Here is a 274065-nt window from a genome sequence, read left to right as displayed (position 1 = left end):
GCGTGATCCTGGAGTCCGGGGATAGAGTCCCACATTGGGCTCCCTGCATGGAGCCTGCTTCTGCCTCTGCCTGTGTCTCTGCTTCTCTCTCTCTCTCTCTGTCTCTCATGAATAAATAAAATCTTTTCTAAAAAAAGAAAAATATATCAATTTTTATTTCTTTATCAATTAAAAAAAGAAAAAAATAGGGGTACTTGGGTGGCTCAGTCAGTTAGGCATCCGCCTTCAGCTCTGGTCATGATTCCTGTGGGGTCCTGGGATCCAGGCTGGAACAGGGCTCCCTGCTTAGGGGGGAGCCTGCTTCTCCCTCTCCTTCTCCCTCTCCCCCTTCCTCCTGCCCTCTCTCTGTCTCTCTCAAATAAATAAATAAAATCTTTTAGGAAAAAATAAGGGACAGCAGCTCAGGAAAAAAAAAAAAGGAAGACATCTTTATGTCATTATCTTGAATAAACATTAAAAAACAGAACATTTAGGGGCACCTGGGTGGCTCAGTGGTTGAGCATCTGCCTTTAGCTCAGATTGTGATCCCAGGGTCCTGGGATGGAGTCCCAGTGGGGAGCCTGCTTCTGCCTCAGCCTCTGCCTATGTCTCTGGCTCTCTCTCTGTCTCTCATGAATAAATAAATAAAGTCTTTAAAAACTAATAAAATAAAAAATAAAAATAAAAAGCAGAACATTTCCAATACACATTAAAGGACACATGTTTGAAAATAATGTTCATCTGTATACCACGAAATAAATTAAATAAATAAATAAATAAAATTACTTCACGTACACAAGGAATTCAAACACTACACTTTGGTTAACGCATTCCAGGCACACTAGGGGTTTGATGTGAGCTCCTGCTGGGATACTGGCAACCCAGAGAAGTGCTGGGGCCAAGTGGAGAGTGTGTAGCTAGGATTATGCCTTGTCACCAGCCTGGCTGGAGGTATGGAAGGCTAAGGCTTTGTGTCAAGGTACAGGGTGGAAAACTGGAAGGGAGGGAAGGTAAATTAGGAGAGGGGGCAAAGAAGAAGGACCAAGGGCAGATTCCCTCAGAGTCTGGCCCATGTCCCAAGTCCTAGACTCTTGACCTCACCAGAGAGACACAATAGATGTAAAACAAGGCAGTTGGTTTCCAAGTGAGAAGAGTGCCAGATGGGTTTTTTTTTTTTTTTTTTTTTTGCTGCCCAAGGAATGAAAAATCAATAATAATCATTTTTATGATTCATGTTCATCCTGTTTTATTCCAGAGCACTTTACCGAAAGGCCCCTTGGCCCAGCCAAGAAGCTCAGGGCCAGGAGCCAGGACACCTGGATTCTAGATCTGTGTGTAAAAGACTTGGGCCTTTCTTGGGATCCAAGTTTCTCAGTTGTGGCAAGTGACATTGTGGAGCATTCCACCTACAGTTTATATACATCATCTCGGGTGACTCTCCAACCCCTGGGGAAGAAAGCAGAGAAAGCAGGTTTGCTATTCTCATTTTATAGACAAGGAAACAGTATCAGCAGATGAGGTTAAGAGATGTGATCAAACACACACTGCTTAAGAGGGTGGGGAAGCTGAGAAGCTGGGAGCTGTGACTTCTGACTCTAAACCCTTTGCTCTTTCCCAGACAAAACAAGAAAGTCAGGAGGCACCTGGGTGGCTCAGTGGTTGAGCCTTTGGCGCATGTCCTGATCTTGGGGGTCTTGGGATCCAGTCCTGCATGGGGCTCCCCACAGGGAGCCTGCTTCTCCCTCTGCCTATGTCTCTGCCTCTCTCTGTGTCTCTCATGAATAAATAAAATCTTAAAACACACATACGAAAGTCAGTCCGTTTTCTAAGTACAGTGTGAGGTGGTTTGATCCTACACAAAATGCTCTGAGTAGGCTCCAAGGGCAGAGCTGGATTTGTGCAGACTTGAGCTGTACAATGTGTGTATGTGTGGGTCTTTAACAAAAATAATACCCAACAATGAAATAAAATTAAGAACAGGGCACGACAAGGCCCCGCAAATGAGGGGCCATGAGCTGAAGCTTCATTAGCAACAAGGTCAACCGGCCTCTCCTACGTGCCCTGCCCACTCAAAAATCCGGTCACACCAGATCTTGACAAGGTTTTCCTCCCTGTTTGTAAGACGTGGCAGATGTGGGCTGTGGAAGTCCTGGGAAAGGAATCTCATTTCTCCCAGGAGACAAGAGGAATTACAGCGGCAGGGAGGCCGCTGAGTGAGGATGGAGAAGGCTGTGTGCCAGCGGAGAGTCCGGAGGGGCCGGCGCCCCGGCTGGCCGCGGTGCGGGCAGTCCGCAGAGTCGGTGCGGGAGGCGGGCAGCCCGGGAGCCCCGGAGCCCGGCGCGATGGCGCTGCGCGGGCAGCGGCGGCCCAGACCGCAGGCTCGCCTGTGGGAAGCGGGCGCTCTTCGTCTTCGGGCTCCCTGCGTCCTGACAACCCTGCTGCCTCGGAAGAGGGGAGGCAGAGACCGACGACCGCAGCCGGCAGCCCCGGGAGGGCGGATGGCGGTCCCCGCCCCGGCCTCTCGCCCCCGGAGCCGCAGGACGGCGGAGTGCCGCAGGCCCGGGCGAAGGCTGCCCCGCGGCGGCTCGGGCGGCGGGGCCCGGGTGCCAGGCTCCCCTCGCGGCTCCCCGCCGCCGCTGGGGGAAGGAGGGGGCACAGCGCCCGCGGCCTGCTTTCCCAGGGCTGGCCGAGCCTTTTTGACAAGCTGATTGCATGGCGGGGATTGGCTGGTCCGGGCGTGACGCCGGTAACAACAAAGGTGGAGTTGGAAGAAATTAGATTAAAGGAGAGGAAAAAAAAAAAAAAATTAAAGGGGGAGCTGGCAGGGGACTGGAGGCAGAGACCGAGGGGGAGATGCGCGAAGCGCGGTCTCCTGGCTCCCGCTTCGCCCCGGAAGCCCCTGGCGCAGACCCACCGGGATCACGCTCTCCGCCCCAACCCCGGCCCAACTACCGAAACCGGGGTGGGGGGTGGGGGGAGGCTGCTGCTTCTTGAGAAATCCCCCTAATTCCCACCCTGACACCCCTTGCTACGGCCCAAGGGGAGAACTTTTTGATCGGACACCTCGGATCCTAAACCCGGAGGAGGTGAGGGGCGTTGAGAACAACGAGAGGCTCGCTCTAAAACCCGGAAGGCCCTCGCGGGGAGCCGAGATCCGGCGAGGCGGGGTGCTCCCCCGGTTTTTCAATGTGTTGCAAATCTAAGAGCTTCTTACTTTTTTTTTTTTGTAACCCCCCCCCTCCTTTATCCCCCACCCCCTCGCTTTGGCTTCAGGGTTGCAAAAGCAAAGAGCAATAAAAAAAAAAAAAAAAAAAAAAAAGGCCGCGCACACACTCAGACACACACCAGTGGCGACAGGGGAGAGTTGGAAAGACGCAGGAGAGAAGCAGGAGGCAGGAGGCAGCGGGGAGGGAGCAATGGGAGCGGGAAGCAGGCAGGTTCCCTCGCAAATCCCCCTCCGGCCCTACGTCGCTTCGCCGGCCCCGGCAGGGGAGCCAGGAACCGGGCTAGCAGATGGAGGAGTGGAGCTCGCTCTAGGCAGCGGGCTTGGCCGGAGAATGGAGGAGCCGCCAAGCGACCGGCTGATTGGAAGAGAAACGCAGAGCGATGGAGGCGGGGGTAGGAGGACGATTTCTCTGCGGGGACTGGCGGCGGCGTATACGCCCGGGTCGGGCGCTGCAGAGCTTGGCTAGCTTTCAACCCGCGCTCGCCGGCTCCAGCCCCGCGCGCCCCCACCCCCAGCCCTCCCGGCGGCTCCGCAGGTGAGTGCGAGCTGGGGGCAAAAAAAAACCCCAAAAGTCTCAACACGCCCGCCCTGCCCCCCCACCAAAAAAAAGAAAGAAAAGCATTTTTTTCTTTTTCTTTTTTTATTTTCGTGCAGCCCCCATCGCGGTGGGAGGGAAGGGGGTGAGGCTGAGTGGCCCGGAGGAGGCGGAGGGGCCAGGCGAGGCCGGGGTGGCCCGGGAGGCGGCGGCGCCGAGGCGGCTCTGACGGGCGAGCGCTCGGAGCGGCGCTGCGCTGCGCCGAGGCGGGCGGGCGGGCGGGCGGAGCGGGGCGGGCGGAGCGCGGCGCGTGGGGCTCGCCATTAGCCGTCGCTCCGCTTCGCCATCTCGGGCTTTGTCTGGCGACTCGCTGCCCCGGCGTCGGCTGCGGCGGAGCTGCGGCTCCGCTCTTCGGCCCGCCGCACCCCTAGGCGCCCCTGGCCCGCGCTCCCATTCACACGCTCGGTAAGTGAGCCCGGGCTCCGCGGATTTCGGGGGAGAGGGGTTGCTGCGAGTGGCGGCGGCGCCGATCTCCATGCGCCCGGGCAGGCCTGGGGAGCCATGCCGGGCTGGATTGAACCGGCTCCCAGAGCAGCTCCTCCGCCGGACCCCATCGCCCCCTCGCCGTTTCCGGGGTGTAAAGGAGCAAAGGGGACTTCTTTTTTTTTTTTTTTTAATTTGCAGGCAGGGCATTTTGTACGGGTTTTTTTTTTTTTTTTTTTTTTTTTAAGTTTCGTGTGTGTGCTGTTCGGAAGCAAGGGGACCGCGAGGTAGGCGCCGAAGCCTGGCGCCGGGATGGGCGTGCGTGCGCCCCAAGCCGGTGGCCACGCTCCGGGGATGAGGGTGGGCGCGGAGCGCCCGCTCCAGGAGGCGGGAGAAGGGAGCGGGTGAGGACTGCCGTGGAAACCCGAATCTTAGCTGGGAGGACTTGGGGGAGAGCTCCGAAGCAGGGCTGCGGGCACCCCCTCAGCCTCCCCGGCCGCCGGGGGGCCCTCCGGGCACCGTCTCTGGCGGCCGCGCCTCGCGCCCTCCCTCCCGCGCCGGCCGAGCCTGCTAGTTCCCCCGCGGGTCTGGCGAGGTCGCTCTCGGCGCCCGCCCGCCCGCCTCGGCTCCGAGCCCCGCCGCCATCCGGGCGGCTGCGTGTCTCCCTGCCCCGGCCCCCCCTCCCCGGCAGCAGCAGCAGCCGCCGCCGCCGCCGCCGCCGCCGCCACCGCCGCCACCACCACCACCACCACCACTACCACCACCCCCCTCCCCTCCTTCCTTCCCTCCGCCTCGGCCGCCCGGGTCCCCCCAGCTCCCGCCCCTCCTCCCAGCTGCCCCCCGCGGAGCCCGCCCGGGCAGGCTGTGGGAGGGAGCGGAGCCGGCGAGGCGGGCGGGCTGGCGCTCGCTCCCCGGGGGTCGGTGTGCGCTCTACGGGGAAGGACGCGCTCGCTGCCCCGCTTCTCCCGCCCCCCCTCCCGCTCCTCCTCCTCCCTTCTCCCTCCTCCTCCCCGCTCCGGCGGCGGAGGCTGCGGCGGCGGCGGGGGGTGTGCGAGCTGAGGCCGGGGCCGGCGGGCGGGCGGCGGGCGGGCTGCCTGCAGGCGGAGGGCGCTGTGCTTTGTGCTTTTCGCCGCGAGGAGCAGCAGGCAGCAGCAGCCACAGCCGCCGCCGCCGCCACAGCAGCAGCCGCCGCCCCAGCGCCGCCGCCGCCGCGCCCGGAGGAGGAGCCGCTGCCGCCGCGGGAGGGAGCTGCGGCTGTGCCCGGCCGAGCGGGGGAGGGCGCCGCCGCTCAGAGCCGGGGAGGGAGCCGCCGGAGCGGGAAGCCCGGAGGCCGCGCTGCGCCGGGTAACCGAGGCGGCTGAGGACGCGCGCCGGGGTCGGGGCCGGGCGGCGGGGAGCGAACCGCGGGTGCCGTAGACGCCGGGGGAGACCCGGGCCGCCCTCCAGGCAGGGGACTGGACGAAAGAGGATCAGGGTATTGGAGAGGACGCCGAGAGCCGGGGGAGGGGAGGGCAGGAAGCGAGGCCCGAGCCGAGCCCCGGCCGCGGGCACAGGAGCCCGCGCTTCTCCGAGCCGGCAGGCGCAGTTCTCGCCGGCCGCCGGAGGGGGCGGCGGGGCCGGTGAGCGCTGCGCCCCCGCCTCCCGGCCGCCGTCCTCCCGCCCTCTCCTTGGCTCAGCTCCCCGGAGGCCGGGGCGGGGGCGCCGGCGGGGCTGGGCCGCAAGCTCGGGGGAGGAGGCGGCGGTTCCCGCCGTGGTCGCGCCTCTGCGGCGGGCTCCTCCGTGCGCGTCGGGGTGGCTGGGCGGTGGCGGCGCCTCCGGCCCGGGTGGGTGGCTCGGGGGCGGGGGGCAGGCTAGGCCGCTTCTCTCCGGCTGCTCACCCGCCCAGGCGGGCGGGGACGGCGTCGGGAGCCCGAGAGGGGGGGCGGCGGGAATCCGGATCCGGTCCCCGGGGGCGGTGCGGCCGCTACGCTCCGGGGCCGGTGGCGGCTGCGCTGCGTCCGGGTCCCCGCCGGGTTGCGGAGGCGGGGGGAACCGGCCGGGGGGAGGCGGGAGGAGGAGACTGCGGCGCGCGCCCGCTTCCGCGGCCGCGCGCGCCCTTTACCCGCCCTTCCTCCTCCCCCGCCCTCCAGCCTGGGGCCTCCCCGGGGCGGGCGCACAGAGGAGGAGGAGATTTTTTTTTTTTTTTTTTTTTGGCCCGGGTGGGGGAAGGAGGGCGGAGGGCGGGCGCTCGCTGCACGCGGGAGCTGGGAGCAGTCTCTCGCGTGGGCAGGGGAGGGCGCACGCGGTGGAGCCGGGCTGCAGGGGCGCGGGGGGGCGCACTCCCACACCCACAGACCCTTTAGGTCTACTAGGGTCTTGGCAGGGTCTCCGTTAAAGTGCGGACTTGTGCCCCCCTCCCCCTTGGGGGAGGGAGGAATAGAAAGTCCCTCACCTCGCATCCCGCCTGAGTGGGGACTGGTGTCTCTTCTAAAGGGTGAGGTGGTTTTGACCGCGGGTTGCCCGGCCAGCACGACCCAAGGAGGAGGCTGGACGGCTAAAGAATGAACGGAGAAGCTGACTGCCCCACAGACCTGGAAATGGCCGCCCCCAAAGGCCAAGGTAGGAGCACTTTAACTTACGTCCTCTTTTCCCACATGGTTGTTTGCGGGACCCCCTCTCCTTCGAAAGGGGTTAGACAGTCCCTGTTCTCTGAATCGAGGTGAGGGGGGTATCTTCAGTTTTATGAGTCAAGTTTGGCTAAACCCAAGTTATTTGGCCTTGAGGCTATAAACTATATTTTCCACACTTCATTCTCCCACTTAGAGAGAGAGTCTTATGGGAGCCTTCATTCTGGGATTCCCATCTGGCCAGAGTTTGTCCTTTCCTCACCCAGAGTCCTGGAATGGGAGGAAGGATGAGCAATGGGGGGGAGGGGGAGAAGGGAGGGATTGGCAAGGCTTTTCAGGTGTTTTATTGTTATTCAGAGGACAAGGTTTTGGGTGAGGCAGGTGGAGACAGGATATTTTGGTGGTTTGAGGCTCCAAGCCATAGGAGGTCCATAACTAGATCCTACCCCATCCAGGAGAGATCCTGTGCCGATGGGGGCAGGGGGTTGGATGAAGCTGAGCATCTGGCCCTGACTGGGACGCTGAGAGGACTGAGGATTATTGGTCCATGTGACCCACCCTGTGGCAACCTTGACCCTGGTTACCAGATGCAAATGCAAATGAAGAGCCCTTTTGACTCCTAGTCCTGGTTGTTCTCCTAACTTACCTTCCAGGGTAGCCACCCTCCAGAGAGGCCTGCTGAGGCTAGTTCAGTGGCTGGAAATAGCTGGTTCAGACCCCCCCTCCCCCTTTTTTTTGCCTCCATGGGGAGTTGGACCCAGAAGACAACTCAGAATTCTGGGGGTTCTCCCTGGAGCCAGGGCCCTGAGAACCTTTGCTCGTCTGCTTGTCTTGCCTCTCAGCTGCCCTGTATGGTTCTTCCATTTCCATTCCATTTTTCTTACTTGCCCAAAATTGCCCATGTCTCCAGTGTTAGTTTCCAGCTGTGCCAGAGAGAAATGTCTGCATGGGTTCTCCTTACTGCCCACACTCCATCCTCAGCCCTTGCACATCCATGGTATCCACCTAGAACTTAAACTTGGCAACACATTTCAACTTGGTCTGCCTCCCTGCTTCCCTCCCCTCTCCTAGTAAGTTAGCTGTTTTCCCACCAGGTCCCAAATCACTGTAGCTTCATTTCTTTCTCTTCCCTGCAATAAATAGTAGTCTGTGGCAACCTGGCATGTTAGAAATGACCATAGTTTTGAAGTAAACCAGACTTGATTTCAAGTCTGGCTTTCTAGGTATGATGCTCTCTGGTCTGGAATACCCGCTCCAATCCACATGGTCACAGTTTTCTCTTGTGACTAGGTCATGTCTTGTCTTTGCCTTCACATCAGAGATCCCCAGGGATTTGGGATGCCCAGGGAAAGAAGGATTGAGCACTTAAGGACTGGGGAACAGATGGGGGGGAAGCATGAGCTGGGCATGATGTGCCTTTCTTGCCCCTCCCCAGACCGCTGGTCCCAGGAAGACATGCTGACTTTGCTGGAATGCATGAAGAACAACCTTCCATCCAATGACAGCTCCAAGTTCAAAACAACCGAGTCACATATGGATTGGGAAAAAGTAGCATTTAAAGACTTTTCTGGAGACATGTGCAAGCTCAAATGGGTGGAGATTTCTAATGAGGTAACTGATCCCCTCCCCCTTCTGCTGCCCCCTTCCTGACGCGTCTACGTGAACCCCTGCCTCAACCTTCCTGGTGGGGGAGAGGAAACAGAAGTCAATAAACAGGAAGGAAAGAGACCAGGCGAGGTGCTTATGTGGTCGCCCTTGTGCATTGGGGAGGTGGCACGGTTGATAGCACTGGCCTAGAGCTCTCAGTTCTGCCGCTTCCTAGCTGTGTGGCCTTGAATACTTACATCTGGGATCTTCTCTCGCCTGAGCTGTTCTGGGGATTGAATGAGGTGCTGGCATGGACAACACATCGAGGTCAGGTGGTCACCTTGTTGTCGTCCTTTGGTGTGTACGGACTGTCTGGTCCTGTGCCATAGGAGTGGGCCAGTGCCCAGGTGTTGTCTGGGTGTCAGGGGCTGAGTTGTGGCTGTTGGCTCCTGCCCCTCCTTGTCTGATAAATTCAGTGTAGTGGAAAGTAGAGGAGACCTGTTGGGAAAGGGGGTAGGCTCTAGGGTGGTGTTTTCCTCTCCTGAACTTCCTCTTGCACTCACCTCCTTTCTTCTCCAGGTGAGGAAGTTCCGAACATTGACAGAATTGATCCTTGATGCTCAGGAACATGTTAAAAATCCTTACAAAGGCAAAAAACTCAAGGTGAGTTTCCAGGAGGAGGAGTATGATGTGTAAGAGAGGAATGGTCCAAAGAACAGATACTGTCTGACCTTCACCGTGTCCTTGACCCTCCTTCCAGAAACACCCGGACTTCCCAAAGAAGCCCCTGACCCCTTATTTCCGCTTCTTCATGGAGAAGCGAGCCAAGTATGCGAAACTCCACCCTGAGATGAGCAACCTGGACCTGACCAAGATTCTGTCCAAGAAATACAAGGAGCTGCCGGAGAAGAAGAAGGTGGGGGGAGGGGGGCAAAGTAGGGAGGACGGGAAGGGCAGGGAGCAGCTGGTGCAGTGTAGGTCAGCTCAGGCATAGAGGGACATCAGGGATGGGGTTGGGTAAGCAGAGCAGAGTGCAGGGTCCTGGGCAGCCACACTCGGTCCCCTCCTCCCACTCCCATACACTATCAAGTGCAGGCATGGTCGAAGGTGTGACCCGGACTGAAGCAGATGCTCGGACCAGCCCTTTCCCCCCACAGACAGTCCAGTGTTGCCTCATCCAGCTTTACCTCTATGGTCGCATTCTCACTGTTAGGCTGGCACAGCAGCTCATCCTTGGACAGTTTTCACTGTGGTCTCACTTGGTGCGTGCAGTATCCTCATAAAGGGAACCCCCAGAGAAGGGGTTATTCCGGTTGTGTGGGCAAGGAACTGGGGCCCAGGAGGGACTCGCGTCCTGGGTCACACAACTAGCAACAGCAGAACAGCACTTGGGTGCTCTTCTCACCGCCATGTCCACACATATTAAGTGGGCTTCCTTCCTCCACGTTCAGCCAAGGATTTGTACCTTGTCCCTTGTGGCCTCGTGCTGTCAAGTGGACCCTCACAGAGGGCAGCAAAGCAGTGGAGGAGCCTGCAGCAGGGCCCCAAGTGAGATGGGGAGAGGAGAGAGATGGACAGCCAGGGTGCTGGACTGTGAGGTGGAGCCAGGGAGAGATGTCGGTGAGGGGCAGTGGGAGAGACAAGAACGCACATTTACTGGAAGAAGAGACAAAGCCTTATGTGGCCAGGTCTCAGGACGTGGCACCGGCTGCCACACCATACATAGCCCTCTGTCTTCCTGGTTTGTGCACTCTGGCTGCAGACTCCCGTGCCCTTGGTTCTGTATCCAAAAAGAAGCCAGCTTGGCTGGGTGAAACCAGCTGTCTACACTTGCTGTCCAGGCCAAGCAGGAGTAGGAATTAAGAGTTTTCTTTGGCCCCTCTGATGGGGATGTTGCAGAGCTGACTGTACACACAACACCCAGACTCTCATGGAGAGGGAGGGAGAGGCAGAGGGTCTGAGGACCTGGGAGAGTTAAGAAACTATGTGGTAGAGTGGACAGAGTGCTGGCCTGGGGGACACGAGACTTGGGGTTCTGCTCCTGACTACCACTGAATTGTTCTGTGTGTGACCTTTGGTAAGTTACCTCATTTCTCTGGACATGGTCTTTATCTGAGGTGCAGAGGATAAGCCCAGTCTGCTTGTGCCTTATTCTGAAAGCCGCTGTTCTGTGTGAGGAGGGCTGAGATTAGGGCAGAGTAGGCTGGGCTCTGCTCCCCATTTTCTACAAGAACCACAGGGGAAGGTGAAGCTGGTTCCTCCTGTGCCTGGTGCCTCTTGTGAAAGGCAGGGGTTGGACTCAGTTGCCATGAGCCTCTGGATGCTTCCACAGCTGACTCTTGTGAACCGGGGGAAAAAGGGAGAAAGGAGAGCTGGACGTTGAGCAGTAGTGAGGACAGGAGGTAGATGAAGGAAGGAAGAAAAGAAGAGAGGAATGGAGAGGCAGGAACAAAATGGAAGTAGGCGGGTGATGGCGGGAAGGGAGGCCAGCCCTATAGAAAGAGGTGGAGGAGAAGGAAGAGAAGCCAAGGCAGAGGAGAACCAGTCGGGTGGGGGAAGGGGAGCTCGAGGAGCCTGCCAGCCAGGAGCTTGGAGAAGGGATCAGAGGCAGGGAAGAAGGTGATGGGAAGGGGTTTGGGATGGGGAGGGCATATGAAGGATAGTCAGGGTTCCAGGGGGACCACTCAGCAGATCGGGAAGAAAATTCAAGTTGAGAGATCTATGAGAATGTCATTCACGTTGCAAGAATTCACTCTGGGTGCCTTCAACACAGTCTACCCTTGGGCCTTACTTGAAAGCAAGACTCAGCCTGCCCCCGGCCCTGTGAACCATCTTTGAGGCAACAGACCAACAGTAGCTGCCACAGACCTGAGAGGAGGGAATAATAGGGGCAAGGCCTACACCTCCTCCTAATGCATTGAGGAGAGTTTTGCGGTGTTGGGGAAAGGTGGGGAGGTAAGGTCAGGGGGAGTCCCAGCTGTGTCACTACTCACTGTGACTGGGTAATGCTGGGTCCCACTCCTGGGACTCTCCCTCTCTTGACAGGAGGGAATAGGACATAGGATGTATTCTGGGAGGCCCCTGTAGCTCCCACTGTGTGGCTCTAAGCTAGCAGTTGGGGCTACGGTTGAGCGCCCCCCCCCCCCCCACAGCCCACTGGAAGGCAGGCCACCATCTCCTGCCAGCTCACGCCACCTTCTATCCACATCACCACTGGGAGGCAAAATAGCTAGCAAGGAGGACTCAGTGGCTTTTGTAGCTCAGGCTTTGGGTCGTGGATGACCCCATCCCCTCCTCCCCCAGATGAAATATATTCAGGACTTCCAGAGAGAGAAACAGGAGTTCGAGCGAAACCTGGCCCGGTTCAGGTAAGGCAGTGGAGCCCAGAGGAGGGCCACAGGGCACTGGGTGTGGCAGGTTAGGGTGATACCAACCAGAGCCTCGAGCTTGCCATCTGTGAGGCATGGAAGATGGATGGGTCATGTGTAGACCCTAGTGGGTCACACTCAAGGGCAGGGACAGGCAGGTAGCCACTGTCCCACTAGGCCCCAGTTGATAGGCCTAGGAGCCTTGGTGGGTGGGGCAGCTAGCTGGGGGTCTCCCTGGCAGGATCCCCCTGTACCCGCTGACTGTTGCTCCCCATGCCCTGGCTAGGGAGGATCACCCTGACCTAATCCAGAATGCCAAGAAGTCGGACATCCCTGAGAAGCCCAAAACCCCCCAGCAGCTGTGGTACACCCACGAGAAGAAGGTGTATCTCAAAGTGCGGCCAGATGTGAGTGTCCGGCCAGGGGGTAGGGATGGAGGGCGCACGGTGGTGGCAAGGGGGGAGCCGCGCCAGGTCGGCCGGGCACGGTGCAGGGGAGCAGGAGAGGAGGCCCCTCCCCAGGGGTGGGCTGCATGGACAGGGCCTGGGCCAGCTGGCGTGCGAGTGTGTGCGTGCGTGCGTGTGTGAGCCTGTCCCCTTGCACCTAGGCGGGATTCCCGCCTCTCTACTTTCCCCTCCTGGCCTGTGGGGGACACTCCTGTGACCTCCTGTGGCCTGAGGGGGTGGGGGCCTCTGTGCCCCCTTCCCCCTTCTCCCCTCCCCCTGCCCCTGGCTGCCTGTGTGTGTCTGACGGCTTTTGGTTTGCAGGCCACTACGAAGGAGGTGAAGGACTCCCTGGGGAAGCAGTGGTCTCAGCTCTCGGACAAAAAGAGGCTGAAATGGATTCATAAGGCCCTGGAGCAGCGGAAGGAGTACGAGGTTAGGCTTCCGCTGCGCTCCTCCCCATCCGGCTCTTCAAGAGCCTCTGCCCTCTGACTCTGTGGCCTCCGCACTCTGCGGGAGGCAGTCATTCCCTGTCCCTTCATTGAGGGAGGGGCCTTCTGGGCCCCTCACCTCTGCCCCTACCTTCCCCACCCACCCCCCCAAGAGATCTCAGGCTAGGGCAGGGCAGGGCACCACGTCTCGTGTGACATAGCAGACACACGGCCACCCCCCAGCTTTGCTCCCTGCCTCCCCTCCCCAGCGGCTCTCCCCCCTCCCCAGCCCCCGCTAACCCCACACCCCGTTGCCCTCCATCCCCCCACCTCACTCTGCAGGAGATTATGCGTGACTATATCCAGAAGCACCCCGAGCTGAACATCAGTGAGGAGGGCATCACCAAGTCCACCCTCACCAAGGCCGAACGCCAGCTCAAGGACAAGTTTGATGGGCGACCCACCAAGCCACCTCCGTGAGCACTGCCCTGGGGTGGGTGGGTGAGTGGGCACGAGGGCTTCTAGGGAGCTGGGCCATCCAAGGATCTCGGCCAGGTTCTGAAGTTGAAGCCAGGTGCCCTGGACTGCCCTGGTCACTCAAGGGGGTTGCTCTTCCTTTCCTGCTGTTTCTGATAGGAACAGCTACTCGCTGTACTGCGCAGAGCTGATGGCCAACATGAAGGACGTGCCCAGCACTGAGCGCATGGTGCTATGCAGCCAGCAGTGGAAACTGCTCTCCCAGAAGGAGAAGGATGCCTACCACAAGAAGTGTGACCAGGTAGGTTGTGCTAAAGAGGACGTCTGGAGACCCTTGGGGCCTTGGGAGTATCTGACCCCAACTAGGGGTCAGTCAGTGGTCAAACGTGTCTCAAACACCTGCTACAAACTTCGTCTAGTCTGCTAGGTTTAGCATCTGGGCTGATCAAGCCAGATGGCCCCCAGGCTGCCTGTCTAGTGTCTATAGAAGGAGATTAGGCCCTGTCCAGGCTCCGAACATTTTGTAGAAGGCTCTTGTCCCTTGGGAACGAGCAGGTATGTGCCCACACTGACCCGGACTCCCCTTCTTTCCTAGAAAAAGAAAGATTATGAGGTGGAGCTTCTCCGTTTCCTAGAGGTGAGTGTTCTCGTAGGTGGGGCATTGGGCAGAGGCCCTGGGATTAAGCAGGGCCCTCTGGACTACCTGGGAGGAGCTGGCTCCCAGGTGCGCAGCCCCATGCCACGTCTTGTCTCTGGACCAGAGCTTGCCAGAGGAGGAACAGCAGCGGGTCCTGGGGGAGGAGAAGATGTTAAGCATCAACAAGAAGCAAGCCACCAGCCCCGCCTCCAAGAAGCCCTCGCAGGAAGGGGGCAAGGTGGGCAGGGGGCACAACGGGCGGTGGTGGGGGAACATGGGGCTCCCTGTCCACACCCCCACGGACCCGACCTCTGTCCACCGACAGGGCGGTTCAGAGAAGCCCAAGCGGCCGGTGTCGGCCATGTTCATCTTCTCTGAAGAGAAGCGGCGGCAGCTGCAGGAGGAGCGGCCCGAGCTCTCGGAGAGCGAGCTGACCCGTCTTCTGGCCCGCATGTGGAACGACTTGTCCGAAAAGAAGAAGGTCAGGCTTCGGGGGCTTCTCCCCCAGGGGCGGGCCACACTTCCTCAGCCACGGCCTGCGCTTTAGCCCTCCCTTAGCCCTCCCTGTGCCTGGGCTCAGGTGCCGAGGGGGCCCGCAGCTCCGCAGCATCCCGGGGAGCAGAGCCGGTTGGCGGGCTGAGCCCCAGGCCGAGCCCCAGGGGGGGACATCTGCGCCGGCCCAAGCCTCTGCCGGCCCCGCCCTGCCGGGAGAGGGGGGGGTGCCTCCACTGTGGACGGGGGACGCGCGCCCCCTGGGGGCGGCCGGAAGGATGACGCCCTGCCGGCCCTCCGCAGGCCAAGTACAAGGCCCGGGAGGCGGCGCTGAAGGCCCAGTCGGAGAGGAAGCCAGGCGGGGACCGCGAGGACCGGGGCAAGCTGCCCGAGTCACCCAAGAGAGCCGAGGAGATCTGGCAGCAGAGCGTCATCGGGGACTACCTGGCCCGCTTCAAGGTGGCAGGGAGCCCGAAAGGGGTTGTTCAGTGGCCTGCCCTCGCGGGCCGGTTCCAGCCCCAGGTGACCCCTCCCATAGCTGATGCCTCTGTTTCTCTCCAGAATGACCGGGTGAAGGCCTTGAAAGCCATGGAGATGACCTGGAACAACATGGAGAAGAAAGAGAAACTCATGTGGATTAAGAAGGCAGCCGAAGACCAAAAGCGATACGAGGTGGGAAGAAGGGCTCTGCTGGTCAGCATGGTGGCCCCTAGGGAGCTGGGGGTCAGAGCACCCTTTTGGGCTGGCAGCTGTCCTCAGTGGGTGGGCTGTGGAGCTGGGAGTCCCAGCCTTGGTTGTGTGACCCTGAGCAAATCTGCCAGCTTCCTTCTCTGAGCCTCAGTCACACATCAATCAGTACATGGGGGCTGTGAGACCAGTCATGTGAGTGTAGTTGTGACAGCACTTCCAAGCAGGGGCGCCTGGCCCAGGTGTGACCTGTTAGGACGTAGCTCCTCCGCTCGGCCTCAGTTTCTTTTTTTTTTTTTTTTTTTTTTTTTTAAATTTTTTTTTTAACTTTTTTTATTTATGATAGTCACAGAGAGAGAGAGAGAGAGAGGCAGAGACACAGGCAGAGGGAGAAGCAGGCTCCATGCACTGGGAGCCTGATGTGGGATTCGATCCCGGGTCTCCAGGATCACGCCCTGGGCCAAAGGCAGGCGCCAAACCGCTGCGCCACCCAGGAATCCCTCGGCCTCAGTTTCTAAGGCAACTGATGGCGTGGGGCAGATGGTAGAAATAATTTTGGGTGAGGGGTGGAGTGAGCGTGACTCCTTTGAGTGTCCCCACAGAGAGAGCTGAGTGAGATGCGGGCACCCCCAACTGCTGCAAACTCATCCAAGAAGATGAAGTTTCAAGGAGAACCCAAGAAGCCTCCCATGTGAGTCTAAGGGGGCTAGAACCCACCTTGGCCGCAGGAAGGGTCATGGCTGGATGGCTGTAGGGTAGGCGTCCTAACCCTCCCTGTGCCACTCTACCACCTAGGAACGGTTACCAGAAGTTCTCCCAGGAGCTGCTGTCCAATGGGGAGCTGAACCACCTGCCGCTGAAAGAGCGCATGGTGGAGATTGGCAGCCGCTGGCAGCGCATCTCCCAGAGCCAGAAAGAGCACTACAAAAAATTGGCAGAGGAGCAGCAGAAGCAGTACAAAGTACATCTGGACCTCTGGGTCAAGGTGAGAGGGCTGGGGTGGGGGTACCTGGGTGGCTCAGTGGTTGGGCATCTGCCTTTGGCTCCGGGTGTGATCCTGGGGTCCTGGGATCAAGTCCTGCATTGGGCTCCCCTCAGGGAGTCTGCTTCTCCCTCTGCCTAGGTCTCTGCCTCTTTCAGTCTCTCATGAATAAACAAATAAAATCTTAAGAAAAAAAAGGTGAGAGGGCTGGGGACCCTTGGAAGGAGGAGGCAGCATCTGGCTGGCCTGCCTCCACGATTCCATTCATTGTCCTAGCAGTCCTATGATCAATATCAAAGAAAAGAAACTAAGGTTCAGAGAGATTAAGTAATTTACCCAAGGTTACACAGCTAGTAAATAGAGTAATCCAAGCCAGATTGCCTTGTCCTACCTCCAGCTGGGACCAGAGGGCGTCTCCCAGACTCTGGTTTGGCCTCAAGCCTCCGAGCTCTTCTTGGGCGCCTTGGTTGAGCAGTCAGGTTTATAACGTGGGGAGAGCCACCTCTTTCGCCCCCAGCTATCCAGGCAAGTTAGCCAGGGACCCTGGGAGATAGCAGGGTTTAAGTGTCTAGAGGTTTTGGGGAGCCACAGACTCCTTTATCAGTGGCTCTAGGCTTGTTGGGTGGGAGTGATGATACCAAGCTATGATAGTCATTGTAGGGGGCTTCTCTGCTGAGGAAGGCCCTAACTCTGGAGCCTCCCCTTGACTGTAGAACAGTAGGAGGGACATGAAAACCACAGTCCTAATACAGGGTAGCTTAGAAAAGAATTCAGGGCTTCTTAGGCATTAGTCCTGGACTGTCTTCGCAGATCCTGGGGGGCACTCTGCAGAGACCCAAGGTATGGGGAGAGTGGCAGGAGTAGAATGGGGTAATGGTATGTAAATGCTTAACCCACTGCCTGGCTTTTGGTCAACACACTCCCATCAGCAGTAGTTTGGGTGGCGTTCCAACCTTTACCTCCTTCTCTGTCTCCCAGAGTTTGTCTCCTCAGGACCGTGCAGCGTATAAAGAGTACATCTCCAATGTGAGTGTGGGAGCAGGGTGGTGCTGGGGAAAGGGGGGGTTTGGGGGTCCACTGTCTGGAACTCCTGGCTTCTCCCTTCGTCTGTGTTCCCCTTCCCTGCAGAAACGTAAGAGCATGACCAAGCTTCGAGGCCCAAACCCCAAATCCAGCAGGACTGCCTTGCAGTCCAAGTCGGTAAGGAGCTCCTCCAAGATGGAGGGGGGGGTCCTCGGTGCCTGGAGGAGTGTGGCACAGACCACTGACATGCCTCTGCCCCTCCCAGGAGTCTGAGGAGGATGATGAAGAGGATGAGGAGGATGAGGATGAGGACGAAGAGGAGGAGGATGATGAGAACGGGGATTCCTCTGAGGATGGTGGGGACTCCTCCGAGTCCAGCAGCGAGGACGAGAGTGAGGACGGAGATGAGGTCAGGCAGCAGGGCGTGGTGGGAGGGCAGGGTGGCCCTTACCAGGACTGCCACCTGGTGACCGCATTCCTTGCCCCCCCCAGAACGAGGAGGATGATGAGGATGAGGACGATGATGAGGACGACGATGAGGATGAGGACAATGAGTCTGAGGGCAGCAGCTCTAGCTCCTCCTCCTCGGGGGACTCCTCGGACTCTGACTCCAACTGAGACTCATCCCACCCAGGGCTCCCCTCCCCAACTGACCACCTTTGTTTCTCCCCCATGTTCTGTCCCCTGCCCCTGGCCTCCCCCACTTTCTTTCTTTTTCTTTTTCTTTTTTTTTTTAATTCGGTGGGGGAGGGGCTGGAGGAGCCCAGGCCAGGACTCTGCAGCCTCAGAGACATCAGCCCTGGGGGGCCCTCCAGGGAGTGCAACCATCAGACTGAGCCACCACTGGACCGGCCCGGCCCACCCCTCTTCTGCACTTGGGGTTCCGTCATGGACAATGGACCTGGGAGTGGGGTGGGGGGTCCCAAAGAGTTCAGTGAGGCCCTCCACACCTGCAGCCCGACCCATGGGAGGGTGGAAGCTTGGGGAAGACCCTTCCTGTCCTGGAGGGGCTTGCCGACTGGACCCCTGCATTGGAACTGGAGGCAGGGAACACGTGGGGGGAGAGGAGGGCAGGAGCCTCAGAGAGAACAGGCGCCGCCCCATAGCCCTCTCCCCTGCCCTCTGCAGGAAGGAGCTGCCTGGACCCACTCATGGGGGGGAGGGGGCAGAAGTGTTTTTTATATATGTGTATATATTTTTTTTTTTAAGCTCTGAGCTGTCAACGAGACGTTTCCTACCGATCTCGGCTGCCGTCTCTGTTGTCATTTCTGGGAGAGGGAGGGTTTAGGGGGTAGGTTTGGGACTTTTTAAAAACGGTCTTGATGTGAATGGAAAAGTGCGTGCGCGGGAGCGTGTGTCGCCTGTACATAGCATGGGTGCACCTGTGGATGTGTGCAAAGGCGTGTGTGCATGTGTGTGTGCGCGCGCGTGTGTAAGAGAAGGGGGAGCCCACCTCAGTCTGAATCTGGTGAATGGGTTGCTAAGGGCCAGGGAGATGTTGATCCTGGTGGGAACAGGCTGGGGCAGCCCCTTTCTCCACATTCTCTGCTTTGCCTAATCTCTGATTCAATTGTGGGGGGGGGGGGGGGCGGTGTACTGACCACTCTAATGCTTCCTGTATATCTGCTTCTCTCTGCCAGGGCTACATGACTCTGAGCCACCGCTGGTCTCCAGTGGGGCATTGGGAGGGGGACAGACTGGGTGCACCTAAAAGAGCTTTTATTTAGTGGGAAGGGCCTTCCCAGTTCATCTGGGAGGTTGCCTGGCCACCTTAGGCTCAGAAACTGGGCTTGGGGAGATAGATGGGAAGCTCTTAACACACACCCCTCCTGCCTTTCCCTGTATCCTTCAGCTCCCCCACACCCCCACCCCATTCCCTTTGATTTCTCAGGTCTGCTCCCTTCCCCGCCCCTCCAAACCCCCAGGTGGGGAAGGGGTCTGCAAAGGCTGCTTTTGCAGCTGTCCTAACCCTTCCTGGCCATCTCCAAATGTCTGGTAACCTAATCCCTAGACCCTTAATAAGCCAAGCCACCTTATCTCTGTGGATTGAAATTTTTTATTTTTTATTAAATTTTGGCTTTTTTTTCTTACAATCATGTTAATGACCTATTTAGTGGGGGCTTTGTGCTTTTCCGCCTTCCCCCTCTGAATGAAAGCCAAGGGATGGGGGAAGAATGGGAATTCCACCCAGGAGGTGGGATGGGAAAGGTAGGTCCCACCCCCAAAGGAAAGCAAACAATCTGCTTTGCCTCGGAAGTGGTGCTGGGGGTGGGGAACCTGGGGGGACACTCCCCTCTCCCACTCCCCTTCCTTTGTCCTGACCCTGACACAGGGGTTCATAGGTTCTATTTCTTCCCCAAGAGCCTCTGCAAAGAACCCCATTTTCCTGTCTGAATGCCCCTACACTGTTGTGTTTTAGTGGAATGTGTTTTCATTTAAAGACAACTTTGAATGGGGCACTTCTTTTTTTCGTGTTTTAAAAATCAAAAATTCTTACAGTACGAACAGGGCTGTGGGGATGGGGGTGTTGGTGCTGTAAGAGGTCACTCTGAGTGCATTTTGGCACTGGGATGGGATGGTTGGAGTGGGAGGACCCTCCCCACTCTCTCCCCTTTTTTTCTAATATTTAAGGAGTGTTTTTGTAGGTTTCAACAACAACCACAACTTGAATTTGTATCATGGGAGGTGGGAGGGAGTGTCTTAGAGGTGTCTGCCTAAGCTTAAGGCCAACTGTAGAAGTTTTGTTTTCCCTCTTTTTGTACAATAAAGTGAAAAACAAAGGTTTGACTGCTGTCTGGTCACTGGACTCAATGAAGGGTGGGGTGCAGGGGTTACCCAACAGGTTCAATAGGGAAAGACTTGAAGCTAGCTTGTTTGCCCCTTCTCTAGAACCATCTTTATTTTCGTGAGGATTCCATAGGCAACCTACTTTCATACTGTTTTGTGCTATTGCACTTCCATTTCAGTTTATTCACCTTGGGTTGTCAAACCACTAAGGACTCTCAGAATTTGGGGAACAGATATGTTATTTTCTCCCAGAGTGTATTGCCCTGGGAAACTGACGGCAATGGACTCTTAGGGTCAGGGGTTCACCCTGGTCGTGTACGGACTTATCATTGGGAGTTGGGGTGACCCTCCCACCTTGAGCTCTCCGCCTCACCCAAGGTTAGAAATGACTTCCCCTAGCTCCACCCAGGGCTCTTAGGGGAAACGGGCTGGGCTGAGATGACTCGCCCTCTGGGGTTAAGGAAGATAGCCTTCCCTGCACAGGCCTTGGCCAGGTTCCTGGAACTGCCAAGGGCTGGAGACCTAGGCCCCATACCCTTGTGTTCTTGTCCAAACTGCTGGAAATCTTACTACTCTTCGTGGTCTCCCAATTCGTCACATCCCACTTAACCACTTCCCTAGGGTGACTCTAAATTCACCAGCACGTTCATCATTCCATCCAGTGGACAGTTGTCCATCTCTTGACTTCTTGGTCTATTCTGCTGGCATTGACTCCTCATTCTATCCTAGGCATTTAGGTCATCTTATGAACCTCCAATTATCACCTATAGGTAACCAATCCAAAAGGTGGTATCTACAGAGACCACTCTTCCAAACTGCAAACCTGTGTAGGTTTCTGTGTATTGTCTGAGGTCTCTTGCAGGCAGCTCAAGGCCCAAAACGTCACCCTCTAGTTATTCAAATTAGAAACTAGGATACCAGCTTTCACTTCTCTCCCTCTTAGACCTTCATATTTATTTGCTCACCTGGACCTGTCCATTCTACTTCCTGTATCTCTCCCAAATCTGTCTACCCTTCTCCAATGCTGTCAACCCCATCCGAATCAAGGCCACTACAACTTTTTTGCAAAGACTTACTAAAACTGACCTTCCTGCTTGCCCTCTTGCCCCTTACAGTCCATTCTGCACACAGCAACCAAAGTCATGTTTTAAAATGAACTCTGGGGGCTCCTGGTGAGCTCAGTTGAAAAGTGTATGACTCTGGATCTTGGGGTCATGAATTTGAGCCCCACATTGGGTGTAGAGCTTACTTAAATAAACAAAACAAAAAAAAACTTAAAAAGATAAGAAATCTTATCGCTTCTGTACAACTTACATGACTCTAAAAGGTCTGGCCCCTGCTTCCCATTTCGTACCTTCTCTCACCCTGCTCTTCCTAATCACCCACAATGATCCAACCAAGTGATCTCTTTTGTTCTTCAAACATGCCTACCACAGGGCCTTTGTACTTGTTCTTTCTGCCCTGAATGCTAATCTCTCAATTCTACCCACAGCTGGTTTTCTCATGCTTCAGGCTTCAGCTCAAATGGCACCTCATACACAGGCCTTCCTAATAATCCCTTCCTAGTGAGGCCTCCTCCTCCTCCATCTTGTTTTTTTTTTTTTTTTTTTTTAAGATTTTATTTATTAATTAATTTGTTCATGAGAGATACACAAAGAGAGAGGCAGAGACACAGGCAGAGGGAGAAGCAGGCTGCCTGTGGGGAGCCTGATGCAGGACTCGATCCCAGGACCCCAGGATCATGCCCTGAGCCAAAGGCAGACTCTCAACTACTGGGCCACCCAGGCATCCCCTACATCTTGTTTCTGTATTTGTTTACTTGTTTATTGTCTATGTCCTCAAGTAGAAGACACCTTATCTGCTTGTCTACAGTAATCCCAGCACCTAAAATGGCCTGGTATACATTTGACACTCAAGAAACATTTGTTGAATGAGTTACTAAGTACAGCTGACAAGGCCCTGGGGAACCTGTTGCCCCTGCTGGTCTCTGCACCAATTCCAGCTATACTAGCCATCCATGTCTCAAAACATACCACACTCTCTCTCAGGGTCAGTACACATTCTGCCTATACAAACAACCATTCTCTCTGCCTCTAATGTTCCTCTTCACCTCACTGTCTAGTTAATTCAGGGCCCTCCTTAAAAGATCACTCCTTCGGGACGCCTGGATGGCTCAGCGGTTGAGCATCTGCCATCAGCTCCAGGTCCTGATCCCGGGATCCGGGATGGAGTTCCACATTGGGATCCTTGTGGGGAACCTGCTTCTTCCTCTCCCTGTGTCTCTGCCTCTCTCTCTGTCATGAATAAATAAAATCTTAAAAAAAAAAATCATTTCTTCAGTGGTGGTTGGAGGTCTTCTCTGACCCCTTGATTAAAAGATATCCATGTCATTTGTTTCTTCAGCAGCCCGGATACCTTCACACTCATCAGACTTTGCTGGGGTATAAACTCCACTAGGACAAAGTCTGTGTGTCTCTCTGGCTCGCTGCTGTAACCCCAGGGCCTCACCCAGTGCCCAGACCAGCGCAGTCCTTAGTGTTTATTGACTGACTGATGCTAACTGTGGAGACCGGGCACGTTCCCAAAGAGGTCACCGCCACACAGCAGCCCAGGCCAAGGGCCGGATGAATAGAACAATCCACTTGTAAAGGAGTTTGGTGTGAGGATGGCCATGGGTGGGAAAGTGAGGAAGAATTTAGGTAAACAGGGAGGAGACAGGAAGGCTTCCTGGGCATGTGTAAATTCCTCAGCGCAGATATACTGGGCATATTCAGAGTCTAAAAAACAGATCAGAATCACTGGAACTGAGAATTCCTGATTCACATTTTGGAGGTTCCTGAAGGCCAAGTTCAATGATCTTCGGAGAGTCTCCACCAGCTGGTCCCACAGTACCTACAACATATACCAAACAGAACTTGTCATTCTCTTTATATTCTCACATCTCTTCCTCAGAGTTCCCCATCTTGGTTAAAGGTGTTTTCAGAGATTCTTTGTCTTTTACCCCATACACCTCAATCAGTAACAAAAATCTACCAACTCAGCATGCCAGAGTAATCTATAAAATCCAAGTCTGATCAAACGGTTCACCTTGGGGACTCCTCATGGTCTATAGGGTTAAAGCCCATATTACTCAGCACACCTTTAGTCCTGTATGGTCTGACCCGCTAACCTCCTGCTGTTTATCCATCCATTCCCATGTTCCAGCCAATTCCCCAAACTGAGCCATACTCCTGAAGCTTGCTGTTTGGGATGTCTAGTGCCTTCCCAGTCTGCCTTGTCCTAGTTCATGTCCCACTATAAGGCTTTACTGACCAACTCTCTTACATCATTTCATCTGTCCTTCTGGGCACCCCATCCTGTGTTCTCTTTCTCTTTTTAAAAATATTTTATATGAGAGAGAGAGCACACAAACAGGAGCCGGGGTGAGGGGTGGGGGGTGGCAGAAGGAAAGGGAGCAGCAGACTCCCCACTGAACAGGGATCCTCTATCCCAGAACCTTGGGATCATGACCTGAGCAGAAGTCAGACCCTTAAATGACTGAGCCACCCAGGCGCCCTCTTGTTTTTTATCAGTGTTTGGCAATTATTTTCTTACACTTCTGTCTATCCTACAAATTATGAACTTCTTGAGAAAGCACAACTGTCTTATTTCATCTTTGCATCCCAGCACAGGACACTGTAAGAATTCTTACAGCATGTAATAATAACAGCTACAATTTATAAAGCACTTACGCGGAGCTAAGAGCTTCACATGCACTGACCTGTCAGTCCTCACAACAACCTAACGAGATAGGTACTATCATTATACCCGGTGACAACAGAGGAAACTGAGGCAACAGGAGTTCATTTGCTCGAGTTCATTTGCCAAGTCCACAGATTTAAATTCAAATCTGACTCCTGTTTTTAACCACTTAGGACTATCGCCTCAATGTTTGCTGAAGACCAAACAGTCAACAACAGTCCCCAAGTGTATGATTGAGGACTTTCCTCGTTTAATCCTATCTTCTAGGGGGAGGGGGCTGTCAGACCCCCGTTCCAACACTGCAGACCCAGAGAATAACCGAGATGGAAGCGCCAGTTTGGGCACTGGTCGCGGCTAGGAAAGGCCTTTTCCTCCAGAAGGCAAAGGGGAACTCGGAGGGCGCGCGACCACGGGGAAGTACTACCCCGGGGAGTAGCGCGGGGTCGGAGGGTCTGGCCGGGGCCAGGCAGGCTGTCCGAGAGGTGGGGGGTCCAGCGTGGGTTCCGGAAGCAGGAAAGCCGAGCAGGTGTGGGATCTAAATTAGGCTGAGGGCGGGGAGGGCGCTCGGCTCAGAAGGACAGAGCTCGGCCTCCGCCCTCAGCGGAGGACCCTCATCTCGGGCGTTCGTTGGCTCGCAGGCCTGCAGTGGGCTGAGACCCGCCCAGAAACAGGGGATCGGAGGCTGGGACGAGCCCCTCTGGCTCCATAGATTTTCTGCCTTGAGGTGCTAACAGAGCCCCACTTCAACTCCGGCCTCTTCCGAGAAGTGGCTGCACGCTACGGGGTAAATGCCGGCGTTGGGGCGCCGGGGGGCGGGAGGAGGTGTGTGTGTGGGGGAAGAGCCGGGAGCCCCGAGGGAAGGGCGGGGGATCCTGGGCCGGAAGGCGTCCCAGGCTCGGCTGGAGCCGGCGCTCTCTTTCGACGCCACCCGCTGCCCCCGCCCCGGAGCCGGCCGGGACGGCACAACGTCTCCGCCCCCAGCGCACCGCGCACCTCACCTTGAACGGCGCTCCACCCACCACCATCCTATTGGGCCGGCCGGACCGAGGCGAGACGGCGATTGGCCGAGGTGCCCGCCGAAGGCCCCGCCCATCTCCCCGCCCCCGTCCCCGTCCGCCGGTACTTTGGACGGCGGCGTGGCGCCCCTCCTCCCCGCCCGGTCCCCGCCCCCTGGAGCAAATGCTGCCGAGCTGCGGCCGCGGGGCAGATGCACGCGCTCGGGCCCTTCTAGCAGGCGCGAGCAGTCGCTGGGCGCGCGAAAGCGAAAGAAGGAAGAGGAAGGGAGGGCGGGGGCGGGGTGTTGAAGAGGGGCGGGAGGAGGAAGAGGAGGAGGTTGGAGCGCGCTCGCGCTTGGCCTCGCGCCCGCGCGGAGGGAGGGGGAGAGGGGCGCGCGCGCGCACGCTCGCGTTCTCGCTCGCTCCATCCATCCATCCTCCGGTCGCGGCACGCGCGCGCGCTCCGGGCTCGCGCCGCACCCCCCGCCCGGGAGAGGCGGGCTGGAGTGGGGGGCGGGGGGAGGGGCGCGCGGACGGCGCGCGGACTGCGCGCGGGCGGGGTGAGGTGAGGAGGAGGAGGCGGCGACGGGACGAGAAGGGAGGGGAAGGGGCCATGGCCGCCCGGTGAGGCGGCGAGGCGGGGGGGCGGCCCGACCCCCCGGCCCCGGGCCCTGGGCCCCGGGGAGAGGCGAGGACGGACCGACGGACATGGGGCTCCGGAGCAGCCGCCGCCGCCGCCGCCGCCGGAGGACGCGGCCCTGAGAGGCCGCCGGGCCCCGGCGCGGCCCCCCGGGCGGGGTGAGTACGGGACGGAGACGGGGACGGGGGAGGGGCCTGCGGGGGGCGGGGGGCGGGGCCCGAGGCGGGGCTTGGGCCCCCTCCCCCCAGGTCTGGGTCAGCGCCCCTTCCCCTCCCCCCGGGCCGACGCGGAAACGCCCGGCTTCCCCCGGCTTCCCGGCCCGGCCGGGGCCCCCAGCTCTCCCCCTGTCTGGGTCCCCCCTGGGCGGGGCAGGGCCGGCCGGGGAGGGGGCGCGGGGCCTTTGTTAGGGAGCCAGGCCCCAGCCCCCGGGACAATAGAGACACCCTCCCGGACTCCTCTCCCCGGCCGGCTGGGGCTGTCGGCGGGGGGGAAGGAGAGGGGCCGGGACGCGTCCCACTCTGCCCACTCTCTAGGGGTCGGTCTGTCCCGGACCGGCGCCGGCCTCGGGCGGCTCGGCTCTCCTCCCCCCAGTCGGTATGATGCAGCAGCAGTGCCGCAGGGACGGGGGAAGAGCCGAGGCCCGGCCTCCTACCCTCCCCGGTGCCCCTGGCTCATTTGTCAGTCCCCACCCCACTCTAGGCCGGCAGCTCCTTAAACTCGTACCCACCGTTAAGAGGGGCCCCGGACTGTGGGCGCTGTTTCAGAATCCTTTGGTGGGGATTCCTGGACTTTGGGGCTCTTGGAGAGACTTCCGGGCTGGTCCTGAGGGAGGGAGGGTGGTTATCTAAAAAGAAGAACAGGTAAGGGGAGTGCCCACTCCCGGCATGCCATCCCCACCGGGCTCTACCCCTCCTTCCTGCTCATGATGGCTAGAAATGCTCCTTCAGCTCTAGGCTTCTGTGGGCTCTGTGCCCCTTCTGTAGTCACAGGCTTATTTCAAGGGAAGACACAGTGGGGTGAAGGTTGTAGGGCTCTAGGGCTGTTCCTACTTCTGGTAGCAGTACCCCCCCAAGTGGACATCCTGGCTGAAAGCAGAGGTGACTCTGAGGAGAGCCTAGGGAAGGGGGGGGGGTATTTAGGAGTCTGTGCAGTTCTTTGCCACACCCTGTGGGTTTGCTTTGAGGCCTTAGAGTTCCTTCTCCTCCCCCTGCTGCATTGCACCATGGGTATGGAAGAGGGGTTTGAGTTTGGGGGACCTGGGGTGAGCTGCTGCCTCCTATGGACTCAGACTTGGACTGGTAGCAGAGTCCAGGGCCTGAGTTCAGTCCTGGGAAGGACTAGGCCGCCTTTGGGTTTCAGGCCCTGAAGGACCATCCAGACTTAGTGAGCCTAGGCCTTGGGGAAGGGTAGATCCTGATGCCAGCATTAAGCTCTGGGCAGTGGGGTGCAGAGGGGAGGTGGCAGTCTCCAGAGGTGTCTTGGACTCACACCAACATCCCCCCACCCCCATGTGTGCAGCCGTGTTGCCGCCCGCTGTGCTATGAGCAGTCAGAGCGCCGTCTCCACAAGAGTTTACAAATGAAAATGGAGGAAATGTCTTTGTCTGGCCTGGATAACAGCAAACTAGAGGTGAGGGCTCCCCCACGTGTGCCTCTAGTTCTTTCTCTTGATGTCTCTACGTCGCTATATCTGGCGTTCACACCAAAGAGGAATTTGGGTAGTCAGCCTGGTTCCTTAAAGGGAATAGCCAGCTGAAAAGGCCCAAGGCTCCGGAAGAAGAAAGGATGCGAAGTCAAGATGGGGAAAATGGCAAAGAAAGCATTATTTTTGGCCAGGGCGAGTTGGCAGATTTGGTTGGTGAGAGTTGCTCTCAGTCCAGGGGGCCAAGACTCCTGACCGTGGATGTTCTCCCCTGGGCCCAGGCCATCGCTCAGGAGATATACGCGGACCTGGTCGAGGATTCTTGTTTGGGATTCTGCTTTGAGGTACACCGGGCTGTCAAGTGTGGCTACTTCTTCCTGGACGACACGGACCCTGATAGCATGAAGGATTTTGGTGAGCTTCAGGGTTGAAGGAGAGCCATCCGGCCCCTGTCCCGGGGATACTTGCAAGTTCCTCCTCTGGAAACTGCACCAGACGTAGTACCTGGGGCTCCTGTGAGCCCAGGCAGGGGGTTTCAAGAGGCCATGGGGCCATGGGCGGGAGACAAGAGGTGAGGGTCCCCTGCCCGCCCTGATCGCCACGCCTCTCCTGTCCCCAGAGATCGTGGACCAGCCGGGGTTGGACATCTTTGGACAGGTTTTCAACCAGTGGAAGAGCAAGGAGTGTGTCTGCCCCAATTGCAGCCGTAGTATTGCTGCCTCTCGCTTCGCTCCCCATCTGGAGAAGTGCCTGGGAATGGGCCGGAACAGCAGCCGCATCGCCAACCGCCGGTGAGGGCGTCTCTCTCCGCTAGAACCAGAGATGCTGGTCCCACCTCTTGTAACTTGTGGCATGGTGTAGTCCCCCAGGGGCATTGGTGGGGCACAGAGGGTGGCTCGTGCTTGGCCTCTGTGGTTGGGGGCAGAGAGAGGTGGCTGTCTTGACCCTTTCTCTTCCCTTCCGTTGGTAGGATTGCCAATAGCAACAATATGAACAAGTCAGAGAGTGACCAAGAGGATAATGATGACATCAATGACAACGACTGGTCCTATGGCTCAGAGAAGAAAGGTGTTTGGGGATTTGGGGAAACTGGCTGGGGGGACGGGGGGATGCAGCCCATCAGGGTGAGGCAGACAAGCAAGAATTGGGTATGTAAGGGTCACAGGTCGTTATGTTGAATGAGAAGGGGAGAATGTAGCTTTGTGCTTTTCTGTAGGGGTCCTTAGATTGAAGGCTTAAGATGATCCTCTCCTTTCTTTTTTGTCCTACACAGCCAAGAAGAGAAAATCGGACAAGGTGAGAGCCGGGCGAGCATGAGGGCAATTGGGGCAAAGGACGGATACCCTCCCTTATGGGCAGGGAGTCCTCGGGTATCTTGACTCAAGTCTGAGGTCATCGGGTGCCTCTCTGGGTTTCGGGATGAGGGTGTCTGTGGTGGGCAGGAGGGCCACGGAGGCCTTGGTGGGAGTAGGGGAGGAGGAAATACGGGTAGGTGGGCCTCTTACTGGGGAGCAAGAGTAGGAATTTGAGGATGTTTCTTTGTCAAATCTTTTTTCCTTCCCTGGGTTCTCGGCTCCCCCTTATCGTTACCCTTTCCCCAAAGCTGTGGTATCTCCCATTCCAGAACCCCAATTCCCCTCGAAGATCCAAGTCTTTAAAACACAAAAATGGTGAGTGGGGCTTAAACAATGGGGATGATCTTAGCTGTGTCTTTAGGGACTCATTGTTGGAGGGTGGAGGTGGGGGGCTTAGGGGACAGGGGGATGATCGAGGGAGGGCCTGTGATCCTTCTGTCACCCCCACTTCCTCTCTGGTTATTTTCAGGGTTCTCTGTCTGTACCTCTGCATCAAACACCCTTCCCCTTCTTTTTTCTTCTTCAGGGGAACTTAGCAATTCGGATCCTTTTAAGGTGAGTAGGTACTGCCCCTCTCAGGTTCTCTCTTGTTTTCTTTGTTGTGAGTTGAGCGGGATTTGGACAGGTGGGGGGATCAGAATCCTGATGGCCTGAAGCACTAGATGGGATATTGAGATCTTGCATATTCTTGTGATTGCTGGGTCTCAGCCCCTCCCTGATGCACAGGTGGGATGGGAAGAATCACTAGCAAACTGCTGGGTATTCCCAGGGCCCTCCCATGTAGAGAAGGGTGAGAGGGACTGGTTCCCCACCCCCGTTGGGCCCTTCCCCCTCCCTCTTGGGCTGACCTGTACCTTTGTTTTTCCCCAGTATAACAACTCAACTGGGATCAGCTACGAGACCCTGGGGCCGGACGAGCTGCGTAACCTGCTCACCACGGTGAGAGACCAGGGAAGGGGAAGCCCTTGGGAGTGGGCTGGAGTCGCAGGCAGTGGTCATGTCTCTGGAGGAGGCTGGTGACAGCAGTCAGGGCCACATAGCTCCCTCTCTCTGGAATTAGGTTTTCTGGCCAGCGGTGGTCTGGGACAGGCTGTTCTGGACACCTTGGGGCCGTTGCTGCTCCTGCGATGTAGCATTTGTACAGAAGAGAATGTCTAGGGTCTAGAGTAGGCTCCCCTCCATCCCTCCTTTCAGCTTATATTCCTCTTCCAGCAATGTGGGGTGATTTCTGAACACACCAAGAAGATGTGCACAAGGTGAGCTCAGAACCTAGAAAGGGGGCCAGGGGGCCCTCCTGCACACTCACCCTGGGCTTGGGTCGGGAGTACCCTTGGACTTGAGCAATGGGGCTCCCACCCTTCCCCTCCCTCCTCTGATGGTCAGGCCTTAGGCCACAATCTGGGGGCACTCTGTTTATCCCTTCCCCGTCTGTCTATTCCTCCCACCTCTGCTGAGGGAAGGGGTCTCACCTGAGTTCCTCAGACCCTTCTTGCTTTGTTAGAGTCTTAAGTGGTTGTCTTCCCACTAGGTCCCTGCGCTGCCCCCAGCACACAGATGAGCAGCGGCGAGCCGTGCGGATTTATTTCCTTGGACCCTCAGCGTAAGGGACCCTCCTGGCAGGGTGGTAGGCCAGGGAAAAGTAGGATGATGATGGGTAGCCCTGAACCCCTTCTGTGCTCCCTCTTTTCTTCCAGCGTCCTCCCAGAGGTCGAGAGTTCCCTGGATAATGACAGCTTTGACATGACTGACAGCCAGGCCCTGATCAGCCGGCTTCAGTGGGACGGCTCCTCTGACCTTTCACCCTCTGATTCAGGCTCCTCCAAGACGAGTGAGAATCAGGGATGGGGTCTAGGTAGGTGATACATGCGGGCCCCATAGGCTGTCTGCTCAAAGCTGGGGTTGTGGGGACACCTGTGTTACCTCACACAGCCCAGCCCTCATCCCTGGTGCCTCTTTCTCTTTAGGTACCAACAGCTCCGAGTCACGGAAAACTAAGAAAAAGAAATCCCATCTGAGCCTGGTAGGGACTGCCTCCAGCCTAGGCTCCAACAAGAAGAAGAAGCCAAAGCCACCGGCACCCCCAACGCCCAGCATCTACGATGACATCAACTGACTTGGGTGCAAGGGATAGCCATTGGCTGAGCAGAGCCCTCTCTCCCAACCCCCACCCAGGTGGCAAAGCCTGGCAAATGGACGGCTGCTGGGGGTTTGGGCTTGGGAAGCTTGGTGGGCCAGGCAGGCAGAGGATCCAAATATGCGCCCCTGGGGGGTGTCAGGGTCCTCTGCGATGGAGCATGACCCCTTGGCATGCAGGACTCAGACCTGGACATATTATGCCTTGGACATAAGTTTGGTGGGAGGCAGTTTTCCTATTTATTCTGTGAGTTACTGGATGTCCAGCTAGGCCAGGGGCCTGACCTGGGCACTGTGCCAGGGCACTGCCTGCCCCCCACCCCAGGAACTGGACTAAGCCCTGCCGAGGAGCATTGTGGCTACCCGGGAGGCTGTGGGTTGGCAGCTGAGCCTGGAGGGGGCCTCCCCCAGCTGCCCTCAGCAATGTGAATGGGTCCGGTGCTTGGAGCTGAGGGGCAGGGCTGGGCGTGTCCTGTCTGTGTGCAGAATCCTATCCAACGCCCCCAATCCCAGGGGTAGGCAGGCACAGCAAGCTGTCTGCTGAGGTGGGCGTCCAGAACTGCCACCGCCTTCCCTGCCCCGCACAGGGGCAGCCCTTTCCCCTCAGTCCCCAGGGGCCTCCTTGGCAGCAGGAGCTGTCCTTTTGTTGTTGGGTGCCAGGAAAGGGCCTCCAGCCTCTACAGCTTCAAGGAATGGGCAAGGGGAGGGTAGGAAGAGGGAGCTGTGTATCAAAATGACTCCCCCCCCCCCAACCCTACCTTTCCTCCCTGACCCAGGGCTGGTGAGGAGTGGGGCCCCAAGGTGAGAGGGAACGGTGCTGCTTTATTTGAAATGTTTTCTTACCTCATTCCCTGCCCCAGGAAGGGGCCCAGCCTCACCCTCCTGGGGTGGCCCCATGTTCCTCCCGCCTACCCTGCCCCACTGCCCTAGCAGGGCAGTCCAAGTTCCCAACTGCTGCTTGCTACCCCCCTCCTTCACCTTGCCCAGCTTCAGTTCCTCTCTCGATGCTCCTGCCTCCAACGCCTGCCCTGTTTCCCCTTCCTTAGCCGCTTTTAAGTTATTTATTCTGTACTTGTGGTTTGGGGCTCTGAGGAAAATCCTAATCTTTTCCCTCTCCCCCTTTGCTAGGAGTTGGGGTGGGAAGAGGCTAGTCTCTGTGCTCTGGGTTGTCAGTGGAGGGGGAAGGGGCATCATGCCTAGGCATCACCCCTCTGTGGGACTACCATGCCAGTGTGCCCACCTGCCTGGTCTACATCCCGAAGAGATGTACTGTTCCACCTCCACATGGGCACAATCACTCCCAAGAGCCAAGCTGGAGGACTACAGTCTGGGCTGGGAGCAGAGCTGACTGACACAGGGATGGAGTTGACCCTGAGCCATGTTCTCTGGCATTTGCTGGATGTGAACCCTGCCCTCTTCCCAGGAGGAGCCATCCCACATTTGGGTAGCTAGTACCCAGGACTGGTCGGACTGATTTGGGTTAGGGACCCTAGAGGGTTAAGGGAACAACAAGAGATAGGGCTGCAGTACCGTCTGGAACCCCAATCACCCCACCCCACCCCCCACCAGGGGGGTTCCAATTGTGGCTGATGCCTGGTTACAAATTGGTTTTTAACCCAAGAATTGTGATTATTTTTTAAAAAGCCAAACAAATTTTGGCAGGAGTTAGAATAAATCCTGGGGCCTGGGCTCCTCTGTTCTTGACCCTCCATAGTCTTCTCCCTCTAAGGGGAAGCCAGAGGGAAAGGAGGATTTCAGCCAGCCTCCAGCCTGCTTCCAAATGAAGTCTTGGGAGTGGCTGAAGGTGAAGGGGGGAAGGTCAAGGGCCATTCTCCCTTCTGAGAGGCAGCTGCAGCTCAGGCCCTACCATACCCTTTCCCCTCTGGCCTCTCCCTTTCCCCCCCCTCTGCTTGGAGGAGGGAGAAGTGGGAAGTAGTTTGGGAACTGGTTTGTCCACATCCACTTCCCCATTGTTCCTTAGCCCACCCTCAGGGCAGAGCCCCCTGCCCAAGCTGGGTAAGTGATGGGCTTGGTCCAGCAGGGACCCTGAGGGAGCAAACCCCTTTCCTTCTGGGGAGAGTGTGCCCCCCTACCATGTAGTTGAACAGGGGCTAGGAGCTCTCCACTCCCCTCTAACAGCAGGCTGTGTGGGTTTCAATTCCCATCCTTCCCACCCCGGCTAGGTGTCGTCCACCCTGTATCCTATCATGTGTCTGAGTGTGTGTGGGGGGGTTCTGTACTAATTTCCATGGCCGGTGGCTTTTCCTTCCATGCATCACTCCCCCCCGCATGCCCAGGGGCCACCCGCCTGGCATTACCGCATGCTGGGGTCATTGGGGGAGGGGGGTGGGGCTCACGCTGTCCTGTGGTCTTGAGATTTTTATTTTTGCATATGTAATCCATCCTGTACAGGTAGCTAACTTTGTAAACGCTGTGTATTTCCCCTGCCCCCATGGCTGCTGGTGTAAATAAACTGCATCTCCCATTGGTAGCCCGGCCTACCCACCCTCATTACCATGTTGATGGGGGCAGAGCAAAGCCATTCTCTTAACATCACAGAAAAGAGGCTTTACAGCCACAAAATGGAACTTTATTTAGTCACAAACACTGACCCTCCATCCAAGAACCCCAGAGGCAAGGGCCTGGGGCCCAGGGCTCCATACCCAGAGCTCGTCCTTGGAGTTGGGCAGGGTAGGACACTGGCTGAGGGCCAGAGCTGTCTCTTGCTTACAGCCTTAGGCCTAGGGTAGCAGCAGCTGTGGCTTGGCCTCTCCCAATGCTGGGGGCTTGGCTTTGTGCCCCAATCCCCTTCCTGACTGAGCTCTATAAAGGACTATTTAAAAAAAAAAAAAATACAAGCAAAGTGCTTTGAAAAAAGGGGAGAACACTGGAAACTATCCAGAACACAGAGAACACCCTATTCCTGCTACGGGGTGGAGGGAGAAGGTAGAGGCGGCTAGGTGCCTACACAGAAAGCTGACACAACCTTCATTCCTGCTGTGTGACTTTAGTCTCAAAAGATGGATATTCCCTTAAGAAACAGAAAACTACTCCAGGCTCCCTACAGAAGTATGCTGGGGCCATGCTGAGCTGCCCTGGCAGGCAGCCCTGGGTACTGAGGAGCAGACATGCAGGACAATGAAAAGAGCTAGGGCCACAGCTGGGAGGGAATCCTTGGAGCCCTGGCTCCCCGCTGAGCTGGGCCACCAGCTCAGCTCTGAACTTTAGGACCCTAAAAAGTGAAAGATGATGACATCCTTGTTTCTACCTGAGTTGTGCTTGCACAGAGGTGGGATGTCTGTACCCTCGTAGACGTGGAGGGGAGGCCCTGTACCTGCTTCCTATGTCCTAGGGAGGAGGACCCACCACATCCTTTCCACCCTTCCCCTCCCAAGCCCTTGGGCCCAGCTCTGGCCAGGAAAGGGGGAGGCCATTAAGGAGGAAGACCATGCCTTTCATTTCCCCCTATGTCCTTATCGTCCATACATCCCAAATACTAGGAAACTAAAGAAGACCGTGACCCCCACCAGGGAGACAGTGGCAGGTGCTGTGAAGAACTGGCGGTAATTGATACGGAAGTACCAGACCACGCCCAACAGCACCACGAACACAGGCACCATGAGGCTGCCCACACTGACGCCAAGGCTGGGGGGTTCGGTGGCTGAGGAGGGGGCCAAGGAGGCTGAAGGGCCTGGAACAGCTGACCCTGGGGGTGAGCGGTGGCAGTGAATCACACAGTTGTCGGTAATGTTCAGGGAACGCAGTGTGCGGGCTGGGTCCTGCAGCAGACGGCCCTGGTAGATCAGTTTCATCTGGCTCTCTTGTCCAGGGAAGTATTTACTGGAAGGATGAGGGAGAGAGAGAAGGAAAGACAAGGCGAGGAATGAGAAGGCAAGCAGGCCGGGACCAACAAAACAGGACAATGAGGGAAGAACTGAAGGGTGAGTTTCTGAGAAGGATCCCATCCACCCCTAGTGGGGGCTGGACCTGATAGATCCCTGCCACTCCCAGGTGGGTACCAGCCTCCTCTTGGGTGACCAAGGGCTGAGGGCATAGGGTATGAGCAGCCTCCCACTCTCCAGTCCACTCACCTCTTCAGGGCACCCACAGTATCCTCCGGCCTGGCCACGGCCAGCTCCTCGGTGTCATTGAGGAATTTGAGCCGCACACTGATGAGGCCAGGGCTGGGAGGGAGGCAGCTGCTATCCTCAGATCTCAGGGGGGCCTCTGGACTGCTGCTTTCTGGGCCCGCTTGTCTTTTGGGCAGGCCTTGGATGTCAAGCAGATGCTCAAGGCTCGGCTCAATACCACCCCCAGCTCCAGGCTCCCCTGTGGAGTCTCCCCCACCTTCGCCAGCCTCTTCAGCCTTCTCATCATTACTCTCTGATGGATGGGGGAGTTCAGCTGGCTCTGGGGTGACTTGGCCTGCTACTAGATGGTCCACATGCCCCAGGTGGAGGACGGATGAGTCTCCAGCTGACACAATGGTGCCCAGGAGCTGGTTGCTACCGCTGTCTGCTACGTAGGTAGAAAGCCAAGCTAGGACCAAGGCTAGAATCAGCACCACCACACCTGCCACCACAGTCACCTCATTACCCACACCCTCAATGAGGGTGACATCAGAGAGCTCCATGGCCTGGCTGCTGACTGGGTCGACACTGCAGGAACAAAGGGGGGCATAACATCAGCAGGGTATATAGGGTTGCAACCAGGTTCCTAGTTTGTTTAGGTCCTAACTGACCCAGTGCTGAAAGAAAATAGAATTCGGTGTCCTGTAGAAGGGAGAACAAACCGTCCTACCTCTGGACCTCCAACCTAAAGCTAAGGACTTAACCCTTTGCCTCTATTGTGAGACACTAGCTTTCAGGTTCCACATCTTCCCCCTCTCACATTTCAAGCTCCCAGTGAGCACGGATCACCAGGAAAACCTCGTGGCTTTGTTTGGTGACTGCTGCTGCAACTGGCTGTTGTTTTTTTGTAGGTGGGGGAAAATTTTTTTGCTTTTTTGCGCCCTCAGTTCCTCTGGGATTTCTTTTTTCTTTTTTCTTTTAATTTTATGATAGTCACAGAGAGAGAGAGAGAGAGAGAGAGAGGCAGAGACACAGGCAGAGGGAGAAGCAGGCTCCATGCACCGGGAGCCCGACGTGGGATTCGATCCCGGGTCTCCAGGATCACGCCCTGGGCCAAAGGCAGCCGCCAAAACGCTGCGCCACCCAGGGATCCCTCCTCTGGGATTTCTATCACTTGGTCTAGCAATGATGCCCCCCTGAGAAGCCTCCAAGGTGGCTTCAGAAAGACCAAAAACTATGAAATGTTTTATTTTAGGGTCTTCTGGAGGCATAGTGCAGCCACTCTTGCCAGAATGTCTCATTTGAACCCTACCTCATTCACGGTCACGTATTCAGGTTCTGATGTCAAGAACCAAAAATTTAATTTTCCGTCAGAAGCATAGACCATCCCAAAAGGACACATCTGTAGGGGCCAGCAGCAGACATTATGCAGCAGGCACTGTTGTCTGCCCACCTCTGAAACTCTTCTGAAAGTCCTAGGGAGCAAAGGAGGACAGGCACGAGAAACACTACCCTCCTGGGTCACCACAGGTTCACAACGGCAAAACCACCACCTAAGTGGAAAGGATCTGGAAAAGATTCCAAAACAGCTCTCACAAACCATATCCCTCTCTCTCCTCATGTACTGTATAGGTTTCCCTTGGCAATTTCTTAGAAAGGCAAGAAGGACCTGGGCTTGCTCCTTAGAGTACCTTCTCTTTCCCTTGGAGAATGTGCGGCTTTCACAGCTGTCCCCAGGCAAATCCAATCCAATGATTATCATTAATAGACTATCCTCACAATACCTATAAAAACCTCATTATACTTATCTACCTGTCCATCTCTCCCTACTAGGCTTCTGGAAGACAAGGATCACCATGTATTTTTTTATGTACCCTAGTGCTCAGTATAATGCTATAGTAGCTGCTAAAAGAATACTTGTGGGACATATCAACATCTCAATAGCTTCCACATCCTTATTTAGAACATGGGCCCTGGAGTAAAAACAAAAAACAAAAAACAAAAAACAAAACCACCAAAAAACAAAAAGCCTAATTATAATCCCAGCCTTGCCTCTTACTAGCTCTGTAACCTCGGACAACTTTCTCAGGGCCTCAGCTTTTTCATCAGTAAAATGGGGTTAAAAATAGTACCTACCTCATAAGGTTGTTTTGACGGTGACGGGAAATCATCGAAGCAAAATACTTAGCACAGTGTCTGGCACATTGCAGTGATTCAATAAATAAATGGTAGCAATTACTTATCGCTTCCACAACTAGCCCCTAATGGTAAGAAGGTTAATGTCACCGACCCTGATTTACAGAAAAGGAAATTGCAGCGAATAGAAGCGAAAACGACTGGCACAGACACACGGCACTTTCGTGGGCAGGGGCCAGGCAGGACCCCAGGTCTCCTGCCTCAGAGGCCTTTGCTGTCTTCTCAGTCTGTGGGCGACCCGGACCGCGCGGTGAGGAGGGGTCCCGACCCTGCCTTTTCTGAGGCGAAGGCTCCGCGTGGGGCGGCCCTATTCCCGCGGGGCTGGAGAGGAGTCCGTGGACCCACCCGAGAGAAAGGCTGCCTGGTCCCTGGCCGCCAAGCTCAATTCTCCCGGCCCGTAAGGGGTAGAGACCCGTGAGGGGGCCACAAACCATCCACACCCCTCAAACTTCGGGGCGGGGCTGGGGGCCTGGGGGCGGGGCTTGAGGGCGCGGGGAGTCATGGGAAATTAAAGGAGGACTGAACCGGTACTGTGCTTGGATAGGGAAGGCGTTCCTCACCTGAAACGGCCAGACTAAGTGTTTTGACTTCGCTAGGACGGCCCATGGACTCACCTTTCCGTAGGGGCCGGGGGAGGGGCTGGTATCCCCGATTCTGTCCAGGGTCCCGTCTCTTCCGGCTTCTCCCGGAAGCTGTTTTAATCAGAGACAGGAAGTCCCGCCTCCGCGCTGTGCACTGATGGCGTAAGTCTACGTAAGGCGGGCTGACGTAAGCGTATTCTTCAATAGGGACAGGTTTCTCAGCGGAAGGAGGGGCGGGGTTATTGTTGGCGGAATCAGCGCCCTTCTGGGGCGGGGCCACGCTCAGTGGGCGGGGCCTAAAGAGCCCCTGAGTGAGGGGCGGGGCCACATGGAGTTGGGGAGGTGCTTGGGAGAAGGCGTGGCTTCGCGTCTGGAAGACCCGCGTGCTGGCAGAGCCTGGCAGAACGTGAGCGGCGCTTGCCTCGTCCCGGCGTGTTCTTCCGGCCTTTCTCCCAGCCTCCCGGGCTGGTTGGGTTTATTATCGCTCTGTAACGCGCCTTGAGCTCCTGGTTAGCGAGATCAGTAGGGACTGGGCTCTCTGACCTCCAAAAGTTCAACTCAGGGCTAGTAAGAAGACGGGGCCATTTAGTCACCATTCGGGTGGTCCAAGATTGCGGCCCCAGGTAGTGTGAGACCTTGGTAAATAAGGCGAGAAAGCATTTCAAAGAAGGCACAGATTCAGCGCAGACTTAAGGCCCAAGAAAAGAAGCCCAGAAAGAAAAAAAAAAGGCTCAGCTCCAAAAACGTAGCCGGATATTGCAATTAAAATTCTTTCGAGGTGGGGATCCCTGGATGGCTCAGCGGTTTAGCACCTGCCTTCGGCCCATGGCGTGATCCTGGAGTCCTGGGATCGAGTCCCGCATCGGGGCTCCCTGCATGGAGCCTGCTTACTCCCTCTGCTTCTCTCTGCCTCTCTCTCTTTCTGTGTCTCTCATGAATAAATAAGGTTTCAGCTCAGGTTATGATCTCAGGGTCATGAGATTGAGTCCCCCCAAGGGGCTTCCAGATTTAGCGGGGAGTCGGCTTGGAACTCTTCCTCTCCCTTTGCCCCTCCCCCTTGCTCTTTCTCTCTCTCCAAAATAAATAAGTCTTAAAAAATTTTTTTCTTCAAAAGACATGTTAGGATTTTGTTGTTTTCTGACGAACTATTTATTGATTGAAGTATAAAAAAGGCAGACGAGGCAAATTCATAAGAGTTCAGTGGTTTTCACCAACACACCAATAGAGCCAGCACTCAGATAAAGAAATAGAAAATGATCCCAAAGCCACCCCCCCCTCATGTTCTCTTCCAGGCACTAATTTACAAAGCATAGACACTATTATGACTTCTGTTACCATAGATGAGTTTTGTTTTTGCACGTTGTATGAATGGAATCAAGCCATCTGACTTATTCTTCTTTCCAAGTCTTATTGTGAAATACACATAAATTTACCACTTTAACCATTTCTAGATGGTTTTTAAAAAAACTTTGAGAGACAGCAAGGGCGTGAAAGAGAGAGCACAAGCACTGGGGAGGGGTAGAGGGAGAAGCAGACTCCCCAGTGAGCAGGGAGCCCAATGTGGGACTTGATCCTAGGACCCTAAGATCATGACCTGAATTGAAGGCAAACGCTCAACCAACTGAGCCCTTTAGGTGTGCTCCGTCCTGCTGTTTTAACCATTTTAAGCGACTAATTCAGTGGCATTAAGTACATTCATAATGTACACCCATCATGGTTATCCATTTGCAATACCCATGCCTCCTTCCCACCTCCAATCTACTTTCTATGAATTTTCCTATTCCAGGTATCCCATATAAGTGGAATCATAAAATATTTGTCCTTTTTCCCAATTTGTATTGTATGATTGGCTTATTTCACTTAACGATGTTTTCAGGGATCATCCATCAAAATGATGGATTTGTATACCCTATCAAAATTTCATTCCTTTTATAGGCTGAATAATATTCCATTGTATGTATATAGTACACTTTCTTCATCCATCTATTAATGGACATTTGTGTTGTTTCCACCTTGCAGCTATTATGCATAGTACTGCTATGAACATTGATGCGCAAGTATCTGTTTGAGTCCTTGCTTTCAACTCTTTTGTCTGGTTTCTTTTGATCAACTGTATGTTTGTAAAATGAAAGGTATTTTTAAATTTCTGCATACATGTATTTTGGGGGCTTAAAATTTAGTGTTTTTTTTTTTTAAAGATTTTATTTTTTTTTATAATAGTCACAGAGAGAGAGAGAAAGAGAGAGGCAGAGACACAGGCAGAGGGAGAAGCAGGCTCCATGCACCGGGATCCCGATGTGGGATTCGATCCTGGGTCTCCAGGATCGCGCCCTGGGCCAAAGGCAGGCGCCAAACCACTGCGCCACCCAGGGATCCCAAAATTTAGTGTTTTTATTTTGAAGAATGCAGGAGGGGTAGAGTACCATAGTACAGTTAAACAGAATTTTGAACAGTAAATAGAGGTTTACCAAGCAAAGTTCCAGAGAGAGTAGCAAGTTCAAGGGCTTTCAATACATGCTTGATGGAATGAATAAACCAAGGAGCCGAACCACTGTTAATGCTTCTGAGAGTTGGGCAGCCCTGGTGGCTCAGTGGTTTAGCACCGCCTTCAGCCCAGGGCCTGATCCTAGAGACCCAGGATCGAGTCCCACATCGGGCTCCCTGCATGGAGCCTGCTTCTCCCTCTGCCTGTTTCTCTGCCTCTCTCTCTCTCTATGTCTATCATGAATAAATAAAATCTTTAAAAAAAATGCTTCTGAGAGTTTATTATGTGCCAGGTACTGTGGTAAGTACTTCACATACATTATCTTATGGAGCCCTATCAAATAGCTCTTATTATACCCATTTTATAGGCTTGAAAACTGAGGCTCATAAAGAATAAATAGTTGTCCAAACTATGCCACTAGTGCTTTAGCTAAAGTTGTCTAGTGCTTGTGCTCGAGCTCATTCTCACACTCTCTTGCTCTTGCTCTCTCTGTATATATATATATTCTTATTCTCAATATTTGGTCCCCTCCTTTTTTTATTCAACTATATGCCATGAAGCTTTTCCTATGTAACTGAATGTTTTTATAGCATCATAGCATAGCTTTAAGGTGCTCAGCAGTATCATCTTCCGTGTTACATCATAATTTTTAAGCTATTATCTCATTTGGATGGACATTTAGATTGTTTTCAGTACTTTGTTTTCAAAGTATTTTCATAGACATCTTTGTGTGTCTTTGATGACAGATTTTTGTACACACTCATGATGTTTTCCCTAGGATAAATTCCTGAAAATGGGATTGCTGGATCAAAGGGTGTTCACATTGTTCAGGTTTTTGATCCATGTCCTCCAGAAGCGTGTACCTACTTCCATTCCCACGGCAGTGTGAGTGGCACCAACTACTGTTTCCCTTCCCAAAAAAACAGGGTGAAAGTGAGAGAAAACAGGGAATAAATGAGGGAGGTTCTGAGAGACGTGACAATCCTTGAAGATGTTATAAGGGGGAAGGAGCAGAGGGAAAGGGGGGAAGTGAAATCTAAGAAGGAAATAAATGACTGAGCAATGACTTCTGAAGCCCAGCAGGGTAGAGCTGATGGCCATGGCTGCCCTGCTGAGGAGCCTACAAATCTGGCTTTTTCACTGCCCCAGGTACTGATCAATCTGTTTGGGATTAGGTACATACACTGTGTTTCCCAAACTGCATGGACTGACTTCTGCCAGAACACTTACCAAACTGCATTGCGGTTTTTGTTTTTAAGATTTACTTATTTATTTGGGGAAGACAGAGGGAGAGGGAGAGAGAATCCTAAGCACACTCCCTGCTGAGCGTGGAGCCTGACATGGGGCTCTGTCTCAGGACCAGAGATCATCACCTGAGCCAAAATTGGGAGGCTTGCCGCACTGTCCCACCCAGGTGCCCCTGCATTGTTGTTTTTAATTTTTTTTTGTGTTACCAAATTTCTTAAAGGCAGGTGCTATGTTTGTTTTTATTCCACTAGCCCCCAAATCAATTCCAGTGCCTGCCTACAGCAGTTACTTGGTAAAGATTTTTTTAATGGATGATGGATGTATTCAGAGAAGTTGAAGGGAAGACATGGGGAATTTGAGAGAGTTCTTCTGTCTGCTGGCCAAATGCGAAGTCTTCGTTTTTTTAAGATTTACTTATTTATTTATTTGACAGAGAGAGAGCGAGAGAGGGAGCAAGCTCACAAGCAGGGGGAGTAGCAGAGGCAGAAGGAGAAGCAGGCTCTTCACTGATCAGGGAGTCCGATGTGAGTCTCGATCCCAGAATCCACAGGCGCCCCCAAAGGTGAGGTCTTAAGATAGCCATGGCCATGAGGAAAATGAATGGAACAGAAAAGGAAGGACTGGCTAGGGATAAGCTGCTGGGATGAAGGGCTGAAAAAATGGAGTTGGTGTAACGTATGGAATTACTATGTTGTACACCTGAAACTAATCACTGTATGTCAATCATACTTCAATAATACAATTTTTTAAAAAAAAGGAAAAAGAGGGGTGCCTCGGTGGCTTGATTGGTTGAGCATCTGCCTTTGGCTCCGGTCATGATCTCCGGGTCCTGGGATGGAGCCCCTCATCAGGCTCTCTGCTCAGCAGGGAGCCTGTTTCTCCCTCTCCCTCTGCCTGCTGCTCCCCCTGCTTCTGCAAGCTCTCTCTCTATCAAATAAATAAATGGAGTCCTTAAAAAAATGAAAAAGAAGGGAGGTTGAGTCTGGCAAAGAATGCATCTTATGAATGTGTACAGCAAAGGACAAGATGTAGTTAAAAGTGTTCTGAAAGAGGGATCACTGGGTGGCACAGCGGTTTGGCGCCTGCCTTTGGCCCAGGGCATGATCCTGGAGACCTGGGATCGAATCCCACGTCGGGCTCCCAGTGCATGGAGCCTGCTTCTCTCTCTGCCTCTCTCTCTCTCTGTGACGATCATAAATAATAAATAAAAATTTATTTTAAAAAAAAGTGTTTTGAAAGAGAGGCTCTCAGGGTTGGGTATTTGAGGGTGGAGGAATTATGGGAGGAAAACAAGGAAAGAAGCCTGCAGTTGGGACTCTTATCACCACCCAAAGCTGGCCTCTTTTGAAAATAATAGTGATAATAAAAAAATTAACAGTATTTTTAATTAATTAATTGAGAGAGAGTGCACATGCACACAAGTGGGGGGCGGGCAGAGGGAAAGTGAGAGAGGGAATCTTAGGTAGATTCTACAGTCAACACAGAGCCCACCTGGGGGCTCTATCTCACGACCCTGAGTTCATGACAGAGAAATCAAGAGTCAGACGCTTAACTGACTGAGCCATCCAGGTGCCCCATAACAGAGTATTTTAATGGATCTGACCTCTTTGGACATTTTTAATGATATAGTTCATGAAATGTTTGCTTTTCTTAACCCTGGAACTTAGGTGTGTTTTTTTTTTAACTTAGGCGTTTTTATAACTTTATGTGCAATTGTTTTTTTATTTATTTTTTATTTTTTTTAAGATTTTATTTATTTATTCATAGAGACACACACACAGAGAGAGAGAGGCAGAGACACAGGCAGAGGGAGAAGCAGGCTCCATGCAGCGAGCCGGATGTGGGACTCGATCCCGGGTCTCCAGGATCACACCCCGGGCTGCAGGCGGCGCTAAACCGCTGCGCCACCGGGGCTGCCCTGCAATTGTTTTTTTAAATTTTTTTCTTTATGTGCAATTAAGATGGATATAGAATGGTGAATTATCTGTGATCTGAGAATGCTGCCTTAACCCAATGTGTAGATAGTAAATCTGTTTGACTAAAACTGCTCCTTCCCTAACCACTTCATGTCATTCATTCCATGTTTGCCAATCAGATAGACAAAAGTGTGTCTGTTCCTTTGATTTCATTCATTGGATCACTAGTGAGGTTTCCAGTTTTTCATGTTTCATCAATCACTTTGTAAACTAATTGTTGGGCCTTTTGTGTTTTCTTCCCTTAAAAAATTTTTACCCAGGCTACTCTTAAGGGTGGCCCCACACTTAGACACTCCTGCTGCCCCTGTCTAAGGGTCATGATTAAAGTTACTTCTCATCCTGGGGCCTCTGGGTGGCTCAATCAGTTAAGCATCTGCCTTTGGCTCAGGTCATGATCTCAGGGTCTTGGGAGTGAGCCCTGCCTCGGGCTTCCCACTCAGCAGGGAATCTGCTTCTTCTTCTTTTTTTTTGTTGTTGTTGTTGTTTTTGTTTTTTTTTGTTTTTGTTTTTTGTATCTCTCCCCACTGCTCGTGCTGTCTCTATCTCTCAAATAAAATCTTAAAAAAAAATTACTTCACATCATCAAAAAAATTAATTTCACTAGAATCCATAGGTGTCTCTTTGTAAAAAAATTTCAAATATGAGAAAAAAAACTTAAAAAAAATATAGTGGGGGATGCCTGGGTGGCTCAGTGGTTGAGCATCTGCCTTTGGCTTAGGGTGTGATCCAGGATTCCCAGGATCAACTCCCACATCAGGCTTCTTGCATGGAGCCTGCTTCTCCTCCCTCTGCCTGTGTCTCTGCCTCTTTTTCTATGTCTCTTGTGAATAAATAAAATATTTTAAAAAAAAAACATAGTGGAATTGAAAGTTTTAAAAAATTTAAAATACGGACCATAAAATGCCCCATTGGCACAGGCCTTCTTCCCTCCCTAGAGGAGAATTCTTGGGCACCTGTCTCTGGGCCTTTTTCTCTTATCTACAATCATGAGGTTTGGCTTTATTGGCTGTACATACTGTATTCCAACCTGTTTCTTTCTCCTTAACAACAGTTTTGGCAATCTTTCCAAGGCCATGTCTGTGATGATCACTTGGCATCCCTCCCCAGCTCCTTCCTGTTGTGGGGACTACCCTTTGTAAGGGCTGCATTGTATTCTAGAATTTGGATTTGTCCACTACCTCCCACTTGTTGTGCTGTTGCAGGCGATGGTGGAGTGAATGTCCCCATGTGTACCAAACTTTTATGTAACCGGGGCGGGGGCAGGGCAGTGTTTAAAGGGTGCTGCTAAATTGCCTACCAAAAAAGCAATTTCCTTTCCCACCAATAGGATGAGCAAGAATTTACATCTTCAGATCTTCATGGGCACTGCCTGTTATCAATCTTTACAACTTCCCTCTATCTACTAGGGAAACTACCTTATTATTTTTTTTAATATTTATTTATCCATGAGAGACACACACAGAGAGAGGCAGAGACATAAACAGAGGGAGAAGCAGGCCCCATGCAAGGAGCCCAATGTGGGACTTGATCCCAGGACCCCAGGATCACGCCCTGAGCCAAAGGCAGATGGTCAACCGCTGAGTCACCCAGGTGTCCCCCTTATTATTGTTTTAATTTGTATTTCTCTGAGTGCTGGTGAGGTTGATTCATTGATTCAGCAAATGTTTGAGTGTCCACTCTCTGCAAAGCCCTGTACAGGCACCAAGTCACCAGTGGCAAATAAAACAGATGCCATTCTGGGGCACCTGGTTGGCTCAGTGGTTGAGCATCTGTCTGCTTTTGGTTCAGGTCGTGATCCCGGGGTCCTTGGATTAAGTCCCACATCAGGCTCCCTGCAGGGAGCCTGCCTGTGTCTCTCATGAATAAATAAATAAAATCTTAAAAAAAAAGATGCCATTCTTGTCCTCACAGATGAAGGAAATTAAATCTTTTAGTTGAGGATTTTCTTTCCCCAGTATTTTATCTTTCACTTGTCTTTACAACTTGGTACTTTTATAACCAAATTTATTTTTTTTTCTGTATCCAGATCAATTCATCTTTTCTGTTATGCTTTCATCATGGAATATCTCCTACCCCAAAATAAATACAGATAATCTCATGTATCTTTTGTTTTTTTTTTTTTTAAAGTGGTATGTTGTCATAGTTGTAAATACAACAGAAAAGGTTGAGCTCACTGGAGTCTGCATCCTCCCCCAAGGGAGAGGCACCCAGCTTGGGCCAGGACTAGAGAGGATTTCCCTCTCTTCCTCCCTGCCTTTTGGCTCTGCAAAATTAAAGCAAACATTTCTTCCAGAAAGGAGAGGTTGCTGTTCTGCATAACAAGGAACATTTTCGTGTTGGTGAAATGGAATCTCCGTGGATGCAACCCTCCACAAAGAGAGTAGACTAGCCCAGCTGCAGGAGGCCGACCCTAGGACCCTTTCGCCCGTCTCTACCATGTGACTCCAAATGGTAATGGGGAGTGGACAGCCTATGGTCCCTCAGCTAAAAGACCCTTCTGAGGTGGTTACTGCAGGCTTGGGGTCTGGCAAGGGCCTTCTGCTGTTCTTATACCCTTTTTTCCTATCACAAGAGTAACAGGTGCTCCATGCAGAAAACTTGAGAACCACAAAACAGTACAAAGGTTGGCGATAAACCTGGAGTGAAGGCTATCTCAGCCACATGTCAACCTAACACATCCACACTTTGGTTAGTGCACAAATCGTTTATTTTCATTCACAAAAACTGGCTTGAAGATGAACGATGGTACTTTTGCCTCTGGGACCAGAGGAGGAAGTGAGAGGGAGGAGGGACAGCTACTGGCTTGTCCTCCTGTCACGGGCCCTTAGAGACCACAGTGTAGTGACTATTGTTGCATCACTGGTGGGGGAGGGGTTGGGAGCGGGGAAGACATGACCATAAATGGGTCCCAAGCATCATGCATTTATTCCTTCCTCAACAACCAGTCTCAGCCACTCTGAGGCAGACACAAACTCTTAACTTAAGTAAATGCAATCCAAGGAAGGCTCTGAGGAGATGGTGCTATTGGGCTGAGTCTGAAGGATCAAATCAGCTTCAAGCAGGACAAAAAAAAAATGTGGGAAGGGTATACCAGGCAGAGGGAACAGCACATGCAGAATGCCTAGAAGCAAAGCAGAGTAGGTCATATCCAGCAACGAGCAAGGCTGGAAAATTTGATGAAGCTAGATTCCAGGAATCTCAGAGGGAGAAGGCGGATCAGAGGGGGATCAGAAGACCAGAGAGCAAAAAAAAAAAAAAAAAAGAAGACCAGAGAGCTTGGCAGAGGCAGGGGGAGAAGATCTGTCTTACTGAATTTAGATTTTAGCCTGAAGATGGTGAGGAGCCTGGGATGCCTGGGTGGCTCAGCGGTTGAGCATCTGCCTTCGGCCCAGGGCGTGATCCTGGAGACCCAGGATCAAGTCCCACATCAGGCTCCCTGCATGGAGCCTGCTTCTCCCTCTGCCTATGTCTCTGCCTGCCTCTTTCTGTGTCTCTCATAAATAAATAAATAAAATCTTTAAAAAAAAAAAGATGGTGAGGAGCCACTGAAGGGCATGAACAGAGTTGAGATTCCCAAAGGGAGTTCTAGCATTCTTGCAGGACATGGGCTTCAAGACCAATCAGTGAGGTCTTCCCTTCAAGCGACAAAGGCAGTTTGGCCAGAGCCAGTGCAACTAGAGACAGAATCTATCACTCTTTAGAAGGCCAAACAGGCACATAGGTGGCAGGTGAGGGGGGGCAACAAGGATCACTCCCACCTTGCTTGGATAGTGGAGCCATCACTTAAGCAGAGGAGATGGACATGGGTGAAGGTGGAGTCTGCACACCTTCCCATTGGACAGCTGAAGCTCAGGTTGGGCTGGAGGTCAGCAAGTAACTCAAGAAGCCAATGGAGGGATTAGCTGGCCGGGGAGGGCATGCTGAGTGGGGAACAAGAGAGCCAGGGATTGGTCCTCCAGGGTTGTAGGGAGGTGACAGAGGGGGCAGAGCCAGCTCCAGGAGCACCCTGGCATGGAGCTCACTGGATCCGCCCCTCAACACGCAGCAGCAGGTAGTCCCTAAGGACCGGGGGCAGTGGGAGGCGGGCAGTGGCCTGTCGGCAGTGGCTACCCAACTGAGCACGCACAGCCAGCCGGGCCAGGTGCTGCAGCCTCCTCGGCTGGTTCACCATGCTCAGAGCCGAGACGTAGAAGGCTTCATGCTCCTAAGCCAAGAGTGGAACAGGATCAGATACCCAACACTTGACTCTGCCCTTCCATTTGGGACCACCTAGCACTGGGGGCCCCAGGAATTTACAACATGCACCCACCAGGGGGTTTGATGCAATTTGACTCAGATTCAGGGCCCAGAAGCCCTGCAGGGGTCATGGGGGATGGGACCACATTGTAGGGCAGGGTCTTGGCCATGTCTCCACCCACCACTCCAAAGAAGCCGGCACAGTGCCCGCTGTGTCAGAGATACCTGATAAATGTCCACGCTGGTTACAAGTGAGAGAGGCTGGTGGGGTGTGTGAGATTAGAAGTTGTTCTGAGCTGCTAGGGGGCAAGAGACTCCAGGAAGCCCATCCTGGAGGGAATAAGGCCTGGGGCTCATCCTTCCTCTGCATCTCTCCCAGAGCCCAGGAAAGAGCTGCGGCCGAGGTGGACATACCTGCCACAGCTCTGGGAGTACTGCCTCCACCCAAGTATCACAGGTCGGGACGCAAGGGTAGGCATTTAGCAGGACTTCCAGGGCCCGGGGAAAGTTGGCACAGTGTTTCAGCATCTAGGAATCAAAAGACAGTCTTAGGGTCACCATGGCTCTCCCAACCAAGGGCAGAACCAAGTTCAGTCTAAGTCAAAGGTCCACTCACACTCAAATTTGGGAGGCTAAAGGTCTGAGTCTCTCCTCATTCTTTCCCATTCCTCAGTTTGCCGCACCATCTGTGGGTTGCAACCTCTTGGTCCTGGCCAGTTGCCCTGGGAGCCCTTTCCTCCTTAGATATGCTCCCCTATAGCCTTCTGTGGTCCTTCCCAAGATGCGGACAGACCTGTGGCTACAGGACCAGGCTCTCAGTCTCTTCCCCACCCCCACCCCCGCCGGCTTTTCTGGCGGCAGGGCAGTTGCAGCCACAGGCTCCCCGCCCACCGGGGCCTCTGTGCACGGGCCTCCCTGCGCACCTCAGGGCGCACCGGCTGGGCCCCGTAGTCCAGCAGCGCAGCAAAGAGGACCTCGGGCTCCCAGTTGGGGGCGTCCTGGACCGCCTGCAGCGCGCAGTCCATGGGCGTGTGGCCCGCCGCGTTGGGCACCCCCGCGCAGGCCCCGTGGCGCAGCAGCAGCTCGGCCAGGGCCCCGCAGCCGTTGGCACAGGCGTTGTGCAGCGGCGTGTGGCGCTTGCGCCCAGCAGCGCGGGCATCGGCCCCCGCCTCGAGGAGCCTGCGCGCGGCCGCCTGGTGCTGCCGGCCGCCGCCCGGGCCCTCGGCCCCCGCGCACGCCGCGTTCAGCGCCGTCTCGCCCTGGCTGGTGCGCAGGTGCACGTCGGCTCCGCGCTCCAGGTAGAGGGCCACGTGCTCGTCCAGGCCGCGAGCGGCCGCCACGTGCAGGGGTGTCACCTCGCTGTCCTGTGCCGCCACGTTCACGGTCGCTCCGGCCTCCAGCAGCAGCTTGGCACACCTGCGGGCGAGGCGCCAGGCCCGGAGAGACGAATCCTGAGGGCCCGGGCCCAGCCCGCTGTCCTCCCCTTCCCCCTGTCCCCTCACCCCGCTCGCCACCACCCGGGGAGCCTGGCTCCCACGTTAGACTCACAGCAGCCCGCGACAGCAGGGCTGCGAGGCCCGTGATGCCACCAGGAGCGTCCTCAGTTCCCAGATGAAAAACTCAGCCGAGGAAGGTCGCATCCAGCCAAGGACGCACAGCAAGTTAGAGGCTGCTACAGAATTAGTACTCGTTGTCTCCGAAGCTCCCTCCCAGAATGTTTATTTCCTTGGTAAGTTATTTTTTTTTAAGATTTTTAATTTATTTATTCATGAGAGACACAGAGACAGAGAGAGGCAGAGACATAGGCAGAGGGAGAAGCAGGCTCCATGCAGGGAGCCCGATGCAGGACTCCAGGATCACGCCTTGAAGTCTGACTGAACCACTGAGCCACCCAGGTGTCCCTGACCCTCCTCTGATAGTTCTAATCACTGGCTAATTTTTGTTTCCAAAACCTGACTCTCCAAGCGGATTGGGACCCCAAGGCCCGGTTCTGAATCACTTGCCAGTGGTCTCCTGATGTTTTGATAGCACAAAAACTTTTGAAAAACCCACTACTATGTCCACTATGAATGTTACACCTAGAAAATTGAAGAGTATGAGCTGTAAAGAAAAACAGACGAAGTCCTGATATTTTCTTCCTGCCTCCAAACTTGAAGTCCACCCTTCCAGACCAGTGACACCCACTCAAGCAAAGGAAGGCACTTGGGGATCAGCCTACTCCATTTTCCCCTAGAGAAAACAAACGGAACCAAAGAACAAAAACAAGACTTTAGGGAGCTGGTGTTTCACTTGTCTCCCAGTTCCTAAGAAACTATAAGCCAGGGATCCCCGGGTGGCGCAGCGGTTTAGCGCCTGCCTTTGGCCCAGGGCGCGATCCTGGAGACCCGGGATCGAATCCCAAGTCGGGCTCCCGGTGCATGGAGCCTGCTTCTCCCTCTGCCTGTGTCTCTGCCTCTCTCTCTCTCTCTCTGTGTGACTATCATAAATAATAAATAAAAATTAAAAAAAAAAAAGAAACTATAAGCCAGAGCATGGGGCGCCTGGATAGCTCAGTGAGTTAAACATCAGATTCTTGATTTCGGCTCAGGTCATGATCTAAGGGTTGTGAGATTGAGCCCTGTGTTGGGCTCTGTGCTGGGTGTGGAGCCTGCTTAAGATTCTCTCCCTCAGACAGCCCCAGTGGCACAGGGGTTTAGTGCTGCTTGCAGCCGGGAGTGTGATCCTGGAGACTGGGGATCGAGTCCCATGTCGGGCTCCCTGCATGGAGCCTGCTTCTCCCTCTGCCTGTGTTTCTGCCTCTCTCTCTCTTTGAATAAATAAATAAAATAATCTTAAAAAAAAAAAAAAAGATTCTCTCCCTCTCCCCCTCCCCGTTTTCCCCCCTTATCTCACGTGCACACATGCTATCTCTCTAAAAAACAAAACCAAAAACTATAGGCCAAAACACTGTTGAGATAAATATGCACATTAACCACTAGGGGTAAACCAAACTTGAAACAAACTTGATTAATGATGCAATTAAACTAACAATAATTTATCATTAAAAAGCCAGAATGGCAGCCACGGGAAGTCCAGAAGCAGATCCAGCAATCCCAACAAAACCTTGATGACCCCGTGTCCCTCCCCAAAATGGCTAGAATTCCTGCTCCCTTCTGGGCATAAGGTCTAGTTGGTGCTTGGCTCCAGTAGGAATTGAGTAGCAGCTAGCCGTCTATAAACTACTGAATTTATATCCTGAGTCAATTCTAATCATGGGCTGATTTTTGTTTCTAAATAACGCTGAAAAACTCACTCAGTGGAGTTTCAGTAAGTTTCTCTTAAAAAGAGAAAGTCTGGGGATGCCTGGGTGGCTCAGCCCTTGACTGTCTGCCTTTGACTCAGGGTGTGATCCCAGAGTCCCAGGATCGAGTTCCGCACTGGGCTTCCTGCATGGAGCCTGCTTCTCCCTCTGCCTGTGTCTGCCTCTCTTTTTCTGTGTCTCTCATGAATAAATAAATAAAATCTTTATTGAAAAAAAAAGGAGGAAAAGTCTGTTGGAAAGTGTACTATGTGCTCCTAAGAATTCAAGAAAGGGCTGGAAAATCAAAATCCCTTTTGTGTCCATCACTGATCTAGATCCAGCTAGGGAGAAGTCCCCAGCATGTGGGCCATGGAGTGTTTTCCACCACTGCCAGCCCCGGCTGTGAACCTGATTTGTGAAAGTATGAAAACCATCGTGTAGGGGGTTCAAAAATCTGTTGATTTTTTTTTTCCTATAGTTGACACACAATGTTACATTAGTTTCAAGTGCAAGACTTTAGTGACTTGACAAGTTTATACATTATGCTGCGTTCCCAAGTGTAACTACCATCTGTCCTGTTAGAGCGCTATTACAATATCATTGACTATATTCATTTTTTTAAAAAGATTTTATCTATTTATTCATGAGAGACACAGAGAGAGGCAGAGACACAGGCAGAGGGAGGAGAAGCAGGCTCCATGTAGGAGCCCAATGCAGGACCCGATCCTGGAACTCTAGGATCATGACTCAAGCCAAAGGCAGACACCCAACTGCTTGAGCCACCCAGGTGTCCCTCATTGACTATATTCCTTATGCTGAGCCTTTTTTTCCCCCATGCCTTACCTGTTCCATAATTGGAAACCTGTATCTCCCACTCCCCTCCACCCCCCCAAAAAACCTGTTGATCTTAAAAATGTGGGAGGAGGGGCTGTGGGGGTAGGGTTTGTTGGGGGAACACTGGGCTACTGTCTTTCTTGATGCCTACGTCAAAACAGGAATTTGGCTACAGAGGAGTCACAGGGGATAGGGGACTGTAGTTGGAACAGGTTTTCCAAAAAGACAACAAGGCTTCTGCCTCCTGGGCTTAGCCTATGTGACCTTGGGCAAGTGCCTAAACCTTTCTGAGCCTGATTTCTCACCAGTAGAATGAGACCTGTCTCCTAGATTGTCATGAGGACATGTGGACGTGAGGTGCTTCTCCCTTTCTCCTGGCTGAGTTAGCTGCACACACACACACACACACACACACACACCTCTCCCCTGGGTACCTACTGCAAGGACTCGGGGACAGTGCAGAGGTGCAAGGGAGTTGTGCCCTCCTCGGACAACACGTTGGCTTTGGCACCAAAGGTCAGCAGCAGCCTCACACAGTCAGACTGGGCCCGGGCGCAGGCCTCATGCAAGGCTGCCCGGCCTCCAACTCGGGCGTCCAGCTCAGCTCCCTGCCGGATCAGGTGGCGGGCACAGTCAGTGTAGCCTCGGGCCGCAGCAATGGTGAGGGGTGCTGTCTGCTTCGTCTTGGGGGTCAATACCCAGAACCCTGGGGAAAGCGAGCAGTGTTGGGGAGTGGTATGTGAGACTCACAGGGCAGACTGTGGTGTACGACTGTGACTGGCCCCGACCATCCCTTAGCACCCCTGGCAAATGATGTGCCAGGCTACCTATGGAGAGGGACTCATGCAAGCCCGAACTGGGAGTGTGAATTGGAACAGCCTTTTATTTATTTTTTTTTCAATTTTTTTTTTATTTATTTATGATAGTCACAGAGAGAGAGAGAGAGAGAGAGGCAGAGACACAGGCCGAGGGAGAAGCAAGCTCCATGCACCGGGAGCCCGATGTGGGATTCGATCCCGGGTCTCCAGGATCACGCCCTGGGCCAAAGGCAGGCGCCAAACCGCTGCGCCACCCAGGGATCCCTGGAACAGCCTTTTAGAAGGGTTGTCAATCTGTAACAAAATGTGGCATGTGTCTTATAGAAAAAAAAAGTAATTGCTCTTGAAAACCACGAGGGCAACTAAAGAGAGTTAATCCTGTTAAATAAACCTCTGGGTCTTGGAGCCCCTTGGTTCTTGCTGTTCAGGAGAGTGTTCTGGTATTGGGGGTGGGTTTGAATTATGCGTATGAGGGCCTGGAGCTGAGCTTGGGAGTGACCTAAGAGCAGAGCTGAAAGAGCCTGGTTTGGAGTTCTAGGATATTCCTGGGGCAGAGGGGGAGAGTAGGGTGGGAGGGAAGGGTGGAAGGGGAGAATAAGAGGTGGGGGTGGGGAAAGGAAGAGTGGGGTCAGGGGCTGAGATGTTGGATTTAGTATTGGATCTGAATTGTAGAAAAGGACATAGATGTCTAATATCCAACTCTAAGTTGTTTGCATTATGGTGAAGTAAATTCCTGGGTTTGCCAAATTTTGGGTAAATCATGTTTTGTTTTGTTTTGTTTTTATTAGGATTGAAATTAAGGCCAAGTTCCATTCAGGGGATGATAGGCATGCTGCAGGATGAGAGCATGTTACCCTGGGTAAGGTCACACCTCTAACAGTTAAAGCCAAGCAGGAATCTGGAGTTTGCAGTGACTGTGAGAACATAAGCTTTATGAGGATTGGAATCCCCAGATCCACGGGTGAGGTTTGAGGCAGTCTCTGTCAGTCTTAAAAGTGGGGTGATCTTGGTGGAGGTATTTGGTTTACATGGACAAACCCACTGGTCAAAACAGAACCTAAGGAAATTATCTGGAAGTACACAAAAGATGTTTATCATATTGCTGTTTAAAATAATTTTACTAAATAAATAAATAAATAAATAAATAAATAAATAAATAAATAAAATAATTTTACAAAGAAGGAACCCAATCCACCCAATCTACTTGGGCACTAGTTCTATAAATCATGGCACACTCATACAATATAATTTATGCACCTATTTAAAATATTATGTGGGGACAGGGTGCCTTGGTGGCTCCATCAGGTGTCCCACTCCTGATTTTGGCTCAGGTCATGATCTTGGGGTCCTGAGATCAAGCCCCACATTGGGATCTGCACTCAGTGGGGAGTCTGCTAGAGATTCTCTCCTTCTTCCTCTGCCCCTCCCTACTGCGCATGCACACACTCTCTCTCAAATTAAAAAAATATATATATTATGTGAGGACACCTAGCTGGCTTGGTTGGTAGAGCTTGCAACTCTTGATTCCCGATTTGTGAGTTCAAGTCCTAGGTTGGGTATAGAGATTACTTAAAAGTAAAATCTTGGGCAGCCCAGTTGGCTCAGCGGTTTAGCGCTGCCTTCAATCCAGGGCCTGATCCTGGGGACCCGGGATCGAGTCCCATGTCAGGCTCCCTGCATGGAGCCTGCTTCTCCCTCTGCCTCTCTCTCTCTCTCTCTCATGAATAAATAAATAAAATCTTTTTTAAAAAGTAATATCTTATTTTATTTTTGATTTTTAAATTTAAAAAAATTTTATTTTAAGTAGGCTTCATTCACATGGGGTGGAGCTTGAACTCACAACCCTGAGATCAAGAGTTACATGCTTTATCGACTGAACCAGCCAGGTGCCACTCAAAAAATCTTAATATATATAAGATTGCATTAGAATAAACTGTGTTCCTATGTTATTGATATGTTAATATAACTTTCATTCTGAAAAGACATACAAACCACTAACTATGCCTCATGTCTTCTTAGGAGGGAACTAGAATAGGCTGTGGAAAGCAGCGGTCTAGGCTGTGTTCTAGAGGGAGAGGATGGGACCAAGACGCTCCCCCTGTCCTGACCCCTACCCTCCCCCTCTGCCCCACTGGGTGCTCCCTACCCTGTTCAGCTGACCAGGCCAGCTGGTTGCTCACAGTCTCCACAATCATGTTGGCAGCATCTTCATCTTGGAACAGGGCTTGGACCTGTTGCAGGTCACCAGAGAACAGAGCATTGTGCACGGCTGGGTCTCGGCAGCAGCGGCGTGGCCTGGCGAGCCGGGCCCGGGCACTGGGGGGGCACCTTTGGCTTCGGCACTGCTGGGCCGCCGCCCGCCTCCGGTCCTCCCACTCCAGCCACTCCCGCTGCAGGCGGAGAGCGCGCAGTGTGGAGGAGGTGAAGGGGAAGGTCTCCTCTGCCATGGGGAGGGGCACCGGGGGTCTGGGCAGTGGCAGCTGGGCAGAGGGTGCCCTCAGCCCGACTACCACCCTTGCTCTGAGGAGGCACCCTGCAACCTCACTCGTGACCCGGCAAGAAGAGCAGCTGAGGCTATAAATAGGTCCTTCGCTGGTCTGGTAAACAGGGTTGGCCTGGAGTCATGATCCTGGTGCAGAGAAGGTGTTGGGCCAACCCCCAGCCCGGGGCCGAGGCCAAGCCCTGCCCCTGCCGATACCCTCCCGATGGGACAGCAGAGCCCCAGGGTCAGCATCCTCCCCTTCTCTGGAGTGAGCATCTTGGGTTGGCAAGGTCCGAGGTGAGTGAAGCAGTCAATCTAGGAGATGGACAGGACAGGGAGGAAGTGCCCTGGGGCCACTGGCCTCTCAGATGGCTGGAGGGCAGACCCCCCGCCCAGGAAGTAAGGGCAGGTGGAGACAATCCCAGCAGCTCTTCCAGCGTCTGCAGTCATCACCGTAACTCTGCACATATACACATAGAGCTCTATGATAATGACATTACTTTAACATCCATCTTCACTCTGAGGGCCATACTTCCTGGCTCATTGAGGTCAATAGCTTGGTTTTGACAATAAATCAGTCAGGCTAATGATCACAGTTGAATCACCTCTGAAATAGGTGGTTTTATGTCAGTTTTACTAAAGAGGAACATAAGGCTAAACCTGGTAAAAAAAATCTCACCCGAGGTCATGGCTTGTGAGTGAGCAGAGGAGCCAGGATTCAGACCCCAGCTGGCCAGACGGCATAGATGAGGCACACTGGCTCTTGTTGCTGTGGCCACAGGAGGGCGGACAGGGGGGGAGAGCCTCTCCCTACTCCTTAGTAGGACAGCGTGATCTCTAGAAGCTGACCACGACGAATTTTGCGTCCCCTCACCCTCCAGCTCCTAACGGGGCTCGCCGGCCTGCCTAAGGAAGGCCAAGGGGCTGACCTGGCAACTCTGGAGACTATGACCAAAGAAACCTTCAAGCCACAAACCCATTCACCCTCAGGAGAAAGCAGCTCTGCTTCCAGGAGCCTCTAGGGGGAGGAATGAGGCCATGAAATAGCATTGGCTGTGGCTCTGCTGAGTCCGGGAAGGGGAGGGCGGAGGGTGGAAGGGATACTAGCCCCTGCCTTGGGAGCTCTCCTAGCCGCCCTACCTCACCCAGTGTGTTGGTGGGAGGCCCCTCAGCCCCTGGGGGCCAGCCTAGGCCAGGGTGCCCTGGTCTCTCCACCCCCTGCCCCAGCTACGGGCTCTCCTAGCTCCTCTGGCCTCGCTTCCTCTCCTCCCTGGCTCTGCAGCCACCCCTGCTAGTAACCTCTAACTTCCTCTCCCTGGTCCCTTTACACAAACAAGGTCCAGCCAGACTCCTGGCGTTCCTTTCTCTGCCACAGTCTCTCTGCTCTGCTGCCCAAGTGGAAGGATCTGTCTAAATCGGTTCATTTCCTAGCTTGAAAACTCCGGCTGACTTCCAACATCAGCCCTCTCCAGGGAGGCCCGATCCCTAAGTTCGGCCTCGTGTCACGTGACATCCTCATCCCAACTCCTCAGCCTTCCCTGCCATCCCCTGATCCGTACTCCAGGAGGACCGCATATGTTCTTTGTAAAGGACCTATCCTGTTGTACCGTGGACGCGTCTGCGACACTGGATGTGGGCTCCAGAGCAGGACCTGAATTTATTCAGCTGGGTCTCTGCAGCCCAGCAGGGCCTGGCACACAATAGGTCTTGATGTGGTGTTTAGGAGCGCCTGGCTCGTAGCAGGCTGGCCCCTTATGTGTAGGGCATTGACTGAGGGCCTTGTTCTCTGCCAGAGCAAACACTCATCTGCCTGCCCAAGTGGGTGGCAGCAGCCTGGGCTGCTTCCGGCACTGTCCTTACTCTGCTGCTCACCCACTCTGGCCCCCGCTTCTTGGTGGTATTCCAGGGTGGGGGATCCCAGAGGGAGGAATGAGATCATGCACAGCAAGGTCCTAGAGAGCCTCAGAGAAAGGCACCTCTATAAATGCAGCTGTGATTAACCTGGTTGGAACCCACTTGGTGTTTTAATTGCCCCGCCAACGGCCTGGCTGAGCACCCACAGCTGGGTTCCCAGGGTTGGGAGCTGACAAGGCCGGGTGGGGCCAAGAGGGGCCAACGTGGGGTGGGTGTCCCTTCCCTTTGAGGCACACAGTCGTCATGTGTAGGGTGCAAGGCTGGGTTGACCTCCTCAGCCTGTCTGCAGGCTCCTTGTCTGTCATACAGGCCTGGAGGTACTCTGACTACAACCCAGTCCCCAAAGATATCATGTGTTCTGTCTCCTGTCCTTAGCTTCCTGAGGGCAGAAAAAGGAGGCTTTTACTCCAACCCACACATGAACCCACAGGGAACCTGGTTCTGGTGGTAGGAACAGGGCTAGGTTATTGGATACCACCCCACGTTCTGAGAGCTGAGTCTGTAGGGTGACAAAGCACATAAGAAACCAGGACGCTGGTCAGGACTGTGAGTAGTAGAGACTAGGGCTGAAGGCAGTTGAGTTGGGAATGGTAGTGCAGGCCAGGGGTGTGGGGTGGCTCAGGTGCAGGAAGACCATATAGTGTAGGCACTTTCTGGCTCAGGTCTGAGCTGCATGGGCAGAGTTGGGGAATTAGGAGTGAGTAGGAAAAAAGTACACAATCCGTTCAGGTAGGAAGGTTGCTAGTGAATTAGCCCCTTCTTGCTCCTGGGCTTGGAACACAAAAGCCTTCTAGAACAGGGTCCCACTGCAACCAACATCTAGTTCTTACAGTGTTTGCTCATTTCAGCTTTGAGACTGGGATCCAGGGGATCAGCTTCTCTTTGGGAAGAAAGAGATTAGCGCCTTCCCCAAGAGCAGTACCACCTTAGGGAAGGCTGGGCCTGAGGCGGGGAGACTGGTGGTCAGACTAGGGTCTTTGACCTACACCCCCTCAACCATAAGTTGGGGGATGATTCTTTTCTTCCCTTTATTCCAGAGAAGAAAACAAGGTTGGCAACTTGGTATAATTACACCCCACACATGCCCCTTGTCCAACTCTGGTCTGAAAGGTGGCACAGCAAAGCTATAATGACAAGGAGTTGCTTGGCAACACAGTAAAGTAGTACTGGATTATAACCCAACGCATAAAACCAATACCCATGAGTCCACACTCATATAAATATAGGCCTGAATAAGAAACGAGGAGGAAGGGACACCTGGGTGGCTCAGTGGTTGGGCACCTGCCTTTGACTCAGGGCATGATCCTGGAGTCCCGGGATCAAGTCCCACATCGGGCTCCCTACATGGAGCCTGCTTCTCCCTCTGTCTATATCTCTGCCTCTTTCTCTCTCTGTGTGTCTCTCATGAATAAATAGGTAAAATCTTAAAAAAAAAGGGGGGGATGGAATTCCAAATAATCTATATAGATACTCTGCTGTCAGAATATAATGGGACACAGGACATAACCTCTTGTTCCTTAAGTGTGAGCTGCGCCTAGTGAGACTTCCTTCCAAAGAGGACAGTATGAAAAGGGAGAAGAAAATTTACAGTGGAGAAACCTGACAAATGCTACTTCAGCCAGGTCGTCAAGGTCAACATCAACCATTGATGTGTGATGAGCATATGCCTTCCTCTGTAAAACATATAACCTGCTCTCATCTTTCTTTAATGAGACAAGTTCCAATGGAGGACGTCCTATAATATGTCTGACCCATATTCAAAACTGTCAGTCCTAAAACACAAGGAAAGCCTGAGGAACTGCCAGAGCCAAGAGGAGCCTAAGGAGGCATGACACCTAAATGGAACATGGGATCCTGGAACAGGAGAAGGATGACAGGAGAAAAGGTGTACATTCGAATAAAACACAAAATTCTGTAAATGATACGCTGGCTGATGAGTTGTAAGAAGTGTGCATACTAGTGAAAACTGGGTGTGGGGGGGTATATAGAGAAACTCCCTGTATTATCTTTGCAATAATCTTGTAAACCTAAAACTATCTAAAAGTTTATGACCAGAGAGAGAGGAAAATGAGCAGCTTGGCTCTGCCCTGGCCAAAGCACCATGGGCAGGATAGACAGGACAAGGAGCAGTGAGGGTGGAATGTAGAGGGGGAGGCAAGTGAAGCAGGCAGCAGCTTTATTTCAGAACAAGACTCCCCAGCCTGCCCCCCACCTCCTGCCCCCAGGAGCCTGGCACACAGGTGAGCTGGGCAGCTGTAGGCCTCGAGAACCAAAGCAGAGGGAAGTCTGAGTGTGTTCCTCCCCTGACCAGAGGGACAGGTCACCACTGATGTGGTGGGACTCCTCAGCTGTCCAGGGAATAGGGAGTGAAGGGATCAGGGTGCTCTAATGTCCAGGTGAGGCAGGAGAGGGGCGCATCTTCCTGGTTGGCAAGGGGAGAAGCAACAGTTGCATTTCTTCTGTAGGAAGGACTTGGAGGACAGTAGAGCAGAGAAATGCAGAAGGGCCATCCCAGGACTGAGTTCTAGAATGCCAAAGGAAGATCCAGAGTGACAGTAGTGCAAAATCCGAGAGACGAGGGCATTCCTAGGGAAAGCATCCAGGGTGGGGGCAACCATAAAAGTCCTCTGCTTTGTTTATTCTCCCATCATGCTGGGCTTCCTCTCTCCCTTGGACCTGATCAGACACAGCCAGAGCCTTGCCTGGGTGCTGAGAGGCTGACTGCTTAGGGTAAGTGCCCTGCCTTGGGGCAGTCCCAACTGCTGGTCCCACAGAAGAAGTCTTCAGGGAGCTCACTCAGGAGCCCATCCAGGTCATCTGCAGGGGGAGATGGAGAGGGTAGGTAGACTTAGGGATGTTAGAGTCTCCACATGAGAGACTCCCCTTTCAGGGGAGCCTGGACCCAGCCACACTCCCCCTGGGGGGCAGTGGTGACTGTGCTAACGGGCCTGAGGCTGGCCTGACTCCCATCTTTCCTCGGCGCCCCCCCAGGCAGGGACAAAATCCTGGGCCTTTCTGTCAAGAAAGACACTCCCCCTCGGCCTTGGTGATGCCTCTCTTCCTATCCAGAGGCATAGTGCTAGAGCAGATAGGCTTCAGAGGTCCTCTAGTGCAGCCCTCTCATTGGACAGAGGAAGACAAAAGGCTGGGAAAAGCTATTAGATGCATTCAGAATCACTCATTCATTAATCTGGTTTCTCACCAGAATAGTGCGAGACATCAGCCCCTTCCCTGATGGGCTTTCCTGGGCATTTGGAAGGAAGTAACTGTCCCTGACGGTAGTTCTCAGCTGGGTGCTTATGTCTGAGAACTCGGAAATAGAGCTGACCTCAGTAATCCCTGCTGGTACTATTACTGTTAACAATAGTGGCTAACACTCACTGAGCGCATGCTCTGTGCCGGGCACAGGGCCACACCTGCTGTACTCATCTCTTTCAGTCCTCACAATATTCTTTGCAGAGCATGGCTCTTCCTGTTACAATCCCCACTTTATCTGAGAGAACGGAGTTTAAAGAGGTCAAACAAACTGCCCCTGGTGAGCAGACTCCAGCTCCATCTGATGCCAGAGTCACAGCTTCCAGCTAGAAAACTCCTGTGTGATGGATGGACTCAGGCAGCCCACAGAGCCAGTCAGACTAGAAACTACACCTGCAGAGGCTGGCTTCTGTCTGGCAGAGAGCACTCGATTTATGTTGCTGCTGGAAGAAGTCTGTTTGGTGGCATTCAAAATTTAATTAAAGGGACACCTAGATGGCTCAGTGGTTGAGCGTCTGCCTTTGGCCCAGAGCGTGATCCCTGGATCCAGGATCGAGTCCCACATCAGGCTCCTTGCAGGGAGCCTGCTTCTCCCTCAGCCTATGTCTCTGCCTCTCTCTTTGTGTCTTTCATAAATAAATTAAAAAATCATAATAAATTTAAAAATGGGCTGGTCTAATGTGAATTTGGTTAATGTGACACACTCATAATCCCATGAACTTTGGGGCCAGACAAGATTGAATTTATGGAATCAAAAGGTAATCAGACTTGGGCTATGCTAGCTTCACTTGGGTGATGCTGCCTCCTGAGGAACCAGCTAGCCATACCCTAACATGTCTGTATTTGGGCTTCTCAGGTCTGTATCCTAATCCCACCCTAACTACATGGATGTTCGACTCCTTAGCACTGCCTGGAGGGTCTCTGAGCTTAGTCAGGATGGGGAAATCCTCTGCCTCTGTGGTCTGGCCATCAGTCCTCAGAAGACTCAAGGTTGTGGTACAAGGATGGCATCAGTCCATCTTCTCCTTGTGATTAACAGCACGTGGCCTAGAAATGGGGGGAGCCCTGTGGGTCACACTGTATTGGCTTTATGTGGCCCCTATCATACTGTTAATTGGTTCATGGCCCACAGCCCTGCCAAAAAAGACACCACATCTGATTTAAGATTCTGTAAGACCGGGCAGCCCAGGTGGCTCAGCGGTTTACCACCGCCTTCAGCCCAGGGCGAGATCCTGGAGACCCGGGATCGAGTCCCACATCAGGCTCCCTGCATGGAGCCTGCTTCTCCCTCTGCCTGTGTCTCTGCCTCTCTCTCTCTCTCTGTCTCTCATGAATAAATAAATAAAATCTTAAAAAAAAAAAAGATTCTGTAAGACCTAAAGATTCACAGAAGGAGGGAGCAGATGCAGCCACATTCCCTTGGCTGCACTGTCCAAAAGGAAATGGAAGGAGAACCTCCTCTGCTCCTGGGTGGGCTGACTGTCTTACCCGCTTCTGGGAATTCTTCCTCAGGGGATGCCCCTGCCTCTGTGTTCTGTGCTGTTCTGAAGCCTTTTCCAGACTTTGCAGTCTCATGATGGAGGTTGCCAGAGATGCTTCCTGGGTCCTGGGAACAGAGAGCCTGGTTACTAATGCCTGTGGCCCCGGACATCCCTCTGGATAGTTCCATGTCCACCCAGACAACCTCAAAGGAATAGGTGGGTGTTCAGGAAAGACACAGCAGAGGAGTGTGGCAGAGGTCAGTCACCGAGAGGAAGGAGCTGAAATACCAAACATCTAAAATAGCAGATAATTTGGGGCGATTTTCTTTCCTAATTCTGTTGGTATCTGGTGTTTTAGTAAATCTATATATCAGCTGGAGCAGAGAATGAAAGACACCACTCAGAAATATGTCGAAGACTTAGCCTAGGATTAAAAGTGAGCTTTTAGGGGCACCCGGGTAGCTCAGTTGGTCTAGTGTCCAACTCTTGATTTCGGCTCAGGTCATGATCTCAGGGGTTGTGAGATCAAGCCCTGTGCTGGGCTCATGCACTGGGTATGGAGCCTGCTTAAGATTTTCTCTCTCCCTCTGTCCTTCCCCACCCCACCCTTAAAAAAAGAGAGAGAGAAAGAGCGAGAGAGAGAGCATGCTTTTAACAGTCCCCACACTTGCTAACATACAGAAAGGTAATGGAAATTAAACTGTTAACCATGGTTAGCCCTAGGGGATGGGAATGGAGAAGAGTGAGTTTCATGTTTTGCTTTATTCCATACCATTTTGATTTTTGTCAATGAGTATGGATATCTTGAAATTTAAAAGAGAAAGATGATTTTTTGGAAGTGGGTGATTTTGAGAAAATGTGGAAGGTTAAGGGAAAGGTGAGGGAAACGAAAGTAGCATGTCACACCTAAAGGTGTAACTTGAGTAGAAGTCATCAAGTCTAACCCATTCGCTTTATAGATGAAGCAACAGTGGGGGTGGGGACAGGACTTGCCCAAGGTCACGTTACAAATTACCAGCAGAGCAGGGACATGACCCAGGTCTCCTGACCCCCAGGCCAGGCCATGACAACAACTCAGGATCCCAGGAAGGGTAGAGGTGGCCACAGTGGGTGGGGCTGGGGGAGGAGAGACACTGTGTGCCAAGTTAAAGCCTGGCTCTGCCCTCTTTACCCTGGAACCTGGAGTGGAGCTGCCTGGAACCTGTCTCCCTGAGTTCCCAAAGGGGAGTGTCCCCACTTGAGTTCTGCGTGGGTGCCCCCTCACTTAGGGGAGGTGGAGGCCAGGAGGGAAGACACAGAGCAGGGGCTGGCTCACATGACAAGCCATATGCACTGCCACCTGTAGTGGATCTGACCCTTAGTCACCTGCTGAGGGCCACACCGCCTGGGGCACCCACAACTTGGTTAGTTCTCAAGTGACTCCTATCCTCTCCGATGCTTAAGCCTGCCATCAGATCACCAAGAAGCCAGATGCTCTAGGTCCTATTACTGTACCGTCTGGCAGGCGGCTGGACCAGGAACAGGAGGAGATGGCCCTGTCCCCAAAGGCATCTCTTCAACTCAGGGCCACTGCCCCCTTCACACCTCTGCTCCCCAGGGTATAGGAGGAGAAGATACCAGAAGATCCATCCTATCAGCCAGCCCCCACTCCAACCCGCTCCTCTTACCTCGGGGAAGGGCTGCAATGGCTTGAGAAAGTTCCCATCCCCAGAATCTGGGCTGTAAACATGGGCTAGGTTGTTGGGCGTCACATTGAGGTAGTGATTTCGGAGCGAAGGAGAAAACACTCCCACCTGGAGTGGAGGAAGGGGAAGGTGAGTGCCTTCACAGAGCACTAGAAGCTGTCTGATGCTGCCTGGTTCCTGTTGGCCTCTCCCCTGCTGGCCTCTGCACCAGGGTCACACAAACCACTTCTGCCCAGCCCTGGTGCCACAGTAGCCCCGCCTACCACACCATCTTCCCCTCATCCCCATCTACCTTGAAGAATAGGAGCCAGACAGACAACTAGGGGGGCCCTCTCCAGGGCGGGCAGGCCAGAGAGAAGCTCCCCATACCTGCTTTAGCAGAAGCACCGAACCAGGCTTCAGCTCACTCTGACGTGTCTCGAGCAGCAACCTGTGCACCGTGCCCTGCATCTCTCCTGCAAATACCACATGGCCCGTCAGTCTGGGGCAAGGGCAGCAAAGTGGTTTGGGCCCTGACTGGGAAGTGGGCTGCTCACTGCCTCAATTTTCCCATCTCTGGATGGAGAGGATGACTCCTCCTCATCTCAACTCAATGAAGGCCACTCATCAAATGCTCCCAGGGGTCCTTGAACTCCTCACCTGTGGGGTCCTTGAACACCACACTGGCATCCACTGTACTCCGACTCAGGGACTTGATCATCACTGCCATGCTGGGGACCTTGTTCCTGGGAAGCTGCTTCAGGGCTGCCTGGTGACAAGAAAAGGCATCTGATGAACAAGCCACATCCCACCTGTGAGATTCCCAAGTGTGTTGGGACAACCCAAGGGCTGGGGGGAAGGCAGGATGCAGATGTGGTGATGATCTTCCTTTTGTGGAGGGCAAAAAGGCAGTAAAAAGGACTCATTCTGTCTCTCTCTAGTGGACTCCAGGTTGGCAGGTCCCATTTATCCCCCTTGCTTCCTTTCTCCAGCATATGTGTATTTTTTTTAATTAAAGATTTTATTTATTTATTCATGAGAGACACAGAGAGAGGCAGAGACACAGGCAGAGGGAGAAGCAGGCTCCACAGAGTCAGCCCGATGTGGAACTCGATCCTGGAACTCTAGGATTACGCCCTGAGCCAAAGACAGACGCTCAACTGCTGGGCTACCCAGGCATCCCCAGCATATATGTATTTATACAGAGCTCCATCACTGCAGGCCATGGGCATGTGTCCGCACATGACTCTTGACCTCTAGGAAGCTCGTAGGGTAACTGTGGGTATCACACCTCATCTGGGGCCTGGATATCCAGAGACATACCCATAACCCACTTCTTCCAACTGTACCCAACACTGTGGATAGTAGTGAAATGCTAGGTGAGTGGTGGATACAACCAAAAGGACTCCATGCTGCTGCTCAGAGTTAGGCCTGGGGTAAGAGGGAGCAAACGGATAACCCCTTCCCTAAGGTGGAGTAGGATAGCAGCTTGATAAGAGGGATAAAAACAGTCTTTCTTCCGCATCTGAGCACCCAGGATCCTTACCTTCCTCAACACCATGACGATGCTATAGGCACAGAGGAAGCAGGTAGGGTCTCTCTCATCCAAGCCCAGAGCAGATTTCATGGCCAGCCAGGGCCCTCGCCCAAAATCCTCCTCCACTGATGGCTGGGAAGTAGTAACAATCTGGCACCACAGAGCAGATGGGGAGCCTGCATTAATGGATCCACTCTGCTACAGACCTTGACTGAGACAGGATGGAGGGCTGGCAGGGGAGAGCAAATTCCCCGTAGCATGGTGGCCACAGTCCCTCCTCTCCTACATCACAAAATGGTATGAGATCTTGTTGCATAGCCCATCTTTCACTTAGCAGCAATAGCAAAGGTGTATTTTATTTATTTTATTGTTTTATTTTATTTTATTTTATTTTATTTTATTTTATTTTATTTTATTTTATTTTTTATTTTAGTTGCGTTGAAGAAAAGGCTATCCATGCTGGTCTCTTTATGTAATAGACTCAAGAAGTCTTAGGGCCAGAGAGCCCCCACATACAATGACAAGCTTTCGGAGTGCCTTAGCCATTCTGAGACCAGTCATATTTTATTTGGGATGCCTCTGGCTTAACTATTAACCTTTCTTTTTTTTTTTTAAGATTTAATTTATTTATTCATGAGAGACACAGAGAGAGAGCAGCAGAGACGTAGGCAGAAGAAGCAGGCTCCATGCAGGGAACCCGATGTGGGACTTGATCCTGGGACTACAGGATCACGCCCTGAGCCAAAGGAAGACACTCAACCGCTGAGCCACCCAGGCATCCCAACTATTAACCTTTTTATATTAAAAAATGCTTTGGGGCACCTTGGTGACTCAGTTGGTTAAGCGTCTGCCTTTGGCACAGGTCATGATCTCAGGGTCCTGGGATCAAGCCCATCCATATTGGGCATTCTGCTCAGTGGGGAGTCTGCTTCTACCCCTCCCTCTCCACCGTGCTCATGCTATCTGAAAGAAATAAATTTTTTAAAAAATATTTTATTTATTTGAGAGAGTGGGAGTGAGAGAGTGGCAGAGGGACAGGGAGAGGGAGAAGAAGGCTCCCCACTGAGCAGGGAGCCTGATGTAGGACTGGATCCCAGAACCCTGAGATCACGACCTGAGCTGAAGGCAGATGCTTAACCAATGAGCCACCCATGTGCTCCAATAAATAAAATCTTAAAAAAAAAAAAATGCTTTGGGGCACCTGGGTGGCTTAGTTGGTTGAACATTAGACTCTTGGTTTCAGCTCAGGTCATGATCTCAGGGTCCTGAGATCGAGCCTATGTCAGGCTTCCCACTGAGTACAGTCTACTTGTCTTTCTCCCTCTGCTCCTTCCCCTGCTCATGCTCTCTCTCTCTCTCTTTCTCTCATAACTAAATAAATAATCTTTAAAAAAATGCTTTGTGTCCAAATGAGTATTTGTTGGTTTGGATCTGAAGCAGATTGGTGGGTCTGTAGAACTGTAGTCAAGAGTTTAAAAACTGCTAGAGAGAATTAAAAGCAAAAGTGGGTCTGAGGGCAGAGCAGGTCAACGAGAATCCCAGTGAGTAGGGAAGATGGGTCTCACCCACCAAAAAGGCCTCCCACTGGAGGCCAGGTGAAGGCAGATCCTTCCCAGCTCAATTTCCAGAAACCCAAGAGGAGGGATTCCCGAGATACAATTTCCGAATACTTATTACACTCCCCTCTCCTGAAGGAAGATGGGAGTTAGCTGGGCCTTTCTTAGATGAGAACGAAGACTGGAAACATGGCATGGATCTACATCAGGACAGGCTTCACCTTATGCCAGTAAAATTGCCACCTCCCCAAACTGCCTTCCCCACATGCCTTTGATGCATGACCTTGGTAACAGGCCCAGCAGCACAGTCTGCTTCTCAACTCCTCAACATGCAGGGAATGTCCCTCACTCTTAAATGATGCCCAGGAAGTCAGCATTTGCATAGAAATGGTTACCTCTGTCCGGAATTTAGCCAGAGCACCGTGAGTTGGAGTCTGGGGTGTAGAAACCATGATCTCCTCCAGATTCTTCCCACTGTGCTACAAGGGGAGAGAGAAGAGGGGAGGGCAGGAGCAAGCACAGCAGCTGTTACTTACAAGTACAGCTTCTTGTTTGGGTTACATAATGAGTTCAGGAAACTATCGGGGACAATTAACACATATCACATCTCTCCTAACGAAGTCTCAGGAGCCTTGTTGGCAGCTCAAAAAAGATGCTTTGGGGATTGTTTTGGGAATGTGAGGAAGCTGAAGCTGGCCCAGGAGCAAAACACAGGGCTTCCTGAAGGAGGCAATGACCCGGATAGAGAGGCCGGGCACAGGCACGGGTCAGCTTTCCCCAGGTCCCTTCTCAGGGACCTAGCCCTTCCCTACAGAGACCCAGCCCAGGAGGAATGCAGACGGCGTCGCTGGATTTCCTGGGAAGTGCTAGCAAAGAGCAAGTAACAGGCAGAAATTTTATCTGAACCACCCCTAGAATGCGAGAAAAGGGGTGCACCAATCACAAGGAGACCAGACCCTCGGGGTCCTGCTATCTGTGATCTGATCCGAGACAGTTTCATGGATACTGTCCCTCTACCATTGCTGAAATCTGAACCGTCAATGCAGCACAGCTTCTGCACACTCACCCCACACGCTGGCCACAGCGAACTATTCCATATACCTCGGACAGCATCCTGCCCTTGCACCTCTGCCTTCGCATGTGCTCTTTCCTGTCTTCCCACTGCTGAAAGGTCTCCCTGAGCACAGCCTTCCCATACACACCTGTTAACCTCCTGCCTGTACCTTCAAAGCTTACAGAGCAAGCCCAAGGAACCCAGTGTCTCCGCAGCATCCAGGGACACTCTGCATTTTACGTATAATCGTTCCTTTGCATCTATTTCCACTGTGCTGTGGACAGCTTGGGACAGGAGCTATTTCTATTTTAACCTCTGCATTCTGGGTTCCAAGCAAATTGCCCAACGCATACAAGCCCTTACCAAACCTTATGTGAGTGAATCTTCCTGTCCCAGGGCTAGCAAAACAGTAGGTGCTCAACAAAAGGAAGTCATGAAGTTCTTAAGAGCTTGAAGCGCCCCTCTCACCTGTGGTGTTTCAAGCATTCAGTTCTTCCCACTTCTTTTGACTTCTTCCGTAGCTTTGAAAACCCTCTCTGCACTTCCTTCCCTCCCACCCCCTAGGAGTGAAGATATTCTGGGACTGGATGGCACTGGAACTTTGCTTCTCCCCCTTGCCCCCCACCCCTAATGTCCTGGACAGCTATGGCTTCTGCTGAAGAGATTCTGCCCCTCACCTGGTGAGGCAGGATACCTGCCGGGCCGGGGAAGCGGCGTGTTTTGGTGTGGGCAGGTGGCTGGAGTGTCCGGTTGGCGGCAGTGACCAGCTGCACCAGGTGGTTGGTGACTATGGGAGACTGCAGGACTGCCTGGGGAGGCAGGGAGGAATGGGGGCTCCGTGGGGTGCTGACAGGACACCTGACAGAAGATGCTGGAGCTCGGGGTTGTAAGGTGCTCTGAGGAAATGATCTAGAGATAGTCCTTGAGGGAATAGAACAGATGGAGTTGGGAGTCCGTGGTCCGGGAAAATGAGATTTGCCACATAAGTGGGCATTTGGAGCCTGGAATGAGTGACCAGGGAAATGGTTTTGAAGGCTGCTCTGAATAGGCCCGCTAGCAGATTGGGGAGGCTGTGGTGCTTGAAGAGGGAGGTCCTTCTGACAGGCTTCCCACGGGGGCTGCTGAGCAGGATCTCCTGGGGCCTTTGGGGCGGGAAGGTTGCTTGTGGCACCAGATCTCAAGTGGAGCTGTGGAGTCCTACAGTGAACAACAGTTTCTGGAAGCTCATTGTGGGCTGACATGACACCAGTCATGTGGGTGGCAGGCATGGGCTTCTTTGGGCAAGACCTGCTTGGATCAGCTACCCGGGCCTTTTTAGCCACTGCTGAGTCCTCCTGGCACCAAGTGGGCAAGATTCCTGTGGGCTCACTGTGGACTCCAAGCTCCAGGTCCATGCTTGCCAGGACCTCATCAAAGTCATCTTGTTCAGGCCCCTCAAAGCCACCAGTCACCTGCTGTTGACTCTCAAATGTGAGCAGGGGGTGAGAGGCTGAGGTCTGGGGTCTGGTTGGCTCTTTGAGCCCTTCTGTCAGGGTCACTCGTCTCTGATGGCTAGAAGTCAAGACAGGTCTTAGGGGGGTTGTTCCTATGGAAGGTGGACTCCGGATGGCCCTGGGCACGCTGGAGGTAGGAAGATGGAGTCCCAGGGCTGACAGACCTAAAGCCTCTGAAGGAGCAGTGGGGCATGATGGCAACTGCCCAGAAGACTGTGCCTGTGCAGTGTCCTGTAGCCTGGAAGAGACAGGTCTCAGGCACCCAGCATTCATAGGCCGTGAGCCAGCAAATTGGTTCTCTGCATCCTCCACGGCAGACAAGAAGTCCTACAAAGAAGCAGAGGTGGTGAGTCTTGGCATCTGGAAATCAAGAAATACTCTGCTTTTACAGTTTTAGGCAGGTGTACACGTAAGCGTAGTATGTGTAAGCAAGAAACCAAGGAGTGGAAGGCAATGGTGGAGTCTCTCATCACCTTTGAACTTGTCCATGCATCCGCTTCCAGAATTTTTTTTTTTTTTGTAGATTGTATTGATTTTTTTAAGATTTTGTTTTGTTTTGTTTTGTTTAAAGTAATCTCTAGGGCAGCCCTGGTGGCTCAGCCAATTAGTGCTGCCTTTGGCCCAGGGTGTGGTCCTGGGGACCCAGGATCGAGTCCCACATTGGGCTCCCTGCATGGAGATTGCTTATCCCTCTGCCTATGTCTGTGCCTCTCTGTGTGTGTGTGTCTCTCATGAATAAATAAATAAAATCTTTAAAAAATAATAATAATAAAGTAATCTCTACATGCAACATGGGACTTGAACTCACGACCTCAGGATTAGGAGGCACATGCTCCACCACTGAGCCAGCCAGGTGCCCCAGAATATTTCTGGTAGAAGTCTGAGGGTGGTGGGCATCTGGCTGGCTCAGTCAGTGGAGCACACAACTCTTGATCTTGGGGTCGTGAGTTCAAGTCCCATATTGTGTGGAGAGATTACTTAAAATCTTTAGCACTGTATGTAACTAACTGGGCGCCTGGGTGGCTCAGTGGCATCTGACTCTTAATTTAGGCTCAGGTCATGGTCTCAGATTTAAGATCAAGCCCCACGACACGCTCTGTAATTAGAGGGGAGTCTGCTTGAGATTCTTTCTCCTTTTCTCTCAGCCCCTCCCCCTCCTAAAAAATAAACCAATTAGGGACAGCTGGATGGCTCAGCGGTTGGGCGTCAGTCTTTGGCTCAGGGTGTGATCCTGGGATTCCGAGATCAAGTCCCACATCAGGCTCTCTGCATGGAGCCTGCTTCTCCCTCGGCCTGTGTCTCTGCCTCTCTCTGTGTGTCTCTCATAAATGAATAAATAAATTCTTTAAAAAAAATAAACAAATTAATTACTTGAAAAAAAAGTCTTAAAAAAAAAGAAACATTTCAAAGGCTAAGTCTTTAGGTAGATTCTCTCAGGGGGTGAAGGAGCAGTGGGTCAGGGGAGTGGCAGAAGCAAACATACCAGGGCACTAAGGAATCAAAACACCCAAGGTCACACACCCATCTCAAGGAAATAAGTTTTTTGGTGTCCAGCCTGTGCAATAGGAGTCTATCCAGATGGTCATGTTGCCCGTCCTCAACCCCTTCCTCCCCCTTCCAACACACACACACACACACACACACACACACAGAGCCTTCAGTAAGCCAGAGAGGCCTTAGATCCAGCAAAATAGGCAGAAGTTAAATATAGCTTTTCAGGTAAGTTAAATTAAGTATGGATTCCAGTTGGGAAACAAGGTGAGATTGACACCTCCAAGAGCAACAGACCTGTTCTGAGGGTGTTTTTGAGTCAGAACTGCTGATTTAACTGACAGGAAGGTCCCCTCCACCCCCATCCCCTGCTGCTGCATTGGATTCTCTGGGCCAGAGAAAGATTTTTTTCCTGCTTTATGTATAATCAAGAGAGTAGCACACTTCAGCAGGACTACCATGGAGTTTAGCCATAATAACAATATCAGAATTACAGCAGTAATAAAATCCTGACGATCCTGGAGGCTGATGGATCCCTTTTCTCCGAAAGAGCTCACTCTTAGACATGACGTCACCTGCCTTGGGAAGGGGGAAAGGGACTGAACAGAAACCTGAGGTGTCAGAGTCCTTCACTCTTTTTTTTTTTTTTTTTTTTTTTAAGTAATCTCTATGCTTAACATAGGGCTCAAACTCAAGACCCCAAGATCAAGAATCACAAGCTCCACTGACTGAGCCAGCCAGGTGCCCCAGGAACCTTTATTCTTAATCCCATTGCGGGCCCAGGAGTTCTCCCATCACTTGGTAAGACCCAAGTGGGGGCACTTAGCAGTCACTTTTTCAGCCTGTAATCACACATCTCCAAAGCTGAAAGACAAAGACAAGGACACATCTTCTCAACAAAGCTGGCAATTTTAAATTTTTTGTAGAAACAAAATTCAAGTCCCCAAGTGATAATAAAAACTAACAATTTGAAATTGCCTTGGGTGCCAGGGACTTTGTAAACATTTTACTATAATTCTCTCAATGAATTTTCATGGTGGCCCTAAAACGTATTATTATTCCTTTTATTATTCCTTTTTACAGATGTAGAAATGGAGATTCCGAAGTTAAGTAACTTCACAGAACCAGGACTAGAACCCATATGTGCCCTTGTCACTATGTCTTAGGGCCTCAATGAATGAGACAACCCATAGACCAGTTTTTAAGAGGTCTGAGGAAGGTCTGTTTTCCCTTTCAAATCTTAGGTACCAAATGCCTCAAAGGAAGGGAACGTGGGGCTTGGGCTGCCAGAAGGGTCCCTGGTGCATCACTATACTAGGTACAAATTGGGCATCTCGATAAATTCTTTTTTTTTTTTTTTAAGGATTTTTATTTATTTATTCATGAGAGACACAGAGAGAGGCAGAGACACAGGCAGAGGGAGAAGCAGGCTTCCTGCCAGGACCCCAATGTGAGACTTGATTCCGGGACTCCAGGATCACAGGAGTCCCCATCTCGACAAATTCTAAACATGATTTTTAAAGCACAACACTGGGAGACAAAAAGTAAGTTGGAACGGCTTGTCATTGATAAAATAAAGCAATTCTATTCTATAAATGTAGTTTATTGTGTATGTATGCTAGATGAATAAGGAGGCCAAGACCTCACCCTGGTTGTTGGTGCTATACTCTTCAGCACGTTAATTTACCTTTTTTGGGTTTTACTCACTTAAATCCTACCTATTTCTTTTCTTTCTTTTTTTTTTTTATGATAGTCACAGAGAGAGAGAGAGAGAGAGGCAGAGACACAGGCAGAGGGAGAAGCAGGCTCCATGCACCGGGAGCCCGACGTGGGATTCGATCCTGGGTCTCCAGGATCGTGCCCTGGGCCAAAGGCAGGCGCTAAACCACTGCACCACCCAGGGATCCCAAATCATACCTATTTCTGAAACGGATTCCAGGTAGCAATTTGGGGCCTCCAGATGAAACTACATCCATTGGATTTGAGCGGGTAGAGAGCTGTGGGGATTGCCAGCTAGTTTAGTGATCCCTGACTATACCCCAAGATTAGAAATAGCCCTCCTGGGCGCATCCCCAGAAATTCCGATTTAATTGGTGTGGGGGAGGGCCTCAGCAGGGGTGATTTTAATATGCCAGCTTCCAATCTGGTCTAATCCCTCATCTTCTGAGAGGGAAGGGAAGAGCATTTGAGGCAAAAGAACATCCTTTCTATTATAGAAGAGAAAACAGAAGGCCAGAGAATGAAGTAATTTGCCCTGGCTCACATAGCCACTTGGTGACCCCAGGCCTCCTGTCATCCACTAACCGTGTTGTCTGGCTCTCCATAAACTTTCTTCCCACCTCAAGTATGCCATCATAAAGGTGAACTGAATCATCCACATGACACAGCTTCCAGGCAAGGGCCCTTGTAATTTAAAGGTATGCCAATTAGGCAGCTCACATCTCTGTTTCTTTTTCTGTCTCTAAAACAGTTAAGAAGGTTGTTTACATGTCTCATTTTCTCTCAGCTCCTCACAGACAAAAAAGCTATACATGTCAAGTAAAAGGAGGCTGGGGCACATTGCTTCAAAATGTTCTGGGTCTGGGTGTTTTCCACTCAAGATCTCCTCTGCTATCTCTGATCACCAACACTTCCTTACCTCATCTTCAAACTCCTCTTCCACAGTAAACAGCTTCTGCAAACTGCATGCCTGAAAGGAAAACAAAGCAATTGAGGCTGGATGAGAAATACTGTTTGCAAGTACATTCTGTCCTCACTCTGCTTCTTTCCAATTCTAACAAGACCATCAGGTGTACTGTTGTTTTTTGGGAGTGCTGAGGGAAGAATAAGGGATGAGGAGGGAAGAGATGGGATTTACTTAATGATTTAGGTGATTTAGAATCCTTTCTAGTAAAAATAATCCACTCAGGTTCATCTGTATTGGCCTTGGAAGAGGGAGGAGGAGGCAAGGGGAAGACTCCCAAAAGGAGCATGGGTCATTCTTTAGACCCAGCCCCATGCACAGGGGCCTAAGGATTCTGCAACATCCCAAAGATTTGGCTTGGAGAACCCATGTCAACCATAAGACAGACTACTATAAATCGAAGCATGCCTAGTACAGTGGCCTCGTTTCTGAGAAAAGTGGTTTCCTTCTAGCGAATCCAATGTGCCAAAGCCAGCGTCCCAAGAGGGTAGGATCCCCCAGGCCACAGGTCCTTCTTGCTGGGGCCAGCTCTTAGACCTGTGTCACGCCCAGAGCAGCAGGCCGTGCCTAACCCTAGAAGCCGGGACAGCAAGAGCTACCGTCTGACAAACCCATCCCCGGTGTCCAAAGGTCAGAGGGTACGGGCCAGGCGGAGGGGGTGGAGCTCCGGAGGCGCGACGTTTGAGCCACCGGGAGGGATGACCAGCTCTCCAAGAACAGACGGAAGGCAGCACGAGGGAAACAGGCCCCGAGGGAGGTGTGTGGGGCGGACCCTCCCAAGCCCTGACTAGAGTCCAGGTGTCCCGAAGCCACCAAACTAGGATCCGAACCCTAACCCGGGCACGCAGCTCGCACGAGTGAGGGGGGGCTGCAAGCTGGAAGGCAGTTCCGCTGCCCCGGGGCGCGGCATTACCATGGCGACGGCGGACGGGCTCCGGCCCGTGCGGGGCGGAAGGGGGGACGCCGGGGCCTCGGCTTGTCCCAGGCGGGAGAGTCGGACTCCGGGCTGCGGGGTGTCTTGGTGCGACGCAGGCGGGGGAAGAGAGAGGGTCGCCGGGAAGCCGGGGGCCGGGGCCCGAGGCCGCTTTCGAAGTGGCCGCCACTCCAGCGTCTCCGCCCTCTTAAAGGGGCGGGCCTATTTCTATCCCGCCGACCCAAAGGCCCTTCCTCCGTCGGTCTTCCGCCTCGGCCTTAAAGGGAAACGAGTGGGCTCTCGGGCGCCCCCCAGCGGCTCCTCGGGCCCGGTCGGCTGGTTCAACAGGAGTTCTGGGAGAGCCGATTGGAAATCTTGGGTCCCCAGGCCCGCCCACCCTCCTCTCTTGAGCTAAGCACGCTAGGGACTGGGTCCTAGAGCAGAACTCTCATTCACACTACAACCCGCCCCAACCATCCATCTATCCATATTTGCAAGATATATATTAAGCAACGGTGTTCTAGGTCTTGCTCCTTTTATCCTTCATATTTAAACTTAGATCCCAGATCTTCCTTCTCACCAATCTCTCAAGTAACATCCTTTCCCCATCCAACACTCTATTTCCTTCTCAGCATTTTCCATGATTTATAATTATCGTGGTTTACATCTTTATTTTGTGTCTTCCTCCCTAAAATATGAGCTCCCAGGTTTCAGTACCAAAAAACAAGCAACACAGACAAGCAAACAAAAATGAGCTCCATGAGGGCAGGCACTTTGTCTGGCTTGTTCAACATTTTTGTCCCCAGCACTTAGCACAATGCTCCATAGAATTATTGAATGAATGACACAATGACTGCCCTGTATCTGGCACAGTACTTAACAGTGAGGATAGGGAAATTAAGAAGACTCCTTGTGTCCTCAAATTCACGAGTCAGGGAGACACAGGTCAAAAGATATTTCAGGATAGTTGTGCAGAGAAATGGGCAGGGGCGTCCATCCCTGAGCCAGCCCTCAGTCCTCACTCTGTTTTTCTTCTTGCTTGTCATTATAGGGCTAGTTGGAGTGACACTAGGGCTGCATAGTTTTAAGGACCCAAAAGGCGGGAGAAAGGTAGCTGATTCAAGTTCTTAATGATGTGATCTGAACCAGCCTTGGATCTTCCCCAGGGGCTGGCCTGGCCTCACCTCTGGGTAGCCATCATAGTTTTCTATGGACCAGTTTACCTGTCTGTCCTATGTCAGAATGGAAGCCAGAATGTCAGTGGGAGGGCAGCCCGGGGGGCTCAGTGGTTTAGTGCTGCCTTCAGCCCGGGGTGTGATCCTGGAGACCCTGGATCAAGTCCCATGTTGGGCTCCCTGCATGGAGCCTGCTTCTCCCTCTGCCTGTGTCTCTGCCTCTCTGTCTGTCTGTCTCATGAATAAATAAATAAAATCTTAAAAAAAAAAAAAAAGAAAGAATGTCAGTGGGAGATGGAAGCTGGAGTCCTAACTCTCATCCCCTCACACCCTCTGTGCTTCTTCCAAGCTGGGGTACAAAACCCCAACACTCCCACTTGCAGGCCTTCTCTTCTCAGTGAAATCCCAAGTGCCTCCTTCATCACTTTTTTTCTAAGTTAAATGAATTTGGCAACTACTGCCCCCACCTCCTGTTAGGACCTGGATGGGGGTGGGGGCAGGTGGTTGGAGCAAATGGAAAATGTGGACCTGGGACATTTAATTTTTTTTAAAGATTTTATTTATTTATTCACAAGAGACAAACAGGCAGAGAGAGAATGGCAGAGACACAGGCAGAGGGAGAAGCAGGCTCCATGCAGGATGCCTGACGTGGGATTTGATCTCGGGTCTCCAGGATCAGGCCCTGGGCTGAAGGCGGTGCTAAACTGCTGAGCCACCCGGGCTGCCCGACCTGGGACATTTTACAGAGGAGCTGGCAGGACACAGTGAGGAGGTGATCTGTGATTTTAGAGTTGGGAAGGACTCCCATGCTGAAGGGTCCCCCTTCTCCCAAATCAAATGTCTTCTTCTTCCCAGTGCTGTCATCTGTGGGAAAGACAAGGGCTAAGTCTCCATGGTGATGGGGCCTATGTCCTCTTCTCCCTCCTCTTATTTTTTTTTAAGATTTTATTTATTTATTTGAGAGAGAGAGAGAGAGAGAGCTCACAAGTGCACACACATGAGTGGGGGGAGGGGCAAAGGGAGAGGGAGAAGCAGACTCCCTGTTGAGCAGGAAGCCTGCCAAGGAGCTTGATCAGAGGACCCTGAGATCATGACCTGAGCCTGAGATTATGAGCTGAGCCAAAGGCAGACACTTAACTAACTGAACCACCCAGGTGCCCTTCCCTCCTTTTAGAAGAGAAGTTAGCGTGAACTCTCAGAACCAGGCTTGCCCAGGCTGAAAGATTCAGGCAGAAAAGAAAGGGATGAATTCTGGGAAAGCGCAAAGTGGGTGCTAGGACTTAGGCTATGGAGGGCCACGGCAGAAGACATCAGATCCCCAGCTATGAAGTGGGGTACAAAGGGGAATGAGTGTAGCGAGGGGGTCATTTAAAAAATATATATTTTATTTATTTGAGGCAGAGAGAGTGTGTACACACAAGGGGTGGTGCAGGGCAGAGGGAGAGGGAGAAGCAGTCTCCCTGCTGAGCAGGGAGCCCAACACAGGTCTCAATCCCAGGACCCCAAGATCATGATCTTAGCCAAAGTCAGATGCTTAACAGACTGAGGCACCCAGGCTCTCCATGAAGCGGGGAGGGTCTTAATAACACTCTGATTTAACCCATAATAATAGCTGCCAGAACTTCCTGAGTACTTTCTGTGTTCCAGGCAAGGTTCTGGAACTTTCCATGTAGTGGCTCACTTGATCATTGTAATAAACCTCGATATAGGTGCTAGGATCACTTCTGCTTTACAGAAGAGGAGAGAGTCAATGTTTTGCCCAAGCTCATATAAGTAATAGGTGGTAGAGCTGAGATGAGGAAGCAGGTTGTCTGATTCCAGCCTCCACAGATTTAACCACCATGTTGTTTTGCCTGTTAGAATTCCAAAACACTGGGTTCCTAACCTGGGGCATCAGGGAATATAAGTCCCCTATAAGAGAGACCTGGGTGGCTCAGCGGTTGAGTTGAGCATCTGCCTTTGGCTCAGGGCGTGATCCTGGAGTCCCACATAGGACTCCCTGTATGGAGCCTACTTCTCCCTCTGCCTGTGTCTCTGCCTCTCTGTGTGTGTGTCTCTCATGAATAAATAAATAAAGTCTTTTGAAAAAAAGTCCCCTATAATTAAGTGCCAAAGATAGTGTGCATATGCATATATGCCTTGTTCTGAGAGAGAATCCATGTGTTTTATCACATTTTCATGGGTCAGTAATCTGTTGCCTTGATCTTTCTCAGCAACAGGATATACCCCAACTCCCCCATCCCTGTCTATCCCTCACCTTGCCCAGATGCCTTCCACTGTGCATCAGGCCTTACCAACTCCTGCCTGGGCTATGGTGGTAGCTTCCTGCATGATCTCTCTAGTCTAAGATCTCCTCCCTTCTGTCCATTCTTTCTAACATGCAAATGGGATACTATTTCCCACCAAAGAAAATGTTCAATTCCCCCAGTTGCTGGGGGATGACATATAAAATCCCCAGGGCCTGCAGTGTCTGACATTTGCCTCCCTGCCCTAGCTCATCTCTCAACCACTCTCCCAATCAATGCCAATCCCTCTCCCTCCCACTCCTCTTTCATGCCCCAGCTCACAGGCTGCCTTCTCTAAGAAGCCTTCCTTACTGCTCCAGGAGACCCAGCTTAGCTTCTCTTGGTTCTCTGCATTTTTGGACTACTTCCATTATACCTTATGTCTCTTGTGCATCCTATATTATCTTTAGGTTTTCCTCACACCTCCCTCCTGGACATAGAACTCCTTCAGGGCAACAACTGTGGCATTTCCTTTGTGAACCAGCATTGGCACAGGGCTTGACACATGGAAGACACTCAGCAAGTGTTTGTTGAATGACTTAATGCCATTTCTCAGGAAGGAATGTAAATTAATTTGGGCAACTCCATGCTTACTTCCAAAAATCCCTGCAGTTGCTGGATGAGAAGATTTACTGTCTTAGGTACAAAGGAGGGTACACATTGAGTATCTGTGTGTGTGTGTGCGTATATGCACATGCATGCCTGTGCATGTATGTTTGGAGACAGCATGCTGTATTGGCTATGAAGTTAGACAAATCTTGGTTTATATTTGATCCTGTTGCTAACTGGCTGCATGACCTTGAATAATTTACTTTACCTCTCTGAAACTTAACTGTCTCATCCATTGAATGGAATAATACATCTTCCTTGCAAGGTTGCTGTGAGATTAAATGAATCAATGCATTGAAATGGCTAACTCCATGCCTGGGATGTTGGCCGGGGCTCAGCAATGTGGGTTCCCTTCCCCCCTACTTGAGTTTGGGAACATGTGCTGAGATTTGTTATGAGAACCACATGGTTTGAGTTTGTATCTATTTCAGCATATTTGCAAATGCATTTTGCCCTAATTTGTATTTTTATTGTATGAGCCGTTGCATGTGATTCAGTGTGATGATGTGTGTTTATGTGTTTATATTTACATTTGCCTTGGTATGGACAGTGGCATACACTGCAAATGTGTAGACACACTGAGAGTCTTGCACGGCCTTGTTATTGGGTGGGTGTTGTGTGACTGAGTGTGTGGAATTAAATGTCTGTTGTGAGCTGCATAGAGGGTAGTGCTGAGTGTCTGGGGGAAGGCTGATCTATTTGTGCAGCTTTGTGTGTGAAGGTTCTGTAGACCAGCGCTACTGATAGACCATTCTGTGTTGATGGAAGTATTTTCTATCTGCTCTGTCCAACAGAGTAGCCACTAGTCACACATGGCTACTGATCACTTGCAAAGTAGCTAGTCAGACTGAGGAACTGAAGTTTTAATTGTATTTAATTTTAATTAATTTAAATGTAAATACCCACGGGTAAACAAGACCGAAACTCAGGCTTGTTCTCCACAGACTAAGCGTCTGCGTCTCCCCCTTCCCACCCCCGAAACCCGTTTATGGGGTCCTGACCCCAGCAGGTAAGTGGACACTTGGAGCCTCGCCCGCGCGCGTGTGTGCGCGTGTGCGCGCGTGTGTGCGACAGTATGAGTCGTTCAGAGGGGGCTGCTGCAGCCTCCCCCCGCCCTCCAAGTCCCCAGGAGAGCAGTGAATCAGCCTGACAATGAGGTGAGTCATTCATGAACTGCTCGGCCGACCCAGCAGGCGGGAAGCAAACGTCAGCCAGCCTCCCAGCCCTACCCCCTACAACCCCCCAGTGGGATCGCTAAACCCCACGCACTGCAGATGTTGAAGAAACTGACGCGGCGAATCAAGGCACCAAAGCTCATCGCCGCAGCCCCTCCTTCTGGTTTGCAATCCATTCATCCCCCCAGCCCCTTTCTCCCCTCGGGCTGCATGAGTCATCTCAAGATCTACGCCCCCAATCCAACACCCACCTGCTCTAGCCTCTCTCCTAGTTGGTCTTCCTCCAGGGCTGGGAAAGTGGGGGGGCACGGGGCAGACTGGGCAGAGAGGCTGGACCCCTGGTGAGGTGCCAGGGTCTGCCTTTGGAAGCCAGGCTGACCCACTCAAGGCTGTGGGGTTGGCTAGGGCTCAGGGCAGGCTGCAGCTGGCTGGATCTTGGGGAGCTGTCATCCAGCTTGTTTGGAGGAGCATCAAGAGGAGCAGTGGGTGGCAGGGAAAGAGGTCCTGAAGCGTGCTGCCTAGAGCACCTGTGGCTGGTGGTCAGGAGGGGACCAGGAGGGGACAAGAGTATTCCTCTGATTTCCAGGGAAGTCCCAGATAATGTCTCCCCAGAACCAGGCAATCTTCGAAGCCTAGTGGCTTCTCTCCTTGGCACTCACCCCACCTGTTCCCCTCCACCACCTATACACCATGCCTCCCATCAGTCAGCATTCTTTTCTTGGACTGAGCCTTACCTGAGGCTTCTGACTTGGACAACTGGTCCCATGGTTGTGTCCCTTACTGGGCCAGAAAATATTATTGAAAGCTTTACAAACATATAGACCCTTGACAAAACAATTCCACTTCTAAGAATTTATCTTAAGAAAAATAATTGATGTGTACAAAGATACAGCTATAAGAACATGCATCACAGCATTATTTAAAATGATGAAAAGGGGCACCTACCTGGGTGGCTCAGTCCATTAAGCGTCTGCCTTCGGCTGATGTTGTGATCCCAGGGTCCTGGGATTGAGCCCCAAGCCAGGCGCTCTGTTCTGAGGGGAGCCTGCTTCTCCCTCTGCTGCTCCCCCTGCTTGTGTTCTCTCTTTCTGTCAAATAAATAAATAAATAAATAAATAAATAAATAAATAAATAATCTTTAAAAAATGGTGAAAAATTGGACACAACTTAAATGTCCATCAAAAGGGGATTGAATAAAGAAAGTGGTAAAACAACAACAGAATATTATGTAACCACTGAAAATTATGTGGAAGAAGATTTGATGGCATGGGAACAATTTCATGATGTATTACAGAAAAAATTAGATTGTAAGATATTGTGTACAGTGTGATACCACTTTTCTTGAAAAAATATGAGCATGGAGAGATTAGAAAAGTATCCAATTATAACAATATTCTCCATGAGACTGTGGACTTAGGAGTAATTTTATTTTCTTCTTTGTCTTTCCCCCCAGAATTTCTTCATTAAGAGTGTATGACTTTTTACAGCAGAAGAAACAATTATTTATTAAATATTTAAAAAAGCAATTTGTGGGGGCAGTAATGGGAATTAACTATAAGTGGGCATTTAGGGATCCCTGGGTGGCGCAGCAGTTTGGCGCCTGCCTTTGGCCCAGGGCATGATCCTGGAGACCCGGGATCGAATCCCACGTCGGGCTCCCGGTGCATGGAGCCTGCTTCTCCCTCTGCCTGTGTCTCTGCCTCTCTCTCTCTCTCTCTCTCTGTGACTATCATAAATAAATAAAAATTAAAAAAAAATTTATAAGTGGGCATTTATTGGGGTGATGAAAATATTTGAAAACTGGATTTTTTAAAAAGATTTTATTTATTTATTATTTATTTATTTATTAAAAGACAGAGACATAGACAGAGGGAGAGGCAGGTTTCCTGCAGGGACCCTGATGTGGGACTCAATCCCAGGACCCCGGATCACAACCTGAGCCAAAGGCAGATGCTCAACCAGTGAGCCACCCAGGTGCTCCTGAAGACGGGATTTTGTGATGGTTGTACAACTTGGTAAATTCACTAAAAAACATTGACTTGTACACTTAAAACGGGCAAATTTTATGTTACGTACATTATACTTAAAATTGTTTAAAAGCTCTTAATAAAAGCCATTTGCCAGGCTGTCTACCATTAAGGCCAGTCTTCCAAGGAGGGGTCTGGGGTATGGATGCCAGATAAAATACAGGACACCCACTTAAATTTGAATTTCAGATAAGGAATAATCTTTTAATATAAGTATAAAAATAAATAAATTTTTTAAAGTCATGAACTCTTAATATAAGTATATAAAAGTATTCCTTGCTTATCTGAAATTCAGATTTCACTGGGCATACTTTTTATATGCTAAATCTGGCTACCCCAGCCTGGAGTCCCTGGTCCTGCAGGATTCTTGGAGTAGAGAAAGGGGAGGGGGCGTTGGACATCTGGGCTTGCATCTCCACCCATCCCCAGGGCAATTGTACAAAGCCTGAGAGAGTAGGATGGGGAACTCAAAGAGCTGGAAAGAGCAAGGTGAGAGCAGGTGGGGACAGGAGTCATTTCAGGTGTGGAAGGTGAGTACCTTGCTCTAGGAGTGGGAGTGGCCAGTAGCACCTCAACCACCCCAGAACTCTGGAGTGGTAATACAGAAGCTGGAGGGGAGGGATTTACCCTCTGCTGACCCCCAAGCTAGCGTTTCACACAAGTGCCCATGTCATGCCCCAGCTATTCAGTGAGGAGGATGTTGTCCATTTTTAGGGATAAGAAAATTGATTTGAAGAGTTTAAGTAAATATTTAAGTTCAAGGCTAGTAAATGGCAGAGCTTCGGTCCTGATTGGGTCTTTACCCTTTCATTGACAGTAGAATCCAGTGGTTAAACCAAGCAGGCTCTGAGCCCTGCTCACCTGGGCTATGCTGCACCTAGAATAATCTTTGTTTTTTTTTTTTTTAATTTTTATTTATTTATGATAGTCACAGAGAGAGAGAGGCAGAGACACAGGCAGAGGGAGAAGCAGGCTCCATGCACCAGGAGCCCGATGTGGGATTCGATCCCGGGTCTCCAGGATCGCGCCCTGAGCCAAAGGCAGGCGCCAAACCGCTGCGCCACCCAGGGATCCCCTAATCTTTGTTTTTAAACAAATTCATAGCTTGTCATAGGAGCCCTGATGCTGACTCTCCCCAGGTGCTGATGTTGCTAAATATAGTGATGGGGCCTGCTCCTGATGTCTGGGCCAGGAAGGTATCTTAATTACTGGGTTTGTGGGTTTTGGCAGGTTTAAGTCACTCGAATCTCATCTTAAAAGTGAGATAATAGTAATAATGCCCATCTCGTGGGCTAAAGGATGAAATGAAATGGTACTGGTGAAGTCTGTTGTCTGCTGCTGTCTACTGACCAGGACTGATGTGCCAAAGACCCTGCTGCTTAAAAGTGTTGGAAAATGCCTTCTAGACACATGAATCAAGGACTTCCTCTGGAGGTCCTGGTCCTCAAGGAGTTCCCTGGAGAAAGAGGACATAGCTGTCTCTGCCTATTTGTTGAAGACTCCCACAAAGCTGGGGAGACCTCACCTGTGTTATATCCAGAGAGCCTGGATTGTGCCCTGGCCCTGCCACTTACTGATTACTTAATGTCCCAGGGCTTCTCCTTACATAGAAGATGAAGTGCATAATATCTACCTTGAAGAGTTATTTTAGAGTTGTATTCGAGAACGATGATATACAAGACAAGGCTTTTCAAAAGGACATTGCTCCATAAATGTACAAAGAAAGGGGGGCAAAATGTATGTCACCTGAAGAACTACTTGCTGGAGAGAGGGCAATTAGGCCAGTTTTTGAGTGGCTACAGTCCATGTCCTTCCATGTTGCAGGTAAGTCCACTATGTCTTGTTCTCTATTGTTTCATGACTTCAGGGCCAAGAGGGCCTTCCTGAATTAGAGGATTCAATCCTTTAATCACAGAGGGGAAACTGAAGCTCAGAAAGGGCAAATGATTTGCCTGAGCTTCTATAGGCCCAGGCTCCCTCCTTCTCCACTGCCCCATCTTGCTTTGGGGGGGCTCTGTTTTTTTCCAAAGGATCATAAATTCTTTTTTTTTTTTTTTTAAGATTTTATTTATTTATTCACGAGAGACACAGAGAGAGAGAGGCAGAGACATAGGCAGAAGGAGGAGCAGGCTCCATGCAGGGAGCCTGATGTGGGCCTCAATCCCAGGACTCCAGGATCATGCCCTGAGCCGAAGGCAGTTGCTCAACCACTGAGCCACCCAGGCATCCCCAAAGGATCATAAATTCTGAGTGGGCAGGCACACTTAGATCTTGCATCCTCTGTTCCCTCCCCGCAGGCATGCTCTGCCCAGAGAAGACACTGTGGAGGAACCTGCAGACATGTGGGACGTGACCAGCCACAGCTGTCACTTGTGCTCTTGTGTTCATGTGGCCTTGACTCTTGAGCAGGCAGGGAGGAACCCTGTACAGTCCAGGAAATCCTGGGCCTCACTTCCAGGTCCTAGCAGGGATGCGGGGGAGAGGATAAGCTTCCTTTTCAGTCATCCCCCTAGACCTCCTGCTCTTCTTGCTGCTAGCGCAGTAAGAAGGTTCTATATGAAACACTCCAGGCTCCTGGGGGAGATTTAGGCTAAGAAGCATTGTCCTCTGTCCTAGGCCTTCTGGTCACCTGCTGCTCTTTAGCAGGTACTTGCTGCTATGAGACGCTCTTGGTGGTTGTGGGACCTGGGACCTACAGATCAGAAAACTGGCAGCTTTTCTCTGCGCTTTCTCTGTAAATATGTATTAGTGTGTATGTGCGTATGTATCTTTTTAAATGAGCTATGACAAATGATGGTAGCTGTACCTAGAACAGTCTGTTTTTAAATTAATTCATAGCTTATTCTATGAGCCATGATTCTGGTTTTCCCAAGGATTGGTCATTGCTGAGTGTAGAGACAGGGATGTGTTCCCAATCTCTGATCCTGGAAGGCAGGAACTGGGAAGCCTAGGAAGGGACAGAGGTGTTGGAGGGCAGGTAACACTCAAGTGGATGACTGAGACCCTTGCCTCCAGCCAGGCCTTCTTGGTTTGGGTTTTGGTTTTTTGAGCTACAACTCTAGAATTGTTGGCTTGCAGAGCTAGAAAAAAACCTCAGAAGTTATCCATCCAGGGGTGCCTGGGTAGCACAGTTGGTTGGGTGTCTGATTCTTGGTTTCGGCTTAGGTCATGATCTCGGGGTCATGGGATTGAGCCCTGTGTCGGGCTCTGCAAAGAGTCTGCTTGGGATTCCCTCGCTCCCTCTCCTTCTGCACCTTCTACTCAAGCTCTCTCTCTTTAATAAAATCAATAAATCTAAAAAAAAAAAAAAAAGTTATCCATCCAAACATACCATTTTACAGATGAGGAAACCAGTAGAAGAATGGTAGCTTGCTAGATACCTGTCTGTCACTCTTCCCCCAAACATCTCAGTCAAGATGATTCTTGTTGGATGCTGACCTGAGACCAGCTCCCTTTAGCCCTAAGCCCAAAGAGGACTCTAGAAAGAAGGGAGGAAGGGAAGCAAGGAGGAACCCCTTTTCCACCCTTCCTTCACAACTTTACCTTGTTGGACCACCCAGAAATGTCTCTAGCTAGAAGGAAGAAAATCCAGTCCAACCTTCTCATCCTACAGGTAAAGAAACAGAGGCCCAGAGAGAGGAAAGGACTTATTCAGGGTCACACAGGGCGACCTGAGCCTAACTCAGGCATCCTGGGGGCAGTTTTCATTATACTCTGAGTATCTCAGCCCTCAGTGATGGCCTTCGCTTTGTGCCTCTGGGCATATGAATTGTTTGCCCTGAAATAAACCCTCTTCTGGCTCTTGGAACATATTGTAAACAGCCCAGGGGCAGGACTGGACCTTAAAGCATCTCAAGGAATGAAGGTCCAGCCCAAACTTTGAAGTCCAGCACTATGCTGGATGTGGTCACATCTGCCATCACATCTAATTTGGAATTCACAGAATGTCAGAACTGAAAGAGACCTCAGAGAACAGAAGTCCAAGCCTTGTTTCTCAGATAAGGACACCAAGGTCCAGAGGGAAAATGACTCAATGACTCATCCAACAACATAGCAGGATAAAGCTGATCCTAGAACCCAGGTTGTCCCACTTCCTATCCTGTTTATTTTTGTTTCTTCTTCTTCTTCTTCTTCTTCTTCTTCTTCTTCTTCTTCTTCTTCTTCTTCTTCTTCTTCTTCTTCTTCTTCTCTTTTATTTGCAGTCTCCACAGTACCTTGTGTTGTGTTGACCTCCTAACATTTCAACATGCTCAGTAAGTTCTTGCTGGATAGAACAGAAACAAGATACCATGTGTACAAATCACCCTTGGTAATTGATAAAAGACTTAAAGAATGCATATTTCCTTTGATAAATATGTAGTAAATGCTTATTGCTTGGGCTTATCAGCTCAGTTTTTCTTCTTCCATAGTCTTTTCTGCCTGAGGCTATATTTAGGCATAACTGGACTATTTTCACCCCCAGGTACTCTTTGGAGGCCAGCAGGACCATGTAAGTGTTGCTCCACCAGAGGTTGGAACTATAGGCTCCACCACTCTGGCCAGAGCCTCTGGAATCCTGTCCATGGATCTGAGGATTTCTGCTGTTTAAGAAATTCTGGGTCAGAGTGTGTAAGAGAGGGCACATTTGAACTGGGTGCGTTGTCTGTTCGGCAGGCAGTGCTAATTTTATTTTTTTAATTTTTAATTTTTTAAAAGGCTTTATTTTTAAGCAATCCCTACACCCAGGGTGGGGCTTGAACTCACAACCCCGAGATCACAAGTCACATGCTTTACCCACTGAGCCAGCCAGACATCCCTAGGCAATACTAACTTTAGCGGGCCTAGGCCTGAGTGAGCTAGAGGGAGTGTGGCAGCGACAGGTGCCATCAGTTCAGCAGTGTCCACTGAGCACAGAGGAAGCTCCTTCTCTCTTTTGTGCCAGGTACTGGCCATATAGCAGTTGCAACTCCCAGAGCCCCTAGCAATGTTGCTCAGCGTCCTTAGTCTTCTCCCCTGATGCATTCTTCTTAAAGTCCAGTAGTGCTGACAACTTATCAAGCTGTTCAATGCCAGCTCTCCTCCAAAATTAGAGGCCAAATTCACTATTGGATCTTGGGGCAGAAGTTACCTAATCAGCTACTAGGTTCTATCTGCAGGTTTACTCTACATTGGGAAACTGAGGCAGTGTTTAACAAGACAGCCCCATGATCCTTGTTTCCATGGTGAATGGTCCTAGCAAGGGCCTATAACTCAAAACAAAAGACAATTTTACTCTGTGAGGAACTCTAAGTTCCTTAAAGGCAATTCATTTCTGTATCCCCAATACCTACCACAGGTACTTGAAAACATATGTAGAGGGAGTGAATGATTGTTTAACCCCCACTTACCTGAGAAAGGGAAATCTGAAGGCTCATCAGGCCCCATATGGTGAATTCTTTTTTTTTTTAAGATTTTATTTATTTATTCATGAGAGACACAGGAGGAGAGGCAGAGACACAGGCAGAGGGGGAAGAAGCAGGCTCCATGCAAGAAGCTCGATGTGGGACTCGATCCCCGGAATCCAGGATCACACCCTGAGCCAAAGGCAGATGCCCAACCACTGAACTACCCAAGTGTCCCCCCACATGGTGAATTCTTATAACTTCTGGGGCATTTGGCCCCTGGGGGACTGAGGTAATAATCTCAGGGACCTCTGGAGGACAGGGCTAGAGGACTGGGAGCCCAGCCCCTTCAGGCCCTGTCCCTTGTGTTTGGGAGACAGACCTGAGTTTGAATCCCAGTGAGTTTGGGCAAGTTATTTAGCTTCTCTGAGCCTCAGTCTCCTCATCTGTGGAATGGGAAGTGCCTAGCCAAGGTTCTCCATGACAGTGATTGGCATCTATCATCCCATTGTGGGGGATTCTTTCCCCAGTTTCTGAGATCTTGAGAGAAGAAATTCCAGAGTCTGTAGGATCTTGTCTGAGTACCTGCTACGTGCAAGGTGATGTGCAAGGTGATGTGCTAGGTGCTGGAAAGGCAAAAGGAAATGTGATCTTATCTCTTTTCTCAAGTGGCTCATATGCTGTTTGGGGAGGCAAAACAAGCACCGAGAAAGCAAAATCCCAACCCAACCGCCCTAGGTACAACATAAAGTTGACCAAGAGTAAAAGCAAATGGGTGGTGCCATCATTATGGGGTGAAGGCAAGAGGATCTCTGTTTTAAAGTGACTTGGGATGACTCTGTGGGGGTGGTCTTTCTGCTTAGAGTCCATTGTTTAGTCAGAAAGTACTCACTTTGAGTTAATCTTTAAAAAAACAAAAGGATTTTTATTTTTTTATTTGAGAGAGAGACCGAGACAGAGAATGAGCAGGGGGGAGGAGGAAGAGGGAGAAGCAGGCTCCTTGTGGAGCAGGAAGCCCAATGCAGGGCTCCTTCCCAGGACCCTGGGATCACAACAGGAGCCAAAGGGAGACACCCAACCCACTGAGCCAGCCAGGCACCCCGACTTAATCTTTTTTTTTTTTTTTTTCCCGACTTAATCTTTTAATACTCATTCATTTCACTCAACAAATAGTCATGAAGTCTTTCTGCTATTGTTCCAGGCACTGTGCTGGGAGGAGATGTGTGGTTTCTGCACTCAAGAAGTTCGCAGTTCAGAGGAATACACAGACACTGAACCTATAATGCCACAAATAGGTGCATATTTATAAGTTATTATCAGGGTCAGTTAAAATATATATAACAAGGGGAATTAATTTAGCTAAAGAACCAAGGAAGGCCACTTTCAGGAAGTGATATTTAATTGAGTTCTATGGATGAGTAAGAGTTAGCCAGGTAAAGGGAAGAAGGGGAGGGGAGCATTCTAGAATAACAACAACAACAACAACAACAACAAAACCAGCCCGTGCAAAGGCCCTTAGGAGCAAGGGACACACAGTTCCAGGACAAAAGAGAAAGCCAGCTAAAGGAAGAGAGGTGAGGTGGGCAGGGACCAGATCACACAGAAGCTTCTACATTTTTTGTTTGCTTTTTTCCAAGTATGAAGGAAGGATTGGCTGCAGCAAAATTCCCTGGGGTACTTATTAAAAATGAATATTTGTGGGCCCCATCTCTGCTGAAAAAGGTAATTTGTGAGTACCCTAAAGTTGGGAAACCACTTTTCTGGTCCAGATACAGATCTCGGTGACAAAATTGGAAAGGCTTTAAGCCCTCCGCCTATTAGATTTGTGTTCCAAAAGGGTCACTCTGGCTTTGGAAGGATGTTGGGATGGAGGCAGGAGTGGACCTGTCACCAAGGCAGCTAGTATCTCAGGCAAGGGATGATTTGGTTTAGACCATGTGGTGGGGATAGGGATTGGCCAGAGTGGACTGATTCATGAGATACTTTGTAAAAAGGACCTTTATCATTCATTACGGAAACATTTATTTATGTCATTTACTTTTTCTGATTAAGTAATACATGATTGTTGCAAAATTTCAGATATGCAGAAAAAGATGAAGAAAGCAAAAGGTAAATATTTTGGTGTACATCTTTTTAGGCTTTTTAATATACATATGCATTCAGACACATGGATCTAGTTTGTAGTTGTTTATAATAATGGAACAATTCTGTAATACCTGATTCTCGATTGTCAAGAAAACGAACCATGAGCATCTTTCAGGTCAAAATAGTCATACATAATTTTTAATGTCTGGATGGTATTCTGCTAAGTGAATGTACACTCGTTTATTTGCCAGTTCCCTACTGATGACTATTTAGTTTGCTTCCAACTTTTCACATCAATATAAACAATCTCTTTCCGTCTACACTTATTTTTGAACACAATGCTTATTTCCTTAGAATAAATTTTTGTTAGTGAAACGACTGGGTCTTTGACAAACTGTCTAGGTTCAATCACATAGCTTCATACTGGGTCCTAAGGGGAGTTGTAGAGGAGGATGGCATCAAAGTCAGGAACCGGAAGTCTTCCTTTGGAAGGCCTTGAACTGTTACAGCCATGCTCTCTGGCCTATCCCAGTCCTTTCTTTCCCTGGCAAGGATGCAACGTGTGCGGTCGCTTCTGGTGGGTTCGGGACCTCGTCCCAGTCATCCGCCCCCAGCCTAGCCCCCTAGATGGGGCCTCCGCGGCCCTCCCAGGCCCTAGGAGTCCATCCCCAGTTGCCCTCCCCCACCGCAGGAGGACGTGTTAGGGAGAAGCTTAAGCAGGCAACGATTGCACCATCCACGGTTTGAATAGGAAGTCGAGGAAGCGCAGGGAGGAAAGTGGAGCGTCCCAAAGGCCGGGGCGCAGCAGCCAGACCGGGTCCCCCGGGACGCTCCTTCCACCGCCACTGGCCGGGCCCTGATCCCTCGCCTGCCACCCCCTCCCCGGCCCAACCCTTTGCTGGGTGCCGGCCCTTTAAGAAGCTGTCACGGTGGCGCCGCTGGCCCCGCCCGGCGGGGAGGGCCGAGAGGGAGGGGAGGAGTTGGTGGTGGCTGAAGCTGGAGGGGAGGGGGGGTCTGGGTCTATTTTTAGCTCTGGGTCGGGTCACGTGACGGGAGTGACGTCTCCGAATGTTGTTGTTGGTGGCGGCGGCGAGCGGAGCCGGAGGAGCCGCCGCAAAGATGGAGGAGCCGTCGAGGAGGCGCTGCCGCTGCTGCCGCCGCCGCTGCTGCCGCCGCCGCCCGCGAAGCCGGAGCTCGAGCCGCAGGGGGTGAGCGCGCCGCACCACCCCAGACCCCCTCTCCCCCGGGGCCCCGCGACGCCAGGCGGCGCCCCCCTCCTCCTGCCGTCGCTGCCCGCGGGCTCCCCGCGCGCGCCGCGCTCCGCGCCCCCCTTCCTTCCTCCCGGCGCCCGGTGCCCGCCGGCGCCCCCCGGGAGCCGCGCCAGCCGGGGAGCCGGGCCTCGGGGTGATGGCGCACGCCCCTCCCGTGCAGGGGCGCGTTCCCTGCAGGTGAGGGAGGGGCCCGCCTGCCCGCGACCCGCACCCGCAAACGGCCCGGGGACCGGCGGAGGCTGCCCGCTGTGTCCCTTCCCTGGCGGCGCTTGTTGCGTTGCAGAGCGATTCGAGCCCTGCACCCGGATTCTATGCAGACCCCTCTTCGCTGGACAACTCCTTTCTTGGTCCTCTGAGGTGAGGGGCGCTGCCCACCCCACAGCGCTTCCACCCAAACCTAGGAACGCATCCTCGATTTTGTGTCCTTGACTTACGTGCGTGAGGAGGGGGCCTCCGGGCCCACCTTACTTCTCTCCCCCATTTATTCTCACCCCCTCGCCGGTGAGGCGTTACTGCGTTCCCACCCTCTTCTCTGTCTGACACCCTGGAGCCAAGGAGAGATGAAGGCTCCCCTCCTTCCTGTCTGGGGTGGATGCCCCCCATTTTTAATCCTGGGTCTGTATCTCATAAAGGCAGGGACACTGCTTGTGCCTTTTAACTTGAGGGAGGCTGCTTCCCTACCCCACCCTCCTCTGGGGCCCCGGGGGGTGGGGGAGGAGATGAGGAGCTGTCTGAGTGATAAGTAATTAATTGGGGAGGCTGGTTGTTGGGGAGGGGGGAGAAGAGAGGAAAGTGGGGGTGCCCCATTCGGGGGAAGAGGTGACCACCTGATCCCCCCACTGTTGGCCTTCTGAAACTAGGTGTGTCCCCAGAGAGGAAGGGTAGCAGCTGCAGTTACTTTTGAGGGGGTGCTCAAGAGACCCACCACTCTGATGGTGACCACTGTGCTTCTGGGACCTGGGATTAGTTTTGGTGATTGGGGGTGATGATGGCGATGCTTGGGTTTACCTGGGAGGGGAGGATGGTGCCAGGTCGGAGGAACAAAAGGAGACAGAGGTTGGGAGATCCAGGGGTCTTGGCCAGAGGGGCTCCTGACCCAGACTGCTCTGCAGGACCGGTGCCGGGGACTGGGTCTCGCCCTGGGCCCCTTCAGGTTCAGAGGACGAAGGCAGAGAGGGTCCTCAGTCTGAGTTCCAGGCACCAGGGTCCCTGAGATGAAGGGGGATAAGTTGAGCTGCTGCGCTGGGCTGGGCTGGGCTGTGGATGGTGGGTGAGCCATGTTGGGGGCCGCCTGCTTCTTCATTCCAGTCTCCTTCCCTCTCCCTCCTAAACACAAAGCTTGGGAGATCTTAGTTTGCCCCCTGCCTCTTTTGAATCCTCTCTTTGCTCTGTCTCCTCTTGCTGTTAAATCTGGTAGGGGTCTTTCCGAGTTAGAGGGGTGGGCCCCCAGTATCCCCACTCTGTCCTGTCTGGAGACCAGGGGCCTGAGATACAGACACGGGGTGCAAGTTACTTGAGGGCAAGGATGGAGGCCATGTTAGCTGCGTGCCAGCCTTCCCTTCCTCCCCTGTCTAGCCTCCTGGTCTAGCCTCCCCAAGTAGCCAGAGTAGCCCGACTGAGTAATGGGGGTGCGGGGCAGCAGTATCACATGCCCCACCCACTTCAAGTAGCTGGAGAGACAAAGGTTTGCTTTCCCTTCCCTAGGGGTGGCATCCTAGCTGTGTGTTTAGAAATGGGGCCTGGGGATGGGGGGGGGGTGTAGTTTGTGTTTCTGCATAAAGGGGGAGGGGGATCGGCTCTCGGAGCGGGGGGAGTGTGCAGTCGGTGCCGAAGTACCAGCTGCTCTTTAATAATGAATTCTTCCTACTCACATCCCTTTGAGGAGGGATGTCTGGAACACAGCATCGGGCTCAGCCAGCCTGCTAGAGGACGCGCTCCTGTTGGGGGGGGTGGGGGAGAGACTGCTGGGGGGGGCGGTTCTTGGCATTTTTGGAGCACTGTCGCTTGCTCATGAATGAAAACCTGATGCGGCCCATGAGGGGGCCTATTGTAGTCGACTTGGGCTAATTAAACTTTCTCTGCCTTTCTTCTCCCCTACCCCACCTCACCCCAGGCACCCCCCCCCCCCAGTCCTTTTTTGAATGGGGACCCTGTCTGGTAGTGCTGGAGAGGGGGTATGGGTCTGCCTGAGGTTTTAGGGCAGACAGACCCTGGTCTTCTGCCCTCTGCCTCCACCTCCTCCCTCCCTCCCCTCTCATCCCCCCCCCCTTTTTTTTTCTAGAAATAGCAGCCTCCTCCATCTGGCTTGTGCAGATGCCTGGAGCTGCGTCTGAGCAGACAAACAGAAATGGGCCGATTGCAAAAATGAATTTGTCAGCCTGGTGCCTTTTTTCCTTTCCTGTTCTCTCCCCCTCCCCTTAGTTTGGGGCCTGGACATCCCAAGTCGGCTACCCTTCCTGGCTCTGGTAACCCCAGGCTTCTGGCGCCCCAGCCTGGGGGAGGCACAAGGTGGTAAAAGCTCTTGGGCGTCGGGGAACTGTGATCTGCCATGGTCACCGTCGGGAGGGGGCAAGATGAGAAGTCTTTTGAGCCTTGGGACGGGACGCATGGGTTTGCAGCTTTCTGATGAGATCTTTGCAACAGATCTCAGATTCCAGGCAATGTCAGGTTCACAGGGTTTGGTTCAGACCTCTTGCCTGACCATCTGGGACCTGGGGAGGGTACCCCAGACCACAGTGCTCAGGACTGGGGAGAAGGCTACCTGGTGGTACTGGAGTCCAGGTTCCTGAGAGGCCCTCAAAGGGACACCTGACTCCCCAGGAATTCCAAGGGAGTTTTTTGAGGGACAGATAAGCTGCAGGGTAGTACTGTGAACTTGTGGCTTTGGGGGCATCACGTTGCTCCATGTCTCCCTCCTTGTCGGCCTTTCTCCCACTCTATGCCAGAGTTTTATTTCTCATGAATGGGCAGGGTGGGAGTTGCCTTATCTCCCCTGGTCTGGCCATGAGCTTGGGGGGAGAGGGACACCTGGTCTCCCTCATTCCGTGCCCTGCCATCCTGGAGATTTGACACTGCTCTTGGCCCCTGACTGCCCACTGAGACCCTCCTATCGCTATAGGCAACGGTGGAATTTTTGCAACAGAGGATGGACCAAATAACCAGCTTTTAACCATCCCCCTGTCCTTTTTCCCCTTGACACCTCACCCCAGAAAATAATCCATGTCAGTCCTGATCAGGCAATGAACTCTGCTTTGTTTCCCAGGGAGGCCCCTGTTCACTCAGGAGGCTTGATAGAGGTGTTGGCAGACACCCTCTGCAGGTGGACAGGGGCCCCTGGGGTCTTGGTGCACCCGGCAAGCTGGGGAGGAGTGTGGCCTAATTGAGTCCTGAGCCAAATGGAGTTCTAGGGGCCCCTCCCTTCCTCTTCTCTCCAGTGAGTGAAGATGATGGGGGCTCCAAGTTGATTTTAATGTTTTTTGTACCACTGAAGCTCTGCCCCTTCTGAGTGCCCTGCTGTGGAGCCACCTTTCACTAAGGAGATGGGCTGGGCCACTCTGGCTGCTGGGAATCGTGGGAATTTCTGAACCTGTGTTCCCCAGCCCACGGGAAAGGGTGTGAGCAGGACTGGGCGCCAGCCCTGGGGTGGGCACGGGCTGAGCTGCCTGCCCACGCGGGCCCTGCCAGGGCACCAGCTGCCCCACCTGCCACATTCCTGAGCTTGGCCTGAGCTCTGCGTAGCTTCTTTTGTCCTTGCCCCACACCTGTGCCTGCCAGGAGCAGTTCAGCCCCTTGACTCTGCCTCCTTCTAACTCCCCATCTGAGTACACCTTCCTCCAGCTACAGAGTCCAGACCTGTGGGTGAAAGCAGGGGGCAGCAGGCCTAGGAAGACTCGGGGTCTTGTGTGTGTGTGTGTGTGTGTGTGTATGTGTATGTATATGTGTGTTTGTGTATTCGTGTTCCTGTGTCCCTGCTATGCCTGAATCCCTGGCTACTGGTTCCAAATGGACAACACTCCTGGGAATCCTTGATGAGAATGCAAGGCTTACTGAGAATTAATCCTGCCAGGAGGTGGGGCTGTCCATGGGGTAGAGCTGACTGCCCTTTCCTGGCTGAGGGAGCAGGGTTAGGGCTTACACATCTAGCTTCTTTCAGCCTCCTGGCTCACTCCTGCTCCCTTGCTTTCACTGGGTATTGGAGGGCCTGCCTTCATTTGAAAGAGAATGAATGAGGTCATGTCTGGGGTAGATCATGGGCCGTGTAGGGATGGGCCCAGGTGGGTGCCTGCGTAGTGTCTGAGGCTTGAAGACTAACCATGGGGCTGGAGGGAGGCAAGGCGCTGAAGGGGTGGGGACAGGTTGGCAAACTTACAGTCCTGGAATACTGGGATGTCCTCCATTATTGTGTTGGTCTGGGCAAACCTACTGTTGGAGTCTTTGGGGCCTTTGTACAAACCGGGAAAAGGTGTCCTTTTATTCTGGGTGGTCTCAGCCTGGATGACCAGCGGCTTGGCAGGCAGAGCACAGGCTGGTTTTCAGACCTCCTTACGTAGGGCACAACTTGTACAACACACATAAAGCCCTGGACTTGGGCCCTGAACCCTCGTCTGGGGAGTGCTAGATGGGGGGGGGGTGTGTGTGTGCATGTCACTGCCTTTCCAAATTCCTGGAAAACAGCATGGGTTATCAGTAGAAGAGAGGCTCTTATCGTCTTTCCTGGACCTACTGTTGAACAGGGGATACTAAGATAGAAGTATGTCACAATTCCAGGGTTGGGTGGCACAGGGCTTAGGGAGTATGAAGAAAGTAACATGGTGCAGAAGAGTCCCGGCTCAGCCAGCTGGGGCTGGGATACTAGTTTCTCCCTTAACTTTTGCCACGGACTCCAGCCCTGCATCTCCCCACTACCACAGACAGAGTTCAAATCTCCTGTGCTTTTCTCCTTTCATGTACACCCAGTCCCACATCAGGCACCCAAGCGAGTCTGTAAGGTCTCCCCCCACCTGGCAGTGGACACTGTCACCTGTAAAGGGAGTTTGGGTGTGGCTAGTGTAGCCATTTCCCTTTCCTTGAGTGCTGGCAGCCTCACCCGTTAGAGAAGCAGCCAGGGTCTGGCCAGCGCTGCTGTTTTCCTCTGTGGCCTCCCCACCCCCCCACAGACAAGTGTCCTCCTCTTCCCCAGGTGTCAACTGACCAGCCCTGAGGTCTCCTTCAACTCTCCGGGTTCCTGAGCTGGGGGCCTCTAACCCTGCTCCATCTCTCCCTAGGGATGCCGTTCTGAGTGCCTGACTGCCTCGCCCCGAAGGATGGCCTCTGATGGGCATTAGAGGCACAGCAGCCCCGGGCTCCTGTCCCGTCCGTCTGTCTGTTATCGTCTGTCCCTCTTGACATCACCGCAGCTCCACCCCCTCCCATCCCAGCCCCCAACGCCAGCTTCCTGTGGGCCCAGAGCCGGCATGAACTCTCCCACCGAGTCGGGTAAGAGCTGGGAGGCCAGAGAAAGGGCACCCTGGGGTGGTTTTGGCTAGAGTGGGCTGTATGAGTTTCTAGCCCAGGCCAGCTGACCTTTGGGGGGTCTGAGCCATAAGGGAACAAGGGGTCAGGAACAGAGAAGCATCGAGAAAAGGACCAAGGCAAACCTGAAGTTACCGACTATGGGGCAGAACTGGAGATTGATGTGCTGCCAGGCCAGCCTGGGCCTGGGAGGACATGGGTCCAACTCTGTCCGCACGCTGGCCCTCTCAACTCGGAGGGCCTGCAGTTCCAGTTCTGCCCAGCCCCATTTGCCAAGACAGCCAGGCCTGAGAGGGAATATGTGTCCCCGAATGTCTCTGGGCCGGCTGGGGATGATGTTGGAAGGTTTCCTGCAATAGCTGAATGCAGCTTCCTTTTTGTGGTGGTTGCTTCTCTTCCTGGTGGAGAGTTTCTCTGCCTTCCATGCTCTTTTCGTAGGGGAGGTTTGCAGGGCCTTTAGCCTCAGGCTTTGTTGGGAACATGTGGTAGTGGGATGGGTGCGGTGACATGTTGGTAGAGGAGTCTTGGCTCTCTTCTTTGAGCCTGGGTAGACTCCCCCTTCTCTTTTTGGGCCCTGGATGTGGTGGATTCCTAATTTGGGGTCTTTGACTCTGCGATGTCCTATTCCCCTCTGCTCCTAGGAGGCTGCCTAGTGCTGCCAGAAATAGTCTCTGGGTGGGACTCCAGGCAGCTTTATGTATGGGTGGGTCTGGGTGGATGCCCGTGAGGATGTGTCCCAGTGGCCGGAGCCAGACCCTCAGGAGTTTCCCAGGAGGGTCATGGGTCAGTGTGGTCAGAGTAATAACTGCCTTCTGTCCCTGGCTGTCTTCTTCTGTACAGTCTTAGAGGGTCAGAGTCTATCTTGTTTGGCTTTAACCCCCACAGCCCAGCCTAACCCCCACATATTTTTCTGTAGGAGTAGAGGGATATTTTCCTTTCTTTTAGGGTTAGGGGAATTAGGAACTAGAGATGAAAACCCATTTACTGGATGGAATGCAGCATCTTTGGGATGGGAGGGATCCTGGCCACCTCCCATCTTGTTGCTTATTATCAGTTTGGTGGACCTGATGGTTTCTCTTGAGGACCCAATGCTAGTGCTCTATGGCAAAGGTCCTGACTCAGGTCCTGGGGCTTCTAGTAGACCCAGGGGAGCTGGAAGCTGGTGGGATTATTCGTCTTTGCTCCATTTGATTTGGTCAACATTGTGCTTGCCCCTCTTTCTCTTTCCGGCACGATAGACTCAGGTCACGGGCTGCAAGCAGAGTAGAGTGCCAGTTGGTGAGGGCCGGACTCTTGAGGCTCACCAGGTCAGCTTTGCCTGGTGAGTCCCCTCCTGCAGGGTTTGTACTTCCCCTTCAGAGCCTCCTCCCTCTGTCCCTGCCTTCATTCAACCTGTAGGGGCTGTGGCAGGAGTGAGGCATGGAGAGAGGTCAATGGGACTCTGGTGCTGGGGTGGGGGGTGACTGTCAAGCTCCAACTTCCTGCTTCCTCCTCTGAGGCTAGGCTGGCCAAGGGAAGGGAGAGAACCACCTGAGGGGGCTTCTCCCCAGTCCCTGGCCACCTCAGCTGGACCCTCCTGCAGCAGGGTCATGTGCCAACCTCTCCTTTCTTCTGAGCTACTATGCTGACTTATCTAGGGGCCATATACGGTCACACCGAGCCTAGGTTGTCAAACTGTTGGCCAAGGGAACAGAAACTGCCCAGAGGCATCTGATGATGGCTTGGGAAGGACATTTCCCAGCTTTGGGCTTTTATTCCCTTACAGTGAAAGGCTCAAATGATCAACGTTGGCTGGAGGAGGTCACGAAGTTGCCTTTCCAGATGCCAGTGGTCCAAGTTTGTCTTGTAGCCACTTCAGCCAGGGCTGGAAGGAGTGTGGTGGTAGATGGAGGTGTCCCCCAGCGCAGGAGGCTGGCAGTCTGGGAAGGGCTATGGAGCCAGGGAGCCAGGAGCCAGGCCCGGAGGGGCCCGTGGGAGTGGGGCTTAGAGGGCTGTCTCACTTCCTGGCTGGCTTTCCAGCTCCCCCCAGCAGGGGGAGATGCTGTCTTCTCACGTTTGGAGAGGAGGGAGAGGAGGAGGGGGCCAAATACTGGGAACTGCATTTTAGGACCATGGAGAAGCCTCAGAGTTGCTATCATTTCTCGAGGGCACCCCCGGGAGACTCTTCCCATCTAGTTTTCCTGGGGCTCCGGGGCAGCCTCTTCTTGTGGAGAAAGAGCTGCTCTGGGCCAAGGAGATGGGTAGCTTCCGCACAGCTCTCCTTTTTTGAGGGGCCCAGCACCTGCTATTCCCAGAGCTGAGAGTAGCATCTGGGCTGGGGCTGCTGGTGCTTGGAGTCTGGCACAAGCCCAGGGACCATGTGCCTTTGGACTCCATAGGAGTAAAATGAAACTGTAGCTGGGCAAGTGGGTGTTCACTTTGCTGTGGATACTCTGAAGGGAGCCCCAGGAAGAGCGTGCAGCCCTGGAACTGGGGAGAGGAGTGAGAGTGATGAGGAGTAGTCCCCAGCACCTGGGTGCCCTGGCCCCTGAGTACCTCTCACCTTCTCTTGAGTCCCCAAGACTCATTCCTCTTTCCTCAGGGCACAGAACAGTGCTGTCTCCTCGCCCCCTCAATTTCTCCCGGGGTGGGAGCTTTTCCTATCTGGCAAGTCCTTAAGTATCCCCAACACGCCCAACCCTGAGCTCAGCCTGCAGGAAAACAGAAGAAAAATAGAACATGGTCCAGCCCTCCCCTCCTAGCAAATGAGTTAGGAAGAGAGAATGTCTCGGGTGAGGGGCAGCAGGCAGGGCAAACAGTTTACTTCTGGGGCTCACTCCTCCCCAGGGAGTGGGGGCTGATTGACTTGGTCTGGGCTGGGCTGAACGCCAGCATTTGACCTGATTTGCCTCTTTTGCCACCTTGAGAGTACAGGCAGAGGCCACTGATGGGGCTGCCTGCTTCCCTGAGGATACCACTCTTTGGTATCTGGCTTCTCTTTAGGCCAAAGAGGGCTCAAGGAGTGAGGCTTTCTTTATTTTTCTGGGGCTGATCATTTCTGCTCCCCTCAGTGGGGTTGAAGGACTCACAGAACTTGCCCCCTGTCTGGGCTCGGCCTGGCCAGGCTGGAGGAGCTGGCCTGGGACCCAGGACCTAGGCCTGCTCTGATCTCTGCCCTGTCCTCTGTGCTGCTGCCCAGAAGGGAGGGCAAAAGTGAGGCCTGTTGTGGGAGCCAGTATGGATGGCGACAGGAGGCGGCAGCCAGGTTCCTTATCCCCAGCGTGGGAGGGGAGACAAGCTTCATGACAACACCTGCCTGCCCAGCACCTCCCAGCACACTCCACACTTTCTCTATTTCTCTTTCCCAGGAAGGAGGGAGGAAAGCAGCTGCCCCCTCTGGGTGACCAGAGAAACTGGGGCATGGGTGTGGGGTGGAGCCAGGAACCTCGGCGTCCTGCCTCCCAGCCTCGGGCTCATGCTCTGCCTCTGAGCCCCCGGGGAAGGCAGGCAGCCAGCCCGGAGGAGGAGAAAGTGGGTCAGTGTGGGCGTGGGGCGAGGGTCTGGGAAGTGGACTCCTGGTGTCCGTTCTACACTTAGATGCCCCCAGTGCACCTGTGCTCTCTGTAGACTGGGATCTGCTCCGCCCTCCTCTTCCCTACTTCATCAGTCAAAAGGGATTGAAGGCTCAGATGGGGCAGTCAGAGGCAGGGTCAACCCTGAGGGGATGTGAAAGATGCCAAAGTAGGTGTTCACGTTTTTCTGGGACTTTGGATTCAAACGAGAGGGTTCAGCCAGCACCTAGCATGGAACCTGGCACATGGCAGCTTCCAGGCAGTGCTGATAGACTCCATCATGATGGGCCTCTGAGGGCAGGAGAAAACTGGAGGGCAGGCAGGCCTGATATTTCTGGGGCCCTGGGGCAGCTGGCACCACCACCCCCCCCCCCCCCCCCATCCGAGGTGCTCCTGAGGCAGCCCTTGGATTTTTTTCCCTGTGCACTGAGAGGACTTGCTTTCTTCTGTTAGGTCAGGGCCTAATCCCAAACTTTTGTGCCCTGGAAATGGGAGCCTGGAAGAGCCCAAGGAGCCAGCTTTGGGCTCTTTTCCTCCTCCAGACCTTGAAGGTTCAGGGGCCGGAGGCCAGCCTCTGAGGAAGGGAACAAGGTCGTTCCGGTTGTGACCCAGAGAAGATGGTGCTGGCTCCCAGTGGAGTTCATGCGCCCTATACTTGGTGGGTGCTCTGGAAGGTTTGTGGGACAACTCATGGGAGAGCTGGATAGGTTGGGATAGAGAAGAGAAATGAACCATGAGTAGAGGGGCCAGAAAGCATGAAGGATTGAGGTTAGACATGAGGAAGACCTTGTTGTATCACTTGAGTCTCAGAGGAAAAGAAGACACTGGTCCCCACCCCAGGCCTTGTCTCTAATTCCCCTAGGGGACTCTGGGAAGTGCATTGAGGATTGTCCGGCTGTCTGACAGTTTGGTTCCCACTTCATGCTGTTATGGGAAGTTCTAACCTCTGGGTGCCCAGTCTGCTGAGTGCTCCTGTCTTCCCTTAGTAAGTTCTCTTTCTTTTGGTTTCTGGCTGCTCCAGGTTCTGGGGGCCCTACTTTTGAGTCATTGCTACTGCTGACTTCCTCTCCTCCAGAACAGGGCTCCCCTACCTTACTCTCCTGTGCCTGAGGCAGGCAGAGAGAGCCAGGACAGGGCTAGCCAGCCCTTCTGGTTGCTCCCAGCGTGGGTGGGTGGAGTCCTGAGTTGGGAGGGGCTGCTGCCCCCGGCTTTTTGGTTTTTGGGCTGCCTTGAGTTTACTGTCCATCACCCGCTTGTGGCTGGGGGACCTTGGTCTTTTCTTCCCTTCCTCTTTAGGAAGAGTCTGGTTGGCCAGGATGAGGTTGGAGCAGGAGGTGGTGAATGAGTTTCCCAGGCCCACACTGAGGTGTCTCCCAATTCCAAACCCCTGTGGGGAGCACTGCTCCATCACCATTTTTCTAGAGTCTGCCCTGAGAGAGAAGCTGAAGCTCCAGATCTTTGTTCGGGTCCTTTTCCCATCCCACACCCCAATGTACATCTTATTGTATAAGATCAACTAGTCCAGGGCCTTGGAAAAACCTCTTCTACCACCAACCCTGTGTGTGCCCCCCCCCCCCCCTCAGGACAGGAGGCCCCTTTGCTATCCTCCCTGCCTGGTGGAAGCTGGCTGAGAAGATGGGCCGCAGGAGCCATGGCTACTGTGTCCTTGATTGGCCAGGTCCTCCAGGGCTCCTGACGGGAGGGTGAGGTCATCCAGTCCAGGGAGAGGACAGGTGTCCCTGGCTCCATGCCTGGAGTTGGGGGCAAGGAGGGGGCAGGAGGGGGGCTCCAAAATAGCAACTGTGACATCAGGAAGGGGGAGGGGGGACCCAGACCCAGGAATAACCAGGCTATTAAAAGGCTCCAGTGAGGTCAGGGGGCCAAGTGGAATCTCAGTACCATTGGGAGGCACAACCTGAGAAGGGACGAGCCAGCAGTGGGCAGGGGGGCAGACGTCACCAGTCCTCGTGGTGCACTAGCCCCAGGTCCCATCAGGGCCCCAGGAGCATGGGCGGCTGTGCCAAGCCTTGTGCTGGTAGAGAAGGGCTGCAGCCTGACAGCTGCTTGAGTCTTCCTAGAGGGGCTCCAGCCTCATGGTTGTTTCTCTCAGGGTCCTGGGGGTCATCTTACCTATCAATGGGAACCCTATGACAGCTTCATGTGTTCCTTTGTGTAGGAGGCAGTGGGCTGTGGTGGTTAGCACTCAGACTAGAGCCTCAGACATCCCGGCCTTACCGTTTAAGCAACTGTATGATGTAGAGTGACTGCATCTTGCTGCCTCAGTTTCCCCACCTGCACCTATCTCCTGAGGTCATCGTGCAGAGTAAATGAGGTGATGTATGTGCTGTTGCCAGCGTTGCACCTGGTACATTGCCAGGGAGGAGCTGCATGTGCTCCTAGAGTGGGCAGATGCTCGCTGGTCCCCTTCATGGTTAGGGGCAAGGCCTATCCAGGAAGATTCTTTCCCTGCTCCCTGGAAGGAAGCTGAGCAGCCCCTGGAGGCAACACCGCTAATGGGTAGGAGGGAGGTGCCATTTCGCTGCTGCTCAGGGGTCTCCCTTCTGGTTGAGGGGGTGGGGAGGCACCTTCCAGCTCTGAGGGAGGGCGGAAGTTAAATAAACTCCCATCTGGCTGTTAGGAGGACTCCAGGGAAGATGTGAGGTTAGGCCAGGTGGCCCTGTCTGCCACCCTCTCCAGACCCTTCTGGTTTCTTTACCTGCTCCGATGGCGAGGGGGAACATAGAGATGGAATCTGGCTTTTGGGTCTCTGGCCCCTTGCCTGCCAAGAATAGCACCAGAGCTGCTCCCAGACACATGGGTCCTCTGGCCTGTGCCCTTCCCCAGCCCAGACTCTGGCCACCCGGCTCTGTGGCCTTGGCCCTGAGTTCGGGCCCTCCCCTCTCCCCATCCCCCTGCCTGGCGCTTCCTCCTGGGGTGGAACGCGCCTCCCCCCCCATGGGGCCTCCGCCAGGCCCGGGCTCCTGGCAGCCGGCCGGCGGCTCCCTGAGCATGCTCCACCTATTTATAGACAGGGCCCTCCCCCAACTGCTATTTCAGTCTCCTGCCAGCTGCCGGCGGCTCATTCGGGAAGGAGGAGCAGGGAGCCAGGCCCAGAGCTGTCACCCAGGGCTGGGAGGGAACACAGAGAGCCCGCCTGCCTGCTGAGCTCCCCTTCCTGTCCCCTGAGTGCTCAGCCATACCCCAGCTCCTGGGAGCTGGGGAAAGGCCAGGGGTCCGATGCCCCTCTAGAGGAGAGTTGGGCCTGTAGCTCCGGGGCCTCCTGGCTCCTCCTGCTGCCAGGAGTGCCCAGGCCGGATGAGGCACCTCCCTATAGCACGGGTCCCAGCGGCAGTGGCCTCAGGGAGCCCCTGAGCAGTGAGGGCCCCGCCCGACCACCTTTCCTTTGGCCGACTTACGCCTCCGGCGGCCCCCTCCCTGGCATGCTGCTGGTGCCCAAGGCTCAGGGGCTCGTGGAGATGCTGCAGACCATCTATGAGACAGAATCCTGTTTCTCAGCAGATGGGATGTCAGGCCGGGAACCATCCTTGGAAATCCTGCCTCGGACCCCTCTACACGGCATCCCTGTGGCAGGTAAGTGCCTCGGTGTCCCCGCCTGCCCTCTGCCATTGAGCATCCTTGTCCCTGGGGCTGAGTATCTGGCTCCAGGAATCGCCCAGGTGGGATCCTGCCTAGATCTTTTTGGAGGGTTTTGTTGAGATCTGGGTGGTCAGGGGAGCCATGCTCACTGAGGTGGGCTTCCCTGCTCTCTGTGGCCCAAGCCTCCTGCTATGCCCTCCAGCTGCACTCTGCTGCATTCTTGAGTCTCTTTGGCCTCCGGCAGGGTCTGCGTAAGCTGCTGGGGGCTGTGGATTACTAGAGGATCCTGGCCTAGTTGGCACTGTGGTGGGAGGGGAGGAAGTGGGTCAGTGACCTGCCTTCCAGTGGCCTGCTCCCCAGGTCTGGGCAGGGGAATAAGCCATAGCCAAGTGTCTACAAGAATAAAGGCTACCCCAGCTCCTCTGGCCAGGTTCTTGGAAATAACAGCTTTTGTAAGTCCCCAGTCAGGAGTTCCCGGAGAGTCAGATGTGATGCAGTTGTGGTAGGGTCAGGTGGAGGCTGGCAGCTGGGATGTCAGGGGTCCCGACTCCTTTAGCTCCCCCATCTGTCTTCTCCTTCCCTCAGGCCTTGGTTTCATCCCATCTCGTGATGGTGAAGGAGTGTTACTCTGCTTCTTTTGGGCTTGAGGACCCCCAGTCCTGCCACCTTAGCAGGGACTTTTTTGGCTCTTGGCTGGGGGTGGGGTCCCCCAGAGCTGGGCCACTCCCTCTCTTCCTCTCTCCCAGGAACCTGTTGGCAGCATCAGGCCTTTCTGGCACAGCCTTCCCACCAGGCCGGCACCACAAGATGCTTCTTCTAGGGAGGGGCCCGCTGGACCCATGCCGGCTTGGCCCCTCCTGGCAGTGGCTTTGCACTTGGGTGTGGGCATCCGTGTGCATATGTATCGGGAGTCTTTCCCTCTGGATACGTGGGTGTGGGTCCCAGGCTTTGAACTGTAAGGTGGGAGCTGTTTGCTTATACAAGTACCTGTGATTTGGCTCTAGAAGCCTTCCAGAGCTAAGGTTGCAGCTGGACCAAGATGTATCAGAGGATGAATGTTTGGGGAAGTTTTGGAAGATCCTTAAAATAAGGCCTGCCTTCTGCCTGGACAGTGATGCCCACATAGTCTCCTAGGGTCAGGGCATACCCCTAGGGGCTAGCCCTGCAGGATGCTCACACAGGTCCCTGGGATGCCAGCTGTGCAGAGGACCTATGCAGTATCCCCGGGAGGGAGTATAAACACAGGGGGCTGCTCTGGCCCTGGTCTGGTAGAGCCAGAAGCTCTAACTGAAGACCCTGCTCAATGACTCTGCCCTGAATCCTCTGAGTCAAGCCCATCTCTTGGAGAGCAAAGGACTGACTGCAGAGCATTTCTTGCAGGCAGCTCAACCCTATCAGGCAGATGCCATACCGATCCACCCGTCCTGCCCCCCTCCTCGCCCCCCCTCTGTCCCTAGCCTCTCGGCAGCAGTTGGCAATTGGCCTAAAGTTTTCTCCTCAGCATGGTCTCTTACCTTCTTTCAAGTTAGACCCTAGAATCCTTGCAGGATGGAATCCTGCTACTCCCATACCTTCCCTAAGGCTGCCTGTCTGCATAGACCTCCCCACTCCCAGCCCCTCTCTCCAGATCCCTCTGCCCCCACCTGCCACACACACACTGCCTAGCCTTCTGATCGGTGGTGTGGTCCATGCTGGCAGGAGGGAGGCGTGAGTCACCTCAGCGGCTCGGGGAGAGGGCTAAGAATGTTCCCCCTGCGCAGCTCTGATGCTGTGTCTGTGACGCGGCTAGGGACAGATATAGGCCTGGAGCTCGGATGCCTTGTTTTTTTTTTTTTTTTTTTTTTTTTGGACTCTGGAATGTAAATAGATGTTTCAAATAGAAACGCTTTAACCTTTGGGTTAAAAAAAATCCACCCCGGATAAACACGGCCATGAGGGCTCAGGCAGCCTGGTGTTCCCCCCCACCCCCGCCTGCCTCCTCTCCCCATCTCTTGATCAGTCTCCAGACAGGATGCAAAAGCCTATGGCTAAAAAAGCAGGTGTCCAAGGACGCTTCTTGGGCAGTATGTGTCGCCAGTCCTCCCCAGCCCAAGAGGTTGGGGAACAGGGCTTGCCAGGATGGCTGTCTAACCTGGACTTTACTTACTCCAGCAGCAAGTCTTTGGAACCCTCTTTTAGGGCCATCCTTTGCTCTCTGGGTGTCTCGTTCACAGCCATTCTGTAGCACAGTGCCTGGCGCATGGATGAATGAATGTTGCTTGGAGGGGCTGGTGTCCAGGGCTGATGTCAGGATTCCTGGGTTCTATTCTGGGGCTTGGCCTGTGGGTGAATAGACAGATATGGTGAGTTGTCCCAGTGGGTGAGCCAGAGCCTTGGCTGGGGGAGCCCACAGGGGATGCAGGGCACTCTGCTGTTCCTGCTTGATGAGGGGAACCAGCCATAGTTTCTGATAGTGCCATCAGAGGTCTTCCTCGATGGACGGGGTCTCTGCCTGGCTTCTGCACAACAGCCTGGCACACAGTGGCCACCCCGAGCATTCAGGCATCGTTGCAGCTTGGGGAGCCTCAGAGCTCCAACTCGTGTGTGGGATTCCCAAGGACACAGTGCTGGGGGATCCCGTTTCCTTTCTGTGGGCCCTGGATTCCCCTGTGGCCCGGACTGGGCAGACCTGATGCTTAGGCATTGTGTAGGATTTTATGAGCAGGCATGGAGGAGGAGTCTCCTTTCCCCAGTGAAGGAGGGTGTGAATCCTGCTTGTGCCAGGAAGGATGCTGCGTATGCTGGGAAGTGCCATGGGGTTTGGGTTTGGTATCGGGATTTCCCCTGGATATTCTTATTCGTGTTCTTCACACCATTCTAAGCTTGGCTGGGTGTGTGGGTGTGTAGGTGTAGGGGTGTGGGGAAGGTAGAAAGGGCGAGGCTCAGGTGGGACAGGAACTAATAATGTCCTAAGTGACAAAAGTATCCGATGCTTTCCTTACCTTGTCTCTTTTAGTAAGGTATTATTAGGCATGTTGTATAATTGAGAAGGATCAGAGAGGTAAAGGAACTTGCCCAAGGTCACAGGGTAAGTGACAGCTGGGATTTGGATTCAGGTCTCTTTGTAGGGCTACTGCCAACCCATACAAACGTTCCTTTGTATACATTTTTGAGAGGTGGCCCTTCTTCCGGGTGGATACATCTACATGCCAGAGCACGTGGCTTAGCAATTGGAACGTGGGCTAGATTTCAGCCCCAACTTGCCCCTGTGGTTGGGTGCTCTTATGTAGTATACAATTTGCACAACTTGTCTTTGTGTCTCCTGTTTGTGCTTCTAGAGAATAGAGACCAGTCTGGCTTTGGGGGGAAGAGGGGGCTCCTGAGGTTTCCAAGAGATTTTGTTTTCTGTGAATAGTGGGTCAGCTTTCTCCCTCCCTGCAGGGAATTCAGGGGAGCAGGGCACTCAGGAACAAAGTTGAACACTCTATCCCATTCAGACAGCCTCCCTACCCCCATCCCCTCCTCCTTCATCCCCTCCTCTTGTTTTTGAGACCCTCAGCTGTCCCTTCCCTGCTACACAGCTGCCAGACAGGAAATCAGATTAACTGTGTCCACACACACAGCTGTAACAGCTGTCAGGTTGGCAGCAGAAATGAGTGTAGCCAGACCATGAGAAAGTAGTTCTCAAACTTTCAGTTGTATCAGAAGTACTAAGGGAATATATTAACTTGCAGAGCTCCAAGCCTTAGCCCCCTGAAGGGTTCGGATTCTGTAGGGCATTTTTGACGCATCTCTGGTGATTTTGATGTGAGTAGACTTAGGCTCTGCGGACAGAAGTTGTGTGGACGGGATCATGGGGCCTCTCAGTCTGCAGTGGATGTCACCAGCAACTCTGGAGGGCCTCAGCAGGCTCTGGACTCCTTGCAGCAGGGGGGAAGGCTGTCGCCCCAGTCAGAGGCAAACCCAGCCCATGGCAGCCTGGCAGTCTACAGAGGGAGGATGCCTTGAGACACTGGTCAGCAGGTGTCTAAACCCCGGCTGGGGTGGGGGATTATGGCAAGTGGCCAGGTGGGCAGGTGGGCAGTGCGCCCTGCTGGATGCTATGCTCAGGGCTGGGTTGCACTTCGGGAGTGGAAGCAGAGCCCCCCCCCCCCCCCCCCCCCGAGCCCCTGCTGTCCACCCCAGGTGTGGAGTGAACAGGCCCAGCAACAGCTGCAGGCTTTGAATGATTAGTGTGACTTTGAGCTGCCTATAGCTTGGTGCCCCAGTGTTTCCTGGAAATGGGCTGTGAGAAGTGAGTCTGTTTCTCCTCCAGATAGCAACTGAGAGATCAATGAGTAGCTCTCCCTTCACCAGCGAGACACTGTGCCTTCCACCGGGCCTCTGCACCTGCTAGTCTTAAGGTCCTTCAGAGGCACAGTCGGCCTCAAGGTTTCTGGGGACTCTAACCACTGAACCCTTCTCGCCTGTGCTCCTGGGCTCTGGTGTGCCGGACGGCCAACTGGATGCCCTGTCTAGATCCTTGCATCCTTCTCTCATTAAGTGCAGGAGTGGGCCTCATAGTTTCTCCTGGTGGTGGTGGTTATTGTTGGTTTGTGTTTTTGTTCTATTTTGTTTTTAGTGGGAGGCAGAGAGTCAGAAGACCCTGAGTAAGCCCTAGCTCCTCTGCCTCCTTTCCAGATGACACTGGGCAAGTCTCTTTCAGCTGTGGTCTCACGTCCTCTCTCAGTTTGGGAAGCTGAGTTGCTGATTTGCAGGTCCTTCCTGCACTAACGTTCTAAAAGCCCCTGAAGTCAGTTGCACGTTGCTTCTGCCTTTCAAGAAGAGGGGCTCAGAAATGTGGATAGATCATGTGGGATAGTACTGGGGAGAGAGCTGTCACTTCGAGGTTGGATACCAGGGGAGACTTTCCAACCACTTGGAGTTGGGGCCCTGAGAACATGGAGCAAAACTTGGGCTCGTCTGTGCTAAGTAATGCTTCTGAGGGACCGGAGGGATGCCACAGCCGTGGACTGAACCACAGAGGACAGAGCAGCCCTTCTTGGAGGCAGCGAGGTGGGAGAGACAGCCTGGATGTGCTGTGGTTGGGAGGAGGCTGTTCCCAGCGATTCCTTCTCGAGTGCTGGGATCTAGCTGCTGGCAACTCCTGTTTGTGTTGTGTGGGGCCCATGGCAGGGCTTTGATGGGGACAGGACCACAGAGCAACCTTGAAGCAAACTGAAACGAGAGAGCTAAGGCCTCCCTCTCGTAGTGGTCTGAGCTTGGCACAGTTCTAAGTTTTTTTATTTGTTTGTTTGTTTAATATTTATTTAAGAAAGAGAGAACATGAGAGCATACAAGTGGGCTAAGGGGAGAGGGAGGGGGTCAAGCAGACTCCCGACTGAGTGGAGAACCTGATGTGGGCTGGATCCCAGAAACTGGAGATCATGGCCCAAGCCGAAGGCAGATGCCCACTGACTGAGCCACCCAGACACCCTGGGTTCTAAGTATTTTATTTCACACACTTTAGAAGCATTCTGAGAAGTGGTCTAAAGTCTTAGCTAGACTGACAGAGGAGTCCAGGACACACACAGCACACAGATATATCAGGAGCCATTAGTACCAGTCCTCACTAGCAGCCCCTGAGATCTTCCTGGGCCCAGTGCCAAGCTCATCTGTGAGTCCTCTCCAGAGCCTGAGAGCTCTGGGAAGAAGGTACTTACTCCATTTCACAGAGACCTGCATGGAGCACAGATAGGTACTGAGCACCTTGCGCTAGGAAGTAGCACAGCCTGACTTGAACCCTGGCATTCTCTTACCCCAGAGCCAAGGCTCTTAACCATTACGTGATGTGTGTTCGCTTGCGTTACATGAGGAGCTGTGAAAATTGCTAGGTGAGAGTCCTCCCCAGCTTGCACATGTGGAAATACTGTCTGAATTGTGGTAGAACCTGTTGAGCCTAAATTGGCCTCACTAGTCACGTAAGAGCACAGAAATAGATCATGGGAACCCGTCCCTGGTGGGGAGGGGTCATCGGCGTCATGGGGAGGAGTGCGAAATGCTACTGCCTGCCTCCTTCCTGAATCCCTCAAGGCCGAGGAAGGGACAAGCTCCTTTTCCCATTCTCTAGAGGGACAGAACGGGGTCGTTAGACATCGCAGGAAGCTGCTGACTGCCCAGCCTGGGGAGGGAGCTCCTCAGGGCACGGGTTCTGGTGGAAGGTGCTGCCCTCTCCGATGGGCTGCCAGCACATTACTCTCCAGAGGGGCCAGTTACCGAGGCTGGCTGGAGTGGAGGGCCTGGGATGCCCTACAGTGGAACCAGGGTACTCAGGTTAGTGTTCAGAGGGTGTGAGTCCCTGCTAGTTAGCTTGTGGGATCTTTTGCACAGCAGCCTAAGAGGTGTGATTTCCTCATCGGTGCAAAGAGTCGGCCTAGTCGGGTGATCTCAAAGGCCCTCTTCACCCTCTCCCCTCTTTTTCGTAAGGTAGTTCCTTTGATCTAGGACTTAGCTGCAGAGGCCTCATTTTTTATCTTGCATAGATGTTCCAGACAGCACAGTGTACCCCTGTCTCATACTCTGCGTACCCTGGGTCTCTTACTTCTCCCCTAGCCTTCGGTGGCTGGTGGCTCCTGGGAGCAGGATCTTTTTTTTCTTTTTTAAGATTTTATTTATTTATTTATGAGAGAGAGAGAGAGCAGCAGACACATAGGCAGAGAGAGAAGCAGGCTCTCTATAGGAGCCTGATGTGGGATTCGATTCCGGACTCCAGGATCATGCCCTGAGTCAAAGGCAGACGTTCAACTGCTGAGCCACGCAGGTGTCCCTAGCAGGGTCTTTTAAGAGCCAGGTGTTAAGCTTTCTAGGTCTGTTGGGCAGGTCCACATGCTGTGTCGACCCCCTCCATCTAGGGCTTCTGGGAGGTGTGTGGGGGGGACTAAAAGTACTATTTTCCTGCTGCCAGGGTTTGGGGCACAGGGATTCTGGAACTGGTGATTTCTTCACTTGAGGGTACGGTGCTGGGGCATGGCTTGCAGGATGTTCCAAGCAGGGGGAGGGCCTGGCCTTACCCTTGGGCAACCAGATTTGTTTTTTTATTTTAATTTTTTAAAAGATTTCTTATTTATTCATTCATGGGAGACACACAGAGAGAGGAGGCAGAGACACAGGCAGAGGGAGAAGCAGGCTCCATGGAGGGAGCTGATGTGGGACTCGATCCCCAGACTCTGGGATCACACCCTGAGCCACTCTGGTGTCCCATGTTTTTTTTATTTTGAACTCTTCTTCCTAAACATGCTGCTAAAACCTGCTCCTCATTCCCTCTCTAGGAGATTACTGTGTTGGCTGCCTAGCTTCCTCTCTATTCTCTCTAGCTGTCTGTCAGAAGGAGGCATGGGGGCTGAGGGTGGGACCCAGGGCCTTGCCCTCCTACCTGACCTCTCTCCTGGCCTTTTTGGGGACTCTTTGCTAGCTAGAGTTCCCAGCCTTTCCTCCTAGGGAGCAGTGTCAGCTTACTCGCTTCCTTTTTTCAGAGGTCCTCCCCCTTTCTTGGTCCACCAGGAGGCGGTCGAGAGCCTCCTCTAATCTTCACACACCCATTTCTCCTTCCAGGTATTTGATTCTAATGGTGGCTACTGCCACCTGCTCTGTTCATGCCAGGCTGGCAGAGGGCACAGATCCTTTAGGGGGTACAGGGCCAGCCAGGCTTTGGGTTTTGTGCCCAGAAAACTTCATTCAGGAGACTCTGTGCTTCCCCTCACCCTTTCCCTGACTCCAGCTGCTCAGCTGTCACCCCTTCCATCTTAGAGCCAGGTTATGACCTGGCAGGCCTCTGGGGTGCTGCATGCTGTCCAGGCCCCCACAGAGCCTGCAGACTAATATTCTCTAGTTAGCTGTGCTTCCTGCTTGCATGGGAACAAGGCTATGTGGCGGAGTCCTGCCACCTGCGTACCAGTGGGGCTGGGGCTCCTACTGTGGCCGGGGCCTAGCCTCTCTGCCACGGTGGTGGCTGTGTGGGAGCCCCGGTGGGAGATTCCCATCGCCCGAGCCCGTGCCCTCTCTGCAGGGCTCCTGCAAGGGAAGCCAGCACTGCTGGCGGCAGGGTTATCTGCTGGGAGCCAGGAGCGCTTGGACCCCTGCCCTTCCCTGGGAGGGCAGGCTGGCAGTCATCCGGTTCCTGCAGCCCCAGCACTGCCGGGAGCAGCAGGTTGAAGCCTGTCCTTCTCTTGGCTGAACGGTCAGAGTGCCACAGGCCAAGCCATCCTTGCCGAGGAATAGATAACTCTCCAGCCAGCCCGGTGCTTTGCTGAGCATCTCCAGGGCTGGGGAGACTGGGGGCTGACTGCTCCCTCCTTGCTGTCACCCTGCTTTGCACCCTGGACGAGGTCGGCCACCTCCAGAGGAGCCCTTTGCAGGGCCTTTCCAAAGGCCCTTCCTCCTGATGCCGGGGGAGGACACGGGCTGGGAGGGAAAGTGAGTGAGTGTACTTGTGTCTGTGTATGAAACCCCACCCTCCTGGCCACATCTGGCCACTCCTGCAGATGTGGCTCTGGCCTCATGGCCACAGAGTCGTCAGTGTGGCTGGCGGGCAAACCACAGAGGAATGTGCCTAGCAGTGCTGGGTGGAGAAGGGGCTGGTGGGGACTGAGCTGTTCTGCTCAGCCTTTACCTGCCCCCCCCCATCTCTGGCGGGTCCCAGGGGCCGTGTTTGGGCACAAGGGTAGTAGCAGGGCCTTCACCTTCAGCAGGCCCAGCCCCTGCCTAGGTGACACTCATTCAACATGGGTTCCTGGGAGAGATTCAGGCCCATTGACTGCACAGGGTATGGGAGCCTCCCAGTTCAGCCCTTAGTCCCCTCCCAACTCCCTGTCCACTCCCAGGGTGGGTTGATGGTGGGGGCCTGGGCAGAGAGAGGCTCTGCTCACGAGGGCAGGAGACACTGGTAGCCACCAGGATGTTGGGGTCCTTCCTTCTCCAGGCCCAGGCTGGAGTGGGCTGCCTTGCCACAGGAAGGTCTTCCCAGCTCCCTGTGGCCTCCCTGGGCTGGAGTGAGAAAAGTGAGGGCTTTCTTTGGAGAAAGAAATGGAAAAGAAACAAGGTGGGTTGGCCCTGCCTCTCTCACTTCCTCCTTCCCAGGCGGTGGGTAGCCTGCCTTCCCCTTCCTGCTAGAGTTGGGCGGCTCTGTGGAGTGTGGGCTGGGCTTGGGGCTCCCTGCTGGTGTGGTGTATGCCCAGTTGCCCTGGCAACCCCAGGGCAGTGGTGGGGAGTGACACTCAGGGACCAGAGGACAGCGTACAGGGATCAAGAGGTTAAGACCCGGAGCTTTGCGTGAGCCCATTGGAACATGTGCCTCTCCCTAGGACCCCTGAGCCCATGGTCCCCACCAGGCCCCTCCCCCCATTCTCTTCCTTGCCAGTTCTCCCAGAGGCTGGAGACCAGAGTTGAGGAGATCTCTGCCTGAGCTCATGCCTCTGCGCCCCGCCCTCCCATGCATTACCCTTCTTCCTGTCTGATTCCCTTTCCTTTCCTGTCTCCTCCTCCCACCTCCTCCCTGTGCCGCCCGCCCATTCTCTCGTTCCCCCTCCCCCCAGGCACAGCTGCTGTTTGGCTCACTCTATATATAGCGGCATTTTCAGGGTAATTACAATAAAACTGTTGAAAGGAGATAATCCAGCAAAGGAAGCAGAGTCTGACTCCCAGCCCCCTCCTGTCCCTGGTTTGGTGCAGCCCTGCACCCCCTTTCCTTGGGGCCTCCTGCCCCTCCCCCCACTCCCTCCCTTTTATCACAGCCTCTCCCTTGGGTCCTGTCTGCCCCAGCTGGGCATGGGGCAGAGAAAAGGGGAGAGGGTAGGGGGAAGGGCCCCACGGGTCTCTCCTGGGTTTACTAAGGGCCCTGGCTGTCAGGCCCCTCAGTTCTAGAACCAACATCTGCTTCAGTTTCTCTTGTAGTATAGGCTTCTCGTCATGTTGAGTGGTGGGGAGGAGGCAAGGAAAGGGCAGTGGTTTAAGTAGCATAGGGTTTGGATTCACATTGGGTTCATTGATCACCTGACCAGATGTCTTTGGTCATGTACTTAAACCTTTCTAAAGCTCAGTGTCCTCATCAGTAAAACACCTAGTGGTGTTAATGATCAATGACAATATAGTCATGTGTCGAGCACTCACAATCTTCCAGAGAGTGTGCTTCATGCTCATGCATATTTTTTATTCCTTTGTTTTTGTTTCAAAGGTTTATTTATTTATTTTAGAGAGAAAGAGCTTGAAGTAGGGGAGGTGGAGAGGGAGAGAGGGACAAGCAGACTCCCCGCCGAGTGTGGAGCCCAATGTGAGGCTCTATCTCAGGACCCTGAGATCATGACTTGAGCCAAAACGAAGAGTCAGATGCAGAGTCGGATGCTTAACCGACTGAGCCACCCAGGCACCCCAGCTTATGCATATTTTCTTATTGAAGTTCACGGCTTTGACTTCACATGATTAAGATAGAACCCAGTTCTGTGGAGCAGAGGGATTTGCCTACCCTTCTCCCTCCTGATTTATTCTTTTGGGTCTGGCGGTCCTGCCTGGTAGCCTTCTGGGCCCCCGGCATGGCTGCCAGGGCATGGTGGCGTTGGCACTAGGCTCTCTGACGCCTGTCTCTTGTCCCCGCAGTGGAGGTGAAGCCGGTGCTGCCTGGAGCCATGCCCAGCTCCATAGGGGGTGGGGGAGGAGGCAGCCCCAGCCCCGCGGAGCTACGGGGGGCTCTGGCAGGCCCTGTGGACCCCGCACTGAGGGAGCAGCAGCTGCAGCAGGAGCTCCTGGCGCTCAAGCAGCAGCAGCAGCTGCAGAAGCAGCTCCTGTTCGCCGAGTTCCAGAAACAGCATGACCACCTGACCCGGCAGCACGAGGTCCAGCTGCAGAAGCACCTCAAGGTGCGCAAGGAGGGTGCGGGGTGGGGGGGGGGGCGCCCAGACCTCTGCCCCCCGCCTGGAGCTGGCTCACTCTGCCTCCCCCTATGCCCCTGCAGCAGCAGCAGGAGATGCTGGCGGCCAAAAGGCAGCAGGAGCTGGAGCAGCAGCGGCAGCAGGAGCAGCGGCGGCAGGAGGAGCTGGAGAAGCAGCGGCTGGAGCAGCAGCTGATCAGCCTGCGGAACAAGGAGAAGAGCAAAGAGAGTAAGGCCCGCCTCACGCCTCACGCCTCCCGCCTCCTGCCCCTCTGCCCCTGGCCGCGGGCTCCTGCCCCAAGCACCCTCGGGCCCCGAGCACCAGGTCAGCTGCACCCTGTCCCGCAGGTGCCATCGCCAGCACCGAGGTGAAGCTGAGGCTCCAGGAATTCCTTCTGTCGAAGTCAAAGGAGCCCACGCCCGGCGGCCTCAACCATTCCCTCCCACAGCACCCCAAATGCTGGTAATGGCTCTTGGCAGGCACGGGTCATAGAGGCGCCCTGCTCCAGCTGCGTGGCTGCCAGGACAGCAGGGGGCTCCTGGCCGGAGCCAGAGACAGGCCCCCACAGTCTCTCTGAGGATGTAGAACTCCTCCCCTACCCCCACCCCCCACCCTGGCTTCTCTCTTTGCTTCCTGCCCCAGGACCCGTCTCCTGTCCCTTGATGTAGTGGGCAGCTCCTCAATGGGATTGCTTGGAGGCAGGTGCAGTTGGCTGGGTGATAACCTTGGTCTGTCTCTGTCCCCACTCCACACCCTCCAGGGGAGCCCACCATGCTTCTTTGGACCAGAGTTCCCCTCCCCAGAGTGGCCCCCCTGGGACGCCTCCTTCCTACAAACTGCCTTTGCTTGGGCCCTACGACAGCCGCGATGACTTCCCCCTCCGCAAAACAGGTGTGTAGTGCCTGACCTGGCTTTCCAGAATATGGCTCCCTAGGGGTAGGGGTTGGAATTCAGAGGGCCAGGCTACGGGTGTGTGCCTTGTTCCTGTGGCTGTATCTGAGCCCTGGTTCCCTTTGCCCCAGCCTCTGAACCCAACTTGAAAGTACGTTCGAGGCTAAAGCAGAAGGTGGCTGAGCGGAGAAGTAGTCCCCTTTTGCGCCGCAAAGATGGGACAGTCATTAGCACCTTTAAGAAGAGAGCTGTTGAGATCACCGGTGCTGGGCCTGGGGGTAAGGGCTCCTATCTTGTTCCTGTTTGGAAGTCCTGGGAGTGGGTGGGTGGCTCTGAGCATGCCCAGGTGACAGCCCATTCTCCCATAGTGTCCTCCGTGTGTAACAGTGCACCAGGCTCCGGCCCCAGCTCTCCCAACAGCTCCCACAGCACCATTGCTGAGAATGGCTTTACTGGCTCAGTCCCCAACATCCCCACCGAGGTACAGGCCTGCAGAGGGCTGGGTGGGTGGGCCAAAACTGCTCCGTTTCCCTTGGAAGACGGAAGGCAGCTCCTTCCTGTATGTGTGTCTTGCTGAGAGTATTCAGCAGACTCTCTGCCCATGTAGACAGGCCACAGGGACCTGTTGCCTTTAAGTGGGCTTTGTCCTGCGGGCCTCTGAAGGACTGTGAGCTCTCAGTATCCCCCAGGTGGGGCTTGGTGTGGGGAGCGGGGAGCGAGGCACGAGGCACCATTCAGAGCCCTTTGCCCCAGGTGCCCCCCCTTTGCTTGCTCTCATGCCTGTGTCTCCCAACTGCTCCCTAGATGCTCCCCCAGCACCGGGCCCTCCCTCTGGACAGCTCCCCCAACCAGTTCAGCCTCTACACGTCTCCCTCTCTGCCCAACATCTCCCTAGGGCTGCAGGCCACAGTCACTGTCACCAACTCACACCTCACCGTAAGTCTGGGCACGGGCCCCATCCTCTCTCTGGTGTTGAGGTCTGTGGTTCTGGATGCCTCCAGCTGGGGCTCTTGTTCTCACCAGACCCTGATGGAGATCACATGGCCTTCCTCAGAGCTGGGGGGTGGGCAGAGGGTAGGTGAGGGATGCTGACCATGGGACAGCAGTGGCAGGACTGGGGCCAGCATCCCCTCCCTCATCTCCATCTCCCTTCCCCACTGCCAGGCCTCCCCGAAGCTGTCCACGCAGCAGGAGGCCGAGAGGCAGGCCCTCCAGTCCCTGCGGCAGGGCGGCGCACTGACGGGCAAGTTCATGAGCACATCCTCCATCCCCGGCTGTCTACTGGGCGTGGCACTGGAGGGCGACACTAGCCCCCATGGGCACGCCTCCCTGCTGCAGCATGTGTTGCTGCTGGAGCAGGCTCGGCAGCAGAGCACCCTCATTGCTGGTGAGCTGGCGGGCAGTGGTGCAAGGGAGTGGGTATCAGGCCCCTCTTCAGAGGGTGTAGGCCAGCCATCAGGGAATAGGTAGGGACACTCCAGCTCTGTCACAGCTCTCCTCCATGGCATCATTGATATCTTGTGTGTTCTACAGACATGATAGAGCACCTACAGCCTACCAGACGCTGTCCTCGACATTGTCTGCTGCTGTGATGTGCTCATGTTCCAGAGCCATGCTGTCCAGTGGACAGACAACACAACACAGGCCGCATATGTAACTTAAAAGTTTTCTAGAGCCACATTAAAAAATGTAAAAGGAAGGGCAGGCCACCTGGCTGGTTCAGTTGGTAGAGCATATGACTCTCGATCTTGGTTCAGGGTTGTGAGTTTGAGCCCCAGGTTAGGTGCAGAGATTACATAAAGATGCAATGCTTAAAAAGAATGTGAAAATAAACTGATGAAATTAGCTTTAATAAGGTATACTTGGGACGCCTGGGTGGCTCAGCACTTGAGCGTCTGCCTTTGTCCTAGGGCGTGATCCTGGAGTCCCGGGATTGGGCTCCCTGCATGGAGCCTGCTTCTCTCTCTGCTTGTGTCTCTGCCCCTCTCTCTCTGTGTCTCTCACGAATAAATAAAATCTTAAAAAGAAAAAGAGGTATACTTAGATTTGCCGTATTGTCATTTCAACATACAATTGATAGAGTTATCATTGAGACATTTTACTTTGTGTCTCATACTGTCTTTGAAATCCAATGTATGTTTCACACTTAGAGTAGTTTTCAATTTATTTTTTTATTTTTTTAAGGTTTTGGAATTGTATTTATTGAGAGAGGCAGGGAGTGCACTTGAGTAGGGAAGGGGGCAGAGGGAGAAGCAGACTTCCCATTGAGCAGGGAGCCTGATATGGGGCTCAATATCAGGACTTTTCTTTTTCTTTTTTTTAAAGATTTTATTAAACATATTTAATATTCAGAGAGAGAGAGAGAGGCAGAGACATAGGCAGAGGGAGAAGCAGACTCCATGCAGGGAGCCCAACGTGGGACTCGATCCCGAGACTCCAGGGCCACACCCTGGGCTAAAGACAGGCACCAAACCGCTGAGCCACTCAGGGATCCCCTGGGGCTCGATATCAAGAACCAGGGGTAATGACCTAAGCTGAAGGCAGATGCTTAGTGACTGAGCCACCCAGGCACCCCTTATTTATTTATTTGAGAGGGAGAGAGAGAATGTGAGTGGGGGAGGGAGAAGGACAGGCAGACTCAGTGCTGAGTGTGGAGCCTAATATGGGGCTTTACCTCATGACCCCAAGATCCTGACCTGAGTTGAGATCAAGAGTCAGGCACCCACCTGACTGAGCCACTTAGGCACCCCCATCTCAATTGAGCCAGGCTGCATTTCTTTTTATTATTATTATTATTATTTTTAAAGATTTTACTTATCTATTCATGAGAGACAGAGAGAGAGGCAGAGACAGAGGCAGAGGGAGAAGCAGGCTCCATGCAAGGAGCCTGATGTGGGACTAGATCCCAGGACCCTGGGATCATGCCCTGAGCCGAAGGTAGATGCTCAACTGCTGAGCCACCCACGCGTCCCTAGCCAGGCCGCACTTCAAGCACTCAGTGGTTACATGTGGCTGGCATCTATGGAGTTGGACAGCATAGCTTTGGAGAGTCAGACCTTAAGCAGCTGGTGGCATCAGAAGAGGTTTGGCTTCAAAGACACGTGACCGTGGGCCCCAGGCTTCCCCACCTGCTGGCATCCATGTCCATGATCAGGGAGATCCTGTTGCAGTTGGAGAAAACTAGGTCTTGTTCAGCTACCCTGAAGGCCTATGACTGTATGTGCAATAGTAAGGGAATCAAAGGAAGAGAGTGGTGAATCCAGGAAGGCTTGCTGATGGCAGTGGCTCTAAGCTGCAGAACTGTTCTGTTGTGAGGAAGAGGAAGAATGGGGCTCAGGTTTGGGGGCAGGGTGCCCCAGGCTTCTCCTGGGTTTTTCCTGATTATGTAGGTTGTGGTGTTCTAGGAGGGGGAGATCTTGGGGTGGGATGGGGGTACCCGGTGCCCTGTCAGTGATGGTGACTCCCTCCTCCCACCACGCAGTGCCACTCCATGGGCAGTCCCCGCTGGTGACAGGTGAACGTGTGGCCACCAGCATGCGGACAGTGGGCAAGCTCCCACGGCACCGGCCCTTGAGTCGTACTCAGTCCTCCCCGCTGCCCCAGAGCCCCCAGGCCCTGCAGCAGCTTGTGATGCAGCAGCAGCACCAGCAGTTCCTGGAGAAACAGAAGCAACAGCAGCTGCAGCTGGGCAAGGTGAGCCAGGAGCAGCCCAGGGCCAGGGTGGTGCTAGGTGCCAGGTACAACAGGGCACTGGCTAGGCTGACAGACAAGGGGATGGGGGCTAATGCCCTAGGCCACCCCCCAAGCCGCTTCTGCTCCAGCCTGCCTCCTGGAGAAGCTCTATACAGGCAGGGCGGGCCAGAGAGAGAGGCCAGGGAAGGACAGACCCTTTGGGGCCACAGGCTGCATGGCTGTGCCCCTCCCCACCAGCCTGTGTGCCCCCTTGTTCTGCTCCCAGATCCTCACCAAGACTGGGGAGCTGCCACGGCAGCCCACCACCCACCCTGAGGAGACAGAGGAGGAGCTGACTGAGCAGCAGGAGGCCTTGCTTGGGGAGGGAGCCCTGACCATCCCCCGAGAAGGCTCCACGGAGAGTGAGAGCACGCAGGAAGACCTGGAGGAAGAGGAGGAGGAAGAAGAGGAGGAGGAGGAAGAGGAGGAGGAGGAGTGCATCCAGGTCAAGGATGAGGAGGGCGAGAGTGGCGCTGAGGAGGGGCCTGACTTGGATGAGTCCAGTGCTGGTTACAAAAAGGTGCCCCCTCCACCCCAGCCCTTGATTCCTGCACCCCTTTCCACACTTGCCTTTCCCTCTCCCCATTCTGGCTGCACAGGGGCAGGTTCTGGAGAGAGCCAAAGCAGAGTAGGAAGGAGACGCTGGCTGTGGAAGGGGGCTCTGTGTGTGCTTGCATTGGCCTCAGAGCTGGCCACAGCCTGCCTGCTTCTCTCTGTGGCTGTGGCTCTGACGCAGCCGCCCACCCCTCCAGACTACTGTGTGTGTGTGTGTGTGTGTGCGTGCGCACGCGTGCGCATGCATGTGCTTGTGCACTCGCGGATGCACACCTGTGCATGCACATGGCCTGGGTATCTGCGTTTCTGCCTGGATAGGGCCGGTTGTGCGTTGGTCTGTGCGTGCATGTGCGCATGTGTACACACACGCCCCCACTGTTACTACAGTCTGCCCTGCACCTAGCTGTGCTCCATTCATTGCGGACACTACTGAGCCCTCCCGGCCTGACTCATCCTGCCCCCTCCCACGCCCCCATCCCTCCCAGCCTCTTACCTCAGTGCTACTCTGGCGTGACTCATCACATCCCTTGGCCCCCCACCCCCATCTCCTGGGAGGTGGAGATGGCGAAGGCTGGAGTGCCTCCTGTTCCTGGTAGAAGGATATGGGGAAAGAGGAGGTTTGGAAGAGAAAGACTGGAATATGGGCCCCCTTGGAGGCCCTAGGACACTCGTCCTCACTTTGATCTCATGCCCGCTCCCACCCACTCTCCTCCTACCCAGGTGTTCTCCGATGCCCAGCAGCTGCAGCCACTTCAGGTGTACCAGGCCCCCCTCAGCCTGGCCACTGTGCCCCACCAGGCCCTGGGCCGCACCCAGTCCTCACCTGCTGCCCCTGGGGGCATGAAAAGCCCCCCAGACCAGCCCGCCAAGCACCTCTTCACCACAGGTGAGCCCCCCCCCCACCAGCTGTCCTTCTACCATGTGCCAGGTGCCTATGCATGGTATCTAGCCTTGTGCAACCTGTTGAGGGACCGCATAAACCTGGGGCCCTGGGTGAAGAGAACTCACTATCTCAGTTGGGCCCTACCCTTCTAGCTTCCTGTTCTCTTCTCTTTGAGCTCAAAAGTGAGACCTCAGCCCATTCCAGAAAGCTTTTCCTCATGAAGCTGCCCTTGCTGTGCTCTCAGGGGGCATAGATGCCTGGGAATGGTCCTGCCTCACCCATGGAGTGTAGGGGTTCAGGGGATCAGTACACAGGGGCTGTGACAGAGTAGGGGGAAGGACGATGTGCCCTGAAGGGGGGTACCATGTTGAGAGCATGGTGGGCAGAAATGAAAACCAGTGGGGGTCTCAGGGGCAGCCTAGTTGAGGCTTTTGACCAGCAGGAACGGAAGAAGGGAACCACAGGAGAAGAGGGGTAGGTGCGTGGGAAGGCGGTTAGGCTGGCCATAGGTCCTTGGGCCAGGAGTGGCTAGGGAGAGCTCAGTGAGCTCTGCTGAGGATGGCGGCGGCTGGCCAGGCTGCTGTGGCCCAGAGTGGTGCTGGCTGACAGGTGTGTCTCTGGTCCAGGTGTGGTCTACGACACGTTCATGCTGAAGCACCAGTGCATGTGTGGAAACACACACGTGCACCCTGAACATGCTGGCCGGATCCAGAGCATCTGGTCCCGGCTGCAGGAGACAGGCCTGCTTAGCAAGTGTGAGGTAAGGGAGCCCCTCCTTCTTCCAGCCCCCAACTCACACCCAGCGAAAGCTTTTGTATATCCCCGTGCATGAAGCCTCTCTGTTTTCTTCATCCTTCTTTCAACCCCTGACCTCAGGGGCAGTCCCTTAGCCACCTCTCTGTTCCATCCCTTGCAGCCCGTTTAACTGTATAGGAGTGGTCCTGGACTGGGGTGCCTTGGGGCTGGGGCATACTTTTTACAAAAACCTTTGGATTCTTCTAAGGCCAGAAAGTGACTTCATGTGTCCCAGGCTGTGGGGCAGAGAGGGCCTGGGCATCAGGGAGAGCTAGGCCTTCGGTGCATCCCCTCACTGGCCTCTCCTCCTGCTCTCCTCACACAGCGGATCCGGGGTCGCAAAGCCACGCTGGATGAGATCCAGACCGTGCACTCCGAATACCACACCCTGCTCTATGGGACCAGCCCCCTCAACCGACAGAAGCTGGACAGCAAGAAGCTGCTCGGTGAGCTGGCAGGCGTGGGCCAGGCCACGTCCACTGCCCTGGTGGGATAGGAAACTGTCAGGGTAGGCAAGTGGGTCCCAGTAGGCACAGGTCATCCCCTGGGCAGAGGTGGTACAGTGCCACATTGCACACCTCCAGGCGCGCCATGCACATAGAGTACCACACGGGTGGGGGGCATTGCAGGAGAGTAAGAGGTGGCAGGTCAGGCTTAGAGATGGGGGAGTGTGCTTTGCTCTCTCCCTAACACATTGTGCCCCTTTCTTCCTGCCATCTGCCGCAGAAGTAAGGTGTTGCTGCCCCAGAATAGGGGACAGACCTCTTCCAACTGGAGAGGAGTAGGCTGTAAAGTTCTCTATTATGCTTGGGCCTGGCCTCCTTTTTCTGTGATGGGGCTCGCCACCCTCCACAGGACCTAACCTGTAGTCTTGGCAGTTGAGGCAACTTCCAGAGTAGCTTTGTCTCTCTTCCTTGCAGGCCCCATCAGCCAGAAGATGTATGCCATGCTGCCTTGTGGGGGCATTGGGGTGAGTAGGGCACCTGCCAGTAGGGATGGGCGGTTGGCTCTCCCAGCTATTGCCCCTCCTTTCCTGCCCAGCATGGCTGCTGGTCCACTGTCTAGGTGCCCACCCCCATTCTTGCCCTCCCCCTGCAGGGGGCACGCTGAAGCCTGCTCTCCTGCCCCCGCAGGTGGACAGTGACACCGTGTGGAATGAGATGCACTCCTCCAGTGCCGTGCGCATGGCAGTGGGCTGCCTGGTAGAGCTTGCTTTCAAGGTGGCCGCAGGAGAGCTCAAGGTGAGCTTGTGCCCTAGGCCTCGGCACCACGAGGCTTGGCCCTGCATCCTCAGGGGTGGAGGATGGGTGCTGCCTTGCCTTCCCCTTGAGCAAGGCACTGTCCCTTGCAAGCCTCACTCTCAGGTGCAGAGTGGGGAGGAGGTGATAGCTCCTGGGCCAGGTTGGGAGCAAGGGGTAAAGAGGGACTGGTGAAGAGGCACTACTGTGTGATGCTCGTGGGAATGGTGAGGTCAGAGGTGGTGCCTGCCTGCCCACATGGCCTGCAGCTGTGTTCCTAGGGTGTGAAAGACATGTTTCTGATCTGTGTTCTCTTCCCTGCCTTGTTTGTGTTCCTCTTCTTTTGTGTCCACCCCCTTTGTGGCCACCTTGCCTGCCTGTCGGTCTGTCATCTCTGCCCCTATGTCTGCCCTTCTTCAGAATGGATTTGCCATCATCCGGCCCCCGGGACACCATGCAGAGGAATCCACAGCCATGTGAGTGCCACCTCAGCCCTGCAGTAGACCCACTGCCCTCCTCCCTTCCCTTCTCCCTCTCAGCCGAGTTGCTATGTATCTTTTGCTCATGGAGCAAACATCTGTTGAAGCTGACCTCCCCAACCCTTTGCTCTCCCCACCCACCAGGGGATTTTGCTTCTTCAACTCTGTAGCCATCACAACCAAACTCCTGCAGCAGAAACTGAATGTGGGCAAGGTTCTCATCGTGGACTGGGTAAGCAGTGGGCTAGTGAGGTCAGGGTCGGCCTTCGGGAAGGCTCCACCCCAACATTGCCCCCTCTTCCTCAGCTGCCTGCACCACTGCTGGGCCTGGTGGCTTCCCAGATATCTTCCTGCTGGAGCATTAGCTCAGCCCTCCTATTCCCACGGGGCTCCCTCCTCACTAAGACTCGAAAGTGGTTTTAGCCCTGGTCCCTCTTGGCCCCCACCTTGTAGCCTCAAGCAACCGAGATTTTCTACCTTGAACAGTAGAGACCATTACCGCCGTTGCTAAAGCCACTCTTTTTTTTTTTTTTTAAAGATTGATTGATTTTACAGCATGCATGTGCATGCATATACGCACATGGGGGTTAGGCAGAGGGAGAGAAACCCAAGCAGACTGTGCTAAGCACAGAGCTCGATGTGGGGCTCAGTCTCACAACCCCAAGATCATGACCTGAGCCAAAACCAAGAGTTGGTTGCTTAACCAACTGCACCACCCAGGTGCCCCTAGAGCCACTCTTGACTGGGGGTTCACTCTGTGCCGGGACACACGGTACTGCTCATGGCCACCTCGAGTAGTACAAGTCAGGATGTGCATTTCTAGAAATGGAGACACTAAGCTGTCGGGTGATGTAGCCAACCAAAGTCACATAGTTTGGGATATTGGCACTGGGCTTCAGATCAGGTCTCTGGCCCCTAACACTTCTGGTCTTGCTGCTGGGCACTGCTTCTCAAACCCTGCCTCTTGTGGCAGAGGGAAAAGGAAGTACCCAGGAGCAGTCCTCAGCAAAGATGAAGTCTCTTTGAAGTCCAACTTTAGTTTAAAAATTCATGGAATATTTGGGTTCTTCAGAATGTATGTTTTCAGTTTCTTACTAGCTTTAATGTTCTCTCCACACTGTTGAGTAGAATGGGTTCTGCAGGTAGATCCCCCATATTTATCCCATGGCTTTGCATCTCCTCTGCACAGTGCCATATCCTGACCCATAGACCCTGGGTAGGAAAGTGGGGGCGATACTGTTGTGAATGGAGCATGATGCCCTGTAGCTTGTGGTGGACTGCATGCCCAGAGTTCACCATAGGGTGGAGGTGGGGGTGAGTGGAATTTTGACCTTTGGGCCAGAGCCAGAGCTTTTTTTCTAATGCTTCCACCCCTCCGCACTAGGACATTCACCATGGCAATGGCACCCAGCAAGCATTTTACAATGACCCGTCTGTGCTCTACATCTCCCTGCACCGCTATGACAATGGGAACTTCTTTCCAGGCTCTGGGGCTCCTGAAGAGGTATAGTTCCTGGGCTCAAATATGGGGCCCCGTGGGGAGGTGGCAGAAGGGGACCTAGCAGGGAGCCACGGATGCCTGTGGTAGTGCTGGTTCCCTGGGGAATCTGGGCTCCTAGTGGGAGGACCATGCAGGCCAACTGCCCTTCCGTGCAGAGCAGTAGTGAGTGGGAGTAAGGGTTGGAATCAGGGCTGAGGGCAGGGGCAGTGTCTGGGGTCCCTAGGCAGTGAGAATAACCCCTCCCCCACCACGCTGCTAGGTTGGCGGAGGGCCGGGCATTGGGTACAATGTGAACGTGGCATGGACGGGAGGTGTGGACCCCCCCATCGGAGACGTGGAGTACCTAACGGCCTTCAGGTGGGGACTGAGAAGGGCCGAGGGAGGGGTGGGAGACCCTGGGCCCTGCCATGGGAGGGGCAGAAAACACTCAATTTGGTGTGGGTGGAGGGGCTTGTCTCTGGGGGGAACACAGAGTGAGGTGAGGCCTGGCCTAGCCACCTGCCCGGGTTAGCTTGGGCCCTCCCTTTGCAGGACAGTGGTGATGCCCATTGCCCACGAGTTCTCACCTGACGTGGTCCTGGTTTCTGCCGGGTTTGATGCTGTTGAGGGACACCTGTCTCCACTGGGTGGCTACTCTGTCACCGCCAGATGTGAGCTGCTGGGGGATTGAGGGAGGCTGTGGAGCAGTGAGGATGGGGTTAAGTGGGGGCACGGGGCAGGAATAGACTGGTATTGCATAGATTGGGAGGAGGGAAGTGGGGGCTGGTGGGGGGCAGGTCCAGAACCTGGAATCATCTTGGCAGGAGCCTCCCCCTCTCCTTCTGCTGACCTTGGCCTTGGGGGGGTGGGGAGCAGGTGGCTGTGGGGTAGCAGAGGGTATATCTCCTTCCAGAGTCCTAGAGATGGAGTTTGTAGATCCCTCGTTTCAGTGGTGCTCCTTATGACATGTAATTGGAATGTATTTAGCCCATCTATTCTAATGGAGCGTTTAGCCTGTTGATACTGAATTTCATTAAGGATATATATTTGGGTTTAAATTCACCATTTTATTTTGTGCTATTTGTTACGCCTCTTGTTTTTGTTTTTGTTTTTTTTAATTCTTCCTCCCTTCACTCATCCTCCTAAAGGCTTTGGCCACTTGACCAGGCAGCTGATGACGCTGGCAGGGGGCCGGGTGGTGCTGGCCCTGGAGGGAGGCCACGACTTGACCGCCATCTGTGATGCCTCTGAGGCCTGTGTCTCAGCTCTGCTCAGCGTGGAGGTAAGGGATGCAAGGAGGCACTAGGGGTGAAGGGCCCCTTTCTTGATCAAGTGGCACTGACCAAGAAGGTGGGAAGGTCTTCCTGAGTCCTAAAGACAGCTGGTGGCCAGGGAGGGTTTTCTGACCCAGAGTTCCTCCAGAAAGCTAGGTTTGCCCCTGTCATGGAAGATGTCTGAGGCTCAATGAGGTGGTTAGAGGGCCAGGCACCACCAGCCATTCCCTACCATAAGCCTTCTCTTCTTTCCCCTACCAGCTGCAGCCCTTGGACGAGGCAGTCTTGCAACAAAAGCCTAACATCAATGCAGTGGCCACACTAGAGAAAGTCATCGAGATCCAGAGTGCGTGGGGACAGGCAGAGAGGCTCAGCCCTCAGCTTGCCAAGGGGGCAGAAGCCTATGGGTCTGCCAGGGTTGGGGACGTAGCATTGGGCTTTCTGTCCTCCCTGACACCTGCCTACTCCTCGTCCTCAGGCAAGCACTGGAGCTGCGTCCAGAGGTTCGCTGCTGGTCTAGGCCGTTCCCTGCGGGAGGCCCAGGCAGGTGAGACGGAGGAGGCAGAGACTGTGAGCGCCATGGCCTTGCTGTCGGTGGGGGCGGAGCAGGCCCAGGCTGCTGCTGCCCGGGAGCATAGCCCCAGGTAAGCCGCCTTCCTGACCTCTGCCTATGCTCAAGTGAGTGCCCCCACCTCAACAATCCCCCGTCTGTGTGCTTGTTCCCACAGGCCAGCAGAGGAGCCCATGGAACAGGAGCCTGCCCTGTGACGCCCTGGCCCCCATCCCTCTGGGCTTCATCATTGTGATTTTGTTTATTTTTTCTATTAAAAACAAAAAGTCACACATTCAACAACGTGTGCTGTGTGGGTCTCTCAGCCTTGCCTCCCTGCTCCTCAAAGCTGTCTCAGGCCTCCCCCTTGGCTTCTCTCAGTGTGGCCCAGGTCTCCACTCTAGAAGTTTGCTCCCCTGGAAGGTTGGGGGGGGACTTTCCAGCCACCCTCCATGTTGTGTCCCATGCCCACTTTCCTGCATCCTGTCCTTTTCCCCCTTGGAGCCTGGGCCAGCTTAGGGTGGCATGGGGGTCCAGGCAGTATTGTCTGGTTTTGGGGTCTCCCTGAGAGAGGAGGGAGCAGTAAGTTTGGTGCCTTGGCTTCAGCTGACTTGGGGGGAAATGCCTTAATTTCAGCCTCCTCCCCTCTCCAACCTCAGGGGAAGATCCAGAAGGTTGCTCTACAGTCTTAAGATACAGAATGGAGGGGAGGGGGGCTCCCACCCTGTGATACTTTACCTTTTTCCCTCTTCATTGTCCTCATCCTTTCTGCACAGAACCCTTCTCCTTTCTCTGGGCCTCAGTAGTGAGGGGAAAGCTAGTGCCCCAGAATGTGGGCCTATGTTCTGTAGGCAGGGCTGTGTTGCCTCACACTCCTCTGGGCCTATTTCCCCTTCCTAGGGGCTGGAGAGGGTCACAGTTGTGGGGAGTGGTGGGGCTGCACTCCTGGGTTCTGAGGGACCAGGAGGAGCTGTAGAAGCAGGCCTGCTCTCTGCCTTACTCTGTTGGCTTCCCTGTCCCTCTGCTGGTACGGCCTGGGGAGGGGGAGGTGGTCCCTGCAGGGGGACTCCAGGCTGGTGAGAGCCCCCCTGCTGTTCAGGACCACATTTCCCTAGCCATCCAGCATGCCATGAGAAGGGTCAGTGGCCCACCTCCCTCCTGGGGCCTTTTACTGTAAAGCCTGGGGATGGTGAGAATAGGGATTCTAGAAGGGGCAGGGCCAGAACCCAGGAACCCAGGAGTCTGCCTTTAGCTGTAGGTTCCCTTCATCCTGTGCTTCCTTTGCTGGCCACTGGCCCAAGGGAGCGAAGACCAGGAGGGGCTGGGCACCACTCTTTCTCTTTCCTAGGAGCCCAGCCCAGCCGTTTCTGGGGCTGGGGGCCCACAAGGCTTCTAGGGAATGCTGTCTAGCCTGTAGGAAACCAAAGATGGGAAGTGACTCCTAGGGGGCTGAGTCTGCCTCCCTCCTCCTCCCGATACCACATATACTTTCTTTCCACTCTGTCCTGCGGGCCTCACCAATCTGTTTACATATTTATTTCCCTAATGGGGGCCTGAGTAGGGTTGAGGGAGCCAGGGGAGGGGCAGGAGTCTCACCACCATTGGTTCATCATGTGCTTGTGTCTTGTGTGTTGTTAGTGTGTTCTAGATCCTCCTGCGGGATGCAGATGGGGCCAGGCCCAGTGTACCAAGCCTCCCCGTGCTGAGCCCCAGCTCCGGGTCCTTAACCCTCCCTCTCCCCATGGCCAGTCTGGTTCTCATGTAAACCCACTCCTTGCTTTGTCTCCCTGGATATGGATTTCAGTTAAGGATTTTGTAATCTGTTACACTGTGTGTCCTTATGTAAATAAACTTGTTTCTGGCAGTGCCTTCTGGGGCTGATGTCTCTTCTCTGGGCTTCCAAATGGAGTAGAGGTTCTCATTCCCCATCCTGGCGAAGAAAAAACTGCTCTTCTTTTCTTCAGCCACTGAACTAGCCAATTTAGGAAACAAGGCTGGGGTGGGAGGGAGTGAGTCTCTGTCCTTGTAGGTTAAAGACAAGATTTCACTGAATGTAGCCATAGCATCTCATAGGACCTCTCTTGTGGCCTAGGTGGTGATGCTGGGGAGAGGGCCCAGGCTGAAGGTCTCCATGGAAACTGTGGTGGTGGTGGGGGACAGTGCAGAACAGGTGGCCTGGCAAGGGTCTCACTTGCACACACACAGGCAAGTTCAGTGGAAATGTGTGCACAGGCAAGAAAGAAATCCAGAACTATTCAAGAATTTTATTGGGGCTGCTCTGAGCCCCTCACAGTGTTACAGGAGCCCATAGGTCTTGATGTTGCCTTAGCTCCCTGGGGATTCAGGGGGGAGAAGGCAGGAGGACCAGCATTTCTGGGAGAGAGAAGGCCCTTTTTGGGGGCTAAGACCAGATGGTGGAGCAGTGGGAGACTGAGGATGAACAGGGCCTGCTGGGAGCTGGAAGGGGATGAGGCCCACTTTCTGGAGTGTGGAGGTCATGGACTGTTGGCTTTGTCATGGGCAAGTGGCAACGGGAGGCACTTGAAGTCAGGAAGAGCGGATGGGTGGTGTCTCCTGGGCACTGAACATGTGCACCACCCAGGGCACAAGGGCCAGGACAAGGCATGGCCAGAGGGTGAACTTGAGGAAATTGAAGATATAGAAAAGGCTGATCTGAGGAGGATGGCCCAGCCAGTCCAGGGGGCCCAGAAGCCCCATGGCCAGCACAAGGCAGGCTATCTTCTGGCCGTGTCCCAGCTGTGCCCGCCGTACCTGGGTGTAGCAGGGAGAGTGCAGGGCGATGCCCAGACCCAGGGCAGCCCCTGAATCGCGGCTCAGGGAAGCAAAGGGCCGGCTATCCACATGCACCCACTCGGGCCGCTCACACCACTTGGAGGCCAGGCGGATGGACCTGTGGGGAGGAGAGGGCTTTGCCAGGAGACACATTCCCTTGGAAACAAGAGGACCAATGGCTCTTAGCTTCTTTGGGGTCTACCCCCACGTTCTGCTGTGACACCAGGAGAGTCTGTGTGAACAGGTGTCCCCTTTTAGCTATAGCCAACCAGGGACCCATTAGGCTAGGTACGGGCAAAGCAGAAGAGGCCCCAGCGTGCTGAAGCTTCAAAGCAGGACTTACCAAGAAAGATCCAAGCCCAGTGTAACGAGGATCCAATAGATGAGGCTGGCACCCAGTAACAGGGCCAGTGAGGTCAATCCGTAGAAGCTTAGCTCCCGCTCCATGGGCACCCGGGGGGCCATCAGCCAGCCCAGGACAGCACCTAGTGAAGTGGGGTGACAGCAGCTTCAAGGAGTTTGGGGATATGAGCCCCGCTGAGCTGTAGGGCAGTTTGGCAGAATAGACTGAGGTATAAGGGGGCCTTGGGCCTGCTGTACGATGGAAAGAACCTACACTGGTCCTCCCACTGCCAGTGGCAACCCCTAGGCCCACTCTGTTGCCCCAGTTGCTCACCGGTTATCAGGCCAGCCAACACCTGGTGAGGGAAATGGGCTAATAGGAAGATCCGAGACAGGCCGACCGCCAGGAGGAAGGTGCAGTAAGCCAGGCTAGGTATCACCCTCACCCAGCGGCTACAAAGAAAAGCAAATGGTTCAGGAGGTGTCCATACACAGCATGGCTTCTCTCAGCATCCAAGTATTTCATGGTTGGACCAAATGCCCCAGGGTCCCCAGAACTCCAGTTCCCAGGCTGCCCTCCTGCTGCGTCTTTTGAATCCAGCGTACCATCCCCCTGCCCCCATTGGTAGGCAATGCCAAGGTATACCTGTGGGCCCGACTGGCCACCTGGGAAGAGATGGCTGTCATAATGGGCCAGAGGGCTGCTCCTGTGATCATGCAGTGTCCAGAAGGGCTGCCTGCCGGGGAATCCAGAAGCTTGAGGTGAGAGGATGAGAGTGGAACTCAGGAGCCTCCAGTGATGGCTGGACACAGCTGCCATCACTGCACCCCTTCATCCCCTCCATCATTGGTCCATGGCTCTCTCCACCCTACAGCCTTCTTCACTTCTGCCTGAGGCCACTGCTCTCAGGCTTCTGCTTTGCCCAGTATCTCTTGGATCTACTCTAAACAAGGTGGGCAACTGGCACTCTGGTATGGGTGCTTCCCTCCCAGAATTCAACTCAGTCTTCTTGGGGTTTCTTTGTTCTCTGGGTTAGTAACTGAGAGGCTGGGCCTCCGGTTAGACCACCCTAGCTAAAAAGTACTCTGAAACACTCACCAAACCCCAACCACACGGGGACAGGGAGGTTTGGGGCTTCCCACCTGGACCAGTTTCACAAGAAGAGGGGAACTGGTGAACCTGGGCTGGGGCATGGCTGTAGTACCCAGACTCATGGACCCACCAATAGGGCCTGTCTCCAAACAGAAACCTAGGAGAGAACAGATGCAAGATGACATTACACGCACATACAGCCAAGGAAACAGGTGGGGAACAGAAGGATGCCTTGGAGTACACTGGAGGGCCTGCAGGTTAGAAAGAGATTAGAAAGAGGTTAGAAAGAGATTCCAATTCTGTGCATTACCTTGAAAGGACTTTTTTTTTTTTTTTTTTTTTGCCTTGGAACAGGAGAACACGCGCTATTTTTTAAGTGATAAAGAGACAAGAGATTGTGTGTGTGCACTTACACGCTCTTAAATGTTCTTTGGTCCTGCTCTTATCCATCCTACTACAGGGCTGGCCCTGCTCTTCTCATTCCTAGAGAGCCCAGGCTTTGCCTCTTTCTTTTGCTTCCAGACCTCCACTGACCCTCCTGCTTCTCCCTCTCTCCCCATTTCCTAAACTCCAGCCGGAATTATCTACAGGTGAACTCCTTAGGCCAGTCTCTTGTGTTTGAAATCAGGAGTGGGAAATGGACAGAGGGTGAGAAAGGACAAGGAGGACCAAAAGTTCAAAGTCCCCTGGCCCAGCAGGTGTTTTGCTGGACCCTGAAGAGGCTAGGCTACTGCTGCCAGAATGAGAATAGGTGAGAGCAGAAAAGCTGCTGCGGGGGAGGGACACAAAAGGGAACCGCCTCCCCTCATCACCAGGTTCACACACTGCGTGTTCAAAACACACTTAGGAAATGAATAGGGGCTTTGCTTTGTTACTTGGGAGGGGGCATTGAGAGTGTCTAGTCAAGGCGGCGGTGGTGGTGGTCTTGTAGGGACCAGCAGAGAGGGAGGCTCACACAGACTCTGAGCGGGGAGACAGCACAAAGTAAAGGGCAATTAGGCAAGAAGGAAATGATGAGACTGCTGCTTTTCCGTTTTCAGGAGGGATGAAGCCCTTGCAGAAAAGAGTGGGGGGGAAGGTAATTCCTATTTTGTCTTTCAGCAAGTCATTTCAGCCCATTCGAGTGTCTCCTCTGAACTCCCTTCCCTCGTCCAGGCAGGGTTCAGGCAGGGAACGGAGGCTGAGGTGAGGGGAGGAGCAGCTCACGCCCAGCAGGAGGCAGAACTCCTCTCTTCACCCAAGAGAGAACAGGTGGCACAAAGAGATAACCCCTAAGGGCCCCACTCCCTTGCCTGGCTTCTAAGTCTGTGTGAAGAGCCCACTAGTGAATGGAGGAGAAAAGGAAGAAGAGTTTCCTGGAAAGCAGTGCTTTTCAAGCCTTACTCCAAACACCTGAGGTCCTCGTTAAAATGCAAATTCTGACTCAGGAGCTCTGGTCTGGGCCCTGAGATGGCGCATTTCTAGCAAGTTTTCAAGTGCTTCCTATTCTGCTGGTCATGGTCGGAAAACGCACCTTAATTTTCCAGCCTTCTCTGTCCTTAGCAACTAGTGTGAAGCCTTGCACAAAGCACGCTTCTTAACAACTTAATGTCAAATAAATGAATGACTAGATGAATGAAAGAATGACTTGAGAAGCAGGACCTTTTGCTACCTAAGCTGCCATAGATGCTCCTTAAAATAGAGTTTTCCCAACCCCTCCCCTGAAATTTCTAAGTCAACACGTCTGAGGTGGGATGAAGTACTTGCATTTTTTAAACACACCTCTTAGGTGATTTCTCTGATCAGGCCCGTTTGAGAAACACTGGTCTAATGAAGTAAGATGGGTCTGAGGTCTGAGACCAAGATGCACAATGATGCTCAAAGGAAAAACGTCAGGGGCCACGGGGTAGGGATGAGGAGGTCTTAAGGCCATGGGGTTCATTGGGGCGGGGCGGGGGGGCGAGCCTTTGAGGCACCTGCTGAGAGAGCTCAGGGCTTGCCCAGGACTCAGGGCCCATGGGGGTGGGGGACCAGGATGCCGAGGGCTTCGCTGTCTCACCACTTGAAGACGAGGTTGAGCCACTCGGTGATGAGGCTGATCCACAGCACTGCGATGCCCACGCGGCGGGAGGTGTAGTAGGCCGCGGGGAAGTAGAAAAGAAAGAGGCTCTTGGGATCGCCCAGAAAGGTGACCCAGAGCCACACATTCTCCAACCAAGGCAGTTGGTTCTGCAGCGCCTCGGCCATCGCGATGCCCGCGCCCAGATGGGACTCCATGGCGACCCAGGGGCCGGCCGGGCGGGGGTTTGCTGTAAGGCGGAAGCCGGGGAGTCTCGGAAGCCAGGAAGCGGCTCCCCACGGCGGTCCAAAGCCCACCTTTCTGAGCCCCAGGCTCCGCCTCCAGCCAGCGGCCAGCAAGGCCCCGCCCCCTGCCCCGCCCCTCGGCAGTCCCAGACTCGCGGGAGTCCGGCCTCTCGCCGGTACGCTTCCTCTTGTGCTCTTCCCGGGCCTTCCTTTCTACTGGGCAGCGCAGGGGACAAACCTTTGCGAGGGCGTTTCCGCAGAGCCCCACGTGGCCGCTGTTGCCGGCACGTGGGCATTGGGCGCAGAGGCGGCTCTCGCTGCTGTTCCGGGTCAAGGGAAGGACTAAGCCTAGGGGTCGGCGACGCGCCCGGGCTTCTTGCTGTGCTGCTGCGAAGATGGATGTGTAATCATCAGTGTCAGGATTCCTTCCAGACCAGACCTCTTTTCTCCCGTACCGCTACCCTCCAAAGATATCCCGAGATTTCTTGGAGAGAGGGCTACGGACACTCCCTCGTCGGCATCTCCGGTGGCGCTGAAGCGGGACCCTAGATTTGCGTACACCGCTAATCAATCCGTGCCTTTCGCCCCCAGCCCCAGCATCTCCGGCCCGAATCCATCGGTTATTGATTCGGATGCTGACAGATAAGCCTCTTCATCTTGAGGAGTCCTCCCTAAACACTTGAGAATTCTTACACGTAGCAGTCTAAGTCACACTTCCTCTCAATTTTAGGCTTGCTTTTCTCCCTCTTTCCATTTTCTTGCCTCCCAAAACCCCGTTGGTCAGGTAAACTATGGGGTAGCAGCTGGGTTGGAATGGGAAGAGGAGGGGCACACATCCACGACAAAATTTGGAAATATCTTCTCGAGGAACACACACACAAAATAGAAACCTCAGCTATTCTGGGCGAGATCCTGCCTGGAGGCAGAGTTGGGGTGGGAGGAGACTGTTGAGTGGCTCCCCGGTTTCTTCCTACCTCCAGCAACTTTGTTCTTGGAGAGTTTTCTGATGGGTGGATGAAAAGGAGAATGTAAATATGGTTCTTGGAAAGAGATTAATTTCACTAATTAAAAAGGTGTGGGGAACGGAAGCTGGATATGTTATTGTACTACCTTGCTAAATGTTTTTCAATTGCCCCAAGGAGAAAGCCTACATTTTCTAGGTCTTTCAAAGTTTGTTCAGGCTCCGGTGAGACAACCCTTACCAGCCTACCCCCACAACTCCATTTCATAATATTTCTGAATTGCTTTATGTTCCTTGAAATCACCAAGCTCTTTCTCCTTATAGAGATCTTGCTTGTCTTTCAGGTCTCAGATTTTTTTCACTTCCTCCGGGAAGCTTTTCCTAACAGTACCGGCAGTCATATATATGAAAAACTGTAATCACAATGCCATGTAGAAAGTGGAGCGGGAGTTACATGTGACTTGTGGGGGTCAGACTTGAAAGTTCCCTGGAAAAACACAACTAAGAGGGAGCAAGCAGTACTTTTATTCCTACTACAATGATTGTACTAATAAACACCCAACATTAGGAAGTTGATGTTTCTTGCAGGGTAAGGAAACGCTTTTGAACTGTGTTCAGGTTAGGTAGTGCCAAGGCTGGCCCTTTGCCTCCCTCTGGATTAGAGAAAGATCAACCTGTTGTTACTCATAAATGAGGCTCCAGAATTTCTATGGGGGATGAGAGCAGGTGGATTTCGTATATCAGATGGACACTAATGGGGGAGGGCCAAAACTGCCCCAAGGCCACCTTTGTCACTACCACTGCTCCACATTCCTGCCCTTTGCCTGGCTTTCTAGAGAGGACAAGATGGGAGGAGATGTGGAAGCATCTTGAGTTCCAAGGGTGATGAGCGATCATGGAGGAACTGCATTCATTTGTACACATTATCTCACTTAACCTCCTAATACTCTAGGAGGTATTATTTAATGCAGTAAATTGCACCGTCTTTGGAAACAGGTAGACCGAATTCTTTCCGGTTGTGCGACCTCAGCCAAGTTTAGTCTAAGACTTTTGTTTCTTCATCTGTAAACTGAAGATGTTGATTCTCACCTCAATAGATTGTTGGATGCTCAGTAAGTAATAATATAGAAAAAGTAATGATACAGGGTCAGGGTTAGTAATTTGCTCAAGGTTATAGAACTTAGTTAAGTGGCAGACCTGGGACTCCGATCCTAGTTTAGCTAATCCTATAGGCCATGTTCTTCCCACTAGTACTTTGTAACTGGGTATAATCGTTTTGGGCAAGTTTCCTTAAGACCTCTGGGCCTCAGATTACTCTATGTAAAATAGAGTTCATTCATTAAAGTCTTGTGTCAAGGTGTGCACATAATAGAGATTGCAGCTCCCTTCTCCTTCCTCTTTTCATGCCACGTAGGTCATTTATCTTTAACTTCTAAAATGGACTCTGCAAGCACTTTATAAGCGGGCGCAGTTGCACAAACACTTATTCAGATCCCCTTTATTTCCTCTTTTTTCCCTTTCCACCTAGGCTCCCGCCCCACCCAGAGCCAGGCCACGCCCTGGCGTGTGACGTCAGCACGCCTCGTGCGTCGCGTCGCGGCGCTCACTGGGGGCCCGGCTTTCGCCCGCTGCTGCCGCCGCCGCCGCCGGCCGCGGCTGCTCTCCCAAGATGGCGGCTCCTCCGGGCGAGTACTTCAGCGTTGGGAGCCAGGTGTCGTGCCGGACGTGCCAGGAGCAGCGGCTGCAGGGCGAGGTGGTAGCCTTCGACTACCAGTCCAAAATGCTGGCTTTAAGTATCCTTCGCTGCGCGGAGCCCGAGCCCGGGCCGGCGTGTATGTGTGGTGGTGGGGGGGTGGGGGACGACGGCGGCGGCTGGGGCCCTCTCCGGGCCTAGGGGCGACCGGCTACCGCGGCGCCCGGAGCGCATGCGCACGGCCCTGAGCTCCCCTCCCCCTCTTCGCGTGTCCCTCGGTCCGCTTTGGGGACCCTGTCTCCCATCCCTTGTGGGAGCTGGGCCCCGAGCGAGGGTCAGTGGGTGGAGGGGGGCTTGACACGCGGATGCCTTTTCGGGGGAAACGCTGTGAGAGGCGATACAGTGCTCCAGAGAGAGAGAGGGTGGTCGTGGGAGGGGGCTGGTGGATTGGAGCCCGGATGGAAGGGGGGCGGGTAGAATCATGTGGGGAGGGGGTGTGTAGAGTAAAGAGCTGCTAGTAGGGCTGGGGTATGGAGTTTAGGAGGGGGTGTCTGCTGGGAGGATTTGGTTCAAGGAACGGCGGTGGGGTGGTGACCAAATGGGCCTCGCCTGCTTTGGGGGGAGAGTAACTGCAGGACAGTTTGTATCTGAAATGGGGATAGGGGCTTATTTTGCTGGTGTGTGTGTGTGCGTGGTGCTGTTGGGGGCGGGGAGTACTGAATGAGGTTTCTCAGTCATTTGAAAATTGCTGTTTTGAGAATGTTTCCATTGGAAACCTGGTCCCAGAGAGAAGGCCACGGTTTTTAGGGGCTCGTGTAGGGTTGTGTGGGTTACAGGTGAAAGAGTAAGTTACGTTCCCTTGCTCAGCCCAGCACATGGAGTCCTGACTTTTCCATAGTAGTTGCCTCCCCTTTTGGAAGTGGTGGTGATTAACAGAATGGAAAAGAAGGCCTGCTTCTTTGGGGTGGAAATGATTTCTGAATTACTCCAGGAAACTCAGTCTTGGAAACAAAATAGTTCCTGGTTGTAATAAATGTACCACCCCTTCCCCTCTTTTTGAGCCACAGGTGGGTTTATTTTTTTGAGGAGTAATCCTTTATGGCATCTTTCAAAAGGAAGTTTTCTACTGAATGCTGCATTTGAGTGGCAAGTATTTTAATTTATTTAACCACTAGTTGTAGATATTTTTAGCTTAGGAAGATGTCCTCTACAGCAAGAACTGTTGCTTTTTTTGGGTAAAATGTAAAAACTCAGACCTGGACCAAATAAGACCTTTTACATTAGTGGGTTAGTTGGAAGGATTTTGGAATGAGGAATTACTTTATTTTTAATTGGCATATAATATACTCTTGATAAATAGTTGGAGGAGGGGTGAGTGAATGAATGAATGAATAAATACATATATAGATAAATGGGTTAAGTAGCTGGGTTCACCTTGAGTGAGCCTCCTTTCCAGTCCTATAGTTTTCTCCTCTGCGGAATGGGAAATCTGAAATCGAAAAAAGTGAAAAGAGCAGTATATAGATGAAAGTATTATACCAAGAACAGAGAGTAATGCCTCTTCTGTGTGGTTCCTTAGGTCCAAGACAAACTCTATATATGGCATTAACACTGCATTATGCTTCCATACAACCAGTAGAGAGGTGACGGAAACCCTTTCTGAGGCTTCCAATTTTGGATGGTATTTGGCTTTGAAAAGCTTGAGATCTTTTGGTTCTGGGGTTTTGAGCGGGTGGAAGGTGACAGGCAGAGATTTCCTGAGGAGAGCTAGGATTCTTGTAATGCTCCCCCTTCTTGCTCGTGGCACACCTGTTACACCAGCCTCATTTCAGTTGTTTTCCATGCCCCTTTTGGGATGCGTCAGTGCTGTTTGCCTCTATTTTCCTTAACTTTATTTTTTTCACCAGAATGTCCCTCTTCCAGTGGAAAGCCCAACCATGCAGATATCTTGCTCATAAACTTACAGTATGTTTCAGAAGTGGAAATAATTAATGACCGAACAGAAACCCCTCCTCCCCTAGCTTCACTCAATGTTAGTAAGGTAAGGACTTGCGGGCAGTTCTGGCTCCAAAATGGGAAACATTGAGACTCCTTGGCTCTTGGTGATACATACATTGTCTGTTGTTTTTCATTTTTTCCATTAACATAAAATTGTTTGTTCTGATACCTTTTTGAAAAACATACCGGTTTAGGTTTCTCCTTATTTCTGCGTACCTTCAGACTTAAGAAACCTTCTAATGCCCAAATAGAGAAATAAAATTGCAAACTTACTTTTGTCCTTAGTGAAAGAGGGCTGTTTTTTTTTGTTTTGTTTTCTAAAAACCTGGAGTCCGTGCGTGAACTTCTGGTATTAGTGGGGTTGGGTAGGGGTGATGTCTGTGAACCTCCTGAAATTGTGTGTATGTGTGCACACATGAATATATATGGTTTTGGTGAACATATGGAGTATTTTGCAGATCTGTGATTCATGACCTACAAAAATTTGAAAACTACTGCCTTAAAGCTTCATTTTTGTCTTTATGTTTGAATTTTGAGGTCTGACAGAATTAGATGTTTAGAGTAATCTTACATGTTGATATCTTACATGTTGGTATCTTACATGTTAATCTTACACCCCCAAATCACTTTGGCTCATGAGTTCTATCAGGCAAAATTTCATGTATTATAAAAATAATACTACTCCATGTCCTGTCGTCTTTGCTGTCCTGTACTTTGAACACTCTTATTTCCAGAATGTATGGAGCCTCATCTTTCAGGACTTTGTTAATGGCACCTCTTCCAGGAAGTCTTCTCTGATCATCCAAGTAAAGTAATTTGCCCCCATTATTCTCTCATAGTACCTTATCCTTTAGAGCTAAGATGACATAGTGTTTATAGTACAACTTGGGACATTGTTGAGAATAAAGCAGAGTGCTTTTGTTTTACACTGAACAAGTGTAGATCAGTGTGTCCTGGGCATATTGGAACTTAAGGTTGCCCTATTCATAGCCTTTTTGTAATTATAATTGTGTATCATTTGTTTGCTTTTCTGTCTCACCAAACTTTGTTCTGTGAGGATGGGAACCATACCTGTTTTGTTCATGGCTGAATATACAGAGCCTTGTGCAGAGTAAGTGCTTAATATTCTTTGAATATAATATTAAACCTTCGATTTTAGTAGCAGGTGCCTTTCCTTAAGTTTCTTGAATTAGTGTGGTGGAAGTTTCTCCTTCTGGGGGAGTCTTGTAATAACATATTTTTTTGCCTCTCTGGAATATGGTATGTTGGCTACAATTCAGCAAAGCAAGGAAACACAGGCAGCTGAAACAATAGAGGGCAACTGAGGCTGGTGGAATATAGTTACCTCTGATCTGGAGCTCCCTTCTTGTCAGATTCCAGGGAAATGCCACTTGTGTTTTAGTGATGTCTGAGGACAGATTCGGAATGGTCTTGAGTTTCATATTAAAGGCTGTTGAATATAGAATGTCCCATTCTTAGAAACTTATAGATTTTTGAAACTCTGGCTTACGTACCTTCTTTTTTTGTTAGAGTGTAGGAGCCCTTTGAGTGGTTGTCTTTTTTTTTTTTTTTTTCCACCTTCAAGAGATTTTTAAAAGATTCAAGTGAAATAGTTTATTCTTACTAGTATGTCAAAGAGGAAATAGGCTTTAAGTTATCCTTTAGTGTTTATAGGGTATGAGAAGTTTGTTACTAAACAACTGGGTCTTTAGTGAGTAGCAGAGGAAAGATTATCTGAAAGAGGGATGATTTTCACAAACATAAAAAACTAAGTTTCTGTTCTTGTGACCAATACATGCCATCATTTATTTGAGAGGGCTTGGAATATTCTGAGTGGAACTGTTAAGTAGGTGCTGTTAAGAGGTAATTCTCTTATGTTTGACCTCAAATATAAATAGTTCTTGGCTATTGAGTTTGCAGATTATCTTTGCTGTTAGGGTTTTGCTTTCTGCTGATCAGTTTTAATTTATTAGCATTGTTGTAAATTAGTTGTTTACCCACTCTTTCTTTCTTTTTTTTTTTTTTTAAAGATTTTATTTATTTATTCATGATAGTCACACAGAGAGAGATAGAGAGCCAGAGACACAGGCAGAGGGAGGAGCAGGCTCCATGCAGGGAGCCTGACGTGGGATTCCATCTCGGGTCTCCAGGATCGCGCCGGGCCAAAGGCAGGCGCCAAACCGCTGCGCCACCCAAGGATCTCTACCCACTCTTTCAAGAAAGCAGCAGGAATCAATAGGTTAGGGAAGACCAAATTTTTACTTTTTTTACTTTGTGGCCTGCTTGCCAAGTCTTGAAAAAGGTTTGCTGGGTAGAAGAGTCAGAAACTAAAAACCAAAATTAGGTTGGAGGGCTGCTATCTTTGGACTTCATTTACCCACCGTTTCATTTGCAGAGATGTTTAGGAGTAAGCTATATTGGCCTTGCCTTGAAGCCATTGTTTGAGGATGCTTTGAGAGTCCTCTCTGAATTTGGTTAGACTTAGAGAGCCTGTTGCACTGTTACTGAAAATTTCATCTGGGCAACTATTTACATATTGCTTGAATGAACTGAAAAGTTCATTCCACTGAAGAGCATGGACTTGGGTTTTTTTTTTTTTTTTTTTTTTTTTTAAGATGGGGGATTGGGGCAGCCCTGGTGGCGCAGCGGTTTAGTGCTGCCTGCAGCCCAGGATGTGATCCTGGAGACTCAGGATCGAGTCCCATGTCAGGCTCCCTGCATGGAGCCTGCTTCTCCCTCTGCCTGTGTCTCTGCGCACCCCCCCCCCACCCCCCCCCCCGTGTGTCTCTCATGAATACATAAATAAAATCTAAAAAAAAAAAAAAAAAAAACATTAAAAAAAATAAGGTGGAGGATTGTTTAAGCATGTTAGAAGGGAACTAAAGTGCTCAGAGATCCCTGGAATAAAACTGTTGCTGCTCACAGTCTGGGGGAGCACCACCTGTGTGCTCTACTTCCAGTGGAAGATACCATCACATGTTGGCTCATGTTGCTGATATAGTGAGTGCTCAGTTTAATTAATCCTGTTGATATAAATTGGATATTTGTTTACTCTGACCCAGCAGGAAATGGAAGAAAAAGACTTTTAAAGAAAATGCTTAATTCCAGCCCAACTAGAGAAGGTATGAACTAGCAGTTCTTAGAGATGAGTGTGTTGTGCTTTCTGTTGACAGTTCACTGCAGGCTAGGGAGTCCTGTGTCTACAGCTGTGGGATGCGAGAGGCAGCTTGGAAGAGGACAGTGGGTTTGCTGAAGGTGGAAGTATAAGTATCATTTGATCTTCTCCACAGTACCATTGTATCCTGTTTAAGTGTTCTGATTTTCTGACTCCTAAGACAGAAGCATTTCGATAAAACTACAAAAGCACATCAAAACCAGTCATAAGCGAGGTTCAGGTTACTCACCCTGTGGCTTATTAGTTTATTCCGCCATGAGAAAGGCTTAAATGTTGCTTTAGGCTGAGAAGAACCCTAGGGCCCACGAGGCAGAATGAAATGTGTTTCTTAACAGGTTCCTTTGAATTGGCTCTGCATCTGGTTCTCTGGGGATAAAGACTACCTGTGGGTTACTAGTGCTCTCAGGAGATGATTTGGGACATGTCAACATTAGCAAGGTTCTCTCTTGTGTAGCATTATAAAACATTTCCTGAAAATCTGTTTTGTGCAATGTGTTGTGGAAGCTCTGCTGGGGACCACATTTTACATTTTTCATGTGCTTTACAATTTACAAAGAGCTTTGACACCTCTCATTCCATTCTCACAACCACACCATGTGATCTTTAGAGTGTATTATTTTCCTTTTCATTTAATGGGTGAGAAGACAAGCTTATTAGTTTAAGTGACTTGTTCTAGGTTATATGGCTGGTAGTGTGGGAACTAATGCTTTCATTTTTTTTTTTTTTTGAACTAATGCTTTCATGAGCCACTCTCTGAACTAGAAATTGGTAGACATTTAATTCTAACAACAGTTTTTATGGTGTGGGTACCATCAACATCTCATAGAATAAACTGAGGCCCAGAGACAATGAGTTAGTATTTCAAGGTCATGCAACTAAGTCATAGAGCTGGGATTTGAACTCAGGTCTGATATTTTGACTGCCAAAGTCTTGTGTAAAATAATGTTTCTACATAGAAATCTCTGTACTGTGTGGTCAGGAGCATTGTGGTCTAGTAGAAAAAGCAGAAACCAAGAAGGTGAGTTTTTAAAGTCACTTTTCTGCCTATTAATGTTACTAAGCAACAATTTCCTCACTGTAAAAATGGGATGATGTTAGTACTTATCTCATAGAGTTTGTTGTGGGGATTAGGTCAATTGACTAGAATTGGCAGATATTCTCTATTTCTGTATTAGCTATGTGTGGCTAACTGATGTTCCTTGAATAGACATAGGGGTAAGATGAGGGGAAAGGGGCATAATGACTGAGGGAAGGCAGCCAAGAACATGAATGCTATTACTATGTCAGTGCCTCCTGGCTTTGGATCTGACATTCATTCCAGATATCCAAATTTGCCAACCCAAGATTGGGGGAAATCAAAATTGTATTGAATACTGTTAATATGTAGTGTAGTTAAATGTATTAAGGAGATCTCTTCTTGGTGACCAGAATTAACTTGAACTTCCAGAGCAATGTTATCAGGTGGTGTAGTTAAGTGAACACTTGGCTGAGTACTGGGGTTTAGAGTGAGCAGTCACAGAACCCAGGAGGCTGTGCTTTCAACCTCTGAGACTCTTAGGAAAGAACTCATGGACACAGCCAAGGCAAATGTTTGTATTTGTTTAGATAAATGCATTTCATGCATTGAATGAAATGCATTTAAGTTGTCTTCTCTCTTTGTTGAGTTGGAGAAGACTTTCTTGAGATATTTGTGTATTGTAGGGAAGGCAGGAAAAGTGACAAAGCATAGAAAATTGAAATCCACAGATAAGGTGTCCACCTCCCTTACCAAACCACTGACTAGTTTGTCAGCCTCTTGTATTTATTTATTACCCATGTATATCTTAGTAACAAGCCGTGAGTTATCACCTGCAATGAGGAAGAAGAGATTCAAAAGGCTTATCGTTAGCCCCTGGTAATGAAGAAAGAGTTGGCTGCCTTTGGATAAAAGGAGTATTTGGAGATCGGTTGGGGCAGGGGGTGGTTCTGGTAAGGCTGAGAAAATGGAAGAGTCAGACTTCACTTTTTAAAAAAACTAACTTCAATTGCTCACCTTTAGGTATGATGTCACATTGAGGGAAGAGCTGACTTTTTTGTGTGTGTTGAGGTCTCCCAATTTCAAAGTTAAGATTTACCATAACTGTAGACTTTCCAGTGATTTGAAGGTTAATTTAATTTTTTTTGAAGGTTAATTTTAAAGTATGAGTAAACTCCTGGGGTAGTTAATAGCTGCTGCATTGTGGCCTTTGTTCATGGATTTATCTTGTTAGCTGGCCCTTGACCATATTGTGACCCTAATGTGTTGAGGTATGGTGTTATCACCAAATAGAATCAGATGGCCTGACCACACTATGCTTAGGTTGTGTGTATATTGGTAGGAGTTAATAATACGTGTAAATGTGGGAAGGGAAATAACTCCTTTTCCAAAGAAAGCAAAGCTTTTTTGGGACGCCTGGGTGGCTCAGCGGTTGGGCATTTGCCTTCGGCTCAGGGCATGATCCTGGTGTCCTGGGATCGGGTCCTGCGTTGGGCTCCCTGTATGGAGCCTGCCTCTGCCTCTGCCTCTCTCTCTGTCTCTTTCATGAATAAATAAATAAAATCTTTAAAAAGAAAAAAAAAAGGTTTTCTTGTCAGGTAAAATTTTTCTAGCTTCTAGAAGCTGTATATAACCTATTGGCTCACTTGATTTGAGTATATTGTCAGGGTCCCAATACCAGTTTAGAGATCAGTGTTTTGTACCTGGATGTGAGCAGACGCTCGTTCCTTTTTTTTTTTTTTTTTTAAGATTTTATTTATTCATGAGAGGCACAGAGAGAGAGAGGTGGGAGACACAGGCATAGGGAGAAGCAGGCTCCCCTTAGGGAGCCCGATGTGGGACCCGATCCCTGAACTTCAGGATCACACTCCGAGCCGAAAGCAGAGCCCAACTGCTGAGCCATCCAGGCGTCCCGACACAGCTGTTTCCTCATGAAGATACAGGTTGGGGGTGATGATGATGAGCCCATTACTGTCAACTGATGGGATGTGTTAAGTAGCAAGTAGTATCAGATAAAAATTAGGTAGAATGATTGCTGTTTTTTTTTTTTTTTTTTTTAAAGATTTATTTAAAGATTTTATTTATTTGACAGAGAAAACAGCAGGGGGAGCAGCAGGCAGAGGGAGAAGGAGAAGCAGGCTCCCTGCTTGGTGGGCTCCATCCCAGGGTCCCTGGATTATGACCTGAGTTGAAGGCTGATGCTTAACTGATTGAGCCACCCATATGCCCCTGTTTATTTACTTTGGTGGGGGAGGCAGAGCAAGAGGGAGAGAGAATCTCAAGCAGACTCCCTGCTGAATAGGGAGTCTGAGAAAGGGCTGGATCCCAGGACCCTGAGATTATGACTTGAGCTAAAATCAAGGGTTGGTCATTTAACCGACTGAGCCATTCAGGCTCCCTGACTGACTGCCATTTTAAAAATCACTAGCCTTCTGGGGGTGCCTGGGTGGCTCAGTCGGTTAAGCGCTTGACTCTTGATCTCAGGTCTTGATCTCAGGTTTGTGAATTAAAGCCTCACATTAGGCTCCATGCTCAGCAGGAAGCCTACTTAAAAAAATCACTAGCCTAAAAAAAAAAAAAAAATCCACTAGCCTTTTGAAGGATGTCACATTCAGTGGCATTGAAACTGACAGCCATAGTGGGGGATGCAGTGCTTCAGGCTAGGGCTCATGACTCAGTTCAAGCCATAATGCATGGCAGCCAGCTGACCCTGTGAACCTTCATTAGGTTAAGGGTTTGGTTCCAAAGGGGGCTTTCTTAACATCATGGGGTGTGGAGGCAGTTCCCGTCCACCTGAAAAGACAAATTGCTGTGCCTGAGTGACTGGCAGAGGTGTGCATCAGTGTGTTATTGAAGCTACCTCTGCACTCTGACATGGAGTCGATTCAAAATGAGGACTTCACTGGTGAGTCAATGGTGGTATTACTTCTTCTGTTAAGGGGCGTTCTGTTTAGCCTTTCCACTACTGAACAGACTTGGAGGGAAAAGGGTGATGCAGTCAAGTTCTAGCATTGGAATTTTGAGACTAGCTTAGGTAAATACCAGAAACTACCCTGGAGAGACAAGCAAATCGTACCTGAAGTGGAAAATGAAAGGATCTGCCAAAAGCTAACAGTGTCTGCGGTAGATTGTGGGGAGTTTGAAGAACTAGGTTTTTTTTTTTTTTTTTTTTTTTTTAACAGCTGGGCTGTTAATGAATTGTGTGACCGTATGTTAGTCATTTAACTGGAACTGGGAACTGTTCTGTGAAACTAATAGTTGAGGTTTCTTTTCCTCTTATCCTCCTCTTCTCACTCCCCCTCCTTTCCAGGTGCTGGGAATGTTAGGATGATGAAGACGCCTTTGCCCACAAGAATCTTGTGTTTGTTGGTAGTGAAAGGGGAGAGCATTGTTTAACCAGTGCTGACCGTATGGCAGGATTAGTGTTAGTGGAGGTATGAGCAAGATGCTATGAGCACAGAGCAGGGGCCAGCAAACTTTCTCTGTGAAGGGCCACATAGTAAATATTTTAGGTTTGTGGCCTGTCCATTCTCTGTCACAACTACTCAACTTTGCCTTTGTAGCAAGAGCAGCCATAGATGATATATAAACAAGTGGGCATGGTTTTTCTAATAAAGCGTAACTAAGACAGGTGGTTGGCCAAATTTGGCCCACAGGCTGTAGTTTGCCAACCCTTGGCATAGAGTAGTTAAACATTTTAGGGAAGGCTTTCCTGATGTAATAGTGGAGTAGGGTCTTGAAGAATAAGTAATTAGATAAAAGGAAGCTAAATGGAATCAAGCTAATTTTAATTTGGAAGGTGCTCCATTTGCCCATCTCTGCAATTTAGAAACTTTTGCTGTTCTGTCAGTAAGCTAACCTGGAGGTTATTAGTTCTCAGAGGGAGGGAAGGGACTTGTTATGTGCTGATAATGGTGTTAGGTGTTACATGCTTACTGAACTTCCAACAATAACCCTTCAGGATGGGCCCCAGATGAATGAATTGAGGCTCTGGAGAGGTTATGCATCATGTTCAGGTTCATGCAGCTAGTGTGTGGTAGGCAGGGGTTTGGGCCAGAATTACTTTTTGAGGGAGTAAGGGGTGTGTGTGGCTCTTCTGTTTTATTTTCTCTCTTCAGAGCCCAGGAAACAGGGCATGGCTCTTTGACTATCACTGAATAAAATCAACTTTTTTTTTTTTTTTTTTTAAAGAGCGAGCAGTGCATGTGCTCCCTATCCCTAGCAGGGGAGGGAAGGTGAGAGTGGGGAGGAGAGGTGGGGGAAGGGCAGAGGGAGGGAGAGAGAATATTAAGGCTCCACACTCAGTGTGGTTTCTTAGCAGGCTCTGTCTCTGGACCCTAAGATCCTAACCTGAGCCTAAATCAAGAATTGGACTCTTAACCAACTGAACCACCCAGGTGCCCCCAAGTCAACTCTTTATTCCTTAAGTAGTCCCCCCGTTTTGGCACATAAAGGCATTTCCAACTTACTATTCCATTTATGTTTTGGAAGATGTTCTGTTTGGGACTTCTAGCCTCTCTAGCAGCTCATATAGAAACCAGAAAGGAGAGGGCACTGAGCCATTGGCTAAAGGAAGGTTGGATTGTATGGATTTTTCTGAAATGACCCACAAGCCACCTTCTTTGTGCTAATAATAAGGATGTTATAATAATAGTGTTGACAGCTAATACTTGTACAGTGTTTTACAGCTCACCTAGTGTTTTCATTTGGGGTATCTCTCCTAATCCTCGCAGCTACATGTGAGCTAATTTGAGTGGACACTCTCAGAGATAGGTTGTTGAGGTCAGATTTCAGCTTGTATCTCAGCAATTTCTCTTTCTGACAGGGCTGTGTAGAGGTTCCACAGCAGTACTAGTTTCAGGGTCTTAGGAGTAGGGAATTAGTTAGTGTCCTGGAAGTTTAGTTTTCTCTTGTAGTTATGAATTGTGTTTAGTGATATAATTACAAATAGCTAACAAACTACTGACTTAATGACAAGTAGTTTTTATTTTAAAATAGGTGAGAGAAAAACCTTTGCCTTGGCCTGGACTGGCTGTGACTTGAGGCTGGTCTATATTATGTAGTAGCAACATGATGATTTAAGTATCATGTCACCATGGCCCCTGGATTTGCAGGGTGTTTTTCATCATAGCTCAAAGCACTTAATGTATCTTTTTTTTTTTTTTTTTTTTTAAGATTTATTTATTTATTTTGGAGATGGAGCATGAGCCAGGGGAGGGGCAGAAGGAGAGAATCCTCAAGCAGACTCCCCTCTAAGTGCAGAGCCCTACACACAGGGCTCTGTCCCACAACTCATGAGATCACAGCTGGAGCTGAAACCAAGAGTCGGAGGCTCAACCAATTTAGCCACCCAAGGCTCCCCTGCACTCAACATATCTTAACATTCAAGTGCAGGAAACTTGCTTGACTTAGCTTCCCTAGTCTTGGACCAATCAGAAAATGACGGGTCCACGGGGCGTCTGACTGGCTCAGTTGGTAGAGCATACAACTCTTGATTTTGGGGTTGTGAGTTTGAGCCCCACATTGGGTGTAGAGATTACTTAAATAGGTAAATATTAACAAAAAAAAATTGATAGGTCCAGGGGGTACCTGTCATTATTGGACTGAAATGCTTTCTCCACACAAGATCTGTTTTCTGAAAAGCATTCCCGTGATTTACTTTTAACAAAAGAAATGTCCTTGAGGTTCAGGGGGAGACTGGGGCCCTTTTCAGAAAAGAGCGGTCCTTCACTAGAATGCAGACAGCTGCGTTCTGCACTGGGGGCATTGGTGGGAATGCCAGAATGAACTGACAAAAAGAGGAGATGGCAGCTGAGTTTTTCATTTTTGGAAAAAAAAATTTTTCCTTTCTGAAAATATTTTCTTTTGCATTCAAATTTTATATTTTCACCAGTAATTTAGACTGACTTCTCTTAGGTGGAACTGTTTGTAGTACAGGGTTAAGAATGCAAGCTTCTGGAGTCAGACTAGGTTGAAATCCAGAGTTTCCCCCACTTGTGGCTTGGTAAACTTGGGCAAGTTTCTTAACAACTGTAACTTAGTTTCTCCATCTATTAAGTAGGAGGGATTTTAGTCCCCATTCCATAGGCTTGTTGTATGGATTTTTTTTATTAAGTTTTTATTTATTTATTTGACAGAGCATGTGCATAAGCAGAGGAAGTGGCAGGCAGAGGGAGAGGGACAAAGCAGACTCTCTGCTGAGCAGGGAATCTGATGTGGGGCTTGATCCCAGGATCCTGGGATCATGACCTGAGCTGAAGGCAGACACCTAACTGAATGAGCCACCTAGGCACCCCTCGATTTTTTTTTTTTTTTTTTTAAGATTTTATTTATTAGCACAAGTTAGAGGAAGGGGCCGAGAAAGAAGTAGAAGCAGACAGGGACCCTGACATGGGGCTTAACCCCAGGATCCCAAGATCATGACCTGAGCTGAAGGTAGATGCTTAAACCAGCCGAGCCACCCAGGTGCCCTGTTGTATGGATTAAATATTTTGATACATGTAAAGTATGTAGCTTGGTGCCTAGGATGGAGTAAGCTCTCGCTTAACAAATTGGGTCTTAGAATTTTATTTTATATTTATTTATTATTTTTTAAAAAGATTTTGTTTATTCATGAGAGACACAGAGAGAAACAGAGAGGCAGAGACACTGGCAGAGGGAGAGGCAGGCTCCATGCAGGGAGCCCAATGTGGTACTCGATCCCAGGACTGCAGGATCACACCCTGGGCTGAAGGCGGCGCTAAACCGCTGAGCCACCCAGGCTGCCCAAAATTTTAATATTCACTACCAGGCCTCTTAGGCTCTACAGTTCCTGTTTGATTCAATGTTTTGATTCATTATTATGTATTCTAAGACACAACGACAAGTGGGGTACTCTATTTTTGGAGTTCCCAACTATCTGGAGTTGGAAAGAACAGTATTTTAGTGAAACTGTCAGACAGGAGCTTTCAGCTAGGGAACAGGAAGACTTGGGGATACTGATTTGATAGCTGGAAGAAATATTTTCAGAGCTTGCTTGTTGCTAGCTAGGAAGGAGGGCTTTCCAAGAGCACACCCTGCAATTGAAACATCAGAAACAAGCACTGGTGGGCAGCCCTGGTGGCTCAGTGGTTTAGTGCTGCCTTCAGCCCAGGGTGTGATCCTGGAGACCCAGGATCAAGTCCCAGGTCAGGCTCCTGCATGGAGCCTGCTTCTCCCTCTGCTTGTGTCTCTGTCTCTCTCTGTGTGTCTCTCATGAATAAATAAATTTTAAAAAATATATTAAAAAAAAAAAAAAAAAGAAGCACTGGCCCTCAGTATGCCAATGGTTCTTGGCTGCCCTGGTCTGTCACCACTCCGCCTCTACCAGGCCTTGCGGGCAGTGCCGGCAGTTCCTGGGCAGCAGCTGCAGTGCTTCCTAACCTCTCTATGAGGGCAGCTGGTTGGACAGCCTGCATACACAGAGAAGACAAACTCAGAGTGGCTCATTGGAGTCAGTAGGTCACATCCAGCATGTTCCTCTTTGGACTCTGCTTCCCTTGTTGTATCAGCTGTCACAGCCTGTTAAATACTTGAAGTAGGAATCCCTCTGGATTCCCCACAGCACCTGTGCCTTCCTGGTCTGGGTGTGTGGGACTAAGATGGCCCAGCTGGTGACTGAATAACAAGATGAAGTGCATATTGCTTGGATTTTGTTGTTGTGGCTGCTCCCTTTTCTCCATGTCACTGAGCACAGGAGGAGATGAGTATGTTTGTTAATTGACTCTCTCAAGGGTTACCCAACAGCAGGCATGACTAGATGCCTTTTAATATTGATGTGCTTTGGTATCAAGTTTGTGTACTTTTCTTCAGTGCCCACTCAAGTTGCTATATGTAAAATGGCCATGGGAGGAAGCACTGGTTAGTAGACAGGGAATAGCTATTTTCACTGAGTTTCGAGAAAGGGCAGGTAAGTACAGGTTGGCTTGTGCACTCATTTCATTTAAGCCACATACACATTAGTAACAAATATTTGTAGGTTTGTGTTTCTCACTTTGCCTGAACCCCATGTGTTTGTAAAGTGGTGCCTTTATACTCTTTGAGATTCTAACCAGTTAGTGTTTCAGGTTTGATTGGAAGCGAGGCTAGCAGCTAGCATGTTTACATTGAAAATGGTTGCAGTACGGTTGTAGTCACTGAATTTAAAAAATTGTAATCGTGGTAACCCTCCCAAGCTTGAAAGGCACACCCCTACACCTCCACTGAGGGCAGCTTTTATTGGTTCCCTCTAGTGGTTTGACAATAACTAAACTTGTCTTGGAATAACTGGACCATTTATACATATGTATGAGTTTACAAAAATATGTGGGAGAATTTAAATCTGTGTAACTGCTAACTTGAGGGTAGAATGGTAGTTATTGGGTTTATAAAAGGTGATTATCTACATTTTTCATGAGTTTTCAGGGACATTCCTAAAAAGAGCAAGGTGATCTCACTCCTAATTTTGAGAGAAGACTGCTAGATTCCTTTTGTGAGGGTAACCTTCCTTGTGCCTTATTGATAGGTTCTTCTGTGGGAGAAATTTACCCTTTTTGTACAAGTTCCTGGTGAAAGCAGATCTATGTAGCTGGATATCAGATTTAAACATTTTTCAGATGCCATGAAAATGCAATTCATAAACTGACAGCTGGAGGTATCAAGGTTTGCAGTGTGTCCAGATCCCCCAAAGCAAAATTGCAGGTACAGGTAGAGTAATTGAGGATATTGGGGCAAATTAAAATACAGTCAGTTTACTCTGATTTTTGTTGACTTTTCTAAGAACCTCTCCTTTTGGAGGGGGGTAAAGATTTAATTTATTTATTTATGGGCGGGGGCAGGGTGCAGGGAGAGGGACAGACTCCACACTCCGTGTGGAGCCTGACACAGAGCCTGATCTCACAACCCGAGCTGAAACCAAAAGTTGGATGCTTAACCAACTGAGCTTACCCAGACTCCCCCTTATCTAAGGCTCTTCTTTATCATTTAGCATTTGGGATCTGTTTGCACTATGAGTTCACATGGAGAATCATCTAGTCTATTCTCCTTTGCTTTCAGGATAGTCTTTGGAGGAGATTGTACAATTCGTATTTTAGGGGGCTAGAAATGTACTTTGAAATTCTTGTTCTTTAACTGTTGTGCTGCTGTTACTCAGGCTATCCAAACAAATCCCTTCTGGCTGAGATTTATATGCATATTATTCTACCTCTGGCAAAAATTCAAAAGTGACTCCTCTCTCAGCCTTTTTCCCTCTTCTTCTAGCTTAAATTTGTCAGTTCTGTTCTTAAATATTCTGCATAGGTGCCTGGTTTCCCTGAGCCATTTCTTCTCTTATTGAATGGGTGATGTTCTGTTTTTAATCTCTGTAGGTGACAAGGATGTTTTGCTGTGGGTATCCTGTATTATTTAGTCAACACAAGCTTTATAGAAGCAGTTTGGTCTGACCCAATACTGGGAGATGTTTTTGGTTTTCAGGGATAAACATTTTTAAAAAAGACCTCTGGGGCAGCCTGGGTGGCTCAGCGGTTTGGCGCGCTGCCTCTCAGCCCAGGACGTGATCCTGGGATCGAGTCCTGTGTCGGGCTCCTTGCATGGAGCCTGCCTTTCCCTCTGCCTCTCTCTCTCTCTCTCTCTCTCTCTCTCTCTCTCTCTATGTCTCTCGTGATTAAATAAATAAAATCTTAAAAAATAAAAAAATAAAAAGACCTCCAAATGAGACCTTCGAACCTGTTCATGGGGTAAGGTAAACATCTACCTGGTCACTTGCTCTCTGTAGGAACCCTGCAAGAGCATGATTAATCCAGGGGAGCTCTGTTGTCCCCTAGTTTTTCCTTCTTTCCTTGGAGACTTCAGATTTTTTACAGGGTTGTTTGGAACAGTGAGACTCAAGGAAACTCCTTGTTATCAGGGTTTTTTTGGTGACTAAGTTTTGCTTTTTGCTGCTTAAAATACACCACCAGTGGTTCTCTTTCCATAGAAACTGAATGCTTTCTTACTGCAGTTGGGATTGCCAAGGCTCATGGGAATACTGTCAGCCCTATGCATGTATTTCTCTGTGGAGTTCCAGCCTGATGGGGCCAGCATAGCGGGACCAGGCTTGAAAGATTATTTATTTTAGTGCTGCTGTAGTTATCTCTTCATGTCCTGGGGACCATGTGAAAAATGAGCTCTGGCTTCAAATCACTGCAGTTTTGGTGTTTCTTTCCTCTTGCCCCTAGGGACACTGAAATGACAGTGTGCATGACCTCTCTCTTCTGTGTTCACACCCCTCACCCCTCAGATGATCTTTGAAACTCAGAGGTAGGGCTCCCCATATCCCAGTTGAAGGTCTCCTTTTCTCTTCTTCATAGTCAAACCCACACTTTAATAGAGTGCTTCATTTTGCTAACAATTAGAACTTTGCCTCTAGAACTGTACTTGATCTCTGGTTTGAAGGGTCACTGTTACAGTGGAATATAAATGTTTAAGAGTTCCAAATATTGGGGCACCTGGGCAGCTCAGTCTGTTAAGCATCTGCTTTTGGCTCAGGTCACAGATCCTGGGATCAGGTCCTTGGTCAGTCTCCCTGTTCAGCAGGGAGTTGGATTCTCCCTCTGCCTCTCCCCCCGCTCATACTCCAGCATGTGCGCGCTCTCTCTCAAAGAAATAAAAAAAATTTTTTTAAAGATTTTATTTATTTATTATGAGAGAGACAGAGAGAAGGCAGAGACACAGGCAGAGGGAGAAGCAGGCTTCTCGCAGGGAGCCCGATGTGGGACTCAATCCTGGAACTCCGGAATCACGACCTGAGCTGAAAGCAGAGACGCTCAACCGCTGAGCCACCCAGGCGTCCCAATAAAATAAAATCTAAAAAAAAAAAAAAAAAAAAAAAAGAATTCCTAATAGCTAGGTACTTTGGGGATGTGTGTGAGGTATGATCTCCCTATTTTAAGGAACTGGTATTTGGGGACAAATTATGTGTTCTCACGTGTGTGTCTGTATATGTCTTTAGTATACTAGCTGCAGCATCATTATACTAGGCTGTTCATGATTGTGGGCCTGAAAAATCTCCCAAATCATTTGTTTGACTTTCAGATGCATTATCGACTTTTCATTTTGGCCGTCTAATCCAGCATATTTGTTTTGTCTTACCCTTAAGTTTGTATTCCTGGAGTCTCTAGCACCAAATACTGTAGGGTGGGGACTAGAAGTATATTAGAGGGTCAGTAGAGGTTGATACGGCAACACACCCCTATTGGGAGGGACTTAACTAGATTTTAGTAGACTACAGTAGTCCCCCTCTTTATCTGCAGGGTGTACATTCCAAGACCGTGGAGGGTGCTTGAAACCATGAATAGTACCGAGCCTTGTATATACTAATTTTTCTCCTGTAGATCAATAACTGTGATAAAGTTTAATTTATAGTTAGGCACAGTAAAGATTAACAACAACGATAATAGAAAAATTACAACAATATGCTGTAATAATAGTTATGTGAACACCGTCTCTGTCTCAAAATATCTCATTGTATTGTTTTTACTCACCCTTCTTGTACTGATGTGAAGTGATAAGATGCCTACGTGATGAGATGAAATGAGGTGAATGATGTAGGCACTGTGATGTAGCAGTAGGTTTCTGTTAACCTGACCTGATGATATGTCAGGAGGAGGATCATCTGCTTTCAGACTGAGGTCGACCCTGGATAAGGGGGGGGGGGGGGAACTACTATACTATAGATTTTATTAGAATTTCTTTTGATCAGTTTATGAGTGTTCCACTAGAGGGCAGATAAGGAACAGATGTAAGGTAGAAGGCAGACCATTCCATTTTCTAAAGAGCAGGATAGTAGTAGCTCACATTGAAGGTGGGCAGTATCCATGGGTTAGGTTTACTTGAGTCTTGGCTCCCCATGTGAGTACAGATAGTGGTATCAGGAAGGTAGTCTTTAGAACCTCAAATTCTGGTCTTTGAAAGTGTTGTAGATATTAATTTCTAAACTCTAGCAATGGCTGATAAAAATTCTTAATTTTTTCCTTTCATAGAAATGTGTGTGTTATCTTTTATCTGATCATCACTTCCCAGTCCCGCTGTGTAACATTGCCCTGCATTGTTTTCTTCCTAGCTCCTTAGTACTGTCTGAAGTTACTTTGTGTTTTTATTTGTAGTCTGTGTCCAGTCCTTGCTTCAGTGCTGTTATCTCAAGTCTAGCACAGTGTATGTCTGGTACCTGGTGGGCACTCAGTAAGTACTGGTGGAAGGAATGTTTGCCACTGTAGCAGTAACTTCTCAGGTATATCATGTATGTGTTCCATAAACTCTGAAAAAAACGGAATCTACCAAACCAGTCTTTTCCAGCCTCCTTTCCTAAACAGGTCCTGACTGTTGGGAAGAATGAAGGTGAATGCTTTTCTGAGTCTCTTTCCTCTCCCCTACCCTAGCTTGCCAGCAAAGCACGGACAGAGAAGGAGGAGAAGCTGAGCCAGGCCTATGCAATCAGCGCTGGTGTTTCCCTAGAGGGCCAGCAGCTCTTCCAGACCATACACAAGACGTGAGTTGGGGGAGCATAGGGGTCCCTTGTCCTGGGGGTGATGCTGCCTGGCTGTGCTGTGTGGTAGCCAGCTGTTGGGTAGTTGTGTTCCTGAAAGTCAGTAGAGATGCTGGTTAGTGTGTCCGCAGCACCTCTGTGTCCAGGGATGCGGGTGTCTATTACCTTTCTGTACAGGAAAATGGTGTAATTGTGGACAAGTTGTCTTCTCTTACCTTCACTTTCTTCATATGTAAAATTTGGTTTGGGATTAGATTATCCTAAAGATCCCTTTTAGAGCTGGTGTTCAATAATTTAGAGCTTGTGGCTTCTTTCTCTTTCATTATTTTGATCTTCTTGTACCTTTCTCCAGAAGCTGATGCAGTTTTATTAAAGGAAAGTTACATGTCTCTGTCTCTCTCCAATTGTACATTGGGGTGTATATACGGAGTCAGGGAGAGCAGAAGGCCACCTTATTACCACCTCCTAAAAGACATTTTGTCACAGCAGAAGTCATTTGACTCTCCACTAGCTTCCCTAGCTGCTGAAAAACTGAAACATTTGACACTCCCCCTCCCCCCTGCTGCCTTCTGTTACCCTATTTAACCACCTGGGTCTGGTGCACAGATGGCAGCTGGCATCAGAGCTGTTTGAGGCCGTGGAATGAGTATCTGAACATTTACAGGTATGTGAAGGAACTCTGAAGAATATCAGCTGCCCTGCGTTTCCCCAAGTGTGAACTGGAATGGGTTTTCCCAGTCTGGCAAGTGCCCAGCTGTCTGAAAATTGAGAAGGGCCAGTTTGAGGAGCAGTTTCCATTTTAGGAGGTGGGAGGCAGAGTATAGATCACAGTAAGATGGGGAATTTCTTTTTCCTGTCTTTCTAAAGGTGCTATTTCCCTCTAGGTCAGAGGTTGGCAAACTCTAGCCAAATCTGCTAGTTTGTTTATTTATTTATTTATTTATTTATTTTTTAAACATTTATTTTTTTATTTATTTATGATAGTCACAGAGAGAGAGAGAGAGAGAGAGAGGCAGAGACATAGGCAGAGGGAGAAGCAGGCTCCATGCACCGAGAGCCCGATGTGGGATTCGATCCCGGGTCTCCAGGATCGCGCCCTGGGCCAAAGGCAGGCGCTAAACCGCTGCGCCATCCAGGGATCCCTGCTAGTTTGTTTATATGTCATCTGTGACTGTTTTTGTAGTTTGGTACAGCAGCAGAGTTCAGTAGTTGTGACAGAAATTGTATGGCCCTTACAGCCTAAAATACTTGCTGTCTGACTCTGTATAGAAAAAGTTTGCCAACCCCTACCCTAGGCTGCTACTTAAATTGAATCTAGTGGCCTGTTCCTAGCTGTTCATTTGAATTCAATTTGGATTAGACTTCTGAGGCTGCCACCAATATAGGCTGTCCCTAATGCTTCAGAGTAACTCTTCTGGGCTCTCCTCGGAATGGAATATGCGTCATGTCATTGCTTTTCCTAGCCAGTGGTGCCCAGGAAGTATTTCTTGGCTACTACACCCAATGGGCTGCTGGCATCTGGTTATTGCCTGAGCTGTGAGCTGAGAAGTGGGGGGTCAATTTTCTGGAGTATTTATTCATCAGGCAGGAGGTTTGGGATGCCTGCAAGAGGCAACTTTCACCTGCTCTCTTCTCCTTCCAGCATTAAAGACTGTAAATGGCAAGAAAAAAACATCGTAGTCATGGAAGAAGTTGTTATTACACCCCCATATCAAGTGGAAAACTGTAAAGGCAAAGAGGGGAGTGCACTGAGCCATGTACGCAAAATAGTAAGTAAAGGAGCTGTGAACCTTTAGAGAAAGGATGATTCCTTGGCCTTTACCCCTACAGCATCAGGGCAGGACCTTGTACTTTAATCCCTGCCTGGTGCGACCTACCAACTTGAGGGTAGCTCTGCCTAGCCCCCTGCCCCCTGCGCTTCAGTGCTCTGCAACTGTGGCTTGGCCATGCCTGTGGGGATGGAACCCACTGGGCAGCGTGCAATAAAGTGAGTGGTTGGCCCCATGTCCTCAGCACTGTGGCTTTTTGGAATTAACCAGACCATTCCATGGTATTGAGCCTGAACAGTTCCTCTCATCCCAGGCTGGGTTCTTCTCAGAAAGGGCTGGTTGGTATAAATCAGTTGATGTTGGCATTTCTGACCTTGCATATATCATGTGACTGTCTAGATTGAGTGGCAGCATTTGTGAGAACACTCTAAGCATTGAGAGACCATCATTGTGGATGTAAACATTCTAATACTGTTAATACCTTGTCAGCTTTTTATTCTGCACTTAGGTGAAGAGGGGGGAGGGAGTTTGGGCATAATAATCTCCTTTCATGCTGTGTTTTAGTTTATAGGTTCACCTTCTTTTAGAGAGTCTTAGCTGAACCTGTAGCATATGTGGTTGAAACAAGAGGCCCCTGCCTACGTTTGTCTGGGAAGGCCCGCAGACACCAAGGGGAGAGGTGCCTGAATGGTCCATGAGATGGACAGCCAGGATGGGCTGTGGATGCCCAGAGTGAACTGTTTGGGAGGCCTTGGTGCCCATCTCCTGTTCTGACCTAGGCTGAACTGGTCTCTTTCAGGTTGAAAAACATTTTAGAGACGTGGAAAGCCAAAAGATACTGCAGCGTTCACAAGCCCAGCAACCACAGAAGGAGGCTGCCCTGTCATCCTGAGTCCACACACATGGAGGACTCTTCCAGCATCCAGCCAACGAGGCGATGGTGGTGGCTTCGGCGGAGGCAGGCCGGGGGAGGGAAGGGATCCTATATTTCCTGTTGGCTCTTGTTAACAGAGTCAGCATTTCCAAATCTTAGACTTGAACAAACAAAACACCCAACAAAAAAGAACAAGAGAATAATTTAAAAGTTGAATCATTACTTGACTAACAGACTTCGGTCCACCATGTCCTTTTCACAGCCCCTTCTGGAACAGTCACCTTGTTAATTTTATTTTTGAAAATTCCTTTCCTGCTCTGCCCTTTCACCTCTCACTTTCCTAGTCTGTCCCTGCCATTCTGTTTTTATAAGTGGCTACACTTGCCTTCTGAGTGATCGAAAGAAACTTTTACATCTTCTCTTCCAAAATAAAAGTAACAAGCTGACTGTGATACTTAAGTTGAGACTAGAGCAGCAGACAGAGGTCTCACTTTAAATTTGTCTTTTTTTTTCTTTTTTTTTTTTCTTTTTTTGCACAGGGCATGGCTTGAATTAGTTTTATTTTTCTTAACTTTAAATATATATATGAAAATATATATTAAAATGTTCTCTAAATATTTTCTGCTTCTTGCAGGTCTCTTTTTACTAGATCATGGCCGCTCTTCCCACCTCATCCCTTCGAAAATAAAAACGTATTACCCTCCCCACCACCTATAGCCAGGCAACTAACTTGACTTGGTTCACAGCAAGAATCTTCTGCAGCACTTTCTAGAGCCAGTGTTTGCAGGTGGGATTCGGCTGTGAGGGTTCCTGATGGCTTTTTAGTCTGTGTGTGTGTACCAGTCTCAGATTTGGCCAGAACCTCAGGATTCTCCCTCTGCCTTTTGTCTTACTTCATGGTACTAGAAGAACTTCTCACCACTCTCCCGTCTCCTAGATGGGAGAGTCAGCTGCCCTGTCTCCCGTGCCCTCTGCAGGAAGAACTATTTTGCATGGCACGTCTCAGCTCCTCCTCGAAGGATGATTTTCTTCCATAAGAAACCTGGAGCCCACCTCTCCCAGTCTCTCGAAGTCTGTATCCAGAGCCACTAGCCCAGGAGAAAGCTTGGGTGACCTGTAGTTTCTCTTCTCCCACCAACCTCCTGCTTTTATGCCCTTCCCCACCCCACTTAAATTTTACAAGCTAACGATAGTTTGTATATGCTCAGCCGATGGGCAGAAAACCTGGAGAGAACTTCTGGACTTTAGCCCACCAGTTTGTCTGGTTTGACTAACCTGCTGAGCACGAAAACTGGCACCCGTTGTCCCTGTGTCTTCAGGGCAGTCCAGTGGGGCAGAGTGTGCCACCAGCTGAATATCAGGCACCTAGTGGGAAGTGGGTGATGCTCATGTGACTGGCTGGAGCTTTGGGGGTGGGGTGGGGGTTAACTACTATCTTTTTGGCCATGATCTCTTTCCCCTTCCTTTTTTTTTTTAATTAAATAAATGGATCAAAATTAAATAATTCAAGCCCTGCCTTCAAAATGAATTTTTTTTTTAGTATTGTTTAGCAAAAACAATAAAACCCAAATTTTTTTAACCATCACTCATGTGTCAGGTTTGTACATGCTCTAGAGACCCCAGAGGGAGGGGATGTAAGGGGAAGTGTGTTTGGTAATTTTTCCCTTTAGATTCTCTGCTTCCTACTCTTTACCCTTCCTCCTCCTACCCCTGGAGCTCACCCAGGGATATAGCGCAAAGTGTATAATTTCAAGAAAGGGATTCAGGGTTGGGAGGTATGTGTGAGTGGGGTAGGGGCGCAGAGGGATGGACACACACATGAGGCCGTTTGTTATGGGCTGTTTGGAAGAAAAAAAAACAAGAGAAGACTTTTATATCCACCTGCTATTGGCCAGAGCTAGATTTAAAATACCAGGCCTTCAATTTAGTTTGCACAGAAGTGTAAGCTGCTGAAGAAGATAAAAAAGGGAGAAAGAAGAGAGACCTTGTAAGCTCTGATAGGAGTACTTTTGACTCTAGTTTTCGTTTATAAAATGTTGTGGGGGAACTTTAAGCACTTCAAGAGGTGGAGTTACGACCGTGTGAAAGGCCGGTGAAGAAGAAAGAACCAGGGCTTTGGAGGCATAAATAGTTGGGCTCACATCCCCACACCTCCCATTCCTCACTTTGAGACTGTGGGTAAGTCATTTCACCAGCGTGAGCCTTCGCTTCCCACTGTCAACATGGAGTCCATACCCATCTCCTAAAGTTGGTGTAGAAGGCTAAATATCTTTAGAATGCTTGATACCTAGAAGGTGCTCTGTCAGTGTTAGCTTGGTCCTGGGGTGGTTGACTCTGGGGATGAGATTGGATTAGATGGTCAGCAGAAACTCTGGCTTTGTTTCAGAAGTCTTCTCTAGATTGTGTTTTAAGTGAGGCCGATAACATAAAACGGGCAAGGATGGGGATGTCTCAAGAGTCCTGCCTTCTGTCTCTGATCTCACCTCTACCTCTGCCATGGAGTCCTGGGAAATTCCTTTGATTATAATATGGAAACCACTCCTTTCACAGAAGGAGAGTGGATTCCACAGGGCTAAGTGACTTGTCCTGAGAACCCCTGCTACCCATGGTGGCAGAGCTGGAATGGAACCCCAGCCTTTTATCCTCCCATAGGCTCCTAATTCTGCTCTGTGACTTTCTAAACTAATGGCATGTGCATTGCTCACTTGTTTGCCAGGTGTGGAGTGCAACATAGATGGGTGAGAGGCGCAGGAATTTCCTGCTAGATTGGAAGAGCACTGAGGTGCTGAAGAGTGTGGTTCGGAGGGCTTGCATCTCTGATGACACGCGCAGGTAGTTCTATAGTGTCTCCTTGGTCTTGCAGCCTTCTCTTCCCCAGTATACGTAAACCTCCACCCTGGCACCCAATGACCTCCCTCCCCACTGCCACATGCTTTTGGGTGTACTGCTGGGTAGAATGTGGAGTCAGGGTATAAGGAGCATTCCCACAGTGAGTTGATACTAAATAGTGCTGTTCAGAGTCTGAGCAGCTTCTTGCTTTGAAAATTACTCAGGCCCTTCAGGGTTAGGTCAGGGGCTTCAGCCGGGATCCAGTGATTTAGGGTAAAGGTTCCTTGACATTTTTGAAGTCAAAAATGTGTGTGTTGCAATCTGTTCTTCCACAAGGCATACTAGTTAGTAAAGGAAAATGTAGAGAGCTTTCAGTCCTATATGGGGATAGAGTCTACTATCCTGTTGACCCATGGTGAGAACATACAAGACGAGGACCTGTAATGTGCGGGGTGAGTAGTGGTGGGGAGAGAGGCAGGGGTAGGTTTGGGAACTAGGCTTGGTCATCTGGGTTGGATGATGGTCATTGTTCACATGGTGGGTTTGCCTTTTCATCACCGTTGGAGGCTGCTCATGCCAGAGAATTCCCCTTTGAGAAACGAAACCACCAGTGTGTACTGCCCAAGCTTAAGAGATTCGACATAGTAGTACCAGGTACCTTACAAGTGACAAAAGGATGCTGTTAGGCTGCCATCCACTGGTCGTAGACTTCTGTTGGGTAATAAAGTTTCACAACGAGTTTGTTCTGTTTTATTATAAAAGCCTTACAGGGCTCATTATAGGAAAGCTAGAAAATAAGGCAAACGTTTCCCCCCCCTCCCACCCTCTGGGGCTAACAGTTTTCATACCCTCTAGATTCTAAAGCACTTCTTCCCACTCCTTGTACTTCTGACAACGCAGTGTATTTCAATGCAGCGTACTTCACAATATCAGAAGAAAGATACTTGCCAACTGGTTGCCTCACCCCCAGCTGACGAAGTGCACTCTAATCTTAGCATCTTGGAATTGTTATAATAGAAGAGGTATGGGGCTAGGTGATCTCAGATCACTCCCAGCCTATCTTGTTTTATCTCGTCTGTCTGATCCTCCAGTGCCTTGCTTCAAAGCCACCTGCGAAGCCATCCTCGTCAAAGTGGAAGGCAATTCCTAGAATTGTTTTGGATCCCTCATATCACGTGGTGTGTATGACTTGCATTATAGTTCTTTGTGTAGGTTTCCCTGGAGCAGTCTGATGGGGAGGGCAAGGATAATGACCGACTCATTTTTGTATTATTCCCTAGCAACCCAGTGGTTAAACACGACTGAATGCAGACATTTGAAAGTTACCAGTGTAATAACTAGATGAGTTTCCAGAGTCCAGATGAAAAGCGACCCAGGACTTGAGTGGGATTTGAGGACAACTTGAAATCAAGCTTAGAAAGAGGACAAGGGATTGGTAGAGGACATGGGAGATGAGCAAGTGGGGAGCAATGGGGCTCTCAGTTTTCTTGAGAGCAAACTTTTGACAGCAGGGACCAACCCTGGTCAGGTTGTGGCCTCCCTGTCCCATTTTCTTGTCATTTTCAATTTTGTCGAAAAGGCTAAAGGAGAACTAAGTATCTTCCTGAACAGGCAAAGTAAGGTGAGGGTGAGGCCTACTTCTAACCTTTCCTTCCTTTCTGCTAACCCTTCTGATGCTGACTCCAGCAGTTAGTTTTAGTGGAGGGGGTAATGGCTTTTCTCATCTGGCACCCCTTTATTCTTGTCTCTGCCCTAGTTTCAAGTAGCTGTTCATGCTTAACTATGGGGAGGTACATGTACTGCTCTGAAGATAATATTTTGGGATGGTCTCTTGAGATGTCATTTAAGCTGAAATCTGAACAAGGGGCTAGCCAAGAGTGCTTGGATAGAGGGAACAGGAAGTGCTAAGTTGAGGTGCTAAGAGCTTGGAGTGTTTAGGAAGTACTAGAAGATAGGTGGCTGAAGCCTCATGAGCAGGAGCCAGATCACGCAGGATCTTGTCAGCGCTATAGGGACTGGAATCTATTCTTGCCACAATGGGGAGCCATTTGAGGGTTGTAAGCTGGTGAGGGCTTTTAGTCTGATGTTGGGTGGCCAAGGTAGAGGCAGAAAGACCACTGCACTCAGAGGCTGTTGCGGTAATCTAGGAAGGACACGGTGGTGACAAATGACGAGGGATGGGGCTTGCTGATATGTAAGGTTTGGGGCCAAGGTGGTGAGGGGGAGAGAGGAACTGAGAGTGGCTTCTGTGTGGATGGTGAACAGTGGGAGAGGAAGAGGTTTGTGGAAAAATCGAGTCTTGTTTTGCCATGTTTGTCTTACCTGTGAAACCCTGAAGAGCAGATGGTAGCTGGGCAGCTGGATGACAAGCCTGGGATTCAGTGGGGAGGACCGGGCTGGAGCTAGATGTTTAAGAGTTTGTTACCTAATCGTGAACTCCAAGAAGATGGGAAAAGAGATCCGTGGCCACGGAGGATATTTTGGCTTCTGATAGGAGGGAGCCCTTCCAGTATAAAGAGGAAGGAAGGAGAAGGCCGTACAGTTGCTGTGAGTTCGTAGATTTGACAGGAAAGTGAGGGTGAAAAGGATACGTGTCCTGTGGTTCAGTAAACCACGGGGCAAATGCCGTGATTGCTGAGGTCCGTACTCATACATTCAGGGTGTAACCAGATGCCCATTGTGTGATTTTGTGGTAGTCCTGTCGAGTGACTGAGGTATAGATCAAGATAGCTGGGTGCAATGAAGGCTATTTATCAGGTGTGTACTATGGAGGAGAAGGGAATTTGGCTGAGGATGTCTGCGAGGGAGTGAGCCTAGTAATGGACCCTTTACCCCATACAGATGGAGGCTGTCATCAAAATACACTTTGGTTTTTGTTTTGGATTAGCCTTTCTAAAAGTGTCCTGCTGTCATCTTGATGTCCTGGCTATGGGAAGGATAAGCAGCCATGTAAAGCCAGAAGTCAGTATGTGAACAGTGTGTAAATAGAGGATGTTTCCAGTGCCAGGCATGGCCCCTGCGGTATCAGAAGCTCAGCACAGATATCCTGACTTAGAAATGCCAGGGATATTGCAGCTCATATGGAAATAGTCCAGCTTTTAAAAAAGACTTTATTTGAGAGAAAGTGAATGAGAGAGAGAGAGAGGGAGAGAGGGAATGAGCAGAGGGAGAGGGAGAAGCAGACTCCCCGCTAAACAGGGAACCTGATGATTCGGGACTCTGAACCCAGGAGGACCCTGGGATCATGACCTGAGCTAAAGGCAGACACTTAACTGAGCCACACAGGTGCCCCCATCTTTCAGTTTTTTATTTTGTGTCTTTTTAGGATTTTTATTTATTTAAGACCAAGAGAGAGTACAAGCCGGAGAGTACAAGCCGGGAGGAGGGTCGGAGGGAGAGGGAGAAGCAGACTCCTGCTGAGCAGGGAGCAAAATGCAGGGCTCAATCCCAGGACCCCGAGACCACGACCTGAGCCAAAGGCAGATGCCCAACTAACTTGAGCCACCCAGGTGCCCTGTCTTTCAGTTTATTTATTATTATTATTTTTTTTAATTCTATTTTTTAAAAGATTTTATTTATTCATTCATGAGAGAGACAGAGAGAGGCAGAGACACAGGCAGAGGGAGAAGCAGGCTCCAAGCAGGGAGCCTGACGTGGGACCCGATCCCTGGACTCTAGGATAATGCCCTGGGCCAAAGGCAGGTGTCAAACCGCTGAGCCACCCAGGGATCCCCTGTCTTTCAGTTTAAATACCCTCTATGTAGCATCCTTGACAGACTGTCTCTACTTGAACACTTTCATTGATGGGGAGCTGTTTGCTTTGAGAAACAACATGTGGTACTGTGCCCTTTTGTCCTCTAACCAGTAGCTCATTTCTAGAACTGGCTAGAGCTCAGGTCTCCAGAATGCTAGTCCTTGCTCTTCGGGATGTTTCCTTTTCCTTGCAGCCCTTCGTGAGAGGCACATAGATATGACTGGGAGCTGTCTAGTCTTCTCCAGTGAAATGGCTTTTTTCGGCCAACTGTTCTGAATTATTGAGAGCTTTGAAAAAATCTTGATACTCTAATCCAATAGTTAGCCACTCCAGTGTTGTATTATTTCCAATTTGTCTTCTGTGTTCTCATTATCTGAAGGGATGTGATGAGAGACTTTAATAAGATCCAGAGGTTGGGCAGCCTGGGTGGCTCAGCCGTTTAGCGTCGCCTTCAGCCCGGGGCGTGATCCTGGAGACCCGGGATCGAGTCCCACATCAGGCTCCCTGCATGGAGCCTGCTTCTCCTTCTACCTGTGTCTCTGCCTCTCTCTCTCTCTCTCTCTCTGTCTCTCATGAATAAATAAATATAATCTTAAAAAAATCCAGATATTTATCTATGATACTCATCTAGTAACCCTATCAAAAAAGGAATTAAAAAAAAAGGAATTAAAGTTGTTTGAGTATATTTTTTGGTCTGCTCATGTGAGCTCCTAGCGGATGCCATGTTCCAGGTAACACAACATAAGCAATGAAACTTTCTGAGTTTTGTTAACTATTGTAACACTTGTCTGACTTTTGCAAATTGGAACTTTTACTGAGCTGAAGTCTCTGGCAACCTTCAGTTTGCAATATTGTCTCAAAGATTATTATAATTTCTTAAAAAGATTTCATTTTTTTTTTAGGTAATCTCTACACCCAATGTGGGGCTTGAACTCAAAACCCCAAGATCACGAGTTGCATGCTCCAGTGACCTAGCCAGCCAGGCACCCCTCAAAGATTATTGACAGTGATTTTTCATATTTTTCACTATAATTTCCTTGAACCAGATCCCTTAAATTAATTCAAAGGGGCTCAAATCTAAAAAAAAGCTAGGTGGGAGGCTCAAGTCTGATCAATCAAAGGCTCAGATTCATATCCTAGGTTGCTGATGGCTCATCTGCTCTTCCCATTCTGGAGATAATCTGTGTTACTCACCTGTAGACCTTAACTTCTTTGAGGGGTGTTTGGCTGGCATGTGGGACAGTAGGCCCTATCTTTGGGCACTGTGGTTTAGTGGTTAGGAGCATGGCTGGATTCCAACAGGTCTAGGTTATGTCAGATTTCATCTCTGCCACTCATTAACTGGGTGACTTGGCAGCCATTGTATCCTTGCCAACCATTAGTTTCCTCTAAAATGTGTGTCTCGGTAGAGGATTAAATGAAGTCTTTAATGAGGTGCCTGGCCCTTGGTAACCATCTCTTCCATATGGCCATGATGATTCTCTTAAGAGTCTTGCTGGATGGGGCTGGGGAGCACACAGGGGAACCTAGAAAGTAACTTGTTTGGTTGGCCTCCTAGGGCAAGGTAGAAATGCTGGGTACAGAAACCCTGGCTCCAGACCCCACTGTGTCAGACAGCAATGCTGGACATTCCTCAAAGGCCAGAACAGAGTATTTTGACCTTTGGCTTAGTGAGACAAGAAAGAGCATTTCCTTCCTTTGTCTAGAGAAGACCTAAGTGAATTACAGATGATGGCAGATTTCTTAGGCAGGCAGTATAGGATGAAAGAGAAGATGCCTGGCTCCTTTTTGACTTCTGGATGTGAGGTGTGGTGACTTGAAACCTCCAAGGGGCCTAAGGCTGCCATCCTGACAAGCAATGGAACAGGGTGTGGGGCTCAAAAGAAGGCCATGGTGGGGTGAGGAGTGGTGTTCTTAGAAAGGCAGAGCAGGATTCTGCTCTGCTGGTTATAAGGCCACAAGGCCTTGGAGATGTCCTCAATCTGACCCGCCCACCCTCCCCAACCCACCCCACCCCTCTATCCCACCCTCAGTGCTGTGGCTTCTCTGAGAGCTGACCTCTTCACTGCTTGGGGCTAGGGTTCCAGCAGGCAGCCAGGAGTGCAAGTAACTAGAACTGAGATTCTTTCCACTGCCACTCCTGGGCCGGGGCTGTACTTGGCAGGTCATGCCAGGAATACAGGTGAGTGTGTTGAACTTCATGGCCTGAGGCCCTAACCTCAGTGGCCATATTAGGCCAGGATCTAGTCAAGGCTGTGTCCTCTTGCGGCACAGAGACTCTGCAAATGTTGGTTGGTTGAGTGACCCAGGGGATGTTTAGGGGGAGGAGAAGTAGAGTTGCTCCTGGGCTGTGTGGTAAATAAGTGGGGGTGGCTATGGAGTGGGAGGAAAGAAGGGGTGCCGGGGGTTAAAAAGGCCATCTTCCCCAGTGGCTTTTTATCCTGGTAGGCATAAGGGAGTGAGAGGTGGCTGGGGTAGGGGATCGGGATGCTGGGGTCTCGGGCTGCGACACTTCTTGCCAGAGCCTTGATAGCAGGCTGAATTGTGGGAATGAGGTGTCCTTAAGACCATACTGGGGGACATGGCAAATGGTGAGACCCCTGAATGGTATCTATTATTCCTCTCCCTAGCACGCCCACACTTTCCCAGAGTCCTGGGTGGAGGAGTGAGGCATGAAGGTCTGTGTATCCATGAGTGCCTGCTGCAAGCCTGATGCCACTGTCATTCCAGCCCCTTAGGGGCAAGGACAGGGCAGGTGTGACCATGGGCTTACCCAAGAATCTGGTGGCCAGCATTATGCATCTGTCCAGCCGCAGGAAGTGTGGTGGACTGTGGGGGCCTCCACCCACTCAGCCTCCCTCCCAAGCTCCCTGGCAGAGTGGCTCTTGGAGCTAAGCCACGATAATCTGAGTTGTCTGCCAGGTGGCTCCTTCTAGGGCCTGTGGGGACCATGGGTGCTGCTGCTTTCTCATGGTGTCCTGTGGGATCTGGCTGGTGGAGCCCTGGGGGGCCTGGATTTCCTGGAGTGGCTGCACCTCAGCCACAACCAACTGGCCCACCTGCCCCTGGTCTTCACCCGCACCCGGAACCTGGAGCAGCTCTACCTGAGTCCCACTAGCTGACCAAGCTGGGCACAGCCAGGCTTAGGGCCTTGTCTGTCTACGCTGCCTCTTGTGGGCTGGGAACTGCTTCATGTGGCCTGGCCACCGTGTCAGGCCTAGAGGTCCTCTGGCTGGGAGTGACATCAGTGAGCTGGAGGCTGGGGTCTTTGTGGCTTGTTGGTGCTGGACATCTTCTCTCTTGTAGACAACTGTTTGCCCTGCTTCAGTTTCAAGGTAAGGTGGACATCTGGATGGCCAGTAACCCCTGGGTGCAAGCCCTGGGCCTGTGGGGTGCTTTCCAGAAGCTTGGACCACCTGTGGCACTTGTGGGTGGCCGATGTAGGCGACCCGACTTAAATTTTGGCTCTCAGCAATTGGGGGAGGTGCTGAGCAGTACGGAGGCCCGGCTCTGCCCACCACCCCGAGGCAGCTACTGTGCCAGGTATCCTGGGCACCATGCTGGTCAGATGGCAGCCAACAAGCGCAGGTGGAACTCCAGAGGAGCTGGGCAGTGAGAGCCCTCTGGAGAGATGGGTGCTGCAGAGAGAAGTGGAGGCAGCTGGAGCAGAGAGAGCAGCTAGAGATGTAGAAGATGAAAAGGGCTGCTTTTCAGAAGTCTGTCCAGCTGGGTTGTCACCCCTGGGCAGGAGTGGGAAGAGTGGTGGTGGTGGTGGTGCTGTGGGGGACACATGGCTGTCTTCCTCTCTCAGGGCCTGTGACCCTACCCCTCACCTATTCTATGACCCAGTACAATGCTTGCATCCTTCCCAACCCAAGAAAGGGATTTGGCCCTTAGTACTTTTCCACAATCTTCTGGGGCCTAGGGCACTAGAAAGCAGAGATTGAAGACCAGAGAGAGTCAGGGTAGGGTGGGTACCAAGGAAAGTTTTGTTAATCCCAGTCTCCTGCCTCTCCCCACGCATGTCCCTGGCCTCTGCTGTTGCTAAAGTCATGAGGATGTGGTACTGCTCCTGTGGGCACAGCCTGGTCAGGCTTCTACAACTATTTTATGGACATACACTGTCCCCGTCCCGGTGACGGTGAGGGCTGTGTGTTCTTGTCACATTTGAATCAGGGATGGGTGAAGAGACTGGAAAAGTAAAACCAATTGAAAATATGATTCTGTACTATGGGCCTGTGGAAAACTTACCTCATGTGGTTGTCACTGGCGCATGGGGGGAGGTAGACAAAATGGCCTTTAATCCAAGCCCTTTCTCATTCCCTTCATCTGAAGATTGCTTTCCCCCACTCCCACCCCTACATACATGGACACAATCCCATTTCCTACATTTTGTATGGATGTATCTATGCCTCCCTCAGGTTTCTGTTATACTCAGGCTTTATCCCAGTGACTGAAAAATAAGATGTGAGAGGTGTTTTGTTTAGCTTTTACTAGCTGAGTGGGAATTTTTAAGTGGGGATGCTCCTTTCCCCACCCCAGGGAACTGGAAACAAACTGACCTGAATTAAATAGCCTAGTGGGAGTGCCTGTAGAGTCTTTTTTTTTTTATTTAAGATCTTATTTATTTATTGACACAGAGAGAGAGGCAGAGACACAGGCAGAGGGAGAGGGAGAAGCGGGCTCCATGCAGGGAGCCCGATATGGGACCCATCCCAGGTCTCCAGGATCACACCCCAGGCTGCAGGTGGCGCCAAACCGCTGCACCACCAGGGCTGCCCGTGCCTGTAGAGTCTTAACTTCAGTATTGGAAGATGAGTTTGTGTGTTGCAAGGAGTGGGGGGTGGTGCAGGAAGATAGGTGGAGATGGCTTTGTGGTGGCAATCCTGGAGTGCCCAGAACTTTTGCCCACTTATTTAACAAATAATCACTGAGTACCTACTATGAACAAGACCTAGTGACAACATCTTTTGTTCATTTATCTACTTAGCATGTATTTCCTGAATGCATCCTGTACACTAGGCTGCAAGGATATAACAGTAAACAGAAAGCAAACACCATCCTTGCCCTCACCTAGCTCACAATCTAGGGTTAATCTGGTCATTAAGAAAGAATCCAAAATACATAATTGCCATTGTGCTGAGGGATTAAAATGAAGGGTACCTGATGTCATGAAAACATAAACCAGGGGAGCTAAGAATAAACAAGGAGGACAAAGGAGAAGGTGGGGACCCGGTTGGAAGCCTGATGTGGTTAAACCATCAGAAGATGGTAGTTCAGGCTAGAGCGGGAGCATTGGAGCTGGAAAGGATAGACTCATTTGAGATGTCCTGTGTGCCCAGGTCTAATCTTGCTCTTCTCTCAGGGGACGAAGGAGACCAAACTTCTCTACAAGTGACTTAGCCAAGAGAACGCCTTACTCTGAAAACAAACAGACGCAGAGGGGTTGTGTGTCTGTGTACACCATTAATCTACCCCCTATTATGAGCTGGTACCAACACAGCCACATTTAAATCTCATAACAACACTGTGAGGTAAATGTCCTCTTCGTTTTACAGATGGGTTTTGGAAAGTGTAGTGACATGCCCAAAGAACCTTAGGGTTGGATTGAAGCCTGGAGCCCAGGTCTAGCAGCATGCAAAGACTAGTAAGCTTCATTGCATCAGGTTATTGCCCATGGTTCTGGTAAGCTGAACCCACTGTTCCTTCCTCTAGTCTAGTTTTCAATTTTGCAGCCAAGAGGAAGGATCCTTAAGCTGCCATGAGCAGAGGGAAAGGTCGAAATCCGCAGAGGGAACACCTGCTCCGGTCCGGAACTAGAGAGCGAGAGCATGGTTTCCCGTCGGGAGGGAAAGATACTGCTCCCAACCCCCACCCCCGCCGCTCCGCGAGAGCCGGAAGTTGCGTGTCGCCTCCCCGCGCCGGTCTCCCCGTCGGGGGTGACGCCGCAGCGGACTGCCCTTCCCCAAGATGGCGTCGAAGATGGGTTCTCGACGGTGGATGCTGCAGCTGATCATGCAGCTGGGTTCGGTGTTGCTCACACGCTGCCCCTTCTGGGGCTGCTTCAGCCAGCTCATGCTGTACGCTGAGAGGGCCGAAGCGCGCCGGTGAGCGGGCCCACGCGGCCGCCGAGTACGGTGGGGGGCGGTACGGCCCGTCCCAAGAACGGGGTGCGGTGAGGTGGGGAAGAAGTTGGGGCCCTTGGGCTGGGGAAGAGTTGGGACCTCGGGCTTTTTAGGGGCTCTGGTCTGGGGCAAGGTGGGCATCGAGCGTAGTGCAGGGATCCTGGCCGTGGAAGGGCGTCCGGTTCGGGGGAGCAGTGGAGCTTGTGGGAACTCAAGGGGTCGTCGCAAGGCTCTCCTCCCGCTTCACTCTGTCCTCGTTGCTTCTTCCCCTCTCCGGCTCGCAGGAAGCCCGACATCCCAGTACCCTACTTGTACTTCGACTTGGGGGCGGCCGTGCTGTGCGCCAGCTTCATGTCCTTTGGGGTGAAGCGGCGCTGGTTCGCACTGGGGGCCGCACTCCAGCTGGCCATTAGCACCTACGCCGCCTACATCGGGGGCTACGTTCACTACGGGGACTGGCTGAAGGTGAGCACCTCGGCCCGAGGCGGGACTTTGCTAAGGGGAGGAGGAGCCCCAGGCCAGTGCCCCGGGCCCCGGGCAGTTGGGTAATGCATGGTGCTAGCCACGTGCATAGTGTGAAGCCTGGGAATGCAGAACCCCCAGGCTTGTGGAGATTATTCCAGACTGCAAGAATGAAAGGACCTTAGAGACCACACAAGACTGCCTTTCAGAGTGGGAAAACTGAGGTCTGAAGATGAGAAACAGACTTTCTCAAAGTCACACCACAGTCAGCCTTGCAGGTGAGACTAGTACCTGGGTCACTAGTTCCCAGAACCCTTTAAACCATTAGTTTAGTAATGTCAGATTATAGGGCAAAAGGGACCTTGGAGAGTACCGGTTTCAACCATCCAATTTTACGAAATTTAATTTAGTGGAGCATATTATTATTATTATTATTATTATTATTATTATTATTATTATTTAAAGATTTTATTTATTTATTCATGATAGTCACACAGAGAGAGACAGAGAGGCAGAGACACAGGCAGAGGGAGAAGCAGGCTCCACGCAGGGAGCCCGACGCGGGACTCGATCCCGGGTCTCCAGGACCGCACCCCGGGCCAAAGGCAGGTGCCAAACTGCTGCGCCACCCAGGGATCCCTAGTGGAGCATTTAAACCTGAAAGTGCCAGAACTTATGGCAGGCACTGCAAGCTTGTAGATAATCCTCAACAAAGGCACTGACCTCAAGGAATGGACTGTCAGTCCAGTAGGGGAGGCAGATGAGTGAACAGCTACAGGACAATGAGATTAATGGTTTTTTTTGTTTGTTTGTTTGTTTGTTTTGTTTGTTTTTTATGGGACAGACTCTGTCTTATATAGCAGAAAGAACATTGGGATTTGAGTCTGTACACCTGGGGTACAGAGGGGGCAACTCTTGGTATCTGGGTTCTGCCACTTTCTGTAGGACCTGGGACAATTTTATTAATCCCTCTGGGCCTCAGTTTCCACTTCTGATAAAAATTATCTATCTCTGCTGTACCTGTCTACCACACTTGGAAATGGTAAGAGGGTTCATCAGGTGGAATGGGATGTGTAGAGATGGGCCGTTCTTTGCTCTGGACAGCCAGGAGAAATGTGGCTGCAGTTCCTGACTGGGGTCCCCTTACCTCGGTCCAGGTCCGTATGTACTCGCGCACAGTTGCTATCATCGGCGGCTTTCTTGTGCTGGCCAGCGGCGCTGGGGAGCTGTACCGCCGGAAACCCCGCAGCCGCTCCCTCCAGTCCACCGGCCAGGTGTTCCTGGGCATCTACCTCATCTGCGTGGTAGGTTGGGGGGCCGTTGGCTGGAAGTGCTTGCTTGGGAATGAGGTTTGAGCCCATGCTTGGCAGCACCCAGGGAGGTGGGCAGAATAAGGCCTTCCATGTGCTTCCTGATGGTCTACCTCCTGGGGTTTCCTCAGCCAGTTTTGGGGCCTCAAGGGCCCTTCAGTCTCCTGAGACCTGCTTGAGAGTTCCTTCTCCCAACATTATTGCCACCAGGGAGAAAAGAGGTTGGATTGACCATTCAGTCCCAAGCCTGAGAGAAGAACAGAGTGGACTGGTCATCTCATGGCTCTAGCCCCCAGAGGAATGGGAGAGGGGACAAAGGAGAGGTTTGGTGGGGTTCAGACCCCAGATGGGGATCTACCACTTAGAGTTGTGGGGGTTGTCTAGGGTAGCCAGTTATGGTACTCCCTCGTGGAGGACCTAGAGGGAGCCAGTGTGGATGGGGACCTGGACAGGCTCCAGGTCACTTGGCTTCATCTTCGTTATTGGGCATCGTATCCCATGTGCAGTTCTGTATTCAGAGGTGAGAGCCCTAGTCTGGCTGTGGAGACACACTTCCTTCTGAGCCTAGAAGGGGAGGAAAGACAGGCCTTAGCCTCATGAGCTCCTTAGTCTGTGGGAGAGATGCAGGGCCTATTTTCAGAGAGCCCCCAAGTCTGAGATGGGAGTCAGAAGCCCACCTTGCAGAGGCTGACTTGCAGGTGCCATCTCCAGGGCAGCCATCCCCAGACCGGCTCCTCTCAGCCTGCTGGAGAGACTTAGAGGATGGTGTGTCTCTAGGCCTACTCACTGCAGCACAGCAAGGAGGACCGGCTGGCATATCTGAACCATCTCCCAGGAGGGGAGCTGATGATCCAGCTGTTCTTCGTTCTGTATGGCGTCCTGGCCCTGGCCTTCCTGTCAGGCTACTACGTGACCCTGGCTGCCCAGATCCTGGCTGTACTGCTGCCCCCGGTCATGCTGCTCATTGATGGCAATGTCGCCTACTGGCACAACACACGGCGCGTTGAGTTCTGGAACCAGATGAAGCTCCTTGGAGAGAGCGTGGGCATCTTCGGGGCTGCTGTCATCCTGGCCACTGATGGCTGAGTGGCATGGCGAGGACTGAGATGGGTGCAGGGGGTCACCCAGGGCCACCCTGCCTTCCTCCTCGCTGGCCCAGTTGTTTCTTTATGCTTTCTGCTCTGTTGGTTTGGTTTTCTGCTGTGTGTATGTGTTGGTAGGAGGCAGGTCTCTTCCCCGGGTCTGGGCTCAGCCCTTGGGGGTGGTGGGAGGCCTCATGAAGATGCCTTCCAGGGTTTTTTCCCATTTGTTATTAGGGACCCAAGGCCAGCTGCTTCCTGGGTCTCCTGTTTCAGAGAAGGGAGTAAGACAGGGCTTGGGTGGGGGTACAGAGGAAGGAAGACCATGAACCAGAAGTGAGCAAATGTGAAAAGTTCCTTTTTGAGCCTGACGAGTCAGCTAGGCTCTGCAGTGCTTTCTGGAGACTGGGAGTGAGTATGTGTGTTGACATGTGGATTGGGCCAAAAGAAGCTGAGGGGCCAGGCACTACAGAAGTCACGAGTTCTCAGGGCATGCTGGGGGCCGAAACAGCTCTAGCCTGTTGCCCCAGCTTGAGAGCTGAGCAGGCCCCAGTCTGGGGTGTGCAGGGGTCTGGCAGGCAGCGGCTAACTCCCCGCCTCTTGCATTCTGTTTCTAGCACTATGGTTGGCCTGGTTGGGGTGAGTGCCCTCCCAAACACCAGACCACACAGTCCTCCAAAAATAAACATTTTATATAGACATTTGGCTTTGCTTCTCTGTTCTCCCCACAAGGCACGTTGCCATTGGCTGGGATTGATCTTGGGTTCTTGAAAGACCACATCTGGTTAAGGCCTACTTCAGTCCTCCCGTGACCTCTGCCCTGTTCTGGGAGTTCCCACAGGCCTTTGGCTCTCTAGTGAGGATCCTCCCTATAGTCTGCTTTTGATCTGTCCCCAGTTCCTGTGTCTTAGCCTTTTTCTCCCCTTTTCTTCTGGTTTTTTGGAAGAAACCTTTGGTGAGGGCAGCTAGTGGGGAGAACTAATGTTAAGTGTTCAATGTGAGGGTTTTACATCTTACAGATGAGGAAATGGAAGCTCAGAGAAGGCGAGCAGCTTACTTCAAGCCACATAGCAAATACAGCCACAGCCACAGCTGGATTCCAGGTCAGACCTGTCTAATGCCCACGCACAGCTGTGTCACCCCTCTCCTGAGGAAGTCAGAGGCTGCTCATGGGTCGGTTCTGTTGTGGCTCTGCTGTGCCATGGTGGTCCTCTCCCTACTTGTCCATGCACCTCCTGATTGAAAATAGCCCAGTGGCCAGTATGGGCCTGGCACATGGTGGGAGTCAAAAATGCGACACGAAACCTCTGGCTTTGGACTCCCACCGGCTGAGATATTCTGTTCCCGCAGATGGTGACAGCTTCCAGTGGGGCCTAGGGGGAAACATCCAAGTCTGGGTCTGGGTTGGAAAGAGCTGGAATTGCTATTGGTCTGACTGGGGGATGGAGGGGAGCCCCTCCCGGGGCTGCTGACACCCAGGTGAGGGAGACGGTGACAACATACATCTTTGGGGCACTCCCATCTCTTAGCTCTTCTCTTCCCTCTAGGAGTCCCCTGGTTCTCCAGCCCTTAAGATCTTGCTCCCAGAAGGGCACTGCTCATTTCCTCTTAAGTGTGAGCTGACTCTCAGACAAGTATTTGTGTTTTAATCAAGGCCTCCTGAAAAGTTGTAAGACCCGAAGGAATTAAAATACATGGTGGAATATCAAGCAAATGGGGGGTGGTCTTTTTGGGCAAGGGAGCCTCGAAACAGCACAGAGACCACAGAAACTGGCCCACCTTTAAGGTTAGCCCTGAGTAGAGCCCTAGAAGGCCAGCCCCCCACCCTCACCTCCCAAATCCCTAGACTGAAAATTGAAGGCCATCTGGTTATAGCTTTGGAGCCAGTGATGGGTGTGTGTGTGTGTGTGTGTGTGTGTGTGTGTGTGTCTTGGCACACCCTTCTTCCTGTGCTTGTGCCCATTTGGGCATCCCCCTCTGGACAGAGTAGAGTAGGGGTTGCTTCCTCCTCTGCAGATCACTTAGCCATCAAGCCTGGTCCAGCCTGTGGCTGCCTGGGAGCTCCTCCAGCAGGCATGGCTTTTGGTTCACCCTGGTTGTCCCAGGGCCTGCAGGCTGGTGGTGAGGGTCAGCTGCCTGGGTCAGAAGCTGGCTTGCAGAAGGAGTCCGGCAGTCCCTTGGCGTGGTTGACCAGCTCGTAAGAGTCCCGGATATCGGCCAGACCAAACCAGAAGAAGATCCACTGCTTGTTGGAGAAGCTGCCATCACTGTGTTTGAAGTACCTGGTGGGGAAAGGGGGGTGCCTTTAGGGCAAGGCCAGTGCTCATTATTCACTGGTTATTTTGAGGACCTCCTACATGCGAGGCACCCTGCTATTATCTGGTTTCATCCGTACAGCAGCAGCCAAGAGCCTGGTAGTATTAATGCTCTTTTCACAGAGAAGCAGCTAAAGCTCAGAGAAGTTAGTTGACTTGCCAGAGTCCCAAAGCTAGGAAGGTTAGACTGAGGACGTCCTTTGCTCTCTCCAGTCTTGTCTGTGCATTCAGGGGAGGGGTTCTTGTTGGTCCCCACAGACCTGGGTGAGGGGATAGTTGCAGAGGGAAACTAGACATGCAGTGGGCTGGGGGCCAGAGCTCAGCAACTCTGGAGGGTGGAATAGAGCCTGGAAGGTCAGGATTTCTCAGGACTCTGGGAGAGTTGGGGAGTGTCTTCAAGGAATCCACCGCTGTGGGGCCCAGTGCTTTTAAGTGTGCTCTGCTTCTGGGGAAATCTCAGGCTCCCTGTGTGGTCTGCTCCCTGAGGCGTGGCTGTGAAGGGCAGGCGGGGGTGGGGGGGGTGGGGGGGGTGGGGGGGGTGGTCGGCAGCCCAGAGCCCCGAGGGGCGGGACCTACCAGGGATTGATGGGGTTAGTGACCCGGGAGCGCCAGAAAAGCGTCTGCAGGTCCCGCCGCAGGCACTCCCACAGCATCTGGCCAGAGCCTTGGCCCTGGCGGCTGGAGCTCACCACAAATTTGTCTAGATACGGGGTGCCCCCCAGGACGGGCTCTGTGGTCAGAATGGCGGCCGCGTTGTACCTGGCGCAGCAGGGGAGAGGCAGGCTGGGACCTCTCCTTGGCCCCCAGCTGCCCAGCTCTGCCCCTCGGTCCCTGCCTGGGGCCCGCAGGCTCACCCCTCAGAGACGTAGACTGAGTGCAGCCGGGGGCGCAGCGAAGCCAAGTAGTCATCCCGGAGCTTCTTGCCGAAGCTGGCGTTGACCAGGCTCACTAGGCGGCCCTGGTCCAGGCTGTCTAGGCTTCGCACCCGCAGCATCCGCTCGGCGTTCTTGAACAGGGTCCCGGACCCTGGGGGTGGGGTGGAGGATGGAGGAGGAAGGGACGGAGAGCCAGGTCCCGTCCGCTCCTGCCTTTGCCCTGCCTGGTGGGGGCGGGGGAGTGTCCAGATGGAACAGGGGCCGGTGGGACAGTGACCCTCTTTGGAAGACCTACACAATGAAGTGATTTTTGTGGTCTGCATAGATATGTACATGATTTTCACACAGTGAGATGCTTTCCGCTGGCTGCTGGCTGTTGTCCCTCAACTTCGGTCCATCGCCTGTAGTCCCACCTACTTCCCCTAGACCCACCTACCTCCCCGAGCCGGATCTCCACCCCCCCCACCCCGCCCCCAGGCGCGGCCCTCACCCTTGTTGCTGAAGAGCTCGGTGAGCAGCGTGCTGGCGGAGGTGATGACGGCCGAGGAGTGGTGGGGCAGGCGGCTGAGCACATCCACAATGAGCCGCATCTGCTGCCGTTCCTTGGTGCTCACCCACTCGGCGTTGGTCACCAGGTCCAGATCAGCGGGCAGGTTCACATTACTCAGGACCTATGTCCAGGGCCAGGGGGTGAGCCTCTGGCCTGCAGCTGGCTACGGACTCTGCCCCTGCCCTCCCCGACCCTTCCTTTCCGACCCTCTACCCGCACTTCCTCCCGGAGTCCTCGGCCAGGGAGGGTTCCAATTTTAGTATATGTGCTGCCGAAGCGAGCACCCAGGGAGGGTTCCGATCCGGCACCACGCCATTCCCGGCCCACCCGGCTGGAGAATGACTGAAGCCCTCTGGAAGGTGAGCAGGGGGCATGAGAGGGGCTTAGCCAGGCACAGAGTCACAGGAGTGGGACCCAGAAGGAGGGGACACACCTTTTGAGTGCCATCGTGCAGGCCTCCGGTGGTATTGAGGAAGATGATTTTGGTAGGCTGCAGCGCCTTGGCTAGAGCCGCGGTCACCTCCAGCGAGTCGAGGAGCACCGAACGGCGTGCGGTCGTCTCCCCGATGGGGCACAAGATGGGAATGCTGCCCGACTCCAGGCACCACTGTAGCAGGTCGGTCTCCACTGAGACGATGCCACCATAGCTGTGGGCCAGACGTGATGCTCAAGAGGGCCCCCTCCAGGCCTGCCCGGCTGGGGCAGGGCGGGTGGCTTAGTGAGGTCTAAGGACCGGGGCCAGGGCGGGCGGCACTAACCTGGCATGAGGGGCTGGCTCAGCAGCTCCCAGCACCGACCCACCACCAAAAAAAGGCACGGCAGTGGCAGCGTTGTGCCGCAGCTCATCCACCAGCACCTTGCAGTGCTGGGCAAGTTGTGCCTTGGCCTCCCAGAAGGAAAGGCAGCCGGAGGGCGCTGTGGGAGCCGGCAGCCCGAGGACTACTAGTGGCTTCATGTCCATGCGCTGCAGGAATGCCAGGGCGAAGGCCAGGCTGGATACGGCCCGACTGCACTTGAGTACCTCCTCGTCCACCTGCGCGGGAGTGAGCGTTCAGAAGGGGGCCTCAGTGGCCCTGACTCCTGCCACAACCGCTTGCTCCTGCAGCCTGGCCCGCAGGGCCCTGTCGCTGCACCTCCCCTCCCCAGGAACAGTCAGGCTCCATTTCTGGCTACCGGCGCCCACCTGCTCCGCCCTTTGCCCCATTGGGTCTTGCCATCCCCTTATCTCACACTGGTGTTCCTCCCTCTGTGCCTCCCTGCGACCTTGGACTCTAGGACTCCTTGGGGGGAGGGGCGAGCCAGGCGGCTCCTGTCTAGGTTCCCCACTTGCCATCGGAACTCCTAACTGCGGCGGCGGTGGTGGTGGTGGGCGGGGGGGATTTCTCCAGCGCATCACACTTGGCGGATCAGGGCCCCCAGTCTCCTCACCTGGGCTGGTTGGGAGACTACTGGAGCAGCGCGCAGCCTCACCCGGTCCCGGCACTCGTCCGGGCACCATCTCACCTTTTCCCGCTTCCGCTGCGCAGAGTCCGCAGCCGGTCCTCCCATGCCTGGCGACACGTCGCCGTACAACCGTACAGCCCCCGTCCATCCCCTCGCCGTGACACGGCCGGCGCCCGGCTGCGCTCACCTCGATGACGGCGAAGGGCTTGTCCGCGGAGTGGTAGCAGGTCTGGAACTGCGTGAGCCAGTGGCGCGCCTCCCCGGGGCTGGCTCCGCACTGGTTCAGAAAGGCCTGGATGTCCCGCTGCACCAGCGAGCGGCCTGCCGGGGGCCCGGGGGGCTCGAGGGGCTCGGGGGGGACCGGGGGCGCGGGGGGCGGCGTCCACTCCGGCTCCTCCGCGGCAGGCGCGTGGGTGTCGTCCTCGGCGCCCTCGGTCCCTTCTCGTACCGGCTGGGCGGGCGCCCAGGCGGTGCTGAGCCGGCGCCCCGGGCTGGCGCCCCTGGCCGCCCGCCGTCGTGCGCTGCCGCTCAGTCTCCGGGCGTCCCCGGTGCTTCGGGGACCGCGCAGCCTTCCTCCCGCAGAGGTGGCCCGCAGGGCCCAGGCCAACCGCGCCGTCGCCATGACAACCAGACGGGCTGGCCCCCCCTCGAGTGCGCTTCAGTCCCGAGCTCCGGGTCCTGGGGGGGCTCTTAACCTGCTGCAAGGCGGGGCCGGACCAGCCGGGGCGGGCCGCGAACTGGGGGCCCTGAGTGCCTCCGGGTGCATTTGAAGAGGGTCAGGCCTTGGGTCAGGGGGCGGGGTCAACAGTATCCCCGCCCCTGGGGAAGGGGGATGGAACCCACTAGCGCGCGCGGGTCACGAGGCAGAGATAAGGGGTGCGGGGCGTCTTTAATCTGTTGCCAAGGCCGGTTCCAGGAAGGGCCCAGGGGACCCAGGGTGGCTTTGAGGGTCTCTTAGGTTCTGGATGATTAAAGGGGAGTTTGAGGAGGTCAAGAGGGGAGAGCAAGTGACGGTTAAGGTTATCGGGATTGAGGGAGGAGACTGGAAGGAGAGGTGGGGAAAAGTGGAAGGAGGGTGGAGGCGGGCCAACTCTACTGGAGGGCGGGGATGCCTCCCTCCTATCATCTGAACGCAAAGATTGGAATCATGAGGTTACCAGGGTTTGCCAAGCTCCAGACACTGGGTACCACTTTGAAGAATTTTGTCATATTCACAAATCACCCCTTATTTTATTTTATTTTACCTTATTTGAAACTAGGCCATAAGCTATATATCAGACTATAAAGTGCTGTGAGGACAGCTTCAGTGTCCCTTTTCCTTCTTTTCCCAAAATGTATGCTCCTTTCTACCAAGACCAGTGTTTAGATCCATCCAATGGGAAGGGAACCAGAGGGTAAATCCCCGTTATTAGTATTAAAGTTTTCAAATTTAAAGTTTATCCCTATCAAGATTATAACTAGAAGACCAATATCACTTGCTATAAACAGAAGAAAGCCTTAAGAATAAATCCAGAACAAACTGTTATTAAATTCCAGTTAGGTAGTGTTGCCTGGTCTCTTGGTAACACATAAGGCCAGTAAGGGCCCAATGTCAGCTACTCTAGCACCCTGGGAGGCTTTCTCTTGATACATGGAGAATGCCAGGCACTGTGCAGAGCCCTTCACATATAGTAACTCATTTAATCCTCACGATGAGGCCAGGATGAGTATTATTATTATGCCCATTTTTTAAAAAAGATTTTATTTATTTATTCATGAGAGACAGAGACAGAGGCAGAGACATAGGCAGAGGGAGAAGCAGGCTCCCTCCAGGGAGCCTGATATGAAACTTGATCCCAGGACCCCAGGATCATGACCTGAGCTGAAGACAGACTCAACTACTGAGCCTCCCAGGTGCCCCCAAATGTATGTTCTTAAACACAATTTGAAAAGCACCTGGGTGGCTCAGTGGTTGAGCGTCTGCCTTTGGCTCAGGCTGTGATCCCAGGGTCATGGGATCGAGTCTCACATCAGGCTCCCTGCAGGGAATCTGCTTCTCCTTCTGCCTATCTCTGTGTCTCTCATTAATAAATAAATTATCTTTAAAAAAATGAAAAGGACATGAAAACTTTCACTGGATGTGATTCATTGTTATTTGGTACTGTATCTGCTCACTGCCTAAAAGCACCCTGTATGCTATCACTTGTACACATCCTGCGCTTGGGTACACTGTGCTGGAGTCCCAACTTGTGTCGCTGTAGAGGAGAAGCAGTGATTCAGCCAAGGTCACATAGCTGTTAGTGTTATGGCCAGATGCTAGGTATCTTGAGTTCTCACCACTGCTCTTTTCTTCTTTCTGTAAAGTTCTATGCTCCCTGTGCGGGGAGTCAGGACCCTGAGGACTCTGCCTAAATGGCAAGTGGTGGCCTGAGCTGCTTCTCTCCTGAGTATCCCAGAGGATGCTGGGTGAGGATTGCAACCCCTTCTGGGGATCCCCTGCAAGAACCACAGCACATGCACGCATGCACCCTCCCAGGCAGAAGACTCCTGGCAGAGGGGGTGGGGGGAGCTGACCTCTGTGACCTCCGCCACTGACTTTTCCATTTTCCTTTTTAGAAATCCTGGGTTCCATTAGAGAGTAAAGCAGGAAGTGTACCCCCTACTCTGCGGGGTCACCTCTAGGGCCTTCTTTTTCCAGGATAGGGCTGCCCACGCCCTTCTTGCCTGCACTTCCCGGAATCTACCAGAGGAGGGGGTCCCAGCCCCTCATCCGAGCTCCCACCTTCCCTGGCCCCTCTGAGCTCAGGGGTTCCTCCCTCTCCGTCTATCCGCCCCAGCCCTGGCCTCTCTTCACTCCTCTCCCAAATGCAGGCCCCTTCCAGGCCCTCTCCCCACAGCTGTGGCTAAGTCCTGCCTCCTGCCAACTGGGGGCCTGTGTGAGGGCAGGGCTGACTTCTCCTTCCACAGACCAAGGCCCCACCCTTTTCAGAAGCCAACAGCATCAGCCCCATTTCCCCTGGGCTGGTGACACCAGCTGGGGAGCTGCTTCCCACTGCTTTGGGCTTTAGCCCAGGGGGCCGTGTCCCCACGCAGCCAATGGGCCCAGGAATACCCTGAGTAAATGATTAACTCCAGACCCAGTGACCCCAGGGCCACTGTGTCCCCACTGCCTCTCCTGGGGGGAAAGGCCAGCCTCTGGTTGGAGAGCTGGCAGTGCTTCACAGAGGAGATGAGTGTGGGTGTGAGGTCAGCACCCCCACCTGACCCCATATCTCTGAATTGAGGGGCTATAATATTGTTGTCAGTCTGTGGTTCTAGCTTGAATTTTCTTTGTTCCCCTCTGAAGCAAGCCGTTATTTTGTTTTTCAGAGCAAAGCTTGTTGTCAGTTTGCCCAGAATCGGGCTCCTGTCTTTTCACCAGGCCCTGGGTCATGGAGATGCTGAGAACAGACATAACCTTCCAACCCCTCCAGATATTTCCGCTTAGCATGGGCTTCAGCCTTGAGCACAGGAGCTGGTTTGAAGGGCCAAGGCTTTCCCTCCTACTAGAGCCCTCCTTGGCTGCCACTCAGGACAGGTGGGCATGGAGGTGATGGTCCAGGGATGACAGCTGACAGTTCCAGTCACAGCACCTAAGCAAAGAGATACACACACACACACACACACACACACACAGAGTACACAAATGTAGCAACCCACACCATCCATGAAGATGCATGCAGAAACACAGATGTGTAGACGCACGGGTGTACAGAGATACACAGAATACATGGATTCCCACACCATCCAAAGTCACACAGATGTACACATGGAGAGATACACATGTATAGACACAACACGTCTGCAGAGAGACACAGGTCCACTCAGACACACATTGGCATGCAGAATTGTGCACGTTTACATGCGCAGTGACTCAGCATATACATGAACAGGTACTGAGAACACACAAATACACACCCAGCTGTTGTCAGTGATGACAACGGGGGCACTCAGATCTGGAGACATGAATATGCACAGACTTCTGTGTGCACATGCCCACACATGCACACACACACAACATACAGAATTATTATTATTATTTTTAAATATTTTATTTATTTATTCATGATAGACAGAGAGAGAGAGAGAGGCAGAGACACAGGCAGAGGGAGAAGCAGGCTATGCCGGGAGCCCGACGTGGGACTCGATCCTGGGAACCCAGGATCGCGCCCTGGGCCAAAGGCAGGCGCTAAACTGCTGAGCCACCCAGGGATCCCCAACATACAGAATTAGAAGCAGACATACATCCTAAGATCATACCCATCTACCCATGTACAGAGGCCCAGAGCCACACTCATTCACATGCCATAATGGTGTCTGGCATGGGAGAAGTGGCCAGTAAACATTTACTGAATGAATGAATGAATGAATGAATGAATGAAGAGAAAACAGCAAGAAAGAGGTAGGGCCCTATGGAAAGGGAAGACTGGCTCTGTAGACCCTGTCGTGGGATTGGTCCTACGACTACTCAGACAGCCCCAAGGTGGCCCTCCTCATCTGTGAGGAGGAAGAGCCCAGTGGGAGATTATAAAGTTTTGTGAGCACACACCATGTGCCAGGTGGTGATCAGGGTGCCCTAAGGATGTAGTCCCATTTTCCCTGGCTGGAGGTCAGGAGGCCTGGCTCTGCCACTTCCTTGACTAAAGAGGTTTGGCCAAGGTATTTAACTTCTCTGAGCTCCCATTTTCTCACCCATATAAAGGGGGAAAGAGAATAAAACTTAATCTCATTGCATCACAGTGAAGATGAAGAGCTCTCCATGGGCATGCAGTCAGCAAAACCCACACCGTGGGAAACTATAGGACAAGTAACCTGGTTTCTTCAACAAATAAATTACAAGGAAAAGAGGAGGAGAGAGAAGGGTGGAATTAGAGAAAAAGGTGTATTTTTTAAAAAAAGATTTTAAGTAATCTCTATGCAACCCTGAGATCAAGATTCACATGCTCTACTGACTGAGCCAGTGAGGTGCCCCAAAAAGATGCATGTATGTATATATGTATTTTAGAGAGGGAGAGAGGGATTGCAAGTCAGGAAAAAGGGAGAGGGAGAGAGAGGATCTCAAGCAGATTCTGTGCTTAGTACAGAGCCTCACGGGGGCGGGGGGTGGGGGGGCAATCCCCCAAACCTGAGATCATGACCTGAGCCAAAATCAAGAGTCAGTGGCTTAACTGACTGAGCCACCCAGGTGCCCCTAAAAGTATATATTCATGGAAGAAGCAAACTTGCTTTTATTAAGTGTTTGCATGTCGGACTGGTAACTGCCACCTATGGGAGTTCATTGAATTTTCTCATTTGTCCGATCATACACAGCAGTGGGTAGATAGTATAATAAATCCTCTGTACCCATTGCCTAGCCTCAAAAGTATATATGTCTTTTAGGGGTGCCTGGGTGGCTCAGTCAGTTAAGCATCTACTTTCGGCTCAGGTCATGATCTCAGGGTTCTGGGATAGGGCCCCATGCCAGGGCTCCCTGCTCAGCAGACTTTCCGCTGAGCAGGGAGCCTGCTGCTTCCTCTCCCTCTGCCCCTGCTCCTTGCTCTCTCTCTCTCTGCCAAATAAATAAATAAAATCTTTTAAAAAGTCTCTTTTAATCCTTATTTGGATTCTGAATCAAACAAACCTTAAAAAATTAGACAATTGGAAAAATTTGAGCACAAAGGATATTTGATATATTATTTTTTAGGTATGCTATGATTGTGTGTGGTGTTTTTTAAATTATTCCATGTACTCTAGGGTGCATGCTGAATATTTATAGATGAAATGATAAGATGTCTTGCATTTGCTTCAAAATAACCCTGGAGGGCAGAAAGCAGTGTGGGGAAACAGATGCAATTAGGCTCACTATGAGTCAGGAGTTGATATTTGTTGAAGCTAGGCAATGGGTACAGGGGATTTATTATACTATCTACCCACTGCTGTGTATGATCGGACAAATGAGAAAATTCAATGAACTCCCCATAGGTGGCAGTTACCAGTCTGACATGCAAACACTCAATAAAAGCGAGTTTGCTTCTTCCATGAATAGTTTTTTAAAAAAATATTTTATTTATTTATTCATGAGAGACAGAGAGAGAGAGGCAGAGACAGAGGCAGAGGGAGAAGCAGGCTCCATGCAGGGAGCCCGATGCTGGACTCGATCTTGGAACTCCAGTATCAGGCCCTGAACTGAAGGTAGACACTCAACCACTGAGTCACCCAGGCGTCCCTTCCATGAGTAGTTTTCCTGCAAGGCATGAATATGTGAAACAGTAAATACTCCACAAATATAGAATTTATAGATTTAAGAATTTCGGTATTGCCATGAGCCTCTTGTCCAGCAGGGGACTCCCTTCTCTCCGCCTCTTCCTCTGGCTGCTGCCCTGGGAGTGTTTTAAAAGAAGGGAGCTAGCAGCAGTGTGAGGGCTATGCTGCAGACCTGTTAGTGTCTGATAGAGACCTTCTCTGGGAAATGACAGAAGAAAAAAGACACATATACACAGAAGGCAGAATTTGTCCATAACCCTACAATAGGATGTCTTCCTACAGCCTACAATCTTTAGGGCCTGGGAGTCTTTAGGGGAGGCTACTGTCTTTTTTTTTTTTTTTTTTTTTAAGACTTTTACATTTATTTATTCATGAGAGACACAGAGAGAGGCAGCGACATAGGCAGAGGGAGAAGCAGGCTCCCTGCGGGGATCATCACCTGAGCTGAAAGCAAATGCTCAACCACTGAGCTACTCAGGTGTCCCAGGACAGGCTACTTACTGTCTTGAAGATAATTGATGGCAAATTCTTCCTCAGGTACTGTTCTAAGCACATGATATGTATTCACTTATTTAATTCCCGACTAACACCACGAAGTAGGTGTTACCATTATTACAAAGGATCCAAGGAGACAGATTTTAGACAAGTGGAGTTAAAGTGTTTTCAGGGTACAAGCAGAGCTTCCTAGTGGACAAGGGGAAGAGGATCCTGGAGCTCAGGAGAGAGGTCAGGGATGGAGAGGCCCTGAGTGTGGCCACGAGCTGCCAAGGAGGGGGTGGAGAGAGCAGAGAACACAATGGAGAGGTAGAAGAGGGCCCACCAGGAGTCACCCAGAATCCATAGGTGGAGATGTTTCAAGAAGAAAGGGGCAGCCCACAGCATAGATGCCTCTCAGAGCCTGAGAAAAGGCCTTTGGTTTCACATATCAGTGACTTTCCCATTTCAGTGTGGTGTGTATGTGTGTGTGGGGGGAGGGAGTAGGGTGGGAAAGTCCAGTGGCAGATGGTTGGGGAGGGGCCTGGGATGAGACCATAGGAACTTCTGGGAGAACTATGGCATTCCTTTTTTATTTTAAAGATTTTATTTATTCATTCATGACAGAGAGAGAGAGGCAGAGACACAGGCAGAGGGAGAAGCAGGCTCCATGCTGGAAGGACTACAGGATCGTGCCCTGGGCCAAAGGCAGGCGCTAAACTGCTGAGCCACCCAGGGATCCACCAGCCTCATTCTTCAAAGCATGGTTCATAGCATCACCTGGGAGCTGGTTGGAAAGGCGGAATCTGGGGCCCACTCTAGGCCTACTGAATTAGCATCTGCATTTTAATGAGCTCCCCAGGGGATTCTATGGGCATTAAAATCTGAAAAGTACTGGAGCAGGTCTGTAGGCTGGTCTCTAGAGGTCAAGAAAGGTAGGCATTCAATATGGGGATATCCCTAGTGAGTTTGAGGCCAGGGAAGATGTGGAGGGAGAGGTGAAGACCCTGGGGTGGAGCTGGACTCAGGGGTGTTGTGTTTATTGCTCCATGGAGGCTGAGTGTCGTGTGGGACTCATGGGTAAGGTGGTGTAGTGCTGGGTGGTATTTCTGGGTCAGTCCCATGGCTGAGAGCTCCTGGGGAGAGAGTCAACTGTGTGTTCCACAGAGGAAAGAGGAATGTGTAGAGGTGAGTGTGAGTGTGTGTGTGTGTGTGTGTGTGTGTGTGTGTGTGTGTGTGTGTGTTTGAGGGGTTTGGCATGTATGAAGGGTGAGGTGTGGGTCTGAGCTTATGTGTATCTTTCGTATGTTTTTGTGTTTTTGTTAAGTCAATAAATGGAAGTTTCATATGGCCTCATCCTAATATGTGCACGTCCCAAGGCGAAGCTGCTGTGGAGGCAGGGGATTGTGGAGTATCAGGGCTTAGGAAACTGTCCTAAGGTTGAACAGCCCGCCCTCTGGACTCCGGGAACTCAGGGCTCTACCGTCAGGCTCTACGGTCCTTGGCGGATAAGGACGCTGTTCCGCGGGCGGCTGCAGCTTGTAATTACACCTATATTGCCACGAGAGGGCGGTGTCGGCCCGGCGGCCCGAGGCCGGGTGCGCTCCTTGCGAAGTTACAGCTCTCGGTGCCGGGGGCGAGCGAGAACCGGACCGGGGCCGCGTGTTGCGGGGCAGGCTCTTGGTCCCTTCGTGCCCAGGCTTGCTGCCCGCCCCGGACTCTGGCTGCCCCACTCCAGCCCACGCCCTTCCAGAGCCACCCCCTCTTCGTGCGCTGCTCTCGCATCCTGACACCTCCAACCCTCCCGCGTGTAGACCAGCTCTGGGAGTGAGGGTGCAGCCAAAGGGGGAGGAGGAGGACTGGGAGGTTTTACTGGGGGGCAAAGGTGGGAGGAGGGGGTTCAGGCGTCCTGAGTCGGGACACCCGAAGGGAGCGCCCACTGTGGACCGGGCAGGGTGCTGGGCCAGTGGACCCGGGGCAGGCTCCGCCCTTGCCTTGATGTGGGGTCGGACGCCGGGGTTTCCAGTCCCAGCCTCACAGACTGGCTTCCACTCCCACTGCAGGGGTTCTTTCTCCCTTTGGTCTTGTTCGTGGGGAGAAAGCTGACTTCCCTCCCGACTTACTGATTCACTGGTGGTTGCAGGTCAGACTGAGAAACCCCAGGGAAAGTACCGATGTTCGTGAACCCGCTGGTGTGGCAGGGCAAGGGCAGGGGCGGGCAAGGGCAACGCCGTGGGTCGTGAGGCCAGTGGAGTGGGTGCAGGGTAAGGAGACCCGGGGAACCACTGCAGGACTTTGAGGAATGAGGGACCCGATCTCAACTGGGCTCCTGGAAGTTAAGGGTAGGGGTGGGTCGGATGGGTGGGCATGGGGGATCCCAGGCAGGACCAGGGGTCTGACAGTGGGAGTGAAAAGAGGAGCTGGTGGTCACATTCAGGGTATACTTAAAAAAATAACAACAACAACAACAACAAAAACCCACCCCCTTTTTTTCCCATTATAAAAATATAAAACTGGATAAATAAAACCTACCGAGCCTACTACTGGATAGCTGCTTTTGCATTTGGTCCATGTGGTTCCATGCTCTTCTTGTACATTAAACAAACAAACATTGGCTGTGTCATTGTGTACCTACAAATATTTTTCTGATTTTCACTTAAGATGTCAGGAAAGTTTTTCACATTAGATCCTATATTAGTTTCCTAGGGTCGCCCTAACAAAGTGCCACAGACTGGGTGGTTGGAAGTAGCAGAAATTTATGGCCTCACAGGTGAGGATGCTAGAAGTCCAAGATCCAGACGACTGCAGGACCACCTGAAACCTATATGGGGGAATGCTTCCTTGGCTCTTTCAACTTTTGGTATTTGCTGGCAATCCTTGGCATTCTTTGGCTTATAGATGAACCACTCATCTCTGTCTTTGGGGTTGGATGGCTACCTTCTCCCTGGGCTTGTCTCCTCTTCTTAGAAGGACAACAGACATATTGGATTAAGTGCCACCCTACTCTAGGATGACCTCATTTTAACGAATTAAGACTGCAACATCCTGTTTCCAAATAAGGTCCTATTCTGAGGTACTAGGTGTTAGGACTTCAACATATCTTTTTTTGGGGGGAGGGGTACACAATTCAACCTGTCACACTTCTCAATTGTGCCTTTTAGTGACAAAGATTTCAACAAGGGTAAAATTCCCTTGTTCATTTAATTAATTTCTGTTATTAAACATTCGATTTGCATCCAACTTATATGTGATTATAAACATAATTAGTGGGGCACCTGGGTGGCTCAGTTGGTTAAGTGTCTGTTTTCAGCTCAGGTCATGATCTTGGGGTCCTAGGGTCAAGCCCCACATCAGGCTCCCGGCTCAGAAGGATAAATACAATCTTAAAAAAAAAAACAACAACAACCCCATAATTAGCACTTCACGCATAACATTTTCCTTCAAATTGCTGAATGATTTTTTTTAAGGGTAAATATTCAGAAAAGGGACTATCTGATCAAAGTTTATGAAAGATTGTGATTACATTTTCCATTTGAGGAGAGGTATATGATGAGAAGAGATGAAGCACCCAGGTGGAAAAGAATTACCCACAGGCTCATCAGCCAGAGAAAGCTTCCACCAGTCTGCTGTATTTTTTTTTTTTAAGATTTTATTTTTAAGTGATCTCCACATCTGATGTGGACCTGAAACTCACCCTGAGATCAAGAGTGGCTCCACCACCTGCCCCAGCCAGGCGCCCCCTGCTGTATATTTTTATACACACTACCTTTATTTTTTTTTCTGGGTTGAGATCATATTGCAGGTAAAACTTTGTATTCTGCTTTCCCCACTTAAAGGTCCCAAACAGCTTCTCATCTCATAAACTTCACAATCAACTGCACAGTTGCACAGTGTTACACTGTAGGAATATTTTAAAATTTATTATTGAATATGCTGTTATTAGAGATTTATGCTACTTCCAAGTTTTCACTGTTGTAAATAAACTGTGGTACACATTTTTGCAAATATTGCTGAAATTAGTTTATTTCGGTAAGTGCCCAGAAACTGAATCCATAGTTTAAAGTGCATAAATTCCCACTGAGTCTTTGGAAATTACTTTTCAAAAGGGTTGTCCCAACACACATTCATCAGCCCTGAATGGAATGAGAATGTCTGAGAATGCCAGCACTCTCGCCAGCAGTGAGTTTTATCTCATTATTTATTTTTTTACATTTTGAAATCTTCCCAGGTAAAACACAGTATTCTATTTTGTCTTTTTTGGTGACCAGTGATGCCATCTGTTCTTATGTTACCTTTCCTCTTTCGAAGTTGTCTCTTCATGTCCACTTATCTTTTTGTATCCTAATGTTTTATGTAGAGATTTGTATATTCATTTTACATATAAAAGATATTACCATTTGTCAAGGCACCTTGGTGGCTCAGGAGCTGAGCGTCTGCCTTCGGCTCAGGGCGTAATCCTGGGGTCCTGAGATCGAGTCTTGCCTGGGGCTCCCCAGAGGAAGTCTGCTTCTCCCTCTGCCTATGTCTGTGTCTCTCATGAATAAAATAAAATATGTTTTTAAAAAAGCTATTACTCTTTGTCATATCTGTTATATGGATTTCTTTCTTTTCTTTTTAGTTTCTTGACTTATTTAAAAACTACTTATTGGGAAATGCAAATCAAAACAACGGTAAGGGGAGCCTCACTGGCTCAGTAGGTGGAGTGTGCAACTCTTGATCTCAGGGTTGTGAGTTTGAGCCCCATGTTGGGCATAGAGATTAATAAAGAGATTAACTACCCCCCAAAACCCACAACAATAAGATGCTTCCTCATATGTGTTAGCATGACTACGGTCAAAAACACGAGAAAGTAACAAGTGCTGGTGAGGATATGGAGAAATTGGCATCTCTGCACACTGTTGGTGGGAATGTAAAATGGTGTCATTGCTATGGAAACAGTATGGCATTTCCTCAAAACTTAAGATGGTAGATTTTATGTTATGTGAAATTTTTTTGGTGTCTATGTTTGTATATATATATTTTAAAGATTTTATTTATTTATTCATTAGAGACACAGAGAGAGGCAGAGACACAGGCAGAGGGAGAAGCAGGCTTTCCATGGGGAGCCTGATAATAGACTCGATCCCAGGATCCTGGGAGTTTTGGAATCGAGACCTGAGCCAAAGGCAGATCCTCAACCACTGAACCACCCAGGCGCGTCTAGGTTATGTATATTTTACTATAATTAAAAAAAACAACCCAGAGAAGGAGAAAATAGAGCAGATATCCACTAAACAACTTAATGAATTTTAGTTTGCATAAAGTATTTCTGTGTGCTGGGCGTGGAGATTATAAATATAAACAAGATGTCAAGGTGCCCATAGACCATGAGGATCAAAATTGAAACCAACATTCACAAGGCTCTGATAGAAGATGGAGCAGCAGCCGGGTGTCAGGGAGCATTCAGGGGCGACAGCCCACCCACACTCGGTAAGGTGAGGGCTGAGGGTGAGGGAGGGAAGCTTCCTCCGGGCTCCATATAGGACAGATTAGGAGCGAGCCTGGCTAAAAGAGGGTGTTCATGCGTCATTTCAGTTGCGCTTTTATGACACGCACATGCGTTTAATGCTTCTGTGGGCAAAGCTGTTGACCTTTCTCTTGTGATTTCGTCCAGTCCTCTGTAAAGACCTCTTCCCTCAAGAGTTCTGGTTGTGCTTTCTTCCTGATTTTCTGTGGCTCAATTTATTTTTTATGTGTAACTCTTTAGTCTACCTGGAAATTACTTTGGTGATGGGTGTGGAGTCTGAAGGAAGGATAAGGGACCCCAGTGGGAGGGTGGAGAAGCAGAAGGGGAATGTCGGGGGGCTGCAGAGGATACTGTCTTCATTCTGCCGCCCTCCTCCCTGACATGAAGGCTCTGGGGCTCCCACACCGGTGACCCTCTCTTAGGATACCCTAACACACATTTTCTATGTTAGATGTACTATATACTGTGTTCTCACAATAAAGTAAGTTACAGGGCAGCCCGGGTGGCTCAGCGGTTTAGTGCCGCCTTTGGCCCAGGGCGTGATCCTGGGGACCTGGGATCGATTCCCACGTTGGGCTCCCTGCATGGAGCCTGCTTCTCCCACTGCCTGTGTCTCTGCCTCTCTCTGATCTCTCATGAATAAATAAAATCTAAAAAAAAAATAATAAAGTAAGCTACAGAAAAGAATATGTTATTAAAATCATAAAGAAGAGAAAATACATTTACAGGACTGTACTGTATTTATTGAAAAAGCCGACGTATAAGTGGATCCATGTAGTTCAAACCTGTGTTGTTCCAGGGTCAAAGGTAATTGTATTTCTGTGCTTGTTCACTTGTTTTGGGCTGTATTCTTGCTGGACCATAAATCCCCAGAGGGCTCACCTCTTGTCTATCTTGCTCTTTCTTATATCCCCAGGTGCCTGGAGCAGGGACTGGTATGGAGTAGGTGCTCCCGGAATATGGGGTGAATGAATAAGAGGAAAGAACACCCTCTGTGTGCTGACCTCTGGGGGTGTGGGTACACAGGAAGCCAGGAGGAGTTGCCTTGCTGAGCCATCAGCTCCAATGTTTGCGGGCAGATTGCGGATGAGGGTTCAACGATCTAGACCCCACCCCCAAGTCTGGGGCAGACCCCTTATGGTCTAGTTTTAGGGCCTGCAATCCATGGGGGGCAGGGAGGCTGAGGGGCCAAGGGAGTCTCCCAGCCAGAGATGCCCTCTGTAGCTGAAGCTGGGGCTGGGTTGGAGATGAGGCTGAGGCTGGGCCTCTGTCTGGGTCCGAAGGGACAGGGCTGGGGGAGGCAGGGCTGAATCATGAAGGCGGCTCTTCCTGATGAAGCTTCCTGTCTCAGGGGTTCAGAGACATTCATTACAGCCAGGAGGAGAAGTAATTAAGCCAGAGAGCAGCAGGGGTGCGGGGAGAGAGGGAGGTCTGGTTTTCTCAGAGCCTCCTGGTAAAATTAATAAGGGCAGAGGAGGGGAGAGCCCTGCCCAGTCTGGAAATATTAGTAATAGAGATGTGGCTTCAGAGTCTGTGCTGACCACCAGGGGAGTGGACACTGATGCCCGAGGAGTGTGCAGCCATCGGGCTCCATGAGGGTAGCCAGAGACAGAGGAAGGAGCTCGGACCAAGGGCCAGATTGGCCTCAGCTTTTGCTGTGGTATCCACTTACCTGCTGTGGGACCTGTGGCAAGCTGCTTAACCTCCCTGAGCCTCAGTTTCTTTATCAGTAAAATGGAGCTAATAACGCAGACCTTATAGGATTGCAATGGGGCGTAAATGTAACATGCTTAGCAGTGTGCCCAGCTTGCAGCAGACACACTGAGCTGGGATTAAAAAAAAAGTGGTTTATGGCAGCTGGGCTGGAGAATCCATCCACTTATGAGCAGGTGGCAGGGTGAAGAGGCAGGAACATGCAGGCTCCCCTGATGGTGGCTTATGGTGGTTCCGAGTCCTGGGGCAGGCATTACAGCCCCAGGTATGGTTTCATAGTTTTTTCCTCCATTTTCTGTGTTCCTTCCAATGGCCTTGCAAGGATACTATTCCCATTTACATATGATGGAAACTGAGGCTCAGAAAGGTAAAATCAATGGGCTTTAAGACTGAGATTCCAGTTTAGGCTTGTCTGGGGCCACAGTCCTCAAAGGATCCTTTCCTTTATGCTGCAAGAAACTCGGTCTTGGGGTAAACCATGCGTACTAATGGGGCAGCTAGCCTCCTCCTTAGACACCCCAAATGCCTCACCTCGTGGACATATACTTGGGTGTCTTCAGGAGAAAAAGACCCAGACACTCACTTCTCTTTATGGGCCAAGGGGCCCTCCCTGTTGCCTACTCCTGGCCAATCTTGAATCTCTGCTCTTCCTAGGCACAGAGCCTGGCCTCTGCTTTTTTCCTGCTGAGACCACAGCCCTTTTGGGCTCTGGTCCTTCCTTGGACCTTGTTCCTGAATCAAGGCTGGAGGGGTTGGGGAGAGGGGGCCAGGCTTTGGCTCTGGGGCAGGGAGGTGACAGTGGAAGACATAAAGTTGTAGTCCTGGGGCCTTCTGACAAGATAGGGAGACAGGGGACAGGGAGCTGGTGGACAGGACAAATTCTCACCCTGCAGAGGCCAGGCAGGAAAGAAGGGGTGACAGCAGGTGGAGTTTGGGTGACACACTCATGCACTAGGGTAGATGTCCCTGCTGACAGGCCAGCCTAGGGCCAGCTCTCAGGAAGTCAGGGGGGATCCCACGAGGAAGAAGTGGGGTCTCCCACCCCCTGAGCAAATTTCAAAAATATCGTTCCCTAGCTGGGGCTAGAGTGCCAAGAAAATAAAGAGAACAATGTCTTATGGATTATATATTTATTTTTAATTATTTTATTTTAATTATTTCTTGTTTTTAATTTTCTCAGTTAAAACTTTTCTGATTATAAAAGCAATATCTGTTGCAAACTATAAAAATAACATAACGATATAAAGAAAAAAATCACCTGTAGTTCCATTCCAAGAGGTGACTATCCTTGACATCTTTATGTACAGAATTTCTCTGAGGGATTTCCTTTCACGTATAGACATAGACATGTATATTTGTATAGATTCAGAGCCACTCTGTATGTACTATTTTTATGTACTCAGCCTTTTTCCACCTGTAGGCATATGTCTTAATTATTTCCATGTCATTCAGTGATCTTCTAAAGTGTGATTTTTAGTGGCTCCATTAATATAGTACATCTTTCATATATACTATAATTTACCAATTGTTGGATATTTGGGGATTTTGGGTTGTTTCTCCTTTTCTGTGTATTTTGTTAAATGCTGCTTTGCTGAGTATTCTTGTACTTACTCTGGATGTATCTACTGGTTACCTTCACAGAAATGGGAACCTGGATAAAAGGTAGATGCTCATGATGCTAGAGCAGCCTTCTGAAAATTCTCCTACAGTCTCCTCTCTAGTGTTCGAGATGGGGCTGGTCATGGCCTGGGCAGCACTGGGTGTTATCGTTGAAAAACAAAATTTTTGTCCCCCAATTTTTTAATTGGAAAAAAGTACCTCTTTTAATTTGTATTTCTTTGATTAATATTGTGATAATATAAATATTTCTCACTGTTATTAGTCAATTGCATATTGTCCTTGCTCACTTTTTGAAACTGGGGTCTGGGTCATTTTCTTATTGATCTATAGGTACTCTTCACATATTACAGATTTTTTTAAAAGATTTTATTTATTTATTCATGAGAGACAGAGAGAGAGAGGCAGAGACACAGGCAGAAGGAGAAGCAGGCTCCATGCAGAGAGCCCGATGTGGGACTCCATCCTGGGTCTTCAGGTTTAGGCCCTGGACTGAAGGCGGCGCTAAACCGCTGAGCCACCAGGGCTGCCCTACAGATTTTTTTTTTTTTAAAGATTTTATTCATTTATTCATGAGAGACACAGGGAGAGAGGCTGAGAACAGGCAGAGGGAGAAGCAGGCTCCTGCAGGGAGCTCCATGTGGGACTTGATCCTGCGACCCTGGGATCATGCCCTGAGCTGAAGGCAGCCACTCAACCTCTGAGCCACCCAGGTGTCCCCACATATTCCAGATCTTAATGCTTCTTTGGTTGTATATGTTGCAATTATGTTTCTTGAGTTTGAGGCCTCTCTTTTAATTCAGTTTTTTTATTATATAGAGAAATGTTATATTTTAATGTAGTCTAACTTATACATTTTTAATGTATTCATTCCATTTATTGTCATATTATTTCTATGTATTTAGAAGGGCTTTTTCACTTTTATCGTAAAAGTCACATAACTGCTTTCCTACAAGTTTGGAGGAGAACAAAGTCATGCCCAGTACGACCGCCTCGTGCAACCAGACTGGATTTAATTAAGAGCAAAATCGAGATTTAACGATCTGGCCAGGTCCCAGTCTAGACTTTAGGCAATCAATTTCAGTGACCTCAGAGCCGACTCCGTGCCTTGACACCCAGATGCCAGCTCCTTTTGCCGCTGTGCCTCAGTGTCTTCCTCGGTAAACCGAGGAGGCTGGACCGACCCGCTGGTCTCTTGGGAGGAGGTCGGTGCAGGCTCTGGGTTCACAAGGCGCCAGATTCAAATCTGTACGCTAAGGTTTGCAACCGAAGTCAGCAGTTTCCGCCTCCGCAAAATGGGAATCGTAACAGTGCCTCCCTCGCCGAGAGGCGGAGAACTTGTTGGGAAAATGAAGTCGGGTGATTGTAATGCTTCGCAGGCAGCCCTGCGCCCCAGTTAAGCCTCGGTCAAACTAGATCCTAGTAGTACTAGTAGTAGTAGTGGTAGAGGTGGCTCCCTAGTGTCGCCGCCAGCAGGGGAAGGAGGCCGGGGCTGACAGACAGACCGACAGGCACGGGCAGCCAGGCCCGGTGGCCGAGGCCGGGCCCGGGAGGGGAGGGGCCAGGGCTGGGGGGGGAGGGGCGGGCAGCCGGCGGCGCAGGGCGCGGGGGCTCTCCGGCCTCCCCGGGGGGGGGGGGCCCTCCTCGCAGCGACCCCATCGCCTCTCCGGATCCGCGGGGCGATCGGAGGCGGGCAGGGTGCCGGGAAGTGGCGGTGTCCCCCGCTCCCTCCGGTCCTTATCAGCGCCGGCCGGATGAGCGCGGCGGGGCGAGGGGTTCCGGCGCGGCGCGCTGCTGCTGGTGCGGGAGATAATGTGTTTGCGGGAGATAAGCGCGGCGCGGCCGCTCGCCGCCTCTGTACACAGACGCCACTTAGCTGTGCAAACACCTGCCGCTCGCCTCGCGCCGCCGCGGGCGCAGGACCCCGGGAGGGGCCGCCCGGGTGTGGGGGCAGGGCTGGGAAAGGGCGCGGAGTGGGCGGACCTGCCCGCCGGGTCCGCCTGCGGCCTCCAGGGCCCAGCGGGTGAGAGCTGGGTGCGCGCCGTGCGGGAGGGTGGGCGGTGGGTGCAGGTGGGCATCGGAAGGAGTCTTCCTGTGATGAGAGCCCCTGGGGCAACAGCCCTCCCAGCCAGCGGCGTCGCCTCCAGCCAGGCCCCAGGGACCTATCCCCTACTCCCTACCAGCTCTCACCCTCCTTCCCTTGGGGACAGGCTCCCTGACTCCTAGGGTCCCAGAAGCAGGGGGTGGGGGCTTAGGCCATCTGAGTCCCGGTGGGGCTGGGGGCTGTGGGACACCGAGCAGGCTCCAGAGCTGGGGACTGAGTTAGAGAGGGGCCTCACTGGGAGAGCCCTTGGGATGTGACCACAACCTCTCACGGCCTCCTTCATCCCAAGGCAGTCAGCTCTGCCCCCCAAACTCTCCTCAGATCCCTGCTTTCCCCTCCCAGCTGCTTTCAGGATCTCAACATACTGCAGGAGGCCACAGACTTGGAGCCACCACCATCCTTTTCCTTCGTAGGATAGCCCATGCCAAGGTTTTCTGAAGGACAAACCATCTTCTCTAAGACAAAATGAACAGCTGCCCCCAGAGCAGGGAAGAGCCCAGGCTCCCAGTGGAGCCCAGAATCCAGCTTGGCCCAGCTTCAAACCTAAGCCTTACTGACATCTCATTAGCTTGAATGACTGTCTAGTTCTGTCCAGTCATGCCTGTTTCTGCCACATGCCCAAATCTGCTTTATTTCTTAGTACTCCTGCTTTTGCCAGAACCTTGGCTAAACCTTTTTTTTTTTTGCCTGACTCCTGCCTGGGAGCAAGGCCGCCAAGTACTAGCATATAGGTAATAGGAGGACTTCTGGGAGACTGGCAATGTGTTCCATCTCTTACACTGGATGCTGGTTACACTGGTGTGTTTAGTCAGTGGAAACCCATTGAACTGAGCAGTTGCAGTTTGTTCACAGCAATGTATAGTTTCTCCAATAAAAAAAGTTGAAAAAAATTTAAAAGATTTATAGAGGGGCACAGTTGGTTAAGCGTCTGACTCTTGGTTTCAGCTCAGGTCATGATCTCAAGGTCATGAGATCAAGCCCTGCATCAGGCTCTGTGTTAGGCTCCACACTGGACATGGAGCCTGCTTAAGATTCTCTTTCTGCCTCCCCCACTTTCCTCCCACTGCTCATGCACACACTCTCTCTCTCAAATAAATAAATCTTAAAAAAACACATTTATAGAACTACCATTTGGATGAATTTAAGCTCTCTGTCACAGACTAAACTCTCTCTGCCCTGTTTTTTTCCTCTTCTCCTCTTCCCTCGCTCCCATCCCTAGGCCTCATCTGGATGCCAACGTCCTCATTTCCCCTTTGGCCTACTTCTAGTTGCTCAAGTCATGGGATTATAGTCAACTACATTTATAATTTTTCTTGTTATTAGAGAAGGGAGTACTTAAAAATTTTTTTTTCCACAAAGATGCTGTATAGGCAGATGCCATCCTTGCCCAGGAGTCTTGTTTCCCCTTGGATGTTTTATCACTGGGGATTAGGTCCAGCTGAAAATAAAGAAAAACTGAAATTTATAATGCCTCAACCTGGTGGTTCTCAAACTTGAGTGTGCTTCAGAATCAAGCAGAGGCCTTGTTAAAACCCAGTCCTTACCCCCAGATTCTGATTCAGTAGTTCAGGATGGGGCTTGAGAATGTATCTTTCTAACAAGTTGTGAGGTGAGAATGATTGCTGTAAACATACAAGGTTTTATTGTCTTATATATAAAGCCCAGAAGTTGGCATCCAGGGTAGGTGTGGTAGTGAATTGTCAGGTATCCAGGGCCTGTCAGGATTTCCACTCTGGCTAAGATGTGTCCTTTGCCTTATGGTCCAAAATGGCTGCTTGAGCTCCAACCATTTGGTCTTTCTCCAGCAAACAGAAAGGAGGATGAAGCAGAAAAAAACCCAAAAAACATACCACATACTATTATGGTGTCTTAAAATGCCTTTAATGACACTTCCTGGAAATTATAAATATTACTTTCATTTGCAATTCATTGGCCAGAACTTAGTCCCATCTACATAACTAATTGCAAGAGAGATTGGGACTGTTTTTTTTTTTTTTTTTTTTTTAATTCTGGATGGCTAGGTTTCAGCTAAGTCTGAGGTTATCTGACTAATGAAGAAGAGAAGAATAGATTTGGGGATAACCAGCAAGAGTTAGAGAACACATCCTAAGCCACCCCATCAGCCCAGGACCAGAGAGCCAGGCCTTTCAGAGACTCAGGCCTAGGTGACTAAGATTAGGTGACCTCATGGAAGCAAGTCACCTTACCTCTTTGTGTCTCATATCTTTGTCTGTGAAATAGAGAGTCTTTCATGTCTTTGTCCAACAAACATATTCTTCTCCAGCTTGGCACTCGACTGGGGACTCTGATGCAGAGAAGTAAGTCAAGGACACTGCATGTGAGGTGCCCACAGTGCAGCGGGCAGACGGACAAGCACCTCTGTCTTTCGGATGCAGGATGTTGAGGGCTGTGCTTTGGGGAGCCCAGCCACAGAGTGGGAATGGGGGTGACCTCTACAAGTAGCATTTCCTCCTACCTTTACTGTTGTAGGAGCAAAGAAAAATCCTGAGTGTGTGACTTACAAATAGCAAAGTATTGTAGAGACGTGTTGCATTTCTCTCTGATGGACGAACCCAAACGAAGTGTCTGGGGTGTAATTCCCAATGCTGCCAGGCCTCACCAGCAGGAGAGGGAGGTGACTGGGGGGAGAGCATGGAGGGGCTTTAAATATTCCTGGAAGCCACCGATGGGCTTCCTCAGAACGATGTCCCTTCACACAAATTTTGTCATGCAACTTCAAGGGGTTCACAGATTCCTAAAGCCCATCGCAGGACCTGCTTAAGAACTCTTTTTTAAAAAAGATTTTTTTTATTTAGGGATCCCTGGGTGGCGCAGTGGTTTAGCGCCTGCCTTTGGCCCAGGGCGCGATCCTGGAGACCCGGGATCAAATCCCACGTCAGGCTCCCAGTGCATGGAGCCTGCTTCTCCCTCTGCCTGTGTCTCTGTCTCTCTCTCTCTCTGTGACTATCATAAATAAATAAAAATTAAAAAAAAAAAAAAGCCAAAGCTTTTAAAAAAAAAAAAAAAGATTTTTTTTATTTATTCATGAGAGACAAAGAGAGAGGCAGAGACATAGGCAGAGGGAGAAGTAGGCTCCCGGGGGGGAGCCTGATATGGGACTCGATCCCAGGACTCTGGGATCACGACTGGAGCCAAAGACAGACACTCTACCGCTGAGCCACCCAGGCGTCCCAAGATCTCATTGTAGGGGCTCCTGGGTGGCTCAGTAGGTTAAGTGTCTGACTTGGTTTTGGCTCTCCTTGTGATCAGGGTCATAAGATCGAGACCCATAGCAGGCTCCCTGCTCAGTGGAAAAGCTGCTTGCATTCTCTACCCCTCCCTCTGCTCCTCTCCGCCACTCCACGTTCTCTCTTTCTCCATCTTCAATAAGTAAATAAACCAAAAAAATAAATAAATAAATAAAGAAAGAACGCTTATTGTAGAGAGAATCTCCTTCTCAGCTAGTGATGGTTTTTAAGAGCCCTGGGTCTGCGACAGCAGTTGTACGAGGTTTCCCCATTAGCCCCAGCCTGGAGCGGGGCCTGTGAGCAGAAAGACCCCTGTGGCAGCGGCAGGGGAGGGATGGCTGGGCTGTGGTTCCGGGGACCCCAGCGCTGAGCAGAGGAGAGAGGCAGGCGGAGGGAGGCGGGAGAAAGTGGCTGGAGGGGTGAAGGAGGGCGGAAGCAGGGAGGGCCACGAACTTGTCATGCTGAGGAATGGACCAGTCTGTGGCACCTGTGCCCCGTCTCAGGCCAGTGTCCTCCAGCTGGGGGCAGCACTGCCTACCCCCTCCCTGGATCCCGTGGGAGCAAGGGGATGTCAGGGAGAGGCCTCTGGAGCCCTAGTTTCAGAGCAGCCGGCCTGAGCCTTGGCCTGGGAGGCGCCAGGAGGGCGGATGGTGGGTCATGTTGTGTTTTCTCCTCTGTCTGCTGTCACCTGCCTGCTCCGGGCATGGATGACACAGACTGAGTCACAGTAATGGCTTTCCATGGAGCCTCAGAACTAATGGAGCTGCTAACAAGTGATTGAGCAAATGAGTTGACACCACTTTATCACTCCATGGGGGCCGTGGAGCAGGCCACGGGCTGCACAGGGGACATGGGGTGGAGTAGGGGTGAAGCCTGTCACCTGGGCTGGGCAGGGGAGGTAAGGGAGAGGGAGAGGGAGAAGTGAGAGGCTCTGGATGAGGGAGGAGAGGACAATGTGTGGAAAGGGAGTTAGTGAGAGATGTGGAGAGGGGTGGGGAGATGCTGGGGGTGGAGAAGTAGAGTGAGGAGTGGAAGGGATATTGGGGGCAGGGGGTGGGGTGAGGGTCCCCCTCTGTGCTGGGCACTGTGGGATGCAAAGATAAGAAGCCCAGGCCTTGGCCTCGAGGAGACCACAGTTTGGATGGGGAGGGAGACCCAGATATATCTGCTATTTTATTTATCAAGAGAAGCCTGTGACATGGGCTTTATTATTCTCTTTTTGCAGAGAAGCTCAGAAAGGTCAAGCAACTTGCCCAAAGTCACACAGCTGAGAAATGCAAGTGAGATTCAAACCCAGAACAGTCTGTCTCCAGGATCCACACCTTTTCCACCACCCTCAGTTTGCAAGTATGTGGAAAGGAAGACATGATCAGAAATCATTAAGAACGGATTACTCTGGGTTGATCTAATTTGCCTCATTAATGGAATTACTTGGTTAGAGGTGGAGGTGCCACAGGCTCCTTGTGTCTGGACTTTAGCAAGGCACTTGGCAAAATCTCACCTGACATCCTGTGGACATAAGAGTGATATATGGGCAAATAGCTCAATGGCTGGAAGAATTTGTAATTAGGTGTGGGGCTGATTCTAAAGACAGTTGATGGCAGAGCCAAGGCTATCAGTGGGAGGCAGTGACTTTGGCCCAGGGACTCCGACCTGGGTCCTGTTCTACCTCACTTTTTTTTTCTTTTCTCTTACTTGTATTCTTTTTTTTAATTAAGAAAAGTTTTTTAAAAATGTATTCATGAGAGACACACAGAGAGAGAGAGAGGCAGAGACAGTCAGAGGGAGAAGCAGGCTCCATGCAGGGAGCCCGACATGGGACTTGATCCCAGGACTCTAGGGACCACGCCCTGGACCAAAGGCAGGCGCTAAACCACTGAGCCACCCAGGTGTCCCTCCCTTCCTTGTATTTATTTTCCATTACCCAAGTAATATACGTCTATCATAGACAAATGTAAACTATGGATAAGCAAAAAAAAGAAAAGAAAAAGCATTCTGGATCTTACGAGGAACATTTGCTGAACAATCTTTTCAACTTTGATGTAACTTTGAAAATTTTCTTTTTTTTTTTGTTTTTTTTGTTTTTTTTTTTTGAAAATTTTCATAATGAAATGTTGGAGATTAAAAAAACCCTCAACAAGGGGTGCCTGGACGGCTCAGTCTGTAGAGCGTGCGACTCTTGATCTTAGGGTTGTGAGTTTGAGCCCCACGTTGTGTATAGAGTTTCTTTAAAATCTTAAAAAAAAAATCTCTCCACAAAAGGTAACCCCCTGTTCACATTCAGGGTATATCCTGCCAATGTCTTCATTACAAAGAATAACCATAAAATGTAGCATTTTATTGGGCATTTACAATGAGGTGGCAACGGTGCTGAGCATCTTACAGCACCATATCATTAAATCATCATATGCCTTTACGGGCAGTTTTATGATCTATTTTTCACAGATGACAAAGCCGAGGCTCAGAGATGAAATCACTTGACCACAGAGGCTGGGGGAGCAGATGAAACAGAATTTGGACCAGGATTTATCTGGTTCTAGAACTGAACTCTGAGCTTCTAGGAGACCTCACGCTCTCTAAATGCATCTGGACCTGCTCCCCACAGTCCTCCCCTTCCCACCTCTCCCCCTCCTGGGAGTTGTTTGTGTTGAGTGATCATGACTTTTTGTGCTATTTCCCTTCTGCTTGCACAGAACCTGGGGACACCACCTAGGGGGTGACCTCACAGAAGCACAGACCTTGGTGAAGCAGGATATTCTCCTGCTCTTTGAGCAGCCCCCCAGCGGGCAGTTCTCATATGTTCCTTATACAGGTAGGTGTCTCAGGTTCACAAAGCCAGGAATTTATTTTATTTTTAATACTTTTCGAAAGCTTACTATTTACCAGGCACTGTGTTAATAGACACAGTAGCTTTAAAGAAATGATTCTAAAAATTAACATACAGTAAAATTGACTTTTTTTTGGTTGGTTTATAGTTCTGACTTTTAACACATGCATAGATTTCTGCGGTCACTACCATGGGTCATCATATAGAATAGTTACGTCACTCTGAGGGGCTCCCCGGCACTATCCCTGTGCAGCCATTCCTCCTCCTACCCCTATCTTTGACAACTACTGATCTGTTCTTTATCAACCATGGTTTTATCTTTTTGAGCATGTCATATAAATGGAATTATACAGTATATGACCTTTTGAGATAGGCTTTGTGCACTCAGCCTAATGCCTTTGACATTAATCCAATTTATTCTGCATCTCAATGGTTCATTCCTCTTAATTGCAAAGTAGTAAATATCCCAATATACGAATGTACCATAGCTTATTCGTTTGGTCACTCACTGACAGATATTTGGATTGTTTCCAACTTGGGGCAATTATGAATAGAGCTGCTATAAACATTCATGTACAGGTTTTCATGTGGACATTGTATTCATTTCCGTAGGATTAATGCCTTGAAGAGGGGTTTCTGGGTCATACAGGGTTGAAAGGTTCTCAAGTTGAACTTCAGAAGACAATGCCAATGTCCTTAGACATTTGTCTGCCTCTTCCTTTACAATTCTTTTAGTGCAGATCTTTTGGCAGCAAATACCCTTAGTTGTTGTTGTTGTTGTTCTTCTTCTTCTTCTCCTCCTCTTCCTCCTCCTCCTCCTCCTCCTCCTCCTCCTCCTCTTCCTCCTTCTTCTTCTTCTTCTTCTTCTTCTTCTTCTTCTTCTTCTTCTTCTTCTTCTTCTTCAAGATTTTATTTATTTATTCATGAGAGACACAGAGCGAAGGCAGAGACATAGGCAGAGGGAGAAGCAGGCTCCTCGCAGGGAGCCCGATGTGGGACTCGATCATGCCCTGAGCTGAAGGCAGATGCTCAACTGCTGAGCCACCCAGGTGTCCCCACTTAGTCCTTTTTTCACTAATTTATTTTCTTTGTTTTTTTTTAAGATTTTATTTATTTATTTATTTTTTAAGATTTATTTATTTATGATAGACAGAGAGAGAGAGAGAGAGAGAGGCAGAGACACAGGAGGAGGGAGAAGCAGGCTCCATGCAGGGAGCCTGACGTGGGACTCGATCCCAGGTCTCCAGGATCGCGCCCTGGGCCAAAGGCAGGCGCTAAACCGCTGCGCCACCCAGGGATCCCCTAAGATTTTATTTTTAAGTAATCTCCATACCCAACGTGGGACTTGAACTCCTGGCCCTGAGATCAAAAGTCGCAGGTTCCACCCACTGAGCCAGCCAGGTGCCCCCTCTGTGACTTGGAGTGGATGATTTCTAGTGCTCTATCTTCACATTCACTGGTTCTTTCCTTTGTAATATCCATTCTGCTATCTGATCCCATCCAGGCAATTTTTTTTTTTTTTAGATTTTGTTTATTTATTCATGAGAGACACACAGAGAAAGAGAGAGGCAGAGACACAGGCAGAGGGAGAAGCAGGCTCCATGCAGGGAGCCTGACGTGGGACTCGATCCTGGGTCTCCAGGATCACGCCCTGGGCCGAAGGCAGGCGCTAAACCACTGAGCCACCCAGGCTGCCCCCATCCAGGCAATTTCTATTTTGGTTATTTTATTTTTTTATTTCTAAAATTTCCATTTGGTTCTTTTTTTTATATATTTAATTTAATAGCTAAGACTTTCAATATTTTCTATTCATTTAAAGAGTATTTGCCCAAAGCATTTAAAATAGCTGTTTTGAAGTCTTTGTCAGAGAAATCCAGCCTCTGTCATCTTGGCATTTGCATTTGTCTGAGTTGAAGAATCTCTTGGTTCTAGTATGCTGCATAATGCTCACTTGTATCCTGAATATTTAAAAAGATTATGTTTTGGGACGTCTGGGTGGCTCCTCGGTTGGGCCTCTGCCTTTGGCTCAGGGCATGATCCCTGCCCGGGGATTGAGTCTCGTATCAGGATCCTCGTGGGGAGCCTGCTTCTCCCTCTGCCTATGTCTCTGCCTCTCTCTGTGTGTTTTTCATGAATAAATAAATAAAATCTTTTTTTGAAAAATAAAAAGATTATGTTCTAAGAATCTGGGTAGGGGCGCCTGGGTGGCTCAATTGGTTGGGGGTCTACCTTCAGCTGGGGTCATGATCCCAGAGTCCCGGGATCGAGCCCCATGTCAGGTTTCAGGCACAGCAGGGCATCTGCTTCTCACTTCACTTGGGCTCTCTCTCTTTCTCAAATAAATAAATAAAATCTTTTAAAAAACAAAATAATTATTTAAAAAAAGAATCTGGCTATTGTTTTAGTTCTTCAGAGAATGTGGGCAATTTTGTTTTAGCTGACAACTGACCCAGGTGGCTTCAGGCTGCAAATCCTGACTAGACTTCTGTGGGTTATATAGTTCCAATGTTATTTCTTTTTTTAAAAATATTTTATTTATTCATGAGAGACACAGAGAGAGAGAGAGGCAAAGACACAAGGGGGCTCCATGCAGGGAGCCCGATATGGGACTCGATCCTGGGACTCCAGGATCACGCCCTAGGCCGAAGGCAGGCGCTAAACCGCTGAGCCACCCAGGGATCCCATTCCAGTGTTATTTCAACGTCAAAGCTTTTGCAGTGTGGCTTAGCTCTGTGGCATGTGTGTAGCATCCAGTGGCTGGTCTGGGACTTGAGCAGTGGTCTATTCTCCAGTCCAGTCTCAAAAACTTAATTTGGGACACCTGGGTGGCTCAGTGGTTGAGCATCTGCCTTTGGCTCAGGTCGTGATCCCCGGGGTCCTGGGATCGACTGCTGCACTGGGCTCTCACATGGAGCCTACTTCTCCCTCTGCGTATATCTCTACCTCTTTCTGTGTGTCTCTCACGAATAAATAAAATCTTTTAAAAACAAAACAAAACTAAACAGCCCTTAGTTTTACGGCTCAGGTTTACCAGACCCATTGGGGTAGAGCTGAGGGGTGAGCTCAGGAGTTTGTGAGCCACTGTGTGAGGTGGCTTTTCCCTGTCTGCGATTTCCTTTGTGCTTCTCATTCCCTGAGGGCTTCCCTGTTTTGTTCTGTAGTGAGAAAACTGGGGCTTGAGTTACCCTGCTCTGCTGCACACCCCACCTCTTGGAAGCACAGCTCTTTGATCAGAGGGGGACATTCTGCTCCCTGAGAGTTTGAGGTGTGTTGGAGGGCTTACTGTCACCACTGCCACTGCCTTGGAATTGTCTGGGGGCCGAGGCAGGACAAAATGCAGAAGGCAAAACCAGTGGCTGCACTACCCTCTCTGAGGTTAGACCCCCCTCTCGCATCCTCCACCCAGAACCAGAGCAGTTCTGCTGGCAACCTCTCCGCGGCAGTGCCCGTTCTGAATTCCCGGCTGTCTTGTATCCTGGCTGGGGGCCACCAGAGGAAACTGGGATGGCACCGCCAGTTCAGTGGCACTCTGAATTCTGGCTTTCTTCCTCAGTTTGTCCAGTGCTCTTTGCTTTCCTGACTACTCGGATGGCTGTCCATTCACCACCATTCAAGTTTGAAGCTGCATTTAGTGGGAGAGACAGGGTGGCCTGGGCTTACTCCATCTCACCTGGAACCTAATCGCTTTTAGAATGGTCACAGTTGGGGGCGTCTGGATGGCTCAGTCGGTTGGACTTCTGCCTTTGGCTCAGGTCATGATCTTAGGGTCCTGGGATTGAGCCTCAGTTGGGAATCCCCACTCAGTGGGGAGTCTGCTTTCCCTCTCTCTCTGCCCCCCTCCCACTACTGCTTTCTTGCTCTCTCTCTCATTTTCTAACTCAAATAAAGTCTTAAAAAATAAAAATACTATTATCTACATCTGACAGATGACAAAACTGAAGTACATGGAGGGTGAGTAATTTGGTCAAGGTCACACAGCTTGAAAGTGGCTAACCCAGTCCTCTTGGCCTGTGTTCTCAGCCCCTAGTTCTGCAGCCCCAGAGGCAGGTGCATGCTAGCTCTGTGGAGTGAGATCTGGTCCCCCTTTTGCGGTGGTCAGGGCCCTATATATCGTCCAACACCTAGCCTGCAGGGCATGCAATGGGGCAGAAATACACTTTTGTCTTTAGGAGTGTACATGTATGTGTGTATGTGTGTGTAGATTCAGGGTCTGGGGAGAACCCCTCCTTGGTTCATAAAGATTGTTCTGGCGATGTCTTCACGTGGTAGAAGGGCTGAGGGAGCTCACTGGTATTCCATGAGTCCTCATAACCTCATCACCCACCAAAGTCTCCATCTCCTAAGAGCATCACATTGGGGGTTAATATTTCAACATATGAATTTTTAAAATATTTTATTTATTCATGAGAGACACACAGAGAGAGAGGCAGAGACACAGGCAGAGGGAGGAGAAGCAGGCTCCATGCAGGAAGCCTGATGTAAGATTCGATCCCTGAACTCTATGATCACGCCCTGAGCCAAAGGCAGACGCTCAACCACTGAGCTACCCAGGCGTCCCATCAATGTATGAATTTTGAAGAGTCACAGATACTTGGTCTATTGCAAGTAGGCAGATAATAACCATAACAAATAAGTTATTGTATAGTATGAGAGAAGGTGGTAAGTACTGTGGGAAAAAAAACAGAGCAGGTAAGGAGAATCAGGAGTGCTGAGGGAGAGGGTTGGATGCATATTTATTGGCACAGAAGGAGCCCTGTGAGGTACCACTGAATGACAAATGTAAGCCAAAATGCAGTATATACAGCATATCCCACTTTATATTTATGGATAAAAATGTGTTCTCCAAGTATTAAGAAGGTGGATGCTTCCTCAACTGTGCATTTCTTATGGTTCCCTTGTATTTCAAGGGAATACACAGAATAAAGTTACACCCTTTCTGAAGAATTCCTTGAATTCCCCAATTCTGAGACCTGCCGCCCATTCTTAGATCTGCATTGCTCTTTCTTCAGACTTGCAGAGTGATTCAAGTCATTTGTGGTATGAAACCAAGATTTCCAACTCACCCACCAGAAGAAGAGGAGGTTTTGTTCATGGAACCAGAGATCCCCAGAGATGTAGGGGTTAAGTCAAGGGCCAGCTACAAATATAAGCTCTCTGTGCTTCAATTCTATCTCCTGCAAAAATGGGACTAATCATGTTTGCAGTGAAGATGAAGTTAATATGTGAAAAGACCTGGTACAATGGAAGCACTTGAGAAATGTTGATTCATTATTTTTGCTCTTTAGGTGACATTGAGTTTTAGTTAACTGGGAGACACCCAAATAGATATGTCTGGGAAAGAGGACGATATAGGTCAGGAGTTCAGTAGAGGAGCAAGTGATAGAGATTTGGGGCTTATTCACATAGGGGACTGGGGCATAAGAAGAAATACATATTTGGTCTTTGCCCCTGGTTCCTGACACAGAGCTCCTAAAGCCCTTGGCATTTCCTGGGTGACAGGAGCATCTTTTGTTTTAATGAGGTGACTCTTGGTAAGTGGGCCCCTAGATAGCTTCAGGAGGGGGACCGGAACTGATCACCAGAAAGACCAAGCCTTGATGGGAAACCTGGAACTTTCGGCCCCACCTCCATCTCCAAGGAGGGCTGTGCACCATAGTTCCACAGGACAGAAGGACTGTTTTGCACCTTGCCCTACATACCTCTTTATCTGGCTGTTCATTTGTATCCTTTAGAACACCCTTTATAATAAACCAGTAAATGTAAAGAAAGTGTATTCCTGAATTCTTTGAAATGTTCTAGCAAATTGTCAAACCTGAGGATGAGGTCGTGAGAGTCCCAGATTTCTAGCCAGTTGGTCAGAAGCACAGGAGGCCCAGGACCTTGGATGGCATCTGAAGTAGGGGGCAATTCTGTGGCACTGGGTCCAGAAGTGCTGGGTACTGTGCTAACCTTAGGTAGTTAGTGCCAGAATTGAATCCAATCGTTAGGTACCCACCTGGTGTCAGGAGAACCGGAGAATTGGTTGTTGAGGTTGGAAAACACCACAGAGTTGGCTAAAACTGTGGAGGAAGACGATATCCTCATAGTGGGGACCACATATCCTAGGCTTCTTTTCACCGAGGAATGACCATGTGACCAAGTTCTGGAAGCTGGGGCAGGAGCAGAAGTAGTGCATGCAGCTTCCCCATTAGATTGTTAAAAGGAAAATGTTCGCCCTCTACTTCCTCTTTTCTCATGCCCATGAGCCAGCATGTGGATGTGGAGTGAACATTCTTCCACCATGCACCAACTATCTCGGAGTAACAAGATAGAAGGGGCCTGGGCTCTTTGGGGGTCAGAGCCACTACCAGAGCCCCCTGCCTCTGGGCCACCTGCCCCCTCAACCCTTATATGAGTGGGAAATGAACCTCAATGGCACTGAAGCTACTGTTATTTAGTCTCTATTAAGGCAGCTGCACCAATACTTGAACCTAACATTCTCACTTGTTCACTGATTTGACAACCATATCCTTGGCGCACCACGTGAGACATCAGAGTCACAGATACAAGGACTCTAGTGGCCTGGCTTATCATTGTGTCTCCCCAGAATCATGTCACTTTCAGAATCTGAGCTTCTGTATCAGCAGCATGGGCTTTCTGTGACTGTAGGTCCCTGAAACATTCCAGACTCAGACAGGAGGTTCATCCCTACGAACATTTACATGGGGGCATGGGAGCATTTACATGGGGGGGGTGTACAAAGGTCTTCCTGGGGGGGAGGTGTGCTGGAGCCCAGGGCCCCTCACAGTTACCTGTTTCCAGAATTCACAACACACCCACATTTTCTCCCTAGTGATTTAGAAAATTCTTTATTCTCTCTATCACATCCTTCCTCCTTCCTTCCCTCTTTCTTTCTTCTTTTTTTAAAAAAGATTTTATTTATTTTTGAGACACACACACACAGAGGCAGAGACCTAGGCAGAGGGAAAAGCAGACTCCCTGTGGGGAGCCCGATGCAGGACTCGATCCCAGGACCCCGAAATCATAACCTGAGCCAGAGGCAGATGCTCAACCACTGAACCACCCATGGGCTGGCTCGCTCTTCCTTCCTTCCTTCCTTCCTTCCTTCCTTCCTTCCTTCCTTCCTTCCTTCCTTCCTTCCTTCCTTCCTTCCTTCCCTTCTTCTTCTTCTTCTTCTTCTTCTTTCTTTCTTTCTTTCTTTCTTAGCTCCATGCTGGATGTGGAACCCAGTGCAGGGCTTGAACTCATAACCCTGAGATTAAGACCTGACCTGAGATTAAGAGTCAGATGATTAGGGCAGCCCGGGTGGCTCAGCGGTTTAGCGCCTGCCTTTGGCCCAGAGCATGATCCTGGAGTCCCGGGATCGAGTCCCACATTGGGCTCCCTGCACGGAGCCTGCTTCTCCCACTGCCTATGTCTCTGCCTCTCTCTCTGTGTCTCTCATGAATAAATAGATAAAACCTTAAAAAAAAAAACTTTAAAAGAGTCAGATGATTAAACAACTGAGCCACTCAGATGCCCCAGCTTCATTAATTCTTTATTTTTTATTTAATTAAAAAAATTTTTTTAAGACAGAGGGAGCTCGAGCAGGGAGGGGAGGGGTAGAGGGAGAGGGAGAGAGTCTTAAGCAGGCTCCACGCCCAGCACCAAGCCCAGTGTGGGGCTTGACCTCACAACCCTGAGATCATCACCTGAGCTGAAATCAAGAGTCAGACTCTTAACCGAGCCACCCAGGCACCCCCTTTATTAGTTCTTTAAATTATTAAGGTGGTATATACACACTATAAAAACATTTAAATTAAAAAAAACATTCAAATTCAAACTATACAGAAAATAGGTAAAGTGATGGAGAAGCCCTTGTCTAGATATAAGCAGGACTGGGTCACTGGTCAGTCTTTACAAAAAGTTGGCTGGAGTGGACAATCATAAAAATAGAAACATATGCCTTTGTCATTTTGTTTTGACTTCAAACATATAGATACACATTTAGGTACCAGGCACTCTTTGGGCTCCTGACTTGAGTTGTCCTTATCTTCTTTGCATTAATCACTCCCACAATCCATCACCTGTTATTTCCAGTTTCATTAAATGGGGTGAGAACGTAAGGACACAAGTGAAACTATCCAGTGTAAAATCCACGTAGATTTTTAAAAGAATTTTCTCCGAATAATTTATAGTTATCCTTCACACCGAATTCAACATTTTGGCAATTCTCTGTTTAGTCTATTCAAAGCACTCAACTTAGTTTTCAAGGAAGTGACTCTATGCACTCAGATTTCATCAGTTTGTGTAATGTTTAATTGAATTACATGATAATAGGATTATAGGATTATAGGATTACAATGACAAGTATACCTGGCTGAAACAGGCGAGAGAGCCAGCTGACTCTTGGTAAACAGGCAACCCAACCCCAGGGGGAACCGAAATACCTGCTTTTTGAGACCATAGGTCAGTAAACCGTGGTTCCGCAAACCTGTTTTTGTACATCCTGGGTACAAATGGTTTTACAACAGATGGTTTTATGTTTTTTAATGGTTGGAAAAAATCAAAAGGAGAATATTTCATGACGTGAAAATTATGTGAAATTCAATCTTTAATATCTACCAATGAAGTTTATTGGGGCACAGCCACATCCATTCTTCCCCCCCCCCCATAGTTCTATGGCTGATTTTGTGCAACAGTAGCCAAGCTGAAGGGCTGAACAGAGACTAAAATATTTACTGTTTGGTCCTTTACAGAAAGCCTTTGCTGATTCCTGTTCTAAAGAGAAGCCTGAACCTTGGGAATGCACCATGCCACAGGTATCTGTTGCTGCGTTTTGCAGAAGGACCGACAGCTTTGGGTAAGGGAAGGTTTCCTAGGAGAACTCCTGCCATAAGTGAAAATCCTTTCTTTCCTGGCATTACTACCTCCCAAAGCCACCCCCTAGATATAACCAGAATCCATGGTGTGACAGTTTGAGCCATTCTCATTGACCTCCCTCATTCACCCATGGTCCCATTTGCCCTTCACAGTGCTTTGTACACAATGACAGATCACGGGAAACAGAGTGTCCCTGTCTGCTTCCTTACCATTGATCCGAGCAGATGACAAAGCTCCCTTGAATGAGGCTAATATCCCTTTGGAGGGATGACCATTTCTCAGTGGTGTCAACTGGTTACTCGCCATTCTCTGCTTCACTCCATGCAAAGAGCCACACAGTGTTTTTAGGTAACAGGACATTTATACTCATGATGAAATGAACAGGCTTGCATTTCGATAAGCACCATCACGGTAGCCAGTATTTTCTGGGCTGCGGCTAGTAATCTAGGTAGCATGGACAGTTTCACGTGGACTTAAAAAATGAGCAGCCTTAACATTCAGAGAGCAGACAAATCCACCACCTAACTACGGTGGATGTCCAGTGATTTTCCACTGTTTTCTCCAGGGGATTTTTTTTTTTTTTTTTTTTTTTAGCTGGATGAGAGGCTGTCAGTACTGTCTGGACATATGTGGAAGTTGTACTTGGGTGAAACATATGTGGGATGTCGGCACCTGTGGGGAGTGTGTGAGCGTGTGTGTCTATATGTGTGTCTGCACCACCATCATGTCTTGGCTGGATTATTGCAGTAGGTTTCTAACTGGCCTCTCTGCTTCTGACCTTGCCCCCCTTCAGTCTATTCTCAACACAGCAGCCAGGATGCTTCCTTAACAACCTAAGTCAGGGAGCACCTGGCTGGCTCAGTTGGTGGAGCATGTGACTCTTGGTCTCGGGGTTGTGGGTTTGAATCCCACATTGGGTGAGGAAATTACTTAAAAAAAAAATCTCTAAAACTAAGTGAAAAAAATAACACCTAACAATAACACCTAAGTCCTTGGACTGAAGCTCTCATGTCATTCTGAGCAAAAGCTAAAGTCCTTGTTGCAGTCTACAAGGCCCTACATGATCCAGTCCCCCGTTGCCTCCCTGGTCTCTTCTCCTACTAACTGTCCCCACTACTCACTCCACTCCAACCACACATGCCTCCTTGCCATCCTCAAACTGCCAAACACACTCTTACCTCAGGGACTTTGCACTTGCTTTTGCCCACCCCACCCCCGGAACATTCTTCCCAAGGTAGCCTCATGGTTTACCTCTTCACTTCCTTCAAATGCCATCTGATAAAATGAGGCCTTCCCTAACCACCCAACCTAAAATAAGCCCCTCACACAGTACTTTTGGTCCCCCTTACCCTGACTTTTTCCTATAGCACTTATAATCACACATGCTACATGCTTCCTTATTTATTGATTGATTTTCTATTTCTTGCCATTAGAATGTAAACTCCATGAGGGCAAGTGTTTTGCCTGTTTGTTCACGGCTCTGTCCCCTGTACTTAGCATAGCGCCTGGCAGAGTAGAGGCTTACTGAGTGCTTGCTTGTTGAGTGAGACTGAATCTCTCTTGTGGCATGGCAGCCTGCTGCCCATAGGACCTTGGGCGTGAGGCCTTGTTGGGGGTGGAAGGCAGTGGTCTAGTCCTGCCCAGTGCATGGTAGGTATATCAAAGAGAGCCTCTGTGTGGGGGGGACAGTGGGCACGTGGTGGTGGGGACAAAATACTAAGTCTCAGGGGATGCGTGGCACGGGCCATCTTATCTTGATGAGTGGGCGAGGGGGATGCTCCGCTGGGGTCCAAGTTCCTGGCCTCCCTGAGCCCTGGAGTGGCCTTGCTAAGTGTTCTGAGAATAGGGATCAAGGGAACCTCAGTGATTCTGTCCCCCCTGCCCTTTGAGGAAAAGTTGGAAGCAGGTGCTGGTCCCATCTACAATAACAATTGTTTGGAAGTTTATCCTTTGAAAATACCGGCCCCCTACCTTCTAGACCTGTCTAATGGCAACTGAGTCACAAGTCAATGAGGGGTGGTGGCTGTGTGGGTGGGTGGGGGGTAACTGAACTCATTGATCCAGGGCTGAGACATCCTCCCCACTAATGAACAAATTAATAAACTCTTCAGTGAGGAGGTGGTGATTAATGAACCAATCAGCTTGCCCTATAATTGGGAAGTGGAATCAGAGGGAGAGGTGGACTGTGGGAGGTTTGTGAGCTCTGGGAGGCTGGCTCCTGGTCCCTCTCATGGTTGCTCTAAAGGTAAATAGGGAAGTGACTTCTTTAGGGGCTGTACCCTGAATCTAGACCTTCCCCCATGCCTTCTAGCTTCTCTACTCTGGCTTCTCTGCTCCTATCTATCTTTAGACCCCCTACTCCCCAAGGCATGAGAAGGTTCCAGGGAGGCTACCAGTTCCCTTTGGGCATTTCACAATCCCTGTCATCTCTCTCTGTCTGGGATCAGTACACTAGAAACCCTCTGTCACCACCCCAGTCAGGGCTGCAGTGTCAGAAGAACAAATGGCCCCCACTCTCAGATCTCCTTGTTCCTTTTAGCCTGCAGGGTCCCTGTCTAGGCCCTGACCCCTGGGATCACAACTGCCCCAAAATGCCACCCTGGCTGTCCTCTCTATCTCGAGGGTGGGCACCTGCCTCTGTCTTTCCATGGCTTCTGGAGGAGTGTCCTATTATTTTTGCTGTCTGCTCCCCTAACTGGACCTAGGCTTGTCCCTCTGTTTTCTTCTGTATCTATGTCCTGGGAACTCTCCAGACTGGGGCTCTACTGGGATAGTGGTGTGTCTCGTCCCTTGGGTTGGGGCTCCCCAGTGATGTGGCCATGACTCTCCTCTGAGACTGGGGTTACTGGAGAACAGGGCCATGTCCTGCCCCTCAGGTGAATGATTTTTCTTCTTCCTCTGAATATAGGGTCCATGTCCCTTTTTCTGCCTCCATGCTCAGCATGCTGCTCTGGTCTTTCTTGGGATATGCAGGGCCCCTGGGGCCTGACTCGTTGATAAGGAGCCATTTCCGGAGAGTGCAGGTGATTGAACCTATAAAAAGATGATTGAGGGAGCCCTAGGTTCTCCACCTTGAGAGAGCTCTAAAAATAACACCCAGGGCCATCTGTCCTGGAGGGTGGAGGGGCTGGCCCAGAACCAAGATGGCCCCTCCTGCCCTTAAGTGCTGATGGGATGCAAGCTCTGAAGCACTGGAGGCTCTGGCCAGGCTGGGGGAAAGGGAGCTGGAAAGGGCTTTATGGGGAGACTCCCCCAACAACCCTCTTTTCCCAGTGGGGACAGGTGGGTCTGATGTGGGTCTGATGTGGCTGGCCTCTCAGAGAGGGTAGTAGGCCCCCAATTAGCCTCCGCTCCCCTACTCCCATGCCCGACTTCTGAGCCCTATGGTTATCCTGGGTAGTGAACCATTCTGCCCCTCAGTTGAGAGGGCTTCTTCCTGGGGTCTCCCCTACCCTTTCTTGTTTGAATCCTGGGTTCCCTTTTCTCTCAGACCTTCAGTTTCCTCATCTGTAAAATGGGAATAAATCTAGCCCATTGTGTTGTGATCCTGTACTGCCCAGTGCACAGTAGGTGCCTAATAAACAGAGTCCCTTCCCCTTTCTTTCAAAGGCCCTGAGTGAGGATCTTCACCCCAGAGACTGCAATGGGCTGAGGACAGTGGCACGTGCTTGGGCAGCCCTGGCATCACTTAACCCCAGAAGACACCAGTGCCCTGAGTGACACCTGGGTGGGGATGGGGTGCACTGCTTTGGAAGGGGTCTCTATGCCAGCTCTGCTTGGGCCTGGGTCTGTGTGTGTCAGGCTGGAGGCACAGGTGGCAGACTCAGCTGCTTCTGTGGCTGGGGCCTGGCCGCGGCCTCCTCTCAGCCCTCTCCCCAACTCTTTAACAGAGAAGGGCCCAGAGAGAGAGGCCTCTCCTCTAGGACATCATAAACAGCAGGTCAAGAGCCAAAGTCACAGCTTCCACCCTGCCTCGAGTAGGAAGAGCCTTTTCCCCCAGGACCTGCCACTTCTCAGCCCGTCTCCGAGGAATTGTAGAGTGAAGGCTGAAAGGGCCGCCTTTTCCATAGGACGGTCACAGGTCCCACTGGCTGCAGGTAGTGTCCCGCTGATGCCCCTCATCCCCACCCATGGGTAGGCTGGGGAAGATGGAATCTTCTCATTGGTCCTAGGGGCTGCCCCAGGAGTCTAGATACAAATGTTTCACTTCCCCAGGAGGCTACAGCTGCTCTTGGGGGGCTGTGGGGTGAAGATGGGGTCCAAGTTCTGTCCAGAGTCCGAGTCTGAGTCTGGTGGCTACCCCGTCATCTCCTGCAAGGTGGAGTGGTCACGCACTGTCTGGGTGTAAGCTCAGCGATCCGCGGGGGTGGAGGCAAGGAGGAGGACGGGCCCTCCCCACCCCCTGCAGCTCCCCCTCCCTTCCCAGGCTGAGATATAAGCCCCGCAGGGACAGCGCTGAGCAGAGGAGGCCACAGCCCGACCTGCAGCAGCCCAGCCCCTGGGACTCCACTCGCCTTCTACCTGCTCATCTCCGCTCCAGGAGCTCTCGCCGTGAGTGCCGGGGAATAGCCTGGTACCGGGGGGAGCCCTGGCGATTTTGTGGGGAAACTGAGGCTGGGATGGTGAAAGCTGGGGCTGAGCGGCCAGCATAGCCCTCTGCCTCCAGCAACGGTTCTGGGCAGTACGAGTGGGGGTTGGGGAGGCGGACAGGGCTTATGCCCTCTCTGACAGATGGGGAAACTGAGGCAGAGACGGTGCAGGGCCAGAGAACACACAGCGGGCCGCCGCTGGGCCCTGATCCGGTAGCAGCCTTGCACAGGCCTGGGAGCGTGGGCCCGAGGGCAGCCTCAGCCTCCCGCCGTCGGGGGTCGAGGCGGGGCCTGACCCACGACCCCGGCCGCCCCTCCAGATGGTGACGGTGCGCAGGCCGTGGCCCGCCGTGGCCACAGTGCTGCTGGCCCTGCTCGCCTGCCTGGGGGCGCTGGTCCACGCCTACCCCGCCAAACCCGAGGCTCCCGGCGAAGACGCCTCGCCCGAGGAGCTGAGCCGCTACTACGCGTCGCTGCGCCACTACCTCAACCTGGTCACTCGGCAGCGGTGAGCGCGTGCGCCCGCGGGCTCGGGCCCCAGGGGTCCCGGGGGTCCCGGGGCTCCCGCCCTCCGCCCCTTCTCCCGCCCCGCCCGCCCGGGGGCGTGTCCCGCCTGACCCCGCCCCCTATGGCCCCACCCCCAGGTACGGGAAACGCGACAGCCCCGAAGCGGTGCTCTCGAAACTGCTCTTCCCCGACGGCGAGGACCGCCGGGCCAAGTCATGGTAAAAGCGCCCCCCACGCCAGCACCACCGGCCACACATCCTGTCCCCTCGGGCTCTGTCCGGGATGTGACGCCCCACGGAGCCCCACCCCGGCCCCGCCACCCCAGGTCTGAGGCCGCGCTCTGAGCAGCCCTTTCCCTTCCCTCCTCCAGGCCAGGAGGCGAGTACATGTGGTGACGACCCCAAGGGCTCCTGGGAGATATGCTAACTACACCGACCTCATTTGCATGCTTGCTCCTGACCCTGGACCCTGGGTTCCTCTCCCTGCCTGCTGCGCCTGGGGTGTGGGTGCGGGATGGGGATGGGGATGGGGTCTTCATTCCACTTCTCCGTGTCCCCAGCCCCTGGGCTGGCGGGCTGTGTGTGGTCTTACCCTGGTCCCCAAATAAAGAGCAAATTTCACTGAAACGGAATGTGTGCGTGTGGATTTCCTTCTTCGTGGAGGTGGCCACCAGGGGCAAGTGGAAGGTAGAGGCAACAAACAAGACTGAGCCCCGCAGACAAAAGGCTCCCCAGGACAGGGCCGGGGCAGAGTGGGGGGGTCCCTCTGCTCCGTGCTAAGAGAAGACACTGCGGCCCAGCAGGGGGCGCTGGGCGGCGAGGCAAGGACAGGGAGGTGCGGTGGGGGGTGGCGGGGGAAGGGGTGGCTGGAGCAGAGCAAGGGACGGCTGCGGCCCTCTCCAGTCGGGTTGGAAGTGGGGCGGGATAAAACTTCTTGACAAGGGGCAGGGAGAAACGGGAAAAAGAGTTGCGAGAGGATGGGGAGGGTAGAAAGGAGCTTGCTAGGCAGCCCAGGAGAGTAGACGGGACAGAGGTGCACTACCCGCCTGCTCCCAAGGGCGCAGGTGGCTGGGGGCGTGGGCTGGGCACCAGTGCTTCATGGCAGTCCCCGAGGAGATAGATTACTAACCTCCAAGGCTGTAGTAGCTGGGGGTAGTGATGTGATCCAAGATGGGACAGTGGAGGAAGTCATTTGGGGGGTGAAGGTGGGAGTATGTGTACTGGCGGGGGGGGGGGGGGGGGGGGGCATTTCTAACGTCCCTGGGCAGGAGGTGCAATGGGAGTATGGACGCTGCCCTTTCCCTTCGCAACAGCCCTCCTCCACATTGCTGAATTCCCACTCAATGGATAGGTCCCACTCAATGGATAGGTCCCTAACTGTGCCTTCCTGGTGACAAGGCTATGGGGACACCCACTGGTGCACTGCCCCCATTCCCTTGACTAGACACTGAAGGCTGAAGGCACTGTGGATGTTTAAACTGGAGTCTGACCCAAATCCCTCACCATTTCGTCCCTATGATGGAGGAATCCCAGAGCCTGCAGGCTGATCTTCCCTGGTACCCTTCCTGCCCAGCCCCCCTCCTCCAGGAAGCCTGCCTTGATTGGCCTTGATCTGCACTCTTCCTGCCCTGTGTGGCAGCCCAGCTTTCCTGGCCACCGCTCTGTTCTGCCCGTGTTGCTGTGTCAGGTCTCCCTTCTGAGGAACCCCTAAAGGAAGGGCCTGTGTCTCCCTACTCAGACACAGCCTCCTCAGTCTGGGGACTCTCTCCTGGGCCTCTAGGTCAGCAGGACCTGGACAAGCCCAAGGCAAGGAGCTGGGAGGAGGAGAATCAGGTTGAAGCCAAAGCTTTTGGCCAAAGCCAAAGCCAAAGCCAAAGCTCCAGACCCAGACAGGGTTAGAAGATCAGGAAAGCCGGGTGTGTCACTTCAGAGGGCAGGAGTCTCGCAGGACCGTTTGCTATTATGGGGCTATGGAAAGAGAGCAGATCCTAAAGCTGGCTCTATCATAGCTGCTCCCACACAACCTGCCCTAGGGGGCCTGGGGCTCTGACTCTTCTCCTGTGCTGCCGGCCTCAAGGTCAGGCAGGAATGGGTGTAGCGGAGGCAGGTCCAGGGCCTGGTGCACATCACCAGCTACGTGGACTCTGACGCCCTAAGCCTTTGTCCAAGCCACTCCCCTGCCTGCAGAGCCCTTTCCTTCCTTTCCAGCCTGGAAAACATCTTCAGGACAATGTTCACCTCCTCCTAGAAGCCTCTCCTGATTTCTCAGGGCAGAGTTAGTTTCTCTGGTTCTCTCACTACTGTATTATTGTTATCTGAGATCCACCTCCCGTGTCATTTTCCCCCTTATCTTCTCTCCTCCAATCCACTCTCTCTGCTCCAGGAGGGGAGGGGTGGGAACACACAGTGGCTGCCATGAGCTTTGGTGCAATTTGTGGTCAGAGGAGTGGGATGGTGTGTGCCTGTGTTGGTGTCCATGGTCCCCTGTCTGGCGGTCTGCCTGGGAGGGCAGTGGTCAGCCTGAGGCTGATGGAAGAGACCCCTGGTGTGAATTATGCATGACCACGGACAATTTTACTTTGACCTGTCTGGTTGATCATCAGTGACACGGGTTCGCCTCCCATTCACTTACTTGGAGGAATGTTGAGCCAGTGGTCAATCCACAGCCGACCGGCTCAACCAGCCTTGCTGCCGCAGGAGCCTTAGATGTGATATTAATAGTGACGACAGCTACCTTTTGAAAGAAGCACTTACTTATGTTCTAAATGCCGAACTATTTGTTTTACACACACCACATTGCTAGAATATTGATTTGGCTTTTTTAAAATAAAGGCAGAATTAGCAGTAGCTTAAACAGGACAGAAGTTTATTTCTCTTTTACATAAAATTCAGTGGCATCTGGGGATTAGCACCTCTGTTTCACGAGGAAGTCCAGAAGCCCTGGGACCTATTTTGTGGCATCCCCATGTCCTCCTCTACGTGACTGGAGATGGCCCACCGTTACCGCCTTGTGTTCCAGTCAGCAGGAAGGGAGGGAAGGGGAAGGGGAGATGCTCTGGTTACGAGGCTGAGTCACACTTACCCTAAGACCTGGCTTCAACTAACCATTTCATTTCACCCATGATGGTTTCATGGGTCAGGATTGGGAAGCGCTCAACTAGGCACCTGTCACTTGGAGTCGTTCCTGCAGTGACAGTCAGGGGTTGGCTGGGGCTGAGGTCATTGGAGGGCACCCCTCAGGGTTGATGCCTAGGAGGTCTCATGCACATGTCTGGGGGTGCTGCTAGCTGCTGGCCCAGAGCTCAGCTGGGTCTGTTGACCCAGCACCTCCATGTGGGGGCCCCTCCAGCACTGTATTCTTGGGGTAGTTGGGCCCACATGGTAGCTGGCTCCCCACGAAGTGAGTGCTGGGAGAGAACTGGGAGGAAGCAGTGCTGCCCTTGTCTTCCTGGGGCCACGGTAACAAAATACCACAAACCCAGGAGTTTACCAGCAGGTCTGAAGGCTGGAAGTCTGAAGTCCCAGGTGGGCAGGGTTGCTTACCTTTGAGGGCTGTGAGGGTCGGGGCTGCTCCAGGCCTCTGTCCTTAGCTCCTAGGTGGCTTCCCTTCTGTGCATCTGTTTCTGTGTCCCAAAGTCCCGTTCATTTAAACACAGCAGTCATATTGGATTATGGGTCCGCTCTACTCCAGGGTGAGCTCAACTTAATTAGTTTTCATCCGCAAAGACTCTATTGCCAAATAAGGCTGCATTTTGAGGCACTGGGGGTTAGGATTTCAACATGCGAACTTGGGGGGGCACACAATTCAACCCATAACAACTGCCTCCTATGACCTGGCCTCACAAGCCACATCCTCCAACACACTCACCTGACCAGTACACCTGAGAAAGGGACATGGACCCCACATGTGGAACTACATGTGGGATAGGAGGTCTTTCAGTGGTTATCTTTGCTACAGTCTGCCTCAGGACAGCATGAGAATATTGCTAGAATATTGATTTGGCTTTTTTAAAATAAAGGCAGAATTAGCAGTAGCTTAAACAGGACAGAAGTTTATTTCTCTTTTACATAAAATTCAGTGGCATCTGGGGATTAGCACCTCTGTTTCACGAGGAAGTCCAGAAGCCCTGAGTGACACCTGGGTGGGGATGGGGTGCACTGCCTTGGAAGGGGTCTCTATGCCAGCTCTGCTTGGGCCTGGGTCTGTGTGTGTCAGGCTGGAGGCACAGGTGGCAGACTCAGCTGCTTCTGTGGCTGGGGCACCGAGGCACCGAAACGCTCCTCTCAGTGGCTAGAACTTAGTCATGCGGTCCCACCTCATGGCCAGAACAACCCAGAAGATGTCATTAGCCCAGTGGCCACGTGCTGTTCTCAAGCTCGTGTATGACGGGAGGAGGAGAGAGTGCGTACTGGAGCAACCAGCGCTATCGGTTACAAACATGATCTCCTTTGAACATCCTCTGGAAATCACCTGGCCCATCTCATCATTGAGCAGATGGGAATCCTGAGGTCTGAGGATGGGGAGAAGCTGGCAGGAGGTCACACAGCCGGGGACAGAGGTAAGAGAGCCCTCCGTGTGCCGCTCCTGGCTCCACTAACCATTCACTCTCAACTCTTCTGCAAGGCTCCCCATGGTGCACCCCTGTCCCCTCTGGCGGCACCTCCCACGTTCCTCCATTAGTGTCCCCCAACAGTGCAGTCCCGTTGTCACCACCCCACTTCTGTGAGACAGCATCTCCTACTGTCCTCAAGGTCACTCCAGCCTCATTTCCTCTGGGAACCTCCTGCTCTGGCCTGCCCGTCTCTGGAGCCTGACTCTGAGTTCTCACACGGGCCTACCCCCTCAAGTCCCGCTGTAGGCAGCGGGGGCAGGGACCTCAGAGACCAAAGATCTGCATTGAGTCCCCGTCTGCCACTGGTCAGCCATGCGACTTTGGCCCGCCTAGTCATTCCATTTCACTGCCTGTGTTTCTTCACTGGTCATACATGGAAACTTACACCTTAAATAATAATAAGAGTTCACTGCTTAGGCTCAGAGAGGTTATGTGCTTTGCCAAAGGTCACACAGCTCTTGAGTGGTAGAGCTGATGAGGAAGGCAGCTGAACGTACAGCCTGGCACATGCTTACTAACACCCCCTCTTTTCCTTTACTCTCCTTCTCACTTCTAACCCTTCTGGAAACTCAGGCTCAGGCAACTTTCCTCTCCAATGACCCCAAGGGAGAAATTCCCCTCCTTCCACACCCAGTCCCCTCTTAGGAAAAATGTGGGCTGACAATGGTTGGATTTGCTTTTGCAGGTGTTGTGGGCAGGGAGGGAAAAATATTGAACACTTCTGCGCCTGCAGGGGCCCTGGTGCAGAGGGAGTCTCCCGGGAAGAGAGAAGTGGGGGCAGAGTCCAATCTCCAAACGAATGACCTGAGTCCCCAGTCAGGCCTGCACTGATTTTGAGGGAATAGGACAGGGACTCAGGGTGTGTGTGTATGCGCACGTGCAACAGCTGCCCTCAGTCTAAGGGTTTCTCCAGGGAACAGGGGACCCATTAGGTTCCTGACATCTGGGGGCAGCCACCTGTACCCCCCCAGCCCCCCACTGCTGCCACCCAGCACAGGAATAAGACATTGGCCTAAGAGCTCGGCTAGGCTGCTTTGGAGGCACTCTTGTGAGAGGCACGTATGGAGGATGTGATGCTGGCTGAATTCCTGTCCTTGGAGTCTCATATGTGGGGACCACCACCCCGCTTGCTATGGCACACTGGGCCCCAGCCTGTGACCCCAGGTGCTCCTGGGGAATTCCTCTTCTACTTGCATCAAAGCCCTCACTCCACCCATAACACTGCCCAGTGGCCATCCACCCCGTCCTAGAAGGACCCATGGGGTTGGGCAGGTGGAGAGGGACCTTTTTCCATTTTCATTTCATCCGCCTGCAGGTAAGTACTTGGTGCCTTGTCTAAGCGGGCTCCACGGCAGGTCCTCGGAACGTATGAAGATGAGCGAGACGCATCACTCAGTTCTGGATCTGGCCTACAGTGCAGAAGGCACACACACCCGCTGCCTCTTCCTCTTGGTTTGTCCCAACTTCCCTGAGAGGACCCAGAAAGGGAATCTGTTGTTTGCAAAGGAGAAAAATGAAAGCTATGGGTCCAGTTGACAGTGTGGAATAGGAGTCATTTGTGAGGCACAAGACAAGACTGTCACTGGCCGCAGTACTCAGTCAAGCGCCAGATCTGCCATCTGCAGGGGCTCGGTCCTGACACAGCGGCCAGAACAGGTCGGCCAGGCGGCAATCCTGCGGGAGGCCGGACCCTCCGCCGTAGGGTTGGAGCCTGGCGCCCCCTGGTGGCACAATGCAGCCCCTGCGGCCTCACCTGAGGGGCGCGGGCACCAGCATCGGTTCACCAACTTCGTTGGTGAAGCGGGAGCCAGGGCCAAGGCTTGCCCAGACAGACAGACCGACCTCCACATTTGCTTTTGGGATATAAACTTTTGTCTGGTAAGGCATTATTGTTCTTGTTACCAGAAACCAGGGTTGAGAGGAACTGACATAACACTGACATTTAGAGATCCTCTTTATCCTCCCTATCTTGAGGAAAATCAAAGCTCAGAGGGGGCTAAAATTATTTCCCCAGGATCACACAGAGCCCACAGCAAAGCCAGGATTTGGACCTCTAAGCCCGCTGTATTAGATCCCTGGGGTCACACCTCCAGGTGTCACACCCCCTACGACTCCCCCCCAGAACACACACACTTTTGGTGTCTTGTTCTGGGACAATAGGACCTCGGAGGCAAAAGGTCTTTGGCTCCCCACTGGGGCTTCAGTGTGTCCTTCAGACACGCCTGGTCACTGCTCCTTGCCCTGAGCAGGGGAGGGGGCTGGGGGTTGAGGAAGGGACGCCTGAGCAGGGCAGGCTCAGAGGCTCCTGGGGGTGGTGGTGATGTTGGGATGGTGGGGTTGAGGCCTAGACAGCTGTGTGGTCTCAGGCAGGTCTCTTCACCTCTGTGAACCTCATGTTTCTCAGCCAAAAAGAAATGGAAAATTATAGCAATAGTTTGACAGCCTCAATTAGGAAAAAAAGAGTTCAGATTTTGGAATTAGACTTTGTTTCAAACTCTGGATTTCCCAATGACTAGTTACCTGGTCTTCAGCTAGTCACTTAATGCCTCTGAGTTCCTGTCTCCATTTGTAAGATGGGTTGGTTGGTGCAGGGACTCAGTGAGGTGACAGGGAGCATGTTGGAAAATTCAAGGCTTTATGATGCCAACTTTATCACAGTGTTGGAAAGGAGCTCTGGGATGTGCCTCTGGTGTCTGCTCCCCCCCCCCCCACTCCATTCCCCTGGCCCCAGGCACATGGGTTCTCATTCGCACCCCACACACCAGCCGGGGAGTAGGTCTCTCCCTGCCTGTGTCCTCAACTCTTTTGCACATTTAAGGCCTCTCCCCACCTGACCCTTGGTCTCACTTTGTTCTAGTCACAATCTGGAAAGGAAATCCTGACTCTTCATCCTGGAGCCTCCGAGCCCCAGGCTCAATCTTATGCTCTGAGGGAATTTGTTTGAGGATTCCTGTTAATCCCTGGGAGGCAGTCAGGGCTGTTCTGAGGCTGGGACCAGAACCTTTCAGTAGCCGGACATCCCCATTCTTTTTGAACCAAGCCTGCTCTGGTGCCCAAAGGTGGATGGTGGCCCACAGGAGACTTACTGTGGCCCACTTTTACCTGTTATACTGCTGGTGTGGCACCCACAACACCGCCCTGTCCCCCTCCCAGCCCTGGCCCCAGGGCCAGCTGTCGTAGGTACCAGGGAGACAGTGGGAGGAGGGGGTGAGGGCTGGGGAATGAGAGAGGCTGACAGAAGGCGGGGACTCTGGGGGACTGAGGACTATAAAGGGGCACCGAGGAGGGCAAGGACACCCATCCGGCCCTTAGGACTCAGGGTAAGTGGTCCTCGGCTGGGGAGGAGGCAGGGCCCTGGGGGGTCTTTGGGACTAGGGTCTGGGGTGGGGGAAGGAATTGATGCTTTGCAGAGCAGCAGGCTGGTGTTGGGACATCTGGGGCCCTGCTTGGGTCTCGCTCTACATCTGGCTGAACCTATCACTCTGGAAGAGCAAGCAGTCTGCTGACTAAAGACTAAGCATGCATGGGGAATAAAGGGTGGCCGTGCACACGAATGTGAGTGACGGCGACCTTGTGAGTGAAGGGGTCCTGTGCCTATCGGCTGAGGGCGACCCAGGCAACAGTGTCTTCTCTAGGACCTGTACTTGAATGTCTATCCAGGTGGAGGGGCGGGGGCAGACCCACAGGCCCTGGATCCCTGTCCTTTGGCTCACAAGTTCATTCTGTGTGCTCCTACTGTGTGAGCCAGAGCACCCCTTCATCCCGCCCCGCGTCTGCCTCCTCAGAGCCACAGGGCTCTGGATGTCACGAGTCCTGGGTCTCCTGCCCCATGTCCCCACCTTCCCTGCTATGCTTTCTGACGTTGCTGGGGGCCTGTCCGTGCTCTCCAGGGTGGTGTCTGGGAGGTGGGTGGTCACATTCGAGCAGCCCTTTGCTCTGTCCCTTTGTCCCCAGGCTTGGAGACATGGGTGATGGGCTAAGGGCCCGGGCAGGTGGGCTCTGTCTTTTCTCACCTTCCTGCTCCTCGCTCCCCAGATGCCTGCCGCCTGCCGCTGCCTCTTCCTGCTGCTCCTGTCAGCCTGTGTGGCTCTGTTGCTGCAGCCGCCACTGGGTACCCGGGGGGCCCCGCTGGAGCCAGTGTATCCGGGGGACGATGCCACACCAGAGCAGATGGCCCAGTACGCGGCTGAGCTCCGCAGATACATCAACATGCTGACCAGGCCCAGGTGCGTGTGAGAGAGGGAGAGAGAGAGCCCGGTCCCTGCGGCCCTGAGCCACAACCCAGCCTCACCCCTGCCATGCTCTTGGGAAAGCAGAGCAGCTCCACTGATCCCTGGGGCCCAGGTGGGATGGTGCCCAAGGGTGGGCACAGTGCTTGCCCCACCTGCCTCTCCCCTCCCAGGTATGGGAAAAGAGACAGAGGAGAAATGCGGGACATCCTGGAATGGGGCTCCCCCCATGCAGCCGCCCCCAGGTAGGTCTGCTTCCCTGCCCTGTGTGCCTAGATCCCTGGGGCTGGAAGTGGGGCAGGGAGGAGAGAACACAGGCCCAGTGCTGGCCTGAGGTCTCCTGGGGGCACAAGGACTGTCCACTCCCTCTGTTGTGTTCCCCCCTCTCCTCACAGGGAGCTGATGGACGAGTAATGCCACCTCCAAGTAATGCCACCTCTGCCTCTCAGGCCAATGCCAGCCTACCTCTCCCCTCTGCACCCCTGGCCAAAGCTTGCTCCCTGCTCTCACACACAGACTAAATAAAGCAAGTCAAAGTCATAGCTTCTGTGGGTGTGTGTCTCTGTGGACCCCTGGTGGGGGCAGGAGCAGGCCAAATGCATGGGAGAGATGGGGAGGGGAGGGAGGCACAGAAGGGAAAGGAGAGTACCGTCAGTGATGCAGAAGGCCTGTGGGTCCTCTGAGCCATTCAGCTCAGAATCTCAGGGAGCCAGGGATTCCTCCCAGGCCATTCAGTAAGTCAGTGAGGCTTGACTCTTCCATTTCAGCACCTCTAGACCTTCCAGATCCGCAGCCTGATGACGGCCATGCCCCCAAACATATCCCCTGCCAATGTACCTAGGCAGTAGGTGAAGTTCTAATGTGTATTAAAGTGCCCTTGGCACAGGGGGTGGGGTGCAGGGGCAATGACCCAGCATGGAGGAATGGCTGGTGCTAAGTCAGACCTCTGACCTCTGGGCAGGTGTGTGTGTCTAGTAGGATCATGGCTCATCAGGGGGCACGGGCCCCACAGAAGCATGGCCAGCAGGGAAGGACTGTGATGGGGAGGGCCTGGAGATGGGGTCCTGTACAGACTGTTGGGAAAATGAGCCTACTGTGTGCCAGGGGGATGGGGGCACGTTCAACCCTCCCAACAACCTAGTGAGGGGGATGCTGTTGCCCTCACTCTACAGAGGGCGAGACTCAGGCTCAGTGAGGTATGGCTGCTTATCCCAGGTCCTACACAGACAGCAAGCTAGTACAGGCTATGTAGCACCTGCTCTAAGAGTCAGAAGAACTTGGCTCTGATTCTAGGATCTGCCACTCCCTGTGTGCTGGGAAGCAGGGCTACAACCTCTCTGAGCCTCCCATCTGTCAAGAGGGAAGGATGATAAGGTTGCAGTGAGGATGACATGAAATAACATGTATGAAACGTTGACTGTGGGGGGCGCCTGGGGGACTCAGTTGGTTGAGTGTCTGATTCTTGATTTTGGCTCGAGTTACGACCTCAGGGTCCTGGGATTGAGCCCTGCATCAGGCTCCCTGCTCAGTGGGGAGTCTGCTTGAGATTCTCTCTCTTTGCTCCTCCCCCTACTCACACATACTCTCTCTAAAATAAAATTTAAAAAAAATATTTTTAAAAAAACCTAAGACAACCCAGGTATTTGCAGCTGGAGGGAGTAAAAATGCTGAGAATCCCTTGAACAATTCCTCTTTCAGCAAGTAAACCCATAGATGTACTATTATGATCTCTATGTGTACCAATAAGCTATAGTATTGATTTGTTGGAAATTTAAATTTCAGTCAAATGCAATTACTTAAAAAAAAAGAAAATAGAAATATTAAGCGTGGTTCTTGACTCAGGTAAATGCTCAGTAAGCAGGAGCTTTTCAGAGGCCGATGTGCCCTTGGCCAACCAGCTGTTTCCATGAAGCATGCCAGAAAGACCAGTGGAGAGAAAACACGGGCTTCAAACACATGAAGCTCTCCATCTGACACAAGAGGGGTACAGGGAACTCCATGTGGCTCCTGGATGGGGCTCTGGAAGGCAGGCTTTCCACGATTACATGGAAGCATCTTTGAAGAACTAAAAACTTAGAGAGAATGGGTCCTGAGAGGCAATGAAGTCCTGGGCGTAGGGGCTACTGGAGCAGCTGCAGCAGGGGAAGCCGCAGGGGGAGTTCGGCCTTCTGGGAGGAGGCTGGCGGAGTGAGAATTGTGGCCACTCCCAGGAGCCCAATCTGTGGATTCCACACTCCAGCTCCAGAAGGGTGAGGACCCGGATCCGGCCCCAGGGAGCCTGCACTGAGGACAAGTGGCCCCAGTGGTCTTCGGCAGCCCTTGCCCTTCTTGGGCACTCTGAGCAGGTGGGGATGGGTAGGGTGTGTGTGTGTGAGAGAGAGAGACACACACACACACACACACACACTGGGAGTGAGTGAACACGTCTCTTTCCCCTTCTCCTGGGACGGGAACACCTGTGGATGAGGGATTGTCATGGCAGGGATGGGTCATGAGGGAAGTGAGAGAATTAGAACCTTTCTGTTCCTGGAATGGCTTCTCCAGCCTCCCCCACATGTTCTGCCTGGAAAAGACAGGGCTTGTGGGCTTGATGGATGAGAGGGTCCCCTTTCCTGGGCTCAGCACCTCACACTGACTCCAAGACAAGGATAAACGTGTTTTCCTTTAATTCCTGGCTGTGCCTGGAGTGTGCAAATGGCCCAAGAGTTGGAACCAGGGCCTAAAAGTCATGGGTAGATGCAGCTACCAGGCAGATGCACAGCTCAGGGTGATTCTCAAACCCAAGGGAGTGGCTGGGAGGGGAGCCGCTTTCAGAGAGCAAAGTTTGAGTTTGGATGATGGAGCCTGAAGCCCCAGCATTTTCTGGCAGCTAAGGGGATGGGCTCTGAGTAGGGAGAGAGGTAGACACTTTCCAGGGGCAGGAATTAGGATCCTGCTCAGGGCATACTTGTGTGTGAGAGGTGGCTTGTGAAAGGTGCCTCTGAAGCCGAGCACCTCTGCCCCTGCCCCCTTGTCCAGGTCTTCTGATAGTCACCAGCCGCCCCCCTGCCCTGCGCCCCACCAACCTAGGAGAGTGCCATCCTCACATCCAGCTTCTCAGGGACAGGCCCTCGATGGGCTCCTGCCATTTCTGCTCTGCTCATTGCTGGAGTGACAGGCTGAGAGGGTCCTGGAGGCAAAGGCAGGACTACCTGTTCTTCACCCCTAAGGGTAGGCAAAGACACTGCTGCTTGTTCCTGGGTCACCTGGGTCGTCCAGGGCTAGCATCTAAGCCGCCCTGCTCTGTGGAGACACTTGTGTGGGAGGGGATCCTAGCTGAAGCCCCTTCTTCCAGATTACTGGGACCTGCTCCTCTGGCCTCTGCTGGCCCTCTGGTTAGAGCACCCCCCCCTCCCCTGCAACTCCCACCCCAGTGGAGTACATCTGCAAGTGGGGGCAGGTGGATGGGCTGCTGGAAGGAGGCAGGAGAGACCTGCAGGGGAGGTCTTTTCCTCTCACAGTAGGAGCTCCAGGGTCCCCTCTCCCCTTGAAGGTCAGATCCCTTCCTGCCTAGGGCCCACAGGAGTCACCAAGCCATGGAGATATTTCTTTATTGTTTCGGGGTAGGTGGTGGTGAGGAAGGTGAGCAGGTAGGAGTTAAGGCTCCCGGAAGAATACAAAGGGGGAGGGTGGGCCAGCAGACTTGAGTCAGGCAAGTGGAGGTCAGGGCCCTGCCTGGAGAAGGATGTCCCTGGGGCCCTGGTGTCCGCCCCGCACAGCCCAGGGCTTCCTCTCTGTCCGCCGCCCCCTGCTCCCAGTTCTGGGGCTCCTGATAGGTACCAGCCGGCCCAGGCTCTCCTACCTGGGGCCCTGGGAGGAGGGCGGAGGTTGGGGTTTCCCGGTGGTCTGTCGGGGGGGTTTCGTAGCATTCGCTGGTAGGGGTTTCGTGGTGTTTGCTGGTGGGGTTCTTGTGGTGTTGGCAGCTTTCTTGGGGTTTTTAACGTTTTTAGATTTCTTGGTGTCCTTAGACTTAGAGCTGGGGAACACGTCTTTGCACAGATCTCGGGGTGGCGAGGGCGGTGGGTGGGGTGCCCGGTGATGCCCATTTCCTCCCCCACCCCCTGCCCGTCCTCCCGCCCTCCCGCTCGCCCCCCGCCCACCTGCTGTTGAAGAGCTTCTCCAGGTACTTGTTGAAGTGCGCGAAGTTGGACAGCCAGTCCGCCGCCCTGGGCCCGGGGGGCTGCTGCGGCTGCAGCGCCTCCCCCAGGGCTCCCCGGGGCCGCAGCAGCAGCAGCAGCGCCAGGCACACCAGGGCCAGTGCGCACGCGCACCGCAGAGCCGGCGCCTGGGGGGAGGGGGAGACAGGAGCGCGGGTGTCACGTGACCGGGGGCCGGGGGACTGGGCGACGCGTCCGCCTCTGGGACGCACGCAGGTGCGCGAGGCCTGAAGGGACCTCCCGCTGCCCGGGCCGAATGCTGCGCACCGGGACATGCGCAGTGCCGCGCGCACAGACAGCGGCGAGTACTCGGGACGGCGAGGGGGGACCGGGAGCACCCCCTCGGGTGGGCCCCCGGGGCAGCTCGCTCGCCTCACCGACCTCTTGCTCACCCCACTCGAGCCTCTCCCCACTCCTTGCCGTTCCTCAGAAATGCCAGGCGTGCTGTTCTCTGCCTGGAAGGCTCCCTCCAGATGTCCGCGGGGCCTCCGCTCAAGATCCACCCCCTGAACGGGTCCTACCCGCACAGCCCTACTTAAAATCGCAACCCGTCCCTTCATCTTGTACTTTCCCCTTCCAGGTCATCTTCTAACTTACTATATTCTGTGCTTTTTAAAAATTGTCTTCATCTCTCCCAAGGAACTCCCCACCCCCCACCCCCACCCCGTGTAAGCACCGTCACGGTTGGGCTCTTCGCCTGTTTTGCTCACCGATGTAGCACAAGCACCTAGAACAGTGCCTGACGCTTGGCAGGTGCTCAGTAATACGTGTTAAATGAGCGACTAACCGCTGCGTACTGGAATGCCCGCCCAGGGATCCCCACATGTGCACCCAGCCGTGCACAGAAAATTTTGTGCTGGCGACACACAGGCACATCCGGTGATTCACGTACTACAATGCCTAGACATGTGATACACACCCTCCAGAGCCCCTGGACCCTCAACCCTCTCTTGACCAGGAAATCCCCTCATCCCCACTGCTCAAAGCGGGGACAGGAAAGCCTGGCGGCTGTTCTAGCCATCGGATTGGTGGAGGGGCTACTCTGGTCTCACTCCTTCATGCCTGTGATCCTGCGGAGGGGCCCTTGGTGCCAGCTTCCATCCTCAAGCTCCTGGAGAACGTAGCTGACAGGGGTCCCCGACTCAGCCGTCACACATTACCATGGTGCTGGGCAGGTGCAGAGCGGCTCAGCAAAAGGATATCTGGCAAGGAAGTCCGAGGCCCTTTAAATTCCTTCAGATCCATGTCACCTTTCCCACAAAGGCTCCACCCCTAGCTTGGCCCCCTCCTGCCCCTGTGTCATAACCCGGGAGTTGGGAACAGGGAGAAAGTGGGGGTGGAAGCACATGGGCTGCCAGCTGTTCTGACCTGGGCACAGTTGGTGCCGGGGGCCCAGGGGTGTGGGTGGCAGAGGCGGGAGGCACTGGGGAGTAGGGGTCACTTGTTGCCTCAAGTCTACAGATCCCAGGGAGGAACTGTCTCTGGGGTTTAGAGGGGGCTGGGCTTGCCCAAGGACTATTCTTAGGGTTGGGAGGGCTATGCTGAGAGACCAGGTGCCCCTTCCCACCCAGCTGGGGGCTCAACACCCCTACTTCTGGCTTCCAGGCCTGCTGGCAGGGGCATGGGTGAGGTTAAGGTTTCTGCCTTAGGATTGCAGGCCCTATTGCTCATTCTGGAGATTTTTGCATCCTACCTAGCTACTTTGGGAGACCTGCAGAGCTTTCTGAAGTGTGGTGGGTCTCAGCTCCCTGAATGATGGACTCAGGGCTTGGACTGCTTCAGGTCACAGAGCTTTGGCTGTGTGGCCATTAGGGCCTCTCTACTTGCCCAACATTGCTGCTTTTCTGTGGCAAGTTTGTAGGATCTGAACTGAAGCCTTTTCATGCCAATCCCCACTCCCCCCACCCCCCTGCCAAAAGGGACACAGTAGGAAGAGCAGGGGCTTCTGGGTAGGAATCCTGACTTTACCACTTCCTGGCTGCGTGATGTTGATTAAGGGACATTATCTTCCCTGGACCTCCGCATCCTCACTGTGAAATGGAGCCGATCACATCTATAGCCTTAGGGCTGTCGTGAGGATCAAGTGGGAGGATGTAGCTGAAGCCCTTGGACAGCTGCTGGCACACAACGATGAACACATATGGGCTCCTCCACTCAGGGATGCATCCCTTCCCCCCATCCTCATTTCTCTCTTAGGGGAAGGGTGAGAAACTCAATGTCAATGTCATCGAAGTTTATGGGATGGCTCAGCAGCCAAGTGAGAAAGAACTTCATGTCCACAGAGCCAAGACACTCAAGAAAAAGAAATGAGATTCCCGTGATAAAATTCCATAGTACAAGTTGGGAGGAGAGATCTTGGTGTCAGTGTGCCCCAAGTCCCAACAAACAGGCTGTCTTTTATTTCTCTTAGGCCCAAGCCCAGGGTTGATGACCCCATTCCTGAAAGAGCTCCAATGATGTGTCTTCTTGCAGCCTTGGCTATGAGGATACAAGCTGCCCTTACAAACCCAGAGCACTAAAGGCTTTCAGTCCCTCATTCTTCTGGACTCACTTATTCCAGGAACTGTCAAGTTCTGAGGGATGGTGTACATCTCCCCGCCTTCCTGCCCAGAAAAAGAGAAAATGCTTGATGGGGTGAGCAGGTTGGGAGAGGAGGCACAAAGCACTCAATATTATTATCATAATGGTAATCACAGTCACAAAGTATTATCACAGTCATAATAGCCCTGTGGAGTATATAAGTATATACTAATAATTGATAATCACTGCCTTTGCCTGGTGCCAGGTACTGGGAGAAGCACTCTGTTGCAGTGTCTCTAATTTTAATGACACTTGTAGGCATTAACTCCTTTTGCATTTGAGGAAACAGGCTCAGAGAAGTTAGGAGATTATCCAAGGCCAGTGTGGCTGAGATTCAAGCTCAGGACTGCTCAGATCTTTCCATCTTCTTGGAAAGCTACCCCCAGTGAATTTCATACCTCTCTATCCGTTGGGATTCAGGCGATCTGCAATCCAGAGTCCCCCTCAATCACATCCCCATCCCTTGGCCTCTCAGCTACTTCTTTTTTAAAACATTTTTTTTTATTTTTTTTATTTATTTATGATAGGCACACAGTGAGAGAGAGAGAGGCAGAGACACAGGCAGAGGGAGAAGCAGGCTCCATGCACCGGGAGCCCGATGTGGGATTCGATCCCGGGTCTCCAGGATCGCGCCCTGGGCCAAAGGCAGGCGCCAAACCGCTGCGCCACCCAGGGATCCCTCTCTCAGCTACTTCTGATTCAAGTGGGGTTCTTTGCCATGCTCTGTGTCCCAATCTCTCTCCATCTGCTCAGCTCTGTTTCTCTCGGGGGGCCTTTTTGAGAAAACTCATCTTTGTTTCTCCAGGCCTGATGGTCAAAAAATAGACATTGGCATCAGACTGACCTGGGTTCCAAGCTTCACATAGTCGCTTGTTGCCGTGTGTCCTGGACAAGTTGCTTTGCTTCTCTGAGCATTGTGTCCTCAGTCGTGGGGGGAAACACTAGAGCTAGGTCATGGAGCTATCAAGAGACAAGGCTGAGAGAAGGATATTCATGCTTCTGGCCCCAAGTCTTCCTTGAATTTTGTGATTTGCTCCAGTGACCCTTCAGGGAAAATTCTCTTATACTTAATCTGATTTAAATTGGATTTTTGCTTGCTACCAAGCCAAACCAAAGCAAACTGAAAAACCTTTGACTAACAAGCCTTCTATTACTTCTTGGATTAAGTCCAAGTTTCTTAGCATGATATTTGAGGTCCTTCACAATTTGACCTCAGCCCACTTAAAAAGAAAAAAAAAAACCTTCAAAAACAACTTTGTAGAAGTATAATTTAAACACAATAAAATTTGCCCATTTGAAGTGCACAGTTGGATGAGTTTTGACAAATGTGCAACCACCCCCACGGTCAAGACACAGAACATTTCCATCACCTCAGCTGGTTCCCTCCTGCCCCTTTCCAGTTCATCTGGCCCCAAACGACTGCTGATCTGATCTCTATAGATTAGTTTTGCATGTTTTAGACTTCATATAAATGGCATCAAACAGTATGTTCTTTTTGTCTGACTTCTTTCACTCAGCATAACGTTTTTGACATTCCTCTGAATTGTTAGGCGTATCAGCCATTTGTTCTTTTTTATTGCCGAGTAGCACTGTTCCTTGATGATGATGTACCACAATCTGTTTACCATTCCCCTGTTCTGGATGTGTGCATTTCTACCCACGTCTCCTGCCCATGGACAGGTTCCTCCCTCGACGTACCTGTCCAACCCTCTACCCGTTAGATTCCGCCGGCCTCCCAAACAGTTCTGCACTTTCATACCCCAGCCTTTGCTTGTGCTCTTCCTTCTCTCTGGAATGAGTGTCTTCTACTCCTGCCCTGTAAAATCATGGGACTCAATTCTGGCAATTCCTCTTCTGCAAAGCCTCCCCAGGCCCCTCGCTGCACCGCTTTGGGCTCCTTGGATCCTCTCTGCATCCAGTTCCCTGGCAGTCCTCATCTGCCTACGCACCAGGCCCATCATCTGATGATGATCGCTTACCTGTTCCCATCCTTGATTGTGCATTGGAATCATCTGGACAACTTTCCAGCTACTGTTGTATGGCCCCGCCTCTAGAGTCTTTACCTTGTAACTGAGCATCCACTCCATGGCAGACACTGCCTTAGGTGCTGGAGCCCCTAAGAGATAAGGGGCTATCAATAAGATATAGTCACTATCTTCAAAGAACTTCACAGTAGTGGGAATAGGTGTTTGTTGAGTGGACTAATGAATATTTCAAGAAATGTCTATCAAGATACTATCTCGTGGAAATCCCTGTTGGAAAGAGTAGGAAGTTGTCTCCTTGGATACATATTTTGATAGAGTTGGAAGGGGATTCAGGAAGATAGTTCCAACTCCCAACTTCCCATTTTACAGATGAGAAAACCAAGGCCAAGTAGCTGGGTGTTCTGACCTGGAGGAGGAAGGTAGTTTCTGAAAGCCAGAAGGCTCTTGCATGAGGGCATCCCTGCTAGCTGCTCTAAGCTGTCAAGCCCAGTATCTGATGCCAAGTTAATAAAAGATTAGGACACATTAGTAGAAGTATTTTAATCAAATCTAGATAAATTCAAGATTACAGGGATGCACGGGTAGGTCAGTGGTTGAGTGTCTGCCTTTGGCTCAGGTCATTATCCTGGGGTCATGGGTTCGAGTACCTCATCAGGCTTCCTGCGGGGAGCCTGCTTCTCCCTCTGCCTATGTTTCTGCCTCTCTTTCTCTCTCTGTGTGTCTCATGAATAAATAAATAAAATCCTTTTAAAAAATCAAGATTACACTAAGCTGTGATGGATAACAGCAAAGGATCAGCTAGAAAGATTACCAATTGATTCTAGATGCTTATTTCTCTTAGTGCTGCTAATTTTATGCATTGTCTCAAATTAAGTCAAATTTAAATGCTATTTAAGTTCAGCAGTTTTTTTGAGTTATCATATTTTTGTAGATTGGAGAATAATTTATGGAAAATGAAGCAAGTTTCTTTACCAACAAAGCCTGCTAAGCGGAACTCTGCCATTTGCTTGCTGTGGGATCCTGGACAAGTCATTGAACTCCTCTGTCCTTTAGTGTCTTCTTCTATGAAATGCTAAATGAAAGCTAAAAATAGTACCTATGAAGTGAGGCGCGACATTTACTGAGGCCACACAACCTGGGGTGAAATTCCAGCTCCACCACTTAGCATCGTCACACTAAGGGGGCGAATTGCTTAATCTCTCTGTACTCCAGGGGTAATAGTATTCCGCACCTTGACCAGTTGTCATGAGGATCAAAAAAATATATTCAGACAGAGAGACTGGAACTGCGTGTGGCTGAGCTCACACATGGCAGCGCTAGTGTGGGTGATGGTTAGAACACAGAGTGGCAGCCCACATTGCTGGAGAAGGTTCTGAATTATGAATAAGCTGTTGGAAGATCAAAGAATGCAGATTACACAGTGGGGTGAACTGACCAAGCAAATGCTCCAGATACAGTGGAAAGAAAAGATCTACCCCATTTCTCCTAACTCCATATCATCCTTCCTCTTTCCCCAGGAAGAATGGAATAGGGTCCATTGGCCGGCTGGCTAAGGGAGTGAGAGGCTGGGGCACATCCACGCTGTCAGAGGAGAATTCTTGTGGCAGGCCTTCCCGTGACAGCTCAGGACAAGCAGGCTTTGCGCATCAGCTGTGACCCTGAAAGTAGTGACCTAGGAAGAGCATTGGACTGGAACACGAGGAGGCTTTGGGTTTGAGGGTTTGCCACTGTGTGTCCTGGAGCTGTATACCATGATTGCTAGGGTTTCTTTGAAATTCTACTTTACTATTAGATTCTCTGTGAGCCAGGTTTAGGGGAAGGGTAGAGAGAGGCAGAAGGAATAAAAAAAGGAAGCTCTTGGGGTGCCTGGGTGGCTCAGTCAGTTGGTTAAGCTTCCAACTCTTGATTTCAGCTCAGGTGGTGATCTCAGCATCATGAGATCCAGCCCCGCATCTGGCTTTGCGCTGGAGCTTGGTTGAGATTCTCTCTCTCCCTCTCCCTCTGTTACTCCTGACACCCTGCCACTTGTACTCTCTCTCTTTCTTTCTGAAAGGAAGAAAGAAATAATGAAAGAGAGAAAGAAAGAAAAAGAGAAAAGAAAGAAAAGGAAAGAAAAGGAAAGTAAAGGAAGAAAGAAAGGAAGGAAGGAAGGAAGGAAGGAAGGAAGGAAGGAAGAAAGGAGGAAAGAAAGAAAGAAGAAAGAAAGAGAAAGAAAGAAAGAAAGAAAGAAAGAAAGAAAGAAAGAAAGAAAGAAAGAGGTACTTGGCTGGCTCAATTGGTTAAGCATTTGCCTTTGGCTCAGGTCATGATTCCAGAGTCCTAGGACTGAGCCCCGCATCAGACTTCCTGCTCAGTGGGGAGTCTGTTTCTCCCTCTCTATCTCTCTCCCTCTGTGTGCTCTCTCTCTTTCTCTCAAATAAGTCAGGAAAGAAAGAAAGAAGGAAGGAAGAAAGGAAGGGAGGGAGGGAGAGAGGGAAGAAGGAAGGAAGGAAGGAAGGAAGGAAGGAAGGAAGGAAGGAAGGAAGGAAGGAAGGAAGGAAGGAAGGGAGGGAGGGAGGGAGGGAAGCTCTTTAGAGGGCCAGGAGGTCAGAAAGCAAGTTGACTGGATTCAGGTCTGTGGGCACAGAGAATAGGAGAGGAAGGACAACTAGGAGAATGGGAAGCCCTCCAGGAATCGGTGCCATGAGGTTGGAAGGAAGGGGAGGATGTGTGCATATGTGTGTGCGTGTGTGCATGTGTGCGTGTGTGCATAAGAGGGAGGCAACCACCACAGGAACTCAGGTTTATTCAGGCTGAGAAGCTGGCTGATAGGAGCTCACATTCCAAGAGTATCATTGGGTTGAAGATTCAGTTAGGGGAGAACAGAACTTCAGGACTCAAAGTCATGCACAGTCTTTGGAGAAAATCCATTTGGACTCTTGAATTATGGCAACTGAATTTTTGATCGCAAGGAATCAGGGATTGGAGGGTGCTAAGTCACTCTGGTCAAGCCCTCCTCCAAAGAACTAAGATCTTTAAATAAATAAGAGAGGAAGAAAGAGAGGACAAGGAACAGATTGGCAGTGGGCTGTGGAGGAGGGTTCAGGAAAGAAGATGGTCAACATGAGAAGGGCTGCGAGGGGCCCAGTGAGTCTTTCAAGGTGCTTGAGAGGTGTCCGCCTCCATCTCCTAACCCTAGTCCCAAAATCACAATGGGAGAAGCAGGTTGGGGCTACTGGGGTGGGTGCTCAGAATCCCACAGTGGCAGAAACCAGCACTCCCCTAGCTCACACACATGCATGCACATGTACAACAGGCACACACACATGCACACAGACCCATGCAGGCTATATGTGTAGACACGCGTGCATGGGCATAGATATAGCATGCCATTCTGTGCACCTGTACGTACATCCACATAGACACACAAATGATCACAAAGACACTAGTGTGCACATAGACACTGCCACCTGAGCACCTCCTTTTGCCAGCCTCAGTGCTCATCTTTGAGTGGGGCAGGGGATGTCCAAGAGGGGCATGTCCAGGGTGTTCCTGCCATGAGCACTCACCATGTCCCCCACTCCCCGCACCTCCAACATAGACACTGAGACCCGCCACACAGGACCCACACACTCTCAGTCTGCTGTGTCTCAGTCTGCTGGGTGTCAGGTGACCATGAGTCTTCCTGCACTCTGTACTGATGGCGGTGATGGGGGCAGCCCCTCCCCCAATGGCTCTAACCTGGAGAAGGGCAATGGTGGTTGTGGGAGGCAAAGATGATTGAACTTCTCGCCCTCTCAGGGCCCACCTGCTCCCCACAGTAGCACAGGGCAGGCAGCTGGAGGTTGAAAAGCCAAAGAGTGTAGAGCCCTGTGGGATGTGTAGAAGGTCCCCCACTCCACCCTCAGACACCTCAGAGAGGAGAGGTGTGCAGCATGGGCCCAGCACAGTTGAACCTCAGAGCAGAGGGCAGCAGAAGATTCTGGTGGGGAGGCTTGAATCTGAGCAGTTGGCGCCAAGCATGGCTGTTGAGGAGGGGGGAAGCTATTGCTGTGTGTGTGTGTGTGTGTGTGTGTGTGTGTGTGTGTGTGTATGTGTGTGTGAGGGACAGAGAATGGCTCTGGGACTGGGACCTCCCTGCATTCCTGGGAAGGGGACATGGCCTGGGTAACCGGGCTCCCTGCCATGGTTCACAAAGCAGTTTTATATGGGTCATCCCCTCCTGATTATACGGAGTCTGTAAAGTGGATATTACTCAACTCAGGCCAAAGGACTTGCCTGAAGTCACCCAGCAAGCTGCCCTAATGCTCTCCACAGCCTCTGTCCCTGTCCCTTCTGTCTCTGCTCCAACCCACTCTACAAGTGCTCCCTTGGCCCAGGGCACAGGGGGTGGGAGGCAGCATGGGGTGTGTGCGCGTGTGTGCATACGTGTAGGCACTCCCGCACACGCAGCCCTCTTCCAGGTCAGCAGTTCAAGTGGGGACACTCGTCCCTCCTTTTTTTCTGTCTCCAAACAACAACCCAAGAGCCTCACACAGTCCTCAGGGCATACATTCCCACCATCTAGAGCCTCCCTCCACTCTCTTCCCTTTGACCCCTCATCCTGGCCCTGTCCAGGGCCACAGGAGCAGTCCAAGGCATAATTGGCTTGTGAAGGTCTCCAGCAATGGATACTGGGTTATTGGGGTGGCTAGCAAGACTCTCTCCCACTCTTAGGGTCTGCATTGCCTTTTGCAAGCTCATCCTCACTCTGATGATGGGCTACCTATTCCTGGTCCCCTTATACGGTGTTCACAGCAAAGCCCTTGGCAACTTGGTGGGGGAGGGCAGTGGAAGAAAAAGACGATTAAAGTGCGTGTCACAGATAGGGCTGGGCAAGATGCCACTAATGGTTGTGTGGGCAGCGGGAAGAGGACATACTATCCATACCAGATACCTGGGGATCCAGCAGCCCTGGGGTGGACCCCTGCCTACCCCAGGAGGACCTGAGGTCAGTTATGGGCACACCAGATGTCCAGAGACAGAGACTAAACACCCACTACCTAGATGGCACCCGGCTAGAGCCTGTTCAACACAGACCCAAAGGGCAATTGCATTTATGGAGCACCTTCTGAGTGCCTTGCATTGTGGCAGTCACTGCCAAAGTGGAGGGAGTTATTCCCATTGTACAGATGAAAACATTGAGGCTCAGAGAGGTAATGTAACTGGCCTAGGACACACACATCACACACGCACATATACAGGCAGTGAGAGTTTCAAACTTTTTTTTTTTCTTTTTTTTTTCTATTGAGAGTTATAGCCACTAGGAAAAGTTTCCAGAACCAGACTGGCTGGTTGCAGGGCTCGGGGTTAGAGCTTGTGGGTGTAGACAGACTTGGGATAGCTGTTGGCGGCACCTGCTGGCCATTATCGCGTGTGCAACATGGCTTTATTCACCGCCAGATCTGCAGGGAAATTCAGAACAGCAGCTTTGAGTTTTATTTCTCTCCGTGTCCTGACTCCCAAAACCCTGGGATGAGCATCCACCAGAGGAAAACCTTAATTTTAGGGGAAGCAGAGACACTCTGCATCCTTGTGATCTGAGGAGGCAGAGAGGAAGACTGAGCTAATTACAGACCACAGAGGGAGAGGACGCTATCCCCCCTTCACCCCTCCCCTACTCTCCTACACTCCCACGCCCCCACAGGACGCGCAGCCTCGAACTGCCATGGGATGCATTTTGAACCCCTCCTACCTGCGTCCCTTCTCAGATACTCTATTTCCCATCAGTAGCACTCTCATTCCTTGGGGCCCACTTACTGCGCCTCTGTTAAGACATTCGCCTATACCACCAGAAAGTGCTTTTTGTGTCTGGCACTGGGCGTCTCCCCCACATCCACCCTAGACTGTGAGCTCCAGGAGATTAGAAGCTACTGAACCTGGCACCAAAGCTGGTATCTTAGTATTACTGAAGCTGGTACCTTGTCTGAAACAGAAGAGGAGCGTGGTACTCTGCATCAAGAAATTCTTCTCCCCACACCAGAGCCTCACCAGGCTCTTGGGAGAATCAAACAATTTATCGGCGGTAAGGTCCTGAAAAGATGTGAGGGGCTGGCATTCTGTAAGACCCTTTTGGAGAGATACTTGTTGAATGACTACAAGGGGATGTGTGTGGGGGAGGCAATTTGTAAGAATAAAAATTGGATTCTGGTGGGCCAGAATCTGGGATTCCATCTTGTCTTGGGGATCCTGAATGGAATTGAAGATTTGCTGTAGGTTGCTATGGCATAATAGTTGTCTGATTGAAAAGAGGTAATTCATATTTCAGAGGGATTCAAGACCCTTCCACTTCCCAACCAAATGCAATTAGCTGAGTGATTCTCAGCAATTAGCTGAGGTGAACAGGTGACAATGGAGGGTAGCCTTCATAATAGAAAGGAGACTTTTTTTCTGAGTTGGATTAGGAGGATCTTCCAGTTTGAGGGCTGAGGAGGTTGCAAACAGTGTGCTCCCCCAAGCCTTGGATTGGAAACAGAAACCTGCAATTCCATTCTCCACCATCTGGGGTCACTAACTTTCTTCTCCTCCCTCAGTAAGGGGAGAGAGCAGGGAAATGTCAGGCCTTTCAGCAGTTTGGTCTGGTTTTATGCTTTCACCTGTATTTATATGGCCAAATTTATGCCTTCCAGAACTCAGAGGTGAACTGAGTCTCTTGTGGTCTTTGGAATCCCTCAGTCCCCCGCTTCCTGGCTGGATTCCCAAATCAAACCCATTTCTGAGATTTCTAAGCAAATGTCAGGATGCAGTCCATTTCTCTCTCTCTTTCTTTCATTTTTAAACAGATTTTCTTTGGGGGATGCCTGGCTTTAGAGCATGCTACTCTTGGTCTCAGGGTCATGAGTTCAAGACCTCGTGTTGGGCATGGAGCCTACCTAAATATAATAAAAACAAATATTTTATTTTTAAGTAATCTCTACACCCAAAGTGGGACTCAATCTCACAACCCTGAGATCAAGAGCATCAGGCTTCACTGACTGAGCCAGCCAGGCACCAGGATCCATTCCTGGTTTTAGGAGCCTAGCTAGCAAGAAAGAGGAATAATCTCTGCATGTTCTGGAAGGCAATCAAAGGGGGTGGGGGACACTGAGGTCAGAGAAGTATTGCAGCTGGCCCCATATGCTAGGCTGTCTGAGCCGAAGGGTGGTCTCCAGGCTGACCCTTCGAGTATCCACACTGTCTTTCACAAGCAGGTCTGTGGTGGAGCTGGAGGAAGCTGGATGAAGGCAGACACTTAAGTGGGTTTAACACTACTTCTTGGGATCCCTGGGTGGTGCAGCGGTTTAGCCCCTGCCTTTGGCCCAGGGTGCGATCCTGGAGACCCAGGATCGAGTCCCATGTCGGGCTCCCGGTGCATGGAGCCTGCTTCTCCCTCTGCCTGTGTCTCTGCCCCTCTTTCTCTCTCTGTGTGTGTGTGTGACTATCATAAATAAATAAAAAAATAAAAAAACTAAAATCTTAAAAAAAAAAAAACAACACTACTTCTTGAAATGGAACTCTGAGGAAGGATAGCAAATTACTTCTTTCTGTATTCTGTAGACAGGGGTATGGACCAGCTCTCCCGTCTAGACTTAAAATAAGATCTGTGGATGCCTGGGTAGCTCAGTGGTTAAGCGTTTGCCTTGGCTTGGGTGGTGATCCTGGAGTCCTGGGATGGAGTCCCGCCTCGTGCTTGCCGGGAGCCTGCTTCTCCCTCTGCCTATATCTCTGCCTCTGTGTGTCTCTCATGAATAAATAAATAAAATCTTTTAAAAAAAGATCTGGAACTCCCTCTCAAAGACGTTTCCTCGTCTTTGCAAATTCTTCTAGAGAGCCGGAATCCAGCTATCCACCATCCGAGTCCTTGGAAGCTGCCGCTGAGTCTAAGACCCTGTGGGGATGGGTCTCTGGCGCCTTTGGGGATCTCCCTAAACTCCTCCTGTTCCTTTTCCCAATTGGGAAACAGGATAACGGGGGAAGGTGAAGCACGCCCGGAATTGAAAGGCGGCTCTAAGCTGAGAGAAGGGAGCGGCGCGATCTTTCACCATCGCCCTTTTAAGGGATCGCGGGGCGCCGAGGGCCGCTAGTGGGAACAAGTGCTGGCCCGTGCTGCCCCGAGTGGAAAGCGAGCGGGGGGATCTTGGGCTGTGCGGTTTCTTCCAAACCACCACCTCCCCGCCTGCCCTCCACCTGCACGGAAAGGCTACTTTCTCCGGCTTTTCCCGCGACAGCCAGAGCCCCCTCCCTTCCTCTGGGCTCCCCGTCTCCGCCCCCTCGCGCAGAGGAGGCCTCGCCGCTTTAAGAGCCGGGGTAGCGATTGACAAGCAATAAACGCGGAGCGCCGGGCTGCGCTGGAGCCGCACCGAGCCGGGGGCTGCCCGGGGCGCAGGTAAGCGCCCCCCGACTCCCGGGCCAGCGCCCACCCCCAGGGCCCTTGTTTCCTCTTCGTCCTGGCACAGCACCTGGGGGCCGGTTTCCTGGGTCGGGTCTCCCCGGGCCCCTTCGCTCAGCCTGGTCCCCTCCCTCTCGCCGCCGGCCTCCCTCCTTCCTCCCCGGCTCCTAGAGAGAAATCAGAGCCCGCTGCTCCTGGCTGCTGGCCCGCGCGGTTAGGGCTCCAAGCCGGCGAGCTGCGCGGGGCTCCGGGACCCGCGAGGCCTCTTCGGGGGCTGTGCGCATTCGGGGGACTCCGGGGCCCGGCATTACGTAAGAACCGCGCTGTTCGCGCTTCCGGGGTTGGGGGCGCGAGACAGAGGTTGCACGGGTCCCAGTGGCCCCCCGCGACCCCCTTGGGATGCCAACACCTTAACCTTCCCCGGGAGGGGTTCTTGGGAAGAGGGGAGCGCTGCTTCTTTCTCCTCCCTGGCTGTAGGGGGGGCGGGTCGTGGTCGGGGACTAGGGTTACGGTTTGGAGACCTGAGAGGGGATCGGTGCCAGGAGCGAGGAGCCGGGGTCAGAAAGTTAGGTCAACTAAGGGGTGGGGGCGGGGAGAGTGAGGACGGGAGCGGGGGGCATCCATTCAGTGACCTCATCCCCCGGTCTCCCGCGGGCGCGCTCGCAAAGAGCTTTCTTTGATGGCTCGCAACACGCCCCCCTTCCCCCAGGTCCTAGCGCGCAGCCAGTTAGGGCCCGGCTCGTGGGGCCGGGGGCTCTCCGATGGTGGGGTGCGTGCGGGTCCGCACGTCTCTAGACCCCGGTCCCTCAGTCTGTCTACCCCTCCCCTTGACCGGTCGGTCTTCAAAGCGCCTTTGTCAGACCTTTCTCTCCAACACCTCTTTGTATGCTTATTAGTGGAGGGGTGGGTGGGTGGGAGGTTGCAGGAAACCTCCCGCTTTCGCGCCGGGGCCGCATCACCTACGGACCCTGGGTGGTGTGGATAGTCTGGAGGTAGGGGTGAGAGGACATCCGAGGCCCAGGCCTTTGGAAGCCGAGGTGCCCGTTCCCAGAAGCCTGGGCCCCGGACCTTGGCCCACAGCCAGACTGGCTTGCCTGGCACTGCTGTTCTCATGTGGGCACAAGCCAGGCCCCGCCCTCCCAGAGGCTGGGGTGGGGGTGGGGAAGAGCTAGCCGATGCTGTGGGAACTGATTACCCAGAGAAAAACCCAGGCAGGCTGGGCAAGACTCCAGGGGACAGGATCCTCCCAGCCTCTTCTCACCTTCCAGTCTCTAAGGAAGGAGGATGTCTGGAGTCCCCTCTGCCAGTAACTGACTGTCAGGGAGAACAGCTCCAGGTTTCAGGTGGTCAGGACCTTGGATGAGGGAGGAGGGAAGGAATAGGGACAGCAGGGGGCGGCACAGGGGCACTGGCTGGCACAGTAGATCCTGGGCATTTCTCCCAGCCTGGGTGCTAGCCCGACAGGGGATGCCTTTCTTTTCCCTGAAAACTCCTTTCTTCCATGTCTTTAGGGGAAGATCCAGAAAGAAGGGGAGTCATCTTCAGACCTTTGGAATTTCTGCTACGTGAGCTCAGGTGACCAGCTCTGGCCTGAGGGTGGAAGGGATGGAACTAGAGAGGGTTTTATCAAAACCTGGTGATGGTCCCTCTGGGAAGAATCCTTTTTTTAGGGGGAGGTGAAGTTGTGGCTTCCTACCCCCAGGGCCCAGCAGGCATTCAGTCCTAAAGTGGGCACTGCCAGCTGCTTTCCTCTTCTCCCCCACCCCTGCTGTGAGCCACTGCCTCTTGTTGTCATGGCAACTGGGAATTAGGGTTTTCTCCTGCAGTAAGTGCCCAGGAAGGCAAAGGGAAGAAGGGTAGTGGGGTCTCCCCTGCACCCTCCCCTGGAGAATAGGGAGCACCCTGTTTCCTTGTCCCAGCTCTGGACTGAGAAGGGGCAAAGGGAGAAAGAGGAAGTCAGAGAGGCCTCGGGAAAGTATGACTTCATTTCTGTAGGCCAGCCAGATGAGTGTTTGTTGAGCATCTACAGTGGCTAGGTTTGGGATCCAGAAGCAAAATAAAACAGATGCAGTTCATGACTTCATGGAGCTTACAGTCTAAGAATGCCCATCTTTCCTGCTTTGACTCAAGTTCTGGACTCTTACCACCCCCAAAATAAATAAAGGACAAACAGCAGGCAGAAACACAATTTTTTAAAAAGAGTCATAAAACCGGGGATCCCTGGGTGGCTCAGCAGTTTAGCTCCTGCCTTTGGCCCAGGGTGTAGTCCCAGGATCGAGTTTCACATCGGGCTCCCTGCATGGAGCCTGCTTCTCCCTCTGCCTGTGTCTCTGCCTCTCTCTCTCTCTCTCTCTCTCTCTCTCTCTAGGTCTATCATAAATAAATAAATAAAATAAATAAATAAATAAATAAATAAATAAATCTTAAAAAAAAGATATATACCTTAAAAAATAATAAAAGAGTCATAAAACCTGGATTTTCGATGTAGCTCCCTTTATTAGCTCTGTGACCTTGAGCAAAGCAATTAACCTCTCTGATCCTCCAGCTCCTCCTCCTTGGAGAAATGGGCATGGAATACCTGCTCTTCCTGCTTCCCAGGACTGTGCATCATGCAGTCTCTGGGGAGTGCCCTGATCCTGAGGGGAGGCCCTTCCTAATTCCTTCTGCATTGCCTTGCCGTTGTGCTTTCTCATTCTTTTCTCTCCCTTTCTCCAGGAGAGACATTTCAGAGCCCTTGCAGACCTCACCATGCCAGTTGCTGCCACCAACTCTGAGTCTGGTAAGAAGGGGCTGAGGATGTCCGTTTGTATCAGTAGCTTGGAGAGTGCTGGGCAGGGACTTAAGGGGGGGATAGTAGCAATTCAGACATGGCTGCTCCATCCTGCCACTCAGCCTTTCCTTCGAGCAGCTTCTATGGCCTGGCTGCACCTGTTCCAGGTTGGGGCTGGAGATATAGCACAACTCACCTCCATGGAGGACAGGGGCATGCAATGCCCCAGAGATGATCCACAGTATTGCTGGGGGGTGGGGGTGGGCAGTGGCCTGGGGCCAGGCTGGTTGGTGAGATGGCCCTTAGGACCTGGCCTTTGGAAGATGGCTTGGGGGTGGAAGGATTGTAGTAGAATAGCCTGGGGCTGAGAAGTCCACCATGCTGTGCCCACCAGATGGGTGGAGGAAAGCAACATGTTTGGGAGATGGGGGTGGTGTGCTCCCTGGGGTGCAAGAAGCTGTATTCGGAGAATGCTAGTTCAGGAAGCCTGGATTTGCTTCTGTGGTAGGTCTTAGGCAAGGAGCAGGTCACCCAGATGAGCTAGGAAGTCTCAGGACCAAATTACTTAACTCTTTGGAACCTGTGTTTCCTCTTCTATAAAGAGGTGGATATGAAACTCTAAGTCTATGATGGGGAAAGGATATTCCTATAATTGGAGTATTAACAGTTACTGTGCTGTGCAGCTGGGTTATTAACTCAATTAGCCTGTGACCTTGAGTCCTTTTTAGGACCTAGGTATTCCCATTTGTAAGGTAAGATGATTGGACAAGAGAAGTGTTCTTAACTTTTCTTGGTCCTGGATCCCCTTTTGAGAATCTGATAGAGCTGTGGGTCCTCACCATAGACAAATGCTTCTGTGCTCAAAATCTGCATTCCACTCTGGGGGTTCATGGGCCCTGGTGTGCATTTGGGGACTTTCTTGGTGAAGTTAGGAGCTAGGAGCCCTAATGCTGCGATCCACTCTGGTTGAGCTCTGAATCGTCTGACATTGCCCTGCCTGGATGCTTCCTGCCCGTGTGTGGCCCCTTCCTGTGCTCTGGGCACTGCTGCTGCCTCTGCAAGATGCTCCAGGTCTGCCAATTTAGTTAGAATGACTCTCCTGTCTGAGAAAGTGAACCAGGAAAGTGAAAGCTACTCTAAGTGGGCCAGACCCTACACTGTGACACCCTCATCCCCCAAGAAAGGCCTTTTCTCCATGTAGTAGAGGAACTGTAGTAATGTCCCCCAGCTTTGATGGCCTTAGAGGGCTCAGCATCCCCATCTTGTGTCCAGCCTGCTGACTCCCTGGGCTCTTCTGCTGTTCCAGTCTGCCTGGGCCCCACTGTAAGCTGCTTAGGGGTTAATTAAACCCATCTCTGAGCCTCTGATTAAGGGCCTCTCAATCTGGGGCTATCCAGTAAACCCATTAATAGTGCCTGGCAGGGGTGTAGAGGGAAGAGAATTTGACTTCTCTGCTGCAGGCCACTTGATGGGTGCAGTGGGGATCAGGCAGGGAGTGGAGGCCAGGAACAAGGGTATAGGCCTGCTTCCTCTGAGGACTCCTGGGGCCCCTGATCTCCTGGGTGTTACGCCATGGCTACTTCTGCCTTCTTGCATCCAAAGGAAGGAGGACAGGAACAAGCAGCTTAACCTCTTGGATCCTGAGTTTCCTCTTTTATAAAGGGATGATGTGTGACCCAAAGGCTATGAGTCTCTTGGCCCTTCCTGCAGGTGGCCCTCTCTGCCCACCCTAGTCTAGATTGGCTCTTAGCCTCAGAAATCTAATGATGGGTCTGCTGCTTCTCATTTGGTGGCCATTTCGGCTTCCTACAGGCCAGACAGCTGTGCTACCGCCTCTGGGGTCAGGGTCACCCTCCCTCTCCCCACTCCCTTCCCGGGGAGATTCCAGCTTTGGGATCTGCAGAGTAAAAGCTAACAATTCCCTTCCCTATGGATCAACACGAACCTCCACATTGTGGAGGGGAGATGGTGTGAATGTATTCTTGCAGAGACCCAACTTTACTTCTAGTAAGTCGAGGGCCCCTTTCCTGAGGGTTGGGGATGAGTTGGGAAATATGTGGGCTATGGCATCAGCAAGTTCAGAGAACTTGCCTCTTGAGTCTCCAGACCTATAGCTCTACACTCTCTTCCCTCTTTACTCCACTTCCTCTTTTCTTGGAATCAAGGCTGGGATGTGGACTGTTTTGAGGTGGAGCTGTCCCTTTAAATTTCTCTTGCATCCCAGGGTTAATGTCCTGGTGTGTAATCCCTCCTGCTGCCATGGCAACCAGGGGTGCGTTCCGACCTGGTGCCACTCCTCTGGGAATGGCTGTCTGGTGGCAGCAGCAGCTGGCGTTGTCCTCATGGGTACAGGGTATCAGAGGAATGGAGACACTGGGTTGGGCTAACTGCCAAGTCCTTTGCTCCTGCCCACCCATGTCCCTGCTGCGAGAATGCACCTATACATTTTCCCTTCCAAGATGCCCGACCTGCCCACCGGGCAAGGTCCCTAACCTAAGGGGAGGAGCTAAGGAGAGGTGGGGAGGGGAGGGGCGGCTGCTGAGATGTGGGGTCAGACTGTGAGGCACCCCCTCCCAGCCCAGGGGGGTGTCCCTCCCTACCCCTCCTTTTCCTCCCTGCCCGCCCATCTCGGCTCCCCATGGCTAGCAGTTAGGGGGAGGCATTTGGGGCTTGAGGTATTTGCCCCAGGCCACAGGGGTGTCCCAGCTCCGGACAGAGCACAGAGAGTCATTCTTGGGCGCTTCCTTTGATCCTGAGGGGGGTCATCGTAAAGGAAACGGGGCCTGGAGAAGGAACATAGAGTGGAGGTCTGCGGGCAAGAGGAGGAAGTGGCACGTGTGTATTAGAGGAGAGGCTTCCAGAAGAGGGGGGCGGGAACAAGCTGGGGCCAAATCCCCACCCCGCCCCGGTTTCCCCCAGCGGGGCTGTGAGAGGAGGGTCTCTGAGCACCCGCCGCGGTTCCGAAGGGGCAGCAGAGTTACCCCCCTGCTCCACAAGCCTCCCCTCAGCCGCCCCTCCTCACTCCCGCTGGTGCCAACACGGGGTGCGGTGGGGTCGGGGACCGGGCGCCGCGAGGACCGGGACTCTCCCACCGCCCCACTCTCAGCCCTTGTACCGCCCCCTCCCCACCCCGCGGCGCCCGGCGGGGCTCTGGCCAATCAGCGAGGCGGTCAGGGAGACCGAGCCTTGCTATTGGCTGATCCTGCAGAGGGCGCTCCCCGAGTCCCGCCTCCTCGAGCGCTGCCCCCCGCGGGCTGGGGCGGCTGCGACCGCTGCGTGGAGGCTACTCCGGGAGCCCCCGAGCCGGGGGTGGGGGCAGCCATGGCGGGCAGCCCGGGCAGCGAGGCCTCCTTGGAGGGTGTATCCCTGGGCTCTTCGGAGGAGGCCGATCTCCGGAGGGAAGGTAGGGAAAGGCGGGGCGGGGAGGCTGGGGGGAAGCTGGCCCCTTCATCCGTCCTCCTACCTCGGGGTTTGGGCGTCCGGAGAGGGTGCCCTGGGAGCCGGCCTGGGCAGAGGGCATTGACGCCCCCGGCTCTGTCCTCCTTCAGGGCTGACAGGTTCGTGAGTCTGCAGGTGAGGATGGCTGGGGAGGGTGGATCCTAGACACCCTGGCGGAGTGGGAAGGGTCCCTGCGCTGGCTTCTTTCCGAGGCCATTAAGGGCCTTGCAGGTGTCTGATCAATACCAAACCCAGGCCTGGGCAGGAGGGGTCTAGAGGGTGGGTTTGATGTTGTTTCTGGAGAAGGTGGAGAGGAGGAGGAGGGGAAGAGAGGGTCCCTGAGCCATGTCTGCCTCTCTAGTTTCAATGGCCCCTCTTCCCCATTCCTATTCCTCCCTGGAGGAGGGGGTTCTGACAAGAGTGGTGAGAGGGAACCAGGGACTGTATCCATCCCACCACCCTCCACGGCTTGAGTGCTGTTATGTAGATACAGGCGTGGGTGGCTGGGTGGCAGAGTAATGATAACCCCTGCCCATCTCTGCCCCCAGCTGGGCACACTCTGCTCCTCCCTTCCTCCCTGTAGAACCTGCCACAGCCAGGAGCTCCCACCTCCGTGGGTGCTCCATGGGTAAAAACAACCCCTACCTCAGATCTCAGCAGCCATTGCGGTGGCCCAGTGTCAGGTGATCTCATGTACTTGGTTGTGTCCCATGGCTGGCTGAGGGTTTGCTGATCCCTGGGTTGACTTAGACTAACGTCTGACCTTTGGTGCCCACAGTACTCCAGGGTGCCTATCTCCCCAGCTCCTGTCAATATTCTGGGCCGCAATTTTGGCTTCCTATGATCTATATTAACTTCTCAATGATAATGGGTCAGTCTCTGTCAGAGCTGAAGGGCCTGTAGACACTATCCAGTTCCACCCACCCATTTTACAGGAGGGAAAGACTGAGGCCATTGGGGAACCCTGACTTTTGAAAAATCACACAGGATTAGTCATGCTTTTTACTGTCATAGGCTGTAGCCTCCTTCATGGCCGCTTGCTTGACTCTGGGCCTATACTCAGGTACACGCTCCAAGTACTGTCTCTCATATCCCTTAGCCCTTTAGATGCAGGGGGCTGAATCCTGAGACTTCCGCCCATCCAGAGGTTGCTTGAGGCATCTATGGTTCTCTGGCTCAGGGTAGAACCTAGAAACTGACAACTGCTCCCCACCTCGGAGTCCATTTCCTGCTTCCTAGAGCCTCCCACCTGCCCAGGCATTACCTAGGGCCTAGAGAATAGGCCAAGGAAACTGCCCTCCTCCTTCACCCCTAGACCAGGGGCCTGGAGTGCCTGTGCTGCACACGGGGGGCAGTGCTGCAGGAGAGGGACTGTCTTCTGTGGGACACAGGGTAGGAAAATGGGGTTGCTATGTTGTGTTTTGGTCTCCTGTGCCCAGCTGGTACCTGTGTCTCACTGCCTGCCCCTTCTCCCCAGCCATGCAGCAAGTTCTGGACAACCTGGGATCCCTCCCCAATGCTACAGGAGCTGCAGAACTGGACCTGATCTTCCTTCGAGGCATTATGGAAAGTCCCATAGTAAGATCCCTGGCCAAGGTATAGTGTTCCAGGGAGGTGGGCATAAGGGCACTGTGCCTAGGGAGTTTATGGGGTGTTGGCCATAGGGTGCCTGGAAGTGGGGCAGGTGGCACAGAAGACCTGTAGAAGGGCTCTCCATGAATATCCATGCCCAGGTGATGAATGTGTGTGACTGCAGGTGGCGGGCTGTCCCATGCCTGGCTGGTGAGAGTGTGGACATGCCCCTGTGGATGGGTGTGCCTGCCAGCTTGTGAAGGGTGTTACTGGTGAGGGGTGGGCATGCCTGTGCATTGGAATCTCTAATACACAGTTTGTCCTGCCTGTCCTTCTACCTTTGGGCATTTTGTGCAGATGTCTTTTTAAGATCACCTGCCACGCATCAGGTGGGGGAGAAACTCACAAGAGAAAGTTATGAAACAATTTGGTAATGGCCATGATAGAGGCAGATGCAGTAGGCATTTTGGGAATATAAAGGCCAGATGCCTAACCTGGCCTGGGGTAGCCAGGAAAGGCTTCCTGGAAGAAGGGCTACTTGAGCTGAATCTGGAATACTGAGGAGGAGGGGGAGGGCATTTGGGGCCAAAGGAAGAACTTGAGCAGAAACAGAGGTGAGAAAGAGCCAGAAGTATGTGGAGGACTGTAAATGTTGGTGTGAGGCTGGAGCTTCAGGTATGAGATAGAGAATGTAAGCTGCAGAGATGCTGACAGGGTGTGGAGGGAACTGGGGGCTGTGCTGAGGGCTTGGGGCTCATCCTGTGATGTCCTGTGAATGACATGGAGCCTCTTGTGGGTTTTAAGCAGGGGTGTGATGATACAGTGTTTTAGGAGCATCCCTCTGGCAGCACATGGAGGATGGTTGGAGGGTCATGGCTGGAGCTGGAAAGACCAGAGTTAGGGATGACTCTGAACTAGACCAGTGGCAACAGGAGGGGAGGATGAAAGAAGTATTTAGGAAGTGAATTGGCAGTGTTTGGGGTTTGGGTGTGGAAGGTGAAGGATGGGGGTAGCAAGGCACCCAGGATTCAGCACAGGGGAAGTAAAAGGCTGGTGCCACCCCGGGCTCAGAGGTGGGGTTGGGGGAGTAAGGGTGGGGTAGAAAGTTGCCCCCTCCCCTGGGATGGAGGCAACAGAGTTGTAGGGAATCATGTCTACTTGCTCAGATTTTTCCAGAGAAGGGGGCAGTTGTCTGCTGGAAATTGGGGATCAAGGTTGAGCAGGACCATTTGGAAATGAAGATTCAATTAATTGCTGAAAGGAGAGGAGAGGGACCCCACCAAAGCCAGGGAGCAGGATTGACAGGGTCCCAGATGGTCCGTGGCAGGTGTGTGACTTTCTGGGGTGGGGTGATTCAGTCCCTGGATGTTGGGAGTAAAGGAAGTGGCTTTGGGTCAAGACTTATGCTGGGTGTGGGCTGTGGAGGCTGAGATGCAGGGGAAGGTGTGACAGAGACAGGGGAGAGGGAGCAGCTCAGAGCATCACCTCTGGGGCACAGGGTGGGGGGGTTGGGGGGTGTCAGGAGAAGACAGAGAGGCAGGGCGAAAATGGAAGTGAAGGCCTGGGGGCTCCCTGAGGTCACAGAATGTCTGGGGAGAGAGTGGATAGCTGGAAGAGAAGTCAGAGGTCAGAGAGAGGGAGGTGGGAGGTTTCCAAGGAGGACAGCTCTGGGGCGGGGGTGATGTGACAGTTTAGGGTGTGGCTGTAGTGGACTGGGAGGTCAGTGATGTTAAGGAGGCCCAGAAATGGTAGGTTTGCATGTGGGATGGTGTTGGACCTAGGGTACAGTGGGCATTGGGGTGGGAGAAGACTGAGGCGGGGCCCAGGGTCCCAGGGAATGGTGGTGGGGTGACCAGGAAGTTGGTGGTGACGGTGATGAGGCAGTGGGAGAGGGTGGTACAGCCAGGTGGCAGCTTTTCCACAGGGTAGGGATGGGGACTGGGTCACAGGACAGCTGTGGCTGGCTCTGTCATAGAGTGTGGAGGGGGACCAGGAGAGGGTCCAGGCCCCACCGGAGGGGACACCGTGTCCTGGAGACACAGCCTCGTCATGTGGAACGTTTCATCTGTGGAATGGCTGAAGCTTGGGGAGGTTGCTAACCACGGAGGGTGAGAGTGGAATGTTCTGGAGAGGGAAACAAGCAGACTTGGGGGAGCGGATTGGAGAAAGGGAGAGTGCTTTTCATTCAGTAGTCAAAGACCATATTCATGTATTAAACATAAACACAAGGAATCATGCATGTTTCAAACAAAGAGAATTTGAGCAGCTCCTCAGGGGCAGGGGTGTGCCTAGGGCCTAGAACAGTGCCTCACACACAGTAGGTGCCCACTGAATGTTTGCTTAATGAATGAGTACAAAGAGTATAGGAGAAAGCCTACCAGTCCTCTGAGTGTCATCTCCAGGATGGGAATGCTGGCCATATTGTCTTATGTTCTTGCTATTTCTTTGGGTTTTTGTTTTGTTTTTTAGAAGATTTTATTTATTTAATTGAAAGAGAGAGAGAACAAGCAGTGGAGATGGAAAAGCAGGCTGCCCATCAAATAGGGAGCCTGACCCCAGGACCCTGGGATCAGAACCTGAGCCAAAGGCAGCCGCCCAACCGACTGAGCCACCCAGACGCCCCTTGCTATTTCTTTGTAAGACAGAAGTAGTATGATGCAGCTAGTGACTCTCTTTGTCTCACACTCGCTGCTTTCTCTCCCCGCAGGTGACTGCTGGCTTGGGGTTGATGATGTCCTACCCCCTGAATGTTTGCCCACCTCACCTACAGATGTATTTAGGTGTAAATAATCCACCCCTATGATAGGGGCTTTTAAACTTTCTGTAATGGGATAATAGCATGAGCCACTTAGGTTTGTGAGAGTTCTAGTTAAGGAATGTGATTATTGACATAAGTATAGACGTAGACACGGGTAGATTCGTTTTAACTGTTGTGTGGTGTTCCCATATATGAAAGAGAGCCCGGTGTATTTATTTATTGCTTCTCCTGCTGAGAGACAGGCATGTTGTTGTTGATTTGCCTCTACTAAGGACTTCCTCACAGTCCTCTGCTTCTGCACACGTGTGAGCGTCTCTCCAGGGTGGACACTTGACCCTCCATACCTGTAACCTGCCAAAGCTGATTTCAGAGTTGAATTTGTTAGACCGCATCACCTCTGGGGCACGTGAGCTGTTGCCTCTACAGTGAGACAATGAGATAGGGAGCTTTCCCGATAGCAGAACCACAGGGTTGGAAGGCGCCCTGCAAAGCACCACTGCCCCCATAGTGTATTCCGTGTCTGATCCACCCGCCAGCTCTCCAGTGCGGAGGACTTTGTCACTCCCTCAGTCATCCATCTTCGATTTGACGAACGTCTAGTGCGCGCTCACCGAGTACCCATGGCAGTGCTAGGGCCCTGGGAATGAGCTATCAGAGAGTTTGTTCTCCCGAGGGAGCCCCAGTCTGTTACCCTGGTATACAGCACAGCTGCACTGAGAAGTTATTGATGAGTGGATCAGATTGTAAACATCAACTCCCTTCTCCAGAATTGTTCTTAGAGATGAGCTGGTCAGAATTGCCTCCCCAAGGATTCCCAGGAGGCTTCTAGATGCATAAAGCACAAGAAAAGGTAGCATGGACCTTTCTTTGATACTGAGACTCCCAATAAGAGGCTGATGGGCTAAGGGCACCCTGTGGCTTCTCTCCATCGAGCTGTGAGAGGAGCAAGAAGTGTTATCTCCGTAAAGGCCTGTCTGAGCTCAGTAAGAATTGCTCCCGTCCCTGTACATGTGACTCTCTGCAATGGAATTTTGTCACTTCCCTCATCAAAAGATAGAGTTTCTCCACTCTTCAGTCTGGGCTTGACCACATGACTTGCTTTGGACAACAGGACTTACTTTTCACTCCTCATTAATTTTAGTGATTATAGGTACAGAGATACGTTTCTAACCTAACAGACGAAGCACTTGGATCAAAGATCTAGTTGCAAAAGCTTGGTTCTCCTGGTGCAGTGGCCCATCCACTCAGGAGTAGTCAAGCTGGAATTGCCTGGAGTAACTATTAATCTCCTTCTCTTCCTCCTGTGGAGGGAAGCTTGCCTTTCCTCTGGGGCTGTGCAGATAGCATGGGAAGGGCTCCTTCCGCTCCTCTCTGGGCCTGAGGGGACAAACCCAGAGGGTAAAGGCTCTGGAAGGAAGTCAAATCTGGCCAACGGATCGTAAATCCAGGGGGTTGGCTGCAGACAACAGGTGGCAGCCCTAACAACCGGGTGACATCTGGATCCAGCAGCAGGTGTTCCAACAACAGGCAAGGCTAAGGTGAGGAATCCAAGTCAAGTGACATTCAGAAATTCAGGCAAACCGTTACAGTGGGGACATCTGCCAGCTGGAAGGCCTGTGATCTAATCCATATGACACGAGGTAGAAAGAACATAGGATTTGGAGTCAGAAGAGTCACTGGCTGGCTGTGTGGTTTTAGTGTGTCTGATAATCTTTAGTTATTTCTTCTGAAAAGTGGGGATAAAGATGTCTCTCTTTCAGAGTCATGGTGGGGATGGGGAAAGTCATAGATGTAGAAATGCTTTTCAAATCATAAGGAGTTGTTACGAAGCAGTCTTGGCCGTTGGACCGGAGTTCACTGGGAGGACTCCACTCCTGTGATAAGGCCAGGGTGAGAGAGTTGGCAAAGCAAGATAGTGTCCTAGAAGAATGAAGGATGAGGTGGGTGGGGGAGGTCACTGAAATAGAGACTCTGACCAAGAAACATGACAAATGGAAGCTACAGTGGTGGGGAGCTCAGTATATCATCCAGCTTCTGCTGCGTAACAAACCACCCACAATTTAGTGGCTTAAAACAACCATGTTTTATGTCTCATGATCTTTTTGATGGCTTGGGTAGTTTTTCTGGTCTAGATTGCTTTGCTCAGTTAGGGCAAGGTGTTCTAGGACATTCCCATTCACATGGCTGGTGTCTCTGGTGGGAAGGCTGTGATGTCTAGGATGTGGTCTGTGATGTCTAGGTGTGGTCTCTCATCTTCTAGGGAGGGGTCCAGTCTCAGCAGCATGGGAAGACAAGCCCCAAGTCTCAAGCATTTTCCAGTCCTCTGCTTGCATCACGTTTGCTAATGTCCCATGGACCCAAACAAATTACATTGTCAATTCCAGATAGAAGAGTCACTTTACCTTCTGGCACACCATTCTCTGGGACTTTTTTTTCCAGTGTTTGAGCTATTTAATTATGAGCCTAGGCTTCAAATGAGAATTCCTTGTCTTCTGCAAGATCAGAGAGGTTGGAGTGGGAGGGCAGAGGGAAGAGCTCTCTAAGAAGTGGCTGTGTGGCATTTCTGCTTTTGCAGTCTGCTTACAGCTGTGGATCAGGAGCTGATAGATTGGGGTTCAAGCACCAGCTGCACCATTAGCCAGCTGTGTACTTGGTCCAGTCTTCTGGTCTAGAATAAACTTGAGTCCCTGCTGTGCCAAAGATGATTTTCCGAGCAGAATTCAACAAATAGTTCCCACAGAAATTCAAAACCACTCTCCTGGTAGTGGGGCCTGGTGCATCTAATACTACAGGGTGTGCACGTACCAAGAGCATGCTTTCTAAAAATAAGTGCCTGGATAGTGGCACCACAGCAGTGGAGGCGCTCAGGAGTCAGGAAACTTTGACCAGAATCCCTGCTGTACACCAATGAGTTGTGGACTGTGAAGGAATTCATTTGACCCACTCAAGCCTCAGATACTTTATTGTGAAAATGGCCTTGAGACTACTAATCTCACAGGGTCATTGTGATGTTTAAATGAGATATTTTGCAAATATGCTGCTTTACCATTGAGCATAGATGTACCCATGGCCCAGCCATTTTGTTCCCGGGAGAAACTCTTACACGTGCACCAGGAGATACAGACTGGAATGTTCATAGCAGCACCATTCACAATGGCAAAAACCTGACATGACCCAGCTGCTCTCACCCAGGAGAGGAGATGAATAAAATGTGGCATAATCGCACAAATGGAATATAATATAGTGGTTAAAATGAACGACCATGATGGGAGGGAAAAGAATGAATTATAGAAGAATAATATTAAGTGAAAACTAGTAGGTGAAACAAAGTGAAACAAAGTGAAATGAAAAATGAGAGTAATTCTTAGCCAAGTAATAGTGGGTAAAAAAAAATAGTACGGAAAATAATTTTTCACTTACTAATGTTAAGTGAAAAAAAATCGGGTCCCCAGGAATTATGTATAGCACAATTCCCTGCTGTTTAAAAAAAGGTAAAAATAACTAAAAATGGTATTAGTTTTAGGAATATGTACAATACAGAAATACAATAAAACTGTAAAATGGGAAGCTAGAGCATGATGATCACAGGGAATCAAGATGGTGATTTCTGGGAGTGGATGGGTGGATGGTGCATGTGGTTTTAGATGTAGGATATTGCCAAGATCCTCATTTATGATTTGAGTGGTGAGTTCTTAGATCCCTGTTATGCTACTACAAAAATGTCTAATTCACTACCAACTCACTAAAAAGAAGCCATGAGCAAACCAATATCATGAAACACGGATAGGGTTCATCCACTTCTGGGTTTTCAAAGTCCCAGAAAAGTGTGTTGCAAATTATAGTACATGTTAGGTGTTCTTAGCACTGGTCACTCAGCTGTTTAGATCATCCTGCTGTAGTGTTTCTTTCGTTTTTGGATGATTGGATGCTTAAATTTTCCTCTGGGCTGTGAGGGTTGAGCTTGGAGAGCTGTGCTTTTATATCTGTGGGTAAGAAGCCCAGGGCAGCCACAGGAGGATGAATGGACCAGCCTGCAGGGAAGGATCATTAAGTCAGAGATGGGAGGTAAGCAGCTTGGGAGTGGCCCTGGCTTCGGCTTAGTTAGGTGACAGCTCCTAGGGACATTTGTTTTCCCCATCAGTGGAGCAGAAGATGCTGAAATGGGTGACCTTTGTGCTCATGTTACCAGGCCATGGTAAGATGGTCGTGTCCCTGAGTGCCTTTGTTTATTCTTGAAACATAGTTGCTGGGCTCCCAGCATCATCCTAAATGCTGGTAACTGAAGCTTGGTGGGCTGTGCTGAACTAAATGACAGGATCACATAGGTTTTGGTGGAACCTTCCGAGGCATGCCTCTAATGTCAGAAGAACCTCAGGGTGTAGCTGGTTCCTGAGTGCTACTCTTTGCCACTTCAATTGTCTGTTCCCCCAGCAGGAGGGCTATGCCCATCCAGGCTGTGGGAGTACGTCTGAAATGCTGCACACCTGCCAGAGGACGGTTTAGGTCACTGTGGGGCTAACATGCCTCTCCCCCGATGTGTGATGATCTTCACCCCTGTTTGGGGAAGAGAAGACAGAAAGAAGCTAGTCTTTATTGAGCACCTGTTAAGTGCCAGGCACTATCTCACTGAATCCTCAGAATATCCCTGTGAGGTGTTATTAAAATCTTCCCATCTCATGGGCTTGCAAAACTTTCTATCATGGAAAATTTCAAAAATGTCTTCCAAACTCGCATCATCCATTACTTTACTTCAACATGTAACAACTCATGAATAATCTTGTTTTATCCATACCTCCACCTACATCCCTCTTTCCTAAGTTATTTTGAAGCAAATCTCAGACATAATTTCATCTGTATCTCAGTACATATAGCTAAAAGATAAATATTGTTTTTTTTAAAGACTGTATTTATTTATTCATGAGAGACACAGAGAGAGAGAGAGGCAGAGACATAGGCAGAGGGAGAAGCAGGGTCCTCGCAGGGAGCCTGACGTGGGACTGATCCTCAGACCCCAGGATCACGCCCTGAGCTGAAGGCAGATGCTCAACCGCAGAGCCACCCAGGCATCCCAAAGATAAATATTCTTAAAAAAAAAATCATACTACCATCATCACACATAGAAAAAAAATTTTTTTAAAGATTTTATTTATTTATTCATGAGAGACACAGAGAGAGAGGCAGACACAGGCAGAGGGAGAAGCAGGCTCCTCGCAGGGAGCCCGACGTGGGACTCGATCCTCAGACCCCAGGATTACTCCCTGAGCTGAAGGCAGATGCTCAACTGCAGAGCCACCCAGGCATCCCAAAGATAAATATTCTTTTTTTTTTTTCCAAAGATAAATATTCTTAAAAAAAAATCATACTACCATCATCACACATAGAAAAAAAATTTTTTTTAAGATTTTATTTATTTATTCATGAGAGACAGAGAGGCAGAGACACAGGCAGAGGGAGAAGCAGGCTCCATGCAGGGAGCCCAACGTGGGACTCGATCTTGGGACTCCAGGATCAGGCCCTGGGCCGAAGGCGGCACTAAACCACTGAGCCACCAGGGCTGCCCCACACATAGAAAATTAAACAATAGGGATCCCTGGGTGGCGCAGCGGTTTGGCGCCTGCCTTTGGCCCAGGGCGCGATCCTGGAGATCCGGGATCGAATCCCACGTCGGGCTCCCGGTGCATGGAGCCTGCTTCTCTCTCTGCCTCTCTCTCTCTCTCTCTCTCTCTGTGACTATCATAAATGAATAAAAAATTAAAAAAAAAGAAAATTAAACAATAACTTTCTGATGGACTTTTAATAAATGGTATTAGGATACCTGGATTGTCATTTAGAAAGACATCAAAGCAGATCCATACTTATGCCATACATCAGAATAAACTCAAAGCAGATAAGAGATGTAATGTGAAAAAAATAAACCACATATATTCTAGAAGAAAACATGGATCTGTGTGTGAGGAAAGCCCCCCGCCCCCCCCCCCACTTAAACAAAGCCTTAAAATTCAGATGCATGTATTAATAAATTTAACTAAGTTAAAATTTTTTTGTATTGACAAAAAGCCATAAGCAGAATCAAAAGACAAGCTAGAAGGGAAATATTTGCAAGAGGTATCACAGATAAAGGGCTTATCTTTCCAAAATAGAAAATATGTTAAAAATGAGAAAAAGAAAAAAAGAAACAAGACCTGATAGAAAAATTGGCAGGAGACAATTTACAGGAGAAGATATAAAGATGGCTCTTAAACATATGGAGGGATGCTCAGCTTCACTCAATAAGCAAAATGGAAACCGAGTCTCACTGAGAGATTGTTTCTCATCCACGTGATTGGCAGACATTTCGGGGGCAAGGTTTCAGGGAAGTCTCTCATCCAATGCTGGTGAAAGGACAAAGCAGCCCAAGTCCCATAGAAGGGGGTTGTCAATATCTAAGGAAATCATACTTGTATCTCCTGCTTTATCCAGGAGTTGACATGGAAGGCTTCTCTACAGATAGACAATAGCTGTGCTGAGTTATTCACTGCAGCTTTATTTGCAATAGTAAAATATTAGAAACAGCTTAAATACCCATAGGATTGGTTGAATAAATTATGTTACACAGTAAGTCAAATATAGTAACTAAAAATAATAATAAGGAAGATCTCCACATAGCAGCATAGAGTGATTTCCAGGGCATATCGTTAAGTAACAAAAAACAAAACAAAACAAAACAAAAAACAAACAAAAAAAAAAACCAAACCAAGCCAATTAAACAAACAAACAAACCTCAAGGAATCAAAGAGTGTGTATAGTGTTCTAGCTTTTATGTAAAAAAGAGAAATATTTACTTATTTTTGTGAAAAGAAATAGAATAAACCAGAACTAATGAAAATTATTACCTCTAGAGTAGAGACACAGGCAGAGGAAGAAGCAGGCTTCCAGTGGGGAGCCCAATGCAGGACTTGATCCCAGGACCCCAGGATCATGACCTGAGACCAAGGAAGATATGCAATCACTGAGCCACCCAGGTGCTCCCAGAAAAGGAAATTAACCCTAATACCTTTTTTAAAAAAGATTTTATTTATTCATGAGACACAGAGAGAGGCAGAGACATAGGCAGAGGGAGAAGCAGGGTCCTTACAAGAAGTGCCATGCGGGACTCGATCCCCAGAGCAGGATCACACCCTGAGCCAGAGGCAGATGCTCAACCGCTGAGACACCCAGGCATCCCAACCCTAATAACTTTTGCTCACAATCTTCTGACTTTATACCCGATGTGAGATATATTCTTAGCCACCAGCCTCATGTATTTATTTAAATACTTAAAATGAAAATAACCCAAATGCTGATATAAAATTAAAAATTCAGTTTCTCAGTTGTACTTATCATATTGCTCAACAGCCACATGTGGCTCCCACATTGGGCAGCACAGATATAGAACATTCCCATTAATGCTGTAAGTGTCTATTCTGAGAACAAAAAGAACTGTAGATAAATCTTGATTCTTAAGTTTGTGATAGGTAGTAGCAGTAGTTCAGCAATTCTGAAATCTTTCTGAATATTATAGGACAGAACAAATAAGTAAATATATTAAATGTTATTGGGAAACAAATTCTCACTGAGGGAGAAGGGAGGTACAAATATGGAATGGGAGAAGATGAGGAAAATCCTGCAGTTAGATTTTAGTTGGAACAATCAGTATTGATTAATGGCTTTTAAAGAAGTGACACCCCAGAAGCATTGAGTACCAACTGCCCTCATCTTGGTTTCTAAATTCCCTGCCGAAAGGAATATGAATTCCTAGGAGAAATTGTTGAACCCAGACCTGGGATAGGGAAAGTACAGGATGAGCCTGTGGCAGAAGGAAGAAGGTGCTCAAGGACTGATGGGGAGATGTCAAAAGGACACAGGTGTGTTTGGGGCTCCCACTGCACAAATCTGGGATAAATTGAGACAATGAAGATAGTGATGGTGATGGTTTAGAATACAGAGTGAAAAGAATCCATAGTGAGACAGAGAGGGGGGTATAGGCAAGAGGGAGGAGGGGTGGGAGAGGGAAAGGACAAGCTCTTTCTTATAGTAGAATGCCAACTAGTAAATGTAGAAGTAGTAACAGAGGTAGAAAATCACCATTTTGCAACCTCCCATTTAAGAACTGACTGGGGCACCTGGGTAGCTTAGTCGATTAAGTGTCCAACTCTTGATTTCAGCTCAGGTCATATCTTAGGGTCATGAGATTCAGTCCTGCGTCCATCTTTGTGCTGGGCAGGGAGCCTGCTCGGGGCTCTCTCTCTCCCTCTTCCTTCCCACACTCCCCTGTTAAAAAAATTTTTTTTTGATTTACGCAGGAGTTATGAATAAATGCTAAATTCATCAGTGAAAGATTGTTGGGGAGCAGAATAGTCACATGGTCTCAAGGCATGGGAAAGACACAAGATCACTTATGTTTAGAACTCTTGCCAAAATGATTGGCCTGAATTTAATCATGGGGAAACTATCAGAAGATCCAGTTGTGGGGCATTTTACAAACTACCTGCCTGAACTGTAAAATGTCCCGAAAGAGCAAAAGCCACTGGGATCTGGTCTAGATGAAAGGGAATAAAAAGATGTGACAACCAAAGGTAACACATGGTCCTTGATGAGATTGTCCATCAGAGAAAGAACAACAACAAGGAACCGATAAGGATATTTTTGGGACAATAGCTAACATTTAAATAGAGGACTATTAGATGATATGATATCAGTGTGTCAGTGCTGAACTTCTTGCGTGTGATAATGGTATTTTGTCAATGTGGCAGATCTCCTGTGTGTTCTTAGGTGATGTGTGGCTGAAGTACTCTGGGGTGAAGTGATTTATTTTTCAAATGACTCAGAGAAAAAAAAGTCTTCACTTATATCCCTGAAATAGCACTCCTTACTTCCTGACCCAACTAACATAACTGTCCCAGCTGGGCTGGTCTCTGGTGAAAGCTTCCTTTCCCCTTTTTGAAGCATAAATAAAGTCATAAAGTCCAGAGTCAGTAGAGCAACAAGTAGGTACAGTGCCTTCTCTTGATACCATGGACAATTGGCCCTTGAATGACACGGGTTTGAACTGTGTGAGTTCACTTATGTGTGGATTTTTCTCAGTAAAGATAGTACAGTCCTGTAAATATATTTTCCTTAATATTTTCTTTTCTCTAGTTTACTTTAAGAATACAGTGTATAATAATAGAACATACAGTATATAATAATAGAACATAGAAGATATGGTTTACCAACTTTTTATGTTATCCATAGGCTTCCAGTCAACAGTGGGCTATTAGTAATTAAGTTTTCATGAAGTCAAAAGTTACATATGGATTTTTTTTGACTGTGCAGGGTTGGTGTGCCTAATGCTGATGTTGCTCAAAGGTCAATTGTGTTGATTTCTTATCCCCTCCCTCACTGGGAGCACTGGCCTCAAGGTCTGGAGACCCAAGTTTGGGTCCCTGTGACCTCCACCTCCCTGGCTTCCTCGTCCTGGGCTACAGGATGCCCAAGACCATGATGTCAGGTAGAAGAAGCTGTCCTTGAATTCACATGCTTATAAGGTCCTGGGGGGTGGGGTGGTGGTGGTGGTGCTGGGGACAGCTTGATCATTTTAATGGCCCTCTGTGACAAGAGGATGGGAATGAAGGATTGTCCTTTGTATTTTCCCTTCCATAAACTGGATCCTAGTCTTCATTTTGGGGAAATAAGGAAACAGCAAGGTGTGTCTGCACATGAGCGAGCGTGCTTGTGTCTGGGTGAGTGAGGATCTGATGTAATGCTGAGGGTGAAGTCTGAAGTCAGGATCTGAGCTGGTAGGGGACAGTATTTGGTACCCTAGGGTTCTCAGGGAGCTTCAGGTGTCACCTGTTCTGTCCTTACCCTCCAGGCGCACGAGCGGCTGGAGGAGACCAAGCTGGAGGCGGTGCGGGATAACAACCTGGAGCTGGTGCAGGAGATCCTTCGGGACCTGGCACAGCTGGCAGAGCAGAGCAGCACAGCCGCAGAGCTGGCCCGGATCCTCCAGGAGCCTCACTTCCAGGTTCCTGCTCTGGGGTGGGGTGGTGTTTGGGGCAGGCTGCCCAGATGGGGGCTGGCAGGACGTTTCAGCAGGGATGGGAAGGGACCATGGGACATGGTCCCTCTCTTTCCACTGCCTCCTCAGTCCCTCCTGGAGACCCATGACTCTGTGGCCTCAAAAACCTATGAGACACCACCCCCCAGCCCTGGCCTGGACCCCACCTTCAGCAACCAGCCAGTACCTCCAGACGCAGTACGCATGGTGGGCATCCGAAAGACTGCTGGAGAGCATCTGGTGAGGCTGCTAGGCAGGGCTGGAGGTGGGATCTGGGGTTGGGGAGGGCACTGAGAATAACCAGTGGGGACCAAAGCTGGTCAGGAAAGGGCTGAAGACCAAGATGGGACCAGCTTTGCCCAGGGACGGGCCCATGCAGCCCCAGGAGACCACAGACACGGTGCATCCGAGCTGCACACATGTACCAGAACCCTCTCCACTCTGCCCCCCTCTCCCTCCACAAATGCCCCTCTAACTGAAGAATTTGGGCAGAAAGATGGGAGAGGAGGACTCTGCGAGGCCGGGGTGGAGGGGATGAGGATGGGAATGGCGGGGCTTCTAGGAGACCCATCTGAAGATTCTGGCTTGGAGCATCTGGGGCCTCATCATACCTGCTCTCTGTCCCCCAGGGCGTGACGTTCCGTGTGGAGGGCGGTGAGCTGGTGATTGCACGCATTCTGCACGGGGGCATGGTGGCTCAGCAAGGCCTGCTGCACGTGGGTGATATCATCAAGGAGGTGAACGGGCAGCCTGTGGGCAGCGACCCTCGTGCGCTGCAGGAGCTCCTACGCAGTGCCAGCGGCAGCGTCATCCTCAAGATCCTGCCCAGCTACCAGGAGCCCCATCTGCCCCGCCAGGTGGATCCCTCCGGCCCGAGGGCCAGGAGGCAGCTGCCAGGGTCACAGGCCCGGGGTGGGAGGCCCCATCTCCCACATGCTCGTGCATTAGCCCCAGTCTTGGGCACTCATACGCACATGTGAGGGACATGCGCACATTTAAGGCCTGGGATATACATGTGAGCACCTGTTTCAAGGCAGCCCTAGACCAGCCTAAGTGTACTGGGTGCGCGCATGCGCAGTGTCAGGCTGCGGCGTGGCCTGTAGGGCTGCCGCCTGGTTGGTGGACGATGGGGATCTGGCTGAAGTCTCCCTTCTCCTGTTGGCTCCCTCGTCATCTGCCAGGCCCCCCTGTTCCAAGCGGAGGGTGTGGGTGGACTGAGGGATCCTGCATTAGGTGCCAGGATTGTGTCCCTTCCCCAGCGATCCTGCCTTCTCCTCAGGGGATGAGTCCCTGGCCCCAGGCCTGAGCAGAGGCCCCATCACTCTTGAGTCCTTTTGTTCTAGATGGAAAGGGAGGCTGGTACCAGAGAAGTGGCCGGGTGGGTCTGGGGGCATCATTCCTCGAGAGGGGCAGTGCCAAAGCCTCTTTCATCAGGGTAGGAGGAAGATGTGGACTGGGTGACACACCCCATTCCCTCAAGAGGGGGAAGTGGTGGAGGGGGGCTGGGCTGAGAAGGGTACTGCCCTCCAGCCTTCCCTTCTTCCCTTGACGCTTCTCTAATCCTCCATGCAGGTGTTTGTGAAATGCCACTTTGACTATGACCCTGCAAGAGACAGCCTCATCCCCTGCAAGGAAGCGGGCCTGCGCTTCAGTGCTGGGGACTTACTGCAGATTGTAAACCAGGATGACGCTAACTGGTGGCAGGTGAGTCCTCTGTGTCTGTCTCCAGCTGTGGTTTGTTGGGGGTTGGGGGTGGGTGGGTGGTGAGGGCCTGGGGAAAGTATCTTCTCACTCAGGCAGATCTTGGTCCCATGTCCATTTCAGGCATGCCATGTAGAAGGGGGCAGCGCTGGGCTCATCCCCAGCCAGCTGCTGGAGGAGAAGCGGAAAGCCTTTGTCAAACGGGACCTGGAACTGACACCCACCTCAGGTAGGAGGGTCCCCCATGTAACCCCTAATCTGGGATCTGACACAAGCCTGCCTGGCCTCACTTGCCCATCTCTGTGTGGCCAGGGACCCTATGTGGCAGCCTTTCAGGAAAGAAAAAGAAGCGGATGATGTATTTGACTACCAAGAATGCAGGTGGGTGTTGGAGGCCCCTTCCCTGTCCTGTTCCAACATGGCATGCCCACTCCCTCCACCTGCCTTGACTGGTGCACATGCTGTCCTGGTGCTGATGCTGCCAGTCAGGTCCCTAGGCCTTGCCTCCTTCTCTCCACTGCCCCTGGCCCCAGCCCTCTAATCCTTGGCCCCTGGCCCCACCCATGCCACCCGAGTAGCCTGATGACGCTGTCTCCCTGTGTTCAGAGTTTGACCGCCATGAGCTGCTCATTTATGAAGAGGTGGCCCGCATGCCTCCCTTCCGCCGGAAAACCCTGGTGCTGATCGGAGCTCAGGGTGTAGGCCGGCGCAGCCTGAAGAACAAGCTCATCATGTGGGATCCAGATCGATACGGCACCACGGTGCCCTGTGAGTGGGAGCCTGGCCCTGCTGGGTGGGGAGCAAAGAGCAGGGGCTGCCCTGGGGGCCAGGGCTGGGTCCACGTAGGGGGGGGCCTCTGCTTGGGCATTGAGTCAAGCAGTACTTTTGGATGAGGTGTGGGGGTGCACCCTCTGCGGGTGATGGGGGAACTGCAGGCTGGAGAAGGTTTGGGAAGCGGTCCTTTGCAACTGCGGCCTGGGTGGGCTGGGCAAGCCTTGCCATTCCGTCTCTCATGTTCCACTTGCTAAAAGCCCAGTCGGGAACCCATGTGAAACAGGGCCTCATGTAGCCTTGTGGAAGACAGGGCTTGTTGGTGACAGAAGCAGGGGGTGGTGAGAGCTCCTGGTTGGGAAGCAGGAACCTGAGTGCTGAGCCCAGATCTGCTTGACCTTGGTGTGCACATTGCCCTCTCTGGGCCTCAGCCCCCCATATGAGAGCACTGGGTTGGAGCAATGAACCCTGAAGGTCCTCTCACTATGGACATCTCCGATCTGTGTGCGTGCCAGTGGGGAGGGTGAGGGTACGTGTGTGGGAAGGCAGCCATGCTGGGGAGTGGAGGGGCCACAGGACCCATGGGCGTGTGTCCGAGGTGGTGCAGCCTGCCTGTGCTCATTCAGCCCCTCCCCCCCAGACACATCCCGGAGGCCCAAAGACTCAGAGCGGGAAGGCCAGGGCTACAGCTTTGTGTCCCGCAGCGAGATGGAGGCTGACATCCGTGCTGGGCGCTACTTGGAACATGGGGAATACGAGGGCAACCTGTATGGCACGCGTATTGACTCCATCCGGGGTGTGGTTGCTGCCGGCAAGGTGTGCGTGCTGGATGTCAACCCCCAGGTACTACCCCAGCCTACTTGTTCTCATCCTGCCCACATCCCTTCTGGACATTCTGCTGCTCCCCCAGCACTCCCCACAGATCTCCAGGCACTGGTCTCCCAAGCAGCCGCCATGGAACCCCTCAACTACTGCTAGGGACCCAACCCACCTAGAACCTCTTTCTCAGCGTCCCAGGCCCCCCACTCCTCTAGGTGTCTCTAGTTTTCCAGTCCCCAGCCACCTACCAGCTGTTCTTCTACTGTTCATCTTCAGGACTCAGGTCCTGGGACCCCAGGTACCCTTTCTGCACCATGCCCAGGTAGCTGTTCCCCCAGCTAGCCTTCCCCCCACCTTCTAGGATGTCCGTGGGGATAGACTCCCCCATCCCCTTCTTTTCCTGCAGGCAGTGAAAGTGCTGAGAACAGCTGAATTTGTCCCTTATGTGGTGTTCATTGAGGCCCCTGACTTTGAGACCCTACGGGCCATGAATCGGGCTGCAGTGGAGAGTGGGGTGTCCACCAAGCAACTCACGGTGAGGGCTCTGACGGTGAGGGCTCTGACGTGCAGTGGGAGGAGTCTGGTGGCTGCCTTGGGGGAGAGGACAGGCTAGAGCTGATGAGGGGAAGAAGGTGGTGTTGGGGAAGTGGAGAGGAGCCTACCCTAGGTACTAGTGAGGTTGGACTTGCGATTCCCACTTGATAGGCGTGGAAACAGGTCTGAGCAAGGAAGTGAAGTGCCCAAAGTCTCACAGAGTCAGGGATATGGCTAGCCTGGGGTGCGGGAGCTTTTGCCACGCCCACAGCTTTGTCCATTCTGTGGGGACAGAGTGCTTGCCAAAGGGAATCCAGAGGGCCAGTGGGAGATGTATGGGCAGAATGGGTCAGGTGGGCTCAGGTTGTTTACAGCTGGAGGGAAAGTCTGAAGGGAAGGAGGAAGCTGGAGACTGGAAGGCTGGCCAGAGGATGACTTAGCAACAGGGAGGAGGCAGAGCTTGGAGAAGAGGCTTCAAGTCAGGTGTTACAAGACCCCAGGGCACCTACCTCCCCACCAGCCCCTTGAACAGCCTTCCCCGGTAGTTGTAGGGTTTGCGGAACTCTGAGCTCAGGGGTCCATCTGCTGGCCACACCTGGTACTGCAGTTCTCCGGCCCCAGGTCAGAGCTCCGCTTGTGCCCTGAGAAGGACTGTCTGGGCTGGGCTCCCTACTGAAGTCCCCTGGCCACAAACATAGACAACTGGGGCCACTGGGACAAGGCTGGACTAGCCCTAGAGCTTCCACCTTGGCTTATTTAAATCAGCATTCAAAGTTCCCTTCCCAGCCCTGCCTGGCAAGCTGGCCAGCTTTGACTAGGTGTGGGGTGTTGGTTGGTGGCCCCCCAGCCCCTGGGATTGCCCTAGTAGTGGCACTCTTGGGAAGCATTTCTCAGGCTGCAGAGGTAAGGGCGCCTGGTCAGAGTGGAGTGAGTACTGACTTTGGAGTGAGGCAGGTTCTGTGCTGCTGATAACCAGGTGACCTCTCTGTATCTCAACTTTCTCTGTTAGAAATTGGGAATAATTAGCCCCACCTTGCAGAGCTGTAGTGAAGATTATGTGGGTTGCAATGCAGTTAGTGCCATGCTTGGCATGCACCAAAGGTTATATCCTTCCTTCCTCTTTTCACCCATTTGTCTGTCCGTGGTTGCAGGAGAGCTGTCTTGGGTTGTGTGGGGAGGAGCTCCTGTGTCCCTGGCCAGGGAGTCAGTACCCCATCTGGCTGGGCTCTGGGGAGGGCAATAGAGAGGGGAGGTGGCAGATTTCCCCCGATGATGGGGTGATGGGGACACTGATAGCTGGGAGGTCCCCTTGTGCCAGCAGGAGGCGGACCTGAGGAGGACAGTGGAGGAAAGCAGCCGCATCCAGAGGGGCTACGGGCACTACTTCGACCTCAGCCTGGTCAACACCAACCTGGAGAGGACCTTTCGTGAGCTCCAGGCTGCCATGGAGAAGCTTCGGACGGAGCCCCAGTGGGTGCCCGTCAGCTGGGTGTACTGAGACTGTTCATGTGGACCTCACCCCTCTGGGTTGTGCCCCAGAACCCTGAATTCATCCCCTTCCCCAGCCATGACCCCCAGCCCTGATCCTTAGCCCTGATCCCTGGTGGTCTGGCTCTCCCTGGGTGACGGCTCCTAGCAGGGCCTAATCTGGCTTCAGCACAGATGCGTGTACTGCCAAGGTGGTGGGTGTTCATGGGGTACCTCTGTGCCCAGGTGCTGCCCACTCCCGATGCCCACTGGCCTCCAGATGTCCCTCTCTGAGGGCCAGGCTGTGCCCAGGAGTGTGTCAGGGTCACCTCTGTAATGCTCAGTCCAGAGAAGAGAAAAGCCGCTATGGGGCCATGTGGTCGGTAGGTACACTGCCCCCTGCCACCTCTCTCCAGTCACCTTTTCTCCTTGGACTAGTAACACCCTCTCCATTCCTGGGCTCCTCCCACCTCTCACCCCTGTGGCCTGGGAGCAGGCCTTGGGCTGTTTCCACATGGTCCCAGTAGCCAAGCAGTCCTGGGCTATGGTGCCAGCCTGGTGCCATCCTGAAGGCTGGAGGAGCCAAAGCACGAGCCAGCTACCACAGCCAGGGAGCAGTGCCGTCCCAGCTCCCTTGTAATGAGGCGGGGTCCTACACGTGGACCCTGCCCTGTCCTTCCCTCATCCACAGCTTTTCACTGCCGAAGTCTCTCCACAGACTTCTCTGATGTGCCCCGGACAGGTCAGCTCTGCTCCCCGCAGGGCAAGGTCAGCAGGGGTTGGTGGGCTCAGCGAAGGTAGGGGTGAGCTGAAGCCTGAGCCGTGTGACAGGGAGCCTTCTACTACTGACCATGGCCCACGATGGGGCACATCTGGGCTCCCTGTTTGTGACCATTGTCCATGTTGGTCTCTCTGGAGGGGTCCAGGTGGCCCGCTCACATCAGGTCTGCCTGGGTGTTTGAGGGGCTGAGGATGCGTGCAGAGGGGAGCTTGTGAGCTGGCCATGGAGCATGTGGCTGGCAGAGGACATCTGTGCTCTAGGCGGCTCCTTGTTGTTCAACTCCAGGGGGCGCTATTCACACTGTTCCTGCCTGCACAGCTTCTGTTCCACAGGCTGGGGCACCTGGTCTGTGTCTGTACTGTTAGCGTGTGTGTCAGTCTTGGTTTTGGGAGAGGAGAAGCGAAGGGTTGTTTTGCTTTGGAGGTCACTCTTTGGGGCCCTTTATGGGGGTTCCCCATCAGCCCCCATTTCTTATGAAACCCTTATTCCAGATTCCAGAGTCTTGACCCCCCATGTCTTTCTCCCCTTTCCTATTGTCACCCCATCCTAAATGACACCCTTGAGTCCTTGGGGAGGACAATTGTGTAAAATAGGAGAATCTCTTTTAAGAATGCCGTCCTCGACTTCCCCAGGCATCTGGCCCTTGTCCCTCTCTGTGAGCCTGTCTGGGGTGAACCTGTCCTTGCAGGGACCACCCCCTCATCCCCACCACCTGCCCCTGTGCTTCCCAGTTCTCTGAGTGTCTGATCCGACTTCGCTGCAGGTTCAGCCCGAGCTGGCCCCTGAACCACTGTGTGCCCATTTCCTAGGGAAGGGGAGGGAGAAGAAACAGAATATTTATTACAAAGTTAGAAATATATTTATTATATTAGGGATCTCATTTGCATTTGCATAAGATATGCAAATGAGATGTCAAGGTCAAGCCTGCTCCCATCTCATTTGCATAGCTCTGCATCCACTATGCATTCGCCTTTTTACTCCTCTTTTCCCTCAGTTCAATTCTTCCTTGCATCACCCTTACCCACAGCCCAAGGGGACCAGGAGGGGGAGGAAAACCGGTTGCCGCTCTCCTGCTGGTCAGAGGCAATGGTATCCTTTGCCAGTTCCCACCTTACCTGGGGCACTTGGGAGTAGAAGCAAAGAAGGCATCTTCAGATGCAGCCCCCCCAACCCTTGGTCAACCTCCAAAGTCCCCTGATGGAAACAGCATGCTCTGATGGGGGTGGAGGGAGCTGGGGGCTGGGCATCTTGCTGAGGAGTTGGCTCCTGGCCCTGTAGGGCAGATCTCCCGTGTTGATGCTGTTCTGGCACCTTCACATCTAGTGATGCCCTGGAGGCAGGGCTGGGTCCCCCCTCTCCTGTCTTCATCCCTCCCTGAACTGCATCTTACCTCCCCTACACAAGCCCCACTCCCTGGCCCAGGGCTGGGTCGGAACAGGTGTCACCCACCATGTTACCTCTCTGACCCTATCCTCCTTCCCTGGCCGCTTGCATTTGAGGAACCTCGGGATAATGAGGACTCTGCCCCGCATTGTCCACACTCCGTGCCAGCCCTGTTGCCTTTCCCCTCTCCCCTCCCTCAGCTTTTGCTCTGACTGGTTTTCTTTCTTTTCCTTTGATTAAATGTGAAAACAAAGGCTTCTGGGCTCTATTTGTCTTTGGTTGGGGCCTGGAGGATGGCTTTGGTACAGGGTGAGAGTGGGGAGCCCAACACAGATGATCTGGAATGAATGTCAGAGTGACTTGTCTTGTGTCCAGTGACGTCTTCCAAAATTTCCCATCCCACCATTCCATATGCCCCGTCCCCAGAAGATGCTCATTCTAAATGCTTGTCCAGGAGTCTGTGAGCTTCGTGGGGGGCCAGGGGACTCAGGGACTCCATGGTTAGTCCATGCCACTTCATTCAGAACTTGCCTTCAGCAGGTCCTTGTGTGTGTGTGTGTGTGTGTGTGTGTGTGTGTTTAAAGATTTTTTATTTATTCATTGAGAGAGAATGCACACAAGCAGGGGGAGAGGCAGAGGGAGAGGGAGAAGCAGACTTCCCGCTGAGCTGGGATTCTGATGTGGGGCTCAGTCTGAAGACCTGGAGATCATGACCCACGCCAAAGGCAGACTCTCAACCATTTGAGCCACCCAGGCGCCCTGGTCCCTGTACTTCTTAGGTTCATCCTTTATAAAAATGTCATGGACTCTCCCAGTGCTAATGCTGGGATTGGTTCTAGGCGTTCAACAATACATGCCATAGAAAGCTGGTTGAAATGTCACCTAGATGTCACTATGGGTGTGTGTTTGTGTGTGTGTGTGTGTGTGTGTGTGTGTGTGAAATCTTTCAAAGTTAAGGCATCAGCCTTCCTTCCCACCTTGAATTCTTCAGGGGAGGCCAAAATGTTCACTGAGGATTCTCAGCAGGGGACTTTAGTTCTTCCCTTCTCCCCCCCCCCCCCCCCCCCCCCCCCCGCAACTACCAACTGTGGAACTGGCTTTCTTTCTTTGATTTCCTGATGAACGTGGGGCCGACTTCACTGGTGATTTGGAGACAACACAAGGACTTATGTCTCTCACCTAACAGGTCTGACAAGAATTTAGAATTGAATATTAAATACCCTAACTCTGAAATGTTCTCTGATCATTCCCAGCACACAGAATATTTTTCTGAGGAGTTGGCTCCTGCCTCCCTCCGTGTTGCTGTGTTGCTCTTCATGTCATCTTTTTTTTTTTAAAGTAGGCTCCACACCCAGCGTGGAGCCCAATGCAGTGCCTGAACTCACGACCATGAGATTAAGACCTGAGCTGAGATCCAGGGTTGGACACTCTACCAACTGAGCTACCCAGGCGCCCCTCTTCCTCTCATTTTTGAACCACCTTCTTCCGGTCTCCGAGGTGTCCTTGGAAAATGGATATGTCATGATCTTACCTAGCAACCCCACGCTTGTATCTTTGTCCTAATCTAGTGGTTCTCAATCCTGGCTGCCCATTAGAATTGCCTGAGGGTTAAAAAACAAACGAAAAAATAATTTCCTGGATTCTACTCCAGATCTATTAAGTCAGAAGTTCTGGAAAGGCTGATTACTATAACTAACATAGTTGTTTATCATTATTGTTGTTATTGTTACTGTTATTTTAAGATTTTAAAAACATTTTATTTATTTGAGAGTGAGCACAGACAGAGAGGGAGCAGACTCCCAGCTGAGTAGGAGAGCCCCACATGGGGCTCGATCCCAGGACCCTGGGATCATGACCTGAGCCAAAGGCAGATGCTTAACTGACTGAGCTACCCAGGCATCCCTAAGGTTTTTATTTTTAAGTAATCTCCGCACCTAAAGTGGGGCTTGAACTCATGACCCTGAGATCAAGAGTCGCATGCTCTTCAACTGAGCCACCTGTGTCCCCAACACAGCTTTATTATTAATTTCTTGCTCACATCATATTTGATGGGAATTAGGTGGCACTCCTCTCAATGACTCAGGGATCTAGCCTCTTTCCATTTTTTTTTTCTCTTTCCATTTTTGACATCACCATCTTTAAGAACAAGCTCCACAGGTGTCATGGAAGAGGAATAGAATGTAGGAAATTACTCAGGAATATTATGGACTAGGCCAGTCAGTCCGCTTCCATTGCCCAGAATCTAGTCACGTGGCCCTGGATTGTTGCAAAGGAGCTTGGGAAATGTAGTCTTCCTTGGTACTCAGGAAGAGGAAACAGAATCTAGCCAGCCTCCACTAGGCTAGGAGTGGAGTTTCAGAAGCTATGTTTTAAAAGTTCCCCAAGTGAAAAAAAAAGTTCTCCAACTGATACTATGTGTAGCCAAGTTTCAACCACTGCTCATCTATTTTCATCATATCTTTGGGAGTGGAGGAACTCTCCTTTAAGCCCCAAATTAGCATCTGGATAGTATCCTATTAAAGAGAGTTGAATTTCTTTTCTTTTTCTTTTTTTAAAGATTTTATTTATTTATTCATGAGAGACACGGGGGGGAGGGGGCAGAGACACAGGCAGAGGGAGAAGCAGGCTCCATGCAAGGAGCCCCACATGGAACTCGATCCCAGGACTCCAGGATCACTCCCTGGTGGAAGGCAGGCGCTAAATCGTTGAGCCACCCAGGGATCCATAAGAGTTGAATTTCTAAAATGAATTCTGCTACCAGTTTTTTTTTTTTTAAATTCTTTTCCCTTCCTGGCACAATAGCATATGGTTAGTAAGGCAGAAAGGATTCTTAATCATCTTATAGTTGGGTAGCTGACCTACAGAGGTGATGAGCTTTGTCCAATGTCACACAGAAAGTCATTGGCAGAGCTGGAACAGACCCCTGGACTCCTGGTTCTCAGGCTGGCGCTTTCTATCCATGTGCTGCCTCCCAAAGATGGAAGGGGATTGATAGAGTCCTGGGTGGGGACACTCAGGCGAGGAAGGCACTGCTGGAGGAGGAACATGGGATAAAAAAGGGAACCATGAGGGGGGCGTGTGGGCTATCTTGCCATCCCCAGAGTCAACTCTGGAAGAAATCCAGGCAACTTCAGGTGGTTGAGGGTATCAACAGCCTAAAGCTTACTGAGCTCTGGCCCCTCCTCCCTGGGGACTGGGTTTGGTGGTGACCCGACAGCTCTGGGAGAGACCTAGCAGGCTGTGTAAGGGAGCAGGGAGGACTACCTAGCTTGTCCCATTGATCTATTTATCTAATCTAATCTAATCTAATATCAAGATTTTAATTATTTAGAAACTTCTATGTTTTACCTTCTGGCAAAGAAGGTTTCCAATTACTCTTTTGATCAGTAATATTTTTCTTAGTAATATTTTCTTATTTTTTTTAGAAAATGAACTCTAGGATCATTTTTTTCAGAGTACACCCTTTTCCTATAGGGATCCTAGCTGGAATTGCATGAAATTGGGTGATTCATTCATTGGGAAGAATTCTCACTCTTCATTCAGTCTTTCCTGCAGGACCACGGTCTGTCTCCCCTTTACTTGGGTCTCCTTCCAGCCCAGGGCCCCCACATACCTGTCTGCCAAGCAGCACTGGTCAGACTGGCATAGTCTCCAGCCAGCAACGGTCTGATACCAAGGAGAGCACTGTGACTTTCTTATAAAACAAAATTCTTTCCTTCAAAAGGACTGCCCTTGATCCCAAGATTCTTCTACTCCCACCCTACTCTTTGGGTTTTAACCATTTTAACGGTCTTCTTTTTATAAAAAGGATGAGATACTGAATTTTTTTCTTGTTTATGGATGTATAAGCTGACAAAATATATTTTGGAAGTGTTATTGATCCGTGAAATCTCAAAGTTTGGATTAGATCTCTCATTGGGTTTCATTACACAGATGCCCTGCATTTTGTTGAGTATTTTGTACTGGGGTTGCTATTGTGAACAGGGTCTTTTTATTTATTTATTTTTCTATTACATCTTTTTTTTTTTTTTTAAGATTTTATTTATTTATCCATGACAGACACACAGACACACACACACACACACACACACAGGCAGAGACACAGGCAGAGGGAGAAGCAGGCTCCATGCAGGGAGCCTGACATGGGACTTGATCCTGGATCTCCATATCACACCCTGGGCTGAAGGAGGTGCTAAACCGCTGGGCTACTGGAACTGCCCTCTATTACATCTTCTAATAAATCATCCAGTTGCTTAAAAAATTATGGCATGGAACCTTAAGTATTAATTCAACACCATCTTGTGAGCATCATTGAATAGGGCATTGTCCCTACATCCAGAGGCCTAGAGTCTAAGGGAGCAGAGAGGACAGCAGTCTCCATCAGGATGCTGTGATAAGAGCACAGAGCCCCCCCCCCCAAAAAAAAAAGAGCACAGAGCCCCAAGAAACTGCTCTTTGATCAGATAAGCCTGAGGAGGCGTCACAAAGCATTTCCAAGAGGCTATGATGCTGGAGTAAATTCTCAAATTTAAGGTAATGTTTGATAAGCAAATGAATGAATGCTTATCTCACATTGAAAAACTACTGGGGGTACCTGGGTGGCTGAATTGCTTAAGCATTTGCCTTAGGCTCAGATCATGATCCCAGGGTCACTGCATCAGCCCTGCATCAGGGGCTCCCTGCTCAGTGGAGAGCCTGCTTCTTCCTCTCCCTCTGCCCACACTCCTGGCTCGTGCTCTCTCTTTCTCTTGATCTCAAATAAATAAATAAATAAATAATCTTAAAAAAAAAAAAAAAGAAAAACAATTGGCATTTTGGTATTGGGGATATTGAATTTTGGTGCCCACTATGGAAGCCTCATCTGAGTGTGTGTGTGTGTGTGTGTGTGTAAGGCGAGGGTGGGGCAGCGGAGCTTCTGCTTAAGGCACAGATCACCTAATTCTCATCTACCTTCCATTCACAATTTTTAAAAAATATTTTATTTATTTATTCATGGAGAGAGGCAGAGAGAGAAGCAGGCTCCATGCAGGGAGCCTGATGTGAGGCTCGATCCATCGATCAATCCCAGGTCTCTAGGATCAGGCCCTGGGCTGAAGGCAGCGCTAAACTGCTGAGCCACCCAGGCTGCCCCATTCACAATATTTTTTTAAAAAAAGATTTTATTTATTTATTCATGAGAGACACACAGAGAGAGAGAGGCAGAGACACAGGCAGAGGGAGAAGCAGGCTTCATGCAAGGAGCCTGATGTAGGACTCAATCCTGGGTCTCCAGGATCATGTCCTGGGCCAAAGGCAGGCGCTCAACTGCTGAGCCACCCAGGGATTCCCCCCATTCACAAATTTTTAATTTAATAAGGGAACACCCATTGCCCTTAGTCTGTCAGCCTATTTTGGCTTTGGGCTATACTTAAGACAACTTAGAATTGCTGGGATAGAATAGGGTCCTTATTTTGGCCTATCTGGGGGCTGAGGTGTATCTTCACATACTTACTTTTTTTTTTGGTATTGTATTTATTTATTTGACAGAGAGAGAGCAGGAACAGGGGGAGCAGCAGGTAGAGGCAGATGGAGAAGCAGGCTCTCCACTGAGCAGAGAGCCGGATGTGGGACTCCATCCCAGGACCTCAAGATCACAACCCCAGCCAAAGGCAGACATTCAACCACCTGAGCCACCCAGGTGCCCTGTCTTTACATACTTACTTAACGCAGAGAATGAAGCTGTGTTCTCCAAAGAGGGGCAAGAGAACAGGAAGGAATGAGAATCTTCTAAGCCAATCTCAACTGTGCCGTGCCTTTTTCAGCTCGTGTTTCTTCTCTGCTAAATGAGCTCTGCAGTCAGCATATGCACGGCCTCACTTATGCATTGAGACTCTGAAGCCCTGTTTTCTTCCTTTTTTTTTTTTTAAAGATTTTATTTATTTATTCATGATAGACACAGAGAAAGAGAGAGGCAGAGACATAGGCAGAGGATGAAGCAGGCTTCATGCAAGGAGCCTGATGTAGGACTCGATCCCGGGTCTCTAGGATCACACCCTGGGCTGCAGGCAGCGCTAAACCACTGCACCATCAGGGCTGCCTTGAAGCCCTATTTCAACTGCTTTCCAAACATATCTCTTCCTGGGCAAGCCTCTTAGCAATTTCCCAAGATCCAAATTCATAGTTGCACGT

At 51.6% G+C, this 274065-nt stretch overlaps 14 protein-coding genes and 1 long non-coding RNA gene across 77 annotated transcripts; 8 read left to right on the top strand and 7 right to left on the bottom strand.

The window, feature by feature from the left end:
* The first annotated feature begins 3339 nt into the window (after positions 1–3339).
* On the top strand, positions 3340–18197 carry UBTF (upstream binding transcription factor). 7 transcript variants are annotated; one of them, XM_072780813.1, is made up of 21 exons: positions 3359–3740; positions 6696–6821; positions 8265–8440; positions 8996–9079; positions 9177–9332; positions 11720–11784; positions 12071–12191; positions 12552–12662; positions 13001–13134; positions 13295–13436; positions 13731–13772; positions 13897–14010; positions 14098–14253; positions 14568–14723; positions 14826–14936; positions 15554–15642; positions 15747–15936; positions 16912–16959; positions 17062–17133; positions 17222–17365; positions 17449–18197. In XM_072780813.1, the coding sequence occupies exons 2-21, from the start codon at positions 6764–6766 to the stop codon at positions 17572–17574; spliced, it is 2295 nt and encodes a 764-aa protein (XP_072636914.1). In that variant the 5' UTR covers positions 3359–3740; positions 6696–6763; the 3' UTR covers positions 17575–18197. The 7 variants fall into 7 exon arrangements, with proteins under 7 accessions (XP_072636917.1, XP_072636914.1, XP_072636911.1 ...); XM_072780810.1 differs by lacking the exon at positions 3359–3740 and adding an exon at positions 4048–4205; XM_072780811.1 differs by lacking the exon at positions 3359–3740 and adding an exon at positions 5418–5567.
* LOC140606846 (uncharacterized) lies at positions 17665–26896 on the bottom strand. 2 transcript variants are annotated; one of them, XR_012009069.1, is made up of 2 exons: positions 25847–26896; positions 17665–22635 (listed from the first exon to the last, which is right to left on the bottom strand). It is a non-coding gene; the product is annotated as an uncharacterized lncRNA (long non-coding RNA). The 2 variants fall into 2 exon arrangements; XR_012009070.1 differs by lacking the exon at positions 25847–26896 and adding an exon at positions 23909–24464.
* Positions 25056–32739, top strand: ATXN7L3 (ataxin 7 like 3). 6 transcript variants are annotated; one of them, XM_072780822.1, is made up of 13 exons: positions 25056–25277; positions 26638–26748; positions 27042–27174; positions 27380–27551; positions 27731–27828; positions 28034–28056; positions 28364–28430; positions 28585–28670; positions 28986–29054; positions 29328–29371; positions 29644–29715; positions 29810–29967; positions 30080–32739. In XM_072780822.1, exons 2-13 carry the CDS (start codon positions 26698–26700, stop codon positions 30226–30228), a joined length of 1122 nt encoding a protein of 373 aa, XP_072636923.1. In that variant the 5' UTR covers positions 25056–25277; positions 26638–26697; the 3' UTR covers positions 30229–32739. The 6 variants fall into 6 exon arrangements, with proteins under 6 accessions (XP_072636923.1, XP_072636928.1, XP_072636929.1 ...); XM_072780827.1 differs by having other exon boundaries at positions 25057–25277; positions 28385–28430; XM_072780828.1 differs by having other exon boundaries at positions 25058–25277; positions 28642–28670.
* Positions 32740–32816: 77 nt separating this feature from the next.
* Positions 32817–37274, bottom strand: TMUB2 (transmembrane and ubiquitin like domain containing 2). Of its 9 annotated transcripts, none has more exons than XM_072780835.1 (5): positions 37129–37182; positions 36455–36579; positions 35631–35886; positions 34340–34906; positions 32817–34088 (listed from the first exon to the last, which is right to left on the bottom strand). In XM_072780835.1, exons 3-5 carry the CDS (start codon positions 35633–35635, stop codon positions 33722–33724), a joined length of 939 nt encoding a protein of 312 aa, XP_072636936.1. In that variant the 5' UTR covers positions 35636–35886; positions 36455–36579; positions 37129–37182; the 3' UTR covers positions 32817–33721. The 9 variants fall into 9 exon arrangements, with proteins under 9 accessions (XP_072636936.1, XP_072636935.1, XP_072636932.1 ...); XM_072780834.1 differs by having other exon boundaries at positions 35631–35793; XM_072780831.1 differs by lacking the exon at positions 35631–35886 and having other exon boundaries at positions 37129–37274.
* An 8219-nt stretch (positions 37275–45493) lies between these two features.
* On the bottom strand, positions 45494–54893 carry ASB16 (ankyrin repeat and SOCS box containing 16). Of its 2 annotated transcripts, XR_012009068.1 has the most exons (6): positions 54119–54893; positions 51593–51860; positions 47964–48456; positions 47455–47568; positions 46348–47008; positions 45494–46148 (listed from the first exon to the last, which is right to left on the bottom strand). XR_012009068.1 is itself a non-coding variant. In XM_072780821.1 (5 exons), exons 1-5 carry the CDS (start codon positions 54417–54419, stop codon positions 46823–46825), a joined length of 1362 nt encoding a protein of 453 aa, XP_072636922.1. In that variant the 5' UTR covers positions 54420–54893; the 3' UTR covers positions 45494–46822. The 2 variants fall into 2 exon arrangements, 1 of the variants encoding a protein (XP_072636922.1); XM_072780821.1 differs by having other exon boundaries at positions 45494–47008.
* Positions 54894–58527: 3634 nt separating this feature from the next.
* HROB (homologous recombination factor with OB-fold) lies at positions 58528–73709 on the bottom strand. 4 transcript variants are annotated; one of them, XM_072780817.1, is made up of 10 exons: positions 73496–73709; positions 72538–72588; positions 67593–68735; positions 66257–66340; positions 64315–64455; positions 63429–63537; positions 63159–63244; positions 62772–62897; positions 61112–61229; positions 58528–59185 (listed from the first exon to the last, which is right to left on the bottom strand). In XM_072780817.1, the coding sequence occupies exons 1-10, from the start codon at positions 73496–73498 to the stop codon at positions 59094–59096; spliced, it is 1953 nt and encodes a 650-aa protein (XP_072636918.1). In that variant the 5' UTR covers positions 73499–73709; the 3' UTR covers positions 58528–59093. The 4 variants fall into 4 exon arrangements, with proteins under 4 accessions (XP_072636918.1, XP_072636919.1, XP_072636921.1 ...); XM_072780818.1 differs by lacking the exon at positions 73496–73709 and adding an exon at positions 72991–73394; XM_072780820.1 differs by lacking the exon at positions 64315–64455.
* A 15552-nt stretch (positions 73710–89261) lies between these two features.
* HDAC5 (histone deacetylase 5) lies at positions 89262–125198 on the top strand. Of its 8 annotated transcripts, none has more exons than XM_072780806.1 (28): positions 89262–89419; positions 94747–94957; positions 102064–102135; positions 111077–111196; positions 112747–113006; positions 113102–113246; positions 113366–113480; positions 113779–113909; positions 114041–114187; positions 114278–114390; positions 114714–114845; positions 115074–115296; positions 117391–117602; positions 117868–118161; positions 118917–119082; positions 119706–119839; positions 120200–120320; positions 120795–120844; positions 121008–121115; positions 121533–121588; positions 121736–121823; positions 122976–123095; positions 123352–123449; positions 123624–123742; positions 124220–124353; positions 124607–124691; positions 124824–124989; positions 125074–125198. In XM_072780806.1, exons 4-28 carry the CDS (start codon positions 111181–111183, stop codon positions 125111–125113), a joined length of 3273 nt encoding a protein of 1090 aa, XP_072636907.1. In that variant the 5' UTR covers positions 89262–89419; positions 94747–94957; positions 102064–102135; positions 111077–111180; the 3' UTR covers positions 125114–125198. The 8 variants fall into 8 exon arrangements, with proteins under 8 accessions (XP_072636907.1, XP_072636906.1, XP_072636904.1 ...); XM_072780805.1 differs by having other exon boundaries at positions 102061–102135; XM_072780803.1 differs by lacking the exon at positions 111077–111196 and adding an exon at positions 99407–99529 and having other exon boundaries at positions 102061–102135.
* Positions 125199–127144: 1946 nt separating this feature from the next.
* On the bottom strand, positions 127145–131616 carry G6PC3 (glucose-6-phosphatase catalytic subunit 3). Of its 2 annotated transcripts, none has more exons than XM_072780808.1 (6): positions 131162–131616; positions 129174–129280; positions 128677–128767; positions 128365–128483; positions 128032–128173; positions 127145–127806 (listed from the first exon to the last, which is right to left on the bottom strand). In XM_072780808.1, the coding sequence occupies exons 1-6, from the start codon at positions 131377–131379 to the stop codon at positions 127443–127445; spliced, it is 1041 nt and encodes a 346-aa protein (XP_072636909.1). In that variant the 5' UTR covers positions 131380–131616; the 3' UTR covers positions 127145–127442. The 2 variants fall into 2 exon arrangements, with proteins under 2 accessions (XP_072636909.1, XP_072636908.1); XM_072780807.1 differs by having other exon boundaries at positions 128677–128786; positions 129130–129280; positions 131162–131578.
* On the top strand, positions 128792–156993 carry LSM12 (LSM12 homolog). The gene is made up of 6 exons (XM_072780809.1): positions 128792–128983; positions 133896–134160; positions 135968–136101; positions 152659–152768; positions 154408–154534; positions 155334–156993. Exons 2-6 carry the CDS (start codon positions 134037–134039, stop codon positions 155424–155426), a joined length of 588 nt encoding a protein of 195 aa, XP_072636910.1. The 5' UTR covers positions 128792–128983; positions 133896–134036; the 3' UTR covers positions 155427–156993.
* A 10885-nt stretch (positions 156994–167878) lies between these two features.
* TMEM101 (transmembrane protein 101) lies at positions 167879–171668 on the top strand. The gene is made up of 4 exons (XM_072780797.1): positions 167879–168098; positions 168401–168581; positions 169736–169882; positions 170666–171668. The coding sequence occupies exons 1-4, from the start codon at positions 167962–167964 to the stop codon at positions 170972–170974; spliced, it is 774 nt and encodes a 257-aa protein (XP_072636898.1). The 5' UTR covers positions 167879–167961; the 3' UTR covers positions 170975–171668.
* On the bottom strand, positions 171343–176973 carry NAGS (N-acetylglutamate synthase). Of its 4 annotated transcripts, none has more exons than XM_072780794.1 (7): positions 176338–176966; positions 175466–175740; positions 175141–175354; positions 174648–174828; positions 174137–174308; positions 173859–174041; positions 171343–173249 (listed from the first exon to the last, which is right to left on the bottom strand). In XM_072780794.1, the coding sequence occupies exons 1-7, from the start codon at positions 176770–176772 to the stop codon at positions 173096–173098; spliced, it is 1614 nt and encodes a 537-aa protein (XP_072636895.1). In that variant the 5' UTR covers positions 176773–176966; the 3' UTR covers positions 171343–173095. The 4 variants fall into 4 exon arrangements, with proteins under 4 accessions (XP_072636895.1, XP_072636896.1, XP_072636897.1 ...); XM_072780793.1 differs by lacking the exon at positions 171343–173249 and adding an exon at positions 173263–173542 and having other exon boundaries at positions 176338–176973; XM_072780795.1 differs by lacking the exon at positions 173859–174041 and having other exon boundaries at positions 176338–176970.
* Positions 176974–213190: 36217 nt separating this feature from the next.
* Positions 213191–214484, top strand: PYY (peptide YY). Its single transcript, XM_072782235.1, has 4 exons — positions 213191–213313; positions 213672–213859; positions 213996–214076; positions 214229–214484. Exons 2-4 carry the CDS (start codon positions 213672–213674, stop codon positions 214251–214253), a joined length of 294 nt encoding a protein of 97 aa, XP_072638336.1. The 5' UTR covers positions 213191–213313; the 3' UTR covers positions 214254–214484.
* A 2222-nt stretch (positions 214485–216706) lies between these two features.
* On the bottom strand, positions 216707–230619 carry LOC140606829 (uncharacterized). 24 transcript variants are annotated; one of them, XR_012009061.1, is made up of 5 exons: positions 227958–228193; positions 226839–227023; positions 226541–226661; positions 225765–225868; positions 216707–219961 (listed from the first exon to the last, which is right to left on the bottom strand). XR_012009061.1 is itself a non-coding variant. In XM_072780781.1 (5 exons), the coding sequence occupies exons 1-4, from the start codon at positions 227994–227996 to the stop codon at positions 225765–225767; spliced, it is 537 nt and encodes a 178-aa protein (XP_072636882.1). In that variant the 5' UTR covers positions 227997–228110; the 3' UTR covers positions 216707–219961. The 24 variants fall into 24 exon arrangements, 15 of the variants coding, with proteins under 15 accessions (XP_072636882.1, XP_072636890.1, XP_072636885.1 ...); XM_072780781.1 differs by having other exon boundaries at positions 225765–225903; positions 226541–226714; positions 227958–228110; XM_072780789.1 differs by having other exon boundaries at positions 226541–226714; positions 227958–228110.
* PPY (pancreatic polypeptide) lies at positions 221665–223239 on the top strand. Its single transcript, XM_072780792.1, has 4 exons — positions 221665–221790; positions 222506–222696; positions 222873–222944; positions 223095–223239. Exons 1-4 carry the CDS (start codon positions 221692–221694, stop codon positions 223111–223113), a joined length of 381 nt encoding a protein of 126 aa, XP_072636893.1. The 5' UTR covers positions 221665–221691; the 3' UTR covers positions 223114–223239.
* Positions 230620–239728: 9109 nt separating the features above from the next.
* On the top strand, positions 239729–268150 carry MPP2 (MAGUK p55 scaffold protein 2). 5 transcript variants are annotated; one of them, XM_072780775.1, is made up of 14 exons: positions 239729–239843; positions 241358–241421; positions 242562–242625; positions 247532–247632; positions 260256–260408; positions 260532–260681; positions 261071–261298; positions 262014–262145; positions 262266–262371; positions 262455–262523; positions 262749–262910; positions 263554–263756; positions 264139–264267; positions 265588–268150. In XM_072780775.1, the coding sequence occupies exons 3-14, from the start codon at positions 242595–242597 to the stop codon at positions 265762–265764; spliced, it is 1641 nt and encodes a 546-aa protein (XP_072636876.1). In that variant the 5' UTR covers positions 239729–239843; positions 241358–241421; positions 242562–242594; the 3' UTR covers positions 265765–268150. The 5 variants fall into 5 exon arrangements, with proteins under 5 accessions (XP_072636876.1, XP_072636874.1, XP_072636875.1 ...); XM_072780773.1 differs by having other exon boundaries at positions 239731–239843; positions 247532–247650; XM_072780774.1 differs by lacking the exon at positions 239729–239843 and adding an exon at positions 240139–240157 and having other exon boundaries at positions 247532–247650.
* The last annotated feature ends 5915 nt before the right edge of the window (positions 268151–274065 follow it).

The sequence above is a fragment of the Canis lupus genome, chromosome 16 (genome assembly GCF_048164855.1).
Source record: "Canis lupus baileyi chromosome 16, mCanLup2.hap1, whole genome shotgun sequence".
Lineage (NCBI taxonomy): Eukaryota > Metazoa > Chordata > Mammalia > Carnivora > Canidae > Canis > Canis lupus.
This window is presented reverse-complemented; position numbering and strand designations above follow the sequence as displayed.

Bases quoted from the DNA above. Each gene is read 5' to 3' on its own strand.
- UBTF (XM_072780813.1), top strand. From the start codon at position 6,764: ATGAACGGAGAAGCTGACTGCCCCACAGACCTGGAAATGGCCGCCCCC. The intron at 9,333-11,719 runs GTGGGGGGAGGG...CTCCTCCCCCAG, and splicing joins AGCTGCCGGAGAAGAAGAAG to ATGAAATATATTCAGGACTT. The intron at 15,937-16,911 runs GTGAGAGGGCTG...TCTGTCTCCCAG, and splicing joins ATCTGGACCTCTGGGTCAAG to AGTTTGTCTCCTCAGGACCG.
- ATXN7L3 (XM_072780822.1), top strand. From the start codon at position 26,698: ATGAAAATGGAGGAAATGTCTTTGTCTGGCCTGGATAACAGCAAACTA. The intron at 26,749-27,041 runs GTGAGGGCTCCC...CCCTGGGCCCAG, and splicing joins TGGATAACAGCAAACTAGAG to GCCATCGCTCAGGAGATATA. The intron at 28,671-28,985 runs GTGAGTAGGTAC...GTTTTTCCCCAG, and splicing joins GCAATTCGGATCCTTTTAAG to TATAACAACTCAACTGGGAT.
- TMUB2 (XM_072780831.1), bottom strand. From the start codon at position 36,489: ATGATTTCCCGTCACCGTCAAAACAACCTTATGAG. The intron at 34,907-36,454 runs GTAGGTACTATT...TTGTTCCTGCAG, and splicing joins CGTCAAAACAACCTTATGAG to TGTCGACCCAGTCAGCAGCC. The intron at 34,089-34,339 runs GTGAGTGGACTG...TCATCCTTCCAG, and splicing joins ACTGTGGGTGCCCTGAAGAG to TAAATACTTCCCTGGACAAG.
- ASB16 (XM_072780821.1), bottom strand. From the start codon at position 54,419: ATGGCAGAGGAGACCTTCCCCTTCACCTCCTCCACACTGCGCGCTCTC. The intron at 51,861-54,118 runs GTAGGGAGCACC...CGCTTTCCCCAG, and splicing joins GGCCTGGTCAGCTGAACAGG to GGTTCTGGGTATTGACCCCC. The intron at 48,457-51,592 runs GTAGGTACCCAG...CCTCGCCCGCAG, and splicing joins ACTGTCCCCGAGTCCTTGCA to GTGTGCCAAGCTGCTGCTGG.
- HROB (XM_072780817.1), bottom strand. The intron at 68,736-72,537 runs GTAAGGAAGTGT...GCTTCTTTGTAG, and splicing joins AAGAGGAGTTTGAAGATGAG to GACTTCTTGTCTGCCGTGGA. The intron at 63,538-64,314 runs GTAAGGATCCTG...TCTTGTCACCAG, and splicing joins TCGTCATGGTGTTGAGGAAG to GCAGCCCTGAAGCAGCTTCC.
- HDAC5 (XM_072780798.1), top strand. From the start codon at position 101,985: ATGCTGCTGGTGCCCAAGGCTCAGGGGCTCGTGGAGATGCTGCAGACC. The intron at 119,840-120,199 runs GTAAGGGAGCCC...CTCCTCACACAG, and splicing joins GCCTGCTTAGCAAGTGTGAG to CGGATCCGGGGTCGCAAAGC. The intron at 123,450-123,623 runs GTGGGGACTGAG...CTCCCTTTGCAG, and splicing joins GAGTACCTAACGGCCTTCAG to GACAGTGGTGATGCCCATTG.
- G6PC3 (XM_072780807.1), bottom strand. From the start codon at position 131,379: ATGGAGTCCCATCTGGGCGCGGGCATCGCGATGGCCGAGGCGCTGCAG. The intron at 129,281-131,161 runs GTGAGACAGCGA...GTTCTCTCCTAG, and splicing joins CTCAACCTCGTCTTCAAGTG to GTTTCTGTTTGGAGACAGGC. The intron at 128,174-128,364 runs GTGAGCAACTGG...CCACTTCACTAG, and splicing joins GTTGGCTGGCCTGATAACCG to GTGCTGTCCTGGGCTGGCTG.
- LSM12 (XM_072780809.1), top strand. From the start codon at position 134,037: ATGGCGGCTCCTCCGGGCGAGTACTTCAGCGTTGGGAGCCAGGTGTCG. The intron at 134,161-135,967 runs GTATCCTTCGCT...TTTTTTCACCAG, and splicing joins GTCCAAAATGCTGGCTTTAA to AATGTCCCTCTTCCAGTGGA. The intron at 136,102-152,658 runs GTAAGGACTTGC...CCCCTACCCTAG, and splicing joins CTTCACTCAATGTTAGTAAG to CTTGCCAGCAAAGCACGGAC.
- TMEM101 (XM_072780797.1), top strand. From the start codon at position 167,962: ATGGCGTCGAAGATGGGTTCTCGACGGTGGATGCTGCAGCTGATCATG. The intron at 168,099-168,400 runs GTGAGCGGGCCC...TCCGGCTCGCAG, and splicing joins GAGAGGGCCGAAGCGCGCCG to GAAGCCCGACATCCCAGTAC. The intron at 169,883-170,665 runs GTAGGTTGGGGG...GTGTGTCTCTAG, and splicing joins GCATCTACCTCATCTGCGTG to GCCTACTCACTGCAGCACAG.
- NAGS (XM_072780793.1), bottom strand. From the start codon at position 176,772: ATGGCGACGGCGCGGTTGGCCTGGGCCCTGCGGGCCACCTCTGCGGGA. The intron at 175,741-176,337 runs GTGAGCGCAGCC...ACTCCCGCGCAG, and splicing joins AGCCCTTCGCCGTCATCGAG to GTGGACGAGGAGGTACTCAA. The intron at 173,543-173,858 runs GTAGGTCCCGCC...CCCCTCACCCAG, and splicing joins ACTAACCCCATCAATCCCTG to GTCTGTGGGGACCAACAAGA.
- PYY (XM_072782235.1), top strand. From the start codon at position 213,672: ATGGTGACGGTGCGCAGGCCGTGGCCCGCCGTGGCCACAGTGCTGCTG. The intron at 213,860-213,995 runs GTGAGCGCGTGC...CCCCACCCCCAG, and splicing joins AACCTGGTCACTCGGCAGCG to GTACGGGAAACGCGACAGCC. The intron at 214,077-214,228 runs GTAAAAGCGCCC...TCCCTCCTCCAG, and splicing joins GACCGCCGGGCCAAGTCATG to GCCAGGAGGCGAGTACATGT.
- PPY (XM_072780792.1), top strand. From the start codon at position 221,692: ATGAGAGAGGCTGACAGAAGGCGGGGACTCTGGGGGACTGAGGACTAT. The intron at 221,791-222,505 runs GTAAGTGGTCCT...CTCGCTCCCCAG, and splicing joins TCCGGCCCTTAGGACTCAGG to ATGCCTGCCGCCTGCCGCTG. The intron at 222,697-222,872 runs GTGCGTGTGAGA...CTCCCCTCCCAG, and splicing joins AACATGCTGACCAGGCCCAG to GTATGGGAAAAGAGACAGAG.
- LOC140606829 (XM_072780777.1), bottom strand. From the start codon at position 227,996: ATGGAAGCTGGCACCAAGGGCCCCTCCGCAGGATCACAG. The intron at 227,024-227,957 runs GCATGAAGGAGT...CCCTCCCCCCAG, and splicing joins GCCCCTCCGCAGGATCACAG to GCGCCGGCTCTGCGGTGCGC. The intron at 226,666-226,838 runs GTGGGCGGGGGG...AAAAACCCCAAG, and splicing joins GAGAAGCTCTTCAACAGCAG to AAAGCTGCCAACACCACAAG.
- MPP2 (XM_072780776.1), top strand. From the start codon at position 245,938: ATGGCGGGCAGCCCGGGCAGCGAGGCCTCCTTGGAGGGTGTATCCCTG. The intron at 262,524-262,748 runs GTGGGTGTTGGA...CCCTGTGTTCAG, and splicing joins TTTGACTACCAAGAATGCAG to AGTTTGACCGCCATGAGCTG. The intron at 264,268-265,587 runs GTGAGGGCTCTG...TTGTGCCAGCAG, and splicing joins TGTCCACCAAGCAACTCACG to GAGGCGGACCTGAGGAGGAC.